Here is a 288,358-nt window from a genome sequence, read left to right on the forward strand (position 1 = left end):
TTGGACATATCAAGTGATGGTGTGATGCATTATTGGTTCCTATTCTGTATGACAGATGGCGCGTGTGCTTTTGAGAATTGCATGTATGGTGAGGGAATGCAAACATAACATAGCTATTGAAATGCAAAATTTAGTAATTAAAGCAGTAGATAGATTAAATTAAGTGCCGGAGAACTGCTCCGGGTCTTTTTTTATTAGCTTCGCTATTGTAATCATAATTTAGTCTTGGGATGGAACTGTTGTTAATCTTTTCTATGTTGTTGAAGAATTTCCGTGCTATTTTTGCTATGTGTATGCTAATACTTTCAATATTTAATTCATTCTGGATAGCCTCGTTTCTGAAGAACCAGGGACTGTTGGATATAATCCTCAGCACGACATTTTGACTTTGCTGAATTTTAAGCATGTGGGTTTTGCACACATAACCCCAGACTGGGCAGGCATAGGTGATAATGGGTCGCAACATGGATCTATATACATGAAGTTTATTTTGTATAGATAAAACGGAGTTTCGGGCAATTAGGGGGTTGAGTAAGGCTTTAGTACCCCGAAACTTGTTCAAAACAAATGTTATGTGTGGGGCCCAAGTGAGTTTTTGGTCTAAAATGACTCCGAGATATTTGGCTTGCTTGGCCCAGGGAATACTGATGTCATACATTTTGAGGGTGATACTTAAGTCGAAGATCCTTTTCTTCGTGAAATAGACAGCTTCCGACTTTTCAACATTGATCTTGATTTTCCACTTAATCATCCAGGACTCTAGTGCATGGATGTGTTCTTGTAGTGCCTGTACGACTGCGGCCATAGACGCAGCTTGATATAGGATCGCGGTGTCGTCTGCATAGAGTGCTAGTGTTGTGAGGGATGTCGTTCGTATAAATAGAAAATAGTGTGGGCGAAAGCAAACTTCCTTGCGGTAAGCCCGCAAGGGTTACTTTCCGTGTAGAGTGAGAGCGAAAAGAATTGACTCAGTCAGACGCTGATTCCCTGGAATGATTTCTTTAATCTGTCGTTTTGAAGTTCTCTAAAACTTCCTTTCTATACAGAACTGACAAAAATTTTTCAAAAAGTTGGGAAATGTTGAAAATTTAAACCGCTTTTTAAGATGGGAAAATAAGCATTCCTTTCTTCCCTTAAATGGATATCGAACTCTCCTGGCACGTGTCCATCATGAGCTCCGTCCTTTTTTTCACCGATAATCTTGCTGAGTAAAATGAATCAGTTTCTGAGAGAATAGCAGATATCTGTTCCTGCTATGCTTCCACCATGAGCTCTCCGTGAACTGTTAAAGAGCTACAACACCGTTTTCTGGAATCAGAGTAAATTCTCTCAGTAAAGTGAATCAGATCGTTCAAATCCCGACAATTGTGCTAGCTGTATGGGAGTTTTCGGTGTCCCCCCCCCCATCTGTAATGTGAATTCCAGGCAGTTTCCCTTAGAACGTCTTGCAAGTGTTTAAAGCAACTTTTAAAATGGCGAGACATAAATAAAGACACACGAAAAAAATTAAAATGATTTATTTTATGTATAATACAACAGTTATTAATAAATACATGAACTGTCTGCAGAACATTAGTTCTAAATGAAGTTGTATAAACTAAAAACACACATATCAACATTAAGATTTATTTGATGTTGATAATAACAATTGAGCAGATATTTTGTTTTTCTCAGTTAATACTATACAATGCTGATGAACAACACAAACATGCACTGAAAGTGATTCGTTATAATCAGAAAACGTTTCACATATCTAACTGACGCAGTTCGATACAGTATAAAAAAATGAAAATTTTGTAAAGGCACAGAGGTGGAAAAAAAATATCGAGAAATGTATAAACCTAGAATTTTCTTTTCTTTTCCAACTATACAAAAACTCAAGTCGCAAAGCGCCACCATGAAATCTGACGTCACTTCTGTTTAACAGACCTTTGGGTTAAAATAGAACGGGAACGTCTAGCTTTTACATACCCTATTTTTACAAATCAGCGGTCTTGCAATAAATTAATCGTTTGGCGCCATTTTGCCTCCATGTCACATTTTAATGATTGGCACAGCATTTCACTCTTGTTCCAATCAGGTCAAATAGCTTTCACAGAAAAGCTTCTAAATATTCTACGACTAATACAAGTTTGTCATTTTATATCCTCACAAAAGATTATATTTTAGTATTGCTTGCTTTTAAAGTTTAAAGGGATATTTCTCGTTATATGATACCACGTGCCAAACAATTTTCTACAGAAAGATAGTTGAGTTAACGTTACCTGTTGACCACAGTTAAATTAAATGCTTTGTTCCTAACTGCCATATTGTATTTTGTTTATTGAAACAATTAAATTACTTCGGCAAATGACACTGACCTTCGTCTCTCGCGTAGATAATTCGATAGCCCCCTGTGATGCACTCTGGGCCACGTTTTTAATGATGAGACGGGTGAATGACCGATTTGTTTGGCCGTCTTGTCATAATCAAATAAACCAAATTCAACTAATAAACTGTCCGGGCTTTGAGGGCGAAGGTGAATTTCTATTTATTCAAATTAGAACTTTCTATTAGTTTCATTGACCATTTTAAACGATTTTTAATAATAATAATAAAAACGATATTCATTTCATTGCAGGTGTACCGAAATTCGACCTGCATCCGGCGGCATGTAGATTTCAATTTAAAAAAAAAAAATTACCTCTCCTCTTTCCATATATATGTGTATTCAGCGGACAGGTCTGAATAAAAAAAATTAAAAAAAACAACAACTTTATTTTAAGGTTAGGCAGCTGACGTCACACACATGGCAACTCTAAGCGCAAAAGAGCAACCCTCGCAGTAGAGTATAGCAATCTCGGACATGAGTAATTTAATATTCATTGAAAATATGGCGATGTGTTCAAGTGTTTTCCATTGGGCTTTCATTTATTTATTCAGTTTCTTTCGTATATGTATTCTCATAAACTGAAATACTATTAAAATTGTTTTGTAAATACCTTTTCACGAATAAGGCCGAAGCCAGTTGGCACAATGAAATATACTAAGAATTAATATGTCCAAAGACTGATATTTTTTAACAAAAGTTCTATAGCACATTGCGTTTATAACAGTACTTTTGTAACAGATTTAATAAACTTAGGTTTTTGCAAAAGTGTGCATTATTATTATGCATATAATATTTAAAAAATCGAGATTTTTATCTTCTAATAAAAATTTAAAAATTCTTTGAAGTTAAAATCATTTAAAAATAAAATAATAAAATAGTTTTTTGATTATGCATAATAATGGAATGCAGATTCTCATCTTAAAAATTAATTCCCGTTAAATATTAAACACATCTTTAAACATTACATGATGGTATCTAATATATACTGATATCTTATTTTATGTATTTTGACGTTTAATTTCAGATACATATTTTATTCGTAGCATCTGTAAAGTCTTTACATCTAAAATGCTTAACTTCTTCTCAGATACGATATTCTATCATTAATTTGAAATTTTAGATCATAGTACGTTCTAAATTATAAGAATAAGCATGATAGTTTGGAAAAGATATAAAACGTTTTTGAAGTGTTGTGAGGTAGGTACATACAAAATTCTTCTCCCACAAGAACATATACGAATAATAAAAAAAAAAAAAAAAAAAAAAAAAAAAAAAAAAAGAATAATGCTGTACATAAAATAGAAGTAAAATATACGCTTTTATACTCAGCCGTAAATATACACTAACAAATAGGATAACTTCATAGTTTCTTAAAAATGTACATTAGAAAATTTCAAATATTTTATTTAGAAAAAATATGTGCTGGGTGAAAAACAAGTGAGATTCACCAGGAAAACATTGTATAGAACAGTTTCAACACATCATAAAGTAAACTTTGGACAAATTCATTTCGATGCAATTCCATTCATTCAGAAACAAAACAGTGTCTTCGAACAAAGACATAATCCATAGGAAATTGTACACAGCATATAAGATGTTAAAATTCATAAATATTTTCATGAATTCAACGTTTGAAAGTTCAGTAAATTATGAACATCATGGAAAAATACAAAATTTCTGACTACTTTCCTTCGGTCATATTTAAAATGAATCTAATGGAACAAAAATTTCAAAACATTTGGGAAATAAAGATAAGCATTTTAATAAAGGATATTTATGTATTAGTGCAACCACCTTGGCGCAATTTGGCGACTTTTTTAAAAGACGAAAAAAGACTAACGACTTAATTTTAATGAATTACCTATTACATACAAATATACCATTTCGAATATTATAATTCACCTAAAAATGAATGAGTAAACCTACTTACAAACGGGTTCTTGTTTCTTCTGTTCTTGGTAGAAATTTCGTAACAATCGTTAAAGATAAAACAATCGTTCTATTTGGCGATTATATAGCAAAATACTGCTTTCCTCCAGAAATTTTAACATTAATTCTTTCAGTACAGACAAATCTTACTAAAACATATTCTAATTTGATTTTCATAAAAAATACATCACAGTTTGTCTATAAAAATTGTCGAAACTTGGAACAAGAATGCCATAACTCATACGAAATACGTTACTTGCTAAAACCAAAGTCTGGTTGCCGTACGGTTGCCGTTACGCTCCAGGTTGCCAGATTTCGGCAATTTCTGCTAAGGTGGTTGTGCTAATACGAAAGCATCAATAAGAATAATAAACAGTTACATACTTATGGAAAATAATTAAAAGATTTTTGATAAATAAGAGAAAAGGCGTAAACAGAATTTTGACAATTTTACATAAAAGTTTCTTTTCCTGAGTTCATTTAAAAACTTTGCACATAATTTTAAGATTTGCTCCTAAGTCGATTTTGATATAGTAACAGTTAAATTGGATATTTCTATTTTAAATAATAAACTAAATGCAGAGTATCAAGTAAAATACTACATGAGCTTTAACAAACGTACCGAAACTGTGTATAAAAACAGTATGAAATAACCAAATATAGCACGAGCAAATAATATCTTACTCAATAATGACATTTGTACTAATGATTAAAAAGAAAAAAAAAAAAAAAAAAAATGAAGGGGGGACTTTGCAACCACTGAATGAGTACCCGATGATGAGAGAAAATATTTCCTTTTGTTCTACAAAAGATATGTGTATCCAAACACAGATGACTGTGAAACCCTGAGTTATCATGAAAATGGATGAAATATAAGATTACCAACATAAGCAGCTGATAGCATCTATCTCCAAATGGTTCGCCTTTTTGTATTTTTTAATGCTTTTTTACACCAATTAATTTGTTACGATTCCTCAATCCTCTCCTTAATAATTTTTTTTTAATGCTAAAACAGAAATCATATGACAGTTCTGTTCACAATAACAAATAATAAGCTGCTGTTTTTTTAAATTATAATCTAATTTATAATAAAAATTACTCGCACTTTTCTAAATCTCTCATATATTCTTTCATGACGATGCAACATTAATTGTGCTTCAATAATTACTAAAACATACCTGAGATGTTATTTTCAAAGCTAAAAGTAGCTTAAATGTTCTACTTCTCCGAAAATAAACAATACAAACAGAGATAGAAAGCGCCACCTAGCTTAAACGGCAGTAAAGAATTTTATTTTCACATATTCGATGCTTAATTAGGATGTGAATTTGTCTTTTAAATGAAGAAAAATCAGTTCAGGTTCTGTTGACGATGGTGTCTGTTATTTTAAAACAATTATTGAGTTCAAAAGCTAACTTATTTTCTTTATGAACAAAATAATAATTTTTATTCTTCTCTTCTGGTTCTTGCCGTATATAAATAATAAAGCGCCACCTCGTATGAGGTCAGTAAGCTCTTAAGAACTTTTATTACATTCAATCTATGTTCAGATATTACTTCGTTATGTGGTTCAAGTTCTGTTGATGAATGATGTTTGTCATTTTATAACAATTCAAGAGCTAAATTCCTTTATTGAGGTAAAATAATCCTTCTTTTGATACTTGAAAGTATAGCACGAATAACGAGAACAGTAAGAGCTTTTTTGTGCACTCTTTGATTGCGAAACTATATACCAAAAACTATATACCATTTTCTTATAAATAAAATATAAATTATTAAATACAAGTATTAATAGTGATACATGTTATTTTATAATATTACCCGTATAATTCACGAGGAAAACCATTCGATTTTATATGAAATACACTTTTTAACCTCTTAGCATTTCATCCTTGCTTTATCCACTTCCCTCCCTTTGTTCTTATCGAAATTAGCAGTAAATAAGGGCCACATGTTCCAACTATTAAAATACTGTGTGACGTTTCAATTGTCTTATTTCTTAATCACACTTGGGTACTTTACGGTTATGCACCTGCCCGATAACTAGCACAATATCATTTCTTTAAAGGGAAGCGCATTCCAAAAACAAGACAAAGTAATATTAACATTTCGATATCTTAATAAGATAGCTTCATTTCTACTTCTTCCTGTAATCTCGCCCTTTCTTGCTGTTGTCCCTGCCACACCTCAGACCTCAAATTATCTATAAACAATAGGAAGAGATGAATGGGCAGCCGACTCCGCGAAATGGTAGACTGGATGTCAATTCGCGTTTGCTTTGCTATGAAGAATTCTTGTATTACGCTGGCATAAAGAACAATATTTAGAAGGGAAAGATTCGGCGTAACTTTCGCAGGCAGCTTGCGAGGGTTTGTCTTTGCTAGTAAAACGTAAATTATCACTACGTGGGCGAATCTATTTTTAAATTTAAGGCAGATCGTTCTCTGAACGCACTGAGAAAGGGGAAAATGACAAGAATACTTTTTTAATATTTTCATAACCTGGTGCTAAAATGCTAGGGGTAAAATACGTGAGGGAATACGGTAGATTTTTACACGTGAAAAACGAAACTGACTATTATGTAGACTCATGAGATCAAAATATCTTACGGTGAGAGAAAAATCCGAAATACTTTGCTTTCTTTTCACTGACACGAAATATTTCATACATTTACTATTAAATAAAAGAAACATTTCCCTAGATCCGAAAATCAGATTTTAGCTCAATATTATTCGACTAAAGTATTAGAACTCCATAGATGCTTATAGCTGCTTAAGTGGGTCTGACCACTCTACTCATTGCCTGCTGCCAGTTGAGTATGTAGGCAAGATAGAATTTATTCCAGGCACACAAGATTGGAATGTCATATATTGACACCTTCTGAAGGTTTCAACTCTAAGAACTGGTACGGTACGTGGATGGTGTGGTTTTTGTGTTCCACCACCAGGTGGCCACGACGCGGTGATGCCCTCACAACGATCACCGTTTCTCCTTTGAGCAATGTCACTTCACCACTGTTGTCCTCTGCGGAGAAAAAGAACAATGAAACATAACATTATTCAGTTGAAAGACAATATATTTTAATATAATTGAATAAGAATATTTCTTCTAACATCTAAAGACTGGAAAATTTTTCTTCATGTTCTGCCGTCCGTTTTACGTGAAAAGTGCAGCTAAGTAGTTCTTAAAACAGCAATTTTAAATGAACCTGATTTCTTTCAAAACTAAAATTCGAATTATTTTAGATGAACAGCTTAGTTATTAACTTAATTAAGTAATCTTTGAACTTTAAATTAATTCTTCTTCTTCCAATAGATGGCAGCACAGAATATGTGTTTAATTGCAGAATTCTTTTATTTTTTATTTATTTTTTTATTAATTTTTTATTTTGTTGAGAGTCGGACTAGTTGCTCCGAAACTGATTCAAAGAACTGATTTACTTTTCTGAGCGAACGAGCAGTTAATTTCAAAAAACGAGTGGTAGCTCCGTTTCCTAGACCACGGAGGTCTCTTGTTGGAAGCGTACCAGGAACAAAGACGTGCTATTTACGGACTGATTCCTTTAGCAAAGCGAGCGAATACCTGATTGTCAAAAAAATAGCAGAGCTGTAGCGTTCTCCTTTCGAAAGTTCTTGTTGGAAGCGAGGCAGAAAAATTTAATTCCCATTTTAGGGAAGAACAGAATGTTTATTCTCGAATATTAAAAATGAGTTTCATTTCTATCATTTCTCAACTCTTTGAAAAATATTTTATTCTGTAACTCTTTATCAAAAGCAGGTTTTATGAACCTCAAAACTACAGTTGAAAGAAGTCAGTTCCAGGAGCAAGCGTTTGATCGAGTCGAATCTTCTGATCCCATTGATTTTTCCGCTTTTGGCTTCACCCTCGCAAACTACTCTTGATTCAATCCTCGTTCCCGATGTTCTTCATAAAAGTTATTGTTTGTGAGCGGTCAGTCATAAAAAGAAATGATTCATTTCAGTGAGCGAACGGTTTTGATCCGGTCAAATAATTATTTTTCCTATATCGTTCAAAACAACAATGTAATTTAGTATAAATACAATGAGAAGCATATAAATATGTACATTCACAGAACTTTTATTAGGAAAATATAAAAACTTGTTTATGAACTCATAATGGCTTTAGCAATATGAGTAAATCTGTCAAATAGCTCCGGAAACTACTTGACAGATGCTAGGGACAGAATTTTAACACTCGGAGGGCATTTTCATTTAGGAGAGAATATTCAAAACAAACTTTAAAATTAGGGGGAAAAAATGGCAACCTAAGTTTGTCGTAGATGTTTTAGTTCTTTTCTTCGTTTTCCTTCCCCCCCCTTTTTTACGAGCAGGAAGGAAATATCTTCAGAATTACTTTTTTTGCTTCTGAAGAAAAGAGACGCGTGTCTGATTATCCCCAAATTCGATAGAACTGTTCAAAACCTAAGTCAAACTAAGATCCCTTTGCCTAATTTTTAAAGGTTAATAAAATAAATAACAAGCGGCGTAATTCCTTACTTGGGAACACTTTTCTGATTCTTGGCAATTTTTATAGTGTAGGCTGACCTTATTAGGCGACTTTGCTGCTTATTTAATGCTGACCTTATTTGACGTCTATTTGCTGCTTATTTAATGCTGATCCTATTTGACGTATTATTGATTTAATGCTGACCTTATTTGACGTCAGTTTAAAAAATTATTCGATTATACCTTGGACATATTAACCGAATAATTGATCAAAATGAGAGATGTATTTTTCATGTTTCTTATACAAACAAGCAGAACTTCGACAATTCGATAACAATATCCGAATGATAACATTAACCGCGATCCCATTAGGCGGCGCGTCTACTGTAGGAAGCTGCAAAAGAACTGAGAATTAAAGGAATATGAGAACTCTTAATAAAAGGGGGGGAAGCAACCCACATTGTTTTCTCCGCTTAGATAGAAGATTAGAATGAAATTAAAGCACTGTAAAGTAAATATAAGAAAAAGGGATGAGCTATGTTTTCCCTTATGCAATATTGTCACATAAAGATCATCTTATGCAATATTGTTTCATACAGATCATCTTATTTCTAGCACCACTTGGGCACACAAGGTCCACGTTAGGAGCCTCAGATTTTAAGGGGAGCTCTAAGGCTAGACCTCGTGAGCCGTGTTTTCGAACAGCCGCTTTGTGAATGTGACTGTATACATAAAGGAGGTTAAACATACCTGGATAATTCATTTTCATGACTCTGGCTTGAGGATAGCCCATTTTCGTATTACCCGTGACAGTGTAAGACCTACTAGGGGGGACGGGTGGGGGTCTCTCCAGGTCCAGCCCGAAAAGAGAACACGTTTGCTGGATTGTCTTCTGGTCGCATCTCTCCAGGTCGGGGGGAGGAGTTCCAGCAATCGGTTGGGGGCGAGGCCTAAAAATTTTTAAAAAAGAAATTAAAAATTTTCAGTACTACGGAAATGATAAACTTATAAAAATTAATAAAACTAAAGTTTGTCAAAGTAAGCTTTAGGCTAAAAGTAAAGAAATTAATTATGACAAAAAGCCAAATTATTGAGAGTAAATTGATGTAAATTGATGTCAATCATTTTAAATCTGAGTTAAACGTTTAAAATCATTCCAGTCGCTCCAATCATGTCATGAACATCAGACCTTATGCTCTTCATCAGGTTAGACAAATTAATTACTAGTGTATTTTTACATGGTGCTTTCATTCTGACATTTTCTGCAGTGAGAAATTTATTTTCTCATACCATGGATTTAAGACTTGCTGACACAACTCGTGTGACTTCAGCCTTTCTGATTTGCCATTATAATGCTTCTGATTCACCAGCCGATGATCTCAGCATTGTTTTTTTCCCAAGATTATCTTTTCCTTTATCTCCCAAGATTATCTTTTCCTTTCGGACCACCAGATGGAGGCACATGAACCACTCGTTTGCCGACGTTTTCTGCTTTATGGAGGATGAAATAGCCTCGCTTTCTACCTTGTTTCTACGATCTTTCCTTCGAAATTCATTTAAGGAGCTCTCATATTCGATATGCCCTTCGCGGACTCTCTACAAAGCTGGTAAGAGCTATTTTATAATAGCTGCATGCCAGCATAACAACTAGTTCCAAATTGAAAGAATGCTTTTGACTTCTCTTTCACAAAGTTCCCCTGAAGTTTAATTGTAAATAAAAATGCCGTTAAAAACCAAAACCATTCTCCTTATGCATGTTAGGAATCATTATATTCAAAAGGAAGAAACAAAATAAAACATCACTAATCATATTCTAGAGGTCCAGGTTCGAGTTCCGAGTTCTGGGGAGAGCATTGCATATTTTTCACGTTTCCTGCTTAAAAAAAAAAAAAAAAAAAAAAAAAAAACACCACAATGCCTTTAGAAGCTATGTAAAATAAAAAATACATTAATGCAGCCCGGCACTGGGCTTTTTGCCGCCCGGTGCGGCTGCACTTGTTGCACATGCTCTGGCGCCGACCTTGTGTAAATCTCAATAAACATACATAAATCTCAAAATTATAATTTAAATTAGCAATAATTCTTAATCAGCCTCTCTATTCTAAAAATAATAACTTTCCTGGGCTGTGTTAATTTTAGATCAGTCTGCCACATGGCTTACGTAACGCCGAAGACACAGCTCATTCGGAACCTGATCTTAAAATTTCGAGAACTGAAACCCAAACCTTCTCTTGGTGAGCCTCCATACTGGATCTTTAACTCGCACTTTTGTTTCTATTTCTGTTGACGCTAGGACATTACTTCGCTAGCTTACCCTCTAACAGCTGTTGTCCATTGTTCTAAAAACATAATCTGTACAAAATTGTGGGGTTCCTAGCACCTCCATAATGATGATGTGAAACGAGAAAGAATATGTATCCTCAGACTTCATTATCCCAGGAATAAAATTATGTGTGGAATTTACGGCTACGTCTATCTTGGAGTGTCATCTTTCTTACCGCGCAGTAAAGCCTCTCCAAGTTACGACTCAGAGAACCATCGCCACTCCGTTGCAAGCAACTTTCTCCGAGTCATCCTGTTACACATGTGTGTAACGATTCACAAGCTGATGCAGGTAAAGTTTGTAATTAGAGAAAAAGTAGGTGCGAGTCATGAGGATTGATCACCCACCTGTTAATGCGCGCTCTCGCTTGCATGTGCAGATTGCGTTTCAGTGTGGGCCACCGCTTTCTCCTGAAGTTCCATCCCCTCCACACTGCCTGGATGAGGATGGCAGCGTTGTGTCGCCTCTCCACTCGCAGCAATTCCAACTGCTGACGCGACCCTTCGCTGCAAAACGAGATCAAGCATTAGAATATCACAGTGTGCATGAAAAATACTATTTTATTTATAACAAATAAATGAATAAAACACCACCGGTAGTCTGACACTTTAGATTTCAATTCAACGTTTGAGAGACGGCATAAATTTGCGAGACACATCAATTTATGATTTAATTCAACCCTCGTCATTTCATTGCCGAAGAATTCGTTCATTTTATTCCGAACACAGCCCGATAGAGTAACATCCCATTTCATTTATAAAAAAAATCTGAGTTTCTCACCCCTTTCTCTGATATTAAACAACAAAGATTCCCGTACGTATTGTTGCGTGCGTACGGGTAATGGAATGAATGCACACAGAACTCACTGTAGCCTGATAAAATTTATTTTACAAACAGAAACACTTTACAGTTCTGGGTCTTTCCACAAAAACACTCGTAAAGCTCTTCTCAGCATAGCAGAACACAATCGTTACACTTCATACTACTAGGCACGTTAAAACACAATGCAAAGCGTATCTTAAGCGAAACTCGTAAGGAGATCTCTCAATACTTCGAGCTCACGATGATTTAAACAACTGTCTATGTCTATGTCGTATCGCAATTAAGAGGCAATCGGCCTAGTGGAGCCTTTACCAATATAATTATAAATAGGGTATCATTAATGATGAGTTGCATCCAGTAAGAAAGGATGTACTTTTTGCACCTAGTGTAGAGTCTCTAGAAGAGAAGTAAACGTGGCGCCATCTTTTGGCAAAAATTGTAGTGAATTAAACAACTGAGAAACTGATGCTCTTTTATATAGTTTTACCTCGGCTTCCGGAGAAATCTCCAGTACCTTCCACTTCTCGAAATTACTGGAGGGCATATGAGGACCGGATACGATTACAGTTACACATAGGGATCAATTTCAGTTATTCAGTCACAATACCAGTTACAGTAATACAGAGACCGGACTAAACAGTCACCTAATGGTCGCCAAATGTGACGGCTTTTGGTGATTTCTTGCCAAATATGGCTACAAAAACTAGTCAGTCATCGAACCCGCCGCTGGCTTGGCGATATCTCGCCAATTTAACGAGGTAGCCATTTTAAATAGATTACACCTGTAACCTTATTTTTTCAGCAGAGCATCGTCTCTTTCAAACTTTTCATGTTAATTTATAGGAAAAATACAACTATTTCGCATATAATCTCATTAAAGTTATTTACGTATACATAAAATACGTCAGACGGCGGGCCGTTGAGCCACGAAAATTTTTACTGCGCATAATTCTCCATCGGAACGTGTGCACTTCGAAGCTCCCTAATTTTTAATTTCGAATTTTTTTTATTTATTTCATATTTTGTCCATATTTTCAACCAAATTTAATCAATCACATTTACAATAACAAATTTGAGCGCAGGAATTTTATCGTGATAATAAGTCTATCCTGTGAACTTTTATATAGTAATTAAAGCGAACAGGAATTCCTTATTTTAAGTTTAAATGGCAATGAATGACAGCATGATGGCAAGTCGACGGTCATTGAGGCGCTGTAAGTAACAAGACCCGATGGGCACCAGAAGACATCCAAACATCGGTAACTGAGGTACGATTTCTAAGTCATCAACATCAGGTAAACATAAATTGATGCGAAAACTGGAAAGATTATGGACGCGCATACATGCTAAAAATTACAATTCAGTGCTTTATTTCGGAAGTAACTTTAATGCTTACGAAGGAAATAAAATACTGACCTCAGGAAAATGTGCCTTTTGCCCATGGCCCAGGCGGTGGATGCATTTGAAACTCGACAATTCTCGGTGACAGCCATGAAACACTCCAAAATCAACTATAAAAGAAAAGAGACCAAACGTTGATTTAACATTTTTGTCAACCATTCACGGAATAAGAAATACGAATCACATCAGAACTAATTTTACTCGAATGTGTGATCTCTAAATAATATACCATCAGAACAATACCAGTTCCAAGTTCAGAATCTTATGTTAAATTTCATCTTACCTTTAGCTTCTTGATTCTTTTAGCACAGAAAACATACAATATGAAAATTAATCCCCCCCCCCAAAAAATACAGAAGGGCATTAAATAATGTATATATCTATTATTAAATGCCCAGAAGACTTATTATTTTAAGTGTAAATATGTAGAAACTGATCCAGATATAATTAAGAAGTGTGCAGTAAACTGCGAGGAATAATTCTTGGGAATTATTTGTAAAACATTATAGAACAAAAAACTTTATGTTCTTACTGCTAACACATCGCTCAATAAGTCCCGAACCTAACTAATAAAACAACAACTTTTAGGCTAATTCAACTTTATTCAGCTCTCCTTCAAGATTGATACATTCAGTCTAGCGCTCCTATAATTTTTTATACCTTTTTCGTAGAACGATTTGTTTTTGCTTTCAAAATAGGCTTCAACCTCGGCAGTCACGTCGTCATTTGAGCCAAACCTCTTTCTTGGAGCGTTCTTTTGAGGTCTGCAAATTGCCAGTAGTCACTGGGGGCCAGATCTGGACTATACGATGGTTGGAAAAGCCATTCGAAGCGCAATTCATTCAACTTGACCACTGTTATTATCGACTTGTGACTCAGTCGACTCAGTAACGTTATGTTATATTCAATATTAATGGTTTGCCTTTGTCAAGATATTCAATGAACGCAATTCTATGCACATCCTAAAATACGAAGGCCATGACCTTGCCAACTGACAGCTGACTGTTGAGTTTTTGGTTGCTCTGGACGGCTTTCACCGGCTGCTGTCCAATCAGTTGACAATCTTTTTGAATCATGCGTGTAGTAATGCACCCATGTTTCATCCATTGTCACAAATCGACGTAAAAAATCCTTTTTATTTTGTAGAGATATTAGGTTATTTTTTAAAGCAAGAGAGAAGAAAATGAGCAATGCCCTCGCCGGGACTCGAACCATGAACCGCTCGAATACGCGTCGAGCGTGCTGACCACTATACCACGAAGGCACGCTAAGAAAGTGGGAGAAATACCTTATCATTTCATTCAAGCAGCTCCAAACAGCGCTCTGAATCGTCGTTGTTTTTGATCTGATTGATTGTTATTGACTGTGACGATTGATTGTTATTGACTGTGACGTCGTTGATTGTTATTGACTGTGACGAAATGCGGCACCCACTTTGAACACAGCTTCCTCATCGACAAATGTTCATGCAAAATAGTGATTACACTGACTTCTGGTATCTTCAACTCCTCTGCTGTCTCACACAACTTCAATTTACGATCGGCAATAACGATTTTATAGACTTTTGTGATGGTTTCTGGAACAACTGCGGAATTCGGGAGACCTGAGCATTCAGCGTCATTTGTGTCTGTGCGACCGCGTTTGAAGTCAGCATACTACCTCTTAACATACTTTAAACATAACTTTAAAGTCAGCATACTCTCTTGTTATCAATGGAGCAGAGTCCAAATAACACTTATCAAGCCATTGCTTTGCTTGAACAGTATTTCTTCCCATTATAAAGCAATGTTTAATCAGCATACGAAATTCTTTTTCAACCAATGTTTTTAAACAAACAAAAGTTGCTTCAAGATTTTTCAAGATTAGGACTATTAAGTTAGACTTAGGAAGATTAGGAGGTGGCGCCATCTATATGTCAGCTCAGGGACTTATTGAGTAATGTGTTATAATTTAGAAGAAAATGTTAAGAAAAATACGCAATATTTAAACGATTCTCTGTGAAAATTATTTTGGGGACCGTTTGACCATTAAACATGATCTTTGACTATATTATTAGTCAAAGATTATTATTTTATTATAATTATTAGTGTAAATGATTTTTTATTATTTATTATTGATTTTCTATTATACGGATATTTTTAGTGTAAATGAAAATTTAACACAACATGCAGGAAATAAACTAAAAACTCACCTTGCAGTCTTCGATGGCTTTATCATCTGTCCTTTTTAATTTTTTGAATGGAGCGATCAGGCGATACCGTATGTTGAACGCTTTAAACCGCATTCGATGAGGAAAACCTAGAAAATAAGCAACATTTTTTTTTTAATTGGTAAACTTAAAAATATATATTATTTAAAGGAAATACAACTATCGAATTCAGTGGTCTGAAACTGGCGGCCCCCAAAGCAATTTTATACGGCCCACGAATACATTTCAATTAAGAATTTGTTGCAAATATTTCAGTTACTTGAATTCACAAGGAAGTAAAAAGAGATAATTATTTAAAACGAAATGAAGCTACGAACTGTTAAGATTAAGTAAAGCAATAATTTTTTCATTTGGAATATTACGGTCTAACGGCATCAGCCCTTGTATTTCTCGCTGTTTTATCAAAATATATTATCAAAATATATAGTTAATCATATATATCAAAATATATAGTTAATTTCTCGATATAATATATATATATATATTGATTTTGATAATATATATAAAACATATTATCAAAATATATAGTTAATTATATTATCAAAATATATAGTTAATCCCACTGATTCGATTCTTTCTGCTCTTCGCAGTGAAAAGCTTGCATTCTCGTTAACTACTCTTGATTCACTCCTCGTTCCTTATATTTTTCCTCAAGGTTATTGTTATTGAATGGTGAGTCATAAAAAGAACTGATTCAATTCAGTGAGTGAATGTTTCTGATTCAACGACATCAAATTGGTTCTCAAAGTGTAACTATTTTTCGGGGGCAATATTTTTACCTTTTCTCTGTTTCTAAATCTCTCGACTTGCGATCTTCTGGACATATATTTTACTTAAAATAGAGGTCATGAAAATAATTGCTTCAATGTGATTTTACGTTACCTACATTTTTCAGTGTTTGTAAAGTATGACATGGCACTGAAAATATTTATATTATAGCTTGCTACTGCTTACTTGTTGAGTCATTTTTAGGGTTCTAAGTAACTCCTGTTATCATGGCCAATCCAGCCGTTGGTTTCAAAAGGCCGAGTTCATGATCCTGTAAATGACTTGCTGCCAGTCTTTGTTAACGAGAGTTTAGCAAAGGAAAATACTAAAATGATACTTTCATAAGGTTAATTAGTGTTAACTATGTAGCTTAGTTTACCTCGGAACAACACTGAAAATCATGTGTTTCCAATTTGAGGGCTCGATAACTCGAGAAATTATTTTTTACACTCAGCTCATGGAGAATTTTCTAAGGGAAACTGGCTCGTGTAAATGTTACGCACGTGGAAAACCACGAAAACGCCCATGCAGCCAGCCCGTTCGCCTGGGCTTGAACCCTGGTCGCAACTACCAGCGTTCAGGGATTTTGCCTCTCGGCCGCTGGCAGGTTCTTTCTTAAGGAGCGAAAACAAATCTCTATGTTTGGGTGCGCTCGCCCGTTTTATGCTCGCAGCAGATGGAGGTGAAATAATCGAAATGGGACGCAATCTCCCAAAATCGATACGTCTGTGTCACATGGCTGTCAACTGGGGCGAAGTTTCTAAAGAGGAGACTTTAAGCGAAGATTTAATTCGCAGCACAATGGGATGCGCACGTGATGAGTTGGTGACATTAAACACTAGATACTTTGATTCTTCTCCGCGTTCGTCACAAGAACGGAAAGAACCAACTGATTTAATGAGCGAAAGGATCTGGTCCGATCAGATCAGGGATTTTGTTTGAATCCGATTTTGTTCATCGCTAATTAAAATTCGCTGTCTTTGCAGTATTATATTACAAAGTATGAAAAAAAAGGAATGTACTTACCGCCCGCCATCAAATTAACTGTTTCCAGAACTTGTAAAGCCCGTATCTGCTGAACGACAGCTCCCCGGTCGAAATGACTTGGTTGCTCGTTGCTATTTGCCTATAAATAAATGCGCAGACAATGTTAAAAATAAAAACCAACACAATTATTTTAACTGTTTTAGCAGGACGATAAATACCTGAAACAGAATCACGAAACAAAATGTTTAAAAAAAAAAAAAAAAAAGCTATTTCCTTTTTCTAAGTATGACTGAACAAGAAGGTTAAGAAAAATGAATTTTATAAAAATTGCGAAATATAACTTCCCTAGAGCTCTGTAGTTATGTTTAGTAAAAGCTTATAGTCATTCTAAAAATAAAACACAAAAGGTTCGACTTTCAAATGACAAAAATTGACGGAGATATTTAATTTTAAAGTTTCAGGTAATGTTTTTTTATAAATTCAAGAGTCGTACATGCTGAACCGAAGAATGAAATATATAAATTTGTATGTAACTAAAAATGAAATAACAGCTGACTAAAAACGGCTTCTGATCTTAATAGATAAGTTTAGTAAGAGTACTAAAAACTTCATATAAAGAGTCAAAAATCTATTACTGCTAAAGTGTATACAGTACTAAAGACTTTATATTTAGTCAACTATTATTTGATAGAACAATGGTAAAACTTTTAACTAACTAAAACTATAATAACCAGGGCCCAGATTTTGATGACCTAAAAAAAGCACTAAAAATACCCTTAAAATAGGCATAAAATGCACTCTAAATGGAAAAAATGCCCTTAAAAATTTAAAATAGATCAAAATGTACCCGATGAAATAAAAAGGAATAATATTTAAAAAAATGCCACAGTTGACAAACATTGAAGAATGATTAAAACCGAAATAATTACACTACAGATAAAAGCCGAAATTTAATTCATGGGTTCGCATCTACTAGATGCAGGGTGCTTTGGAAAGACAGGAGTCATTCCGAAAAAATAAATAAATAAATAATAAACTTTTTATTGAAGCACATGAAACCTACAAGGACAGACACAACATCTTAAACTTTCCTTTACGCTCCAAACTGAAGACTAACTCTGATTTCCATACATTCTAGAAACTGACAGCCCTCTACCACAGCTTCAGTTCACTTCAGTTTGCAACATACACATACCTGTCACACGAATTTTATTTTTTCTTCTCAGTTTTCAAATTTACACAAATATATTAGAATTGCAATGGTTTATTAAGTGCTTCTTGATGTTTTCGAAAGTGGAAGGGTTTTCTGTTGTTAGTATATTCGTTTTCATATCGTGAAAAGCTTTTCTCGACATCTGCTGCAGTTACTGGAACATACTTTAGGGGGGGGGTATTCCATCACTTGCCGTTAACTCTCCTTCAGTGTCAAAAGAGAGCTTCTCCTCTCGAGATGAGACTATTTTCCGCTTTATTAGGAAGCCACCGTTTTTAGCGAAAACAGTGTTGTAATGATTTAATAGTCTTGTAATGATCTAACAGTTGATTAGGTTCCTGAAACCAGATCTGAAGCAAGCAAGATTTCTTTCAATTTTTCATCAACAATTTATTCCATCGTAACGTATTGTATCTATTGCATCGACATTGTATTTATTGCATCGAGAAATTTCACATTTTGCTCTTGTAAGGATTTAATAGTTGTAATAATTTAATACTCTTCTGATGATTTAATAATCTTGTAATGATTTAATAGTCTTTTGGTGATTTATTAATCTCGTAATGATTCAACAGTCTTAAGTTGATTTAATAGTTGTAATGATGTAATAGATAATTAGAATACTGAAACCATGACATGAGGTACGCAAGTAGTTTTGCGTCGACAATTTATTGTATCCCTGGCATCGACATTGTATTTATTGCATTGTAACACATTGCATCGACAAATTTCATATTTTGCTCTTGTAATGATTTAATAGTTACTTATGATTCTGAAACCTGATCTGAGGTACGCACGATTTACTTCAAGTTTTACATTGGCAATTTATTGCGTCATAATTTATTGCATCTAATGAAAGGAAAAATTTCATATTTTGCTCTTGTAATGATTTGATAATTGTAATGATTTAATATTTTTGTAATGATTGAATAGTTAATTAGGATCCTAAAAGCGGATCTGAGGACCAAGATTTCCTTCATTTTTGCATCTTAATTTATTGTAGTTATTCCATCGACATGATGTATTTACTGTATTATTCTATTTATTCCATTGTAATTTACTGTATTTACTGCATCGACAAATTCCATGTTTTGCTCTTGTAATGACTTAGTAGTCTTGTAATGATTTAATAGTTAATTAGATACTGGATCTCGGGTAGGCAAGATTTCCTTCAGTTTTTGTCTGTGAAGAAAACATTTTGTGCGGTTTGAATCGAAACAGCATCATCCGCACCAAAGCTATTCGCAACAAACTTCGTAGTTTGAAAATTTTCACCATAGTACATCACACACTAAACCATGTTCCCCAACGTGTTATAACAATCTTCGGTGACAAAGCTGAGATGGAAGCTTGGGATTTAAAACACTATATACGATACGGATTTTAAGAGAAATTTTTTTTTTTTTTTTGCATTAGATACAAATTTGTCAATATCGGGGTAGTAATAAAAGATTCAAAAAGTATATGCAGCGAAAATTCTGAAATTTTAAAAATGTATTGCTCGTTTCGGCGGTACTTTTGAGGCAAAAGAAGAATCGTTTAGCGAAGTGTGCGATCTTCAAATGTTATTCGGTGCATTTCTAATTCGACAGTTCCTTTTTAAAAATGAAAAGGTCGAACGTCATTCGCCAACTTACCGCCGACGGACTATACCAGCGGAATGAGGGGGGAGGAATAAAAAAATTAAATAAATAAATAAATAAATAAATAAATAAATAATTTTATCGAGTTAGAAAAACGAATTGCACATAGCTGCTAGTCTGTGATTCCAAAGAATGTATCGGTAGAATATCTTTTTCCCTATCGGCGTGCAATCCTGTGGAACTGCACGTGCACAAAAAGTCAAACAGCTAAGAAATGCCAGCGTGGAAAAGTTCTTAGAAGTGATTCTCTTATCTTGTGGAAAAAGCCTGTCATGATAAACAGAACTAACAGATTACAAGACTTTTTTTCTTTCTTTCTTTTATTTATTTATTTTTTGATAGAATACCATACCTGGCTAGTAAAAATGAGTTCATAGGCGTTGAGATAGTGTTATTTTAGTAATTATTACAATATGCTCTAAAATGCCCAAAAGTCTTAAAAAAGGATTTAAAAGAGAAAAATACTTAAGAAACGAAAAAAAAAAAGACATGTCATCAAAATTCGGCTTTCGCTAATTACCCAAAAACTTACTTTTATACATCGGATGAAATGAGGCTTCGCATGAACCAAAGTTCTAAGAAGATTATCTAAACGACTATGAAAATCCTGAGTGAGAGTTGATACTGGTTCATCGCCATTTTGCCTGCACAGAAATTAAGAAAATTAGTTTAAACTTACTACAAAATATTAGTCAAAACGAATGCTCACAAATTCTTTACACATGGTTAATATTCACCAGTTCTATTTTTATACCATTTTTTAAAATGGCGTCTTTTTAGAAACCTCTATTTGAATTTAATACTAAAAAACATTATTATTAAAAAAATTAAATTTACACTTATACAACGTATTGTCAGGTTTTTGAAATAAGTTTGACTAAAATATACAGATATTCAAATTGTTCTTGAATTATTGATTATGTTCCATTGGAGGCCTTTTTTAACCACTTAATAGTTTTGCCCGAGCACCGTTCAGGTGTCCGCTAAAGCGGACTTCTCTGATTTACCGCTCGGGTAGTTTTTTTTTCTTGCACAAATCCGCAAATTTACCCTACTTTTTCACTTTGTAGTGTTTCTAATGAATATCTCTAGTAGTCCAGGAGAGACTGTGTTCTAAAACCAGTTCAAGGAAAGGTTTTACTGCTCTGGGCTTCATTTCGGCGTTTAGGCTCGAAAAGGAATAATAACGAAAAACTCATCAGAGAAAAAAAAAAAAAAAAAAACAGATATTTTTGTTTCAATTATGATACTGGACTCCGCTTATATCGATGTTTTGAAATATATCACACCAAAGCTGAAAGAAATTTTGACATGTAAGTATTTAAAAAATGTATGCTCCTTTTTTTTTTCTATCGCCTGTAAAGTGTTCTTTCTGGTTTTGCACCTTCGTCGGAAAAGAAGCCAACTTTAAGTAAAGATGTCCTATTTTCACCGTAATTAAAAATGATCTTAAATTAATAGATGCAGTACTTGAAACGGTTTTTGAGTGCAGATTTGAATTTATGTACTCGATTTAAATTCAACATTTTTTTATGAAAAAACACGCTTATTTTTGGTCATAATATGGCAGAAAAACGAAACCGGTAAAGTGGTTAAAATAGTACTAATTCAGTACTTCTCGAATAACGGTAAAACGATTCCCATTTCAACCTTTTCATTCAAGGTCAGCTTAAAATCCTAAAGCGGGTCAGGAAGTCACTTGATACTGAAATACGTATGAAGTGACGTCACAATGACGCTTAATCAGCCAAACTTAGTTTAGGCACTGCTTAGGAAAACCATTAATGACACTGACGATTACACATAATACAGAAAACAAGTTGCTTTTAAAATTTGATTACAACTCAGTGCTATTATTATTATCCTGAAAGAGGATCAATCCAATTTCTAAAGAGTTAATCGCTGAAATATTTTCAGTATTCTACATCTTGAAAATCGGAACAATGAAAGCGTAAAATGAAAACTTTTCAGGATCTGGCTAGCATTAAATTTGTATTAAAAATACGAGTACAATGCTCCAAAGAACCGTGAAAATCCTAAGTGATACCGATATCACAATTTTTAATAAAAGAGATTCATTATTTTAGATTTTGTAAAAATGCAACTTTCATCGTAGAGCAGTAAATTATGCCATATATACGTAGTAAAATTGTTTTTTTACAACGCGAACGGAGTTAGTATGCGACATTAAAACAAAGGATATATCTTCTTTTCCAATTAAAATAATTATTCATTTTGCCCCTTCAGAAACCCCCTTTTCAGGCTTTTCTCGTCACTATAATTCCTAACAGAAATAAATGAAAGAGGGAGGACACTATAATCCCTTATCCTTCCTCTCTTTCAGTGTCTTCCAACTATAAAGAAAGATTAAAAATAGAAAGGCTGAAATGGTACGATGTTTGATACTATCATCCGAAACACCAGCAGAAGAGAGAAAAATGCCTGAAAAGGCGCGAATTTTTTTTTTTTTTTTTTTTTTTTTTTTTTGGGGTTTGTTGTTGTTGCCATCTCTAGAAAACCCGAAATGGAACGTCATAGAATTGTTCACACAATAGTCTCATAACGAATAAATGATTTCCTATTAAGTTCATAAAATATAAATCGTTTTCAAATACAGGGTGGGCCATATAAGACCCCCCAATGTTAAACACACATAACGTTTTTATTTTTTGACACAATTATTTTTTTCTTTTTGTAGGTTATAATTGAATTCTTGGAAATTTATTATGGAACCCTACAGTACAAAGCAACGCGTTAAAATTATCGAGTTTTTTTATTCTTGTCAACGATCAATTGTTATGACACAGCGTAAATATCGGCAATATTTTAATTCAAGTGTACTGCTTGGTGCGGTGTTATGGCCCAATAGCCCATATTTCTTCGACATTGAGGATGGAACGCCGGAAACGATTTCCGGAGCTCCTTACAGAGCAATGATTGAAAACATTTTGCGGCCAATGGCGAAGCAGAATCCTTTTTTATGGGGATATTTAAAAGACAAAGTGTATGTTAATAAACCAGAGACTATTACACAGCTGAAGCAGAATATTCGAGACGAAATACTGAGCCTTCAACCAGAAACATTACGTGGTGTAATGGAAAACGCGTTAAAAAGAGCCAATCTCTGTATCGAGAAAAATGGTGGACATTGGTCTGATGTCATATTTTATACATAATTTCCATAGAATATATTTAATGTATAAAAAATTAATCAAAATAAATGATTATTACAAGAGTTATCCGTGTTTAACATTAGTAGGTTTTATTTGGCCAACTCTAAAAAATTAAATTAATATTTAATCAACGATTTTGACAAAATTTTTTTGAAAGTTTTTTTTTTTTTTTTTTTTTTTTCCAGAATGGAGGTTTACGCTTAGAACCAAACATGTATTTCTTTCAATGCGCTGTATATTTTTACATATTTTTTCGAAGTGTAAAAACAGAACTGGATTCATTTAACTTTCATGAATTTTAAACAACTGTATCTGAGTGTTCGTACTTAATTTACCAGAATACAAAGCATTGACGACAGACTGTAAAAATATTTGAAATAAAAACGTAAATATAGAACTTACAAATCAGTGTGAGCAGTTGGAGATATCCTAAAAGAGACACCCCGGGGTACAGTTTCTGAAATAGATAACCAATCATGAAATAGCTACCAAAACAGTGACAAATAAGTGAATTTAAAAATGACCAATTATTTGAGTAGAGTGAAACACAGAAGAAGGTCATCAAACTCATGTTACATTCGCAAGAACAAAATATTTAAATTATTTAAACTATGCATAAAGTTTAAACCACAAATTATTTTTAAGAATTTGATTACCATGCGTACCTATTTCCATTATAATCGCTGATTTTGTTTCTGAAAGTTTGTTTAAAATTTGTTTGTGTTTGTTATGATTGTAAAATTAAAAAAGTAATAATAATAAAACATACATGTAATAAATCTTTTTTCTTTTTAAAATTTTTCTTCATATCTTTAATCAAATTGCAACCTTTTAGTTACTTATGTGCCATTACTTGCATTAATGATGATATTATATACTGTATATTATAATAAAATGTAAGGGGGGTATCTGAAAAAACTGTTCCTTTAAAAGGGGTCTATGGAAAAAGAGTGTTGGGAATCCTTGTTCTACCTGATCTGTGTTTACGGTATCAGAATTAAAATTTTATTTCTAAAATGAGCCCAGAAGTTTTATTTATTTTCCTGTATGTCGTTTTGATATTTTATACATTATTCATTTTTGATGTGCATATAGAAGGACGGCAAAAGTTTTCCACACGCCACTGGTTTATATTCCAACAATGTGAAACAACTGAAGATCTTTTCACTCTCTTTCTTTGGTTTCACACACATCATGAGCAGGGCCGGTGAGCATATTTCACAAGTGCACATCAGCGTAGCTACTGAGGGAGGGGGTTTCGAAAATGGACCAATGAGCTGCTACTGCTCTTGTGACGTTAAATCTTCGTGCACGTCAGGGTATTTTGTTTAAGTTTTAATTTGCATTTGTTTCGCAGTTATAAATATATGGCGTATTAGTAGAAAATCTCGTAGTGCTTTCGTTTTCTGAGTTTGATTAATCGCTGACATTTCACTTTCGAGATTTTTATCACGCATTAATGTTAGGATTGATGTTCACGGCATATTATGTGGATTAAGAGAGTTCAAGCGTATATTTTTTTTTAACTGAGCTGAGAATGACTGAAAGTGTTACGATGAATCTAATGCTTTCTTATTTCAGTGCTTGCATTCTTTTGATTTTTAAAGTGTAAGATTCAGAACACATATAATCTGATTATATCCATTGTTAACATTAAAAATTTTATGTGAATAAATTGAATATACTCATTGTGAGTACGATAAATTCACTCTGATGTGTATTTCTTGTGTAGACAGTACATTTAAGAGTGAGCATTTATTAAATGTGAAATTTAACGCACTAAATGTATACAAATGCAAATTAGTAAAGTTCACTTTGAATAAAATTCTGCATTGGTTATTATTATAGAACATCTTTTTCATATAGACTGCAATAAAAAGTACTGACTTCTATTTACATATATAATTAGTGTAAATATTTTTCTCATACGCATAGTTTTATGTAAAGATTGCATTTGGGCTCAGATGTTTATCACATATTTCTTTCTTCATCTTATTTACCACTTATTAAGTAATATTTCACATCGATATTTTTGCGAAGTGTCTAACATGTGTTTGTATTTATTTCAACCAGGTAGTGAAATCTTCATAATTTTCTATATTTGATCTAATTTCTCAACGAAAAGTTTCAGAAGCAGTCGGCGATGCTTTAATTATTTTGTACAGAAAATTGCATGGCAGAATATTTTCAACCATCTTGCTTAAATCTTAAATCTTCGGAACTGGCCTTAAAGCACGCGAAAGATCATGTGACATGACAGAAATATTACTAGATGCTCATTGGTCCATCCTAGAAGCCCCTCCCTCGGTGGCTACACAGATGTGCACTTGTGAAATATGCGGCCGGCGATAGGCAGGTGTAGTCTCTGCGAATCCTAAATTCTGCTAATCTGCACCTCTCTAAATTTAGAAAAAAAAAAAAAAAAAAAAAAAAAAAAAAAAAAAAAATCTGTAAATTTTGCTGCATGTTTCTTTTCTAAATGCTAAAAATTTTTCAGCCCTTAAATTCTGCCGCCCGGTGCAATCGCATCGGACGTCACAACTTACCACACATAGTCCATAGACCGACTCTTTCTTGGTTTATTTACATTATAATCGGTGTTATTTAGATCCGTGGCCTGCGGCCGCATTTCGATTATGTAGTCGTTGTTAAGATTTCAAGATTTTATTTATTTTAAATTCGAGTTTTTTATTATTTCCATTTCCATTACAAACGAGGGTGAATAATAAGCCAGAAAATCTACAAATGGAGATAAATAATTTATAATATGATATAAATTCTATTAAAAAATTTGAAGATACAGATTTTAATATCTTTTACTCATATTTGTTAAAAAAATAAATAAGCTGAGTTACAGTTTTTTTCACTAAAAATAATCGCTTTGTTTTGCATGACATTTATATATGAATAGCTGTTTTTCACACTCGAAACTTAACAAGAATAGAACCCTATTGACCGATGAGCAGTTACAATCCACGTAAAGAAGATAATTTCTAATAATTTCTGTCCACGGCTACTTTATCAAAATCTAAACGCTATCGAGTGTCAAGTTGTAAAAAGAAATAATCAAGTTTATAATTATTAACACAGCAAACGTACGTATTTTTATTTGTGCATCGAAGAAATGCTTACTAATTAAGAGAATGAGACTAAATTATCAGTATTTATTATCAAGGTTTTGTCCCACATAGTAAATTTTCTCTAAAACCCTTTCATAACTTGCTTAAGTTTAAATTATTGTAAATTATAATAATTAATTAAATGTGTTAAAATTATTTGAAACCAATGTCAGTCTGAAAATTTAAACTCTCAATACATTGTGTAACCAACTAAAATGTTTTCCATGTACCAAATTTTAGATTTCAGACTGAAAATAAGTATAAATTTGGATTTTTTTCCTTTTGCGATATCATTATCAATATTATGTATATTTTAACAAATATTTAGTACGAGAAATTTAAAATTTACTATTTAAAATACTTTTACTTCACTAATAATTTTTTAAAATTTTGTTTGAAAAAAAATTGGCCCGTCAGCTGTTTTCAGATCGTGCTTTTGCCCGCATTAATTTGCGTTTGAAACCACTGGTTTCTAAATTAACACTGGTTTTAAGATAATAAATTATTATTATCAAAGCTATTATAACCAATTATAATAATTATTATACTAGAATTCACTGCAATGACTAATATAAAAATGAAAGTTATAAAAAAATATATAATAATTAAAGAATTATAATAACAATTACTACACAATTATACTTTATCATAAAATTAAGTTCTGAAAACACTCGCATTTTTACAAGTATATAAATAAATGCACGAATTAAACACAATGTAATCAAGTAATTACTTTTAAATGATGATCAGTATATCGTCTTAGATTTCTTAAAAGCAATTTTTTGCTTTTTTAAGATTGTGCTTTCAACGCAGTCGAAATAAACAGGAGAAAAAAACCCTTCTACATAATTCATGTCCATTCACTCTATTTTGTGAATAAATCAGTCCAAAAGGCGCACGCGTGTTTGTGTCCACGGTCGCGGCTGTCTCGGTTGAACTATAGAACGTGTAAAGTCTCTGAAGTCTTTTAAAATCTAGGCGCAACTTAGAAGCTATTTCGTAAATTGCTTCACACAAAATGAAAACATTTTAAGTCTTATTCTGAATTAATTACCTTGGGAATAGAGGGCTTTTAACTCGCTTCCAAACAGATGTGTCGCAAAACCAAAATTACAAGCAGATTTGTGGAACACGGACACGATATCATCCGGAACGACATCTCTGTTTGTCTCCAGGAAGTGGGTTGTGTCGTAAGGCACACGTCCAGCGAAGTGCCTGATTCCGAAAATTCGACTGTCGGAGGGTTTGGGCTCATAGAATCTGAAAAAAAAAAAAAAAAAAAAAGGAGTTTATTTTAATATGCAAAGCATAAGACGAAGTATAGTGAAGAAGAACTTGCTTGTAAAATGTCTCGAAAACCTAAAGATTTATTGTTAAAAGTTCGAGCCGAGAACTCCATATTTTGAAATCACATAAAAACATAGAAATGTTGCTTTCTATGTGCAAAAAATATCTATAACTGTTGTAATGTATTTCAGATCAGAAAAATTGGCATGTGGCATTTTTTGGATTCAGATCGCTTTGGTGAAATGGAACTACAGTATTAAATAAACTTTAATACCATACAATTAATAGTATAGAGTAAAGACGTCAAAAATTTCTCAAAGACTTACATAGAAAAATTAGTGGCAAACTGCAAATAATAAGAGGGCAGAACACGCCAAAGGCAAAAAGGGAAAATGAAACTTACATCTTTCATTTCATTGTCATCAGGGAGTTGGTGGAAAAAAAAAAAAAAAAAAAAATCAGCTTGTTTCTGAATTTTAAAAGAGACACATTAAAGTTGTAGAGACATTAGGTATTTTAGAAGAAGGAAAGATGAAAAATGTGCAATGCCTTCGACGGGAATCGAATCACGGACCTCTGGAATACGCGCCCAGCGTGCAGACCACCACACCACGAAGGCATGCCAAGAAGGCGAGAGAAATACCTTATATACTCTCCCTTTTTAAAGGGCAACTGGGGTTTTTAGGAGACCCAATCGTCAAATACTGGGTATTGAGAATGGTCATGTACCACCCTTTTAGTTCGGACGCCACTTCTAGAGTCTTAGGTAGTTTGGAAGCAGAAAAGATGAAAATTATGCAATGCCTTCGGGATTTCTGCAAATTCAGGAATCAGGAATTCAGGAATTTATAAAAATTATGCAAAATTATGCAAATTCGGGAATCGAACCACGAACCTCTGGAATACGCGCCCAATATGCAGACCACCACACCACGAAAGCATGCCAAGAAGGCGGGAGAAATATCTTATAGAGTTTTAAAATTTAAAAATAGTCTTAGAAAAAACAAAAATAATCTACAGTCCAACCCATACTGGCCGAAGTAAGCAGTGAAAAAAAATTACAGTTTTATAAAATTATTTCAAGTAGTTTCAGTTTAAAAACAAAACTTGCATAAAAAAATTAATCCAGTCCTTGAAAAGAAAACCAAATACAAATTTTTAATCCAATAGTGGCTCAAGTCCAAAAACATGTAAAACGGAAATCCAACATATGAGAAAATAAATGAAATAAATGATAATTTTGAAATCAATCATTAATTTTAATTCTGTTTAAATAATGAAAAAGACAAACAAATTTTAATTATTCGTTTTGAATTCAATGTACAACAAAATGAAAAATGTCATTTTATTTATTAATTTTGAATCCAGTCTACACAAAAAGACAAAAAGTAAAAATAATTTTTATCATTAATTTTGGTTTCAGTCTAAATACTAAAAAAGTCAAATTAATTTTAATTTTTGAATCCAGTGTGAAACAAAACGAAAAATATAATTTTATTTACTAATTTTGAATCCACTCTAAACAACATCAACAGAAAAATCAAATTAATTTTAATCATTAGTTTTGAATTCAGTCGAAATTGAAGGGGAAAAAATATAAATAATTTTCATCATTAATTTTGGTTCTCGTCTAAATAATAAAAAAAGACAAACTAATTTTAATTCTTAGTTTTGAATCCAATGTAAAACAAAATGAAAAATCTAATTTTATTTATTAATTTTGAAGGCAGTCTAAAGAAAAAAAAAAAAATAATCATCATTAATTTTGAATCTAGCCTATGAAAAGGACACTAAGAAAAAATAAAAATAATTTGAATCATTAATTTTGATTTCGGTCTAAATAGAAAAAATCAAATTAATTACTATTTATTTTAAATCCAAAGAAAAGAAAACATTAATCAAATCTAAGAAATTAAAAAAAAAAAATTATATACCCATAAATGAATTTTTTAAAAGAAAACCATTCAAATTCCTAAACTCCAACGATTCTTTTTATACTTACCTTGGGCTATTATGATGTTGAACTAAAACCTTTTTGAGATAACTATCCGGCGTGCCTCTGACTGAACATTCGACGTCCAGCATGCTCAGCAAACCCGTTCTCTGCAAAACAACACAACAAAATCATTTGAGTAAATGAAAGAAATGGTACGAAGGACTTCATTTTGAAATCTTTTCGTGCAATTTGCTTAAAAAAAGAACTGGAAATATTTTAATGACTTTAAAAACTTAAAAACAGCAAGATGATGAACAGTTTCTAAGCTACAAAAATAAATGCACGGCGGCTGGAAGACTGCCATTTACCTCTTTGTCCGGGCTATAATGAATATTAAACACGTGTGTATTTTCCCCCCCCTCTCTTCGACCAGTGAAAATAGATTCTCCGCATTCAAAATTATTCAAAGTTAAAGAAATTTCAATTTTGCGTATTATTACTGTTGCGCGTGATGAATAAAACTAACAAATAATTTTCTTTACAGTTGAAGCATAGTGGTAGGCAGGGCCCGATTCACAAAATTGGAGGCCCGAAGCAAAACCTGTTGCGAATTCCTCCCCTTCGCTTCGACGTAGTACATGTCTCCGCCGTAAATTACATTTCACGTAAAATACACGTTCATATTAAAAAAAGTATTTCGTGACATAACCTTGTGACTCAATATTTTTCAAGCAAAAATATGTAAAGAAAGAGGTGTGTTTAAACTTTACTTCCGTTTTATTTTCACGATTTTAGCTTAAAACGTTACAAAATTCTGTAAATATAAAAATTAATTAAAATTTAATTGCGTTTTTTCTTTTTTATGTATTGTTGTAATACTTTTTATGGTTTCATTTATTTATTTATTTATTTATTTAGTGTTACAGTTTTGGAGTTTGTATTGCTTGCAATTGGATTCGCGGCCACTTGTTTTGTCTATATAAATGTTATTTCTTATATAGAACTGTAGATGTTTTATTTCTAAGCCCAACAGCGTTTAAATTAGAAAAACGGCTCAACTGGTAGGTAAGATATGGGCAGAAAAACTTTTGACCGGTCATGGTAATGTTGGGTGACTTTCTGGAAGATTCGAGAAAACGCATTTTTGAAGCTGTACCACCGTTTTTCTCGAAGCTTCCGAAAGACTACGCAACGTGATATAAATACGGCTCCGAGAACGGTATTAGTTTCTCAATTGTTAATCAAACCGATTTAACTGGATTACATTTTTCGATTTTTTTGATTGATTTTGGCGAATTTATAAACAAGACAATAATGACAATAATATAACAATTGGAAATTTTGCAGTACAGAAAAAACGACTGTAAGAGCTGTCTGTACATAAATACGTTACATGCCGAGTTACACCTGACCTTGAAAAAGAATTGTGTTGCGGAGTATCATACGAAATGAAGAGCGAAATGACGAGCCCTTTGTCAATACCAACAACATTTCTATATGCACAATAGGCCAAATAAGCTTTTGGCTATCTCGCTAAACTGGTAAGCTTTTAAAAAGTTGGAAAGGCCCACCAGCGGCCAAGCGGTAAAGTCGCTGAACACTGGTAGTTCGGTCCGAGGTTCGAATCCCGCGAACGTGCTGGCTGCATGGGCGTTTTCGTGGTTTTCTTCATGTGTAACGTGTATACGAGCCAGTTTCCCTTAGAAAGTCCTCCACATCCCTCCCCTTAGGCAGGTAGCCCTAGTGTGCTTTGCCGTAATTAAATACAGCAACACACACAAAGTTGGAGATGGTTTTCACGACTTATTTTTAGTCCCCAAATTTGGCGAAAAATCGTCAAAAGTTTGGAGACCATTTGCCGACATTTTGGTCCGGTCCTCGTATAACTGTAATTGGTAGTGTATTTAAATCACTGTAGTTGATCCCTACATGTAACTCTAACCGTATCTGGCCCTTAGATGTAACTTTAACCGCATATACCTTCTAGTAATATCGAGAAATGGAAGGTACTAGAGACCGGCCGGGTCTCAGTTCAGAGTCGATTACGGAGTACTGAAATATCTCCGTGTGAGCTTCGCTCTTTAGAAGTGCTTTGCATTCCGTTGTGTTTAACGATTTTAGTAGCTTGAAGTGTAACAATTGACTGTGCTCTGTGATACCGAGAACAGCTATAAGAGTACTTTTTTTGGAAAGTTGCAGAACTGTAAAGTGTTACTTTTGGTAAAATAAATTCTATCAAGCTATCATCGGTTCTGTGTGCATTCAATGTATTACGAACTCGTACGTACACAACAATATGTTCATGCCATTTATATTGTAGTGTGTCACTTCCTCCCCAACTCCCTTCAGTGTTAAGCGAATTCGATAAGGCTGTTTAAATTATACACATGAGGTAAAAACTTGCATCTCACACTGAACCATGAGAAACTATTGTAATTTTTGAGCGTAAAATGTTTCGCTTAAAATATTTAAGTAAAATAGGTAATTAAAAAATTTCCAGATGAACATCACAGAAACTGGGTAAGGTACACATTTTTTTAATTGTACTCACCAGAGAGGAAATGAGGTCAATGCAAGGTACGTTGTCGACGTAATCCACTTGAAGATCACTCTGTACACCTTCTTCCCTGCAAGACTCGATACTGCTTTTAAATACGTGGGTGTTGTAGAAATGCTGGAGAGTTTCCGCACACAGATTGATGCAGAGATGCTCCAGATGACTGGGCTGAAATTTTAAGTCAAAATAACTTTAGTACAAAATACTTCGAAAATTTTAATCAATAGAGCTACAAATGACATTTGGATATAATCAGCTAAGTAAAAATCAAACACACACTTTATCAAATAACTTGAGCACTTAAAAAAGCTTCCGATATTCTACAAACGAAATTCCTGGTGAGCTCCCAAAATTGTAAAAGGTTGTGAGGATTTATTTATTTTTAAGTAACCAGTTATTTTATGTTCGGTAGCTTTTCTATCATTCTCCGCTTCCGCTTTCCTGCCAAAATGCAAATTTTACTTCGCGCGTATTGAAATGAAGTAGAAATAGACACCATTTAAAGGAAGGTTTTTTTAGACTGTGGAATAAGAGCGTGTTCCGCCTTCTGAAGGCCACGTTATTAGTTCGCAGTTTGTATGCGGCGTTGGCCATCAGGTCTGTTACGTCAGATTTAGGTTTCAGCCAACTTGCGTGTATTCTTTCCGTGCAGCCTTTGGCTAATTTACGATGCAGCTTAGTTAAATTCTGAATTAATTACTTTTGAGTTACGCCATAAAAGCTGGCTGGTCCTGTAAGCGCAGTTATAATTTCCAAGTTAGAGCAACACGTTACTGAACTCTTCAGAGTCTTAAGTTAATTTATGCATCCAAAGAACGTAAGACTCTGTAAGGTAAATGGCTCAACAACTGTGCCAATTCGGATTTCTTGCATTTTTGTTGGTTCGTTCGATGCCACAATAAGACCATTATTGTTTGTAAGACGTCTATAACTGTCATGGCAGCAGCGGCAGATTTAAAATGAATTTTCTTGAAAATACAATAGTGCGAAACTTCCGCTATCTGCTGTCCAGGAGAATCCGTATCTCCTGGACGTGTAGTGTGGCCCACCACCGGCCGAGAGGTAAAGTTGCCGAACACTGTTAGTTCGGTCCGGGGCTCGAATCCTGGCGAACGGGCTGGCTGCATGAGCGTTTTCGTTGTTTTTTCCATCTGTAACATTTATAAGAACCAGTTTCCCTTAAGAAGTCCTCCACGAAGGCATCTCTCCCCTTAGGGCAGATAGCTCTCGAGTGCTTTGCCGTAACTAAATAAACCGAACTAAATCTGGACGTGTAGCGTCACGAAGCATCATTGCGAAAACTAAGAGGCAGGCTGGATTCCGATGCAGATATCCGTTGCAACATCTACATTTAACAGAAGTTTACGGACATTTTTGTATAGCTATATTTACGAACGCCCGTCAAATTGACGGGTGCATAAAACCCCGTATTTTCTAAAAGTAGGAAAAAAAAATAATAAAACGTATTTTTGTAAAATCTTAACACTAGGACTACCGATAACCGTCAATTTGACGAATTTGTTGTTGTTTTTATTGGGGTAAAAAAAGGTTATGATAGAATTTCGGACAAGGGGCATATTATCTAGAATTCTTCTCGTGCTATCACTGTGACATCATTCCTTCTTTTAACCGAACAGAATCGCCTAATTTCTCATCCATTTTACATTAAGCTCATAAAAATTACTGCTGGGTTACAAATTCTTTAAAATCGCCTGAATGTTGAGGAACATCTTCCAATAGCTGAAAAATTAAGACGACGCTGTGATAGTTGTACACAAGACGGAGTTTGTTAAAACACATTGGGAAGAATTCCGTTTCCTTGCCATCAAGGAACGCTTCTTAAAGCAATTTTCACGAAATCCATCACAATGAAAGAAATAAAAGGCCTCTTATAAGTAAATTTATGGATGGTTTTTTAGGATAAATACCTATACAGAAGGTAAAATATGTCTGTAATAATATGTTTATACGTAATTAATAATTTTTTTACATTTATAAGATATTACTCTTTTCCTTGCATAAAATTCGCCAAACTACGTGAGGGTGGTTGCGCTAATACGTGAGTAGCAAATTATTATGCAATCAATAATTTTTAGCAGTTATGAGACTTTGTTCTTTTTCTTCTGAAATTCGTCAGATTGCGCAAAGGTGTTTGCTCTAGTTCGCAAACACCAGATTATTTATTATGTATAAACATATTATTACAGGCATATTTTACATGTTAACTAGGTATTTATCTTAAATACAATCCATAAATTTACGTACAGGAGGGTTTTTATATCTTTTATTCTGGCGGATTTTGTAGCAATCGCTTTAAAAGAGAGTCAGAATAATTGTTCTCTTTAGGACTTTGCAGAAAATACCCTACTCCGGTAGCAATTTTATGAAAATTTCTTTCAATCCCGCAAGTATATTTTTAAAACTCAATTAAGACAAAAAATATCACTGTTGGAGTTCAGAATACAACAACAAAAGAGCACATATAAAAAGTGACGAAGTTGTTTGTTAAAGCTGAAGAATTGTCACGTGATGATTGTCTAAAAAAAAAACTGTTCTTCGAATGTTTGCCAGAGTTTGGCGTATTTTGAAACGCTGGCGATTTTACTAAGGTGGTTGCAGTAACATGTATGCTTCAATAATTTTTTTTGCATTTATAACACATAATTGCTTTTTTCTTCCATGAAATTCGCCAAACTACGCAGAGGCTGTTGCGCTAATAACATAAGTACCCTTTTTTTTTTTATTCTTAATAACTGATGATACTAAATATCCCTTAGATTTATAGATTTGTGGTATGAAAACCAATACGACTACATTAAATAACATGAATCTCTTAAAAAGAGATATTTGATTTATTTTTGGAGATTCATAAAGGTGATTAATTTGAAATCGACATCAAACAGCAGGACCTAATTTCGCCTGTCATGCGGTATGATGTATAAAAATTAAACGATTTAGGTAAACATTACTTTGCTGGCTTCAAATCCGAACATGTCCAAAATGCCTATGAAGCCGTCGGTGGCATGCCTCACTGCAGAATTGAGCACTGTCATCGATTTGGACGCTTTCACGCCACCGGATCCCATCGTCGATGCGTGTTGACTACTGTTTTCTAAAACACAGAACAGCAAGTAAGTCACCACGAAACACTCCTTAAAAATATTCGGCAACAGAGGCAAACCAAAACTCCGCAATACATGCTACAACGAAAGAAATCTTACCCGTCTGATTGTGAACCGATTCGTTGCTATCTGAGCTAAGTGTCCCTGAGGTCGACCCGAGCCTCTTGAGGCTGTTGGCTCGGCGAACGATAGTTGCCACGGTTCGGCAATACAGAGCTTTGGAGAGAGCATCCCGTGTGGTTGTAGCCTGGAACAGAAACATGAATCAAAATCCGGCCAATAAAATTGACACTGATATATGAATAAAAGCAACATAAGCAAAAACGTTTCAACTAATGCAAACAGGCTTCAGTGAATACGCATACTGGGCCATCGCAAGACAGATATATAAATCAGTATAAAAATAAATTATTATTAATATATATTTTTGGCAGTTCAGTTAATCATACTGATATCACATAGTTTTCAACACTTTGATAACATACTTCTGAACAACGAGTACCTTGGGGTTTATTAAAGCGGTGTTCAGCCATCAATTTACACCAGAAGGTATCAATTGTATTAATTGTTTTAAACCAGAAAGGTATTAATTGTTCAGAGTGAACCACGAGGGTATTGGTAGATCAAAACTACAGCAAATATCTCTATTTCAGTAAAGTGACAGCCAGCCACAGTATTATCGGTAAAGTGATACCTCTTTCTGAGGTTTTTTTTACCTCAGAAATTAAATCTTTCAAGAAATATTCATTTAAGAATTCGAAAAAATGCGCATGACCTTGTCTCAGTTGCACGAAACACACATTTTCCATGTTTGTTTTTCGTATTTAAATACTTATAATAACAAGTTTCTTAAAAGCTTTAGATAATAATGGCAATGTTAACAAGCTTGTACACACACACACACGCACACACACACACACACACAAAAAAAAAGGTTCAATACTTCTAAAAAGAATGTGAAGTTTACCGAAAAAACAAAAATATACATTTATGAGGCTTATAGGGTTCAGATAATCCAATTCTGAAGTTGGCAACAGGGTAACAACAATGTTCTCCAAGAAGTTACTTCAGTGGTTAAGGAAGAATAACTGATGTTGCAAAAATATAGCCAAAGATTTTTAGCTCTTCTAAAGTTAAGATCACAAATTCTTGTTGAAGTTACAAAAAATACTCGGCAAGAACAATTTTGTTTCGAGACCATTCTGCTGCAGCTTCATGTCAGTATTCCTGAAGCTTTGCTATAGAGAGCAGTTTACGGTGCAGAGCAAGTTAAAAAAAAAAAAAATTCCTTTCTCAATTGTTCGGTGCAAAACCTTCAGTACAAGCTATGAATGCATACTTACAAGATTGGCATCACAAACAGACTTGACTAACTGTCCTCTGACGTTGTGGGTGCGAGTGGTCAGTCCTCGGAAAAGAGCTACACTGGACACGCCGAGCAAAGTTGCCACGGCCTTCATCTCGGCTGGAAATGAAACAACATAGTGTCATAAACATATATAAATACTTGTATACATTTGTTTGCTTGCTCGTTAATTTGTGTGCATTTGTTTTATATTTTGGAAATTTGCGTGCATGTGTTGTGCTCATGTGCACAAATGTTTGAAATGCTACAGTTTAAGAAATATTTTGACATAGTTGGCAGCTTTACGTATCTGCCAATGTTAAATATCTAAATTCACTTTGCAGGGTTATACAACAGTCGTGCGTATCAAATTTTCAAAAACTGTGGCAATTCCAGAATGGATAGCGATAGCGAATTGTTCCGATGGTTGGCATCACTATGCCGTTAAAAGTAACATTATCACTTGATATTTTAGTTGCTGTTTAGGCTGCAAACTTTAAAAAGGTCTATGGGAAACGAGATGCAGATAATTTCGCAGGCCGAACCAATGTTTTTCATTGTACTTTATTTTGCAAGGTACTCATATGCAAAAGTTATTAAAGTATTTAAAGTGACATTCCCAAATGCTTGTGAATCTAACAAGACAACGATTTTCCGCTCGCCAAGCTAATTTCGAGAAGATGGAATCGTTCGCCATAACAAATTAACTGGACGCCAGAGTTCGGATAAAATGGACGAAGTCGGAAATGAAATATTGCAATCACGATCGAAGAGTGTATGGAAGAGAGAAACGCAATCAAATTTATGAATTGCGAAATAACGCTCAATCATAAAATTTCATCTAATTTGGAATGACTGGCAACAATCTGCCATTTGGAATTTCCACAGTTTTTGAAAGTTTAATATGTGCGGCTCTTTGATCAGCCGGTATAACTTCTGTAGTGCAGAATAAACTTTATGCTGCGTTTATCAGGAAAGATCATCATTTAACTTCAGGGAATTAATCATCTTAATTTTGGTAGCGAGTTAGCACCCTTAATTATTATCTCTCAACGCAAACATAAATATATGTAACTATTCGAAGTTAAAATAAAATAAATATTTATTTATCCATTCTTTCCCGCTTACAAACTAAAATGATAACACAAATTAAAACGATCGACTGATCAGTTATGCGAAATTACAAGGTGGTGTTACTCGACCTAGTCGTCACCATTCAAATTATTTACAAGAAGATTTAAATACAAGATTAAACACTTGGGCAGCTTCCCTACCGCTGTTCCGTAAAACGCATGCAATACAGCGACTGACTGACTTCAGTTGCTCCTGAGTACTCGAAACTCTCGAGAATCCGGGAAATTTCTCAAGGGCTAATGGCTACAGGTTCACCTTTGTCACTAAAGACGCCGTCGCCTTTACGCAAATCGGAGATTGTTCACCAACACAGAAGCCATCATAGAGGTGCCAGCACTTCGAAAAATATACTTCCTCCAATTTATAAATTGAATTCATGATACTGCCGGTACCTTTATGAGGGGATTTCGCCAGGACTCCTGTTGGATATATTCTGAAATAAAGGCAAAACCTCAACAAAAGTTCCTTTCTTCAAGTCACGAAGCCAAGAATAATGGTGCCGGCTTCATAAGAATACCGGCAACTTTATTCTAAGTCATCTTTTGCAAAAGAATATCCTAGTGCCGGCACTTTCATAGTGGCTATTTTGCCAAAACAGAAACCATCATAAAGGTACGGCATTTTGACGCAAGTTTACCTTGTCTAAGTTTTAAATTGAACTTCAAAAAGGTGCAGGCATCTTTATCCTCATCGATGAGTATTCACTAAAATAAAGACCCTACCATGGGCATCACGGCATCTCGATGAAGCTTACATTCTTCATAGGGTATCAACTGAAATTGCTATGGATATTGGAACTTTTATTGAAGTCGACAGATACTCACTCAGGTCTTCACATGGGCGTTCCGGCATCTTGATAGAAGTTGAATTCTTCATGGGAAAAGCTCAGTTTCATAAGGGTTTCGGGCACATTTGTATTCTAATGCTGCGGCACCCTTGTACCCAGAGACGGCGCGAGAGGCGGTGCAACATGTGCGGCCGCACCGGGCGACGAAATTTAGGGATGGCAAAATTTTAGAATGTAGGTAAACAAGAGGAGGCATGATTTGACAAACTCAAAGATCTCACCAGCCAGCAAAAAGCCTCGCTTCGGTCTTGCTTGTACCTAGGCGAACGATTGTAAGCTTTCATAAAGGTGCCAGCACACTCGTGCAAATTGCCCGAGTCAGGTCACATCTATACCCGCCCCTGAGCACAACTAAAAATGATGCTCAAAAGAAGGGCTTTCCTATCGCTTGCGTCTATCATTCGCCTTAAATTTCAAGGAACATATCTCTCTTTACTTAATTAGATAATGAACAGATACAGACTATGAGTATAACATCATAAAAAATGGAATAAAATAACTCAAATAAATATGAACTCAAACTTGCGCTTTTCATGCCGGTGGAAGATCGGAAGGAACAGCGGTATCACGATACATAAAATTCAAGAGGCAGATCTCATTTATGTGTTGTGACGTTACGCATTATTGGCGCTAAATCCCACTGTTTGAAGGCAGTTTTTACTTGTCGAAAACGGTTAGTGGAAAAGTACGTAACTATCTAAAATTCTAATTATAACTGAATTTGTGAAGTAAACAGTTATAACTGTGATAGGACCGAAGATATGACCTCGCATGACTGTGATATTAAACTAATAATAATGTTCAAAATTATGAAAATGTAGTCAATTAAGATACGGTCTTGGTTCATCAACGAAAAAAATCTGATGCGAACACTATGACTGGTTAGGCTTATTAAATTGTACACACTTTTGCTGCACTTCATTTAAAATTATTTCCTCGAGTTATTTTAACTTAATTAACCTATCCGTGAAGGCAAGTTGAAAATGACATCAAAAACTGCAAATTTTGAAATCAAATATCCCTCTCAGTTTTTATGGTATTTGTCCAAAATTAATTTTTTAATTTCACCATTGCCAAAACACGAGTATTTTCTTCATTCAAAGCGCTTCTGTAATTGGAAGCATATGACGACGTGAAACGATTGCGAAATAAAGGCCGGGTAAAGACTTTCATCCCGGGTACACTTTCCTCTCCGTCGATTTCAATCAAAACGGGAGCTTCACAGCTAGATGTTATAGTAGTTCTAATGTACAAAATTTCGACGCTCTACAGCTAATCGCTTTTGTATTACACGAGATGCATACCCAGGTACAGATGTCACAAAAAAAATCCATTTTACAATCTCTTTTGGAATAAAGAGTCCCTTATTCCGTCCGCACGTACGGAAATCAGTCAACAAAAAAAAAAAAAAAAAAAAAAAAAAAACGTCAAAATGGATATTTCCTTTGAAATCGGATAAGCAAAATTTTTCGCAACTACAATTTTCCTTTACTTCGTACAAGAAAGTAATAAACGAAAAAGTGGTGTAAAACGTTGTATCACAACAGCAGCAGTATCCTAAATGTAATGCATCGTCTTTTGCTGATGGAATTTAAAAATTGAGTTTCTTACCATTTCCACCCTTTATGTCCACTTCCATTCCTGCTCCATCCACAAACTGAATGTTTCCCAGCAGCAAAATGGCTGCCAGCACCCTGACCACGTCCATGGAAGGAATACCTAATACTGAAAGGCAAGACTGGAAAGAAAAAACAAAAATTTAGAATTACATGACAATTGACGATACTTTATTGATTCATTATTAACATGAAACATTTGGATGCTATTTAAGAGATCATCACTAAATTTTTATAGTCTCTGTTACCATAAAATTTCAAACTTATTCTGTTATCGAGAAAAATTCTATATATTGTTATAAATTTTGTACACAGAGAGATGATTTTAGTACAATTATGTGTGAAATTGTTGTACCTTTTTGTGCAATGCAACGCGAAAAATCTTAAGACAGAAGCTATACTAGAAAAGTACGAATAGAAGGGCATGTTTATTTAACATTGAGTAAATCGGTATCCCGGTAATTTGGCGAGAAATCACCAAACTTCGCGACCATTTTAATCCAGTCCTTGTTCCCCCCCCCCCGGAATTGACTCAGGAGAATTCCTGGGATGTACTGGCTAGGATCTGTATTTAGGCAGTTTCAATCACGAGGGTATATAGAGTAGAACTCCAGTTAACCGAATTCTCACTATCCGAGTCGCTGATTATCCGAATCGCTATCAGAATTTAAGAATCAACCAAAGAACAGAAGGAAAAGGAAAAAAAGGAAAAAGAAGCTCAAGAAAAGGAAAGGGAAGAGACAGGAGAAGATGAAGATGACGTGTCACTTGAGGAATTAAGAGACATTCTTTCGCAAACTCCTCGATGTTCAGAAGTTAATACTGAAGAGACAGCAGAATGGATGGTGTGTGATTCGTCAGACCCTAATTCTAAATGATGAACTTATTGAAAGTGTGAGAGAAGAAAGTGTCGAGGAAGAAGAGGACCTTAATGTCGAAGTTGAAGCAGACACGGGACCTTCAGCTAGTGAAGCGTTTGCCGGCCTGGAAACTGCGCTAAAGTGGATGGAGCGTCAGCCCGAGCTCATGGTCAAGCGGACGCGCGAATTGGCTGCCGGAAAATGAATGTTGACAGTCAAACAGCTTCATTTGACCGAGATGTTCATCAAGCAATGACTTTCAGCACTTGTAAGTACTGCACGGTACGCTGTATAAGTGTTGCCTTTTCATTTTAATTAAAACCTCTTTTTCTTTAAAAAAAGTTTTTTTTCTCTTCCATTTTCAACATACAGTAAGTAGATACAATAATTAATTAAAGTGTACGTAGATTCTTTCTTCGAAAAAAATCCGATTATCCGAATGAGGTCCGGCCAAAACTGATTCGGATAATTGGAGTACCACTGTAATTAATTTTGGCAAGACTAGAGCCCCCTTATTCGGAGGTTGGTTCGAGCTTGGCAGGGACAGTATTGGTACTGTCGTGTCCATTCCTTCATCTCCCGTGGAGCTAGATCGGAGATCACTGACCAAGCGCTCGGGGGTTTCACTCCATTCAGTTATCGTGGCTGGGAATGACAGAATAGACAGAGCACCCAGCAGACGACTATCGAGCCGATGGAGTGGCCCCCGGAGGCGAAGGTGACTCGTTTGTTTTTTAATAGTATTATGTGTTTTTTGCAAGCGTTCGAATTAAGGCTTTGTCCCAATGCTTTGTATAAAGCCAAATGAGGACTGCGGGGGATATGCCCACTTGGACGAGTCTCTATATTAAAACCCCGTACGGCTATATCAAAGTCTGGGATCTATGTCTAGTGTTCTGGTCATCACTGTATTAGCTGTAACCGTAATTTAAGCCTCATACTTCCTTCCAGTAATTTCGTGAAGCAGAAAATACTAGAAATATCTCGGCGGCTGGGAGAAAACTATATAAAGTCGGTCAGAGCATCTGCTCTCGGTTGTTGTTGTTAGCCGTTAGCTCAGCGTGAGTTCCGAGCATAGCTTCGTTCTTTAGCTCCGCTTTGCATTGCATTGTGTTTAACGTTCTTATTAGTTTGAAGTCTCACTACTGATTGTGCTCTGTGATTTTGTGAAGAGTTGTACGACCATTTTTGTGGAAGTTTCAGATCTTTGAAGTGTTTATTTTGATAGATTATTTTATCAACCTATCCTCGGAGCTATGTGCATTCAGTCTATCTGTATTGCGAACTCGAACGTAAGCAACGATATTAATTTAGAAAATTATAAAAACCACGAACATTTTTTAATGAAATCGGAGCAAAAACGTATGAAACTTTGCGCAGTTTTCTAATTAAAAAAGCGAAATGAAATTATTCTCTTAACTATTAGAGCACGGATGGTATTTTGGCGACTGTCATAATGAATATATTTCCCTCGCATATGCTGTTTTCAATACTTCCGCCTCTCCTTAGACCTACCAGTCGTTGAACGGTAAAACCGCAGAAAACTAATAGTTTTCCCTTTAACGGCCAGATACCTTGCTAGTTAAGCATTGATCAGGAAAGGCCGAACCCAACCATCATTTAGCCGTATCATCACGCCGGCAAACCGATTCTACATTCGCAAGTCAAGGGTTTTTCTCTCCTCTTCCCCTGCCTTCGACCTCTCGAAAGGACTTTAAGATCGATATTTTTTAAGACCTCCACGCCGCACAGCTACCTACGGGATTCGATCTTGGGACCAAAGCTATGGCAGCCGGTTTCCGTACCACTATGCTAACGGAGGGGGGAGACATTGGTAGTTTGTCTCGTGTTAGAAGCTATCTGCCGCTTTCTGAAATAAATTCAAGCACATAATGCCATTAACTCTCTAAATAAGATGATGACAAATACGGCGAATTTCCTGCAAATATTGAGATGAGGGATGCCGTACGAATATTAAATAACTTCTGGCAAATTATTTCCAGAAACATTATGAACAGGCCTACGCAATCAACTGTTAATGACGTTTTTTCTTAATTAAAATGCTGTTAAAGTAAGGATTTATATTAAATTAGTTTCCTTCCATTGATATTTTGAAGGATATTTTCTCATCTCTTAAAGGATTTTCCAAATTCTGTAAGTTAAGTGACGCCATTAAAATAAAGCAGAGGGAAGAGCATAATCTTGTTTATTTACTGACCTTGACCTGTAAGTCAAGTGACGTCATTGAAATAAGGCACTGGGAAGAGCATAACCTTGTCTATTTACTGACCTTGATTAAATCTGCGTTCGAACCCCAGTGAGTGGGTTGACGGTATGGGATTTTTTGTAATTTTCCTCGCGTGTTACGTAGATACGAGTTCGTTTCCTTTAAAAAATTCTCCACGAAATGATCCGCCTTCGCTCGGCTGATAATCTCGTGTGCATCGCCCTAATCCCAATAAAAAAAAGAAACACATTCCTGTAAACAAAGAAACTTTGATTGACGTCTTACCTTCCACGCTTCGAACCTGGAAGCATCTTCGGTCTCGTTTTGGCTGACATCTCCTTGGTTTAGGTAGCAGAGGTTGTGTAAAGAGTAACCAGCGAGACTAAGTTGAGCTGAGGAGAAAAGGTAAGAGAAATTATTATTATTATTATTATTTTGTTTGTTTGGGTAACGAAATGAAACAATATTGCCTCTTCGATCTTACTAGGCGATTTTTTTTGCAAAAAGTTTTAAAATAAAGATTATGATAAATACATTTATTAACGTCATTTGTTTGCTATAATGAATTATTAAATTACATATTGTAGTATACAGATAGATTTTTTTCCATGCATTTTAAAAATAAATTAGTTAATACTGTCTGTCTATCATTAGAAAAGTTCTCGCCAGTTAGTCTGCAGCTTTCCGTTGCCATAGAAACCAGCCTTGACCTATTTTCCTTAGGGGTGTCTTTAAATCTCTTTTTCCCTCAGTCAGCAGTTGCCAAAAACAAAATAACAACAAAGCAACTCTTGGTTCACCCCTATTTGAAGAATACTAGCCCTGTTGCTATAGCGACCGCCAGCCGCCAGACACTGTGGCGGGAACTATTCTTCTCGCAGACAGACAGTATCTTTTATCTTAGCCATATATGTTAAATACGCCCCCCTGTACATCAGTTTGAAATATTGCTTTATTATGTTCAAAGTAATTATTTTTTTCGAATGAATGTAAATGTATTAATCATGCTAATTTTCGGATGAATACAAATGTATTAATTATGCTAATTTTCGGATGAATGTAAATGTATTAATCATGCTAATTTTCGGATGAATACAAATGTATTAATTATGCTATTTTTCGGATGAATGCAAATGTATTAATTATGCTATTTTTCGGATGAATGCAAATGTATTAATTATGCTAATTTTCGGATGAATACAAATGTATTAATTATTCCCGCTTCTCCAATTGCCTTTTAAGTGGAGTGTAAAGACTTTTCTTTTTTCTTACCGCGTTCCTCCGCGGTTTAATTGGAAGCACGTCCGACTGGCAATCGGACCCTGTTGATTATACATATTTCCTGACTTATTTAGATTCTTTAAACTACTTATTTATTTTCCTTAAATTTTTCTTTCAGAATAATAAAATAATTATTAGAAAATAACGGCTCTTTTTTCCTGTTGACCCACGAAACAAGTTATTTTGGGGACGATGCATGGATAATCGGGAAGTCTATTATCCGTCTATAGATAATTGGGAATTTAGAGCAAATTTATCTATAAAATTATCTAAACAAATCACCGACTCCCCTTTTTTTAATTATTTAGATACTTTTTGTTAAGGGCAGTGGTTATCAACTTGTTTTGCCCCATGCACCCCTTTCAGATCATTCCCCTTCTGCCCGAAACTTGAAAATTACATTATTTAGTGTTTATTATTTTTAACGTGTTTTTATAAATGAAATATAAAAAATTATAGGAATATTGATAAATAACAAAACAAATAAAAGTAGTTTTTTATATTCATAAACTAAAACTAAATACTTAACAGCTAAATAGAAAACTGATTGAATCTTCCTTGAAACTAACAAAGTTCCCCACAGCGGGGGCGAATTCTCACTCCCTTGGTCGACAACCTGAGTTAAAAAAAAAAAAAAAAAAAAACTCCAACAGTATGTATACTTACCACGCTCTTCCTGGGTAAGGCCGGCGAGCATTTGGTAAAAAATATGATAATTCTTTTCATTTGGAAGGAGCCGTATAACCCGGGTCTAGACAATGAAGAGAGAAAATTAAATGGTTAAAAGCAACGGATCAAAAACACAAACAAGAAAATTTTTTGTAATATACACCTACATAAAAAGATTAAAGTTTTAGAATGAAAATTTTCAAAAAGAATAATCTATATTTATTTTTATGAAAAGTAGGCTGGAGTTAGCGCATTCAAATTTTTGCAGTGGTCAAAAATGGCTGTTTCTTCTACAAAGATAAGAAATTCATATGCAGCGCTGTCCCCCACCACTTGCAGGCTCCGAGCTGTTGGGAGGTGTGAGACGACATGCTCTGACATTGCAGAAGCAATAACTTGTTCAGTAGTGTTGCCACTTCACACTACAAGAATCGTAACTTCACGACCGGTGTCAGGGGATTTTAGCGATCTGCACTGTGTCTGTCATCAAGGCCTCTCGAATGCAAGAGGCCAAACTGAAATTGTAAGATGCGGTTTGTGATTGAAAACGTTACAGCTCTGGGCGGTTATAGTTACAGAGAAAAAATTTAAAATTTTCGAATGGCAACACCCATATTTTCCTGTGCAAATAGATCGGCCCATTGAAAAACCATAAATGGCGTTGAAACGTCACAGGTATGGCGAAAATTACCGGCGTAAAAAAAAATTGTAAATGAAAAGCATTGTAAAGTACCCATGAGAACACAAGACACGAGAAGGGGTGAAAAACCTCTATTGGAATCAAAAGTTTTCAACGTGTGCAACGTTTCAAGATAGAATCATCAGCCGAAACTTTTCAATTTCGTGGCCACCGCAATCCCCCGACTTCCCTCCGACGGTTTTTTTTTCGGGAAGGGGGGGGGTTCTGGGGTTATCTGAAGGTGTACATATCAAATCCACGAGATATACTTGAAAGATGGCATAAAACGTGAAGTTATACAGATTCCTCCTGCAGTGTTACGTTCGTCATTGTGGTCGACAATCTCCAGCATGCAATGCTGTTATCGTCTGCGCGAAGGTGGGCGCGTTGAAAACTTTTAATTCCAATAAAAGTTCTTTCCTTCCTCTCTCTCGTTATTGGTCCTTTACAAGATTCCTTTTTGCAGATGTTTTAAGCCGGCAATTTTCGTCACACGTGTACATGCCAACGCCATTTATGTTTGGTTTTTCAATGCGGTGATAAATTTGCGCGGGAAAAAAGTGAATAAGCATTTATAATGTGCTCCTAAAAATACTGGTCTGCATTAGATTTGCACACTTACTTAGAAGACAAGATATATAAAAAGAGATTTTATAATAACAATACAAAAGAGGTAATATTCTTTAATAAAAATACCTGATCCAAAAAATAGCAGTGGATTTTCGTCCTGTAAAGCGCTCCGTCAGTCACTTGCACTTCGATGAAGTGACCCTAAAAGAAAACAACCAGATTGTAAAGATAGTTTTAGAACGAAAGAAACGCACAAAACGCTGTTTTTATTAAAAATTCATTAACAACGAATAAAATACTGTACCACGTAACTATCCACTAAAGCGACCCAAAAAGAATTTTGCAAGCTAAAGAAATGAACAAAGTTTAGAAGGTATTTTCTTCCTCGTTACCACGTGCAGTCATGGTGTAACTGGAAGCAGATCCGGCTGGCACTCGATAGGTTGGGGCAGGGCATGACTCATCTTTCATGTTTTCTGCTTTAACAAATACAATGGCTCAACAACTAGCCAATTCCTTGAATAACTGGTTGTGCATTCCATAGTTCCAATCCGTGGCATTCAAAATCATGATTAATTATTAATATATTACTAATCAATCAAATATTTGGCGGATCGTCTCTTCTTTCGGAAAGAATGACTTTGCGGCACTGTGTTTCGTTGGGCAGGAGCCATAGTTGCTCCTAAGCGCACCATTAAATCAACTCTATTTCTACTGAAGCAAATGTGATTTATTAAAGCCTTCGATGTTCACTTCCAAATGACTGCAGAAAGAGAAAACATCTGACCACGAATTTCGCGAATTCATTCGGGTCGGAAGTACATTCTTACTCCAAATTATGTTCCCTCTTTTCTCGAAACCCTAGAATAACATTCTTGAGCTTCCAGAATTAATTACTCCTTTCAGTATTTCCTACCCACACATATTATTCCTCTTATCGCTTGTTAGTTCAGTATACCATTATTCGAACGCGTGGGAAAAGTCTTCGAATGAATGACTTCAGAAGATAAGAGCATCGCATGTGCATCTTTTAGGTTTTTTCGTAAAGAAAAGGATGCGCGTTATACGGCGAATTTTCGCCATGTGTAATGTGTATACCAGCCAATTTCCCTTAGAAAGTCCTCCAAGAAGGTATACCTCCCCTTAGGCAGATAGCCCTAGTGAGCTTTACTATAATAAACTAAACCAAACTAAACCTTACTAACTTCCGTTGTATTTCTGGTGGGAAGGGTCATTGTGTTAATCTTGAGCAGCGAGCAACTGGGCTAAAGACGCCGCAGTGTAGACAGATTACAGGGAAAGAGTGATGTAACACGCGCCAGAGTGAGGCAAGAAAGCCTATTCTTTGAAGGGGGTTTAATTAATATTAATTAATTTGTCTTCGAATGAATTAATTGTCTTCGAATGAATAATTAAGTGTATATATATATACACTTTTGATACTGCTGATTGTACTAAAAAAAGGAGGTGTACAACTAAATGTTATAGCGGTTCAACACACAAAACTTACACGCTCTACGGCTAATCGTTTTTGAGTTGTGTGAGATACGTACGTATGTACACTGCGGGGGGGGGGTAAGGACAGTTCTATATCTCCCGTTTTACTGGGCCGTTTGAAGAAATTTAACTTTCGTTTTTCATGTCTCGAAAGCGCGACTTAAGATATGAAATAGATTTATATATAACATTGTTCTAATATAGGTATTTTAACACAAAATCGGATTTTTTCTGAAATGATATGCCAATTCTTTTCCATATTTCGATTCTAGGACTCAAATTACGCCAAACTGCCATGTTTTGTGAAAATTGCACGAGTAATTTAAAAAAAAAAAAATGAGCTCTCAAAATTTTAGCTCCTCGATGAATTTGATATATATTTATTAATATCTCTTTTTATTAAACTTATTTGATTCTTCCTTTGATATTTCGAAATTTAGGTTAATTCCAAATAAAATTCACCTATTTTTTATGATTTATTTTTAAAATTTGTATTTTTAAATAATTTTCATAAATTTTTTGAAAAAAATTTTGAAACATAATCTATAAAATTTTTACCATCATCTTAAAGTAGATGTATTTTTAATCATACCTGCAATAAATTACAGTTTTTTATTCAAAATTTCCGAAGATATACGTGAATTTATTTATTGGCGCGTTTTGAAATTTGGCACATTTGTTGAAAGCGATAATAACATCATATGTGGTTTAGGCACATTGTTAAAATTATTTGAAAGTACGAGTAGAAACAATATGACTTTTTTCCCGCTCATGCACAATGTAAAAAGCTAGGAACGGGGTGAATTTTTTTCAGCTCCTGCACAATGGAAGGGAAAGGAAAATAGGCTGCCATATATTAACAAGTTCGCCAAATGAATTATTCTTGGCGCAAACGGATAAAATGCGCCAAGTTAAATTTTTAAAAATTTCTCCGTTAATTTCGCACTAGATTTTACAAAAATTTAATATTTAGGAATAATTTGAGTCGTAGAATAGAAATATGGGGGAAAAAAAAAAGTATGTTACTTCAGAAAAAGTTCCATTTTGTGTCAAAATACCTATGTTAGAACAATGCTATACACAGATCTAATATATATCCTAAGTCGCGCTTTCGAGGAATGAAAAACGTAACTTGAAGTTCGTCAATCGGCCCAGTAGAACGGGAGATAGAACTGTGCTTTTTTTCTTTTCTTTTTTTTCTGCGCAGTGTACAGACATCACGAAAAACTCTTCTTCTGAATTCATTTTAAAAATCATTTTAGGAAAAAAGAGTCCTTTATTCTGTCCGTATGTGCTGACGTCATGTAAAAAAAAAAAAAAAAAAAAAAAAAAAAAAATGTCAAAATGGATACTTTCGTTGAAATACTATACCCCGTTCTAATACAGTAGAGTCCCTCTTAACCGGCTTCCATTTAACAGGATCTCCGCTTTAACCGGCCGTAATTAATTTAAATACGAAAATAAAAAAATAAACAGAAAAATTAAAAAAATTAAAAATTCCGAAATTATATATTTTAAATACGAAATAAAAAATAAATAAACTTTAAGAAAAGAATCACTTTGTGCATTAAACTGTATCGCACACTAATCTTAATTCAAAAATAAAAGGGTCACGGGATATGGGTGGGGAAGGTGTTGACTAGATTGCAATTCAATAATTTGGTCATCCTATTAAACAACCATAGGAGAGACCGTCAACACAGTTGAAGAGACAACAGACTTTTCTAGCGTCGTCGTTCAAGTGTTGCAGTGTATGATGTGCCAAGATGCTCATGTTAAATATCTGGAGCGGTGGTTGATCGCCGACAGGAATCTTCTCCAAGAAACTTTGTTAGATTACGACATTATCAGTTATCTCTGATGTGGTTTACGATGACGATGACTCGACATCGATGACAATGCCTCCGTCATATCAAACACAGAAAAAAAACAGATTTATGCTATGTCGACCAACAAGCATCGCCTTCCGCCATGTAATGCTTTTAGAAAATTGGCGAAATTATGCAAACAGTCGCCGAATTTTCAGCCTTCAGCATAAAAAAAAAGCGACAACTTTTTTAACATTCCGACTAATGGGGGAAAAAAAAAAAAAAAAAAAAAAAAAAAAAACTTTTGTAATAAAGTGACTCATTTAATAAATGCTTATTTTAACTATAAAAAGGTGCATGCCTATTAATTATATATATATACTTTTTTCATTCTCCGCTTTAGCCAGAATTTTGTTTAACCGGCTTAACCCCGGTCCCATTTAGTCCGGTTAAGAAGGAATCTAATACACTTCGCACAAGGAAGTAAAAACAGAAGCCTTGCGCCAGACTTAACAATAAAACAAAATTTTCAGAGAGTTATAGGTTTGAGTGCCGGAGTAGGTTAAGCGCTTGCTGTTAAAAAAGCGACCGTAACTCTTCAGCACGAGCAATATAAATATTTTAATGCACTTTAGAAAACACATTGTGTCTGGCCAAAAAGTCCGGTCCACATAAAGGAAGTAGCAACCATTCAGGAAATTAAGAACTGCGATGCTTTAGATGGCGTATGCCTTTCATGTTTAAAATTCCTTTTATGACGAACTGTATCGCCCTTAAATCATCCTTGGGAAACAATTCTTGTTTTGAAAAGATAAAACTCGTTGCAAATCACATTCTTCAGATTCCAATACATCATCTGGAATCTCAAGTGTCATAAATACAGTAGTTCCTCGTGCACTGTAGCTTTTTAGCGCTAGGCTCTGAAAATTTAAAAAATATCGGCATTAACTTTTCCCTTCCTCTACTGTACATACTTTCCCCCTCTGAGGACTAGTTTATTGGTAAATTGTACTTACTGCCTTCATTATTTGATTTTCATTCAATTTACTGTATTCGCATTTTGGCATTAGCATTTCATCCATTTTCTTTTCCTTAGCATTTATTATTTGAAACATACAATTTGATGTATATTTTTCAACTACCTTTACGTGGCAGGTGTTCCTAAGAAACTTTCCAAAAATGTGATTTCGCCTTACTTCTATTATTTACGTTCCAGTTCACTGCAGCCTTATCTGCTGTTCATGTGTTCGATCCTTAGAAATCCAGATCTTCTTTTTTGGGGGGGGGGCACCAGCGGCTGAGCGGTAACGTCGTTGAACACTGGTAGTTCGGTCCGAGGTTCGAATCCCGTGAACGGGCTGGCTGTATGGGTGTTTTCGTGGTTTTCCCCATGTGTAACGTGTATACGAGCCAGTTTCCCTTAAAAAGTCCTCCACGAAGGCATCCCTCCCTTAAGGCAGTTAGCCCTCGAGTGCTTTGCCGTAATCTAATAAACCAAACCAAACCAAACCAGATCTTTTGTTCGTCCCCTTCTCCTTCCTTCCTACAATTTTCCTCTTGGGAACTACGGTCAAGTCTCATTCATTGGACGTGCCGCTGGGGCTTTACAAGGTAATTCAGCCGGTTCAATATCCGTCAGATATTGAGATGTTAATATGACTATATAATCTTAATGAAATGTAGGTTCCTCTTTAAGAAATAATATTGTGATAGTTACCAGTCGCCTACCCATAACTACTTTTCCTTTGTTATGTTCTTACTGTAATCGCGATCTTCGAAAATTAAATGATTCACGCATCTTTTTTCCCTCTCGATCTTCGAGCCGTAAAATTAGTTGAAACCGAGGAAATACCGTACTCAGCTGAAGTGTCATAGACCATACTGCAGTTTAGCATCTGCAATATCTGTCAAAAACTGCTTATCTTTGCAGTGCGAGTCCATTAAAACGTTGCCAATCGAGTTTTGCTTCATGAGATGCAGCATATGTTCGGATACACGCATGACACGTAAAAATAAAAGGAAATTGAAATAAATTATATACAGCAGGAATTCGGATACATGCATGACACGTAAAATAAAAGGAAAGGAAACTGAAATAACTTATATACAGCAGAATTCGGATACAGGCATGACACGTAAAAATAAAAGGAAAGAAAATTGAAATAAATTATATCCAGCATAATTCGGATACGCGTATGGAACGTAAAAAGAAAAGGAAAGGAAATTGAAATAAATCATATACCGCAGAATTTGGATACATGCATGATACACGTAAAAAGAAAAGGAAAGGAAATTGAAATAAATTATATCCAGCATGATTCGGATACGCGTATGGCACGTAAAAAGAAAAGGAAAGGAAATTGAAATAAATCATATACAGCAGAATTTGGATACATGCATGATACACGTAAAAAGAAAAGGAAAGGAAATTGAAATAAATTATATACAGCAGAATTCGGATACACGCATGACACACGTAAAAAGAAAAGGAAAGGAAATTGAAATAAATTATATGCAGCAGAATTCGGATACACGTATTACGCGTAAAAATAAAAGAAAAAAATTTTTTTTTTTTTTTTTTTTTTTTTTTGAATACTAAGTAAACGATTTGCTATAAACTGCATTTGGAATGCACATAACCATATATCTTTTATCAATTATTCACCAAATATTAATAAAAATTTGAAAAATATCTTAGCAGTATCAAGATGTCTATACTATGTATATATTTCTAAATGCGTTCCTTTGTTACACTGCTATGCAATTAATTATTAGAAACTGAATGATAAAAGAAGGATATTTATGCTTCGTATATTGTTTACGCTAAATCTGATTTCTGTCTGAAGGGCAAGAATGCTCAGTTTTAGCACACCACTGGAAAGAGAAATTGCTTTCGGTGCACGTGACTTCCCACGTGACACTGTCACAGTGAGGTTTTAAACAGCAGTCCTCGGTACTAAAATTAGCTCATCATCATTATTACTATTACTACTTTGCGTACAGTAACTAAATATTAATTCATAGCCGTCATCGTCACCCACGCCAAAGTGGCATCTTGATTGGATTGGTTCCGAGTAAACGAGGGGCGTGGTCATTTACCGTAATGATTGACGTTCCCGGAGGCATCTTGGGAGCCAATGACCAGAAGCCGGAGTTCGGAGCTCTAGATTAGGTCTTAAGACGGAATGGGATTTCGGTAAAAAAATGTTGACCATTTTTTTGGAAGGGGGGGGGTATGTTTTTCTGCCTATTTATATTCGTCCGAAGTAATTACCATGTCAAGAATACATTTACGTAAATCTGTCAACGAATGTTTCTGAAAACTTTAAAAAAAAAAAAAAAAAAAACTGCCGCGAGTAAAGAAGTGGAACTGAGGCGTTATTTTGTGTCTTTCGGTCATAACTTGAAATAAATAACAGAAATCTTATCCCGTAGGAGTATTTGATTCAAAGTGAACAAAATGCAGAATGTAGCAAAAATTAGGGGGGAGAAAGAATACCAAAAGTTTTAACCAGAGATTTGCAAAGAGGTCAATGAAATTTTAAAGGCGTCAGTGATAATCAGGGGGTCGATAACCGAATATGCGCCTGCAATAGATCAAACTTCATTGAATACAATAAATAAATAAAACAAACTGACTAATAAAATTAATATTTAATTATTCATTGATATAAAACTGTTACAAGCTCCTCATCCTTCTAGCATGCCTTCGTGGTGTAACTGTAGCACACTCGGCGCGTATTCCAAAGGACCAAGTTCGAGTCCCGGAGAGGGTATTGCACATTTTTCACATCTCTTGCTTAAAAAAAAAAAAAAAAAAAAAAAAAAAAAAAAAAAAAAAACACCCTGACTGCACACGTGCACTGAGGAAGAAGTCACATAAAGTAAATATAAAGGTTCAAATGCAGCAAAATTATGTAATATATTTAAAAAATCAATAATATTTTTTAAAATATTGTATTTCACTGCATAAATTATGCAATAAATGCAGTATAAGAAAGTAAAACGCAATAAAAAATACGACGAAAGGAAAGTGAAATGGAAAATAAGAAACGGGTTGAATATTTCTGAATGTTATTTTTAAATTAAATTAAGCTATTTTATACCAAATATTATTGCGTTTTTATTCTTACGAACGTATGGTATGGGTTCGTGGATTTTGGGTGAATAGCGACTACAGTACTTGATGAAGAATGAAAACACAATTTATTAGCCAGTATTATTCAAGACGGTTCCAAAAACACGTTTACAGTCGTCGAAGAACTACTATAAACACGCTGAAACAATCAGCGACACAGCCTTCAGACTAACAGGCTATAACGGTGAAGACAGATTCACGGCAAAGCACCAGAGTATAGCTCCCGACTCTGCTCGATCATTCTCGGAACTCTACGTACTCTCGAGACTCTCCACGCTACAACTCGCGACGCACTCGACGCTACACTAGAGTACAGCTCCCGACTCGGTTCGGTCGTTCTCGGAGGTCAACACACTCTAAGATGAAACACGACGATGCACTAACTCGCGATACACTAAGAGACAATCCATCCGTTTATGGTGTACCGTCAGTTCTGTCGCCAAATATCGCTAAATGGACGATTCCTCGCCAAATGTAGCAACCCTGCCTTCCCTTGCCATTTTCTGGCAACCCTAAAACCTGCCTTGCGGGGAAGCTATCTTACCGCGCCTGGACATTTCGTAACAATATTAAAAATATCGCATCCTTGGCATCAAAGGCAGTCATCACATTCGTCAAAATTGAAATTTATGTAATTGCAATTTGTGATTTTATTTTCAAATACTTATTTCTGTTTGTGAAATAAAAATAATAATAATACAAAAAAAGTTAAAAATAAATTTTGCAAACCATTTTTTTCCCAAAACGTTTGTCCCTGAGGGACTATTGTTTTCGTTTCATTTTGCGTCGAATTACACTAAATGTCTGTTTCACTTTTCAAACTGTTGTCACCGAATGTTATCGCCCCGTGTTAAACTTGAAGAAATTGAATAATGAATGTATGTTTCTCACATTGTGATAAAACAACGAAACCTAGAGCCATCGAATCTTGAATGACGTAATTCTGCTGCGAATATGGGTATGTGGAAGTTCAAATTTGAAATTTGTTTTATTATCGATTTCATATTTTATAAAACTTTAACGAATTTTTGATTAACAAACTCAACGATCTGAAAGCTAGCATTGGGAACACTCTACGGGAAAAAAGAAACCTTTTTATCTCCAGCGCGCGGAGTTGCGTATCACAAATTCTAAAGATATGCTCATTTTATTGTTCACATTTTTATTTTAAGCTGCACGACGTTTCTGGCTGTGAGAGGGGAACTTACCTTATATTAGACTAATTTTCATTTTCATATCACAACCTGCATTTTGGACATCATTGCATTATGAACTTTACTGGTAATCATGCTTTCATAAAATGACTTTTGAATGATACATTTTTTCCTCTGTTATGAATGTCTATTCATATCATGTTTCATTAAAATCTGACTAATAATTTTTCAGAAACTCGACATAATGTGCAAATTCTCTTAACTGTGCTCACGAGCGTGTAGAGTCATAAGATTATTTTGACGCAGAAGACATAAAATAAGACTAATGCCCTCTCGGGACTCGAACCTGGACCTTTATAATATACGCCGAGTGTGCCAACCGTTTCACCACGAAGGCATGCAGAAAGGACGGAGAGAATACCTTATAAGTGTACGTCTGTAATTATAAGGGGGGAGTTAAATTTGTTATTAGCGTTATCACATTTCAATTAAGATTATGTTTGATAGATGGAACTCGAAAAATGAGTGAGAAAAATTAAAAAACTTATAATACTTTATATATATATATATATATAACAGTATATTTTCAGTTCTAGAAAATCGTTTTCTAGAATGCTCTCGATGTTGGTGGCGGTTCAATGACAGTGTTCTCGTCGAATTAAAAAAAATACCTCGGGCTATATCGTGATTGTTTCAAACGATTTGGTGAACTTTTTAATGTTCGTGTTTTTTAGTATTTCTTCACTTTCGAAGGAGAAAACTCTTTTAGCAGAAAGCAAATGCCAATTAACACAATCCATTCATGAAATTAATTTTTCGAAAACCATTCTCTAAACAACCATTTCACAGGCCATTATTTTTGGATAAACATTTGGATCAGGATTCATTTACCTTTTAAATAACACTTAAAAGAAAAACATGTCATTAATAAATGAAAATTTTGCATTCAGCGCAGTGTTATTTTCATTTAGCAGTCACTAGGCTCGTTTTCGATTAAACAGGACGTTTCTGCATTAGACCATGTTTACGAAGTGTTCATATTGATTGAATAAATAATCCTTTCACTTTTCTGTTAAGGAAACAAAACTAGATATAAGCCTTGTTTAAAATTTGACTGGAGGAGCTTTTTAGAATCCAGCTTTTCCAAGTTAAAAAACTAAATTACTTCTTCACAAGAGTCTTATGTGATTTGTCCTGACTTGTGCATCGAAAACTTAGATACTAACTTTACGTGATGAGAAAGCGTTGACGATGGGTTCGTGTGAATGGATCGTGGTGAGGATCTAAAACTATACAACTACATAATCTGATGTAGTAAAATTCTTTAAACGACTGAAAGATCTTCATGGATTCTAGCCAGATGACGGAGGTAGGTCATCTGGCTAGAATCCATGAAGATTGGTGTTGTAAGAAAATCTTTCTGGCAAAGCCCGTGGGAACAAGATGTTGGGGTATATCCGCAGTGAAATGGATCGATTGTGTTGAAAATGACCTAAACATTCTAAAGGCTAAATAATAATAATAATAATAGTATTAATAAATAAATAAATAAATAAATAAAAACAATTGGAAAATAGTTGGAAAAAGCAGAGATGCCTGGATAACGCTAGGCTCACATTGGACGAGAGAAACTTGAGCAGCATATGTCCCATACTACATGACACACGACAAATCCTTCATATTGTTGATATATTAAATTCAATATGTCATGTGCCCTATAGTATGGGACACATGATACTAATATGAAAAATTAGCTATGTCTTCGCCGGTCAAACCACAGATCAAGTGGATTCTTAGTCGGACGTATTACTATAAGATATTTCTCCCACCTTCTTAGCATGCCTTCATGGTGTAGCTGTCAGCACGCTCGACGAGTATTCGAGAGATCTGTGGTTCGATTCCCGGCAAGGGCATTGCTCATTTTTCAGGACTTCTTTAACTCGTAATATCTCTACATCACGAGTTAAACAAGGTAACGAGCCATTGTGATGAACAAATTTCGCCTAAGTAATCGGTTTTTAAACAAATATTTAGGCGTGGTCTTTTCAATTAATTTTTTTTTCCCTTTTACGTCGAAAACGTGATTAATTTCAAGAGACTACTGACTGGAAAAAATGAGCTGCCGAATAATTCAGGGTCTACGAAAACGAACGGTGGGATTTCAAGAGGTTTCTATGAAGTTCGTACTCTGCGAAATAGACTGAAATTGCGTTTGTTTAATTCGGGCAATCAAACAGGTTATGCACATGCGTTTAGCTACAACTGCTCAATCTGATGCTCTGAAAATCCTTGTGTGACACATGAACACAAGTGAGATTCTTGTAAGGTCAGTGTCTGGTGGTACCTGATGACAACAAGATATATATATATATATATATATATATTCTTAATGTCAGCTTCAGTGTGTACTTGCGCATGCTACAGATCTTTTGTGATCTGAAATCAAGCAAATAAAAACAGAAGACGCGAAATTATAGATCTTCTTTAAAGTGGACGATTGACTCTGATAGTTTGACCACCACAACCGCAATCAAGAGCACAAACGCTCATGCGTCATTCGGACCGATTTCCATGTTTATTTTCGCAGAGTTCAAAGGGCACAGAATTAAGGCAAAATTACTTTTAAAGTAATCTAAGCATTTTATCATTTTTGATTAACTTTTTCACTACACTGTGTTTGATTTTGTGCATTTATTTATTTATCTATATACTGGTAAAAATACGAGTGTTTTCGAAACTTAATTTTGCTATGCGTACATAATTTAATCGTAAACTGTGATAAATAATTGTTATCGCATAATTATTTGCATTACAATTACCCAATTGTTACATTTTACTGTATAATTTTCATTATATTATTCGCACATTGAGTTCTAATAATATTATTACAATTGATTATAACAATTTTACGATAGTAAATAAGTATTAAAATTGATAATTATTACATATATCTTTTATCTTCGAGCTTAGACGTACATATGTTACCGCGAAAGACCGAAATTCGAGAATGTCGACTTTCACCGGAGAATGTCAACATTCGCCAAATACGTCGGCGAAAGATCGAATATTGCATTACATTCTTGTATATTCGGATCCTCACCGGTGTATGTCGACAATCACAGATATGCTCTGGTATAGTTAGAAAAGTCAGGAGTATAAGTACACGCTGTCATTGCAAAAGGAAGTGTTCCACAAATAAATACAATTGTAAAAGCAAGGGCCTCTTGTGCAATTCAAAGTATCATAATAGTTTAAGTTGTTGCAATAAATAACATTTGAATCACATAATTTAATAAGTTTTAAACTTCTATTATTTTCCTTTCTCATTTTGAATGTACAGTGTGTTTTAAATTCTTATGTTCTGAAGTTCTTATTTTAAGTCTCAAGTGCGTTTTTTCGCGACTGAATTACGGAGAAGAAAATATAATATTGTTATATGTTCAACATTCACCATTAGTACATGGTGAATGTCGACATTGACCCGTGTAAGTCAGAAATAAGAGTATTTGGAAAATATTTCGGACATACACCAAGCGACTATGTGAATGTTGACACACTCAACGGTGAAAGTCGACATTCTCCAAATTTCGGTGTTTCACCGTAACATATTATTACGAAATGTACAGGCGCGGTGAGATGGTTTCCCCGCAAAGCAGTTTTAGGGTTGCCATAAAATAGCAAGGGAAGGTAGGGTTGCCATATTTGGCGAGAAATCGCCCGTTTGGCAACATACAATGTATGGTTGGAGAACTTTCTGGAACGAATTCTTACCAGTTTAGCCCAGAATGTTCTCGAACACAAGCCGAAAGCTATATAAACCCTGCTGGCCCGCAGTCAGTTAGTGTGCGCTTCATCGAGAGGGCGAGTCAGAGTGCCTCATTTAGAGTGCGATTTAGTTAGTATCGAGTTGGTGTCTCGTCTAGCGAGTCAATCCCTGCGGAGTCGATCGAGTTGACAGCCGGGCAGCGAGTGCCGAATGGTCGTCGAGTGCACCGAAAGAGTCTCGTAGTGTATGTGCTCTGGAAACTTCGAAAATGTGTTTTCGCGAATCTTCTAGAAAGTCGCCAAGTTGACGAGAAATCACCAACAGTCGCCTTAAGAACGAAATTGCCTGTATGGTGGCTTCTGATTGAGTTATTTCCAACTATTTTTGCCCTGCGTGTGTTAGTTACTGAGTTTATTTTCCAATTAAATTGCTCGTAATAATATGTCTTTTTTTCTAGTTGCCATTTCACATATCCGATTCAGTACGTTAGTTATTGACATAGCTAACCTTGTTCTCCATAGCTCCCGACAATAATTTATTTATTTAATTTTTTCTTTTTTTTTTTTTTTTTCCCCTTTAGAAATTGTTAGATGTAACAACGAATTATCTGAACTAAATGGAAGAGAAGGAAGGTTAGTAACGCTGGGCTTTTGTTGACGCGATCAGTTCTTTTTCCTTCCTTTTTTAAACTGATTTCTGCTGTTAATGATGAAAATGTTACTCACGATTCGACTAGATTCGGAATTGTTCGCCGTTTTGGCACTGCCCAATGACCTCAAGACAGTGAAAGCTGCGGCCAGATGCTTGAAGGCGTCCGTCTCGGGTCCACCCCCGGCCACGTCGAAGAGTTGCCTGAGAAGAAGCATCGAGGAATAAGTCTTGCCGCTACCACTCTCTCCGCTGAAACAAAGCAGAACAATAATAACCCTCTTTCAAAGATAAATAAATGCAAACTTCTTACAAAACTGTTAGAACTAAAGCAAGTAAAATAATTTATCACAACATAAATAACTATAATAAATATTCTTCTTATCTATAATTCTGTTATGTCTCTAAAAACTTATCTGAGCATTGCTGTGGAAAGTTTCAGTTATGTTGTGAAATAAAACAATAAAAACAATGGGTCTACCCTCATTTTATTCTTCACTTAAGGGACTTTGTAACATTTTAATGTTTTTTTATTATTATTATTTAAGAACTTCCATCTTATTTTTGTAAATAATATTAAGTGGTTTTTTATAAGACAAGTAATTTTAAGCTCAAAAAAAAATTTTTTTTTTTTTTGGCTAGTAATTTTTTAAAATTTTCTGAAGAAATTTTAACAATTAAAAATACTTTGTTCTCGCACAATTTTCAATGTTTTTGCTTCCATTTTTTTCATTGTATTTATTAGTGTTCTTAATAACTTTAAGGATCGATTTTACAATTAATGAATTATTTTCTGAGGAAAAAAAAAAAAAAAAAAAAAAAGTTACATTTTTGTGTAACCACTTAAAAAGACATATGATCTCAATCTCATTTTCTCTTCCAATAATTTTTTCACAATTTTGCAAAATCCATCCTTGTTTCTATTAAGTATATAATTTTAAGTAAGCGGTAAAAATATTAAATAATTTAGTCCATACCTGTACAAGTTTTAGGACTTTGCGTAAAAGTAAAGGTTTTATTATATATATATATATATATAATAAAACCTAGTGCTGTTCAATTGGTTAATATAAATATAAAGTATGAGTTTTTGTTTAAAACCTTATTTGGCTAGAAATATTGCAAAAAATTATAAAATGCAAGTAGAATTTTTCTGTAACTCTTTTTGTTTTTTAAAACACGCTCAAAACAATTTTAATGCATGAATTAATTATAATATATTTTCTAAAACACTTATAATCAATATTAATAATATTAATGTGTCGTTTTATTTATTTTTTCAAAAAGCAAAATTTGAAATTTTAACAGACATAAAATATGAGCTGCTGAGTGATTATTTAAAACCACTCAGCAGCCTATGTGATTTCTTCTCATCTTTTAGCCATTTGTTCTCGTATATAAATTGCATTTTAAATTAACCTAGGTGTATTTTAATTAATTAAAATGTTTAATGTTTGTTCCAGCACTATTTCGATAATGCTACAGTCAGGAACTCGCTCGTTTTCATTACATCACCACTTTTTGTTCGTGCCTTATCACAACTTATTTCAATTTTTGAAGAAGCATTGCAAAGCTGACTGATAATACACGTAGAAATATTTGCCGGGTAAAATATACATATATGTATAAACTTGCCAGTTTAAAGGTGAAAAAAAAATTTTTTTCCAGCTCCACTTTATATTACAATTAATCAGTTTACACAAATAAACAGAGTTTCCTAAACGCTTAGGGGGGGGCGGCATTTAAATGGCTGTCAAAAACTTTAAAAGCCTTTTTATACCATTAATAATCGTCGGATCATTTCAAAATTTCTCTTCAGTGTAGTAAGAGTATTAAGGTACTTTTCTAGTCAAAAATTGAAAAATGGGTAATTTCATCGATTTAGGGGTACTAAGTTCCCTTAATTTCATTTATTCATTATTTAATCTTATCGCCAAGTATCTAACTGTCAATACAACTTTAATGTTGGATTTATTCTATCCTTTTTAATCCTCCCTTTTCATTTCTACTTATTTCATACCGCAGGAAGTTTTACGCGTTCGCTTATTCGTTCAATTTTAGAAAATCGGGGCTTACTCAGTAAATCGTTTATTCACGGAGCACCCATCAGGCATAAAACCTTAGAGTACTGCAAAATATTCCCTTAAAATTATTTAGTTCAGTTACAGTTACTTTTTCAGTTACAGTTAGCACAAATGGTTCCCATTCTCGAAATTTCAAATCGAGAAATATATTTCGTAAACATTACACACGATGAAGAAATAGTGTTGTAGAAATCGTTGAATTTTCAACAAGTAATATGCTCATAAAACGTATGTATGTTAATTGAAAGAGCAGTTTAATGTTGAGATAACTTACCTGAGTATGATGGCTTGAGGATATCCGGTTTCGCTTTGTTGCCGGACCGCCTCGTGAACCACTCTGAGCAACTGCGGACAACGTGACGCTGCGTGAGCGCTGCTCAGCGTGAGAGGGTTGCCCACGTCCTGGTACGGGTTTACGGACAAGAGAATAGGACCTACGTTTGTCTGCAAAGGAGAAAAGTCAATTTTCAGAAACGAACAGTTTCAAAAATAACATGGAAAATAAGAATTGAAAACATTATACCGTATTTCCCTCTTCCTTTTATAACTAACTGTATCGTCCAAAAATCGAGAGGGAAAATTACGTGAATAATTTGATTCACGAAGAACGCGGCTACAGTAAGAACATAAAAATTAACAAGCAGTCATTCACAAGTACTCATATTGGGGTATATTACGATGTTGCTTCTTTACCAAAAAAACTACATTCCCATAAGAATACATAGTAATATTATCATGGCAATATCTGACGAAAATTGAGCCGGACACTGGCTCAGTTACCTTGTAAAGACCCAGAGGCACCTCACACGAAAGAGCAGTTCCCGACAGGGACATCGAAGGAAGGAAAGAAAAGGGGGCCGAACGGAAGATCGCATCTGCAGCAGATTAAACTACAATGAGCTGGAAAGTAATTAATAAAAGTAAAATGGTATCATATGTCTGGAAAGCATCAGACATTTTGTCCGGGCGGCTTAACGAAAACTCTGCTCAAAATATAACGTATTTCTTCCGCCTTCTTAGCGTGCCTTCGTGGCGTAGTGCTCTGCACTCTCGGCGCGTATTCCAGAGGTTCGTGGTTCAAGAGGTTCCCGGCGAAGGTATTGCTCATTTTTCACATCTTTTGCTTCGAAATAACCTAATGTCTCTACAGTGGCGCCCGAACTAAAAGGAAAAATAAAATGAGTGAACTGTCAGTAGAAATTGAATACAATGAAAGAAAATGAAAATAATCAAGGGAACACAATTTACCAATAAACTAAGGCCTCAGAGAGAAAACTATGTACGAAAGAGGAAGGAGAAAATTACGCGAATATTTTTTTAATTTTCAGAACCTGGAGCGAAAAAGCTAGAGGAAAACATACGCGAGGCAATGTGGTATTCCAAAATATTGTTAAAATATTTGAAGTGAGATAAATCCACTTCAACGTTGAAAAACAATGTTAAAGTAAGTTACCGATTATAAAAAAATAGTTACCAAAAATGAAGAATGGTTATGCATTGACTTGCTTAGAAGACAAAGGAGTGTTAGGGAGAAAATAGTTAATGGTAACTTGCATAAACAAAACAAAAGATGCAAATTTAACGCTTTCTGTTGTCTGGAAGCGTGTAAACAGCACAACGTTAAAACGTTTGGCAGAAATTGTGGCCAAATGCCATGAAATAAAAATTCTGTGGAAGAAAAGAAATGTTATGGATAATCGGATAACCAATCATTCTGACTTACCGAAGCTGAAAATTTCATGATTTTTCAATCTGCTAAGAGACTGACAGGTATGGAATTTAGCAAGATGCATGTTCCAGATTCGTGCGTAACAGCCAGGGTAAACGTTTGACAGTGTCTCGTGGGCATAACATCCATTATTCTCATCGTGATCAAGATGTGGCATCATTCCATCTTTTCACCGGACACGATTGCCTCAATATGGTTATCTCTTTCGTATCAGGTTCAGAAATTCTGCAGTGTGTTCTTTTTGCGACTCTGGACAGCCTGTGGACAAAGAACGTTTAAACACTGCAGCGTGTTCTCTTTGTGACTTTGCACGACCTATAAGCAAAGGACGTTTAAGCACCACAGTGGGTTCCCTTGGTGACTCTGGACAGCTTTCTATGGACAAAGAACGTTTAAACAATCCAACGTGTTCTCTTTCCGATTCTCGACAGCTTATGGCCAAAGAATGCTTTAACACTCCGGTGTGTTCTCTTTGTGACTCTGGACAGCCTACGGACGAAGAACATTTGGTAAATCCACGGAGTATAAAGATACTCCGTGTGTAAATCTTCACATCATGATAACTTGGCGATTTTTTGGCGACCAACCCTGCTACAGCAAACTGCTAGTTTTATTTTGGACGCCATTTTATTTTCACGAAGTAAAGGCATGTTAAAAAAACATCCCAGAATTGCACAAAAATGGCATTGCGCACACTTTTGACTTTATCCATGTACACATCCACCTATTTTCACTTAAAAAGTCAAAGAAAATTGACAAAAATCCAATTCTTCTTACTCTTGTAAAAAGCGCCAAACAAATAAGTGGGCGATTCTGCACTTCAGCAGCGAAATTGTTTCTAAGTGCTTATTAGCTAAAATCACGACGGAAATTTTCCGGAAAATGTCACATCACATGTCTCATGATCTCTCATTTCTCTGAGACAAAATAATCTGTGATTCGAACTGTGTACTTCTCAGATTATCGCTAAAGTCCTAGCTAGTAACCTTTATCGCCTTACCAAAATGTCGCCAAACTACCTGTTACCATATTCTAAAGATTAGCCGAACATTTAAAAATGTGTTGTGCGTTTAGTAGTTTTAATTCTGTCACCCTGTACTGGGAAACAAGACAAGTTATGATTGGAGTGTCAAAAGCCAGGCATATGTGGATAAACAAATAAATTTTCTGCAGCTGTAAAAAAATTTAAGATTAACATTGTCTGTTTGAGCGGAGTGTATAACAATAACAGCAGATGTAAAAGGCATCCCTCCACAGGAAGTATGACTGAATAATCACCGCAACCAAAGTGAAAAAAAGTATTGAACGAAGAGTTCATAAATTTACGATATTGTCTCCTTTGAAAGAAAATACCCGCAGACAAGTATAATGAGTATTTCTCAGAGATTTTCATTGAAAGGAATCGCGTATCGAAAGTTTCGCGTCGGGAGTGAAAGCAGCGTCGAACATTAATAGCCGCCTCAATTTCCATTTTCAAGGTGTGAGTTAAGGGTCACGCATTTGCTTCTGAAACGCTCACGAAGAGCCGTAAATCGTGACCCGGCTGCATCGTGACGACAGCAAAAGACCGATCGTGACTTCGGAAACACCCTCATAGGCGGTCAAGGCCGTTACACGTGAAGAACGGATTGCAAGCAACAAAATGTTCCTCTATACGGATTAATTTCATATAATCTGCGGTATCTATCCTCTTAGCCTGATAGATCCATCGAAAAATGTCCTTCTATAGACTGCCTTATCTGATCATGCGCGACCAAAAATCAATAATACTTTTTATATTTATTTATATATTTAAAGCGATGTCACTTTTACCCGTTATTATAAGTCATGGAACAACCTAAAACCTTACAAGATATCATATTTACACCGGAAATAATCATAGCCTTTGCAAGTTGCTGGGCAAACCTCATCCTTCGCCTCTGGTTTCCCGCTATTTACCAGAACTAGCTTTGCAAAACAGCGTAAAATATACAAGTAGATGCTGTGCAACTATTTGGGACACTTGCCAGAAAGAAGTGCTTTCCAGACACACCTGTAAGATACTACTCTACGAAAGCACGAAAGATAAAAGTGTGCTATGAAGGAACTCATGTGTAGTGTTGTATGAGAAAGCAAAACACATGAAATGTGAACTCATGAATAGTGTTGTATGAGAAAGCAAAACACATGAAATGTGAACTCATGAATAGTGTTGTATGAGAAAGCAAAACACAACGGTAGATGCAGCGCAACCATTGTGACTCCTGCCAGAAATACTTTTTCAGGAAAATTACAAAATACATGGGTAGATATTATGCTCACACTGCAACGGGTGGCAAAAATCGTGTACATCCTCAGGGATTCGGACATCGTAAATGTTAGAGTTTGAATTATATATGATCAAAAACCAACAAGCTTCCAAAATATATTTATTTATTTAAAGCCACGATAATTAGGCAAAATATTTGCGCACTATTCAGAACCGGATTATGATTTTTAGAAGCACTAAGCATATAAAATAATTCGGCGTCCTCACAGACATTTACGCCAGTCACAATGTCCAGTCAGTTCACGGGTATAGTATTTTGGATCTGATGATACGTAACTGTATGAATTAGTAAACAGTAATGGAACATTTCCTACAGTACTTATGCGTTTTTACGTGCGTGCAGGTTCGTAACGGAATGAATGCACACAGAGCCGAAGAAAGTTTGGTGTAATTTATTCTACCGAAAGAAACACTTTACAATTCTAGAGCTTTCCACAAAAATACACGTGCAGCTCTTCTCAGCATCTCAAAGTACAGTCACTGATTACCACTTCAAAACTACTAAGAAAGTTAAACACAACGCAATGCAAAGCGAATCTAAAGAGGGAAGCTCGCACGGAGATCTGACTCTGAACTAAAAACGGAGAAATGATCCTCTCTCCGGGCTTATAGAGGCAGCCGGATAATTTCCAGTACTCTCAATTTCTCGAAATTACTGGAAGGCATGTACATTTACATCTACATCTAAGGGCCGAATGCGGTTACAGTTATTCAATTACAGCATACCAGTTATAGTTATACAGGGACGGGACGAAAATGTTGCCAGATGGTCGCTAAGTTTGGTGATTTTTGAGAATTTTTTGCCATATTTGGCGACAAAAACTAGTCGCCAAACCATCGCCATCTTGGCGATATCTCGCCACTTTAGCAAGATAGCCATTTATCTCAATGTTAAATACACTTGCCCGTTTCCGATAGAGCTTCGCTTTTTCGAGACACTTCATATTATATTACACAAGTGATACTATAATTTTATTTATAATTTCACTAAAATTAATTACATATGTACAAAATTCGTAACAGGTTGAATAAATTACAAATATTTTATTTTGATTACTTGTTTATTTTCGTTTTGATAATCCGGATTTCTTAATCTTTTTAACCTAACTTCGCACAACGCGCAGTAACTGAAATGAGGAGAGAAATGATACTCATTCTTTAAATTAAGAACCAACTCTCACTCTTTTATATCCGTGCTTCTTTTTTCTATTATTAACTAAGAAATAAACACACAATATTGTCGACTTAAAACAACTAGTCATAATTTAATGTTTGCAAAAATAGTGGATGTGAAATCTGTAATTACATGACCCTCAAGTGTTTGCTGATTGCTGATGTTGACATCAATTAACATTTTCTTTTCCCTCTGAAAGCTCTTTTAAGGTGAATAACCTACCAAGAAATGAAAGTAACAGAAACTTCGGGAAAACATTACAAATTTTTTCCCTTTTTGTATTTCAGGCGAATATTTGTCTTCTAATGTGACGGCATTTTTCGGTGAATTAGCACTGTTGTTGACATCATTTTGGAACAGAACTGTACCAGTTTTTACCAGATCTTACTATTATTCATGTGTTGCCAAGAGGACGTTTAGATAATTTTGTGTTTTTATAGGCTGCTTTTCTTTTTTTTTTTTTTAAATACCCATGCATTAAAGAATAATTTATTTTCATTGTGCAATTTCCCACTTTAAACTGACATGATTAAGTAGTTTACTAACTGCAATGAAAATAATAATAATAATAATAATAATCAGCAATTAAAAGTAAAATAAAGGCTCAAAACGAAATTCTGAAACGTATTTTACGCAAAATATATTAAAAAAAAATGATATTATTGTCAAAACCTATGTGCACAAAAATAAAATAGTTCCAATTTTCATAATAAAAATCTGATGTGGATACCACACGACTTTCTTGTACGGTCTGTTAAGTTATAAACATTTTTTTCTGCACTTCATTTAAACTTATTTCTTAGAATTATTATAATTTAATTAACCGATTCCTTGAAGCAAATTGAAAATAACATTAGAAATTGCAAAATCTGAAATTAAATATTCCGGTCAACTTTTGTCTCAAACTTCATATAATCTTATTTTTCATAACGAGTATAAAATATACTCAAATATAAGTATAGGAAGCGAAAGACCGCATTAAAAGTTAGATTTCATTATTTGCCCCAAATGAATTCTTAATTAATTATTATTCCCCAAAGTAATTCGCGTATTCCAGAGGTCCGTGGTTCGATTCCCGGAGAAGGCGTTGCTCATTTTTCACTTCTCCTGCTTTCACAATACCTGATGTCTCTACACAGACGTCAAGAAAAAATCCAATCTAATTCCCCTTTAAATGCACTTTACAACCCGTTTTCTAAAACACAGTCCGTGTGCCCACATATCACGTCAAAAAAAATCCGTCCAAAATACCGTTATTACCATGTTTCCGTCTTCCGAAAACACTGAAGACTCTTAGAGGCTGTTCGCACATTTTTTAGACGAATTTGGTAAGCGGTAATAAAAAATCGTTTGCTGCAAAAGAAGTAATTGCAATTGTACTATTTTTTTAAAAGTCAAAACTATCGTCTGTGGCTTGAAAGTTTTGTTTTTATTCAAAATGGCGAATTTAACAAAGCAGTGGTTCGAAGGCTACATTGACGCTCTTTCCGAAGAGAAATATGCATACTCCGTTATCCAAAAACGATGTGAGAGTCATGGTTTTGTGATATCTAAAGCGTCGAAAGGTAATATCATCAACAAGAAAGGAAAAAAACGTCAAATTGGAAGCCTCAAGTCGGACAAAAATTCCAAACAAGTATCCAAGGAAAAAACGGACACCTTCGACTATTGCAAAGGTACGTTGTTTAACGCAGGACACGCTGCAGAATTCTATATGAGAAACACTTAACAATTGTCACAATAGATGAAGCATGGGTGTGTTTAAATGATTGTAACAAAAAAAAGAGCCATTTATTATCAAAAAAGGGGGAGAAAAAAAATTAAGTACATGGTTCAAAGAATCGAAAGAAAGTTTTTCTAAGGGATTCATGATTGTTGCTGATTTTTCTTATAATGGCAAGTTAAAAATAAAGAGAGTGCAAAACAAATGTCAAGATTAACTCCAAATACTATCAGAAACGTATTTTATCGCCAATTTTTCTGAATGAAATACCATCGCTTTACCCACAGTGCCATCCATCTGTGAGACTAACTCCATCAGGACAAAGCTAGCAGTCATACATCAAAATTCACTGTAAATTTCCTAAAAGAAATGGAACAAAAAACTGGTATCAAGGCTATACCCTTCACTGATATCCCTACTACATCTCCCGATGTGTCACTTATGGACTTTTGTGCGTTCGGACTTTTAAAAAATTAATTATCCAAACATTGTCCCAAAACCCTAACAGGACTTTGGAAAGCTTTTCGGGAGGAATGGGATAGAATACTTCTTCTGCCACTTCAAAAGGCATTATTATCCTGGAAATTGCGGTGTCGAAAGATAGTTCAGAATAAGGGATGTCAAATAGAACATTTAAAACACAAGAATTTTATGTAATTAAGTTTTGTGAATACAATATACATCGTCTAAAAAATGTGTGAACAGCCTCTGTATATGAAGGTTTTACAGTTTCATTTTAATATACGCGATGCTGACGAGCGGGAGTAGCAGGGACTTTCTTGTTACACGTTCCGCCATAGAAAGCCCATTTATACATACATTTAGAATTTTGGAAGCATCAGTTGTTCAACTTTTCAAGGACGGTCTCTTCTCAGCATGTTGTGTACACTAATAATACTAGAAATCAGTGATCTCAGAAAGTCCTCTCAAGTAGGAGTAGAGGAAGAGGAGAGTGAGATCCTTGGAATACTGCCCTGAGGCATATTTCACAAGTGCCCATCAGCGTAGCCACTGAGGGAGGGGTTTCAAAAATGGACCAATGAGTTTCTATTGCTCTTGTGACGTCGTGCATGTGAGCGTATGTTGTTTACGTTTTAACTGGCATTTGTTTCGCAGTTATAAATGTACGGCGTAATTGTAGAAAATCTCGTAGTGCTTTCGTTTTCTGAGTTGAATTAATCGCTGACATTTTACTTTCGCGATTTTTACCACTCTTTGATATTTGGAGTGATGTTCACGGCATATTATCTCCCTCTGCATCGAGAAAATGACTCAGGCTACAATTAGCATCGAATATTATGCATTTACTAACAAATGTGGATTAAGAGAATTCGTGTGTATAGTTTTATTTCTATTTTTATTTTTTATTGAGCTGAGAAGGATTGGAAGTGTTCCAATGAATCTAGTGTTTTCTTATTTCAGTGCTTACATTCTTTTTATTTTGAAAGCGTAAGATTCAGAATACATATTGTGTATGATCTTGTAGAGACATTAGGCATTTTTTGGAAGCCGGAGAGATGAAAAATTAACAACTCCTTCGCCGGAAATCGAACCAAGGACCTCTGGAATACCGGCCTAGCGTGCAGAACCACTACACCACGAAAGACGCTTGGAAAGTGGGAGAAATACCTTATAATCTGATTATATCCATCGTTAACATTAAAAGTTATATGTGAATAAATTGAATATATTTGTTATGAATAGATAAATTCATTCTGTATGATGAGTGTTTTTTTGTGTAATTAAGAGTAAGCAGTTATTAAATGTGAAATTTAACACACTAAATGCAAATTAGTGAATTAGGAATGAAAATTAGTGAAGTAAATGAATGAATAAAACTTTGAATAAAATTATGCATTGCCTATTATTGTAGAACATCTTTTTCATATAGACTGCAATAAAAAGTACTGACTTCTATTTACACATATAACTGGTGCAAATATTTTTCTCATATGCATAATGTTATGTAAAGATAGCATTTGGGTTCCAAATGTGTATCACATATTTCTTTCGTCTTATTTATCACTTATTAAGTAATATTTCGCATGAATATTTTTTCGGAGTATCCAACATGTGTTTGTATTTATTTCAAATTCTTTCAACCAGATAGTGAAATCTTCCCAATTGCTTATATTTGATCTAACTTCGCAATGAAAATTTTCAGAAGAAATAGACGATGTATAGAAATTTGTACAGAAAACTGCGTGGCAAAATATTTTTACCATCTCGCTTAAATCTTAAAGCGTGCGAAAGGTCATGTGACATGACAGAAATATTACTGAATGCTCATTGGTCCATCCTAGAAGCCACTCCCTCGGTGGCTACACAGATGTGCACTTGTGAAATATGTTTCCCGAAGTGTTCTCCCTCAAAATTGGGGAGGAAAGTTTAATAGTTAGGTAGGTTCAGCAATACCTCAATTGCGTGTCGTGCCACGGAGGTGCTGGCCTAGCTTCTACCTGTACCTGTTAATCAATGTAGCCTGTAAAAATAAATAGTGGCATAGCCGTACATCCCACTCTCGAAAAAAATTCACAAATTTTTTTATTTCAGTTTTTCATCAATAATTTTTTTTTAATCAAGGCATATTGCAATAATAAATACCGGTATAGCTGAATATTGTACATTGGAAAACATTCACGAAATTTGGTATTAAACAAGTTATTGTGTAAGAATAAACACCGGTATAGCCATATATTATATATTTGAAAATATTCTAGAAACTTTTTGTTAAAGAAGATAACTTTTAAGAATAAATATCGGTATAGCAGTATATCCTACATTCGAAAACATTTACGATTTTTTTCTTTTTGGTTAGTTAAAGTATTCTGTAAAAATAGATACCGTTATAGCTACAACCCACCTTCGAAAACATTCATGAATCGATTTTCAAGTAAAATATGTAAATAAGAAATGTGAAAAGTACTGTCGAAAACACAACAGTATCCAATACTGCAACTATCAAAATATTATTAAATTCCTACTATTAGCTCACACTCACCCTGTATCTTGTTCAAATTTTTAGTCGTTAATAAAATACTTTTCATTCCTCCACTCAAGTTCAAATACATTTTTTGAAACTTGTAGCGGATGACACTTGATGTTAACGTAGTTTTTTCCCCATATTAAAATTTTTTTAAATTTTTTCGTATTTTTAAAATTTTTCTTTGTTGACCTAAGTAGGAAGTGATTTTTAAAAAGTTTTTTTTATTTAATTAATTATTAATTAATTTATTTGCAATCGTTAATAAAACACTTTTTAATCATCCACTCAAGCTCAAATACACTTTTTAAACTTGTAGTGGATGACACTTGATGTTAATACAGTTTTTTCACGTATTAAAAAATTTTAAACTTTTAATTAAAAAAAATTTTTTTTGGTACTTAATTTTTTTTTTTTTTGGGGGGGGGGGACTTTTTAAAATATTTTGTTGACCTTAAGTAGAAATTGGCTTTAAATTTTTTTTTTTTTATATTATTTGCTTTTGCATTAAAGAGGCGTAATACTTACAAAATACTCTCTGTTGAAGAACCGGGCATGAAGTGTTCTGAGGACAGCGTCTTCGGTGAGAGGTCCAGGCAAGTGGATGAGGTCCTGCACTTCGGCACACACACTGTGTCTCATCATTCCAACGGTGCCTTTGCTCAGTTCTGTTGAAAGACCAGAAGACAAAAGATTAGCCAACAGACGATACAAAAGGTGTCACCATCTAATTTAATACTTTATGGTATGAAAAGAATAAGCATTAATGAGGGTACAAAAAGAAAATATTCTCTTATGACCACACCTGACGGTTGCAGTCGACCATTTTTCTCAGGAAATTGGAGGGGTGAGTTACAATTGCGTTGGCGCCAAATTCCATTGAAAATAACGTATCGAGGACTCCAGCGCATTTTTTTTAAAATCCTAACTTCAACAATAGAAAACGGGGTTTTGTGCATAGACCCCTCTGGTATGACTTCCGGTATGAAGAACATTTCTTTTCAATATCCTCTTCCCCCTTCTAAACATTCTTCGTTCCCCGGACCAGTTGAGTCATCTGCCTCTTAGAAAAAAATGATTTTAAAATCGAAATGCACCCTAAAGGGGGCTCGCGTAAGCAGACGTGTGGCAAAATATGACACTTCAACAATCATTCAACAAATTCGAAAAATATTTTATAAATAGTGTTATTACTAACAAGTTTAAATCGACAGTTATTTAAAAACTCACATTCCTCTCGTCATATTCCTTAATTCAATCAAGAAAATGTTTAATTAATTGTTACATTTTGTAGTATTTAAAAGACACTTCTTCTGTAACATAACATTCTAATACTTGCGACAATATTTAATTCTACGTTTTTGAGCTTTTGAATATTTTTACACAAATTAATTATATTAGAAATTACGATAGAGTCTACTTCGGTGGTCTCCAACGGGCGGCCTGCGAAGCATTTTTTTGCAACCCTGCAAAATATTTCAGTTACTGAAAATACAGTGTTGCAAAGATTTAAAAAATTGTCTTATTTGAAGTCTGAATTTACATTATTTTTATTTCCATTAAAAGCGAACATGAGTAACTCATCAGAAAAATCTGTAAATGGAGCTAATTAATTTACAATGTGATATAAAACTTATTAAAATTTTGAAGATACAGATTTGATTAAATTTTATCCGTACTTTTCGAGAAATAAATAGTTCAGTTACGAGATTTTGCATTGAGAATAATCCGTTGTTACAGAATACGTTTATATCACAGCAGCTGTTTTTCACAGTTAAAAATTACTAAGAAATGAATCCGATTACTAAAGGAGTATTTACAACGTGCGATGATTGGTTAGGTTTATTTGATTATAGCAAAGCAGTCGAGGGATATGTGCTTAAATAGAGGGATGCCTTCATGAAGAACTTTTCGAAGAGAAACTGGTTACAGATGGGGAAAACCGCGAAAACGTCCATGTAGTCAGCTCATTTGGTGAGATTCGAACCCCGGAAAGAACAGACACTCCTCGGAGACTTTACCGCTTGGCCACTGGTCGGTTCAATACGCAAGCAAGATAATTTCTAGTAATTTTCTCCAGTGCTACAAACTTTACCATAATCACATACGATTAAGTGACAAGCTGGAATAAGAGATAAATTAATCGTAATTATTAACATACGCGTATTTTACAAATAAATATGCATCACATATGTATTTAAATGTATACGCCAAAGAAAAATGTCATAAAAAAGAAAAAGAACGGTCGCCCAAAAAGGTTTGTCAAGATTTTTTTTACGCTCTCGCTTTTCAACTTGCAGTCTACCAGTCTGCTGCTGCACTCTTTCCTGCTAACCCATTTTTCTTCTTTTTAGCTTTATTATTAACCATCATTTTCTCCGCATTACGCCATATACAATTCAACGGCAAAATTACAAAAAGTGGTATATTTCTCCTATTGTGATAAAACAACAGTGCATAGAGTCATCGAATTTTGAATGACGTAATCCTACTGCGAGTATGGGCATGTGGAAGCCCAAATTTGAAATTTGGAATTTGCTTTATTATCTTTTTCATATGTTGTAAAACTTTAACTTATTTTTGATTAACAAACTCAACGATTTAAAAGCGAGCCATGGCAACACTACGGGGAAAAAAAATTATCTCTAGCGCTAGACTCTGTATCGGGAAATTTTAAAGATATGCTCATTTAAAAATTATTTTGCGATATTGCTGCTGAACTGAATTTATGGTTTGAGTACGTAGAACATGATATTTAATAAATAAAGGTAACTTACAAAACGTTAAAAAAAGCCTCTTTGGACGTAATTTAAATTCTGAAACCTTTCAGAATTTTTTTTTTTTTTTTTTTCAAGTCAGAGTTTACATTATTTTTATTTCCATTAAAAACGAACATGGATAACTCACCAGAAAAACTGTAAATGAAGCTAATTAATTTACAGTGTGATATAAACCTATTTAACGTTCATTTGTTGTTGAATTCGTCTGTCCCCTCATAGCCCTTCGCTTATTAGGTGGGCTGGGGGCCAGTGCTTAGAACTAACTAACTAACTAACCAACCTAGAGCCGTCAAATTTTGAGTAACATAATCCTCCACCCGAACATGGGCACTTGAAAGTCCGAATTTCGAATTTGTTTTATTATCTACATCCTATTTTGTAACACTTCAAATAATTTTTTATTAACAAACTCAGCAATTTGAAAACGAATAGTGGCAACACTGTACGGAATAAAACATTTTTATCTCCAGCGTGCGAAATTGTGTATCGGAAATTCTAAAGAAAAAATAAGCGTTATATTTTCAAATTTTCGCAGGACTAGTTTCGATGGTTTTAACCGAACCATCATCCTCAGCTGCAAAAGCGCAAATGAAAGAAAAAGCAGCTGAGGATGGTGGTTCGGTTAAAACCATCGAAACTAGTCCTGTGAAAATTTGAAAATATAACGCTGATTTTTGTTGTTTGACTTCTGAATTAGAAATATAACGCTGTTAAGTGAACCTAGCGCCAGAGTGTCGCTATGGTAAACAAATATAGTGAATTTTAAAGAGATCATTTATTCTATTGTGGTTTATGCGCTATCGACGAAGTAGATTTAATTCAATCCAATAAGTTTAAATGAAATGCAAGAAAAAATGAGTATAATTTAATATTCCATACAAGGAAGTCATGTGGGGTACACATCAGATTTTTATATAAAGAGTCATTCGTAAATTGTTCATATTTTTCGCTTGCAATTTACAAATGCATGGTACGTGGGCATACTTGCCACTATAATTAATTCTACTTTTTTTCAATAACTATTGTAATCGTGCAAAATCTCGGTTAATAGATTTCAACGGATATTTTCATTTTTCAACAGAAATATCCATTCTATACCCGAATTCATTAAGACTATTCTTGACGTCATGGCTGAATGTACGGATAGAATAAAGATTAAAAATAGATCCGTTTGTGACATCTGCACGTAATACGCATGTAAGTCACATAGTTCAGAAACGATTAGCCGTAAAACGTTGAAATTTCGTATGTGGGACTACTGCGACATCTAGTTGTGCACCTCCCTTCTTTAATGGAAACGGCATATGCTTTCAATAACAGAAGTTTTTCAAAGCACGAAATTATTCAAGTTTTGGCAATTAAAAAAAATCCGAAATTGCATTCGAAGGTAAAACACAGATATGTTATATGTTTTATAACCTTGAAACGATGTTACGGAAGTAAAACATAATGGTTCAAAATTAGGCAATAAAAAGCAACCTTAGTCTGAATTCAACTTTGCACATTGAGAGCGATGAAAATTAGGTCTATTTTCTCCAGGACAGAAAAGAGATTTTTCTCTTAAAGGAAGAACTATTATACGGCTACGTAAGCAGAAACATGGAAGAAGAGATAACCACTTTAAATGTTAGGAACGTCATATGTCGAGGATATTAATAACGAAAGGTGAAAAAACTGAAATATTAGAATTTTGAAAACGTTGGGAAGAAATGGATCTGAATTGACGTCATAAACGGAAAAGATAATTTTTAATTTTTTTTTGTGGAGTGAAAAATTTTAAGGAAAACTAATTCACCAATAGAAGAAGCTTTATGAATTATTTTTATAGAACCAAACTCGAAATTGTGATTAAGTGTCCAGCTATGATTAGGTAACAAAAACTCGTTGATTTCTCGTTTTTCGCTAGTCTTTATCCGTTAATCATATCAGTCATTGCTTCTTTCCCCCCCTTTTTTGTCTTTTTATTATTAACGTTTCGTGCGTTAATTTTATTTAATAAATATCACGTTCTTCGCACTTGAGCCGCATAAAATTCCTGCATCTGTTGCTTTCAGATAGCTTAGTTTGTTAATCCCCAACACACAGATTCAATATGGAAGACAAAAATCTTACATCTTAGCGAATGGCAATAGACTCGAATGAAAAGTGAAACGAAGCATTTTTAGTAGTTCGACGCAAAATCGTGTTTCGAGACGAATAGCCCTTTTGGGCTAATAACAATAGAAAGAAGGGAAGGAAGGAAAAAAAAAAAAAAAACTCGGAATAAATACACATTTTCTTTCCATTCGTGTGTTAAAATAAATAACAAATACGACACCTAACGGACCTAATTGCGCTATAAATCGCTTCACGGAGGCTGGTTCAGAGAAGGGATAAAAAAAAAAAAAGATACATCGCTTATCCAAAAGATCAGCCAAGCGATGCGTAAGCTTACCTGAGCATTTTGCGCCCCCCCCCTTTCTCCGGAAATGACGGTGAATTCCGGGATCATGGGAAATATGTGTAGCAAAGAAATTCCGATGTCGATTTCCGCTCACGCGCGGATGATACCGTTGCCAAAATGAGGACAGGTACTTGAAAGGCGTCGGAAGAGAGGAGCAAAAGATGCAAATGAGGAGATAATACGGCAGTTGCAGGAAGTTAAAACAGACGTGTCTGAACATGCTCGGCAATGAAAACAATTAAAAAGAGGAAGAAGAGTTATACAGTGTGCGGGGTGAGTCTGATGTCAGAGGCCCAGGCGGAAAATAATGACTAAGGCATTGGGCATTTCCATTAATAATTTCAGAAATAAGTTATCCTTTCTGTAATATTCTGTAATATTTGTTAAATATTACAGAAGTTTTATCTTTATAGAGTGGATGATAGAACCAGAATCATTTTTAAACTCTCTCTGGTTTCTTTTACACTGGCAAAGCTAATAATATTGAGAAAAATTTTCTTCCGTTATTAAACTTTACAGCATTTTTTGACGGGGCACTGGTTATAGTTACAGAAGAACCTGGAATCGAACGCCTCACTTCACAAACAAATTACCTGAAAAAAAAACGCTTCGGACATGATGATTGTGTCGAGTAACAAACACTCAAATCGATATGTCTGAGGCAACCTATGCAACATAAATAACACTCAGGGATATCTAAAAACATTAATATTTTACACTGATTACCTATAATAATTTCCTTTTTTTCTACCTTTGTTTAACAAAACAATTTTTTTTAAATATAAAAAAAAATATTTTTTTTAAAAAGTCTGCAAAGTTTTCAAGTCTTTATATTACATCAAAGGGAGCTCTTTTTTTTTTTTTTTTCCCATTTGCACACACATACACGTTTCGTAGCCTTTTGGGCTTAAAAAATTTAAAAACAGCATATCTTTAGACTTTCCGATAGCCAGTCTCGCGCGATGGAGATAAAAATGTTTCAATCCGTACAGTAGTGCCATTGCTCGCTTTGAAATCCTTGAGTGTGTTGATGAAAAATTCGTGAAAGTTTTACAAAATATTAAATATACGATGGAACAAACTCGAAATTGAAAATTCCGGTTTCCACGTGCCCATGTTCGGGTGGAAGACTAAGTTATTCAAAATCAGATGACTCTAGATACCGCTGTTTTTTCACAGTGCGAGGAACGGCATACACTAATGCATTATTTAATGTCTTTAATACGGGGCGATAATATTGGGTGGCAGCAATTTTAAAAGCGATTCAAAGGTTTTAGTGATTCGACGCAAAATGCCTCTTCGAGAATAATAATCCTTCTTGGCTAACTAACGCACCTTTGGACTCATTTTAAATTTGTCTTTCTAAACATTTATCAAAACATGTATACATAAACAATATTAACGGTATCCAAAAGAAATAAATTAAAAATTGTATTTATTTTCTATTTGAAATCTGAGGTTTGGTACCTGCAAGATATTTTTTATTCGTCATAATTTGTAATTCAGATATTTTGATAGCTCAATATTACTATTTCAGACTGATGTTGATTTTTTAAAAACCTGACTTGTTTAATGAATCATTAGATAGCTTGCATTAATTTCAATTAAAAATAAACCTTTCTGAAAATTTCCCAAGCGGGACAAAACTTGCGAATAATTAACGATCATTTGCTCCCTTTAATTTATGGATTAAATTTGCTTTGACACACAAACAAAAATATTGTACGTTCGTTACGGGATTCGTGCGGATTTGGAGGGAATTTAGGTCTAAAGAAGCTTAGGAGCTTAGGACTTTAGATCCTGGAAAGAACTGACACAATCAGCGACACAGCTTTCCCACTATCAGGCTATAACGGTCGAGAGAGACCGCACGGACTGACTAACTATCTCGCACTCTATTAGCAGTGTTTGTATAGTTTTTGTCTTGTATTCAAGAACACTCTGGGCTAGACCGGTAAGAATTCGTTCCAGAAGGTTCTCCATCCGTCCATGGTATTTCTCCAATTTTTGTAGAAAAATATAGCCAAATGGTCGATTTTTCGCCAAATGTGGCAGCCCTACCATCCCTTGACATTTTATGGCAGTCCTAAAACTGCTTTGAGGGAAAGCTATCCCACCGCGCCTGTACATTTCGTAACAATATAACTAATTTTAGTCAATATGATATCATCAATTTTTAGTTGTTTAGTTCAGGGCTCAGTTCGAAGTAAAGAGGGATCTCGGTGCGAATTTCTCCTTTTAGATGTGTTTTGCATTACGATTTCTCTTGGGAAAATAAATTTTATCAAGCTATAACCGGTTCTGTGTGCATTCAATCGATTACGGATCAGTACACACACTAAAATATATATGTTTGGGATTAAATAATTATCAACTTCCTCTTTTCTTACACTACAGCCAAACACTCGATGGCATTGGGATTACATTACTTTGTTTGTAGCCTTGGAGAGAAATTACTAGCAATTTTTTTTCTTCACGATTTGTAGATGCTCACCGGTCAGTTGAATTCTTTTCTGGTTAATTTCAAATGTGAAAAAGAGTTGTTCGAATCTGACTCTTGAAATCTTGGCAACGCCGTACCTACAACAAACACGGAACTGAAAAGTATTTGCGAGCTGCATACAATTGCTTCGCGACCAGACTTACAGACCACAGACTTACCGGACCATGAATTCCGCTGGAAGTTTGATGGCTAGATTAGATTACAGGTGGAGACTTTGGATGCTTAGGATTTTTTTAATCACCCATGAAATTGAGTTTCTAGGCTATTTTGCAGCAAAAATGAGAAGTTACTTCAGAATAATGAAAATGAGCTGAACATAAAATAAGTATGGCAACGCCAGAAACAGCCACAAAAGGCGACTATGAAAGAAATACCGAGTGACTCCAAAGTCCGTCAAGATTTGAAAATTCAATAATTCACTAAATAATGTAGATAGAGAAGTTGGTTGTAGAGACATTAGGTTATTTGGAACCAGGAGACATGAAAAATGAGCTATGCCCTCGCCGGGACTCGAACCACGGACCTTTCGAATACGCATCGAGTGTGCTGACCATTACAGCACGAAGGCATGATAAGAAGGCGGGAGAAATACCGCATATACTCCCCCTTGTAAATGGCGACTGGGGACCAGGGGACCGAATCGCCAAATCCCGGAGGTGGAGATTCACCATCCACCACCTTTTTTAGTTTCAGAACCACTGTAGAGACATTAGATTACTTCGAAGCAGGAGACATGAAAAATGAGCACGAGACTCGAACGACGGACCTCTCGAATGCGTGTCGAGCGTGCTGACCACTACACCACGAAGGCAAAAGCCTTATAAGTTAAAAGCTGACACACATGCTTGAAATGCAATAGGGTTTTATTGAAAGCAAAAATAAGGGCTTAAAACGGCCAATAGATGGCGCTTCATATGATAACAAAAGCAATAACTGGCATAACAATAAATTTTTAGCAAAGACTGCATTCTTTTCAAATTTTCAACACGTTGGCCGTCATACATCAACAATTCTTGTAGTCGAGCAGCAGTATTGTGAGCAGAACTGTACAGCATATCCGTAGGTATGGTGAGAAATTGTTGTCTGATGTTGTCTTTTAGCATCCCTCGTAAGGTTGTACAATCGCGGTAGACTTGCGATTTCAGGTAACCCCTCAACCAATAATCACACGGATTGAGATGTTGCGACTGAGAAGCCAAACATGATGGAAGTAAAACCTTCATCTTTGCCTTCTATAATACTTAAATCCTGTCATTCCATCTTAAGTGTCCGCAGGCTCCACGAGCATAGAAGCCTTATGTTAACCATTTGCATTTTATTTCTGAGTGTTTGTCATAGCGGCCCGGCACACTGGTTTGCGCACGAGCTCATAATGCTGTTAAGCCTTGTGTGGTCGCAAGATTCAGCAATTCTTTCTTTGCAAATACGCGCGATATCTCTTAGTCGTAAATTTGTAATGCGAGTTGTATTCGTTTTGCGCCTACTACGGTGCGTAGATGAAATGCGATCTAAGCTCGTTAATGACCATCTGAAGAATACGGACTGGTTACGAACAGAGGCTTTTCACCTAATATTATTGATCAAACGGTTAAAAAAGTCTCCTGTCAACATCTCTCATCTCAAAGCCCTCTCTCGTTTTAGGAAATTGCAAAATTCTGTAATCATTCCTTCTTTCCATCGATTAGCTATAAACTTGCACATTTTTTATAGACATTTAACTTTCATGTATTTTTAAAATGTATCAATAAAATTCGAAGTTCCTTGCTTAAAGACCCCATTCTGGATACGAACTCCAGGGATATATACATTACCTCCCATTATGGTTTAATATACATAGGTCAAACTAAAAGAGCCTTAAAACTTCGCACGAAGCCTAATACATGAGGTATATGTTACGAAATATAAAACACATAAATCCTCTGTTTCCTAATACTGTTGGTAAAAAAAAAAAAAAAAAAAAAAAAAATGACAGTGTCGTATTTCTGCACCCAAAGTCATTCAAAAAACGTCTTCCTCTACTGATTAAGATTTTTTACATGTGTTTCACAGTCATAAAAACTTTTAGGTTTAGTCAATGATCAAAATTCCGATCTGTCTTTACTCTCTGCTTTTAAGCTCACCTTGTAGCGTTTGTAAGATATTTGGCCAGCATGAGCTGAATGATTTGGCACAAGATTTCAGACTATCTAAAAAAGTTTCAGAGCTGTTAGCATTAAGATTGCCTAAGAAAAACTTGCTTGAAAAAGGAGTTAAAGTATCCGACTTTCGGTCAAAAGAAAGTGCGCTTCTGCAATACTTTCAAAGTGATAATGGATTTCTGTATTGTATAATGTACATAGTTTAATGTGAGAGTTGGGAATTTCAGTCTATAACGAACTCTGGCACTGTTCATTGATAACTTGGGAGCGGAGCTTGACTTTTGTACTCCACAACGAAAATCTGTTTCGTGCAGTCCCAGTAGCCCAATAGCCACTCAATCATTTTGTGTGAAGACATAAAGAGAATCACTAATTTATTGCAATATCACATACACCAACATATCATCTGTGTTGACCTTAAAATCGTTCGCTTTCTTTTTGGCGAGCAACGCGGATGCACCGAGTATCCCTGCTTTTTGTGTTTGTGGGAAAGAAGAACTCGTGAGGAGCATGGGGTACAGTCGAATTGGCCGCCAAGATCTCACACGAAACCTGGTGATGCAAGCATTCTACAACAGCCACTTGTCAACAGAAAGATCATTACATTTCCACTTCTGCACATAAATCTGGGTCTCATGAAGCAATTTGTTAAAACTTCGCCCGTTCAAGGAGATTGTTTGTTTCAAGTATCTTATTTTGTCATTTCCTACGTTCTCATTTGAAAAGACAAAGGCCTATGTGTTTGATGATCCCTAGATTCGGCAGCTCCTTAAAAAAAGAACATTTCATTGGAAGAATGACAGAAATTCAAAAAAATGCTCCGTCGGCATTCAAAAACATTTTCAAAGATTTTTCTCGGAAGTACTCGAGCATAGAATTACAGCGAAATTATCCAGCATCTTTTGGAGAGCTTCAAAATGCTTGGTTGCTACATGAGCATCAAACTGCGTTTTTTTCGTAGCCATCTTGATAACTTTCCGAAAAATCTTGGTGCTGTCTACGACGAGCAGGATGAGCGATTCCACCAAGATCTGAAAGCTATGGAGACACGGTACCAAGGTAGATGGGTACCGAGGTAGATATTTACGATGGCTGACTATTATCGGAGCATCAAGCGGGAATGTCCACGGTTTAAACACTCAAGAAAAAGCACAGGCGAAAATTTTTACTATTAATATGTATGTTTATCATTTGGTAAAACAACTTTACTATTTGTATGAACAAAAATTAACTTGCAAGTAACTATATATAGCCTTTGTATGTATGAAACTATCCTTTGTGAGGAGTATATTTTGTATGTTTTCCATTTACTTTCGTACATACGCATACTTGAATGACTTTTAAGACAAAAAGAAAAAATCCCACAGCTTAAGAAGTTGACGTAATAGCCAAAAATTGAGGTTATTTTTGGATTCGGGGACCAGAAACTGATCAAAATCAAGTGAAAGGTCTAAGACATCGAAATTGCTGTTCCTCCAGTGTTATTATTGCTCAAAAAGTTTAAATATTATTTTCGAAATGTTCTGCATTTATCCTGTCGTTTGAATTGCAAAATCTTAATTTATGTGTTCCCTTTTAACTAGTGACACGAATTCGAGTAAAAAAAAAAAAAAAAAAAAAAATGGTGCTTAAAAGCAAATGTATACATTCTAAACAACTTAACACCCTAGAAGGTAGCTAAATGAGCGTTGCAGAACTTTAATAACTTTATACAAAGCGAGAAATTACAGCCACTCTTTCAGTTCTTCCGGTGAAATCTCGAGACCCCTATTTTCACCTCCTTACTAAACGCTGCCACTACTAATTACTAAAGCAGTTTAGAAGGGGATCTTATTGTTTCTTGCCAACAACCAAACAAACAAGAACGAAATGCGTGTGTACGGCCTTGCCGAGTAAGTTGTGGTTACGGATGGTTGATCCGGATGATTAAGGGACAAGTTTTTTTTTACTGCCCCCTCCCGAAAATATTCTTTATTAACGTTTATCAGTGAGGTCGTCTGTGTTCTATTGCTCATTGTTCCCACTGTACAAGAGCCCTGATTAAAACGGTTTACCAGATGGCTATCTCTACAACACCGTTAGAGTAGCAAATGGAAGAACAGAAGAAGAGAAAAGGATGCGTGTAGAAGAGGGGAAGATTTCGCGCGCTTTTTTACTGCGGCGCGCGTGTTTGGCAGACGACTATCGTTATGTGGCAGCATATCGATATGTATGATCGTTTCGGAGATGAATAGAGATACTTTGTATCGTATTCTAGATAACTCTGGGAGATAATGTAACATAAAACGATCGGAAAATGAAATAGTACTCTAGCATCACGATTCAAAAAGAGAGATGTCCTTTGAGGATCACTCGAGTAATTCGTGTTTTATTTTATTTGGTGTTAATTTTATTCTCCATAATTATTTGTCAAATATTAAATTTAACACTTTACTTACGAGATCTATGTGCTGAATCACGAATGTTTTAAATAAGCAGTGGCGTGCATACGATATAAAGGGACATCTTCATAACGGTGACCCGAGACGAAAATGCCAGCCCCTTTATTTGAGTCGGCCGCTATTCTCCAAAACCAAACTGGCAAAAGTAAGGTGCCGTGCCATAATATAAAAGTGCCTACACAATTTATAAGAGCAGTTTTGAACATATGTTATAAGGCATTTCTGGTATTTCTCCCATGTTCCTAGCGTGCCTTCGTGGTGTAGTGGTTCTGCACACTGGGTCGGTATTCTAGAGGTCCGTGGTTCGATTCCCGGCGAAGGCGATTGTTAATTTTTCATCGTTCCTGCTTCCAAATTACCTAATGTCTCTACAATGTTATTGGCACCTTTATGGCTCTCACCCTCTCTTATGTAAGCAGGGTTTCCGCTTGCTTTCAGTGATCAGGAAGGAACATTAAAAACCTTACTTTACAGAAGTACTCCAGCAAAGGGAAGGGCGCCTTTTAAAACTCTCTCTCTTAAAGAACAGTTCCCGATTTTACAAACGTTCTGGCACCTTTATTAAAGCCGCCACCGTAGAGGTTTTTATCTGGGAAAACAACTTCCGATTGTCCCTTTTAAAACTTTTCGTCTCGAAGAACAGTTCCCGTCTTACATAAAGGTACGGGCACCTTTGCAAACCTGCATCGCCGTAAAGGTTTCTGCTTTGGAGAGCGGTTCGAGATTTCGCAAGCACACACACGCTAAAGTAGAGTATCGATTATTATTGATATAATTGACAACATTTTTTGATAGACTTCTGGCCTTGTCAAAATTTGATAAAAATCCATTCCACGTTAAAAGTTCTGTTTATGACAAAATCTTTCATTATAACTTTTAAAAGTGGGTAATTCTGCACAAAGTGTTTAGCATCTCCAGTTTCATTACACCTGCCACAGAGGTCGGAAATTTGAAGATTAAATCTTTTAAAGTACGCAGAAAACGTCCGTGACCAGTTAAACTATGATTTAAATCTATGGCACTATATATTTGCTCTTCTTTCATTGTTACCAGTTTCACACGCTTTTATTTTTGTCAGACATTTCTCATATTTCTTTCATAGTTAAGCGTAAGGTTAACTATGGAAAAGAAATGGGTTACGCTTAACCAGGGAAATTTGTTTCCGTAGCGTAATAAACGCATTGCCTTTCCATAGTTAAGCGTACGATACATGTGCGACAAGGGCGCACTCTAAATACGCGACGACCCGAGATCTTCTTAAAAGGTTGGTAGGAAAGCGAGATGGTAGACCTCCTCACTCACTTTTCAAACAAAAGCATGCCATTACAATATATTTTTCTAAATGAAATAATATAGCGAATACAAAAAAATACACTTACCACTCTATCGAGAATTCTAAAGATATACTGTTTTTAAATATTTCGTGATTTTGCTGTTGAACTTAATTGCGAAGAAAGTGATGTTTAATAATAACGATAAAATGAAAAAGAAACGTTGTTAAATTATGAGGTTTTCCTTGAACAGCCACAGTCAATTAGTACAGAAGCCCTAAAAGACGTGAAGCGAAACCACAAGAGCACGTACTTGTGCTAATAAATTCAGCCACAGCACGTCATGATTCATCTCAATACAAACGGCCAATTTCAGCTTCAAGCGTAGTATACTAACCAAGGACTACACAATTAAATATTAATATATGTTGGCTCAGTAATTCTGTCCAGCATATCAAATTCAAATATCGGCAGCGATAGAAAGCAAAGCAGAATAATTGCAACATATCATAGCTGGCAGGAACAAAACGCAGCGTGCACGCTCAGGCCAGAAATCTTACAATCCAAACAACTCAGTTTAAATGGTACCTAACTCGTTGACATTCTGATAAGGAAAGGGAAAGGAGAAGTCATAGTAAAGATCCAATCTTGTTAATAAAAACCTGGTTAATTTAAAGAATAACCTTATAAAGTCATCTTCTTAAGAAAAACGAACATTTGATATACTGAACTGGGAAAAAAAAAAAAAAAGACTGAAGAAATAGAAAAATGTATAGTATCACTAAATACTCTATCGGGAATTCTAAAAAAATGCTCGTTTTAAAAATTCGCAGTGATTTTAGAGGTGAATATTTTATGTGGCGTAACTGTGAAGAGAGCGATGTGTTGCGTTCTGCGGGTTCGTGGATATGGAGTAATTTATGGTAACACGTGACGAAGAATCAAAACACAATTTATTCGCCAGCAAGCAATATTACACATGACAGTTACAAAGATACGTTACAATTGTCAAAAAACATGCTGAAACAATCAGCAACATAGCCTTCACGCTATAAGATTATAACGTTCACTACTGCTACACTACTAAATTCAACATACAGCTACTCCGCGTACATGCAGGGTATATATAGCTTTAACCTACCTTTGAGAATATTCTCTGGAAAACCCTAAAGAATGCGTTCTAGAACTTTCTCGCTCCGTCTTTGGCATGTCGCCAAATGGACGATTTCGCGCCAAATCTGGCAACCTACCTTTTCCCTGCCACTTTCTGGCAACCCTAAACTCGCTTCGCGGGGAAGCTGTCTTACCGCAGCTGGGTTTTGTGTTACTTCGTGCTCAGTGAGAACAAAATAAATAAATAAATAAAAATTAAAATTAAAAAAATTTTTTGGTGTGATGTTAAAATCTGAAACTTTTCCGAATTTTTTTAATCTAAATTTTAAATGTAATTGTTACTTTCTCTTTTTTATATAAACAATACAAATATTATATATTTGGAATCGTCTGAGACAGCTATGATTCAGGATCGAAATTAAAAATTCGATATTTTGAACTTTTTTTTTCTCTTTTATGTGACCTTACTACAATAGTTTACTAATCCTGTAAGAAAACTAGAATAGAAAATGAAGTCTATTTTTTTTTATGGTCTCTTTTAGTTCCAGTGTCATTTTGCCCCTTTTCATTTATCTGAATCTATATTTTTAACAATTAAATCAGGTATACTTACCTTGTTGATAGGCTGCAAGGGAATGTCCATTGAGGGGGGCGCTCGGCGGAGCGCCGCCCCCCGTCACATGCAGACGATTCCTGAGCGTCACCAATTCCGAACTGAGACTGCGCAATCTCTGCTGCAGATGAACTGCTTCGTTCGATGACGATGCATCTGAAATAAAAAATAAATAAATAAATAAATAAATAGAAATAACATATATCTTTGAAATAATGACACCAATAAATACGATGAAAATATGAAAAATGCAGATTTTGGTAAAATTATGAAATAAATATAATTCTTCCTTTTACAGAAAAATTAATGTTTTCTTTTAAATAAAATACAGAATTTTCTAGGGTATTTTCCCTCTTTCTGTTAACAAATTTAACCGCCCGAAAATCGAGAGAGGAAAATTATGGGAGTCATATAATTTCAGAAGAAGGCGGTTCCTGTATGAACAGAGCAATTGAAAAGTAGTCATGGATAAACTAATGGTAACAGTTAAAATATTATTTCTTAAAAAAAAAAAAAAAAAAAAAAAAAAAAAAACCTACATTTTGAATAAGAATGCATAGTAATATAAAACCCATAATATCTCACAAACATTGAGGCGATATTTGACGATAACAGAGTTACCGCGACATGTCCTCTTCAGTTACTATGTAAAGCCCCAGGGGCACCTCACGTGAGTAAGCTTTAACCGTAGTTCTCAAGAAAGCCACCGGAGGAAGGAAGAAAATGGAGCGAACAAAAGACAGGAACTTTGAAAAATCAAACTCATCAGCAGTGGATAAGGCTACAATGAACGAGAATGTAAATAATAGAAGTAAAGTAACATTACATGCGGAAAAAGTTTCTTAAGAGTGAGAACTCCTGTCATATCCGGATAGGTTTATAAGAATCTGCACAAAATTCGTTTCAAATAATAAATACAAGGGAAAACAAAAATGCATCAAATGTTAATAAAAATTCCAACTACAAACTGAATAAAGGTTTAAGTGTTTATTTGATTGTAACAAAGTACTGGAGGGCTATCTGTGTAAGAGGAAGGATGCCTTCATGGAGGGCGTTCTAAGGAAACTGGCTCGTATACACGTTACATATGGGAAAAAACGCCTATGCAGCCAAACCGTTTGCGGTATTCGAACTTCAGACCGAATTACCAGTGTGTTTAAGGTTTTTAATTATTATTCTTGGTGAAATAATATATTTTTCTTTTTTTCAAGCTCATTTTTTACTAATATTTACTCATATATTTTAATATAATTAATTTTATATAATTACATAACTAGGCTCAGCTATTATTTCGGGGCTATTCTGTTGAGGTTATCTTATCGGGGTCATTTAGTATGGGGCTGTTTAGACGTGGGCTATTTTGACGGGGTACCCTTTTCCCTTTGCGATATTATTATTATTATGATGATTATTGTTGTTTGTGTATGTTTTGATAAACTTTAGCAAGCAAAAATTAAAATTTAATTTTAAATGTTTTTTATTTTGTTAGTAAAAATTTGTTGTTTTGTTTAAAAAATATTCTGTTTAGTCATCTGATTTCAGATTAATCCTGCGACAATCTGAGTTTGAAACCACTAAGTTACGCAACATGAATGCTTCTTCTAGTCTCACTGATTCGATTTTACCAAATTGATGTGACCCAGTATGTCGTCCCACTCAAAATAATTCATCACTCTATCCTTCTAGCTATTTCTTTCCAATCCACACATTTGATCTGGTTATTGCATCAACATGATCCACTTTTACTGATTTTTTAGTAAACAACTTCCTTTTTTTGGAAAAAATAAGTTTCGTTTCCCTTTCTTTTCCTCTCACCAACCCATATACACTGGTAAGGGAGGTCAAGTTTTCGGTCCAAAAATTCGATAGTGAGATTTCAGTGAATAAGCACTAATTTGGTTTCGTTACGTTTTGACTATTTTTAGAACGATGTCTCTACGAATTTTTTCATCCGCGATAACTTTTATATGAAACTTCCAAAATTCCTCTTTTCCGTATTTCAGCTTTTTGCATTCACGTAAAGAGTTCATTACCTTGTGGGTAAAATTGGACAACGGAAGTGGCATTTTACTTGAAGCTCATAAAGGCCTGTTTACACCAACGAGACTTTGGATCTAAGAAATGCGAATGAACTTGGCAGCTGCGCCAAAGGAAAAAAATCTGATGTGGACACCCCATGACTACTTTATACAGCCTATCAAAACACTTTCTGCTGAAACTCATTTGAATTTCTTCGGATTTGATTAGAGATATAGTTCTCCTACAACCATACAACCAATACAGTTCTCACTTCGCAGTAAGTCAAAATATCTTTATAAAAAACAGTAAAATAGAGAAAAACCTTTAAAATAATTTTTAAAAAAAATTAAAAAAAAAAAAAAAAAAAACTGAAATGGATCGTTCAAATGGATTCGAGAGCGGTCAAAATGGATATTTTCTTTGAAATATCATATCCGAAATTTTTCGCAATTACAATATTTCCTTTGCTTTTTACAAGGAAGTAAAACAGGCATTCGCTATAGCACAAGCTTCCTACATTGATACAAATAGTTGATTAGATTTTGGGTAAAATTTGGTAACCGGAAGTGGTAATCTACAGGAAATCAATAACAGTCTTAAATTCACAAGCGGAAGTGACATTTTACTTGAAGTCCAGAGCCGTTTTTAATGAAAAATTATATTAAAATATAATCCCCAATTTTTCAATTTTAGTATTTAAGACTTTTATAGCAATGGGTTTGGTTTGGTTTGGTTTATTTAATTACGGCAAAGCACACTAGGGCTATCTGCCTAAGGGGAGGGATGCTTTCGTGGAGGACTTTCTAAGGGAAACTGGCTCGTATACACGTTACACATGGGAAAAACCACGAAAACCCCCATGCAGCCAGCCCGTTCGCGGGATTTATAGCAATGGGAAACAACATATTAGATTAAAACTAAAATTGGTAAATCGGTAAATTATGAGAAAAATTATAAAATTGGTAAATTATGAGATTATCAAAATTTCTTAAATTTAATATTTAAAATAGGTATATTATTGAGAACAACATATTACATTGATAAGCATTAAATATATCCTTGGAAGTATACTATATGTAATGAGAATAAGAATTCTTTTCCTTCTATTTTCAACTATACAAATGCAGTGCTAAAATTTTGGTGGCATACTGCGTATTATAAAATTAAATGCACTTTAAATCATATTAAAGGAAATTATATACAATCATTATGCTTTATTTCAGAGCAAGAAAGATGATAAATCAGCAATGACATCGCCAGATTCGACCTCAGGAAGGAGAAAATGCCTTACATTCTTCCGCACTCAAAGAGCTACTGGAGAGGAAGTGACTCAATCGCTCATTCCCGTAGGTGATGATTTATTATGCACCACATGTTTTAGTTAAGAAGTCACTTATGGGGTCAATTAAGTACTTATCGGAGCACGAAATATAAAAAATCAGCGCAGCTCTCGCATCGAACTCCAGACCTCCTGACTGTTACCCGAAAGTGCTTCAATTACACCATAACAACATATTATGTAACCATAACACCATAACAACATATTATGTATGTGTCGAAGTAAAACATTTCTTATAATGTAACTCGACAGTAAAGACTTATTATTAACAAGTGCTTTTATCGCTTTTAAATCATTTCACTTCGTTCAGCTATTATAATTTGACAGAAAAATTCAAAATCTTAAACCCCGAGGAAATACTCTACATTCTAAATGAAAACACTCTGCCATATGAAAGTACTGAATGAAAACACTATTGTCATGCGAAGATTGTGAATGGAAATTCTCTGCCATGCGAAGATAGTGAATGGAAACTCTCTGGCATGCGAAGATTGTAAATGGAAATTCTCTGGCATGCGAAGATTGTGAATGGAAACAGTCTGGCGTGCGAAGGTTGTGAATGGAAACATTCTGGTATGCGAAGATTGTGAATGAAAACATTCTTTCATGCGAAGATTGTAAAATGGAAACTCTCTGACATGCGAAGATTGTAAATGGAAATTCTGTGGCATGCGAAGATTGTGAATGGAAACAGTCTGGCGTGCGAAGGTTGTGAATGGAAACATTCTGGTATGCGAAGATTGTGAATGAAAACACTTTTTCATGCGAAGATTGTAAAATGGAAACTCTCTGCCATGCGAAGATTGTAAATGGAAATTCTCTGGCATGCGAAGATTGTGAATGGAAACAGTCTGACGTGCGAAGGTTGTGAATGGAAACATTCTGGTATGCGAAGATTGTGAATGAAAACATTCTTTCATGCGAAGATTGTAAAATGGAAACTCTCTGACATGCGAAGATTGTAAATGGAAATTCTCTGGCATGCGAAGATTGTGAATGGAAACAGTCTGACGTGCGAAGGTTGTGAATGGAAATATTCTGGTATGCGAAGATTGTGAATGAAAACACTTTTTCATGCTAAGATTGTAAAATGGAAATTCTCTGCCATGCGAAGATTGTAAATGGAAACTCTCTGCCATGCGAAGATTGTAAATGGAAATTCTCTGGCATGCGAAGATTGTGAATGGAAACAGTCTGGCGTGCGAAGATTGTGAATGGAAACATTCTGGTATGCGAAGATTGTGAATGGAAACAGTCTGGCGTGCGAAGATTGTGAATGGAAACATTCTGGTATGCGAAGATTGTGAATGAAAACACTCTTTCATGCGAAGATTGTAAAATAGAAACTCTCTGCCATGCGAAGATTGTAAATGGAAATTCTCTGGCATGCGAAGATTGTGAATGGAAACAGTCTGGCGTGCGAAGGTTGTGAATGGAAACATTCTGGTATGCGAAGATTGTGAATGAAAACTCTCTTTCATGCGAAGATTGTAAAATGGAAACTCTCTGCCATGCGAAGATTGTAAAATGGAAACTCTGCCATGCGAAGATTGTAAATGGAAATTCTCTGGCATGCGAAGATTGTGAATGGAAACAATCTGGCATGCGAACGTTGTGAATGGAAACATTCTGGTATGCGAAGATTGGGAATGAAAACTCTCTTTCATGCGAAGATTGTAAAATGGAAACTCTCTGCCATGCGAAGATTGTAAGTGGAAACTCTCTGCCATGCGAAGATTGTAAATGGAAATTCTCTGGCATGCGAAGATTGTGAATGGAAACAGTCTGGCGTGCGAACGTTGTGAATGGAAACATTCTGGTATGCGAAGATTGTGAATGAAAACACTCTTTCATGCGAAGATTGTAAAATGGAAACTCTCTGCTATGCGAAGATTGTAAATGAAAATTCTCTGGCATGCGAAGATTGTAAAATGGAAACTCTCTGCCATGCGAAGATTGTAAGTGGAAACTCTCTGCCATGCGAAGATTGTGAATGGAAACTCTCTGACATGCGAAGATTGTAAATGGAAATTCTCTGGCATGCGAAGATTGTGAATGGAAACAGTCTGGCGTGCGAAGGTTGTGAATGGAAACATTCTGGTATGCGAAGATTGTGAATGAAAATACTCTTTCATGCGAAGATCGTAAAATGGAAACTCTCTGCCATGCGAAGATTGTAAATGGAAATTCTCTTACATGCGAAGATTGTGAATGGAAACATTCTGGTATGCGAAGATTGTGAATGAAAACACTCTTTCATGCGAAGATTGTAAAATGGAAACTCTCTGCCATGCGAAGATTGTAAATGGAAACTCTCTGCTATGCGAAGATTGTGAATGGAAATTCTCGGGCATGCGAAGATTGTGAATGGAAACAGTCTGGCGTGCGAAGGTTGTGAATGGAAACATTCTGGTATGTGAAGATTGTGAATGAAAACACTCTTTCATGCGAAGATTGTAAAATGGAAACTCTCTGCTATGCGAAGATTGTAAATGGAAATTCTCTGGCATGCGAAGATTGTGAATGGAAACAGTCTGGCGTGCAAAGGTTGTGAATGAAAACATTATGGTATGCGAAGATTGTGAATGAAAACACTTTTTCATGCGAAGATTGTAAAATGGAAATTCTCTGCGATGCGAAGATTGTAAATGGAAACTCTCTGCTATGCGAAGATTGTAAATGGAAATTCTCTGGCATGCGAAGATTGTGAATGGAAACAGTCTGGCGTGCGAAGGTTGTGAATGGAAACATTCTGGTATGCGAAGATTGTGAATGAAAACACTCTTTCATGCGAAGATTGTAAAATGGAAACTCTCTGCCATACGAAGATTGTAAATGGAAATTCTCTGGCATGCGAAGATTGTGGATGGAAACAGTCTGGCGTGCGAAGGTTGTGAATGGAAACATTCTGGTATGCGAAGATTGTGAATGAAAACACTCTTTCATGCGAAGATTGTAAATGGAAACTCTCAGCCATGCGGAGATTGTGAATGGAAACTCTCTTACATGCGGATATTGTAAATGGAAACTCTCTGGTATGGGAAGAATGTGAATGTAAATACTCTGGCGTGCGAAGGTTGTGAATGGAAACATTTGTGGTATGCGAAGATTGTGAATGGAAACACATGGTCTCGTGCGTCTAGAATTCGATACGTCTTTGGATTACATATCGTTCAAAGACAACACTTGCTAGCCCGGCTGCTCAAACGATATGATGTGGTAACGTAGCATAACAAGCCAAAAAATTAGAAAAAATTTTGATAAGGGTGTTATTAATGTCAAATATATCAAATCTTTTAGTTATGCCTTTTTTACTTTCTTGTATAAAGTAAAGAACGTATTGTATTCGCGAAAAATTTCGGGTATCATGTTTAAACGGAAATATCCATCTTAAACGTTCCCGAATCCATTCGAACGATTTTTTTTGCGTGACACCTGTATGTACATACACAATATTATTTATTTATTTATATATTACCTGCTTCGTCATTAGGCACTACACGGAAACGGAGGGATTCCCGCGGAGGACGTTTCAAAGAAAACTGGCTTGTAATCACGTTATGCATCCGAAAAAACCACGAAAACGCCCGTATATCCAGTTCGTGAGTCGAAACGCTGACCGAGCTTTACATTAGAAGCTCTTAGTGAGTTAAGTCCAGTTGGAGTACCAGCTTCAGTGCCGTTTTCTCCATTGGAAACAAAAGTTAACTTTCAATTCTGTGCACCGAAAATTTTGTCTGCCTGCCCACCGGCGGAATGGCTTATTTTTGCCTAGAAACTACGATTTTAATTGGGGGGGGGATGGAAATTCAACTGCATTTGATGTTTTATGTTTTTCTGTATTTTACAATTTTTTAACAAAGATTGAGTTTTCAGTATTTTTGCCCTGCCGCGGAGTGAGAACAGAATGAACTGAATGAGAAATACATCTCTACTGAAATTCTAGGAAATACGTTTAAATGAAGTCCAGCAAAAAAAAAAAAAAAAAAGTGTATAATTCTACAGGGCGTACAAGGAAGTCATGCCGTGTTCACATCGGATATTTTTCCTATGTACAAGGAAATATGAGTCACCATAAAAAGATTTCGATTTTTTTTTAGCTCATCCAAAAGCAAGTTTATAATGTATTTTCTCTCTCCTTTCCTCATGCCTCCGCGTTGTAATTGTAAGCATGTTCGACGCATATTCGAGAAGTCCATGGTTCGAGTCCCGGTGAGGGCACTGCACGTTTTTCACGTCTCCTGCCTAAATGGCTCCACAAGTTTTTGTTTAATTTTTCAGTCAAAACATTGAAGATTGCTCCTTCGATAAGACTTAGGAGAATAAGAATTCGATAAAACTTAGCCGACTTATAAGACTGTAGAAGCTTAACAAAAGCTTCTACAAATTATGCCCAACCTTTTTCAATCAATATAATAATTACTGGCTCTACCTTCTGATTATCCTAAGCAGCATGTACCTTTTGAACCCTTTCGCTTCCGGTGGTGGAACACTGAAACGGCCTATTCAAAATTCTATAGAATGTAACCCGGTGGTTTTCTTATGCAATCACGGTATATAAGGCCCACCAGCGGCCGAGCGGTAAAGTCTCTAAATACTGGTAGTTCTTTCCAAAGTTCGAATCCCGCGCAACGGCTGGCTGCATGGGCATTTTCCTTGTTTTCCCGTGTAACGTGTTAATCCCTTAGAAAGTTCTTTACGAAGGTATCTCTCCCTTCTGTGTAGTACCTTAGGGCGGAACACGTAAATAATACTAATAATCACCTACATAAATGGGTAGCATAGGACGCCATCTTTTGGCGCGTAGCAGAAACTCCGGGATAAAATGCAGAGTTTCATCAATATCGGCATTTTCTTGACGTGACACCATTTGTAGAAGGCCAAAACCTTGCCTTTTGTGTATCTTTGTGGAAAAAATTTCAATATCACTCGTGCAATGGCTGGTAATTTATTTTTTTCAACGTCAGTGGCTTCGCACATTTCGGCATTTTGTTGACGGGATAATTACAAATTCATATATCTTGTTCTCTATGAAGAGTGAAAGGTTGATCCTCACAATTTCGAATTTCTGTCAGGAGAGGATTTACAGCACTACGAAAGCGTGCGCACCGTCCAGACGGTATAGCGGTTAGGAGAGCCTGTCTGCGATACCGAAGGACCCGGGTTCGAATCTCGGTGAAAAAATGGATATAAGAATTGTCTGTCATAGGAGGCAAAGGTGGCCTACCTATTAGGTGCCTCCATAATAAAGAGACCACCACATGTGGCCGATGCCGGCCGGCAAAAAAGATCTGAAATCTTTCAGGTTTCACATTACGCCCAAAGCGACATTTTTTTAACCTTTTGTGTGTTACCTTTATTTATTAAATGTTCTTTGCACTTAAACCATAAAATTCAATTTAACAGCAATATCGCAAAACAATTTTAAAACGAGCATATCTTTAGAATTTCCAGATATTCAGTTCAGTGCGCTGGAGATATCCCCCCCCCGTAGAGTGTTGCCACGGCTCGCTTTCAAATCGTTGAGTTTGCTACTTAAAAATTCGTTAAGTTTTACAAAATATGAAATCGATCATAAAACAAATTCCAAATTTCAAATTTGTGCTTCCACATGCCCATACTCGCAGTAGGATTACGTCATTCAAAATTCAATGGCTCTATGCGCCGTTGTTTTATCACAATGCGAGAAATAGACATACATTTATGCAGATTTTTGATTATTTAATTTCTTCAAATATAATGCAGGACTCTAACATTGGGTAGCAACAGTTTGAAAAGTGAAACGGACATTTATAGTGATTCGACGCAAAATCGCAAAACGAAAACAATAGTTCTTCGGGAACAAAGCCCCTTTGGACAAAAAACGAAAACGTTCGCAAAAATGTGGAGACATCAAATATACGTGCCAGAAAATATAGACCTTTTGTTCCATTTATTCGCCAACAAGAAGCAGCCGATATGTCAATATCTGGGACATAACGGCGATGCGGTTTATGCAGTAGAAAAGCTGAATCTAATTGCACAAAATAGCAGTACACAGTATGCAGTGTTCGACATTGTATAAACGATTAGAACTGTTTTTTACAGTATCATTAAAAACAAATCATCACCATATTTTCCATAATAATTTTTAAAAACTGAATAAAAATGTGTTGTTTACATGAATCATTCATTACCAATATGTTAACCATGCGAAGACAAATAAACGCTTATTGGGAAAGCCAAGGAATTAAATGCTCCATTTACATTGACCGACGGAGATGCGAAGGTTCAAAACATTGACGCGAAAACAAAACATTTGACCTCTCTCAGACTCAGGGTGAGGCCTGCGGCTCAAACAAAACTCGCTGTTATCAGGTTCAATACCCAATTCGATGTAGATACAAGGTTGCAGTTTTATTGGCGACCGTTTGGCGACGAATTTAACATGTTATCAATCGATAATAGGCAAAGTTTAGGGGATGTTCGAATGTTCGATACGTGTTGTCGAGTGGCATTCGTACACCCAGAGGGCTCGTTGCTAAAAAAGTTCTTCGAAATCCCGTCCGTTTAGAATTGCTCGGGAGAGAAGTCTCTTCTTCAATGGTTCTTCAGCTAACGCGATTTTGAATAGCGTGCTTTTTTTCGATACGCGCCCGGCACTTCAAGTACATCGAACTTTATAACAAAAATTAAATACGGTTAAAAAAAGATCTTTATACAATAGATTTTTATTTGAAATGGATATAATAACGAATGCGCTAAAAGAAGAAAGATATTATTCATATAGTTGAACGTGAGCAAATAGATTAAATAATTCTATTTACAGAATTCATGTACAACTTCATATCGCGAAATATTAAAAACGTGGGGCTCCCATTGTAAATTTATAAAGATAACTGCTTATACATTGTTAAATTGAATTCGATGCAATTTGACAATGCAATTCAATTAATAGGAAATGCAAATATATAATAGATAATACATGCGTAATTGCAATTAATTTTATAGGAAACTGAAAAAGATAACGCATTACACATTTGACAATGCAAGTAAATTAATAAGAAATTGAAAAAGATATTGGCTGATACGTTTGATAATGCAATCAAATTCACAGATCTCGTTATTTAGACGCCTCATGTTTTTATTATTCGCAATATAAAATTGTAGATGAATTAGGTAAATATAATTATTTAATCTTTTGTTCCCATTAAACTACACAATAAATTATTTTTTCCTTCTGTGTGCATTAACTGTCACATCAATTTTATATAAAAGCACTTCGTATAAAAGCCCTTTTTACTTCCTCGTAAAAGAAGTATTGTAATCGCGAACATTTTCGGGTATCATATTTTAAAGAAAATATCCATTTTGACTGCTCTTGAATTCAATTTAACGATGTTTTTGCGTGACATCTGTACGTAAGGGTAGAATAAGAGATTCTTTTTCCCAAGCCGGGTTGCAAAAAGGATTTAAAATGAATTCAGAAGAGATTTTTTTCGGGACGTCTGTACAAACCTACGTATATTATGTATGTATCTCGCATAACTCAAAAACGAGTAGCCTCAGAACGTTGAAATTTTTTACAGGACTGTGGTATAACATGTAGTTGTGCACCTCCCTTTTTGGTTGCAATCGGCCGCACCAAAAGTATATATTTTTTTTTACCATAGCAGCCATATTTGTTTACATTTGAAACTTAGCAGAATAGTCAATTAAGTCAGTTTCTGCACCTTCAATGTCTTTTTGCCGAGTGGGACTCAAAGTAAACTTCCAGTTTCGTGCACTGAAAAAAAAATCTGCCTTCTTGCCAGCTGGCTGTATTGCTTGCTTTTACGTAGAAACTCTAATTTTAATTGTAATTTCTTTTTCTAATTGTTTTAACTGTATTTGTAACTGTTTTATATTTTTCTAGATTTTTCAATTTTTAATAAAGATATTTTGTGCTTTTATGTATTTTTGCTTTGTCTCGAAGTGAGAACTGAATTGACTGAATGAGAAATACATCTCTAATGAAATTCCAGGAAATAAGTTTAAATGAAATGTAGCAAAAAATGCGTATATTTTAATATGCCGTACGAAGAAATCATGTGGTGTACACATCAGGTTTTTTAATTGCAATTTACTTTCTGCTTTTATTCGCAATTACACATTTGGAATGATGAAATCTTTAGTCATTATAAAATATAAGCAAAAAAGTTTAAGAAAATTATGAAATAAAGAAAAGGAACTGAATGAGAGAAATCGTTTTGAATAGATAATTTCAGTAATTCAATGTAATAACAATGTTACGACGAGCATTTCAATTTAAACTAAATTGGAAAAAATTCAAAAATTCGCCAGAAATTTAGAAATGAAGTTACAGTTTTCACACAAGCTTCATTGAAAATTTTTTTTTTTTTTTTTTCGTTTTAGTCGATGATGCAAACCATAAAATTCTGATATATTTAGTTTACTCGCAAAACGAGGATATGTGCGATGGTTGATAAACTACTGATAAATATCAGAATATTATTTCTTTTAAAAAACGTACATTCCTATAAGAATACATAGTAAAATTAGCATTACAATATTTGAAGGATATCGAGCCGATATCTAACAGATATCTGACGGTAACTGCAAGTTTTCTAAAGCTCGAACACAACAGCAGTGGATAAAGCTACAATGAGCTAGAACACAAATAAAAGAAGTAAGGTGAAATCATGTTTGGAAAGTTTCTCAAGTATGAGAACACCTACCATACCATCGATATATAGCTCATATCATCAACCCTTTTTACACAAGGTGATTTTGAATGAATAAATGCAATAATCCCCCCCAATGATGGTGTTTAGCCGTTTATAGGTGTTAGCACAACTAAGGCCCTAAACGGTGGCCTTTTTAGTATAGAGGCACCTAATAAGTGGGCCAACGTTGCCTCCGATGAAGGAGCAAATTATCTCCATCCCTTCTCCCGGAATCGAACCCACGCCTTTCGGTACGGTAGTCAGAGTCACTAATTACTTTCCCGTCTGGGCGGCATAAATGTAATAAATAAAAAAAAAATTAAACATGAAAAAAAAAAATCTGAAAGCTTTCAAATTTTATATTACGCCCAAAGCGGCCTTTTTTTAACGTTTTCTGTGTTACCTTTATTTATTAAATATCATGTTCTTTACACTTAAACCATAAAAATCAGTTCAACAGCACTATCACAAAATAAGTTAAAAACAGCATATCTTTAGAATTTCCGATACACAGTCTCGCGCGCTGGAGATAAAAATGTTTTTTTTTTTCTTCCCCCGTACAGTGCTGGCATTGCTCGCTTTGAAATCTAACTTTGTTAATCAAAAATGCGTTAAAGTTTTACAAACTATGAAATAGATAATAAAACAAATTCCAGATTCCAAATTCGGGCTTCCCGATGCCCATATTCGAGTGGAGGACTATGAGATTCAAAATTTGATTTCTCTGAGCACCGGTGTTTTTCACAGTGCCAAAAACATACCTACGTTCATTGCAGTCCCTTCATTATTTAATTTCTTTAAATATAATGCATGGCTCTAATATTTGGTGGCAACAATCTGAAAAGTGAAACGCCGTTTATGGTGAAACAACGCAAAATGGCAAAACGACACTAAAAACCCTTCTGGGCAAATTGCCCCTTTGGACTGAAAATGAAATAAAATAAAACATTTGTATGTGTAAAATATTTGGCTTGTTTTATTTGTTGTATAACATCTTCGCACTTTCCTTAGTAATCGTAAGCGTTAAAAACCAGTGGCTCTTTATACTGAAAGAGAAAGCCTGCCATCAATTTTTTTAATTACCATAGTGTCGTCTTTTCTTCCATCCAAGCACAGACCATGTAGTGCTTCCTTAATGGATTGATTCTGCAAATCTTTTCTGCTAACACGAGTTTTTTCTCTTCTTACTTTCCTTTTATTTTTGGCGAAGACGTAAGAATTGTCTGATTCCGTTATTACATGCAAGTAACATAATATTTGACAATTATAGTCACCCTTTTTAGTCATTATATAATACAAGCCAAAAATTTTAAGAAAATTTTGAAATAAAGAAAAGGAACTGAATACCACAAAGAGAATGAAGAAATCGTTTTGAATAGATAATTTCACTAATTCGATATAATAAATGTTACGATGAGCATTTTAATTTAAATTAAATTGAAAAAAAAATCATAAAGCACAGACCACGTAATGCTTCCTTAATAGATTGATTCTGCAAATCTTTTCTGCTAATACGAGATTTTTCTTCTCTTTTTGTCAAAGACGTGAGAATGGTCTGATTTCGTTATCACGTGCAAGTTACATAATATTTGACAATTATAGTCACCATTTGAAAAGGTTGGTAGCAAAAATTAAGTAATAGTTGTTATTTTTGCATAAAATTATGCTTTTTGAGCTTTTTTTTTTTTTTTTTCGAAAAGAATAAAAAATTTTAAATTACAGGTTTTATACTTTTTTGTGTCCCTCATACCCCAAAATTCACATTAGAACTTAACAGCGTTTCGATCATAATGAATTGAGGAATTACAAAAAGTTCACGAAAAGCATCAAAATTTCACCGTCTTTCAAAACTTTGAGCAAGATGCGAGACAAAAGATACTATAATTTGATTTGAAATTTTTTCTTTTCACTTTGTTTAGCTAGGCAAAAAGTAACTTTTCGGAAGTATAGCGACAAAAAACTAAGGGAAAAAAAAAAGTGTTTTTCCAGCCCTTCCTAGATCATTTGGCGTTGCACATTTGGGTATCGACCACCCGATCTTCAATGATGCATTTTAAAATTCCAGCGGCCCACGAGGGGGGTCAGTAACAAACAACCCCTGATCTAAATCGTCCACCGCGAAATATTAGCTCGTGTAAATTTGCCGTGTTTCTCTTCTCAACCTTCAGCCGAATTTTGCCAACTCTCCTCGAGAAAATGACGGCCTTAAAAATGGTCGCAATTCCCCCCCCCCAGTTTCGTTAATTACCTTTTTAATTCTAAATAACAATTGCAGAGAAAAATTTTTATCTTCTGCACCATTAGCTTTTTTGTTGTTTAAAACGCAGAATAAAATTCTAAAGCCTTTCAGTAACGAGAGAAAGATATTACTTCTTGAAACACGAAAGGCAGTTTTAAAAGACCGTTAAAACTAGACTATGAGATGGATGCATTTTGAGGCTTTTAATGAGACAGTTTTCGAAATCATACGAAAAAGAAAGTAAAGGAAAGTAAAGAAGCAGTAAAGAAGGGGGGAAAAATCTCACTAGATTTCATTTATCTCTGAACTCATATTTTTTAATTTTCTTCTTTCTCCATGCCAAAAACGTTTTATTGGAGTTACTTTTATTTTTACTTATTGTTTGGCATTTATGGTATGCGAAACGTTAAACACACCCATCACACAATAAAACGTAGTATGGGGTTATCGGTAGAAGGTCTGTTTCAAATCAGTACTCCTTTCATCCCCCCTACCGAAACAAGGATGTAAAAAGATTCGATCGCCCCATTAAAAAGACATTTCAGGACTTTTATAGCCGATTCTTTTCTTAGCTTTGCTTTTATAGCAGAAGTAAAAGTTCCTTTCTTCCCCCCCGTGCAAATATTTTATTTCTTTTTCCCTTTTCTTTTTTAAATTCTGTTAGGAAGCATAACATTGCAAATATTAGGTAATAACTCTTTTATCTAACAATGTGTCAGTGCATATGTTGAAAAGAATTTTTCAAAAAATGAAAACAAAAATAAGTAACGTATGTAAAATGGCGAACGCGCATAAAATTCTTAAACGTGTAAAATGTGAAACGGTATTTATGTTGCAGGAATAAATATACCTTGGTTTCAGATACCTGGTTCCAGTTAAAGAAATAAATAACGTTGTGACTTTGATTTTAACTAAGAAGTTGGTTTCCGAATATGCATCTTTACCTTCACTTCCTACTTGCGCACGCAGCTCGTTCTCACCACACTATTGTTAATTATTATTTACGTGTTCTGCAGTTAGGCACTAGACGGAAGGAATGTATGCTTTCGTGGAGGACTTTCTAAGGGAAACTGGTTTATTAACACGTTACACATGGAGAAAACCACGGAAAAGCCCATCCAGCCAGCCTGTTCGCGGGATTCGAACTTCGGACCGAACGACCAGTGTTCAGGGACTTTACCACTCGGCCACTGGTTGGCCTTCCCGACATTGATCAGACGTAAATTTTTTAGACAAGCGTAAACGTACTGTTTGTCTATGAGAAGAACAGTCTTGCCACAGTGTCTGGCGGGTGGCAGTCGTTATAGCAACAGGGCTAGTATATTTCAAACAGGGGCGAGCCAAGGGTTGCTTTATTGTTATTTTGTTTTTGGCGACTGTTGGCTGAGAGGAAAAGAGCTATCATTCGTCTTCAAGACGGAATTGGTCGTGGCTCGTTTCCACAGCAACAGACAGTTGCAGATTAACTGGCGAGAGCTTTTCTTATCATAGACAAATTGTAGATTGACCAGAACCGTAAAATTTGTCTGAAGAACATCAGTCAGAATGTGTGCCTAAAGTGAGCTGGCCGGTGTAGTTGATTCTGGAGGAGTTGTTGTTACCAATCTCGCTTGTCCGACAATGCTCACGAGAAGCCCACGACATTCATCGCGGCAAGGCGTCAAATACGCCTGTCTTTGGTAAGCGCCTTGAGCACCATGTAGGAAACAGCCGGACTTGAGCTCAGTTCCGCTTCCAGTCATGAGAGACAACACCCCGGGATGACGGGTCCAAGGATCTCCCATCCCTTCTTACCTTACCACAAATCTCTCGAGAGGACTTTCGGCTCGCCGCATATTTAATTTACCCCAATGCCGCCGAACGTACACTAAACATATACAGGCATCATGACTTCTCCGAGATCCGAACCCGGGTTCTTCAGTACGGCAGGCAGCGTCAGTGTTTATTCTCCAGCATTGACTCAGTAAGTTTTAAGCTGAGATTTATTGTGCTGTTGTCTGCATGAACCTGAGGCCCACCAACGGCCGAGTGGTAAAGTCGCTGAACACTGGTAGTTCGGTCCGAGGTTCGAATCCCGCGAACGGGCTGGCTGCATGGGCGTTTTCGTGTTTTTCCCCATGTGTAACGTGTATACGAGCCAGTTTCCCTTAGAAAGTCCTCCACGAAGGCATCCCTCCTGTTAGACAGATAGCCCTCGAGGCTTTGCCATAATCACACACACACGCATGAACCTGAAAATTTTACTTCCTTCAAGATAATCCCCTGTTTGTTTACATTATTCTTTTCTCCCCCCCTCCGAGTCAGTTTTGTTTCTCTCACGAGTGAGTCATGCTTCGAGCGGAAGGTCAAATCTACACGCATCTCAAATCTTATGGAAATGCAAAGCCATCTTGTAGCAAAAGTTAGAGTTTTTAAAACGTTGCAAGACACTGGTACAAATATGTGACGGCCGGGGGGTGAACGAGAAAACGCTTTCGTGGCACGCCAGCGTGCCGATGGGGAAATGAGCGCGTTTCTTGCTGGAATGTATGCGTGACAATCGGCGCGAAAGCGTTAAAAGCTGAGGGTAAAGACGGATATTTAAGCAAAAACGCGAAATATTTGTGTGATACCTTTTTTATTTTTGAAGTTTTTAATAGCAAGCACATTTTGGAGGCTTTACAGCAGTTTTTAAGTTGCAAATTATTTATAATCTTTTTTTACGCTTTCTTCCAACCTTCCTGCTTTCGGCATGTGTACATAAACAACGCAGTATTACATTCCGCGTGCGGTGTGTATCCCTTTCGAAGCAATCTTGACCGGTAATAGTTCTTGATGGATGACGTAAGAAGTTGCAATTATTATAATCCATCGCAATTTCTGCTGCGAAACGATCCGTTCATTCGAATTTATCTTCCAGTCTGTGAGAGCCGTGATATTCGTTTATTTCTTCCCTTTCATAACTTGGAGCTGAAAACTCTGTCTTCTTGTAATTATTGGGTGTCGGAGGAACTCGCACTTTTATTCCGATGCTTATTAATGCTTGCATTTCACAATCGCTAGCACTGCAGGCAAGGGAAAGTGCTTCTCTTATTCTTACGTGAGATTCTGATAAAAAAATGCCTGAATTACCATTGATAATATAAGTTTCAGATCGAGTGGTTCCAAACTTTTTTAGCATCGCGATCCACTTGCATCTATTCACAGTTTATCGCGAGCACATGTTGTAAATTATGCAAGAGTCTGTATTTGCTTCTTTTATAATTCGATTTTTATCATATATTGTTAAATATTTGTTTTCATTTATTTAAAAAGCCGCCTAAAAAAATTATAATAATAATAAAAATAAAAAAAAAAAAAAAATCTGATATTTTTCAGATTTTAAATTACGTCCAAAGGGGCGTTTTTTTAACGTTTTGAGTGTTACCTTTATTTATTAAATATCATGTTCTTTGCACTTAAACCATAAAATTCAGTTCAAGAGCAATATCGCAAAATAATGTTAAATTAAGCATATCTTTAGAATTTCCGATATACATAGTCTCGCGAGCTGGAGATAAAAGTATTTTTTTTTTTCTATATAACGTTGCCATTTCTCGCTTTTAAAGCATTGAGTTTGTAAATCAAAAATTCGTTAAAGTTTTACAAAATATAAAATCTATAATAAAACAAATTCCAAATTTGGGATTTCAGATGCCCATATTCGCAGTAGGATTTCGTCATTCAAAATTCGATGGCTCTATGTACCATTGTTTTATCACAATGCGAGAAATAGACAATCATTTATGCAGATTTTTCATTATTTAATTTCTTCAAATATAATGCAGGACTCTAACATTTTGTGGCAACAGTTTGAAAAGTGAACCGACGTTTATGAGTCCGACGCAAAATGCCAAAGCGAAAGCAATAGTCCTTCGGGACTGAAATCCCTTTGGACTAATAAAAAGTAATATCTAAAGGGTTTCAGATTTTAAAAATCGCCTAGAAGGGTTTGTTAAGGTTTTTTACGGTCTCGCTGAGCTCGCAGTCTAATAGTTTGCTGTTACACTCACTCCGCTATCCTACTAACACTCCCCTTTTTTTTTTTTTTTTTTTTTGTCTTTTCAGCTTTATTATCAACATCATTTTCTGCGCACTTACACCCTATACAATTCAACAGGAAAATTACAAAAATTTTAAAAGCCGTATAACAGTGTGCCTTTAGAATCCCGATGGAGCGTTAAGTGTTGACATACAATTTTCCTTCTTTTTCAGTCTTTTCTCTGTTCGTCATATCTTTACAAAACTTCTCTTTTTATTATTAACGTTTTTGTTGAGTTTGCTTTATATATTAAATATCACATTCTTGGCGCTTACGCCACATAAAATTCTATTCAATGGTAAAATTACAAAATATTTAAAAACCACATATCTCTACAATTTTCAAAAGGCAGTCTCGTGCCCTGAAGGTTTTTTTTTTTTTTTTTTTTTTTTTTTTTACAGTGTTCCTTTCAAATCATTGAGATGGTTAATCAAAAATTCGTTTCAAAATATAAAAAACTATTTAATTCGAAATTCAACATTCGGGCTTCCAGTTGCCCGTGTTCGGGTGGAGGACTACGTTATTCTAAATATGATGGCTCTATTTTTCCACAGTGAGTAACATAAACACTTTTATGCAGATTCTCCATTGCTTAATTTCTTTAAATATAACACAAGGCGATCATATTTGTTGGCAACAATTTGAAAAGTGAAACGCCGTCTTATAGTGTACGACGCAAAATGCCAAAACGAAATTAATAGCTTTTCTGGGGAAATTGCTCGTTTGGGCAAAAAATAAAAAATTAAATTTGCACTTTATTCTGTAACATTCTTTTTTCGATTTGCATGGAATAGTTGTGGAATAGCCTTAGAACGTTAAAATTTTACATATGGGAGTGCTATAGCATCTAGTTATGCACCTCCCTTTTTTATTCCAATCACCAGTACCTAAACTATATATTCACCTTGAAGTCCTTACGGCCTTCGTAGTCGTTGGTTGTAGTCACACACTTCCAATCACAGAAGTGTTTTTAAATGACGAAAATATTCGCGTTTATGCTAAATTTTTTTTTAAAAAAAGGGGAAAGAAAATCTGAAATGTTTCAGATTTTAAATTACGTCGAAAGTGGCATTTTTTTAACGTTTTGTATGCTGCCATTATTTATTAAATATCATGTTCTTCGCACTTAAACCATAAAATTCAATTCAACAGCAATATCGCAAAATAATTATAAAATGAGCATATCTTTAGAATTTCTGATACACAGTCTCTGGAGATAAATCCCCCCCCGGAGAGCTGTCATTGCTCGCTTTGAAATCGTTTAGTTACAAAACACCAAAAACTCATAAATGCTTTACAAAATATGAAATCGGTAACAAAACAAATTCCATATTTCAAATTTGGACTTTCAGATGCCCATATTCGGTGAAAGATTGTGTTATTCGAAATTGGATGGCTCTAGGTACCGTTGTTTTATTACAATGCGAGAAACATACATACATTCATGCAGACTGTTCATTATTTAATTTCTTTAAATATAATGCAGGGCGATAATATTTGGTGGCAATAACTTGAAAAGTGATACAATGCAATTGTTTCGACGTAAAATGCGATTTTCAGACTAACATCCTGTTCGGGACTAACGTCCAATTTGGGCTAAAATTACATAATCATTTCAATGAACCCAGTTAGCATAATTTCATGGGTCCAGCTAAAATTTAATAATGACAGAGATAAAGAGGTGCGTTTATTGGTTTTAAATCGCTTAGTTTGTTATCAATAACAGACATATTAAATTTCAAACAAAAATTAAATATTGCCGAATGGTAGTACACTGGCGCATTGGAAATTACTGTTGCGAGCTACGGAATCGTTGATGTTTCTTTAAATAATGTGCGGCGATAAACAGTACGCAAGGAACAATTTATGAAGAAAATAAACTCAGTAACGCGGATATTCGGTCATTAGCACACCAAATAAATCGTAAAGTTCCTCAAATCACTCTCACCCTAACTCGCAGTTTAGCTAGCCGCTAAGTCTCGCAACAGATACGCAACTGAACTCTCTAGTTGTCCGACCCGTAAGTGTATCCTGCAATATGGGCTGTGGAGACTTCTAAAGGATTAGGAAAATGTGTTTTCGCGAATCTTCTAGAAAGTCGTCAAGTTGGCAAGAGATCGTCAAATATTGCCAAGTTAATTCTGTGCAACAAATAAACTCTCAAATACAAGGCATATGGCCCCAAATTATATTAAACACAAAATAAACCATAAAATCCCCATTCTAAAAAGAATCATTAAAAAATAAACATAACAATACAAAATACAACAACAATAACGAAAAACAAAAATACGATCAAGAGGCTTGAAATATTTACACAAATAGAAATATCCTACTTCGACAGTGGGAAAACAATTTGATTTTATCTCCGAGGTTAATCAAAATTTTTAGTGCGCATAAAACGCAAAATAAATGAATAAAATGCCGCGAAGTCGTAAGCTCGGCTTCGAAGTCCACATTACATAACTTCTTTCGTTCGCGAAATGATTCAGAGAACCGATTTACTTTATTGAACGAGGGAATGCTGATTCGCTAAAAAAGAGTGGTGCCTCCTTCATAGTTTACTCACCTCTTGCTAGAAGCTTGAAGGAAAATTTCGATTCCCATTTTAGGACGCAAAAGAATGTTTATCATCCCATGCTAAAACCGAGTTTAATTTTTATCATATCCAACTTTTAACAATTTTTTATTCTACGTAAAATTTTATTGTTAGATCTATATAGACAGGCGGTTTTAGAAAATCTCAAAACAACGGTTGAAAGAAGTCCAGGGAGCTAGAGATTCGATTCCACGGATCGTTCGATTATTTAAGCTCTTCACTGCGTCCACTTATTAGTAGATATTGAGAGAATTACCGTTTACCGTAGTCAGTTTCCTTTTCGTGCATATTTATAATGTTTGGCAATAAATCGCCCATTCTAAATTATGACCAATTGCGCTCTAGGTCGAGAATCTGTGGCCAGCACCAAGTTATTTTGCTGTATCTGATATTGTGTGGCAGGCAAAACCACGGGTTTGGAAATTAATAATGAAGACGTGGAGGAGGCACTACAAGACCATTAAAATGAGCTTAGAAAGAACTTTAGAAACAGAAAGAAAAGGCGATTACGGAAGAAGTATTTTCGGAGAAAGAGACGAAAATCTTACTTCTCTCATCTATAAAATTTTTGCAAAATGGGCTAGCAGAAAATTTCATGCAACCAGAAATGGATGGAGATATCGGGAACTCGAGAAATTTCCCGAGGCTCCGATAACTATTGTTCCGCCTAGTCACTAACGATGCTGGAACCATTATACAAGTATGCGAGTGTTCGCCAAGACAGAAGCCATCATAAAGATGCTCTGATAGAAGTACCGGCACCTGGCTTTCTCCAAGTTTTAAATTATCCATTAGCAAATTCTTAAGTTTATTATCAACATTGTGCTTATTTATTTATTTATATTGAACTTCATAATGGTGCCAGTACCTTTATGAGGGGACATAGCTAAGACATCCATTGAAGATGCACTGATATAAAGGTACTAACGCCTCGATGAAAGTGGCTTTCTTTAAGTCAAAACTGAATTAAAAAATGCTGCTGGCTTTAAAAGATGCGGACACCTTTATGCCCCAGCATCCTTCACAAACAATGGCCTAAAAGTGCCGGCACCTTTATTGTAGAGATTTCCCCAAGATAGAATCCGTCACAAATGTATGGCATCTTAATGAAGGTTGTATTCGTCTCGGTGTAAAATGAATTTCAAAAGGGTGCCGGGCACCTCTTATGTCTTGATGAACAATTGATATCTTGCAAAATTTACGAGACCTTTACTCAAGTCTCGCTTTAGTCCTTTAAAGAAACGTCTCGGAATCTGGACGAAGGCTGCATTCTTCATAGTATAAACTGTAACTCCTATGGGTTGAGGTACCATTATTGAAGTCAATGACTATTGACTTAAATCTTCATATGGGTGTCCCGGCACTAGGTCGGAACTAAGTTGAAAGTTTCATTTTACACATATAAGCCAAACTTCATAACGGTGCCATGCACTTCTTAGGTCTCAGTTAACAATGGCTATCTTAAATAAAGGTGCCATTACTTTTAATCAATTTGGCGACTGTTCACTTAGATCTTCAAACGCATATCCTCGCATCTTGATGGTAGAAGAATCGTCCGGCGATCTTCATGATTGAACTTCGTGAAGATTGCCGGGCTCCTCTGTGCCTTCATGCTGCGGCACCCTTGTTCCTTGGCGAACAAGTGTCAACTTGCCTAAAAGTGCCGGTACATTTACGCAAACTGATGTCGTGCCCGTAAGACCTCCATCTGTCTCTGAATGCAAGGTATCGCCCTGATGAAGAAATAGCAAGCTACAGCAAAGCATTTTTTATAACAATACATTGGCTACTTTAACAATACCTTACCTTTAGAAGCGTTTTAAAACGTAGACACAACAAATAGTCGAATAGTGCTTGCAGACAAAGAAAGGTAAAACAAGATCCCCCAAAAGACAATTACCTGATATTTTATGGTTCATCCAAACTATAACATCTCCTCCTTTCCCCATCATCGCTTTCTTTCATGACGTCGACTCTTTTTCCTACCGATTTACATTGCATTTTTATCTATTTTATCATTATTGTGTTTATTTATTTATTTATTATTAGTCTTAGATTTAATGATTTCTTTTTTTTAATCTATTTTTATTTATTTTAACAATATCGTGTTTATTTATTTTCTTATTTTTCGTTTCAGATTTAATAATTTCCTTTTTTAATCTATTTTTACCTATTTTATCAATATTGTATTTATTTATTTACTTCTTATCTTAGATTCAGTTAAATTACTTTTTAAAAATCTATCTTTTATTATCAATATTAGGCTTATTAATTTATTTTTAGTCTTAGATTTTGCTATTATTTTCCTTTCTCCCCCCCCCTTTTAACCCAAAGGGGAAAGTTGCCCAGAAGGATTATTAATTTCGTTTGGCATTTTGCATCGTCCGCTATCAAACGGTGTTTCACTATTCAGATTGTTGTTAAGAAATATTAGAGCCCTGCATTATATTTAAAGAAATTAAATAATGAAGAATCTGCATGAATGTATGTATATTTCTCACACTGTGAAAAAACAACGTACCTAAAGCCATCAAATTTTGAATAACTTAATCCTCCACTCGAGTATGGGCATCTAAAAGCCCAGATTTGGAATTTGGAATTTTTCTATTATTTATTTCATATTTTGTAAAGCATTTATGAGTTTTTGATTAACAAACTCGACGATTTCAAAGCGAGCAATGGTAACACTGTACGGGGGGGGGGAATTATCTCCAGCACGCGAGACTGTGTATCGGAAATTCTAAACATACGCTCGTTTTAAATTATTTTGCGATATTGCTGTTGAATCGAATTTTGTGGTTTAAGTACGAAGGACATGATATTTAATAAATAAAGGTAACTCACAAAACGCTAAAAAAGCGCCCCCTTGGACGTAATATAAAATCTGAAAAGGTTTGAGATTCCCCCTGCTTTTCTTCTTTTTTGTTGTTGTTGTTTTAAATGAATGTGAAAAGTATTATGGTAAACTTTAAACATTTGCGATTCAGAAACGGATTGATGCATCGTACATTTAACATGCTATTTATAATTCTGAGTTAACTGAAACTGGAAATATGATAGGCCGAAATCCGCCTGTCGGATGTTGGTGTCTGATGAGAGTTGGTTCAAGTGCCATTGCGCCATTTTCCTTTTTAAGATGCTATCGCTTTGAAATCATTGAGTTGGTTAATCAAAATTTCGTTAAAGTTTTACAAAATCTGAAATAGATAATAAAACAAATTCGAAATTCAAAATAGGGCTTCCAAGTGCCCATGTTCGGTTGGAGGACTACGTTATTCAAAACTAGATGGCTCTAGATGCCGTTGCTTCTTAACAATGCGAGAAACGTTCACGCACTCATGCAGATTCTTCCATTATTCCGTTTCGTTAAATATAATACATAACGATAATATATGGTGGCAGCAGTTTGAAAAGATAATTAACGCAGAAAGTGAAACGACGCAAAATACCGTTTCGGGACTAAGAGCCCTGTAGGTCTAACGCCCCTTTGGGTTAATAATATTTTACTAATTACTTCAGGTAACATTTTGTAAACTTCCCCTTTAGGAGCCCTAACTTTTTTAACTTTTCCTTAGGACAGCTGAGTGGATTCCAAGGGTTCCGCGAAACACAGTTTAAAAATCAATGTTCTAGACTTAATTTACTATTAAAATTGACGAATCTATGAATTCTTTTTTTCCTTTTTCTTTTCTTTCTTTTTCTTTTCTTTTTTTTTTTTTTTAAATTCCTACTCTCACTCACTCTCTCCCTATATCTTGTTCAAATTTTTAATTGTTAATAAAATACTTTTTATTCATCTACTCAAGTTCAAATACATTTTTTAAACTTGTAGTGGATAACACTTGATGTTAATATAGTTTTTTCACATATTAATTTTTTTAAATTTTAAATTAGTTAAATTTTTTTGTACTTTTACAATTTTTCTTTGTTGACCTAAGTAGGAATTGACTTAAAATTTTTTTTATATTACTTTTTTTTTTTTTTTTTTTAAAATTAAAACAAGCCTCATTTTGAAACGTAAAAAGTTGCGTTATCCAAAAATTACTCTGCCTCGACTAGTTTGTTAGTTTCTGTTATGCTGTATGCTGATCAACAACTTATTACTAATTTGAGAGATAAATTACAGATCTTGCGTGCTGACAATGGCAATCTGCGAGTTCACTTGGATGATTAATGCTGTGGAAGCGTAACATCGGGCATAATTTTGCGCGAACAGGGACAAGTAAAAAAAGTTTGAAATGCCAATAATCATAAAACCAATAACATTTTACATGGCTACAAGTAACATCATTTAGCAACTTAATAGTTTCAGAAACAGTACTATTAATAATAAAATTAAAGCATATTCATTGTTTTATAACCAAAATTACCGTAATAAGCACAATTAATTTAAAACTCTCGAACGATCCGCCCGATAGAAAATCCCAAGGTTAAAAAATATATTCCAGAAAATAATTTAAAAAAAAAAAAAAAAAAAGCTAATAAAAAGAAAAAAAATTAAAATATCCGAGACAGTTCTAAGATTCGATTAAACTATTTATTATAATTGAATTCTTTCCCCGGTATTTCCGGAAGAATTCGACACAAAAGGGAAAAAAAAATTCTCCTTCAGCGAATTTAGAGGTCATTTCTGGGTAATAACAATTTCCACTTTTAACTCTCCAATCATGTCAAAAGAAGTAATCAGCTATATTATAGCTGCAAACCCTCAGGTGCAAAACATTTGTTCCACTCAAGAAGGGGTGAAGAATACGCCTTTCTTTGCTCCCCTCCCTTTTGCAGACGATTCTCTCTCTCTGTCCCGAAATAAATGAGACTTTATGGGCATTTAAAGTTGTTCGAAATTAGGGGTTGCGATTCATGATTGAAGACGGTATTCAGAGGCAGTGTGGAATAATACTCTGTATTTCAGTCTTGGAGATATTTTTTTCGATTTCTTAATCTCTTACGTTTATTTTGGGAAATCAATCTTCAAACTAGTTTATAGGGATTGAGAAATGTATTTAGCATTCCCTCAAGGTAATACCGTATTTTCTTGCGTATTTTTTCCCTTTTTTTTTACTAATTTTATCGTCCAAAATCAAGAGGGGAAAAATGATGCGAATAATTTAATTTCCGAAGGACGCGGTCGCAGTAAGAGCTAACAAATCAATAACTTCTAAACCATCGCATCTCTCTATCTGTATGTAAATATATGACTTATTACATGTACGGGATATTATAGAATATTAGAATATATGTATGTATGAATACAAAAATGAACATTGCCAAAAAGTTTATTTGAAGTTACTTCTAATTCATATAACGATCATGTAATTGGCAGCAACTGTAGTCATCAGTTCTTTGCAAATTATTATGGATATGTAATAATCAGTTGAAAAATAATTTATGAGCATTTGAGTACTAAAGAAGGTAAACATTTTGTTTTTGGGTTAATTCATAATTATATCATATGTATGATCTACGTAATACACTGACTACCAATAAGTATTTGGACACCTGTGATAGAAAAGAAAAACTAACTTTATTCAAAATCAATAGTTGGTAGAGCCTCCACAAGAGGTAATTACAGCGTGGACCCTTCGCGGCATACTTTCCACAAGTCTTTGTATAACAGCTAGTGGTATTTTCTTCCACTCGGCTTGGAGAAGACGTAGAAGTTCCTTCACCGATTTTGCACGGGTAGTGCACCCCTGAATTCGGCGATGCAACTCGTCCCTCGATAGAGTTCAGGTCTGGAGTCTGGGCAGGCCAGTCCATTCGATGAACTCCATTGGCGCCATACCAAATCTTGGTTAACGTCGAAACATGACAACTGGCATTGTCGTCCTGAAAGTAACAGGGGTCCAATACGTAAAACTGCCACAACGTAGGAAGCACATTGTCATCCAAAATAGTACAGTAGGCATCGGAGTTGAGCTTACCATGAATGGGGACCAAGGGTCCCAGCCCACACCAGGAGAAACACCCCCAGACCATAATTCCACCTCCGCCGAACTTGACTGTTGGCACAATGCATTCTGGAAGGAGACGTTCTCCAGGTAGACGCCAGACCCTGCCATCCGAACGGTAAAGGGTGAACCTTGATTCCTCACTCCAAAGAACCCGTTTCCACTGATATACGGTCCAATTTCGATGTGCTTTGCACCACATTAACCGAGCAGGGCGGTTGGACTTTGTGATCAAAGGCTTATGGGCAGCAGCACGACCATGAAAACCAAGCAGACATGCTTCCTTACGGATGGTATTCATTGAAACAATACTCCCGGATGCCTGTTGAAACTCCTCGCGGATGAGGGCCATCCAATGCGGTTCTTCCGAATTTCTCTGGACAGCACTCGTCGGTCTCTATCTCCCAGGTTGGTCTGCCGACTCGGGGCACATTCTGACAATCACCGCTCACCTTTCACTTCTTAATCACATAGGCCACTGTCGATTTTGGGTACTTCAGATCGCTAGATATGTCCCTTAAGGATCAGTCACATTTGTGATACCCGATAATTATACCCGATTATAATTATTCTCGAAATCAGAGAGCTCCTAACTGCGACGTATCTTGCATGCGACTAAAGCCGATGCTGTTTCCTACACGATATATACCGGCGGAGTCCGTGACGTACCTTAGGACCGCTGATATCGTCATTTGCATAGGTGTCCAAATACTTATTGGTAGTCAGTGTATAAACATGACTAATAAATAATAAGAAATGTATTATAACATTTGATTACTTAAAACAGTGCAAAACTGATTATCACCTTCAAGTGTGTTTACATAATGAATTGTACTTTTCAATTATGTGCACAAGCCTACTAGTGGCCGAAGCGTCGTTGAACACTGGTAGTTCTGTCTGAGGTTAGAATGCCGCGATCGGGCTGGCCACATGGGCGTTTTCTTGGTTTTCCCCATTTGTAACTAATATACGAGCCAGTTTTAAAAAATTTTCTACAAAGGCATCCTTCCTGTTAGGCAGATATTCCTCGAGGCTTTGCCGTAATCACATAAAACAAAGTCATGATGTGCACCTCCTAATTTCTAGAGTTGGTATAATTAATGTGTTTTAGTTATATTACCGAGTGTTCTATGGGACAGTAAACAACTCGCATATGTTTGATTGCTCATGTATTCATATGCTTTATTTAATCTTCATTTTGCTGAATAGTATCTATTGGCTGTGAGGATGTAAACATCAGCCATATAAATTTTTGTCATAGAAGGTCTTAATTTGGGGGGGGGTCTGTTTGTTTGTTTATACTTATGGACAGAACAGTAATTATGAGCCATAAAGTTAGTCAAGAAAATGCTTTCACCAGGTCACAAATTTTCCAGTGAGCCATTAAATTTTCATTGGAATGCAGACATCAGAAAATACACATAAGTAATGTCTGATAAACAGACTTATCCAGCACACGTTTCGAACTAGTCTTAGTGTATACAGAATTTGGCTATTACTCATGTAATTGATTGCTATAACCAGAAGTGTGTTTATCTGTTACTTGAAGTGCCAGAGTGGAGATCAAAGTGATTAACTTGATAGCAATCACCTTTCTATTACCTTCCGTAACTAACAATAAAAGTTTAAAACGAAAAGAGTGTGAGCGATACAAAACAAAACGAAGAAGCAAACGTCACTTGAAAGGGAACGTCGCTTTCGCCAATTTGAGCGATAACTGATTCTTGTTTGGCTTTCAGCCTGTTTATCAAGTGAAGATAGTAACCCGATTTTGTGGAAAAGCGATTCTCAGAACTGTTCCTTCAAACGTTTTGTTCCGGCAACAAATATCGCATGTGATAACAGTCTTATGAGCGCGAATAAAGTTTTTGTTTCTGAAAGTACTAGAATAGATCACCCTAGTCGTACACGTCCAATGCTAGCGGCTTCTAACAAAAAGATAAACTTTTTGGAATGATATAACCAAATACGGGGTATGAAAACTGTGACTAATTACAGAGAGTTACGTTTGTTCTCAGCTAATTCTAGGATTTGAGGGAAAATGTTTTTCCCTGCCACATGATGCTTGATAACTAGAATGATATCGGCAGGAGATCCTGCTCAGAATGTCTTGGTCTTTGAGCTCAGAAAGTCTTCGCTCTATGTTTTCATACCCATTGATTCTCCATTAAAATTTCCTCCACATTTTGTTAGTGTTTATGGCATTCTGTGTTTTCTCATTAGTGACGCTTTAAGAGTTTGAACCTTGAAAAGTCATTAGGTTTTTTTTGGAGGGGATGCTGGCGAAGGGGAAAATGTACAATGCCCTCGCCAGGTCCACGTTACACCACGAAGGCATGGGAGGAGGAAGAAAAAAAGCGACTGGGACCAATCGCTAAATCCTGGTGGTGACGAATTATTGTCTACCACCTTTTAATTTGGGCGCCACTAGTAGAGTCATTAGGTTACTTTGAAGCAGTAGACGTGAAAAATGTGCAATGCCCTCGCCGGGACTCGAACCCTGGATCACTCTCGAATACGCGTCGAGTCTGCTTTGAATTACAACACGAAGGCATGCGAAAAAGGAGGCAGAAAATACCTTTTAACCTTTCTAATTGGTGTGCTCAAAAAACAATGGTCTTGTCGTCTGTCATCCTTGAAATGGTATTGGGTCAGTCCATAAATTCGTGCGCAATTTTTGGTAAATTTTTAAATAATATAAAAAAAAAAACACAATTTAGAATAATTGTGTTTTTTTGTATTATTTAAAAATTTTAATCAATTATATATTTTCATCCATTATCAACAATGTCTCGCCATCTTACAGGCTGCTTTTTTATGCCATTGCTGTAGAAAGACTGGTTTTGATGCAAAAAAAAACTTGAAAGTTCATTGTGTGCATCCTGTTTAGAATTTAATTTTTTTCCCAGTAAAAAATTTTTTAAGGCACGAAATAAGTGAAAATCACTTCGGGCAATATCTGGGGAGTAACCAGGATGTGACAAAAGCTCCCAATTCAATTCACTCATTTTTTGCAGCGTTGTTCGAGCCTTTATGCGGTCTAGCGTTATCACGATGAAACAACACTTTCTTGATATTCACTCATCGTGGGCGTTTTTTGATCCATTCTGAGTTTAGACGGCAAAGTTGTTCACTATAAACTTCTGAATGAATCGTTTGATTTGGTTCTAACAGTTCAAAACGTCCTGAACGGGGTTCATCATCAATGCTTCTTTTTCCAACTTTAAATTTTTAAATCATTTCTGGGCAGTCCTTACACTAATAGTGTGTTCACCATGTACACTATTAATTTTCATCGCTGCGAACCTTGCAGATTCACCACACGAAAATAAAAAATGTAGCACAGCACATTTGTATTGATTGTCTATATTCAATCTTCTACGGGTACTATAATGCGCTCGGTATTTACGGAAGTTGGTGATGAACTGAATAATATGTTAGTCAAACGATGACAAGTTTCAACAGGTTCAAAATTGCATTGTTTTAGTAAATGCGTCATAGTCAATTCTACGCATACTCATCTACGCATTCTACGCATGCGCGCGAACCATACTGTATATTTAGGGGCTTAAATTCAATTGGCTAATTTTAGTTTTTTGATCCAGCTAATTTTAGTTTTTTGAGTGAAACTGAAATTTCAGCCGGAGCCCCAAATAAAATTGGTTCCATTATATTATTATTTTATTATTTAACAATTTAATAAATTTTCATTTATCTAAAAATTGGGCAAAGCAGGAAACTTATTTTGGCTTCAGAATTCTTTTTGATCTTGAAGGAAGAAAAGGAATCTGTTTTACAGATTCGACGACGACGAAGAGTTTTGTTCAAAATCTACATCAAAATAAGTTTACTGTTAAGCCTAATTTTGAGTTTTACACAAGCGTGCTTCTTTTTAGTTTTGATTTATGCTTAGCGTGCTTCTTTTCAGTTCTTTTTAGTTTTGATTTATACCATTTGTTGAATTTTAATTAATTAATTATTTTACTATATTATTATCTGTTATTTTAGTTATTTATTTTTCTTCATCTTTCCTGGCGCTCTTCCAATAGGGGTCCGGCATTTTTAATTTTAGAATTTTAATTTTAAGCCCTGATTCTCGTTTTCCTGAAGCAAAGCTTATTTAAATAAAAGTTCAATCTCGTAGTTTGAATTCTGGAACAGGATTAGTTTACGGTACATGTTTTACGGAAAATCTAATGAAAAACAGCATAAAAAAAAAAAATCTTAAATATAAAAATAATCTATCAGCTGTAGTAAGAAAAATAATAATAATAATAATAATAATTTTAAAATTTCTATATTCGCGGGTTTATACGAAACTCGTGGGAAATAATACATTCGCGAAATGATAGAAAATCGCCAAAAATTCTCAGAAATTCGAACTCGCATTGCATGCGAAAGGCATACACGAACTAGAAAAAAATGAGGAGCCCGAATTCTTTTTGATGAAAAAAAATTATTAACAAAATAAAAAATATTTAAAAAAAATTTTAAATAACATTTCTAAATATTAATGAAAAAGTTACATAAATACTACTACTACCAATAATAATATCATAAAAAATTTCTAAAGAGATATTTATTGCTTACGCTTTGTAATTCTAACATACTGGAAGCTAAATATTAAATTCTTAGACTAACATTTCTTTCAAATAACTCTAACACGTTTAATTAATCATTGAATAATTTACTTAGAATTCAGCTAAAAATAAACAAATTATGAAGAGTTTAAGTTTTCAGAGAAACATTTTCGAGTGGGACAAAACTTGGGATAAAATAATAACATCCTACTTTCTTTCTCTCTTTAACTAAGTTCTGCTCCCATGCATATATAAAAATACATATGCTTACAAGTAAATAATTTTAAACTCTTTACTTCTTAATAAAGCTTCACACTAGATGGTATTAGTTCACAAACCCACCAGCAGGCGAGCGGTAAAATCTCGGAACACTGGTACTTCGGTGGAATCCAGCGAATCGGCTGGATGCGTGGCTTTCACCATGTGTAACGTGTATATAAGCCAATTTCCCCTAGAAGTCTTCCACGAAGGCATCGCTCTTCTTAGCCCTCGAGGCTTTGCCATAATGAAATAAACCAAACCACATACATAATGCATGCCTAAACAAAACGATTATTCTTACAGCAAAAGTTCGTAACTAAGCTTATTTATCTTTCGACAAGTACGAATAAAAGTCAATGAAATCTGTATCTTGAATTCTTTAAACAAGATTCATATCGCATTTTGTAAATCGTATTTGTAAATTCCGACTTCGAATAACCAAAATCTCGAAATCTTTGAATCACCATATTTGCAACAAATACATAATTGAAATAAACGCCTTCGTGGGCCGCATGAATTTTATGCGGCTTGCATTAACACCAGTTCGAAACCCCAGCCTTTACGCATCGCTTTTCCAAGGTCTAAAAAATCTTAATCCTGCTGACCTATTTACGATGAACTCCTGTAGCAGACCACACTCAAATTTGCAAACAATTGTAAGACATGATTTAAACCCAAAGACGCCGCTCCACTTCAAGGAGTCTCGTTTTATTACATTCTTTCGCAATTTGTTGGAGGGGTTTTACGAGGAGGAAGAGCAAAGTGAAAAAATTCTGCAGTGGCAACGGGCCTCAAGTATGACTGATGAGCTTCGGCGTGGTCGAAATGGCAACTAAACGAAAAGTTGTGTGTGTGTGTGTGTGTGTGTATGGGGGGGGGTTGAAAGTAAAGAAACAAAAACGTGACGAGTAAAAAGCCACGGTGGGGGTTATAAATGAGAAAGGGGGATCGCCAAGGTACAAGTTGTGCCACCTGCAGAAGCCGAAATTATTCGCCGCTATTGCTGTCAATTGGGTTGAAGGAAGAGAGAATTATTAGATCGCATCGTGTGTTCGGGGAAGGGTTGCCACGTGGAAAATACTTCCACCCGGTTGGCGTAAGGCTAGAATGGACAACTCCAAATATCCGAAATAAATGGATTTCCAGACTGGGTTTTCTTTTAACTTTCGATCATATTGTTATACAAAGTAATGAAATCTTAGTCATTGACAGCAGAAAAGACCTTAGGGCAATCCTTCCAAAAATTTGAAAAGCATCACATTATACTACGTTGTCATGCGCTCAGCTGACCGAGTGTCATTAGTATAAAAAACATTTACGCTCCCTCACATTGGTGATAACAACCCATAGGCCACTGATGACTTTGGATTAATTTTATTTTGGCAGTCAGTCTAATATTACTGCAACTACCAGTGCCTTATAGGTTAACAGCTAAAACCAGTGCCTTACAGGTTAACAGCTAATGACCATTACCCCATGCATCACTGACAAGCTACGGTCTTGATAGGCAACTTTTCCACGGTTTAATTTTACTTTAATTATATACGAAAATTTATTTCATTACCCCAAAGCATAGACCTGCAACTTGACCATCAGCTAACACGTGATAGTCAGTTGACATTCCTACGTGAGTGATCAATTCCATTAGTTACGGATCTCTCTGTTGAAGATCTCCTGTGAGTGAGCACATGAGATGATGATTACCTGTGAGCAACCAGACCTGTGAATCCTGGATCACTAGTGACCAACGGTCCCCATGTGTAGATTTCTCTTGGTTTAATTTTATTTTAATCTACCAAAATTTATTGCGTTACCGCAAAGCACAGCCCTACCTACTGACGGTCAATCCACAGGTGACCGTTGACCATATGCCTTGATGGGCATTAAGAAGTAATGTTCAATGAAAAGATTTATTCTGGTTAGGCAAAACTTTTGTCCTTTTTCTGTCTGCAGCTTGACCATCAGCTAATACGTGATGGTCAGTTGACATTCATACGTGAGTGATCAATCCCATAGGTCTGTCTTCTTTAAAGCTAAGAACATAAACTACAGGTGAAGTTTCAAGTAATACAGCACTTTTAACAGTATAAAGGCATTGCCCAAATCATACATTATCATAAGAATACACTGATGTGGTCCTGAAGAAGATGTATCAAATTCCTCGATGGTCGTTGCTGCGCTTTAAACACATTAAAAAAGCAGTTCAAGCGATCCTGTTTGGTATCTATCTGTCAACTGATGCAGTCCTATTTCACGTCTGCAACTACTCATAATTATTCTGCTATAATCAGATATAAGACAACATTGATAACCATTACTATTTTTTATCCACACTTGCACTGTTCTGATGTCTTTGAACATGGCCAGAAATTTGTTTCCATTGTTGACAGACGGGCCATCACAGTTTTCCAGAGAATTCGTGTACTCACATATATACTGATGCTGCAGGGAAGAAACGGATACAGGAGCTGATGTTGGTGTACACAGAAACTTTTTTATAAAGCAGGCGGTGTGATGATGAGATGGCCCATTATTTTGATGGCGAACTAGATGCCATTCCAATGGCCTAGCAACAACTTTGCTGTCATGGGACTTCCCTGTCCAAAGTTGTCATTCTCTCGGACTCGATGTCTGTCTTTCAGGGTCTTGCGAGCAATAGAACGTGTGTCTGAAAACGTATTTATGAGTGACTACATCTTTCGAATATTCTTACCGATTCATTAGCACTACAATGAGTGAAAGCACATTGTGGAGCCCTGAGAATTAAGAGTGCAGATTTCCTGACAAAAACAGAAACGAGTCTTCCAAATAAACAGAAATTTTATGAGCTTTCATTCTGCTATTAGATTGGTAAATATAGAATTTAGCAAGATTCATGTTTGAAATTTGTACATAAAAACTAGGGGAAAAAGCTTAGTATTGTCTGCTGAACAAGGCATACATTATCCCTGATTCTTCTTTTGCTACAGCCGTGGCTCCTTTACGTATTGCGATTGGATATGAGTGCCTCAATATGCTTATCTCTTTAATATTAGATTTAGGAATTCTTCAGTGCTTTGTTCTCATTTAGCGACTCTGGACAACCTATGAACAAAAAACATTTAAACACGCCCTTTGCATTTAGTAGTTTTAATACTGTCATTCAGAAGTAGTGGGAAGCAAGACGGTTAATGGCTAAAGTGGCAAAAGCCAGGCATTTGTAAATAAAATAAATATTCTAGTTGGGGTTATAAAGCTGTGGTGAAAACGCTTCCTAACGATGCAGTGGCTTTGCGCATGTCGACACTGAAAACCCTCTTATTAGAAATGTTCCTGATAGAGGAAGGAGATGGTAGACCCTCGGATCAGTCCTGTGGGAAGTTCTTCATCAAAATTAGAACGGGAACTTCCCTTTTCTCGCAGGTGTGAATTCAGTTGCACCCTGCCGACGCAACGTGGTGCCGTTCTCGATGATGAGATGACTAAATGACCAAAGGGTTCGGCCTTTCCTGGATGGTAAAGTGTCCCGCCCATTGCGGGGGCGCAAAAATTTTCGAACATTTTTAATAAGAGGAGGAGTTCTCCTCAGAGGAAAGTTATTAAGGGGTAAAATATTTAACAGTTTTTTAGGCTAAGACTTGAAATTTAAAAAAATGCCCGAAGTTCTCGAATCGTTTCCAGGATTCGAGAATTCGAAATGACCAGTCGGTAACATAGCTAATAAAGGAAATCCAATCTTTACCGGGAAGTTTTTTTATTCAAGCGATGTCATTTTGTGCGAGCCGCTCGCTTTGGATGTTCTGAACCTGCCCCCTGGGAGGGAAGTATGCCAGTGAAGAGATTTCTTGCCAAACCTGATTGGGCACGCCCGTTCGAAGTTGTCACCCATTAAGAGAGAATAATCCCAAACCCTAAAGGAAGTCATTGCCGACTGCTTGTTGCACGGCAGGTCATCGACGGCCAAATCGGACTCGAGATTACACACATCAAGAGACATTTTTTTTTAACCAGCATTTCTATGCACGCGCGCAGTGCTGCGTGCATGATGCGATCTGACAATAAACAAGGAAGCGAACGCACGTCAGGCTAAAGGTTACTAATTAGTGAAATGTTAGAACGATTTTAAATGTTTAAGTTATGCTCATCCTATGTTTGAGTTGCATTCGTGCATTCATTAGCTGTGGGAAGGCCGAGAAAAAGAAGATTGCGAAAGCGGAATCATTTTGAAAGCTTCAAAGTAGGATTAGCTCCTCAGGCGGGGATTTTTTTTTTACAATTAAGTAAATAAAAATAACACATGTTCTCACAAACTTACAAAATTGAATAAATCCGAAACTAAAATAAAGAATTTCAGTTTTGGAAATTCTAACGTTGGCTTTTGCATTTCTGTTTTGAATGCGAATACATCTGTTTTATTTCACCTTTTTCAAAATTAAAATGTTAAGTTTTGAGAACATTTTGTTGTTAGAAAAGTCTATATGAAATTCGCTATAAAAAAAAATAAAATGTTAAGTTTTGAGAAGATTTTGTTGTTAGAAAAGTTTATGTGAAATTCGCTATAAAAAAAAAAAACGCTAAAAAATTTACTACTACTTACTAATCACAAAAATTAGAAAGTTTCAAAAGAGACATAATTGGGTTTAAAATTTTGAAATACATAATTTAATTTAATAATTATTCACAGTGAGTTCCTTATACCTCTTTTATTTTTATTTTAAAAATCAAACCAAATCAAAATGAAAAAGCATATTACGAAAAGATTTGCGCAGAAGAAATTGGGCTAATTCCAACAAGACCTGTCAATCCATAGCTTAATTAGCACTTTTATACCTACGTTTCAATCTAAGAAAACAGCTTAACTAGGGATAACTAGCGCCTGGCCTAGGGCTTTTTTGGTCCTTCTGGCTTTCAATGTACGTCATCATTTTCCAAAACATTTTTTAAAAGAGCTCTTAACATAACTGCATAATGCTTCAGGCTAATACAAGAGAAAAGAAGGCGAGAAAAACTGTTACTAGAAATTGATCCTTAAGAATTATCATATGGGAAGACAGGCTAATAGGAATTATATACTAGTTTTAGTATAACGAACGGAGAAAGCGTCACCAATTCAACCCTTTTGCAGTTACACAAGTGTATAGAAAATGAAGGCTTAGATGGGAATGATGGTCAAGAGGTATTTACGGTTTGAGCTGAATCGGGAACAAAATAAAGACCTTTTTTGGAAAAGATTCATTGAGACACTACCGTAATTGACCATTAACGGGTTCTTAGAGAATACTGAGCTTAGCGATGATTAAAGTACATCAAGAATTCAGAAGCATTTTACATCCAAATATTGGTTGTTTGGCTGTTATGAATTTTAAGCTGTTGTTGAGACTTATCTCATTTGTCTGACAGTAGCATCAGAACAAGCCCACGAATTACATCGTGGTAAGGAGGGCAAGCCCCTGTCATCGGCAACAGCCTTGAGCACCATACAGATGACAGTACGACTTTGCTCAATTCCGCCCCCAATTTTCATTGACAGCACCCCTGGGGGACGGGTCCAAGCGTCTCCCCTCTCTTCTCCTATCTCCAACCTTTCGAGAGACTTTCGACTCGTCGCATATTTAGAGTGCCCCCATCACGCATAAACACTATACATTTATAAACATCCATTCCGAGTTCCATACTCAAGGACCCCATTCCGGATATGAATTCCTGGGGTATTTATAGGATTCTTGCCAGTGTGGTTTAATTTACATTGGCTAAACTAAGTGAGCTTTAAAATTTCACGTCAAGGAACATGAGGCATATGTTAGAAAAAAGGAAACAGAAGTCTTCTGTTGCCCAACATTGTTGGTCCGAAAATCACACTTTCAATTTTTCTGTTGCCAAAAGTATTCAAAAAACATCTTCCATTGGAAAACTGTATTTTCTAGAGGCATTTCACATTCAAAAAAATCTTTCTGTTCTAGTTAACGATCCTAATTCCAACCCATCTTTGCCTTCGGCCTTTAAAGAAATTATGTTTTAGTTCTGATTTCATCAACAGATGGCGCCACTAGCTTATCTTCTAACCAGGCTTTCTTATCTTATATCACTATATCCTATCTCGTTCATTTGCGCTTTTGCAGCTGAGGATGGTGGTTCAGTAAAACCATCGAAACTAGTCTTGTGAAAATTTGAAAATATAACGCTGCTTTTTGTTGTTTGACTTCTGAATTAGAATCCATTTCTTCTCTGTGATTCGAACCCGGCCCTTTGGTACGGCAGTCAGCGTCGCTAACTACTATCCAAGTTGGGCGGCACCATGTTAAGTTTTTTGGCTGTTTCACAATGATAGTTGGTTAGCTGTTTAGCTGTTGTAAATTGTTGGTTATTTGGCTGTTGCAAAATGTTAGCTGTTTGGCAGTCGTAAAATGTTACTTATTTAGCTATTGCAAAAATGTTAGTTATTTGGCTGGACCTTGTTTAATGTTGCCTTTTCTTATTGAAAGATCTGCAAACTCAAAAGACATCCGTTTCCATTTGCTCGATTTCAGGAAACAAACGTATTAGAAGCTCCTCCAAATGCACTGTAAAGTTGATACTAGTTTCAACAAACAAGGAAAGGGTCAAAACTTCCGTTATTCGTTAAGTTGTCAATAAACATTGACTTTAGGATAACCTCGAACTCACACGCGAATTTCCAAAGCCTCAAATTTGACAACTGTGGCGATTTGTGCGACTGTTTGCATGAATTGCATTAAAATTACGCAAATACTTTAATGTCCTAAGAACACGATTGCAGAACGCGACATAAGAAACGAAATGCAGTCACGAACAAACTACTGGCAATTATCACAATATTATTTCTTTAAAATAAACCTACATTTCAGTAAGAATGCATATTTATATTGACATTAAAATATCTGACAGATATTGAACCGATATCTGACGGTAAGCAAGACATGTCCAGCTCAGTCATCTTCTAAAGCCCTAGGGGCAACTCACTTGAATGAGTCATGACTGCTGGTACCGCAGTAGATACGGTTACAGTGAGCTGGAACATAAATAACAGAAGTAAGCTGAAATCACATGCTTGAAAAGTATCTTAAATATGAGAACAGCTGCCACATCCGTGTAGCTTAACGGATAATATGGATAAAGTAAGTTTATAATAATAAATGCAAGGGAAAATAAAATGGATGAAGTGCTAATACAAAAATGCAAATACGAATGGAATACACTGAATAAAAATGTAATAGGGGTCAAGAGAATACAACTGCCAATCAGATAATCAAGGAAATATAATTTACCAATAAACTAGCCCTCACAGAGAAAAACTATATGCCATAGACGAAGGGGAAATTATGCGAATATTTAAAAAATTTTCAAAATCTAGCCGAAAACGCTAGGGAGGAAAAACAAAAAGCGAGGAAAGACAGTATGACATGCTAACAAACGAAAAAAAATCTAATGTGGTGACCCCGTGACTTCCTTGTCCGGCCTATTAAATCACACGCAATTTTTTGTTGCATTTCATTGAAACTTATTTCCTCGAATTCCATTAGAGATATATTTCTCTTTCAATTAATTCAGCTCTCACTTCGTAGCAAGGAAAGGAAAAAAAAAAAAAAAAAAATCAAAACATCTTCATTACAAATTGTAAAACACCGGAAAACCTAAAACACCAGATACAGTTAAAAACAATTAAAAAAAAAAATACTATTAAATTTAGACTTTGAATGCAAAAACAAGCAATTCGACCAGCAGGCAGGAAAACAGATTTTTCGGTGCGCAAAACTGAAAGTTTACGTTTGCTATCGCTCGGCAAAAAGACACTGAAGTCGGTGCACAATGTGACTTAATTTACTGCTCTACTAAGAGTTTCAAATGTAATGGCGGATTCCTTAGGCTCTAGCAGCACCACTTAAACTTTTAAATTGTTGATAATTCTAGAAATATTGCACGCAGATTAACTAAAGGCACAAAACCTTTAACCGGAACATAAGAGCAATATAAGTCAATCACTTTTAAAGCAAAACATGCACAATTTACCAACGCATAAGAATAAAAATCCTGAGCTCACAGATCGGGGTAACAGAGTAGATTTGAATTTTTTGTCTTTGCGGCCGATTGCAACCAAAAAGGGACGTCGCGGGGAAAAAACTCTTCTAAATCTAATTTAAATCCTTTTTGCAGTCTGTTTTGAGAAAAGAAAGGTCCTTTTTCCTGCCCGTACGTACAGATGTTACGCAAAAACATCGTTTTAAGGGATTCCAGAGCGGTCAAAATCGATATTTTCGTTTAAATATGACACCCGAAATTTTTCGCGATTATAATCAGGGCTGTGGAGTCGGAGTCATGGAGTCGGGCAGATTTTGGGGTAAAAGGAATCGGAGCTGGAGTCGTTAAAATCAGGTCGACTTCGACACCAGTTTTCGTTGGACAGTTTGAATTTGAAATGAAATTAAAATGAATTGAAAAAAATAAATGACAAGCTGAGTTATTATTTTTATTTATGGATTGTATATATATTAATAAATAGTTATTTTCTATTTTATTGACCTATTAATAAATAAATATAAGGGAGGAGGATGGATGCGATATTTGCCATTAGTGATTAAAGTGATTCATTTAGTTACTTCATTTAGTTACAAATCTCACTGGTAAATTTAGGTAAGCATCAGTAGCAGCAAGAACTCCTAAAATTGATGCCATAGGAAGCGAGCAGGAAAAGGAGCAATTATTGATCAAGCAATGCGATAAGGAAGTACATATGTGATGATAAAGAGGTTGTTAGAATTAGGAACTTTTTTAGAAGATGTAGATAACCCTAATGTTTCACTAACAGAAAGACTGTGGAATGATCTTGCCAGAATTGGAAACTCTTCTTTCTATACCGTATATAGCCACACAAAATCTGCAATCTGAAGAATTGACAGAAGGCGAGAATGGGATGTTTGTTCTTTCTGAAATGGAGGGTTTATTGCAGAAGGAATCTTTTCTTTAATGAAGAAAAGAGAAACTAGTTTGCTAGACAATGAGATCTTGCTGGGTTCAATATATGAAGATCCGAAACACTGAATTTTCTTGGATGACGAACAAATTAAAAAGGCAAAGAAAGTCATCTATGAACTTTCATTAAGAATGAAATTATTCTCATTGGAGAATTCGAATCAGGACAGTCAAAGTGTAGACATTGCAATTGAGTCTCTATCCTCCTTTTCCATTGATGAATTAGATTTTGAGAAATATTTTTGGGTAATATTGAAAAGGCTAAGGCAAAGAGAATGAAAATAAAAAATAAGAGTCTTTAGATATAAAAATGAAAAAATACAAGCAAGATTTCTACGCTGCCCTTGAAGAAATAGAGAAATATGATTGCGCTTGCAAGACACCTCTTTTAGAACTTATAAAAATCTATTCTGAAAAGTTAAAAGAGGTAGGCCTAAAGTAACAGCTCTTCCTCCTACTCAAGTTAGTGTGGAAAGACTTTCTCAGCTCTGAAGTTTATCAAATCGGATCTATGGCCCTCCAACAGAGAAAATCTTGCGGAAGCTATACTGTTTCTTAGAAATAACTAATGCTAGTTTTTCCATTTCATAGTAAATGCTAACTAATATAAATAATTTGCTAAGCCATCATTTTTTTCTGTAGCATCTATTACTTCTTTTATATTAAAAAATAACCTGTAACCCATGTGTATATATATATATATATGAAGGAGTCGGAGACATTAAAATTTTAGGAGTCGAAGTCGGTCATTTTCCCTACCAACTCCACAGCCCTGATTACAATTCCTTTACTTATGTTTGTCAAGGGCCATTTTCGGTTCGGACCGAACTGGAAATAAAATTATCATGGCTGTTTTGGGAAAGGCTTATCGTTGGAAACATTACCAGTCTTCTTAAATGACTGTAATGAATAAAATAACTTTGTGTCTTTTTTGAATAGTACAGTTCTATATATGGATGCAGAGAATGCATTACAAATGTTTTCTTTATCTTTCTACTTAAACACTGCGATGAGGAAAAGACGGTATTAAGTAGTACCTAATTTTACTTTCATTTGCTATGACGACCTAGAAATACGAGTATGACAAATTTCAGCAGCACAATCCTTAATACGATTTAAAACTGTAATAAAACATAATGGGCAAGGCACTGAATTCTTAACTTCAATATAAATACATTTCTAGATAAAAGTAACCAAGAAAGTATATGAAAGAATTTCATATATGTTATAATATATCAAAACGAATTATGCACAGTGCGACAGATACTACGTAATATCTCCTTGTATAAATAAAGAAACTAATTTATGAACGAGCTCCCAAACGCTGTTTAAACGCAATTTAGCTGAAGATCACGTACTGCTGTTGGTCCTTCACTTCGAGATCTGCGATCTGCATAATAATTAGCTAACGCCGGTAATGTTTTCTCTTTTATGAGTGGCATCATTTTTTTTAAAGACGTTTTTTAAAAAAGTCTTTTATTTTTTCTTTGTTATCTAGCAGATTTCCTGAACAGAATTTTTAACATAATAAAAATTAATTATTTGAAAAGATCGCACAAGATGAGCATTTAATATAAATCTTTTTGTCTGAAGCAGAAATACATGATTTTATTTATTATTTTTTTTTAGCCCAAAAGCGACATTAGTTTCGAAACGGCATTTTGCGTTGAATCACTATAAACGCTGTATAACTTTTCAAACTGTTGCCATCAAATATTATCGCCCTGCACTATATTTAAGGAAATTAAATAAAGCAAAATGTGCATGAAATGTTTGCATTTTTCTAGCAGTGTCATAAAGCAGCGGTACACAGAGCCATCAAATTTTCAATAACGTAGCCCTCCACCCGAACATGGCCACACGGAAGCCCGAATTTTGAATTTCGAATTTGTTTTATTATCTGTTCCATATTTTGTAAAACTTTAACGAATTTTCATTAACAAAGTCGAAGATTTCAAAGCGAGCAGTAGCGACACTGTAAGGAGAAATGCATTTTTGTTTCCAGCGCACGAGACTTTTAATCGGAAAAATGAAAGGTATGCCGATTTTAAATATTTGGAGATTTTGCCGTTGCATCCAGTTATATGTGGTGTAAGCGCCAAGAACGTGATATTTAATAAATAAAGTAAGCACGTAATTTTGCTGTTGAATTGTATATGGAGTAAGTGCGAAGAAAATTATGCTTAATTAAAAAGCTAAAAAGACAAAAAGAAAATAGGTTGGCAGGAGTGAGTGCAACAGCACACTGGTAGACTTTTAGAGAATTTCTATGCGAACTCAGCGAAAGCATAGAAAATCCTTCACAAACCCTTTTGGGCAACTCCTAAATCTGTTTTCTCAGATTTAATAAAAACGGTGAAAAAGTGGGTTAACAGAAGTACCAAGTTTGTTTTGACATTAATTTCTACGCGCATTTTGGAAGAAAATTAACTTTTAATCTGTAAAATATTTAATCAGTCTGATTACTTAAATCTAAAGCTAATTCTTCAAGAACAGAGATTATTTTGTGCAAGCGCACCGATTCAAATAAAGCAATATACATAGCTCCATCTACTGAGGAAAAGAAAAAAGAAAAATAAGATTATGATAGAAGATATGTAAAAATAATTTTATAATGAACATTATTGGCTTCACTTTAAAAAAAAAAAAAAATTCGCTGCATTCTAGATTTGTTTCCTGTAGCCTGTTCCCCTCCATACGAAGACTTGGATGCATCTGTCTCTAAATAATATATTTATTTCACGTGAACTGCTGCAACCATTTTTTTCAATGGCAACTTGCATGAAACAACATAATTTATTATTAATGTCACAATCTATCCTATATTCCTGAAACTCTACGTGCATTTTTAAGTATACGCAGAATATGCACGAGTTCTCACACATCTGTGTCATTTCATGTATTCTAATAAATAAAACATGCGATCTACACTCATGTCCATAAATTAAGGATAATGTAAAATCAGGCAAAGGAAGAGTTAGAAGCAAAACAAATTTGACTTATTCGTAAAGCATATTTATTAAACAAAAGGTAAAGAGCAAAAAAAGATGCTGTATGTTTGATATTATTAAAAAAATTAGCAATTTTTTTTCCCTGGAGCAAATTAAAAAAAAAAAAAACCTATTTACAAAAAAACAATATTACATGGTTGGTATGATTGTTAATGCATTGTATGTCTCCCAGACGATGCAATACAGTCCGTACAACGCCTAGGCATGCTGAGTATCAAATTATCGATCTGATCTTGGGGGATATTACACCACTCAAAAAGCAATGCTCTCTGAAGTTCCGGTAGACATGTAGGAGGAGGTTGACGGGCTGCAACTCGTCGGCCAAGCATGTCCCACACGTGCTCTACTGGATTCAAGTCCGGTGAGAATGCTGGCCAATCCATACGGGTGATATCCTCCGATTGAAGGCATTCGCTTACGATGTTTTCACGGTGAGGACGGGCGTTGTCATCCATAAACACAAATTGTGCGCCCATGGAGCCCCGAAACAAACGTACATGTTGTTCCAGAATGACGTCCAGATAGATTTGGCTTGTCATGGTTTCAATTTGAACATGCAGGTCAGTTCTGGAACCCAGAATAATTCCACTCCAAACGAGCACTCCTGCACCACCGTAACGGTGTCGTTCAATGATGTTTTCTTGGTGGTAACGGGTACCTGGAGCTCTCCATATGAAAGTCCGGCGAGAATCAGACTGCAAGCTAAACCTGGACTCGTCGGAAAACACCACACAAGCCCACTGTTGTGGTGTCCACAATGCATCTCTCTACTCCAGGCTAACCGCAGGCGACAGTGAGTTGCAGTAAGTGGAACGCATCTGACAGGTCTACGAGCATATAGACCAATCTGCCCTAAGCGTCTGTACAGGGTCTGCCTTGAAATTGTCGTACCAGTGGCTAAAGAGAGCCGACGAGACAGGTCTGAGGCTGTGCTTCGCCTGTTTCTTTTGGCAGTAACTGCCAAATACCAGTCCTCATTCGGCGGTGTAACTCTGGGGCGACCTGTGCTGTAACGTCTACTCACATTACCATCATCTTGGAATCGTTGCCGAAGCCTGGAGATGACACTCTGGGCAATTCCAAACTCATCTGATACTTCCAGTTGGGTAAACCCACATTCCAGACGGCCGATAATTCTACCACGTAAAAATCATCCGAATGTCGTAACTATTCGGTTATTGCACTGAAATGCTTATAAAGCGACTGCGAACAATTTTACTTTTTTGCCTGTATTCCTTATATATCACTCTCTTACACTCTCGTCATTGTGACGCACCATCGGCGTCATCTGGTTACTTCCTGAAACTTGCATATGATTCTTGAAGATGTGTGTAGTGATTTTACAGGTGATATATTTATTTTAGAATTCGATTTCCGCGTGACTCCGAATTATCCTTAATTTATGGACATGAGTGTATATCGAATTTTATTGCGGATACAAATTTATTAAGTTTCTACATGTTCCAGAAAAGTTCAATGTACCCTCTTTGCGAAGCTGGCAAACATCCGTTATTAAAAAAATTTGCTTGGACCTCTTGCTAAGATGGCTGATTGCAAAGCGGAGTGAAAATAGTGAGAACATTCTTTACAGAGTATTTGAAAGTGATGGTACAGCTCACTACCACAGATTAAAAGTTGCTCAGTCAAAATTTTCCGCAAAGGACAGAGTATTTGAAAGTATTGATTCAATAAGACAGTTGTCCGGCTCACTATCACACATCAAAAGTAACTCAGTCAAAATTTTCCATACAGTTTTTGAAAGTGATCATTAAATAAGACAGTTGCCCAGTTCATTTACCACAAATTAAAAGTAACTCGGGCAAAATTTTCCGCAAAGACAGAGTATTTGAAAGCATTGATTCAATAAGACAGTTGGTCGGTTAATTACCACAAAAAGTCAAAATTTTCTATAAAGACTCTTTGAAAGTGATGATTCAATCATTTGCACAGTTCACAGAGACCCTAATTAAAATTAACTCCATTAAAATTTTCAACAAAGACATAAACTACTTCGATTTGATGTTGTATCAATCCTATGCCCATGTCGATCTGATATTATTTCGATCCTCTTACTTTGCCGTGTCGATATTATGTTGTGTCAATACTATGTCTCTGTGGATAAGACATTGTATTGAGCCTATGCAGGTGCCGATCTTATACTAGCGTCGTTTTTAAAAAGGATTTCCCTATGGTATCGACCTGTGCAGTGTCGACCATGCACACCTGATGATGTGTATTACCCATTATTACATCATTAGCAAATTTCCTTTTTTTTTTTTTTTTTTTTTTTTTTTGTTGTTGTTGTTGTTTTGTTTTGTGTGTGTGTGTGTGTTGTTATTCTCTCGTAGGACACAGCGATCTATTTTCGTTTAAAAAACGTCAGAGAATTGCGGACAGTGGGCTTCCTGAATTTTCTCGTTGTTCCCTTTAGAATATTTTCAGCAAAATTCTTTATTCCTGCAAATATTTTAACACAGTTTCTTCCATTGCATTAAAATTAAGCCAAAAACTATCACGATTTGTTAATAAAGACTGTTTGAAATTGAGATTCAACGAAAAAGAACGCAAACGAAAATAACGGGTTGCTTGACTAAAACGATTGTAATCAATATGGTTGCCGGAAGTATGGTTACACGCATGGTTGCCAGAGTTGGCATATTCTTAAAATTTGGCGACTTCTACTACGGTGGGTGCTTTAATATCCAAGTACCAGTAACTTGGATATTATATACCAGTAACTTGGATATCGTGTATTTTCAAGCAGTTTAATCGGGAGAATAAGTGTTTTCGGGTACGTATATTAAATCAGTATTCAAAATTCTTACTGTTTCTGTCTATGATTTTTCTTCATTTCACAATGCACATGCTATTAGTATTTATTTACATTGCCGTCCAACCGGTCTAGTAGTTATCGTCGCTGACTGCCGTGCCGATGGGCTCGGTTTCGAATCTCGGAGAAGGTATGGATGTTTGTAAATGTATAGTATCCGTGCGACATGAGAACACACTAAGTCGGAAGTCCTCTCGAGAGGTTACTGGTAGGAGAAGGAGGATGGCAGACCTTCGAACCCGTCCCCCCCCCCGGGTTCGTAGCATGGAGGTAGGAAGTAAGAAGGAGTCGCCCTAAACAAGTTTCTCCGTACCCTGCTCTGAAGCACCGGCGATCCCTACGTGGTGACCAAAACATTGGTTCATTTACCATTGAGTTCTATGGGATTTGACGCGTTCGGGTGTAAATATTTTGTAATTACGTCGCAAATGTACATATAAATGTATATATTTTCTTTTTCTACAACACTTCAGAGTCCTAAGTATGTGAAAACAACATATTTTTAAACAACATTTCATTCTGAACGGAATTAAATGCTATACTTTTCACAGGACAGTTTTCTCAGAATGGTTTAATTTGAATGAAATATTTTCACAAGTTTTCGTTAATGACATTAGAAAAAAAAATTAAGGTAATTCGGTTTTATTCGGTTAAGGTACAAAAATTAAGATCAAAGTTTATTGTATTATTAATATTAAAATTATGCATTATTTCTTTTCTATTTATAGAGCTTCGTCCTAAAATACTTTCTTAAATATGACATGATTTTTTGGCTTCTTTTAAATCGAAAAATGTAAGTCAATTTATAATTAATGCTCTATTCGGTTCATTTTAAATTAGAGAATTATTAGGTATTAAATAGTATTTGACTTTCTCTGAACATTTCTGAAAGGGAATAAAATAATTATTATTATTTTTTTTTTTTTAAGTATTATTTAAAACTTGTAACTGAGTTATTATAAAATGTAAAGGGAATAATTCTTTTAATTATACTTATCAGATTTTTTTTTTTTTTTTTTTTTTTTTACCCTTCATTTCAACAATACATATTCCAAAACTCTTTATTACTTTCTCAAGTTCGCATCTCATAGCATTTGCTTTACAATACGTTTTAACAGATTGCTTTCCAATACGAGCAATTCTTGCTTAAATAGTTTTATAACGTATTTGTCAACAGGATTTCAATTTATGTTCACAATTCAATATTAAGGTTATTCTATATTTAGATAACATTTATAATCATTATAAATTAGATACATTTAATCATTAGATTTCTTCACAGTACTTTCACAGTTGTTTATAAGTGAATAAATTCTTCATTTCAAATACATTTATAAATAATTCAATGAATATTTAAGTATTTTGCAAAGGCAGATACATGCTTTTTGCAAGCACATGCATAAATAAACATACATATTTCCTATTTATCATTTCCGGCATGTGCAAATCTTTAATTTCTGTGCATTCACTATATTTTTCGTGTAAAGTAATTTACACTAATTTAGCATACACCCGAAAGTTTTACATAAAAAATATATATGAATATAATTTGATTGAAAATTATAAGTATTATTTTTAATACCCACTCAAAGGTCAGATTTTCTTCAAAATTCCCCCACGATGGCATCTCTCTCTTTAGGCAGATAGCCCTTGCATGCGTTACTCTATTTAATAAAAACTTAATCTGACCTATGTGCCTAATTACAAATATTTTAACATACATAATTTTATATTTACATTTAGCCATCAAGTTTCAAACTTTTCAAATCTTCTAGAAAATAAATTTTGGCAGATCTCTTTTAGCAATTTTCTTAAAATCTATATTTTTGTAGTGCAACAGCTTAGAATTTTATAAAACAAATTCATAATCAAAATCGCTGTTGTTAGTTATCGAAAAATAACCAAGATGTGATTTTTGCGTAAATGTCAGTAAACTATACAAATTGCTATTATCCATTACACTATGAATGTTTCTTTCATGCGAGAGTGTCCTTTTTTCGATTTCTATGGAACTGTCGTGTGTCGAAATACTATCAGAATCTTGTCAAGCGAGCTTCTGAATGTAAACAAACAACACCCCGTCTGGTGACCCAAGCTTCAAAGCAGTGCTTCACTTCTAACGCGGAATGGCCTCTCCTCCCTTTCTTACCTCCATGGTTCGTAGGGCTCTCGATCGAGAGTGCTCTCTATCAAAATTGGGGCGGAACTGAGCTAAATCGCACTGCCACCTGTAAGGCTGCTGCCAACGACAGACGTAAACTTGCGCTCCTTGCCATGAGGAATTTTGTGGGCTTGAGCTGACTATAGGTCAATCAAGTGAGCATTGGTCAACAGCATTTATTTACATTACTCCTGTTTTTCGATTAGACACATTAAAGCAGAAAATTAATGGCTGTTCACGTGATTTGCTTTTAAGACAATATTTATATATTCCGAATAACTTATTTTTAAATTACGTACTATTACGGATAAAAACAACTTTCAAATGTTATGATATCGTCTATTATCACTGCTGTTATCGAACTCATTTTTCTTTTTCGTTTGTATTTCTCGTAGACAGTTTTGTTTTACGATTAATAATATAAATAATTAATATTAATCTCTCACCGGATCATCAGGAAGTGATTGAAGTGATTGTGAAAGCAGATATAAGGCATTTCTATATTTAATAAAAACAATGTCTGACCAAAAATTATTCGGGAAAATAAAAAAAAGAGTATTAAGAGTGTAAAAAGACTACATTTCTACAGGTCGGATAAGTGAGTTTCACTATTAATGAATCCCATTTTCCGAAGTCATAAGAGTGCATTAGGTATTAATAAGAAGACCCATTTATCTGAGCTAATAGGAATGCAGTCTTTACGGATAACAGTAGCTTAGCAAATTTGATATTAAAAGGGAAACTCATTTGTACGAAATAATCTGAATATATTACATTTTAACAGAGAAATCCATTTATCTTAATAGATTATTATTATTTGTTATTTATTTACCATGATTTATTATTTATTTATCATAAATTAACAGAAATATAGCATTTGTGGATAACATTAACACAGCAAATTAGATATTAATAGGGAAACCCCTTTATCCGAACTAACAGGAATGCAGTCTTTGCGGATAACAGTAGCTTAGCGAATTTAATATTAAAAGGGAAACTCATTTACGTGACATAATCGGAATATATTACAAATTATTAGAGCAATCTATTTATCCGAACTGATTTTTATTATTTATTGCTTACTTATGAAGTAATAGGAATGCAGTCTTTGCGAATAATATCAGCTGAGCAAGTTCGATAGGGATACCATTTATTCGAACTAACAGGAATATAGTCTTCGGATATATAACAGGAATATAGTCTACGGATAATGGTAGCTTAATAAATTAGGTATTAAGACCGAAATCCATTTATCCGAACTAGTAGGAATGTAATCTTTACAGATAATTTGTAGCTTAATCAATTAGATAATTATTGGGAAATCCATTTATCCGAACTAACAGGAAGGTAATCTCAACGGATAACAATAACCATCGCCGAGGTTTTTATGTTCATTCTTCAAAGAGTACACACATAAATAATAGCTTTGCTTGAAAAAATTTTAAATAAACTCTCAAACAATTTAATAAAAGAGCGGTCGAATAACCCGAGTGTAATTTTGAGCTGAGTAAATCTAATTATCTCTTCCACATTAATTTTATTTTTGCCCTAACATAACAGGGTGAGTCTTGCTGAGCTCCATTTGCATAAAAAGACAATAAAATAGAGACTTCACTGCCTCAGAGATACATAACAGACGAGTTTCCTCTGTTCCTCGTGCTTATTTATGCATTTCATCGCGCGCAGCCATTAGATTTATTGTCCACGACGGAAAGGAAGAATTTAATTTAATTACACTACATTCCCGGGCAGATTTTAACTGACACCGTAACTGATGACTGTACGGATCACTACTGTAATAAATATATCAGCTACAGTTCCTCTGAATAGCCGATATTTATGTATTTCCTATATTAAAATTCCATTTTTCTAAGCTAAGGATTTTGATGGTTTTGTTTTGTTTTGTTTATGTTGTTACGGCAAAGCCTCGAGCTATCTGCCTAAGGGGAGGGATGCCTTCGTGGAGGACTTTCTAAGGGAAACTGGGCTCGTATGCACGTTACACATGAGGAAAACCACGAAAACGCCCATGCAACCAGCCCGTTCTCGGAATTCGAGCCACGAACCGAACTACCAGTGTTCATGGACTTTACCGCTTGGCCGCTGGTGGGCCAGCTAAGGATTCTGAAGTTTGAATTTATGTAAAAAATCTATCTATTCAAAAATCAGGATTTAAATTCTAAATTATTAAATTGCAGAATCCTTTGATTATATAGATGGAGGAAAGTGAAAAAAAATGTGCATTGCGCTTGCGGGGATTCGAACTCTGGGCCTCCCGACTACGCGTCGAGCGTGCTTCCACTTACACTACGAAGGCATGCGGAAAGGAGGGAGAAAATGTATAGACTAGAGTTTTAAAATTTGAAAACTAAAGTTATAAATTATTAAAGTCGTACAGTATGCGGCGAAATAAATTAAATAATCAAGATATAATAATTAAATAAAAATTTTAGCAGTAGTCTAACAGGAAGGAAATACACAAGACTGCAATAACAATAAATTCAATAATAAATATAATATAATATATAATAATTCAATAAAACAAATAGGGAAAATCCTTTGGTCTTTTTCAAGGAGCAGAGAAAAAATTTTCAACAGAGCCATGTTTCTAAATTACATCAAGGTAATTATAAATGTAAAGCAATGCCAAATAAATTAAATTTATAAAAATTATTTAAGGCCATTACACATTTTTAAATAACTTTGTATTTTATTATTTAATTACTATACCTCGATTTTATATATACTTCGGTTCGAAGGGCGGCGAAAATATAACACTTGTGATTCAAAAATACCTCGGTAAAGTGGACCGAAATAAGCAAATTTTAGAGTAGAATATGTCTGAGGAAATGGCACATTGTGAAGATACACAGCAATGTTGAGCGAAAGATAAAAGCGTTCTGCTCTCATAAGTCGTCATTCCCCGAGCGGATTCCAGCATTTTTGTATCGCTACATGAACACGGAGCTCGCGAATATGCATTTGTTCTATACGAACGCTTCCAGTCTCTCGAAATCAAATTTCTGTGAGAATAATCGTTATCTTATTAGCTGCCGGAATATTTGGAAAGGCTCCTTTAAACATTTCAACAGATTATCCATAAGATAATGTCGCGAAGTCATAGTCAGTCGTAAAAAAATTCCTCTCCATCTTCTACCAAACACACAGTTTCTAAAGCCAGTAGTAAATAACCTGCCACTGAAATTTCAAGTGATATATTCAATACGTTACATGTAACAGAAGAGGGGTACTCTCAGGGTGCAGTCCGATTTGCCTAGCAAATTAAATTCCCTATAGTTAGAAACAATAGGCTGCGCCAGCTTCGAACACAATCGAGGACGGCCAGGGGCCCAGCCATGCTCCAAAACCAAATTAGCCTTGCATTTTAGAAAAGTTTCGGGAAACCGGGCCCTGAGTGCGTAACTATTAAAAAAAAAAAGGGGGGGGAGGAGGGAAAGAAGATAACGGAAAAAAGAAAGAAGGAGCTACCATCCTTTGAAACAATTTGCCGTTAAATATTATATATATATTCAAAAGAAAAAAATGAAAATTTTGAAAATATAACGCTGATTTTTGTTGTTTGACTTTTGCATTAATGTTTGTTCGGCGTGTTATTGTGTCTTAATAATTCATAATAATTTATAATATTTTATTTTATTTTAATTTTGGTTTTTTTGCGATGAAAGATTTTTCTCAGCAGATTTTTTTAAACTAGGAGATTGAAATTACTAATTCTGACTAAATATTTTTTTCTTAAATTCTAACTAAAAATTTTTTTCATTCAAGGTTTTAAATTGAATTTCTGTTCCTTGGAGATGGTACGTGGAAAGATTTCTTATTATATATATTTATATATTGGAATTTCTACAGTTTTAAAAATTTGAGTTTCTCGACTTTCAAATCCTCCGATTCATCTCGTGTTTTTGCACTATCATTTATTGGACATTCCTTTAATAAACTAAAAGTTTTTTTAAAAATGTATGTTTTACAAAATATGAACTAAACGTCTTAAAAAGCTTTCAGATTTTATATTACGCCCAAAGGAACTTTTTTTTTAACATTTTGTGAGTTACCTTTATTTATTAAATGTTCTTCTCACTTAAACCACAACATTCAATTCAACAGCCATATCGCAAAATAATTTTAAAAAGAATTATTTAGAATTTCCGAAACACAGTCTTCCGCGCTGGAAAAAAAATGTTGAATTCCCCCCCCCTACAGTGTTGCCATTGCTCGCTTTGAAATCGCCGAGTTTGTTAATCAAAAATTCGTTAAAGTTTTACAAAATATGAAATAAATAATAAAACAAATTCCAAATTTGGGCTTCCAGATGCCCATATTCTACGAAAGATTACGTTATTCAAAATTGGATGGCTCTAGGTACCATTGATTTTATCACAATGCGAGAAATATACATACATTTATGTAGATTCTTCATTATTTAATTTCTTCAAATATAATGCAGGACTCTAACATTTTGTGGCAACAGTTTGAAAAGTGAACCGACGTTTATGAATCCGACGCAAAATCGCAAAACGAAAGCAATAGTCCTTCAGGGACAAAGCCCCTTTGGAATTTCTTTAAATATAACACAGGGGGATAATATCTGATGGCAATAATTTGAAAAGTGAACCAACATTTAAAGTTTTTGACGCAAAATGCCAAAACGAAATTAATAACACTTCAGTTCATTGCGATAAAATGAAACTTTGACTTCCCCCCCCAATTTACAAATGAAGCATATTGTTAAGTTCACGTTGTTTAAATGAAAAGTTAAAAGCGTGCAATTTTCAATTAATTTGGTTTAAGATATCCTCAAAATATAACGTTGCTGTCAAGAGCGGCACGTATAATAAGAACCAGTTTTAACTCTTTTTAAAAAAACAACAGAAATTTTAAAAAGTGTAAAAAAATAAAGACTTTGATTTGGTTTATTGGTTTACCTCGGGGGGGGGGAAGGGTATCCGAAAAGGATCCATGTCAACGATTGATTACTTTAAATATTTATCAATTTAGTATATCAGTTTTCTCAATTAATAAAAATAAATTAGAAGTAAATGCCCCATTAAAAATATATTTCAAATAAAACAGATTTATTAACATGCAGTGGTTGCTCACTCAGTAGAACTGCAATAATAATTAATATTATTGTATAGTAGATATTGATTTTAAGACAGTCATTTTTTGAACTCCAGCTCAACTAGCAGTATCCATTCAATAACAATTCAATCCATTCGATAGCAATTTTAAGAGGAGTGTAATTTTTTATATTACAGACATGATCAATTCGCCTACGTCATACGTTGAAAGCTATTATTATGTTTGTCTGTGGTTAAAACGGCGCATGCGCCTTTCGTCGCCTAAAAGCCGATTCTTGCTGGATTGATGATGTTTGAGTTCCAAGAAATCATAATATGATCACGATCCGTTAGTTATTCGAATACCTATCATAAACCAGCAAAGATTAATGATATAAAAGGATGCAATGTAACTAGAACTTCTTCCAGTTCTAACGTAAACTTGCTCTACATGACTCTCGTAAATTGATACTCTTACGACTTTTAGCCTCTTAAGAATTCCTAACTGACATTCGTATCATAATTTAGAATTTAAGGATGGTAATTTAAATAGATCATAATCAGTCAAAAGTGCGCAAAATTCTGTTTTACGTTCGAGTTAGTTTCATAGCCTTTTCTGTCACTAATTTAATAGCTCGTAAGCTTTTCATATCTTTAAACAGAAGCTTAACCATTAATATTAATGAGCGAAACGATTCGTGAACGATTAAAGCACGTGCAAGAAATCGCTTGCAGAAATTTTTCAAGCGCTGTTACAACTTTCGTCAATATCTGCGACAATCTATACTTCATTTCCTTTTACCATTGCAAATAAATCAATAAAGAATCTTTACTTTGGTGATTTCCGAAAATGGCAAAGCGAATACCGTTGAGAGAAGTATATACAAAAAATTTTATTTTGGCAATAAATTTCTGCTACAAAACCATTTGAAAGGTTTGCAAAAACTTTCAAGACAACTCTTTAATTTAAACGTAGAGGTTCTGAATAGTGTAAGACATGTAAGAAATAGAGATGACGCGTCGAAGCAGCTAAACATTCCACTTCATCTATTCAGGAAGATGTAGATGAAGTGAGAGACCTTCTTCATTGAACAATTAGGGATACTATACAGTAAGTTTCTGCAGTACTTGGATTTTTAACAAGCACTTTTGAAAAATCATTGAGCCTATGGCGCATCGCTTCTCGAGTGGTTCCAAAAACGTCAAATTTTAGATTCAGCAACATATCAAGCTGGTTCATCAGTTGCTTTCTCAAAAGACCTTATTACCTTATAACAGAATATACAATCTGATTTTCGATCAACAATCAAATGAAAGGTCCGTCGGAAGTTTAACTAACTGGTCAAACTATTTTAATAAAGAATATTACTTAAATGTTTTGTTGTGTTTGCAAAGATCAGTTCGCAAAAGCGACCCTGTGGCGAGATAATACGTGGAATTTAAACCAAGATAATGCCCTAGCTCAAATATTTCTGCGATTTCTGAATTTTTGGGGGCAACAAATTCAACAAATATGGCAAGCTCCATAAGCTATATCGTATATGTACGTAAAACACATCTCTGAATGTACCTTTCCCCCCAAAAGCTACGGTGGATGGGGAAAACGATTGTTTTATAAGATTCAATTGGAACCATTCGCTCACTGAAATAAATTGGCTCTCTTTTATGACTCGCCGTTCACTAATACTAACCTTGATTTAAAAAAAAAAAAAAAAAAAAAAAAAAATCCGCAACGACAGGCGAATCAAGAGATGGAGCAAAGCGGCTCAAGAATCGAACGGGCGGTGGGATTGGTAAAATCAACTCAATCAAACACTAACTCCATGAACTGATTTCTTTCAACTGAAGTATTGAGATTCTCTAAAACCTCCTTTCTACATAGAACTGGCACTAAAATTCTAGAATAACAAAAATAGTCAAAAAGCTTTAAAGTGATAAAAATTAAATTCACTTTTAAAATGGGAGGATAATCATGCTTTTCTCCATAAAATGAGATTCCAACTTTCCTGGCACGCTTCGCACAAGATCTCCGCTCTTTTTTTCGTGAATCTGTCTGCAGATCTGTATTTCTGGCACTCTTCCAACAAGAGCTGTATGGGAGCTGTAAAACACATGCGACTTTGTTTCCTGGAATCGGAGTGAATTCGCTCAGTAAAGTGAATCGGTTCTTTGAATCAATTCCAGAGCGGATGGCACTTCCAACTCTAGTGTTTACTGATAAGGCAGCGTATGATGTGTACTTATTTCCAATATGTATTTATCAATGGGTATCAAAGGATCCATGTCAACGATTGATTACTTTAAATATTTATCAATTTAGTAAATCAGTTTTCTCAATTAATAAAAATAAATTAGAAGTAAATGCCCCATTAAAAATATATTTCAAATAAAACAGATTTATTAACATGCAGTGGTTGCTCACTCAGTAGAACTGCAATAATAATTAATATTATTGTATAGTAGATATTGATTTTAAGACAGTCATTTTTTGAACTCCAGCTCAACTAGCAGTATCCATTCAATAACAATTCAATCCATTCGATAGCAATTTTAAGAGGAGTGTAATTTTTTATATTACAGACATGATCAATTCGCCTACGTCATACGTTGAAAGCTATTATTATGTTTGTCTGTGGTTAAAACGGCGCATGCGCCTTTCGTCGCCTAAAAGCCGATTCTTGCTGGATTGATGATGTTTGAGTTCCAAGAAATCATAATATGATCACGATCCGTTAGTTATTCGAATACCTATCATAAACCAGCAAAGATTAATGATATAAAAGGATGCAATGTAACTAGAACTTCTTCCAGTTCTAACGTAAACTTGCTCTACATGACTCTCGTAAATTGATACTCTTACGACTTTTAGCCTCTTAAGAATTCCTAACTGACATTCGTATCATAATTTAGAATTTAAGGATGGTAATTTAAATAGATCATAATCAGTCAAAAGTGCGCAAAATTCTGTTTTACGTTCGAGTTAGTTTCATAGCCTTTTCTGTCACTAATTTAATAGCTCGTAAGCTTTTCATATCTTTAAACAGAAGCTTAACCATTAATATTAATGAGCGAAACGATTCGTGAACGATTAAAGCACGTGCAAGAAATCGCTTGCAGAAATTTTTCAAGCGCTGTTACAACTTTCGTCAATATCTGCGACAATCTATACTTCATTTCCTTTTACCATTGCAAATAAATCAATAAAGAATCTTTACTTTGGTGATTTCCGAAAATGGCAAAGCGAATACCGTTGAGAGAAGTATATACAAAAAATTTTATTTTGGCAATAAATTTCTGCTACAAAACCATTTGAAAGGTTTGCAAAAACTTTCAAGACAACTCTTTAATTTAAACGTAGAGGTTCTGAATAGTGTAAGACATGTAAGAAATAGAGATGACGCGTCGAAGCAGCTAAACATTCCACTTCATCTATTCAGGAAGATGTAGATGAAGTGAGAGACCTTCTTCATTGAACAATTAGGGATACTATACAGTAAGTTTCTGCAGTACTTGGATTTTTAACAAGCACTTTTGAAAAATCATTGAGCCTATGGCGCATCGCTTCTCGAGTGGTTCCAAAAACGTCAAATTTTAGATTCAGCAACATATCAAGCTGGTTCATCAGTTGCTTTCTCAAAAGACCTTATTACCTTATAACAGAATATACAATCTGATTTTCGATCAACAATCAAATGAAAGGTCCGTCGGAAGTTTAACTAACTGGTCAAACTATTTTAATAAAGAATATTACTTAAATGTTTTGTTGTGTTTGCAAAGATCAGTTCGCAAAAGCGACCCTGTGGCGAGATAATACGTGGAATTTAAACCAAGATAATGCCCTAGCTCAAATATTTCTGCGATTTCTGAATTTTTGGGGGCAACAAATTCAACAAATATGGCAAGCTCCATAAGCTATATCGTATATGTACGTAAAACACCTTTGTACCTTTCCCCCCAAAAGCTACGGGGGATGGGGAAAACGATTGTTTTATAAGATTCAATTGGAACCATTCGCTCACTGAAATAAATTGGCTCTCTTTTATGACTCGCCGTTCACTAATACTAACCTTGATTTAAAAAAAAAAAAAAAAAAAAAAAAAAAAAATCCGCAACGACAGGCGAATCAAGAGATGGAGCAAAGCGGCTCAAGAATCGAACGGGCGGTGGGATTGGTAAAATCAACTCAATCAAACACTAACTCCATGAACTGATTTCTTTCAACTGAAGTATTGAGATTCTCTAAAACCTCCTTTCTACATAGAACTGGCACTAAAATTCTAGAATAACAAAAATAGTCAAAAAGCTTTAAAGTGATAAAAATTAAATTCACTTTTAAAATGGGAGGATAATCATGCTTTTCTCCATAAAATGAGATTCCAACTTTCCTGGCACGCTTCGCACAAGATCTCCGCTCTTTTTTTCGTGAATCTGTCTGCAGATCTGTATTTCTGGCACTCTTCCAACAAGAGCTGTATGGGAGCTGTAAAACACATGCGACTTTGTTTCCTGGAATCGGAGTGAATTCGCTCAGTAAAGTGAATCGGTTCTTTGAATCAATTCCAGAGCGGATGGCACTTCCAACTCTAGTGTTTACTGATAAGGCAGCGTATGATGTGTACTTATTTCCAATATGTATTTATCAATGGGTATCAAAGGATCCATGTCAACGATTGATTACTTTAAATATTTATCAATTTAGTAAATCAGTTTTCTCAATTAATAAAAATAAATTAGAAGTAAATGCCCCATTAAAAATATATTTCAAATAAAACAGATTTATTAACATGCAGTGGTTGCTCACTCAGTAGAACTGCAATAATAATTAATATTATTGTATAGTAGATATTGATTTTAAGACAGTCATTTTTTGAACTCCAGCTCAACTAGCAGTATCCATTCAATAACAATTCAATCCATTCGATAGCAATTTTAAGAGGAGTGTAATTTTTTATATTACAGACATGATCAATTCGCCTACGTCATACGTTGAAAGCTATTATTATGTTTGTCTGTGGTTAAAACGGCGCATGCGCCTTTCGTCGCCTAAAAGCCGATTCTTGCTGGATTGATGATGTTTGAGTTCCAAGAAATCATAATATGATCACGATCCGTTAGTTATTCGAATACCTATCATAAACCAGCAAAGATTAATGATATAAAAGGATGCAATGTAACTAGAACTTCTTCCAGTTCTAACGTAAACTTGCTCTACATGACTCTCGTAAATTGATACTCTTACGACTTTTAGCCTCTTAAGAATTCCTAACTGACATTCGTATCATAATTTAGAATTTAAGGATGGTAATTTAAATAGATCATAATCAGTCAAAAGTGCGCAAAATTCTGTTTTACGTTCGAGTTAGTTTCATAGCCTTTTCTGTCACTAATTTAATAGCTCGTAAGCTTTTCATATCTTTAAACAGAAGCTTAACCATTAATATTAATGAGCGAAACGATTCGTGAACGATTAAAGCACGTGCAAGAAATCGCTTGCAGAAATTTTTCAAGCGCTGTTACAACTTTCGTCAATATCTGCGACAATCTATACTTCATTTCCTTTTACCATTGCAAATAAATCAATAAAGAATCTTTACTTTGGTGATTTCCGAAAATGGCAAAGCGAATACCGTTGAGAGAAGTATATACAAAAAATTTTATTTTGGCAATAAATTTCTGCTACAAAACCATTTGAAAGGTTTGCAAAAACTTTCAAGACAACTCTTTAATTTAAACGTAGAGGTTCTGAATAGTGTAAGACATGTAAGAAATAGAGATGACGCGTCGAAGCAGCTAAACATTCCACTTCATCTATTCAGGAAGATGTAGATGAAGTGAGAGACCTTCTTCATTGAACAATTAGGGATACTATACAGTAAGTTTCTGCAGTACTTGGATTTTTAACAAGCACTTTTGAAAAATCATTGAGCCTATGGCGCATCGCTTCTCGAGTGGTTCCAAAAACGTCAAATTTTAGATTCAGCAACATATCAAGCTGGTTCATCAGTTGCTTTCTCAAAAGACCTTATTACCTTATAACAGAATATACAATCTGATTTTCGATCAACAATCAAATGAAAGGTCCGTCGGAAGTTTAACTAACTGGTCAAACTATTTTAATAAAGAATATTACTTAAATGTTTTGTTGTGTTTGCAAAGATCAGTTCGCAAAAGCGACCCTGTGGCGAGATAATACGTGGAATTTAAACCAAGATAATGCCCTAGCTCAAATATTTCTGCGATTTCTGAATTTTTGGGGGCAACAAATTCAACAAATATGGCAAGCTCCATAAGCTATATCGTATATGTACGTAAAACACATCTCTGAATGTACCTTTCCCCCCAAAAGCTACGGTGGATGGGGAAAACGATTGTTTTATAAGATTCAATTGGAACCATTCGCTCACTGAAATAAATTGGCTCTCTTTTATGACTCGCCGTTCACTAATACTAACCTTGATTTAAAAAAAAAAAAAAAAAAAAAAATCCGCAACGACAGGCGAATCAAGAGATGGAGCAAAGCGGCTCAAGAATCGAACGGGCGGTGGGATTGGTAAAATCAACTCAATCAAACACTAACTCCATGAACTGATTTCTTTCAACTGAAGTATTGAGATTCTCTAAAACCTCCTTTCTACATAGAACTGGCACTAAAATTCTAGAATAACAAAAATAGTCAAAAAGCTTTAAAGTGATAAAAATTAAATTCACTTTTAAAATGGGAGGATAATCATGCTTTTCTCCATAAAATGAGATTCCAACTTTCCTGGCACGCTTCGCACAAGATCTCCGCTCTTTTTTTCGTGAATCTGTCTGCAGATCTGTATTTCTGGCACTCTTCCAACAAGAGCTGTATGGGAGCTGTAAAACACATGCGACTTTGTTTCCTGGAATCGGAGTGAATTCGCTCAGTAAAGTGAATCGGTTCTTTGAATCAATTCCAGAGCGGATGGCACTTCCAACTCTAGTGTTTACTGATAAGGCAGCGTATGATGTGTACTTATTTCCAATATGTATTTATCAATGGGTATCAAAGGATCCATGTCAACGATTGATTACTTTAAATATTTATCAATTTAGTAAATCAGTTTTCTCAATTAATAAAAATAAATTAGAAGTAAATGCCCCATTAAAAATATATTTCAAATAAAACAGATTTATTAACATGCAGTGGTTGCTCACTCAGTAGAACTGCAATAATAATTAATATTATTGTATAGTAGATATTGATTTTAAGACAGTCATTTTTTGAACTCCAGCTCAACTAGCAGTATCCATTCAATAACAATTCAATCCATTCGATAGCAATTTTAAGAGGAGTGTAATTTTTTATATTACAGACATGATCAATTCGCCTACGTCATACGTTGAAAGCTATTATTATGTTTGTCTGTGGTTAAAACGGCGCATGCGCCTTTCGTCGCCTAAAAGCCGATTCTTGCTGGATTGATGATGTTTGAGTTCCAAGAAATCATAATATGATCACGATCCGTTAGTTATTCGAATACCTATCATAAACCAGCAAAGATTAATGATATAAAAGGATGCAATGTAACTAGAACTTCTTCCAGTTCTAACGTAAACTTGCTCTACATGACTCTCGTAAATTGATACTCTTACGACTTTTAGCCTCTTAAGAATTCCTAACTGACATTCGTATCATAATTTAGAATTTAAGGATGGTAATTTAAATAGATCATAATCAGTCAAAAGTGCGCAAAATTCTGTTTTACGTTCGAGTTAGTTTCATAGCCTTTTCTGTCACTAATTTAATAGCTCGTAAGCTTTTCATATCTTTAAACAGAAGCTTAACCATTAATATTAATGAGCGAAACGATTCGTGAACGATTAAAGCACGTGCAAGAAATCGCTTGCAGAAATTTTTCAAGCGCTGTTACAACTTTCGTCAATATCTGCGACAATCTATACTTCATTTCCTTTTACCATTGCAAATAAATCAATAAAGAATCTTTACTTTGGTGATTTCCGAAAATGGCAAAGCGAATACCGTTGAGAGAAGTATATACAAAAAATTTTATTTTGGCAATAAATTTCTGCTACAAAACCATTTGAAAGGTTTGCAAAAACTTTCAAGACAACTCTTTAATTTAAACGTAGAGGTTCTGAATAGTGTAAGACATGTAAGAAATAGAGATGACGCGTCGAAGCAGCTAAACATTCCACTTCATTTATTCAGGAAGATGTAGATGAAGTGAGAGACCTTCTTCATTGAACAATTAGGGATACTATACAGTAAGTTTCTGCAGTACTTGGATTTTTAACAAGCACTTTTGAAAAATCATTGAGCCTATGGCGCATCGCTTCTCGAGTGGTTCCAAAAACGTCAAATTTTAGATTCAGCAACATATCAAGCTGGTTCATCAGTTGCTTTCTCAAAAGACCTTATTACCTTATAACAGAATATACAATCTGATTTTCGATCAACAATCAAATGAAAGGTCCGTCGGAAGTTTAACTAACTGGTCAAACTATTTTAATAAAGAATATTACTTAAATGTTTTGTTGTGTTTGCAAAGATCAGTTCGCAAAAGCGACCCTGTGGCGAGATAATACGTGGAATTTAAACCAAGATAATGCCCTAGCTCAAATATTTCTGCGATTTCTGAATTTTTGGGGGCAACAAATTCAACAAATATGGCAAGCTCCATAAGCTATATCGTATATGTACGTAAAACACCTTTGTACCTTTCCCCCCAAAAGCTACGGGGGATGGGGAAAACGATTGTTTTATAAGATTCAATTGGAACCATTCGCTCACTGAAATAAATTGGCTCTCTTTTATGACTCGCCGTTCACTAATACTAACCTTGATTTAAAAAAAAAAAAAAAAAAAAAAAAAAAAAAAAATCCGCAACGACAGGCGAATCAAGAGATGGAGCAAAGCGGCTCAAGAATCGAACGGGCGGTGGGATTGGTAAAATCAACTCAATCAAACACTAACTCCATGAACTGATTTCTTTCAACTGAAGTATTGAGATTCTCTAAAACCTCCTTTCTACATAGAACTGGCACTAAAATTCTAGAATAACAAAAATAGTCAAAAAGCTTTAAAGTGATAAAAATTAAATTCACTTTTAAAATGGGAGGATAATCATGCTTTTCTCCATAAAATGAGATTCCAACTTTCCTGGCACGCTTCGCACAAGATCTCCGCTCTTTTTTTCGTGAATCTGTCTGCAGATCTGTATTTCTGGCACTCTTCCAACAAGAGCTGTATGGGAGCTGTAAAACACATGCGACTTTGTTTCCTGGAATCGGAGTGAATTCGCTCAGTAAAGTGAATCGGTTCTTTGAATCAATTCCAGAGCGGATGGCACTTCCAACTCTAGTGTTTACTGATAAGGCAGCGTATGATGTGTACTTATTTCCAATATGTATTTATCAATGGGTATCAAAGGATCCATGTCAACGATTGATTACTTTAAATATTTATCAATTTAGTAAATCAGTTTTCTCAATTAATAAAAATAAATTAGAAGTAAATGCCCCATTAAAAATATATTTCAAATAAAACAGATTTATTAACATGCAGTGGTTGCTCACTCAGTAGAACTGCAATAATAATTAATATTATTGTATAGTAGATATTGATTTTAAGACAGTCATTTTTTGAACTCCAGCTCAACTAGCAGTATCCATTCAATAACAATTCAATCCATTCGATAGCAATTTTAAGAGGAGTGTAATTTTTTATATTACAGACATGATCAATTCGCCTACGTCATACGTTGAAAGCTATTATTATGTTTGTCTGTGGTTAAAACGGCGCATGCGCCTTTCGTCGCCTAAAAGCCGATTCTTGCTGGATTGATGATGTTTGAGTTCCAAGAAATCATAATATGATCACGATCCGTTAGTTATTCGAATACCTATCATAAACCAGCAAAGATTAATGATATAAAAGGATGCAATGTAACTAGAACTTCTTCCAGTTCTAACGTAAACTTGCTCTACATGACTCTCGTAAATTGATACTCTTACGACTTTTAGCCTCTTAAGAATTCCTAACTGACATTCGTATCATAATTTAGAATTTAAGGATGGTAATTTAAATAGATCATAATCAGTCAAAAGTGCGCAAAATTCTGTTTTACGTTCGAGTTAGTTTCATAGCCTTTTCTGTCACTAATTTAATAGCTCGTAAGCTTTTCATATCTTTAAACAGAAGCTTAACCATTAATATTAATGAGCGAAACGATTCGTGAACGATTAAAGCACGTGCAAGAAATCGCTTGCAGAAATTTTTCAAGCGCTGTTACAACTTTCGTCAATATCTGCGACAATCTATACTTCATTTCCTTTTACCATTGCAAATAAATCAATAAAGAATCTTTACTTTGGTGATTTCCGAAAATGGCAAAGCGAATACCGTTGAGAGAAGTATATACAAAAAATTTTATTTTGGCAATAAATTTCTGCTACAAAACCATTTGAAAGGTTTGCAAAAACTTTCAAGACAACTCTTTAATTTAAACGTAGAGGTTCTGAATAGTGTAAGACATGTAAGAAATAGAGATGACGCGTCGAAGCAGCTAAACATTCCACTTCATCTATTCAGGAAGATGTAGATGAAGTGAGAGACCTTCTTCATTGAACAATTAGGGATACTATACAGTAAGTTTCTGCAGTACTTGGATTTTTAACAAGCACTTTTGAAAAATCATTGAGCCTATGGCGCATCGCTTCTCGAGTGGTTCCAAAAACGTCAAATTTTAGATTCAGCAACATATCAAGCTGGTTCATCAGTTGCTTTCTCAAAAGACCTTATTACCTTATAACAGAATATACAATCTGATTTTCGATCAACAATCAAATGAAAGGTCCGTCGGAAGTTTAACTAACTGGTCAAACTATTTTAATAAAGAATATTACTTAAATGTTTTGTTGTGTTTGCAAAGATCAGTTCGCAAAAGCGACCCTGTGGCGAGATAATACGTGGAATTTAAACCAAGATAATGCCCTAGCTCAAATATTTCTGCGATTTCTGAATTTTTGGGGGCAACAAATTCAACAAATATGGCAAGCTCCATAAGCTATATCGTATATGTACGTAAAACACATCTCTGAATGTACCTTTCCCCCCAAAAGCTACGGTGGATGGGGAAAACGATTGTTTTATAAGATTCAATTGGAACCATTCGCTCACTGAAATAAATTGGCTCTCTTTTATGACTCGCCGTTCACTAATACTAACCTTGATTTAAAAAAAAAAAAAAAAAAAAAAAAATCCGCAACGACAGGCGAATCAAGAGATGGAGCAAAGCGGCTCAAGAATCGAACGGGCGGTGGGATTGGTAAAATCAACTCAATCAAACACTAACTCCATGAACTGATTTCTTTCAACTGAAGTATTGAGATTCTCTAAAACCTCCTTTCTACATAGAACTGGCACTAAAATTCTAGAATAACAAAAATAGTCAAAAAGCTTTAAAGTGATAAAAATTAAATTCACTTTTAAAATGGGAGGATAATCATGCTTTTCTCCATAAAATGAGATTCCAACTTTCCTGGCACGCTTCGCACAAGATCTCCGCTCTTTTTTTCGTGAATCTGTCTGCAGATCTGTATTTCTGGCACTCTTCCAACAAGAGCTGTATGGGAGCTGTAAAACACATGCGACTTTGTTTCCTGGAATCGGAGTGAATTCGCTCAGTAAAGTGAATCGGTTCTTTGAATCAATTCCAGAGCGGATGGCACTTCCAACTCTAGTGTTTACTGATAAGGCAGCGTATGATGTGTACTTATTTCCAATATGTATTTATCAATGGGTATCAAAGGATCCATGTCAACGATTGATTACTTTAAATATTTATCAATTTAGTAAATCAGTTTTCTCAATTAATAAAAATAAATTAGAAGTAAATGCCCCATTAAAAATATATTTCAAATAAAACAGATTTATTAACATGCAGTGGTTGCTCACTCAGTAGAACTGCAATAATAATTAATATTATTGTATAGTAGATATTGATTTTAAGACAGTCATTTTTTGAACTCCAGCTCAACTAGCAGTATCCATTCAATAACAATTCAATCCATTCGATAGCAATTTTAAGAGGAGTGTAATTTTTTATATTACAGACATGATCAATTCGCCTACGTCATACGTTGAAAGCTATTATTATGTTTGTCTGTGGTTAAAACGGCGCATGCGCCTTTCGTCGCCTAAAAGCCGATTCTTGCTGGATTGATGATGTTTGAGTTCCAAGAAATCATAATATGATCACGATCCGTTAGTTATTCGAATACCTATCATAAACCAGCAAAGATTAATGATATAAAAGGATGCAATGTAACTAGAACTTCTTCCAGTTCTAACGTAAACTTGCTCTACATGACTCTCGTAAATTGATACTCTTACGACTTTTAGCCTCTTAAGAATTCCTAACTGACATTCGTATCATAATTTAGAATTTAAGGATGGTAATTTAAATAGATCATAATCAGTCAAAAGTGCGCAAAATTCTGTTTTACGTTCGAGTTAGTTTCATAGCCTTTTCTGTCACTAATTTAATAGCTCGTAAGCTTTTCATATCTTTAAACAGAAGCTTAACCATTAATATTAATGAGCGAAACGATTCGTGAACGATTAAAGCACGTGCAAGAAATCGCTTGCAGAAATTTTTCAAGCGCTGTTACAACTTTCGTCAATATCTGCGACAATCTATACTTCATTTCCTTTTACCATTGCAAATAAATCAATAAAGAATCTTTACTTTGGTGATTTCCGAAAATGGCAAAGCGAATACCGTTGAGAGAAGTATATACAAAAAATTTTATTTTGGCAATAAATTTCTGCTACAAAACCATTTGAAAGGTTTGCAAAAACTTTCAAGACAACTCTTTAATTTAAACGTAGAGGTTCTGAATAGTGTAAGACATGTAAGAAATAGAGATGACGCGTCGAAGCAGCTAAACATTCCACTTCATCTATTCAGGAAGATGTAGATGAAGTGAGAGACCTTCTTCATTGAACAATTAGGGATACTATACAGTAAGTTTCTGCAGTACTTGGATTTTTAACAAGCACTTTTGAAAAATCATTGAGCCTATGGCGCATCGCTTCTCGAGTGGTTCCAAAAACGTCAAATTTTAGATTCAGCAACATATCAAGCTGGTTCATCAGTTGCTTTCTCAAAAGACCTTATTACCTTATAACAGAATATACAATCTGATTTTCGATCAACAATCAAATGAAAGGTCCGTCGGAAGTTTAACTAACTGGTCAAACTATTTTAATAAAGAATATTACTTAAATGTTTTGTTGTGTTTGCAAAGATCAGTTCGCAAAAGCGACCCTGTGGCGAGATAATACGTGGAATTTAAACCAAGATAATGCCCTAGCTCAAATATTTCTGCGATTTCTGAATTTTTGGGGGCAACAAATTCAACAAATATGGCAAGCTCCATAAGCTATATCGTATATGTACGTAAAACACATCTCTGAATGTACCTTTCCCCCCAAAAGCTACGGTGGATGGGGAAAACGATTGTTTTATAAGATTCAATTGGAACCATTCGCTCACTGAAATAAATTGGCTCTCTTTTATGACTCGCCGTTCACTAATACTAACCTTGATTTAAAAAAAAAAAAAAAAAAAAAAATCCGCAACGACAGGCGAATCAAGAGATGGAGCAAAGCGGCTCAAGAATCGAACGGGCGGTGGGATTGGTAAAATCAACTCAATCAAACACTAACTCCATGAACTGATTTCTTTCAACTGAAGTATTGAGATTCTCTAAAACCTCCTTTCTACATAGAACTGGCACTAAAATTCTAGAATAACAAAAATAGTCAAAAAGCTTTAAAGTGATAAAAATTAAATTCACTTTTAAAATGGGAGGATAATCATGCTTTTCTCCATAAAATGAGATTCCAACTTTCCTGGCACGCTTCGCACAAGATCTCCGCTCTTTTTTTCGTGAATCTGTCTGCAGATCTGTATTTCTGGCACTCTTCCAACAAGAGCTGTATGGGAGCTGTAAAACACATGCGACTTTGTTTCCTGGAATCGGAGTGAATTCGCTCAGTAAAGTGAATCGGTTCTTTGAATCAATTCCAGAGCGGATGGCACTTCCAACTCTAGTGTTTACTGATAAGGCAGCGTATGATGTGTACTTATTTCCAATATGTATTTATCAATGGGTATCAAAGGATCCATGTCAACGATTGATTACTTTAAATATTTATCAATTTAGTAAATCAGTTTTCTCAATTAATAAAAATAAATTAGAAGTAAATGCCCCATTAAAAATATATTTCAAATAAAACAGATTTATTAACATGCAGTGGTTGCTCACTCAGTAGAACTGCAATAATAATTAATATTATTGTATAGTAGATATTGATTTTAAGACAGTCATTTTTTGAACTCCAGCTCAACTAGCAGTATCCATTCAATAACAATTCAATCCATTCGATAGCAATTTTAAGAGGAGTGTAATTTTTTATATTACAGACATGATCAATTCGCCTACGTCATACGTTGAAAGCTATTATTATGTTTGTCTGTGGTTAAAACGGCGCATGCGCCTTTCGTCGCCTAAAAGCCGATTCTTGCTGGATTGATGATGTTTGAGTTCCAAGAAATCATAATATGATCACGATCCGTTAGTTATTCGAATACCTATCATAAACCAGCAAAGATTAATGATATAAAAGGATGCAATGTAACTAGAACTTCTTCCAGTTCTAACGTAAACTTGCTCTACATGACTCTCGTAAATTGATACTCTTACGACTTTTAGCCTCTTAAGAATTCCTAACTGACATTCGTATCATAATTTAGAATTTAAGGATGGTAATTTAAATAGATCATAATCAGTCAAAAGTGCGCAAAATTCTGTTTTACGTTCGAGTTAGTTTCATAGCCTTTTCTGTCACTAATTTAATAGCTCGTAAGCTTTTCATATCTTTAAACAGAAGCTTAACCATTAATATTAATGAGCGAAACGATTCGTGAACGATTAAAGCACGTGCAAGAAATCGCTTGCAGAAATTTTTCAAGCGCTGTTACAACTTTCGTCAATATCTGCGACAATCTATACTTCATTTCCTTTTACCATTGCAAATAAATCAATAAAGAATCTTTACTTTGGTGATTTCCGAAAATGGCAAAGCGAATACCGTTGAGAGAAGTATATACAAAAAATTTTATTTTGGCAATAAATTTCTGCTACAAAACCATTTGAAAGGTTTGCAAAAACTTTCAAGACAACTCTTTAATTTAAACGTAGAGGTTCTGAATAGTGTAAGACATGTAAGAAATAGAGATGACGCGTCGAAGCAGCTAAACATTCCACTTCATCTATTCAGGAAGATGTAGATGAAGTGAGAGACCTTCTTCATTGAACAATTAGGGATACTATACAGTAAGTTTCTGCAGTACTTGGATTTTTAACAAGCACTTTTGAAAAATCATTGAGCCTATGGCGCATCGCTTCTCGAGTGGTTCCAAAAACGTCAAATTTTAGATTCAGCAACATATCAAGCTGGTTCATCAGTTGCTTTCTCAAAAGACCTTATTACCTTATAACAGAATATACAATCTGATTTTCGATCAACAATCAAATGAAAGGTCCGTCGGAAGTTTAACTAACTGGTCAAACTATTTTAATAAAGAATATTACTTAAATGTTTTGTTGTGTTTGCAAAGATCAGTTCGCAAAAGCGACCCTGTGGCGAGATAATACGTGGAATTTAAACCAAGATAATGCCCTAGCTCAAATATTTCTGCGATTTCTGAATTTTTGGGGGCAACAAATTCAACAAATATGGCAAGCTCCATAAGCTATATCGTATATGTACGTAAAACACATCTCTGAATGTACCTTTCCCCCCAAAAGCTACGGGGGATGGGGAAAACGATTGTTTTATAAGATTCAATTGGAACCATTCGCTCACTGAAATAAATTGGCTCTCTTTTATGACTCGCCGTTCACTAATACTAACCTTGATTTAAAAAAAAAAAAAAAAAAAAAAATCCGCAACGACAGGCGAATCAAGAGATGGAGCAAAGCGGCTCAAGAATCGAACGGGCGGTGGGATTGGTAAAATCAACTCAATCAAACACTAACTCCATGAACTGATTTCTTTCAACTGAAGTATTGAGATTCTCTAAAACCTCCTTTCTACATAGAACTGGCACTAAAATTCTAGAATAACAAAAATAGTCAAAAAGCTTTAAAGTGATAAAAATTAAATTCACTTTTAAAATGGGAGGATAATCATGCTTTTCTCCATAAAATGAGATTCCAACTTTCCTGGCACGCTTCGCACAAGATCTCCGCTCTTTTTTTCGTGAATCTGTCTGCAGATCTGTATTTCTGGCACTCTTCCAACAAGAGCTGTATGGGAGCTGTAAAACACATGCGACTTTGTTTCCTGGAATCGGAGTGAATTCGCTCAGTAAAGTGAATCGGTTCTTTGAATCAATTCCAGAGCGGATGGCACTTCCAACTCTAGTGTTTACTGATAAGGCAGCGTATGATGTGTACTTATTTCCAATATGTATTTATCAATGGGTATCAAAGGATCCATGTCAACGATTGATTACTTTAAATATTTATCAATTTAGTAAATCAGTTTTCTCAATTAATAAAAATAAATTAGAAGTAAATGCCCCATTAAAAATATATTTCAAATAAAACAGATTTATTAACATGCAGTGGTTGCTCACTCAGTAGAACTGCAATAATAATTAATATTATTGTATAGTAGATATTGATTTTAAGACAGTCATTTTTTGAACTCCAGCTCAACTAGCAGTATCCATTCAATAACAATTCAATCCATTCGATAGCAATTTTAAGAGGAGTGTAATTTTTTATATTACAGACATGATCAATTCGCCTACGTCATACGTTGAAAGCTATTATTATGTTTGTCTGTGGTTAAAACGGCGCATGCGCCTTTCGTCGCCTAAAAGCCGATTCTTGCTGGATTGATGATGTTTGAGTTCCAAGAAATCATAATATGATCACGATCCGTTAGTTATTCGAATACCTATCATAAACCAGCAAAGATTAATGATATAAAAGGATGCAATGTAACTAGAACTTCTTCCAGTTCTAACGTAAACTTGCTCTACATGACTCTCGTAAATTGATACTCTTACGACTTTTAGCCTCTTAAGAATTCCTAACTGACATTCGTATCATAATTTAGAATTTAAGGATGGTAATTTAAATAGATCATAATCAGTCAAAAGTGCGCAAAATTCTGTTTTACGTTCGAGTTAGTTTCATAGCCTTTTCTGTCACTAATTTAATAGCTCGTAAGCTTTTCATATCTTTAAACAGAAGCTTAACCATTAATATTAATGAGCGAAACGATTCGTGAACGATTAAAGCACGTGCAAGAAATCGCTTGCAGAAATTTTTCAAGCGCTGTTACAACTTTCGTCAATATCTGCGACAATCTATACTTCATTTCCTTTTACCATTGCAAATAAATCAATAAAGAATCTTTACTTTGGTGATTTCCGAAAATGGCAAAGCGAATACCGTTGAGAGAAGTATATACAAAAAATTTTATTTTGGCAATAAATTTCTGCTACAAAACCATTTGAAAGGTTTGCAAAAACTTTCAAGACAACTCTTTAATTTAAACGTAGAGGTTCTGAATAGTGTAAGACATGTAAGAAATAGAGATGACGCGTCGAAGCAGCTAAACATTCCACTTCATTTATTCAGGAAGATGTAGATGAAGTGAGAGACCTTCTTCATTGAACAATTAGGGATACTATACAGTAAGTTTCTGCAGTACTTGGATTTTTAACAAGCACTTTTGAAAAATCATTGAGCCTATGGCGCATCGCTTCTCGAGTGGTTCCAAAAACGTCAAATTTTAGATTCAGCAACATATCAAGCTGGTTCATCAGTTGCTTTCTCAAAAGACCTTATTACCTTATAACAGAATATACAATCTGATTTTCGATCAACAATCAAATGAAAGGTCCGTCGGAAGTTTAACTAACTGGTCAAACTATTTTAATAAAGAATATTACTTAAATGTTTTGTTGTGTTTGCAAAGATCAGTTCGCAAAAGCGACCCTGTGGCGAGATAATACGTGGAATTTAAACCAAGATAATGCCCTAGCTCAAATATTTCTGCGATTTCTGAATTTTTGGGGGCAACAAATTCAACAAATATGGCAAGCTCCATAAGCTATATCGTATATGTACGTAAAACACATCTCTGAATGTACCTTTCCCCCCAAAAGCTACGGGGGATGGGGAAAACGATTGTTTTATAAGATTCAATTGGAACCATTCGCTCACTGAAATAAATTGGCTCTCTTTTATGACTCGCCGTTCACTAATACTAACCTTGATTTAAAAAAAAAAAAAAAAAAAAAAAAAAAAAAAAATCCGCAACGACAGGCGAATCAAGAGATGGAGCAAAGCGGCTCAAGAATCGAACGGGCGGTGGGATTGGTAAAATCAACTCAATCAAACACTAACTCCATGAACTGATTTCTTTCAACTGAAGTATTGAGATTCTCTAAAACCTCCTTTCTACATAGAACTGGCACTAAAATTCTAGAATAACAAAAATAGTCAAAAAGCTTTAAAGTGATAAAAATTAAATTCACTTTTAAAATGGGAGGATAATCATGCTTTTCTCCATAAAATGAGATTCCAACTTTCCTGGCACGCTTCGCACAAGATCTCCGCTCTTTTTTTCGTGAATCTGTCTGCAGATCTGTATTTCTGGCACTCTTCCAACAAGAGCTGTATGGGAGCTGTAAAACACATGCGACTTTGTTTCCTGGAATCGGAGTGAATTCGCTCAGTAAAGTGAATCGGTTCTTTGAATCAATTCCAGAGCGGATGGCACTTCCAACTCTAGTGTTTACTGATAAGGCAGCGTATGATGTGTACTTATTTCCAATATGTATTTATCAATGGGTATCAAAGGATCCATGTCAACGATTGATTACTTTAAATATTTATCAATTTAGTAAATCAGTTTTCTCAATTAATAAAAATAAATTAGAAGTAAATGCCCCATTAAAAATATATTTCAAATAAAACAGATTTATTAACATGCAGTGGTTGCTCACTCAGTAGAACTGCAATAATAATTAATATTATTGTATAGTAGATATTGATTTTAAGACAGTCATTTTTTGAACTCCAGCTCAACTAGCAGTATCCATTCAATAACAATTCAATCCATTCGATAGCAATTTTAAGAGGAGTGTAATTTTTTATATTACAGACATGATCAATTCGCCTACGTCATACGTTGAAAGCTATTATTATGTTTGTCTGTGGTTAAAACGGCGCATGCGCCTTTCGTCGCCTAAAAGCCGATTCTTGCTGGATTGATGATGTTTGAGTTCCAAGAAATCATAATATGATCACGATCCGTTAGTTATTCGAATACCTATCATAAACCAGCAAAGATTAATGATATAAAAGGATGCAATGTAACTAGAACTTCTTCCAGTTCTAACGTAAACTTGCTCTACATGACTCTCGTAAATTGATACTCTTACGACTTTTAGCCTCTTAAGAATTCCTAACTGACATTCGTATCATAATTTAGAATTTAAGGATGGTAATTTAAATAGATCATAATCAGTCAAAAGTGCGCAAAATTCTGTTTTACGTTCGAGTTAGTTTCATAGCCTTTTCTGTCACTAATTTAATAGCTCGTAAGCTTTTCATATCTTTAAACAGAAGCTTAACCATTAATATTAATGAGCGAAACGATTCGTGAACGATTAAAGCACGTGTAAGAAATCGCTTGCAGAAATTTTTCAAGCGCTGTTACAACTTTCGTCAATATCTGCGACAATCTATACTTCATTTCCTTTTACCATTGCAAATAAATCAATAAAGAATCTTTACTTTGGTGATTTCCGAAAATGGCAAAGCGAATACCGTTGAGAGAAGTATATACAAAAAATTTTATTTTGGCAATAAATTTCTGCTACAAAACCATTTGAAAGGTTTGCAAAAACTTTCAAGACAACTCTTTAATTTAAACGTAGAGGTTCTGAATAGTGTAAGACATGTAAGAAATAGAGATGACGCGTCGAAGCAGCTAAACATTCCACTTCATTTATTCAGGAAGATGTAGATGAAGTGAGAGACCTTCTTCATTGAACAATTAGGGATACTATACAGTAAGTTTCTGCAGTACTTGGATTTTTAACAAGCACTTTTGAAAAATCATTGAGCCTATGGCGCATCGCTTCTCGAGTGGTTCCAAAAACGTCAAATTTTAGATTCAGCAACATATCAAGCTGGTTCATCAGTTGCTTTCTCAAAAGACCTTATTACCTTATAACAGAATATACAATCTGATTTTCGATCAACAATCAAATGAAAGGTCCGTCGGAAGTTTAACTAACTGGTCAAACTATTTTAATAAAGAATATTACTTAAATGTTTTGTTGTGTTTGCAAAGATCAGTTCGCAAAAGCGACCCTGTGGCGAGATAATACGTGGAATTTAAACCAAGATAATGCCCTAGCTCAAATATTTCTGCGATTTCTGAATTTTTGGGGGCAACAAATTCAACAAATATGGCAAGCTCCATAAGCTATATCGTATATGTACGTAAAACACATCTCTGAATGTACCTTTCCCCCCAAAAGCTACGGGGGATGGGGAAAACGATTGTTTTATAAGATTCAATTGGAACCATTCGCTCATTGAAATAAATTGGCTCTCTTTTATGACTCGCCGTTCACTAATACTAACCTTGATTTAAAAAAAAAAAAAATCCGCAACGACAGGCGAATCAAGAGATGGAGCAAAGCGGCTCAAGAATCGAACGGGCGGTGGGATTGGTAAAATCAACTCAATCAAACACTAACTCCCTGAACTGATTTCTTTCAACTGAAGTATTTAGATTCTCTAAAACCTCCTTTCTACATAGAACTGGCACTAAAATTCTAGAATAACAAAAATAGTCAAAAAGCTTTAAAGTGATAAAAATTAAATTCACTTTTAAAATGGGAGGATAATCATGCTTTTCTCCATAAAATGAGATTCCAACTTTCCTGGCACGCTTCGCACAAGATCTCCGCTCTTTTTTTCGTGAATCTGTCTGCAGATCTGTATTTCTGGCACTCTTCCAACAAGAGCTGTATGGGAGCTGTAAAACACATGCGACTTTGTTTCCTGGAATCGGAGTGAATTCGCTCAGTAAAGTGAATCGGTTCTTTGAATCAATTCCAGAGCGGATGGCACTTCCAACTCTAGCGTTTACTGATAAGGCAGCGTATGATGTGTACTTATTTCCAATATGTGTTTATCAATGGGTTGTTACCATCTTGCGTCTGTTGATGGAGGAAAAGAAAATTCATTAACAATCCTGCAATCCCCCCCTTTTTAGCTAATCGCACCGTCTAAAAACAGAGAAGGTAAAATCATGCAAGTCATTTAATTTCCGAAGAAGAGGGTTACAATAAGAATATAACAAATGGAAATGAGTCATAAGAAACGAGGATAAACTACTCGTAACTACGATAGTAGAATTTCTTTGAAAGGAACCTACATTCCAATATGAATACATAGTAACATTAACATAATATCTGACGGGGGACTGAGCCGGTCAGCTTAGTTACCTTGCAAAGCTTCGGGGGCACTTCATATGAATGAGTCTTGAGACATATCGAAGGCACGGAGACGAGCGAAGGAATAGAGAAGTACAGCAAAGAAATGGAGAAGAAGGCGGCGAACAAAAGACCCGACTTTCCAAAGATCAAACACATTAGCAGTAGGCAAGGCCACAATGAGCTGGAACGTAAATAATATAAGTAAGGTGAAATCACATGGTGGGAAAGTTTTCTTAAGTATAAGAAGACCTAACAAGTCCGGTTCGCTTAACGAAGAATCTGCAGAAAATATGCTTGAAATGATAAACGCAAGGGAAAGTAAAATGCATCAAATAAAGAGCAAGTAAAAAATTGAATACTCTGAATAAAAATAAAAGTAAACAACGGAATACAATTTACTAATAAATAGCCCACAGAGGGGAAAACTATGTACAACAGAGGAAGGGGGAAGTTATGCGAATATTTAAAAAATTTTCGGAACCTAGCGTTAAAAAGCTAGTGAAGAAAATACGCAAGGAAATATGATAGTTTAAATTTTTATATCATTTAAATAAAAAAATTACAAATGCTATAACAAATTAACAACTTGTTTTATTTTACTTGATCTGGAAAGAAGAAAAAGCAAGCAATATAACTGGAGTTGTAAATAATTTGGTTCTATTCTATATATAAAAACTCCTTGCTAACATAAATAGCTATTAAATTTTTCTTGAGGAAATTATTATTGTTATTATTAAAATATTTTTAAGCCACTTTGTGGTTATATAATATGTTAGCGCATAACCATGCCATTTTTACAATTACCTATGCAGACAGAGTTCCCAGCGCATTTTTATCCTTAGCTTTTAAAAATATATCGTATATGTACACAAAACACATCTCTAAATGTAACATCCCCCCCCAAAGCTATGGGTAGAAATTTACCAAACTGTATTCATAAACCAGCGCTTCAAGTCATAACGACCCTCTCTTCATTTACGATCGTAATGCGTGTCGTTATCCCCGCACACAATGAATTATAGGATTTTAGGAAACTAGCGTAGTTGACCATCTTTCGCAGCAGTCGTTACCATGGTTATGAGGCAAGCGAGTAGGAAAATGGACTTGAGGTGCCTAAAGAAACATATTATAGTTCTGGGAGAAAGACTTTCTCGGAAAAAGTTCTTACTGCTTGTCCGTAGTCTGATAAGGCCATAAGTAATATCTGTTTCTAAAACGATAATTTTGGGGCGGATGAAAAATCTTATCATTTCTACCAAGGGCTGTAAGCAGAGGCACGGGAAAACAGAAAATGGTAACATCACAAATTCAAAACAAAGGAATGAATGATAATGCTTATTGTTGGGAGCATGAGCAGTACTAGAGGGCAGAAAAATAAGTTAAGTTCTGCGTCACCGCTGACGAAACAAACATCATGTTAAGCGGCACAAAACTCTGCGACAGGAAACTACTACTGGGAACATCGGTTCGATTTCTGTAGTCAGTGCTGGTTACTGACATCTGACCAAAAGTGTGAAACAGGACAGAATTTTAAAATGGAAATGTTGCATTTTCTTGGAATTTCTAAATACTGGATATTCAGATTCTGGCTTTTTAATTAAATTTTTAGTAACCAGGTCAGTTATTTAAAATCGATAATGGTCTAACCCGTTCAGGACTGTGATCAATATACGCGCTCACGCGATTCTCCCTTCACGGCCCACGGCATCATACACGTGACCAGCCTGTCCGAATCCTGAGGCCTGAGATCTCAACGGCGAGATTGTGAAAAGCAGAACGTTTTACCTGCCACCCAAACGGGATAGTTGTTAGCGACTCTGACTACCGCACCGGACGACACGGGCTCGATTTCCAGAGAAGGCATGGTTATTTGTAAACATATAGTGCCTGTCCGGCATGGGGGCACTGAAAATTATGCGGCGTGCCAGAAGTCCTCTCGAAAGATTAGCGGTGGAAGAAAAGTGGCAGACCATTGGACGTGTCTCCCCCGGGGTTCTCTCCTTCAAAATTGGGGGCGAAAGTGAGCAAAGTCGTACTGTCACCTCTATGGTTCCCAAGGCTGTTGCCAACGACAGATGCAATCTTGCCTCCTACTTACGATAGATTTTGTGGACTTTATCTGATATCAGAACTATTAGTCACAACAAAGTTTTTAACGACGGTAGATGGCGTTTGAAATCAATTATATATTTTCGAATAAGGTGCTACAGAGTTTTGACCTTCAATATGCTTTTTCGGTTCCAGTTTTTTTTTTTTTTTTTTTCGGGCGGGGGGGAGCGGATCAGGGATATTTGAACTTGTGCAACTGCACAAATGTGCAGTTGCACAAGGTCAAGATGACAGTGTGTACTATGATTAAAAAAAAGTTCCTTAACCCTTTAAAGGGCACCGGTATCTAAAATATATCGGATTTTTGTCAGCTTTTTAAACTGCTAAAAAAATGCTAATTTTCCTACCTCAAAAGCTGTAACCGTTAAGTCCCTATTACATAGGCTTCGCGGGGCTGGACGTCGAAAGGGACATTTCTCTGAACCCGCACATTTCCAGGAAACCTACATAGCTAGGTTAGCAGAGGAGCTGTTTCTTCTAGGAATCCTCCCGTTTAAACGAATGCTACCAGAATCTCGTTTCTCAGAAAAGTCCCGTCTAGCGTGGACCGTCGCTAGATATGATAAACCCTTTAATTTTCTAGTGTTTCTTTTTAATTCTAAATGGCAGTAATACCCTATGAATCAAAATCTGCAAATATATGACGTGCACATACTGAATCTTGTACATTTACTGCATTTCAGTCGAGACTGATAATTCAAAGAAGATTAGTTATACAATTTTAAGACCCATACTTAAAATATACCGGCGTCCTTACTCTGTGAGACAGCAGAATTTCTTAATATTATAATTGTTTATGATGTAATAATTTGTTTACTTTTAATTTACAAGTTGTTTCAAATTCAGTATTATGTTTATGGAAGATGGGGAGTTTACTGACCCTGTGCTAAAAGAATGAATAAAAGTATTTTAGTTTCTTTTCATTCTTTGCCTACTCCCATCGAGTTTCTCATTCGTCTCTGTTTTTCACCACTTCACTCTTTCCCCACAAAAAGACTCGTCGATTTCAAAATCTCCAGCGTCAAAACGTCATACAATTGTAGTGGTTAAAAGTGGCATGTTTTCTGACATTCGAGAATGCAGCGAAAATAATAAGAGGCGATCGAAGTTGTCTTGCGTAGGTCACACGATCTTCACAAAGAGGCTGTGAATAAGAACACACAAAATGATGTCCGTCTCTTAGTGGAATGGGAAAACTGCTGATTTAAAAGCATGCTTTTGTGCTTTAGGGTGTCGTCTTTGTTAATTTCAGGTGAAAAACTAGGGAAGACGAGAGAAAAATTTTCCCTGGCTTTACGATACCAGTACGTGGTTTTCGAAATAAGTGTTCACAGTTGGTGAAAGGTAGGAAAATATTTCTGAGGCCAGTTTTAGGTTATTTGAAAGGGGAAAATATATATATATATATATATATATATATATATTTGAGGGTTTATTTCTTACTTTCTTAGTTTTGATAAAGCATGCTCTTTTTATATATTACCTAAAGCATAAAATATAATAACTTCAAAAACGCAGCATCATTTTCTTTTTCAGTTGAGTCGTATTGTTTCATTTTTCAATTTTTTATTTTTCGCCTGACTTACATCTCCTTATAACAATATTAATAATTCAATTACAGCATGATACGGTTTACGCATGCAGTGTTATATTTGTTAATTTTTTTCATAAAATAACAATATTGAATTTAAATCAAGTGCAAAAGCTTTTTACCCATATTTTACGCCAGTATGTTCAGCGGGTAGAATCATCAAAGTGCACAAAAACATAAATTTTATTTTCAAAATTTTAAATTTCTAACGAACATTTAAAAATTTTTGACTTCAGACTTGCATAACTATATTCGAGCACCCATCTCTATAGATGCACATCAAAAGTACGCAAAACTAGATTAAAAAACAAAAATTAATAATTGGCAGCTATCTGAAAAAAAAATGTCTTACAGGAGCACCGGTATAAAATATATATATACCGGTTCTCAAAATTCAGGATTTCATTCTAGATACTTTTTTAGTCTCAATTTTGTGTTCTTAGGGTTCATATGTTACAATCCCTGTAAAATTTTACTACCATTTTAAATATTTCATATACTGCCCCTGAAAGTATTAAAAAAAGGGAAAATATTGTTGCGCTTTTTCTTTTCTGACACCAGTTGTTGCGTTATTTTCTTCCTTCACGTTCGTACGGGGTTTGTATGGATTTGGAGTGAATAATGATGACACTACTTGATGAAGTATCGAAACATACTTTATTTACCAATATTATTCAGATAGCTCTGTAAAATCACTTTTACAGTCGTCGAACTGTTATAAACACGCTGACACGATCAGCGACACAGCCTCCAGGTTATCAGGTTATATATTGGCTAAAAAACTGCTAAACTAACACAAGGTAGACAACTGGACGTTACTTGGACTTTACAAATGTTTTTAAGTTTTTCAACTTTGTTTTATGAATTCACTCACATCTTAATTCATTGGATTATCTGTTTAAAGATAAAAATTTTAATTTAAAATTATTCACTAAAGTATTTTGTTTTTTCACTTTCGTTTTAAATTCTTTAAAAAAGTAGAATTCTCTTTATTTAAGATTATTCTAATTATTCTAATTAGAATTTACTTTGTTTTTTCCTTGCTTTGGGAAAAGGCCAGAATTTTCGGGTGAATTATTATAATTATAATTAAAATACATTGAAATGGTACATCGGATAATTCTGGATACAGAAAAGCAAGGATTTTTGCAGAAGAGAGATTTCAATTAATTTCAAAGTTCCTCCCCCCGATGAAGTGACATTGAAGTTGATTCAATTCCTCTTCTTTTTTTTTTTCTTTAAATTTCATTAATTTTTTTAAATGAGGTTTTGCTTCTTTGAAATGTTTTGATTTTAAGATTTTTAAATTCTTTGTTGCATTTATATGATTATTTGAAATTTATTAATTATGAATTTCTATTTCTGGTCCTTGTGAAATATTAGTTCTAAATTTCTTACTATATACAATATAATTTATCATTAGAAACCTTTTTAATACCGTCTCCAAGGAACAGAAATTCAATTAAAACCATAAATAATTATAATAACCAGATTTTTTATACAGTATTTTAATTGATATTTTAAATTAGTATTTTTAGATTTCTATCGCAGTAAAATCCGTAAAAAAGTAAAAAGAAAAATTCTGAATCACAAAAATACCAAAATCAAAAGTAAACATTTTAAGAACTGAAAAAGTAGTTATTATCATTGACTGCAATATAAGTGTTTTACAAATACTATGAATAACTACTGTAATAAACTGTAACTATCATCATAGTTAATTGCAGTAATGATTTTAAATAAATTTTTGGATGAAATTAGGTTTAATGGGGAAACTCGTTCTTCCCGTGCGTCTTTCGGAGTGCGGGGCCGCTTTTTTTTTCATTTTGCCGGTTCTGAACAGGTTAAGAAGAATTTCTGGTGATCTTCTTCCGTAGATTATTAATTTAATATTGAAAAAAAATTTAAAAATAGTATTGATAATTTCTTCTTTCATTATGTTTCATGTTATTTATGAATGTAACTAAATTGACATATATTTTTGGGGAAAAGGGTGGTATTTCATGCTGTATATAATTCTTTATATGTTGTTGTTGATAATCCATTTATTACTCAAACAATATATAAGGATTACAGTGCACTGTTATGCGACCGAGCGGTAAAACCGCCGAACTCTGATAATTCGACTTCTGTTCGAAACTAGGCGTTAGCCTGTTCGCTGGAGCCAGCCATGAATGAATACGCTGGCTGCTAGCATTTTTCGCAGTTTTCTCCCACGCATAACCTACATACGAGCCATTTTCCCGTGGAAAGTCTTGCACAAAGGCATCCCTCCCTCCTATAGTCGTAGCGTGCTCTGTCATAATCAAATAAACCAAACCAAACTTATAATGCATTGTTATACACTGGCGAGTAGAATGGCAACAGTTTTCTAATTCGACTTGTAATAGAAACCAAATCGATAGATATTTTTAAAAGAAAATAAAAATGGTATGTTAGCGAATAAAATATTTCTTTTTCTGGATGAAACAAGTCAATGTGAAAATTTCTAAGATCATTTTAAAGCTTTCCGAACTCTACCCTACTTTAGATTCATTAGAAATCAGAAAGATTAGCAATCAGAAAAACTACTTATATATATATATATGTAAGATAACAATGTATGAATCAAAATTATAGATTAAACTATAAAACATTAATTCTTCCTCTCTATTCTAAAATCGTAATAACTTCTCTGCATTGCGTCATTTCTAGATCACTCTATGATCGGCGCAACTCTGATGACGTAATAATTAAGAACTGAAACTGTCCTTGTAAACCAAAACTTTTCTCTTCGCGTGCTTCCATCTTTCATAACTACGCACTTCAGCTTTTGCTCGCTACTGTGCTAAGATGTGATTTCGCTGGCTTGCTTTCTATCCCAACAATATCAAAAATGTAAATCTTCTGTGGACTAGAGTGCCAAGTGATTGTGGCCACAAATATCAATTGGAAATAAAAATGGAATTAAAATCGCTTCTACTGCCAAGTTTAATTTACGAAGTCAACACATTAGCTTACGACGCAATCAGATTACTTCCTCTTCAATATAGGATAACTACGCATCTACAGTGTTCCGTTATTTCCTTTTCCTTTGCTCATATAACTTATATATGTAAATATTCTGGTAGTAGGCACGATTGTCTGTCACTTAGCTTAATAAATACGGAAGCTTAAATACGGAAGAAACATTCAAACTTATTGAAGTACTAATTTTCATCCATTTTAATATGCGAATTCAAACTGTTTGTTTATTTATTTATTTATTTTTTTAATTTAATTATAGCAACCACGCGAGAAAAATCCCGAAAGCGCCCGTACAGGACAGCCTGTTCATCCGGATTCGAACCGCAGACTGAACGACCAGTATTCAGGGCTTGTACCGCTCGGCAGCTGATGTGCCTCAAACTGTATCGTTTTTGCTTTAAAAACCCACTCCAAGATTAAGAGATTAAGTTGGTTATAAATTTGTATTTAAAATTTGTTTACGTAGCTAGGGAAAAAAAAAAAAAAAAAAAAAAACTTTTACTTAAGAAACCTAAGAAAGGTTAAGGAAATACAGTACATATTTTTAAGAATTAATTTATTTTGAGGAATGGTTGCGACATGCACACAGGCTTACATTGTTCGCCAATATAAAACGTATAAACATTAATTAAAAAATAATTATACACTGTCACGGGTGGATTAACCATTAAGCTATATAAGCACGTGCTTAGGGCATCAAAGACAGGGGGAGACCGCAACAAAGTTCTTTAGGTATTCAGGAAAGGGGGACATAAAAAAATTGGCGGTTTTACCATGGAATGCATATTGCAGCTGAACCAATCCGACAGAGAAGAGAACTGAAGGGAAAACTGGAGTAAACATAAGTGGGGACACCAAAAACTTTTAAGTGCTTACGGCAGCGATGACCAACCTTGGGCTCGAGAGCGCTCGCTGATAGTTTTGTATGTGCTCGCTGATAGTTTTGTATGTGCTCGCCAGCCCGATTAGGAACTTTGAACAAAAATATTTTTAAAATAACCATTCTTTTATATTTCTTAATTGTTAAAATATAGTAAGCATTTATAGTCATTAGACAGATATATTGTAAGACGTTATAAAATAATTGATTGCTGACTGCTGAGCTTGATAGCGAACATGGAATCTTATTGCTTCATTCCGATGTTTAGATGGCTCAGCAGGGGAAAAGGACTTCAACGATTTGTAGAACTTCTTTCGCCTGTAAAGCAGTTTTTGGAATCCGGAAACGAAAGTTATGAAGAATTGAAGGATAATAATTGGTTACCCGATCTGTATTTTATCACGGATGTAACAGCTAAACTGAACAAACTGAATGAAGATCTCCAGGGAAAAGAAAAAAAACCTTTTTCAATTGACTGGGACTGTAACTACTTTTCAGATAAAGTAAAATTTGTGGATAAATCAGATGAAAGAAAAAAATTTCACCAATTTTCAGAATTTATCAAACCATATTAATCGCAAGGCAATTGAAAGAGAGAAATACTGGGAAAACCTAAATGCATTGAAAGATAATTTTGAACTCCGCTCCTCTGATTTCCATAAAGTTCAAGCAGTAATATTATTCATCTCAAAAACATTTGCCGAAATTAATATTTAAGATGTATCGCATAAGATTGGAAATATGTTTAACAAAAATGTTGATGTCTTGGAAATGTGCTCGCGAGAGGCCAAAAGTTGGGCACCACTGGCTTACGGCATCTAAAGGTCTTAATCCTGCTCTACACACTGTGTATAGGCTTATTGTTCTTTTTAATCCGCGAATCATTGCTTAGGACATAACAAGAAAGAGCTTCTCTTTTAACAACAGACTGCAATAAAAAAGCACATTAAACAAGAAGAGTGATATAAACCATAAGTTGTATTACAGGCATAAGAAGTTTATTATGCAACATGTTACACTATTCAAAATAATGATTTTTAAAACAGACAAAATAAACGTGATAGTATTGCTTTCTACGCAAAAAATTTTTATCTCAGAAAACTAATAATCGTAAGTGCTGTTAGTTATTTTTTCTTGATGTTTGGATGTTAGCAAATAAAAAAATAAACAAAATTTTATTTTTATTTCTAAAATTTGTATCTATGTATTTGTATTTGTGTGTTTTACAGTTTGCATTAAATAAAAATGCTTTATTACTTTTAAAAATATGTTCTTTATAGAAATAACGTGCGAACAGAAATGAAGTCTGTGAATTTTTACTTTAACGTCTTAAAGAAGAGTTTAGCGAATTGTCGCATTCATCTGTGTTTGGTGTCATGGTACGCATGCAGCTGGTGGTCGAAGGTGCAGATTTCAATTATCGGCGACAGCCCTGTTTCTCGCACGGAGAATGGAATAGATGGTTTCTCTGTCTGAATATCCTAGTCGTCGCTTGACGTTTACTACAAAAAATTTCTTAAAGAGATTAAAAATTTAAACAGTTTTTATTTATATAATTATGATAGGCCTCTATTCTTCAAACTGTATTTTCTGCTGGAACCCAGACGTTCTTGAAATTTCATTAGAAATTCCGCGAGTCAAAACCAAAATTCGAAAGAATTTCTGAATGCTCACGGAGTATGAAAACATATAAAATAATCAATAAATAAATTTTATTTTTATCTAAATGAGCTAGGCCTACATGTATTCGTATGATCTGTCGCTATCAACCCCAATCAAACACAAATGCCGCAGCGCGGGCCGCAGAGAAGAATCTATTGACTGTTTGCGTGGGAATCTACGCATTTCTAATCAAAAAATTATTTTCAGTCTTTTGTAGCCACGATATCAAAAATAACTGACTATCCAACAAGAAATAAACTTAAAGATAACGTCAATAAAAACAAACTTAATTTGTTTTCTCCGTTGTCGAAATTTAAAGAGATCGTTGTAATAGGCCCAGTAGTCGAAAATGAATCCAGAAAAGCTCTAGATATAAAATATATAAGCGAATATATTGAAATTGAAATGTTCAATAGCAATGCCAGATGAAGGAGAGGGAGAATCTCGTTCTATATCATTTGTAACGAATATTCTTCTTTATGCGGTGCGTTCGTGGTGTAATTGGTTAGCAGTCGGAAGGTCCGGAATTCCAATCCTGGCAAGGGCACTACTGATTTTTCATGCTTCCCGGCTCCGAAAAATTCTCTAAAATTTTCTAAAAATGTGATGGACCTTCATGGTGCACCTGGAAAGCACAGTTGATTAGCAATCAGAAAAACTGCAGTTCGAATCCCGTCGACGACACTGCCGATTTTTTCTTTTTTCTGCTTCGAATCAGAACGGGGGATTCTACACATTTTGTCGTATTCTGAAGTTAAGTCCAGACATTTATCCAATAAACAATCCAATCCACATTATCCAATAAAGAAAGGATTCAATAATTTACATTATTATCATTCAAAACGCAATTATTTTTCTTTTAATTTTTTTTTTAATTGATCTTCATAAGAATCAGGTTTGCAACAAATACTTCAGGCAGGTGAAGTAGAAACAATTTCTATGCTGTCAAGACACGAAACGCGCGTAGTTAAAAAAATATTACACCTCTCGTCTAGGTGCTTAAAGAACAACTTTCACTTACTTTACAGTAAATGGAAAGCTGACCAGAAAATAAATAAATTAAATTAAAAAAAAAAAATCTGAAACCTTTCAGATTTTATGTTACGCCTAAAGGGGCGTATTTTAACGTTTTGTGCGTTACCTTTCTTTATTAACTATCATGTTCTTCATACTTAAACCATAAAATTCAATTCAACAGCAATATCGCAAAATAATTTTAAAATGAGCATATTCTTAGAATTTCCGATACACAGTCTCGCGTGCTAGAGATATATATTTTTTTTTTCGTCCGGTTTTGCCTTTGCTCGCTTTGAAATCGTTGAGTTTGTTAATAAAAAATTCGTTGAAGTGTTACAAAATATGAAATAAATAATAAAACAAATTCCTAATTTGGGCTTCCAGAGTGGAGGACTATGTTATTCAGAATTTGATGGCTCTAGGTACCGTTGTTATTTTCACAGTGCGAGAAACATACATGCAATCATGCAGATTCTTCATTATTTTATTTCTTTAAATATAATGCAGAGCACTAATATTTGGCGACAGCAATTTGAAAAGTAATTCAGACTTTTATAGTTACCCAACGCAAAATGGCAAAACGAAATTAATAGCCCTTCTGGGCAAAATCCTCCTTTGGGCTAATAAAATAAAATTTTCTGTAATTTTCGAATATCCGGAAGAACTGTGGTCCCATTTACATCAGATAGTTACAGATCTACCGCATATATTTGATTCGAAGAGCGTATGAACCTGTGCAAATTCCAGACACAACTGTACTTCCTTTTAGCATCGTCCCAAGCACTTAAATAGAAGGAAGGGGAGAGAAGAACGACTTCAGATGTCCATTCGTGTTCTTTTCGGCAGTGCCAGACACTCCTGCAAGCAACGGTTGCAGCTAAGTTGAGAGTCCAGTTGAGAGGGCGTGGGAAACGCATCTGATACCCGGATGTGGTTGGCCCACAGGTAACTCTGAGCGAGTTAGAAAAGTCCCTTGACTTCTCTTGGTCAATCCCCCCTCTTCTCCCTCCTTTTGGAAGTCATCATTTTGCGTTCAAAAACAAACAAACGTAGCATTAAACTAAATCCGTTTCCTTTCTTGACTTTCTTTTTTTTTTATCCCTTTAAAGCAAAATCTTTTTTTTCTTCCCTTAGTTTTCAACTTTCCTCTCTTAACAGTACCTTAGTGTGAAAGAACATATTTCGAAGGTCTGTATTGCTTAGACGTCTTTTTTTTTTTTTTTTTTTCCTTCCCCCTCTTATTCTCCGTTTTTATTTCTCCTTTAACAAAACCCGCCTATTCTCGGAAAAAGTCGACGAACAAGTTTCCCCCCTTTACGTGGTAGACAGTTTGGCAGGAACTTAATTTATATTTTCATTTCTTCGGTATCTTCCTTCCCTCCTCGCCAGTGTTACGAACGACGTTCTTAAAAGCGAGATTACAGCTAATACTGTTTGACAAACGATTTTGATTCTCCTCCCTCTTCCACACACACTTTCGGGTTCGGGGTTGTCGATAAACATGTCGACATGCTCGTCCTTTTGACGATTCCACAGGGCTGCTCTGCGAGAACCAGCTCTAGAGAAGTTGATGTTTTCTAATAACATTTGTGCATTTTTCGGAATATTAGCAGCTCTCATTTTAGGATTCATTCAGCAACGTTCAACTGTCGGACTTCCCCGGAACCCTGCGGGTCGCGAAGCCAAATGGGGCTAGACCTGAATTTCCCACAGTTTCTGAAAAGACATTTAATATTCTTTTGCCGTTCAGCATCACGTGCTCACCTGAAACGATATTTTCAGCTTTAATGTCTATTAAATCCAAATATTATTTAACGCTGAAAATGCTTTACTTCCAGCAGTGTCGAATATTGCACCAAGATTTAATTTGTTATGCATCAAAAAAAAAAAAAAAAAAAAAAAAAAAAAAAAAAAAACAAGCACCTTCTCGTCATTAAAACGCGATTTTCTTCCATCAGTTTTTGTATGCTTGAAGCAGTGGCTATAAAACAACTTTTCGTATACAGGGTGAATCTGAAGAAGCAATATGCGAGCAATATTCGTCATAGAATGTATGGTCTGAGCCGCTAGGTGGCATTGTCAATAAATTGTATAAAACGGTCGGTTCTAGCACACAATGGCATTTTCTACCGTCTATTGCCGACAATATTGCTGGTTATATGAACCACGAAATTTCCAGGGGGGTGGATTGGTCGAAGTGGTTCCGTAGCTTGGCCACCAAGATCACCGGTTCTCTCTTATTTGGGCATTTCCTGTGGGGCCATATTGTTTCTTTCTTTTGTAAACAATACAAAAGAAAGATTTTATAAATCTCCAGTGAATACCGTGTCAAATTCAATTTTTCATGTTCCGCAGAAATTACGTTTTATATCAGTGGTTTGTGATTATAAATTTTCCTTTCCCAACAGACAAATTTAACCTTCTTGTACATAAGGTCCGCATAATGCGCAATCCGTTTAATCCGTCCTTGGTTAATTGGGGACAGATTAAACAGATTGTGAGAAGTTGATTGCATATAAAACTTATAAAACTTCGTTTCATTATTTTCATTAAAAAATTGTAAAGACATTAGGTTTTCGGATGCGGGAGACGTGAATAATGAGCAATGCCCTCACCGGGACTCGAATCTGAACATTTTCAATACGCGCCGAGTGTGCTACCTTTACACCACGAAAGCATGCAGAAAGGAAGAAGAAAATACTTTATACACTCCTCCCTTTAAAGGGCGACTAGGGATCAGGCCTGGACTTAAAAGAGAAGGGCTAGCTCATAGAGCTTTTTTCCCTGAAACAGGCAGCGGGGAGTGATGACGTAGCCATAATGACACTGAACGCGGAGATGCAATTGACAACATAGAAATTAGTGTTTTAAATTTGAAGAATCAGCGTTTAAAATGAGCTGTGTGTGAAAGACAGTTATCATTTAGAAGAGACAATGTTACTGTAGTATGCGTTTTACACTGAACATTAAAAAATTTAATTTAACAAATTTTAAAATAACAAATAAAATACGCTACTCTTAACATAAAGTTCCTTTTTTTTTTTAATTTGCAGGGATTGTTTTTTTTTTAATGCCTGTTTATTTTTAATCATTTCTTTATCTGAGATTTAATTAAAAGAACTCTACTACTGCTTCTAAGATAACTATAATAACAGCTATTTAAAATTAATCAAAAAGCAACCTTAAATTGGCATAGTTTTCAAAATTTCTGCTAATCTGAGTTTCAGCCTAATTGTAAATTTTACATTGGTATATTTCCCGATTCAATATAATAAAATATATATTTTTTAATAATTTTGTAACTTAGGCTTACATCAATATTACATTTAAATAAATACATGTAAGATTGTTATTTTAATTTAGACAAAACAACTTTACTCACAGTACCCAATAAAAATTATTTAATTTTTCAAAAGTGGGGGTTAAGGAGGCAGGTCTTCTTATGTCAATTACTTTAATTTTATATTATTATATTTTATCTAGAATGCTAAGCTAGCACAACATCGAATCAATAATAACACAGGATACAATAAAAATAACTTTAACAATAACTTAACAAAATTAGTTCTCATTTGAAATATGCTTTACGCTATTAACTTCTAAAATGTCATCTACAAATACTTCAAATCAAAACATATTATATATGCTTTCTTGTACAGTCACAATGCAACTACCTCTGCAAAATAAACGAATTGCTTCTCTGTTAACTTCAGGATAATGTTTCTCCAGTTTATTAATTAAAGAGCCAATTACATGCTTCCCTTTATAGTAACCTGTACCATGAACTGCACAAAATATATTTTCGAACTCGTAAACTGTATTCATCTATGAATGGGAAGGTGTAGTCAAACCTCTAATCTATTAATAAGTCCAATATTTTAATTAAGAATGAATAATTTAATCCATTCTGAATTAAAATATTTTTAGATATTGTTCCCAATGATGGGTCTTTGTTTCGCACACGCTAGGCAATATAACCTGCAACATATGTTAATCCTTCTTTTTCGGCGGTCGAAAATTGTCTGGCGGAATTCAATTCTAATTCCCAAGATATATAGGAGAAGGTTCCATAGGAAAAAGTGGAAGCCATAAGAAAAAGCGGTTTCTCAATAATTTGAAGCAGTGCGCTAAATCTGCAAAAACCCATATTTTTTTTCGTTTGCAATACTGTATTTGGAAACTGAAAACTATTAATCGAAATCTGTAACTCTTTCCACAAAGTACTAGATCATCCTAAATCAGACACTATTGCTTTCCCTTCTACTCCAGATGATTGTGTTTGCGTGTGTGATTATGGCAAAGCCTCGAGGGCTATCTGCCTAAGGGGAGGGATGCCCTCGTGGAGGACTTTCTAAGGGAAACTGGCTCGTATACACGTTACACATGGGGAAAACCACGAAAACGCCCATGCAGCCAGCCCGTTCGCGGGATTTGAACCTCGGACCGAACTACCAGTGTTCAGCGACTTTTCCGCCCGGCCGCTGGTGGGCCCAGATGATTGAATATGTCTTTTTCATTCGAGTGTTAAAATCAAAAAATATTGGTTGTTTCCACTGCGAAATGAGACCTCTGATTAAACCAAACTGCACTTTTTGAAAAGGAACGAGAATTTGGTCCAGTTTAGAGTCATAGCTAAGTTTAGAATCTATATGCATTTCGTCGAAACCGAGAACGCATATTTTTTCTACAGAGTTTAAATATTCGCATCGTTCCTTCATTACAGGAAGAACATCACTCTGAATTCTTGAACTACATGAAAATTTAGCGCACCATCTCCTTAATATGTTAGTGCTAGGTAAAGGAACTCCTATTTTTTCTTACCAAAAACGTTCCTTATAGATGACAGAGCTCTTATGACAATGCAACGTGAAATATCTTCACTAGTCCACCTGATTTTTTCCTTCTTTTCTAGCAATGCGTTAATCTGCGTCTTTGTAAAAATATGCTTTAGACCGTTTTTCCTAATTCTCCGATCCGTGCTATTTTTTCCTAAATTTCGCTGTTTGGGATTTTAATTTCTAAATTTCCGATACAAATTTCTTTCTAGATGTCGTCCACCTTCTTTGTCGCTGAGCAAACATTCTAAAATTTTTCTTTTCTCTATTTTTCAATATTTTATTACAATTTTCTAAGGATATTATTTTGTTCTTCAAATTATCAATACATTCTTGTTTATCTTTACACTTAGGGCATTCAGGGATATTGTCACTTAGGGCGTTGTCACTTGTGAATTTTATTTTAAAATCATTGACATTTGATTTATTATTGTCAGCTTCAATTTCGTTCTCAGCTTCAAAATAAATTTTCTTTGGTATTAATTCATGTAGTTTTTCAAAACCACTCTGCATTACTTTTCTTTTCAAATTTCTCCGATTTCTTGGTGTTGTTTCGTTTATTGCATACGATAAATTTACTTTCGGCACAGTATTGCATTTCAACAGTTTCTTTTGCTGCAATCCAAGCAAGCGATTTCTTATGTCATCTACATAATCACTGCACAGAAAATGTTCGCCATAAATTCTTGCGTTTTTCACATTAATAGAATCCTGTCTTCGACATTCATGTATCCATTCTTTCGTCAAAAGCAATTTGTCCTTTGGGAAAGCATGAAATACAATATCTCTTTCTTTCGTATTTCTATAAGCGTTACGGCACGTTGCTACAGCACAAGAAGCCATATTACATAAAGGATACTTTAAATATAGAATTTAAAAGGAAAGCTGACTAAAACTATATCTATATATATACAAATTATTAAATATTTGCATTATTAGAAAACAAATATGTATGATTAAAATTAATTTGGGATATGCGACCTCCAGAAAATAGTTTCGCAAGTGAATGAAAGTACAGTTTTAAACGCGCGAAATCAGAGCAGGTGCAACACAGACACGTCAGATTACTTCCAATTCATCCCCTCCATGAGGCTCGCGTCGGCGAGGAGTCGAACAAAGAAATGACCTAGCCCTTCTATTTATCCCTGGGATCAGGCGACCTAATCACCAAGTCCTGGTGGTGAAGAATCATCATCCACCACCCTTTAGTTCGGGCGCCAATGTAGAGTCATTACGAAAAATGAGCAATGCCCTCGCCGGAACTCGAACCTGGTCCTCTCGAATATGCGCTAAGTGTGCTACCGTTACACCACGAAAGCGTACACAAAGGAAGAAGAAAAAGGTCTGGCAATGATAAAAAAAAAGTCCGTTCTATAAAAAAATATCCACGGCAAAAATACGTGACACGTACAGATAATGTATGGAAAGATGTTTCGCTGAAAACTGCCGAACTATGTTATAACTGTTTATATTAAAAAGTTATCAAGATAAATGTTGAATGTTTAAGAAGAAAATATTCGACATGATAATGGCGGAAGGAATGCTGAACTATTTCTTTGCAAACTTAAGAAAATATTGTTTTCAGTCAAGAATATCTTATTAAAATTAGCATGAAAATAAATAAAAGAAGAAACAATATCTTATCACTTCATGACATTCTGAAAGTCCAAATTATCAAGAAAGAACATACTTTTTAAACTCCTTAAAAATCAAATAAATAAAATAAAGGGAAAGGAGGTTTACATAAAAGAGATAGATTAAAAAATAATGCTAAATCGAATACTTGGAAGGCAAGTTAAAAATAATTCCGATTCTGACTATAAGGAAGGCAGCATTCAACAAGTTCCATTTCTGTAAATTTTATTGAAAGAACTCAGATAAAAGACTACGATTTAGAAAATTTCCTTGATCCTTACGCACTGATATATTTATGAATTAATTAAATTGAACAATACTTCTTTTACTCTATGTATTTATGAATTAATAAAATTAAACATTGCTTCTCTTATTCTATATACTGCTGAATTAATTAAATTAAACATTGCTTCCCCTTCTCCCTATATTTATAAATTAATTAAATTAAACATTGCCCCCTGTACTCTATATATTTATGAATTAATTAATTTAAATATTGCTTCCCTTACTCTGGGAAGCAGTATGCTTAATATGAATTAATTAAATTTAACATTGCTTCCCTTATCCTGCTTCATTCATTATTCATTGCTTCTCTTACTTTACATATTTATGAAATGCTTAAATTAAGCATTGCTTCCCTTACTCTACATATTTATGAATTAATTAAATTAGACATTGCTTCATTTACTCTATATATTTATGAATAAATTATATTTAACATTGTTTTCTTATTCTATATATTTATGCATCAAATAAATTCAGCATTGCTTCTCTTACTCTACATATTTATGAATTAATTAAATTAAACATTGCTTCTCTTTCTCTAAATATTTTGTAAGTCCGTTTCGGGTAAATTGGAATTCCTTACTGCGCATCAGATATACCTATCATCCACTATAACACCACCTGCTAAAGATGATTATATTGGAGGGGGGAGCGAAGGCTACAGTTAAATAAATCTGAACACCCTTACTGAAGAAAGTGTTCAGCAACTCAGTTCATATGGTAGTTAATGGAGGATTTTTCCATGCAAAAAACAGGGCTTTGAATGCTAAGTAAGGCCGGGACATTTGTTAATATATTATCTTGTGTAGCAGATGAATTTAAATCCATCATTACGGGAATTCTCTCGTCAGGTTTTGGCAAGAACAGAGATAGAAATTAAAGAATTAGGTAAGAGCTCAAGTCAATTCTAACTATGGACAAAGTTATACTAGTTTTTACCCGTAGCAGGCTAGAGTGGGATACGCGCTTTAGCCCCCCTAGCTCGTTAGACTAGGTCTTCAAACGGCAAAGCTAGGCTGTCGTTCACAAATCTTTAGGAAGGTATCGAAAGATCTGCGATATAGATAGGTACTAGTAGTAGGATAGTGCACCAGCGAAGTTCTCAGACAGAATCCAGTCTCCATCGAAACCGATTGATATTATGGTAATTATGAAACAAGTGTTTAGTTCAATTTTTCTGTTCGTCACGTGATACAAAACAGCCAGTCACCACAGGTCACTTTGGGGTTACCACAGAAAGGAAAACCTGGTTTAAAGAAAATGTACATAAAGAAGGAAAGCTCCCACAGACGCAATATAAACCAGTTACTACTGCGCCGCTGTCTCGCGCATATTCACAAAGCCTGCAGACCATTTCTCTACAATGTGCTCTCATTGGATGAAACATCTGCTTGTCGGTCATATTTGGAATGGCGAGTTATCGTCTTGTAGGCGTGGTAATTAATGTCAAACAAACCTTGTAGCCTTTCAGTACAGCGAGGAGAAACAGCTGTTATTTCATTCGATAATTTTTTATTTTATGAATGAAAGCTAAGGAGAATTGTGCAGAATATATTTCAAAAAAATCTACTGATCTTATTAATAGTTTATTTGCATTTAAACTTAACCTGTTGAAAGTACGATAATCGTTTTGCAAGAAAAAGTGTTTACAATCAATTCAATAAACATTTAAGCGCGTCGGATACTTATTCTTTTAACCTAAATTATGAGTAAGTAAAATTAAAATTATATTTTATTCTATTATGCGCTGTTGCTAGTGAAACGCTTTTCGGGATCTTGGATCATAACCTTGCTACTGGTACCTACTACAAAGAGTACAAACCAGTAGATAAAAATAAGAAAAATTAGCGTTAAAACAAAAATAGAGAAAATGAAGGTGTTGAATTTTTAACACCACACCCGAAGGCAAAAAGACTAATAATGACAAAGTCATTCAATAAAGTGAGGATAAACACAAATCCGTCCAGAGCAGAGTTCGTAAAAGTTCACGACCGGGGATAGAACCGACGATATAGAAGTCAGAGAAATTTTTCTATTCTCGTTGCCGTTGAGCTGCGGTTTCGCCGTTGGACTTCGCACACTTTTCGATACAGGAGGCTGATATACAAATAGTATAGATGATGAAGCAAAAGTCGCCAAGTACAAGATTCTGTAACCCTACGTTTCCTGTTTTAACCAATCGGAGCAAACAGTAGAAGAAACTGTTTGTAGGCTTTGTGAATATGCCTGTCTCGCTGAAGCAGACATTCTCGTCGCCAAAGCTCCAGGTATGCAGAAAATTGAGGAATGCGGTACAAATTCAGGGAACTTAAAACATTCGTTCTTTGACAAACCTTTTTGCGATAATTTAAAGTCGGATTTTCGTAGATTTTGTTAGTGAAAATAAATAATCCATTAACCCTTTCCGGCAGCTACCTTTTAAAGTCGGAGTTTTGATTTAAAAAAAAAAAAAAAAAAAAAAAAAAAAAAAAAAAAAAAAAAGGTAGGCAGTCTAATTAGGCCTAGAGGAGTACGCAAGTAAAATTTTGTGAAGATAGCACTTATCGTTTTAATTCTGTGGGTGTGCCCAAAGTGGCACACTGATCGAATAGAACTTCGAAAAGAGTGCTGAAGCGAGCATTATTGTCAATTAACTGACCGATGAGATGCGGAGAAACAAAGACTACAAATTCTCAGTTGCCCTAGATTATCGGTGAGCCCGGTCTGGGCACACCTAGGGTTCGCCGTTTGATTTTAGGCTAGATTTCAAGGTAAAAATTTTATATTAATATAAAATAAGGAGATTAACATACAGCCAAAAAAATAACAGAAATTTCTTTTCAAACAATTCCTTTTATACCCTAAAAAAATCTGGAAGATTTCTTTGAAAAATGAGGGTCTTAAAAAACTAAACATGGCTAAAATATATGGACTGGTTTGTGTTGAGCTGCTATCTACTATAAATAAAGAAGGTTCAGTGTAACCTATAGTAACCTATAAATCCTTTTTCATTCAATTTTTCTGTGTGTACAAAAGGAAATTTTTAGGTGTGTCCAGACTGGACACACTGTGCCGCAAAGGGTGAATTAATCAACTTGCGCGGGTCACTGTTTCAGTTTACATCGATACGGCGGGGAAAAAAATGGTGGGACTTATCTCTTGACGAACACGACCTTCGACCTGCGACATCGGCTCAACAACTATTTCGTGCATGCGCAAAAAGGTATTAAGGCTGGATTTGCTTCGACACCTGATCGACAGCTATTTCTCGCATGTGCACAATGATATTAAACTATAACTGGATGGCTAGCCCTGTTTCCTTCTGCGGTATGATGGAGCCATCCCTGCTTTGGCGAAGCTTTCTTTCTTAACATACATATTCTTTGACTGATTCTGCATAAGATTGCCAACAAAGAACTCTCCGTCAGGTTCTTTAGTTCGACGCTGATTAGGTGAAATTATACAACTTTTTGTGGAAAGGAGGAAAAAGTTGCATGTCCTTCTTTCAATGATAAAGCTTGTAGAAAAATTGTTTGAAACAGTTGTTCGTCTGAAAAAGAAGGATGTCTGATAGCGTCCCAAGAAACACTATGCAGATATAACCTTGTTTCACTCATGGATGTTTATGAACTTGTTCTTTCAAGGACACTAAATGCCTACAGCAAGAACAGGACGAAACTACCACGGCTCAAAGAGAAAACATTTCGAAACCGCTCATTGCCCAAATGTAGCTTGAACCCTCTCATTTGTTTTCAGATTATTCCAACAAAGAGAAGAATGGGAAGGGGGAAAGAATTTTTAAATAGCCTTATGTCTTAAGAAAAGAACTGATGAAGCGTAAGCTAGGTCATCCTCCTCCTTTATCATTCCCGTATATTTATGGCCATTCGAGGAGGTGTTGCTAATGAGGCGTTGAAAGAACAAGCTCGAGTGGAAGGAAGCAAAAAACACATACAAGCCCGCAGTTTTGCGCACAAATCAACGATTCAGACAATTTACGATATGCGTTTAACCTTTAAATTCATTCCTCTTGTACCTACCGAAAATGCTAAACAGGTGTAAAAAGTATGCAGAACAATAACATTGCGCAAGATTGCCAGAGCGTGCTTAGTATCATGAAACTGTTTTTTTTTTTTTTTTTTTTTCCCCGTTATTCTTTTTGTTCCTGTCCGAATTTGTAGAAGATTTATTTCGAAAGCAGCGAAGACCGGGCGCGAAACAAAACAATGTTTGGTTGAAGTGAAAGGAAGAGAAAACGAATGGTTTTATTTTTAGCCGCAGTACTTAAAAGTGCAATTTATAACTCTCGTCAATAGATAGTACATAATACTCAATCACTGCACGAAAACGTGTAAATTAAACAGAGTGTAATGAAAAGCAATAAAAGTGTCAGCTGTCATTCATATTGGCATTTCTTGTTCACTCGTTTGCCGATACTTCTGGTTTACGCTTATCGACATCAGAGCTAAGTTTTTTCGCCTGAGGCAAAGAAGCGCCCTATATGCAATCAAATGAACTATTAATTATATACAACACGTCTATATTCAATAATGATACCGTATATTCCGATTCCGGCATATAACGCGCACCTATAATTTCAAATTACATTTATTAATTTTTAGGTACATTCGTCGTGTAACACGCATCCTTTCCTTTACGAAGTAACCCTAAAGATACGTGTGTCGGCAAAGAGGGTGGATTGTATTCAACGCAGATGTCCAAAAGAATGCTGTTGTAGAGCACTCCCAACCTGAATGAATTCTTGGAATTAGGAGTCAGGTGTTTTCTCTTTCTGTAAACCACTTAAACCCATGATTTTGAAGTGAATATCGAAGGCTTCAATAAATTGCAATTGATTTAGTGTTCCTTTCAGTCCTAAATATGAGTCCTGGGATAAATATGGGTTTATAAGAAACAACACAGATCTGGTTTCAAATGCAAAGTCATTCAGTTTGCGGGGGGGGATGGAAATTGTGCCGCTGCAAGGATGTTTGGTGATGGTGACCAGATGATGATTATTTATTTATGGATCGGAGTAACAATGATGGTGAAATGAAACAGAATTCGATGATGTGCCTGAAAATATAACGGAAGACGAATAGGATGAATTTTTCATGTTATCCGGAAATGAATATTCTTAAGTTCGTAAGGTATGCCATTTCTTATAAACAGCTTTTAGGTGCACGTAAAAAATCTAACTTTAGAATGCTGATTTTTTCCTTATTTTTTAAGCTATCATTTTTATATCCAGCGTATTAAGCGCAACCGTAAATTTTGATCTTATTTTGTGTGTGTGTGTGTGTGTGTTAGATGTACGAATTATAGACCGGAACTGTAAAAATCATACCATAAGTCTTAAAGTATTTTTAATAATAACTTTATGTATTTAAAAAATCAGTATCTATAATAATTTAGAATTTTGAAATTAAAACATTAAAAATTACTTTTATCATAAATAGCAAATAACAGTATATTTCTGATGTCATATCCGAAGGATTATATGGATATTTAAATTCTCATTTTCATTCATTTCTGCTCATTTTTAAAATACTCAGATTTCAATGACATTAGTTTTTCTTTGGTCAGAAACTGCCCATCGAAAGTTGTCTCATTTATTTTTTGATATCTCTATGTTAGATGTAAAATTAAAATATCTCTCATTTCCTTCATTTTTAATGCAAAAAAAAAATATATTTGTGATAAAATTAGTTCTTTTATCGATTGATTAATGACAATCTGTCTTATAAACATTTTGTTTTCACTTCTTTTCATATTCTGTCGACATATATACCTTTAATGTTGAATTTTCCTATTTCACACGAATATATTCTTTCATTTTTTTTCGTAAAGAAAGAGATATTCCTTCTATACTGTTTCTTTGTTAAACTAAATATGCAAAACATACAAGGACTATTTGTCTAAGGAGAGGGATTCCTTCGTGGACGACTTGACAGCGGAAACTGGCTCGTATTTACATTACACGTGGGAGAAACCACGAATTGTTTCATGCAGCCAACCCATTTGTTGGGATTCGATATTAGGTCAACCCCTCTATTATGCGTGGAATTTTTGTGCGCAAGTACTGAAGAATATAATTACATTTTTATTGCTTTAAGTCTGTTACTTCAAAATGGTGTTTCCCGGTACGCTTCAAAACTGAAAGTAACTAATCATAATTTATTTTTAAACGCATTTCTAAAACTTATCTGTCCGCCAGGGGCCGAATGGTAAAATCGTTGAACACTGGCATTTCGGTCCGAGGTTTGAATACCGCGAACGGGTTGACTGCATGGGCATTTTTTTGTGGTTTTTTTCCATGAATAACGTGTATACGAGACAGTTTCCCTTAGGAAGTCCTCCACGAAGGCATCTCTCCCCTTAGGCTGTTAGCTCTCGAGGCTTTGCCTAATCATGTAAAACCAAACCAAACCTAAAACTTAGCAGATAATCTGGCGCCCCTCTTAGCCTTAATGTAACTTTTTATTAACTTCTTTCTTTATTTTTTTCATTAACTTCCCTTTTTTAAACATATGTTATGATTTAGGCTTGCACATATTCGTGTTACCACCCTCTTTGCTAGAGCCACTTTCTGGCATTTTAGTTGATGTTCTGTGAAGGCCCCTTACAAAGTGGCCAAACTTCCTATCAGTAAGTGCAGCAAAGTGGAATTCAGGAAAGTTCGAGAATTTTCCAAAACACACAAATCCATATGCATATCATTTTGAAATTTGTGAAGCAGGCTTCAGATGAAAAGAAACATCTGATTCTAAACAATCATTTCATTCAATGACAGTAGCCTTCAGCATGCGATGGTGCGTCGAAGACAACGCGAAGTCTTGCGGCATCTTTGTTTCTGGATTGACAGCTTCATGCTGATGCTGTAAAAAGTATTCTTTTTCAGTTTTTAAATAACGCGATTCTTCCGCAGTACCGTCTTTTAAATGGTGATCTGTCACGGCTTGGTAATGCTCCAGCAACTCTCTCATCTTTTCTTTCTGCTATCCCAAAACCACACCGTAATTTTGCATGCTCGTTCTACAGCAAGTAAGCCGTTTAGCTGAAGTTTTACGATCCTCGGAATTTTCTAAAGGTAACGTCGTCTTCTAAGCTGCGACAGATGTCATCAGATTTACTAAAAATTCTCAAATTTGCAGCTGCCATAAATTTCTTATCAATTCAACTTAAATAAATTTCTTATTAGTCGAATCAACAATTATTTTAAACTTCTAGCAATTTTTTTTTTTATTATTTTGAAATTGCATCAAATTTATCCAAAAAAAAAAAAAAATTACTGCGTGTTTCTGACGCATTACGGGGAGTCGGAAAACCCCTATACCGACAATGTTAAATTGCCCATTTTCGATGTACCTGTTCTCAAAATCTACTGTAAATACAAGCTTGAAATTTTTCGCCTAATTAAAGTACACCTATATCATTATACTAAAATGAGATTTTGGAACATTTTGAATTTTAGAGTAATTTATAGAATATTGTGTTAGGCATAGTAAAATTTAGCAATTTTCTCACAAAGAAAAATGTATGATTTTTTTTTTCCCTTGGTTTATCACAAAAAGCTAATTTTAGTAAATATTAGGAAACATAATAAATAAGCCATAAAAATTTTACATACCTGTGAGCAGTAGTTCCTGAGAAAAGGTACATCGAGTATAAAAAAAATCACGCTTGGAGGAAAACACGTCTTTATGTAAAAACCGTCATTTATCAAAGCATTCGATGATAAATTAAAACTAGATTTTTTACAGTTCTAATTTCCATACAGATTATAGTATGGTATTTTTAGAAAGCTAAAAGTGTAGAGAATTTGATAGTGCAAAAATTCCAAATCACCATTTTTTGAAGATTTTTGGCTTCCAGTACTCCTTTACGTGCGTTTTCTGTTCCGACTACAGATTACTCCAATTTAGTTTCTACCGCTACTAACGACTCAGAAATCCAGCAGACTTTTCTCGTAAAGCATCCACAAATGTGCATCCATCCATTCACTCGAAGATTTTCTTTACGAAATTGTTTGATAAAATCAGTACAATATTTTTTATTATGTTTTTGAATAACTTTGTTAAGTTTCTTCACTGACATGAAATGAAATAAAATAATTACGTTTGGGCATTGATCAATTTAAGTTTACTAATAACTCTATAAAAGGAAATGAAATATATTAATTCCTTTATCTAGGGCATAGAGCAGTTTTACTTTACTATATTACATACATGGACACCCCTCACCTATAATATACAGAGTGAATCTGAAAAAGTGGACAACACTTTACGGGGTGATAGAACACAACTATACTAGCAATATTCGTCATAGAATGTTTGGGCGCAACGCAAACGGCGAGCCGCCGCTAGCTGGCATTGTAAATGGTACAAAAAGGGTCGCTCCTGATAAAAAGGTACAAAAGGGACCCAACGGCATTTTCTACCGTGGATTGCCGAGAGGATGGCTGGCATTAAGAGCCTCGAAATTTTCAGGGCGACAGATTGCTAGATATTGGCCACCGAGATCACCGGATCTCTCGTGTTCGGACTTTTCCATGTGGGGCCATTTGAAAAGCCTAATATACGAATGCCCCGTTGAAACCACTATGGATCTAGACGCCAGGATCGCCGTTGTTGCCGGCGATACTCAGGAAATGCCTGATGTCTTCGCAAATGTGCGTCAGTCACTAACTTGCAGATGTGAAGCCTGCATTACAGCTGGCCGAAGATCTTTCGAGCAATTTCTTCCAGAATGTACATCAAATACATTCCTGTTAATAAATGTTTTCTGAAGTATCTCTCTCTCAGGGACAGGAAAAGTGGACGGAGCACCAGAATTTCGCCTATAGATTGCGTTCTGTCGCAATACTGTTCTGGAAACAACATCCATCATAGCACATACTGCGGTTCTCCTCGGGATCCAGCTTGGCAAAAAATCCACTGCATAACGTGCAGCGTAATCGTTATTTTCGCAATCTTTGATCGTAGTCATACACTTCCGGTTAAATAAGTGTTTTAAATGACGAAATTATTTATGTTTTGGCAATGCCAAATTTAAAAGTAACGATAATAATTTTTGATAAATACTGAAATCTAACTTTTAATACTGTCTCCCATTTGGGAAAGTTTTATACTTATTATGAAGAAATAAAATGACAAGAAATTTGACTCCCGTACGACAGAAATTGACCTGGATATTTAATTTCAAAATTTGCAATTTTTGAGGTCATTTTTGACTTGCCTCGAGGGATCGATTATTCATATTAGAAAAATTCGAGGAAATAAGTTTAAATGCAGGGCAGCAAAAATGTGTATAATTTAATAGCCGTACAAGAAAGTAGTAGGAGTAGTAACGGAGGATGTGGAGTACAAGAAAGTCAAGGTGTCCACATCAGATTTTTTCCAGTCGTGTTCGTGAAACGCTGGCAAAAAATACTCGTAATCACAGTTCTTAAAAATTTCGGCCCAACAGCGGTCCAGCGTTAAAATCGCCAAAAACCGGTCGTTCGACATGGATTCAAATCTTGGCGAAATGTTATTTGCCTTTCTGAAATTCGAAGCATTCTTGCGGGAAAATTGTCGAAGCGTTTAAAGAGATCTTTTTAAATGTTCGTGAACCAAACAAATCACCGATTTTCCGCTCGGAAACGTGATTCTGAGAAACTGGAAACGTTCACCATAAGAAACGAAGCGGCCGAAAACAGCTCTCTTTCCAGTTCGGACGAAATAAACGGAAGTTAATTTTAAAATACTGCAATCCTCAATAAACAGTGTGAGAAAGATAACATCGCAACTAAAGTAAATGCATTGCGAAGTCCTGCTCAATCATAAAAATCCGTCGTGCTCGGCTAAAACTCATTTCCATCTTGTACCCAACAAAACGCTTATAAAGCACCATAAAGCATTGAAGCATAAGGTTTAGAAAGCATTATAAACTTTTTGTTGGGGTATTGTTAACCTCCGTTAATAATTATTATTACCTTTGTTAGATATTATAAAGCATTTGTTGTCATTTATAAAGCAACAAAAAGTTTTAACAGCATCAAGAGCAATGGAAATTTCAAGCGACATAATTATTCGTAACAGAATAGGTTGGTTGATTTATTTTAGTTGATTATGGCAAAGTACACTGGGGTTATCTACCTAAGGGGAGGAATGCCTTCGTGGAGCATTTTCTAAGGGAAACTTGCTCGTATACACGTTACACATGGGGGAAAACCACGAAAACGCCTCTCTGCTCGACCTCTAGTAGTATAGCAATAGAATAGAAGTATTATCCATTGAAACAATTTGCCATTAATATCCATTTTGGAATTTCCACCCTTTTCAAAGTTTAATGTACGCGACATCTGGATCCCCCTGTATACTAAATGTGTTTATAAATTTAAATTTTATGTTACTTACTAAATATTTATCATTTACATATTTACAAATGCATAAATTATAAATTATTATTATATTTTACAGTTAATGCCTTTTATAAACGTATCTGGCAACAGAGCTATTTCTTATGAGGAATGAAGGCTATATGATTCAGCGGGAAATGTTTTTTGGTGCTGGAATTACTTCCGCAAGTACCTTCTTCTAATGAATGGCTGGAAAATCGTCTGATACTGATCGCCCCAGTTTCGCAGAAGTGATCTACCCCTCCCATTCATCTTGCAATTTGTGACCCGAAGTGACCACCTTCGGATGTTCCGTTTCCGGCGTGGGCGGTGGGAGTGACCAAGGGTAAGTCAGGGCCGACAGGAAGGAAGTTTCGGATTTCAGGAGGCCCGATAACGAAAATAAAGCTTCCGAGATGAGTTAGAATTTCCCAAATTTGAACGTCTGCTTTTCCGTAATTCCCGTACACTACTCTTATGTCTGGGAAAGAATCCGAGGAACATTCCTAGTAAAACACCCATTCACAGACACTTTTATCCACAGCATTTCCTTAGCCCGGAAAAAACAGAAGCGTTTCAACAAATTGTTTTTTTGTTGAAACGTTTTTTCAGGAGGGGAAAGCAAAATTCGCCAGAGGCTACAGGATACGTCATGAAAATTCGCAAATTTTCCCGGCACCGAAAATTTAGATTTACACCGAAAATTGCGTGGCCGAGAATAAACGTTATTATTTCTGGAGGGGTGTATACGAGAATCAAAGCGATAACACAAACAACTAGCATGTAACTAAGCAACCATTATATTATGCAATTTTTAATCGAAATTAACAACAAAGCAGTCAAATTGTGGAAAATGTTATTCAATACGTTGATTTAGATGAAGATTACTATTTCAATACACGGCGGTTTAGGTACTTTAGAACGGTATATACACAGAATTTCTTAATAAAGTTTAAATTTAAAAAAATCTTATGTGGGTACCATACGACTTGTTCGACCTGTTAAATTATGCACATTTTTCACATTTCATTTAAACTTATTTTCTCGAATTATTCTAATGTGAATAATGGATCCTTCGAGGCAAGTTGAAAATGACATCAAAAATTGCAAATTTTTTAAATTCAATATCCCAGTCAGTTTTTGTCGTACGAGGACCGAATTTCTTATAATTTTATTTTAAATTAGACTTTGTCAAATATGAGTATAGGAGCAGGGAGACAGCCTTAAAAGTTAGATTTAGTTATTTATAGAAAATTATTATTATTATTTTTTTAAATTTCGCATTACCAAAACATGAAAAAATTATTATTATTATTTTTTTAAATTTCGCATTACCAAAACATGAAAAAATTATTATTATTATTTTTTTAAATTTCGCATTACCAAAACATGAAAAAATTATTATTATTATTTTTTTAAATTTCGCATTACCAAAACATGAAAAAATTATTATTATTTTTTTTTAAATTTCGCATTACCAAAACATGAAAAAATTATTATTATTATTATTTTAAATTTCGCATTACCAAAACATGAAAAAATTATTATTATTATTTTTTTAAATTTCGCATTACCAAAACATGAAAAAATTATTATTATTATTTTTTTAAATTTCGCATTACCAAAACATGAAAAAATTATTATTATTATTTTTTTAAATTTCGCATTACCAAAACATGAAAAAATTATTATTATTATTTTTTTAAATTTCGCATTACCAAAACATGAAAAAATTATTATTATTATTATTTTAAATTTCGCATTACCAAAACATGAAAAAATTATTATTATTATTATTTTAAATTTCGCATTACCAAAACATGAAAAAATTATTGTTATTATTTTTTTAAATTTCGCATTACCAAAACATGAAAAAATTATTGTTATTATTTTTTTAAATTTCGCATTACCAAAACATGAAAAAATTATTGTTATTATTTTTTTAAATTTCGCATTACCAAAACATGAAAAAAATATTATTATTATTTTTTTAAATTTCGCATTACCAAAACATGAAAAAATTATTGTTATTATTTTTTTAAATTTCGCATTACCAAAACATGAAAAAATTATTGTTATTATTTTTTTAAATTTCGCATTACCAAAACATGAAAAAATTATTATTATTATTTTTTTAAATTTCGCATTACCAAAACATGAAAATTCGTCATTTAAAACACTTTTTTAAGTGTATGACTGCGACCAACGACTACGAAAATAAACGTTAGGTAAGAACATGAACCGGGTAAGAAAATGGGTACATTTTATATATTTATATCAGCAAAGACATAATAAGAAATTTAGAACCAATTTTGCACAAAGGCCCAAAATTGAAATTCATAAGTAATAGAAGTTATTTTTACTATGCATTATTTTTCGATTTAAACAAAAATGGGGGAAATAACAGTTAAAAATGCTAATTTTTCTTCCTCGTACGGAGAAAAATTTTATGAATCCTATTTTAACGAAAATGTCCATTTTATCCGTACCAGAATCTTGACTATATTTTTTACGTGATGTCTGTACGTATGGACGGAATAAAGGATTGTTTTTTTCCCCAAAATAGATTGTAAAACATTTAAAATAGATTCAAAATGGAATTTTGTGTGACGACTGTACGTACCTACGCATTCATCTCGCATAACTCAAAAATGATTAGCCGCGGAATATTGAAATTCTATATATTTGCTATAACATCTAGTTGTGCACCTCCCTTTTTCATTCGATCCGTACAAAGAAGTCGCGTGATATCCACATCAGATTTGTTTTTATGCCATACTGCGCGCAGAACTTATTACAATATTATGCAAATGAAAAAAGGGGTATTTATTTCATTTAACATGTTTCAATGTTTAGAATATTATAAAAGTATCAAATACATTAAGGATGTCAAAAGAAGCATACAAATTTCACTCTCCTAAACCTGTTATAAAAATACGAAGCTTCAAAATGTGTTGAGGAGGATTTAGTTTGGCTTGTTTGACTATGGGAATGCAGAGGGTTATCTGCCTAGGGAGAGGGATGTCTTCGTGGAGGACTTTCTAACGGAAATTGGCTTGTACACACCGCGTAAAGGAGAGAGAAAATACCTTACAACTCCAAGACTCCGTTCCAAGTTACGGGAAGGTAATGTAGAAGCTTTGGTTTTGTGTGCAACGACCAGTAAAGTATACAAGCTACTATTACACATCCGGCAATGAATGTTTCTTGCGCGCAAGCGTCCCCGCTTTTCAACTTGTGCGCATGGGCCGCTGAACCATTTCTTGGTAATATTCCCGTTTATACAGATTTCGCGCATCGATTAGAAATACGAAAGTTTATACTACTCAGATTTCGTCTAAAACGGAACGATAAAAACACGAGTTTAGCAACAAATGGAAGAAAGCTCTCTCTCTTAATATCGTCATTTAATTATATTTTATTCAATGCAAAAAACTGTTTCAGAGCGGAAATCCAAAAGAATATACTATAATAAGTAGCATTACTACAAAGAGCGGGAAAGTATTGCTGTGAGCATACATCAACAAATTCTAGAATTTCATTCACTTTCAAAAAATAATTTCGATTTTACATTGTTTACAGAACGAGTTCTGTTATATTACTTTATATTTAAACAGAACGTTCAGAGCACGCTTAAGTATATTTCAAACAAATAAAATAAATGTGTAATCGTAAACAAATTTGTAATCTTTAGATTTAATTTGAAACATCTTAATGCATTTTGATTTAAATTATTTACCTTTCCTGTTTCCGAGGTAACCTCGTTAAAAGCTCCGAATCAATGAATGGCGTTCGCATTTCTGAATGAAAATGAGTGACGTCAGTTCTTTCCTCAAAAAAAAAAAAAAAAAAAAAAAAAAAAAAAAACACTGATACGAACATGCAAAAGCTGCCTTTGGAGATTTTCTTCAAATCTCTCGCTAACCCAAGGGAGCGTTGGCCCGGAAGAGCTGGTATCATTTTTCAGGTTACTAACACCAAACATTATCGCCCTGTATTATACTTAAAGAAATTAAATAATGAAGTATCTGCATGAATGTATGCATGCTTCTGGGCAGTGTGAGAAAACCACGGTACCTAGAGTCATCACATTTTGAACAACGTATTCCTCCACCGCAACATGAGCACCTGGAAGCCCGAATTTGGAATTTTTTTTATCGTCTGTTTCATATGTTGGAAAACTTTAACGAATTTTTCATTTAAAATACTTAGCAATTTCAAATCAGCAGTGGCAACACTGAAGGGAATAAAACACTTTTATCTAGAGTGCGCGAGACTGTCTATCGAAAATTCTAAAGGTGTGCTGTTTTTAAAGATTTTTAGTCCAAAGTGGCGTTAGTCCAAATGCTCTCCAAACGTGCATGGGTATCTAAAGGACAAAAAAAAAAAAAAAAAAAAAAAAAAAAAACTCCCGTTTGGGCACTATATATAATGTGAAAGCTTATTTATTTATTAGTCCAAAGGGGCTTTGTCCCTGAACGACTATTGTTTTCGTTTTGCGACTTTGCGTCGAACCACTATAAATGTCCGTTTCACTTTTCAAATTCTTGTCTCCGAATGTAAAGAGTCCTGCATTATATTAGAAGAAATTAAATAATGAAGATTCTGCATAAATATATGTGTATGTTTCTCATGATAAAACAACGGTACCTAAAGCCATCCAATTTTCAATAACGTGATCCTACTGCGAATATGGTCATCTGAAAGCCCAAATTTGAAATTTTGAATTTGTTTTATGATCGATTTCATATTTTGTAAAACATGAACGATTTTTTTTTTTATTAACAAACTCAACGATTTAAAAGTGAGCGGGGGGAAAGACCTTTTTATCTCCAGTGTACGAGACTGACTGTGTATCGGAAATTCTAAAGCTATGGTCAATTTAAAATTATTTTGCGATATTGCTGTTGAACTGAATTTTATGGTTTAAGTGAGAAGAACATGATATATAATAAATAAAGGTAACACACAAAATGTTAAAAAAAAAAACGCCCCTTTGGACGTAATTTAAAATCTGAAACCTTTCAGATTTTTTAAAAAAATATTTTTAATTATTAATTCGTGAAAAATGTGAGTTTTCGCCTGATTGCATAAAGCGATTTGTTGGCAAGAATTCAAGTTTTTAGAGGCTGAAGACGCACTTCAGAGAGTAACCGATCGTACAGCCTAGTAAATTAATATATAAAAATAAATTTATCTCTACGGCACTTGTTATAGTTTATGAAATCTATTAAAACCGAAGTGGTCTCCGAGCGCTCACCAAACGGCAAGTAACTTTACAGGATTGGCAAAAGGTGGGGCTCATTTTTATGCATGAGTTTGTTTGTCATTTAAGAAATTGGCTCTGCCTCCCCCCCCGGTCTGATGCATCACCGAAGGCTCCTAGGCCGAACTCTTTTAAGACTTCTTGGAATGCCGCAGCTCTCTCTTTCCGTCCTTATTCATCATCCTGAGCTCTCTCATTCTGAAGTAAAAATTTCCGACTTTGTGGGACAACATCCGTGACCGCGCAACTCAACGAGCTTTTAATGACGCCGAGAAGGGAGTCCTGGCTATGATGGAGTGTTCTATTAACCCTCCAATTAAAATGGGGCCCCTTGCCCTTCGGGGTCCCACCGATCGGCTACCTAGGCATCTTCTTCGGATTCCATCCCTGGAGGCATGGGCCATCAGCTACTAAATGGAAAGACCCCATCCCCCTCCCTTATCTTCAGTTCCAGAGGGCTGTTCATGGGTCGTTCGCTTTGCAGAAGACGTAATCGATGAGATTAGAAAGCGAACGAGGCAATATCTGAGTATCGCTGTTGTTGTCGTCTGCGCAAAGGCGATGGAAGTGCAACATTCATTCTCTGGTTAGCAAACTTTAATGACCGCGTACAAATGGAATTCTAGCATTAAGGAAAATATTCTCGTACAATTACTTTTAAGTTATGCTACTGTATCCAACATTTATCAATTACGCGACATAGTAAGTTTTGCGATGGCGTTAAAGATAAAATATTTCTCATTATTTATTACCATACGCGGGGTTATATCCACTTAATAATTGTTACGAATATTTGCAGCATTATTGTAATTAATATAATTAACTGCATGTAATTAATGTTACTAATTACATGTCTCTGGTTAATTACTTAGAGTATAAAATCCCTACATTAAGTAACTAAAATAAACATTACTAATCATTAATTTTAGTTACACAATATAAGGCGTTAGAAACAGTTCATCGTAATTTACTATGAATATTCAATTATCATGAACTGTATCTAAAACAGTTGTAGAGGCTTTTTCGAAGCAGGACAGATGAAAAATGAGCAATGCCCTCGCCGGAACTCGAACACGGACCTCTCGATTATGCGTCGAGCGTGCTGACCACTACACCACGAAGGCATGCCAAGACGGCGGGAGAAATACCTTATGTACTCCTCCTTTTAAAGACCGACTGGGGTTTTAGGGGACCCAATCGCCAAATTCTGGTGGTGGAGAATCAACATCCACCACCTTTTTTTAGGTCGGACGGCACTGTAGAGACATTAGGCTATTTTGGAAGAAGGAGAGATGAAAAATGAGCAAGGCCTTCGCCGGGATTCGAATCCCGGACCTCTCGAATACGTGCCGAGCGTGCTGACCACTACACTACGAAGGCATGCTAAGAAGGCGGGGGAAATACCTTATACAGTCTATTACTTACCTACAAAAGTACACAATCTATATAAAATATTTCTCGGTATTTACCCTCCAAAGAAATTTTTTCTCTCTATTTTGGTTTCAGTTATAATTTTGTTTAAAGTTAATTTTTTGAAATGCTTTTAAAATATGCATATATATGTATAAAGAATAGTTAATAATTTATGATTAAGTCATGTGAAACTTAATCATAAATTAAGTTTCACATGAGCAGTATTCATGTGAAACTTGACATGTTATAAATTATTTTAACGCTCTTCGAACAACTCTTGAAATACGTAGCTCCGCTAGTGGTCGAGTGGTTAAAACTGCTGAATGCGGGTAGTTTGATTCGGGCTCCAGCCTAAGCAAACGGGTTGCCTGCCTGGTTGGTTTTCGTAGTTTCTCCCATTTGTAACATAAATACGACACATTCTCTGGATGAGGTGACACATTTTTCGCATTCCTAATGCTGGGGCAATCTTGTACCTTGGCGGACAATAATCAACTTGCAAACTTGCAGGAACATGCTGGCACATTTATGCAAATTGGCCGCGCCTGACAGATCACACCTATCTGCTCCTGCTCAGATAGAAAGTTCTCTGCGAATACGACAGATAGTTCTCATGTGCTTGTCTGTATTCAAATAAACTAACCTAGCGCTTCTTAAACATTTTTCATTCATGAGCTCTATTTATCACCGATATTTTTTTCGCTGTTTCATCTATTAAATATAGAATAGAGATTTAAACATGAATATTTTCCCATAAATAATTTATTTCTTTGGTAAAAATATACATATGAAAAGTACACTGACTACCAATAAGTATTTGGACACCTGTGATAGAAAAGAAAAACTAACTTTATTCAAAATCAATAGTTGGTAGAGCCTCCACGAGAGGTAATTACAGCGTGGACCCTTCGCGGCATACTTTCCACAAGTCTTTGTATGACAGCTAGTGGTATTTTCTTCCACTTGGCTTGGAGAAGACATAGAATTTCCTTCACCGATTTTGCACGGGTAGTGCACCCCTGAATTCGGGGATGACACTCGTCCCAGAGGTTCTCGACAGGGTTCAGGTCTGGACTCTGGGCAGGCCAGTCCATTCGATGAACTAACTCCATTGGCACCATACCAAGCCTTGGTTAACGTCGAAACATGACAACTGGCATTGTCATCCTGAAAGTAACAGGGGTCCAACCCGTAAAACTGCCACAACGTAGGAAGCACATTGTCATCCAAAATACTGCAGTAGGCATCGGAGTTGAGCTTACCATGAATGGCGACCATGGGTCCCAGCCCATACCAGGAGAAACACCCCCAGACCATAATTCCACCTCCGCCGAACTTGACTGTTGGCACAATGCATTCTGGCAGGAGACGTTCTCCAGGTAGACGCCAGACCCTGCCATCCGAACGGTAAAGGGTGAACCTTGATTCCTCACTCCAAAGAACCCGTTTCCACTGATATACGGTCCAATTTCGATGTGCTTTGCACCACATTAACCGAGCAGCACGGTTGGACTTTGTGATCAAAGGCTTATGGGCGGCAGCACGACCATGAAAACCAAGCAGACATGCTTCCTTACGGATGGTATTCATTGAAACAATACTCCCGGATGCCTGTCGAAACTCCTCGCGGATGAGGGCTTTTGGTTGGGTGCGGTTCTTCCGAATTTCCCTGGACAGCACTCGTCGGTCTCTATCTCCCAGTTTCGTTGATCTGCCAACTCGGGGCATATTCCGACAATCACCACTCACCTTCCACTTCTTAATCACATAGGCCACTGTCGATTTTGGGTACTTCAGATCGCTAGATATGTCCCTTAAGGATCGGCCATATTTGTGATACCCGATAATTATACCTTTCTCGCAATCAGAGAGCTCCGAACTGCGAGCCATCTTGCATGCGACTAAAGCCGATGCTGTTTCCTACACGATATATACCGGCGGAGTCCGTGACGTACCTTAGGACCGCAGATATCGTCATTTGCATAGGTGTCCAAATACTTATTGGTAGTCAGTGTAGTTTTAATACTTGTTTCAAGTGTACAAAAATGATGAAAGGAAATCTCGTTTTAAAGATAAGAATGTGCTAATTTTCTGCTGCGTAACAAGTTAAATCTTGGGGCAATATTTGACGCTGCTGGACTTAAAACATTTCACCGTTAAATGATATTTGGATTTAATAAATGTTGGAGCTGAAAACGTCGTTTTACGTGTTTTGGGGTGTATGTGGTGTTGAATAGCGGAAGAACATTAAATGCCATTTCAGGAATTGTGGAAAATTCAGCTTTAGCTCCTATTCAAAATTCAGTGAAGGATTTTCGTGCAAACTCAAATTTCAAGTTCTGAATCACTCGATATCTCAAGTAATTCCTTTTGTTTTTATATGGCAAGTGATTTATCTCATTAATGTCAGTTAATGTAATTTCTTTAAATTCATGTACCAGAATTAAATTCTTCGATCCCTGCATCGACTCCATTTGTCACGGCCCGAAATTTAAGAAACGCTGATCTAACCTAACCATTTTCGGTGACCTAACCTAACCACACAGCATTTTTCTGCTTTTACAACTCTAATAACTGCAAACTTTAATAAAAATATTTCTCGCCATTTTAGCTGAAATAGAGATGGATTTAGGTAAATAAAGGATAATTTTATTGCTTAATTTACGAAAAAAATCTGATGCGGCTGTTCTTTATGTCTGTTGAAGGTTTTGTTTCTAGCTTGCTCTGGCGCAGCCCGCAAAAAGGCCACAGGGCGACGTAAAGTCTGCCAGGAGGGTCGGGCTGCGTCCCTCATATCATATCATATCTGATGCGGCTACCACATGACCCCCTTGTACGGCCTGTTAAATTATACACATCTTTTGCTTCACTTCATTTAAACTTATTTCCTAGAATTTCATTACAGATATGTTTCTCATTCAATCCATTCAGTCCTCACTTCGCGGCAGGGTTAAAAATACATAAAAATAGAATACAGAGAAACCTAAAATACCAGATACAGTTAAAATCAGTTAAAAAAATAATATTTACAATTAAAATTAAAGTTTTTACGCAAAAACGAAGAATTCGGCCAGCGGGCGAGAAAATAAAATCATTTTCGATGCACAAAATTGAAAGTTAACTTGTGGTCCCACCGGGCAAAAAGACGCTGAAGTTGATCCACCAACTGACATACGAATGTAAACAAATGGCGGCTTCGTTAGGCTTAGCTCCACTTTTAAATTATTGAAAATTCTACACCTATCGCTTGCAGATTAACTAAACACGTAAAAATCTTAACCGGGTAACAGATTGGCTATATGTAATACGCTTTTGGTGGAACCGAAAATTACAAAATTTCTAAGTTCTGAGGCTACTCGTTTTTGAGTTATGCGAGATACATACATAAGTAGGCATGTACAGACGTCATGAAAAAAATCTCTTTTAAATACATTTTACAATCCATTTGAGAAAAGTGGGTCCTTTATTCTGTCCGCATGCAAAGATGTCGCACAAAAACATTGTTTAAATATATTCGAAAGCGGTCAAAATGGATATTTTCGTTGAAATATGACACCCGAAATTTTTCGTGATTGCAATACTTCCCTTACTTCGCACAAGGAAGCAAAAATAAAGTACTGTGTGTTTTTTTAATGAAGAAAAGATACTTAATTGCATTATCTTTGTTGAAATAAAATACGGTAAGTGAAAAAAATTCCTTTCCTGTATTATATATATATATATATATATATATATATATGTTGAATTATCTAAAATGCACTTAGCTCGAAAACAAGTTTTTCTAATACTTGCGCAATAGCTGCAAAGTAAGATAATAATAATTTATTTACTAAAGAAATATTGATTATATTATCTCCTAATATAAATTTAGTAGAAGTATCAAAAAAGAGGGAACCCATATGTATGATTTAAATTCAAGTCCCCGTAAAACGTTTTTTCATAATTTACATCCAAGTTACTTTAAAACACAATTTTCGGAATTAAACTTCCTACACATGGGTTCCCTCTTTTTAGATACTTCTACTAAATTTATATTAGGAGATAACACAATCAATATTCCTTTAGTAAATAAATTATTATATATGTATAAAGCGTAGATCTTGATCCATAATGAAAATAAATTTGGGGAGCCGAAACATACTTTGTTAGACGGAGAAGCAGAAGGGAAACGTGATATACTCAGGATAAAATCTGAATTCAAGAGTGGGTTAGTTTCGATTTCTATATCATTTTGACTGGATAGTTAATAAAGCTCTAAAATTATTATTAACTCCCCCCTAGTAGGGGGAAGTCTTTTAAGTAAGTAATAGTAGTAAAATTCTCTTATGTTTAGTTTATTTATTAAACGAAGATATAACAGAAAAATCGTTTTAACGTTAATTTAAAAAACAATTAAATCGAATTTTTTAAAATCATTTCACCACATTGAATTGTCATCCACAAACAGCATCTGTGCAAAATTTGAATTCGGGAGCTTATCAGGAAATAGTTTAAAAGTCTACGACAAACTTTTGACCATAACTACGAGTGAACTAAATTAATGTGGGATTTCTAATGGCGCGTCGGTTACTAATTCATCAAAAGACACACCAGAAGAAAATTAAAGACTTTTTTTCTTTTTTTTTTTTTTAATTCCTTTAAAATATACTTGGGAAAAAAATTTACTTACTCAAGATGATAAATTAAGGAATGCCCCCTTTTTTTTTACGTAAGTACGTCCAGAAATATACATTCTTTAGAAGTTAAAAATATTAAACTTGTATTACTATCATTTTTAAAATATTAATTATAAAAAATGTTCAATTGTTTAGAATATTATATTAATTAAATATTTAATTAAAATATTAATTTTAAATTTGTTTGAAAATAGTTAATATTTTAAACGTACTTAATTTCATTTAAATTATTAAACAATTTTACTTAAATTGAAAATACGATAATAAAATTTTGTAATATCGGTAGCAGGTTAGTAGTAATTAATGTAATACTATACGAGTGTGCAAAGCAACCCTCCTGGCCGATAGCAATCGGCCTCATGGTTACAGCAGCAAATCCAGCAGTAGGTTAGTAGTATCAAAATTGTGCACCTGGCGTGTTTAGTATATATGTTTCACGTCGTAAATTAAAACTTCGTTCATACTTCTTTCTCATTTATACGTCGTTTGTCAATGGTCTCTCCACCGAGGTATAAACGGAGCTCCACTGCATTTAGAATACTATTACCAAGTAAGGTCTTTCTTCATATGTAGCCAATTTTTTTTCACTTGTTAGTTTGCTTCTTTTACCCTTCCTTACGGCTTTTCGCCCTCCCCCCTCATCAGCTCATGGAGGTAGGAAGTAAGAAGGAGTCGCCCTAAACAAGTTTCTCCGTACCCTGCTCTGAAGCACCGGCGATCCCTACGTGGTGACCAAAACATTGGGTCATTTACCATTGAGTTCTATGGGATTTGACGCGTTCGGGTGTAAATATTTTGTAATTACGTCGCAAATATACATATAAATGTATATATTTTCTTTTTCTACAACACTTCAGAGTCCTAAGTATGTGAAAACAACATATGTTTAAACAACATTTCATTCTGAACGGAATTCAATGCTATACTTTTCTCAGAATGGTTTAATTTGAATGAAATATTTTCACAAGTTTTCGTTAATTACATTAGAAAAAAAAAATTAAGGTAGTTCGATTTTATTCGGTTAAGGTACAAAAATTAAGATCAAAGTTTATTGTATTATTAATATTAAAATTATGCATTATTTCTTTTCTATTTATAGAGCTTCTTCCTAAAATACTTTCTTAAATATGACATGATTTTTTGGCTTCTTTTAAATCGAAAAATGTAAGTCAATTTATAATTAATGCTCTATTCGGTTCATTTTAAATTAGAGAATTATTAGGAAAATAGTATTTGACTTTCTCTGAACATTTCTGAAAGGGAATAAAATAAGTTTTTTTTTTTTTTTTTTTTTTTTAAAGTATTATTTAAAACTTGTAACTGAGTTATTATAAAATGTAAAGGGAATAATTCTTTTAATTATACTTATCAGGTTTTTTTCTTTTTACCCTTCATTTCAACAATACATATTCCAAAACTCTTTATTACGTTCTTAAGTGCGCATCTCATAGCATTTGCTTTACAATACCTTTTAACAGATTGCTTTCCAATAGGAACAATTTTTGCTTAAATAGTTTTATAACTTATTTGTCAACAGGATTTCAATTTATGTTTACAATTCAATATTAAGGTTATTCTATATTTAGATAAAATTTATAATCATTATAAATTAGATACATTTAATCATTAGATTTCTTCACAGTACTATCACAGTTGTTTATAAGTGAATAAATTCTTCATTTCAAATACATTTATAAATAATTTAATGAATATTTAAGTATTTTGTCAAAGGCAGATACATGCTTTTTGCAAGCACATGCATAAATACCGATACATATTTCCTATTTATCATTTCCGGCATGTGCAAATCTTTAATTTCTGTGCATTCACTATATTTTTCGTGTAAAGTAATTTACACTAATTTAGCATACACCCGAAAGATTTTTTTCGATTTCTATGGAACTGTCGTGTGTCGAAATACTATCAGAATCATGGAGGTAGGAAAGGGAGGAGGGGCCATTCCGCGCTAGAAGTGAAGCACTGCTTTGAAGTTTGGGTCAACAGACGGGGTGTTTTATGTTTACATTCAGAAGCTCGCTTGACAAAATTCTGATAGTATTTCGACACACGACAGTTCCATAGAAATCGAAAAAAGGACACTCTCGCATGAAAGAAACATTCATAGTGTAAAGGATAATAGCAATTTGTATAGTTTACTGACATTTACGCAAAAATCACATCTTGGTTATTTTTCGATAACTAACAACAGCGATTTTGATTATGAATTTGTTTTATAAAATTCTAAGCTGTTGCACTACAAAAATATGGATTTTAAGAAAATTGCTAAAAGAGATCTGCCAAAATTTATTTTCTAGAAGATTTGAAAAGTTTGAAACTTGATGGCTAAATGTAAATATAAAATTATGTATGTTAAAATATTTGTAATTAGGCACATAGGTCAGATTAAGTTTTTATTAAATAGAGTAACGCATGCAAGGGCTATCTGCCTAAAGAGAGAGATGCCATCGTGGGGGAATTTTGAAGAAAAACTGACCTTTGAGTGGGTATTAAAAATAGTACTTATAATTTTCATTCAAATTATATTCATATATATTTTTTATGTAAAACTTTCGGGTGTATGCTAAATTAGTGTAAATTACTTTACACGAAAAATATAGTGAATGCACAGAAATTAAAGATTTGCACATGCCGGAAATGATAAATAGGAAATATGTATCGGTATTTATGCATGTGCTTGCAAAAAGCATGTATCTGCCTTTGACAAAATACTTAAATATTCATTAAATTATTTATAAATGTATTTGAAATGAAGAATTTATTCACTTATAAACAACTGTGATAGTACTGTGAAGAAATCTAATGATTAAATGTATCTAATTTATAATGATTATAAATTTTATCTAAATATAGAATAACCTTAATATTGAATTGTAAACATAAATTGAAATCCTGTTGACAAATAAGTTATAAAACTATTTAAGCAAAAATTGTTCCTATTGGAAAGCAATCTGTTAAAAGGTATTGTAAAGCAAATGCTATGAGATGCGCACTTAAGAACGTAATAAAGAGTTTTGGAATATGTATTGTTGAAATGAAGGGTAAAAAGAAAAAAACCTGATAAGTATAATTAAAAGAATTATTCCCTTTACATTTTATAATAACTCAGTTACAAGTTTTAAACAATACTTTAAAAAAAAAAAAAAAAAAAAAAAAAAAAAAAAAACTTATTTTATTCCCTTTCAGAAATGTTCAGAGAAAGTCAAATACTATTTTCCTAATAATTCTCTAATTTAAAATGAACCGAATAGAGCATTAATTATAAATTGACTTACATTTTTCGATTTAAAAGAAGCCAAAAAATCATGTCATATTTAAGAAAGTATTTTAGGAAGAAGCTCTATAAATAGAAAAGAAATAATGCATAATTTTAATATTAATAATACAATAAACTTTGATCTTAATTTTTGTACCTTAACCGAATAAAATCGAACTACCTTAATTTTTTTTTTCTAATGTAATTAACGAAAACTTGTGAAAATATTTCATTCAAATTAAACCATTCTGAGAAAAGTATAGCATTGAATTCCGTTCAGAATGAAATGTTGTTTAAAAATATGTTGTTTTCACATACTTAGGACTCTGAAGTGTTGTAGAAAAAGAAAATATATACATTTATATGTATATTTGCGACGTAATTACAAAATATTTACACCCGAACGCGTCAAATCCCATAGAACTCAATGGTAAATGACCCAATGTTTTGGTCACCACGTAGGGATAGCCGGTGCTTCAGAGCAGGGTACGGAGAAACTTGTTTAGGGCGACTCCTTCTTACTTCCTACCTCCATGCATCAGCTGAAGAAGAAAAGAATCTTTCTCTTTACTGGTGTTGCCAAAAAAACAAGCACCTTTGCTCGTGTCTAAATGTATTACAGTGGGAGGCAGATATATCATTCCAGGCAGCACACCGTAACAATGATCGTTAGGCAAATCATCGCGAGAAATCTACCCAGGATACCGTAAAATCGCTCGCGTGACCTTGACGGAAGGCAAGGGGGTGTGGCCAGTGTCATCTCCCCCCTCCCTGTACCTGTGTTCCCCCTACCTGAAATTCTGCAACAAACGCTTCTGTTTCGCTCGAGAACGCCACTGAATTTTATGGCGCGAAAATTCTCCCCCCCCCCTTTTTCCAGATCAGGAGGAGGGGTTAAGTTATGAAGGAGAGATCGTTACACACTTGGAAGTTACTTGGAATGCCTTATGGATCCCCCTTTCTTAAATCGAAGCTATTCGCAACCGTTAGGCAAAAAGCTGTTTTATCGCGATATGTATGTTGATTTTTGAGCAAGTGCATATAAATATATATATATATATATATATGTATATTCGTCACGCACCAAAAGCGGAGTAAAGAAAATTTCTTTAACGATTAGTAAATGGCAGCTGAGAAGGCTGAATCATTACTCCCCCCCCTTAATACTTATTTTTAGTCTTAATTTATTTGTTTTATCTCTCTCTCCCTTTTTTATTTATTTTATTTATTTATTTTTTTTTAATTTTTTTTTATTTCAGCTTTAACTGAGTGAACTATTTCCTTATTCACGGTCTCCCATTTGCGTTCGACTCGAATTTTGTCCCAGATGGGTTCGGCCAGTTACGTTACGGATTAATCTCAGGATCATCTTGACCGAAAAAACACCTTTCCTTCGGATCTCTTCCAGCTTCTTAAAGAAACTCGTCGTCATATCACTCTGACCACCTTTGCAACGATATTTCGCTAGAACGCATCTGGCACGATCGTATGTACTACGCTATTTTCCCATAAATGGTTGTTTAACCTTTGAGGGGATATTTTTAAAATGTACTTATTACAATATTTGCTAATCAATTCTAACAAAGCAATCGAGAACTATCAGCCTAAGGGAAGGGATGTCTTCATGGAAGACATTTAAGAGAAAAAGCCTTGTATAGCCCCCGGCCATTATATAATGTAACATAGTGCTTTACTATTTATTTTAATAAGCAAAACATCATAAGAATGATTTTAGAATTATTAAATTAAGCACCAAAACATTATTTTATATTGTGTCTGTTTATTTTAATAATCGAAAGATCATAATGGTTTTTAAATTGCTAATCTGAATATCAATTCATTACTTTGTATCTCTTATAATAACCCAAAAATCATAAAAATGATTTTAAAATTCCTAAATTGAGTATCAATTCATTACTTTAAATTGCATCTATTTATTTTAATAACCCAAAGATCATAAGAATGGTTTTTAGATTGCTCAAATCAGTATCAATTCATTACTTTAAATTTCATCTATTTATTTTAATAACCCAAAGATCATAAGAATGATTTTTAGATTGCTCAAATCAGTATCAATTCATTACTTTAAATTTCATCTATTTATTTTAATAACCCAAAGATCATAAGAATGATTTTTAGATTGCTCAAATCAGTATCAATTCATTACTTTACATTGCATCTATTTATTTTAATAATTCAAAGATAGTAAGAATGATTTTTAGATTACTAACTTAAGTGAAAATCATTAGATTGCTTTGTGTTATATTTTGTATTGCTATTTATTTTAATAATTGATACATCTTAAGGATAATTTCTAAATTAATAAATTTAGTACCAATTCATTACTTTACATTGTATCTTTTTATTGTAGTAATCCAAAGATCATCAGAATGATTTTTGAATTACTAACTTAAGTGAAAATAATTATCTTGCTTTGGTTTACATTTTGTACTGCTATTTATTTTAATAATCGAAAGATCATAATAATTTTTAAATTATTAATTTAAGTAAAAACCGTTGCTTAACTTTATGTAAGATCATTAGAATGATTTTTAAATTACTAACTTCAGTAGATATCACCTTTGAATAGTATGTTATTTTGTTACTTGTGCAATTGTTTTAAAATTCGAATGATCATACGACTGATTTTTAAATTACTAACATGAGTCAAAATCATTACCTTCCTTTGCTTTATCTTTTGTATTGCTACTTATTTTAATAATCGAAAGATCATAAGAATAATTTTTAAGTTACTAAACTGAGTGCCTAATCATTACTTTACTTAGCATAATATTTTTTGATAATTAGGCTATTTATTTTACATAATATTATTTATTTAATTACAGTATTTTTTATTTTAATTCTTATGCTATTATTTATTTTAATAATCGAAAGGTCATGAGAATGATTTTAAAATTACTAATTTAAGTAAAAATCATTTTTTACTTTATGTCTATTTATTTTAAGAATCCACAGATCATTAGAATGATTTTTAAATTACTAACTTTAGTACATATCATCTTTGAGTAATATGTTATTTTGCTACTTGCGCCATTTTTTTAATAATCGAATGAGCATAAGATTGATTTTTAAACTGCTAAATTCAGTCCCAAATCATTATGTTACTTTGCACAAAATTTTGTTTTGCTAATTATGCTATTATTTTAATAACTGAGATATTATAAGAATTCTTTCTAAATTACTCATTTGAATCAAAAGCATTACTATCATGTTATTAATTTTAATAATCGAAAGATCATGAGAAGGATTTCAACACTACTACTCGGGTACAAATTATTATTTTGTGGAGTTTTATTTGGTTTGAAAATTAGTTCAAAAATCCTAATTAGACATAAAGCGAATTATCGCTGTGCCTGGAGTAACTAAAAAGGCGTCAGAAGGTTTTAAATAGAATTTTTATTTTAACAGATTTGAGAACATAAACGCACGCACTTACTTGAGCTGACAATATCAATCACAGCTCGTGATGATGCATCTATAAAAACAGTCAAATTCAAGTCATAAGAACAGTCAAAAATTTTTGCACTAAGAAGAATATCTTTGTTCAGGAATACATTTATACGTGAACAGCATTTTTTTTTTTTTTTTTTTTTTCAGAGTTGAAAATTAATAGGAAAAAAAAAAACCCTCTTGACCGACGAGCATCTATAATCGCTAGTAAAGATAATTTCTAATAATTTCTCTCCGAGGCTAAAAATTTTATCAAGCGTCAAACTGTACTAAGGAATAAAAGAAATTTATAATTATTTACATAAAAATGTAAATATTTTTATTTAAGCATCGAAGAAAAATTTAATAAATGAAAAGAAAGAGACTAAGTTGCCATTATTTATTGTCAAGTTTTGTGCTACTTGGAAACGTTTCTTTTAAAAGGTAAGAAAGTTTTCGTAATTTCTTTCAGTTTAAATTAAGGTTAAAGAGTTATTTAGTGATTAATTAATTAAACACAGATTTGTTTGAAAGAAACGGCATCAGTCTCAAAACTTAATATTCAGCTGTCAATATATTTGAATTGCAAAGTGTAATCTAAAGAATTGTCTTGCAAGACTTCTCTTTCCGATAGAAAATAAATGTAAATTTGATTTTTTTTTTTTTTTCCTTTGCGATGTTATTATTGTTTACGCATGTTTTGAAAAATATTTAGCAAGGCAAATTTAGAATTCATTTAAAACATTTTTTATTTTGTTAATAATTTTCTTTTATTTCGTTAAAAAATTGTGGCCGGTTAGCTGTGTACAGATCGCGCATGCGACCCGGGGGGGGGGCGCAATTCGAGTTTGAAACCGCTGTTAGTTAACGCACTTAAGCAAGCACGTTCTAAAAGTAAGCACGAGCCAACACTACCACGTCCTTGAAACGGCTGCAGTTACTTTTCTGTTTAAATAAACCAGAGATGCCCTTGACCGACGGATGACTTTTTACCCTAGGAACGCCGATATGTTCATTCCAGTCCAGTTCTGCAATGGCGAACTTGAAACGAATTTTTTTGGTTCCATCCAACTTAGTATGTATACTTAATATTATTTTAGTCATCTATAGCAAACCCCCTACTGTACGAAAATCGAACATAACAAACTATATGTAAGGGTGTTTCCTAATGAATTGGGACAAAAAGAAAGCATACCTGTAAACACTGTAATTAGCTTATTTTGGTAACTCAAATTTACAGTGAAACTATAGTTATCCACGTTTCTATAGGTGTTCTATGTGTACCGCTCCGATGACACGGCAACAGTTCCTGCCACACTCGTGATAGCATATCGTTTGTTCACGATTCGAGCACTTCAGTTGCTGTAAAACCTGGGGAAATGAAGGTACAAATATTTTCTCTTTAAGAAAACACAATAGAAAAAAATCACAAAGGGTGATGATATCTGGGGATCTAGGTAGCCAACAAAGCAATAACACATCGTTTGAAGCAGTGCGATCAATCCAGTGATCGTTCAGGTACTGGAGTACGTTTTTATGCCAGTGCGGTAGAGCACCTCTTGCCGCAGAATGGAGCCAGGAACCGCTTTCTCCAACTGAGGAATAACCACTCTGATAGCATATCTTGGCAAATGCACCCTTTAATCGATTTTTAGGGTAGCGAAAAAACATGTTTACGTTGCTATTCCTTTATCTTCACTCGCACCTTTTTACCCTTTCTAAGCAAATTGTGTGAGGTACTGTCTGTCTACGAGAGGAACAACCCCGCCACAGTGTCTGTCGGTGCAACAGTCGCTATAGCAACAGGCCTAGTATATTTCAAATAGGGCCGAACCAAAGGTTATTTTACTGTTATTTTGTTTTGACGACTATTGGCCGAGGGGTGGTGTTGGTGGTGTGGTGCATTTAATTATGGCAAAGCACACTAGGGCTATTTGCCTAAGGGAAGGGATGCCTTTGGTGGAGGACTTTCTAAGGGAAACTGGCTCGTATACACGTTACACATGGGGAAAACCACGAAAACACCCATGCAGCCAGCCCGTTCGCGGGATTCGAACCTCGGACCGAACTACCAGTGTTCAGCGACTTTACCGCTCGGCCACTGGTGGGCTGTTGGCCGAGGGGAAAAGAGTTTATCATTCGCCTTCAAAACACCCCTAGTGAAAATGGGTTAAGGCTCGTTTCAAGTTTTTTGATAGAGGAAAGTAATATTTACATTTCAAAACTGTAAACGTATTCTGAAACTGGAAAAAAATCATAATGTGCCCCGCAGCAACCATGAAGGCAAAGAACTTGAACGGACCCTCCGATTCCGTTCAGGTTCTTTGAATGAGGTGGGAATTTATCATACGAAATTGTAAACGTTTGTTGAAACTGAAAACGAAAAGAAAACAAATTTAATAATTGAACATAATAGAAATTTCAATTAATTTTAATATTTTTAAATTAGAGTCATTGTTTACTTTTTTCATATAAATGTGACAAGGCGAATCGAAATTAGTTTTTTTTTCTTGTTTTTTGTTAGGGGGGTTATCAAGATTTTATTGGAATAGCGATTTCACTACATCTCATACGACAACAAAACGCAAAGCAATAGTATTAAAAGCTGGGCTAACAGTAGGGTAGCCTAATTAATTTAACTGCATTTTTCTATCATCACATTAAAAGCTCCCGTAGCCCAAATGGGTTTGTTAAGGTTCTTGCTGAGCTCGTGGTCTACCAGTCTGCTGTTACACACACTCCTACTAACTCTTTTTTTTTTTTTTTTTTTTTTGTCTTTTTAGCTTTATTATTAAGCATTATTTTCTTCGCAATTACGCCATAATTCAACAGAAAAATTACAAAAATGTTAACAGCAGCATAGTCGTATACGTTTAAAATTCCTGATGCAGCTTTAACTTTTTTTTTTTTTTTTTTTTCAGTTCATTATATCAACGTTCAATTTTCTTACTAAGATAGCTTTTCAAGACTTTTTTTGTCTTTTAAGGGTTAACGTTTAGTGGGTTTACCTTATTTACTCAATATCACGTTCTTGACGTATACGCCACATATAATTTAATTCAACGGCAAAATCACAAAATATTTAAAAAGCAGTGTATCTAGAATTTCCGAGAGACAGTCTCATGAGCTGGAGACAAAAATTATATATATTTCTCCTTACATATATTTCTCCTTACAGTGTTGCTACTGCTGGCTTTCAAATAGTTGACTTTGTTAATGAAAATTCGTTAAAGTTTACAAAATCTGGAATAGATAATCAAACAAATTCGAAATTCAAAATGCGGACTTCCATGTGCCCATGTTCGGGTGGAGGACTACCTTATTCAAAATTTGATGGCTCTAGGTACATACGTACATTCATACAGCTTCTTCATTATTCCTTTAAATAATACAGGGCGATAACATTTGGTGGAAAAAATTTGAAAAGTCACTCGTCGTTTATAGAAATTCAACGTAAAATGCTATTTCAAGTCTAAATATCCCATTCGGAGCTAACGTCCCTTTTGGGCTAATGATAATAAATAAATAATACAGTAAATAAATAAAAACTCAAATGTTAGTACCAACACAATATCACATACGGCAGTAGTTCATAAATTACACATCTGGGGCTCGGGGAAGAAATACTGTGAATTAAAGAGAAAGATACGATTAAAAGAATAGATACGATTAGGAAATCCCGATATTCCGTACTTTCACTAGATCTCGTTACAACAGACGGACGTGGTTTTTGAAGCATCATTCTTTACGTGTTTTTTTTATCACTATCATCAATCAACTTCCCATTCAACAATATAATAATAATTTTGATGACAGAAGAGCTATTTGTCTCGAAATACAATTTTGCATTGATTTACTTTAAATTCATTGTTTCACTTTTCGTTCGAATCTGTTGCAATCCGATAAAATATAAGATACTTGTCTTTCAGACTGAATCTGCCTGTTATTGATTAACAAATTAAGTTACTATTTAACAGCTACTAATGCAGCTCTTAACAATAATATTTCCTTACTTTTTAATTGGATTTATTTCAATGAATTCTATTTGAAAATTAGGGCAAAATTCAGTGGCAAATAACGAAGTATACCCTTTTACGAAGCGTCTTATGTAGCAGGAAAGTAAAGAGTAGCTTACAAGCATTCCCAAATGTCATTCGCCTGGCTAAAATCATTATAAAATCTATTCTGTTCCAGACGCCTTCATGCCCAGCATTAAAGGTACCAGCATCCTTTCGCACATCGATAAGTGTTCGTTAACTGTTGTGGAAGTTGAAACTTCGACGAGGTGTTACTGCATAAGGTGCTGTCACCAACACGAAAATCAAATTTTAAAGGTGCCTGCGCCATTATGTGTAGCATTGCTGCGCAAAATGGGGTTTTGTAAGCTAACTCTGATTGATGAAAGAGACGAAAAACCTGCTTACATGGCGCGGCAAGAGTGGATATGTTTAGTTTTTAAAAAAAAAAAAAAAAAAAAAAAAAAAAGTTCTATAATAAAATGCCTGATGTAAACACAACATAACTTCCTTTTATAGCGTATTAAATTATACACACATTTTTGCTTCACTTCATTTAAACTTATTTCCTCGAATTTCATTAGAAATATTCATTCAATCAATTCAGTTATCACTTTGGGACAAGGCAAAAATACATAAGAAAGCACACCTTCATTAAAAATTGTAAAAGACAGAAAAATCTAAACCACCAAATGCCTTTTTTTTTTTTTTTTTTTTTTTACAATTAAAATTTTTATGCCAAAAGAAGGCAAAAAAAAGTTTCTACGCCAAAAGAAGCAATTCGGCCAGCCGACAGGAAGACAAAATTTTCGATGCTCAGAACTGAAAGCTAACTTTTGACCCCACTGGGCAAAAAGACACTCAAGTTGGTGCATCAGCTGACTTAATTCACTATTTTACTAAACTTCTAATGCAAACAAATTTTGTATACTTAAAAGTCGAGAGCTAGAACTGCTAAGTAAAGAAAATACGAAGTTATTTATTAGAACAAATTTTTGGATTATCTCCTATCTAGATTTTAGGAAACGAAAGGAAATTATGAAACTTAATAGAAAGTGAACATGAATGCTAGTGAGTGAAAAGAAATTTTTATCATTGTCTTTAGCAAGTAAAAAATTTTTAATTAAAAGTCAACTTATGAAAAAACGGTGAAAAGCGAAAGTGTTAAGAAAAATTAATCAATTATTGCAATTAAAATTAATCAGTCATTGCTATTATTTTATGCAAGGACATTTAAATGTTTACTTAAAATAATTAAATAAGCTTTCTTCTGGATTTGTGCTTTCAAATTGGCCAACTTCTAAATCCTCTCAAAATTTGTTTTTGACAAGTACTTTGAATCAGGTTTAATTCAATATCCTCCTTGCTTGGTATTTTGCAATCGTTTTTTTTATTATTATTAATTATTGATAGTTGATCGGAAATTGGCTTATTCACCTTGAAAAATCAATTAATTTCCGTTTAATAGCAATAATTGATTCAACATTTTCTGTTTTTACCGTTTTTTCATAAATTTAATTAATCTTTTGTTCTTTACTTGCTAGACACATTACTAAAAAAATCTTTTTACTGCACTTGCATTAAAGTTAACTTTTTATTAAATTTCATAATTTATTTTCTTTCGCTAGGAAATAATCCGAAAACTGTTCTAAATTATGGATAAAAATTAAGAAATTTAGAACAAAATTCCCAATAAGACGAAAGAAGTGAAATTCTATACCAGCAGAATACAAAATTCCCACAATATGCACGTTCGGTGAGGCCGATTGCAACGAAAAAGGGAGATGCACAACTATATGTTATAACAGTCCCATAAGTTTGTATAAACTTTTAAGTAGTCGGAGATCGTTAAAAGTTTATTCTCCGACTACTTATTTTTCAGTTATATACGAGATACATACATATGTATGCACATGTATGTACTTATGTATGTATCCCGCATAACGTACGTACGTACGAGTATGTGCATACAGACTTCACGAAAAAAAAATCTCTTCTGAATCCGTTTTGGGAAAAAAAGAGTCCTCTATTCGGTCCGTACCTACAGATGTCACTAAAAGATATCGTTTTAATTTTTTTGAATTCGAAAGCGGCCAAAACGGATATTTTCGCTGAAATATGATACCCGAAATTTTTTGCGATTACAATATTTCCTTTATTTCGTACAAGGAAGTAAAAATTATAAAAACATAGTACTGCAGAGGACACTGAAAAATTTTAGTTTATTAAATCAATTATTAACTTAATAGCTACGTAGGGAAATAGGTGAGATGTAGAAATAAATGAGCTATCATTTGATACATCTGATCATAATGAACATCTTTATTAGAAAACGCTAAAGGTATGTTTTTCCCCAAATTTAAGATTTAATTTACCCCCCTACAAATTTATTAAGATTTATTATTTTACAAATTTACTATTTCTTATTATTGTTATTTAATTAATTTAATTTATTGTTAACTTACTTGTTATTTTAATTAAATTAATTGCTATTTAATTTATTCCTTGTTTTTTTGCAAATTTAAGGGTATTTTTTAAATTTATTATTTATTGAAGCATTTTTACAATTATATTTTCACAATTTCTTGAGTAAAAACACTTTTTTTTTTTTAGGTCTAAATTCACACGGAGATTTTTAAAAGGCTGCCAAATGAAACGTCTTAAGTCGAAATAAATAATATAAAAGTAAAATAGATTATATTTCATACAAACGTTTTTTCAACTACATTAAATTCAATTCTTGTAAATAATAACAACAATAATAATAATAATTGCTGGAGAAAAAATACCGTTAGATATATGGAGGAAAGCACACTAATTTTAAATTTAAATTTAGGCAAAACTCAAATTTAACAAAGCTTTTGTGAAAAAAACTATTTTTGTGCTCTACTTGAGAGTGCATATGTTTTCGAAGAGAACTTTCTAAAAAAAAAAAGAGTTCTAAAAAAGAATTTGTAAGGAAAACTGGCTCCTGTTTGCATTACAGATGGGGAAAACTAAATGTGCAGCCCACCCTTTTCCCAGGGCTCGAACCCCAGACGAACTCCCAGTATTCAGCGGTCTTATCCACTCGATCACTAGTAGGGCAAAGTAATTCGAGAATGAATGGCGCGGTCTCTCTTGCTTGAAAGAAGAATCTAGCTGAATATTTGTTACAATTAATTTTTGTTCCTTGAAGATGAGAGATCATATAATTTTCCTTTGAAACCTTTATCAATTCAAAGCCGAATTTTCCCCAGCTTCTTTCAAAATAACTATCTGAACATTTTACATTTATTTTCCTCTCATTCTTCTGGAAGACTGAAAATTTTAAATAAACATTAAAATATGCAAAGATGCAAATTTTTAAAAACATGAATTCGAGGCTTCATTGGGTAGTTAGCAGCCCTTAGAGAGCTGATTTGTCTCTTTTTAAAAGATATTCACGATATGGATCTAAAATAAACAAGAAAACAGTCAAAACGAATACTGAAATTTACCTTGCAGTTTCCTTTCTGTCTCCCAGAACTTTTGTAGCTCTGTAAAGTACTTGTCCAGTATGAAGACCTTGGACAGTCCCATGGTCGCCATGGCACAGTGCCTCCCAATTTTATTCGTAGGACACTACCTTGGTCACATGACCGAGGTAGGCATCCTATAGAGGCTGATGAAAAAATTTCTCCGTCCCTCAATCTTTTACCTTCGCAGGTTTGGCAACAAGAATGTGTATTCCAAAAACTAAACTCCTCAGGGAAGTTTGGAGGCAAACTTTCAAAGTCTTGAGTTCATACACGAAAATATTTGGCAGCGAGTTTGCTTGTTTTGGAATTATTCACACAGCGTTTGAGATTCAGCAAAGTATATCTCAACAAGTAAAAAAAATATATCCAACGTGTCGCATGAGGACCGCTAAAACTTAATATAATAATAATATATGGCACAAGTAGTTGTTTGTGTTCATTTGGCGTTTGTTGGAAATAAAAAAAAAAAATCTTGTAGTTCCTTCTGCTCTTTTTAATTTGGCCTTTTAATATCCCAAGAACAAGAACTTTTTGGGGGGGGGTGAGTTCTTCAACCAGTTGCTTTTCTTCCTGATCTTAACATTTAAAATTAGAAAATAGTAAATATTATTAAAAATTTGGTAGAAGAAAGCTTGTTATGCAATCAGCCGTAAATGCATGTTGTATAGAAATGAAAGCTTTCGAAATTTATAAATGGAGGACATAAAGAGGATTTTTAAAATTTGAAGTGAATTTGAATAGAATTCTCCTTATTTCTAGAGTCGAGTGATCTGTGACATTACCACTTGCCCTTTCTAGTGAAAGAAGGTTGCAAAAGAGTACAAACATCGTAACAACCAAGAAACCGGTATCTTCGTTTGTCTATCAACAGAAGTCATAAATTCCCAATGCTTGACAGCAAGCAGCACTCCAGAATTTATTACCAGCGATTACTATACCTATAAACAAATCCATCCTTATATTGTCCGATGCTTGTGCCGGGAAAGATAAAATACAAGAAATGGCAAGACATCGGGAAAGAATATAGAATGATAATGATTATTTTTTTACTGGAAGGTTTAGAATGCAGCGTCTTGTCCCTCGGTGAAACTGGTGATTGCACAATAATTTTAGGCACTTCCTCTTCGAAGACTTTTGCAACGTTTCATTGAAAATATGTCAGCCTGGGGGTGTTTCACTGATTTGGAACTTGAGAGTTATTCCCTTTTAGAAAAAATAACAACAGTGTCTGTGCTCGTATCTCCAATGGAATGCACATATATGCAGGTGGTTATTCACCGCTTCGGCGACGCGGCGAGTATATTAAGTAGGCAATTCAACAAACTTGGCACACAGAATAAACGATAACACGTAACACCTTTTCTTGCTTTCGGTGTAAATGCCGATGTTCTTCACTTTTTTACAGCATGTTGCTGACACGTTAGCTACAATCGATGCAGCTTAAAAACTCGCATCTTTTGAAATGCCGATTTCTTCTAACAGACTTGAGTTCGCTCTTCTGACGGTTAAAGCAACTGCTCATTGGCCGCTCCCCTTTGGCAGGGTGGGTAGAAGGTCCTCGGGGGCAAAGGGAAGGGGGGCCAAGAACGGGATTTGCTGCAAGAGAGAGAGAGCAAAGCTTCTGTGGTAAGGAGCAAGACAGGTATGGGATGTTCCATTCTGACCTTCTGTGAGGGTTGGTGGGTAGGATGGGACACTTGTTGCTTTCCCGGGATGCGGCAAAGCAAAGTAAACAAACAAATCCTGAAGAAGTAAGAGTTTCTTTTTTAATTTTGTTTTGTTTCTTATCGCCCCAGGAGCAGCAGAATTTTTTGCCTCGAGTCCCCTTCGATTTCTGAAGGAAAAAAAATTCAGCTTAAAGAAGACTAATTCAGAGCTAAAAGAAGTCAACGAAAATAGAGGGGGGAGGGAAGTTAAATATGAAGATCTATAATGTGTCACCCTCAGCACTGATTAAAAAGTAATCAATTAGACAATGTGACGCATAAAGTGGTGTTATGGAATTAAAACGAAATTTAAATTTATACTTCAGAATTTCTCTTTAAATTTTTAAATTTCATTTGGAGGCAGAAAGAAATATTTCATTAACATTAGAAATTATTAGTTTTATTGATGTTAAAACAGGAATTCCAAACCTTTTCCTTCTATGGAACAATTTTAACAGATCGGCTTTCTTCATCGAATTCCAATACGCATGTCTCTAGAATACACAGTATGCAGCATAATTATAATACAAAAAATTGCACATAATTGCTTTTTCTTGTACTTCTTGCAGAAAAAAAATCACGTTAAAAATATTACTGATTTTTAAAATATGTTAAATAGTGTATTTTTTCCTTCACATTTATTTTACATAATTTCGTCCTTTTTACATGACACAGCTTCTATCAGTTTTACGAGATTAATATTTGGGGGGAGAGGGTAATCAATGCGACCTTTATTTTGCCGATCCATTGCCCCTGCATGTTCGGTTGACCCGCCATAAAATTTCATCGACCCCTAGGAGATCAGTATCGACTCCGTTGGGAGCCACTGCTTTACTTGAAAATTTTTGTACCGTTACGTTACGTTACGCTTCCATGCATTTATTTTTGACGTAACTTCACAATTGTTGTCATAACATGATTAACTATTGTTTAACTCAATCTAGTATTACCAGATCTCTGAGTTCTGCCATTCAACCAAGCATGAAATCCGTAATTTAACTTCGAAATTTCACCAATTTATATCTGCTTAGCAAATTAAGCAATTTAAAAGTAATAATCGCGCTTCTAAATAATTTAAAACTGTATTTTGCTTTTTTGGTAACCTATCTAATGATATTATTTAAAATATATTTAATTTATAGCAAGTCAAAATGACAATTTTGGGGAACATTTGCAGCTACACCGTACTTAATAGAAAGGATTTTTAACGCCGTGGATTGGAACTTTAGGAAAACCAAAACATTTTACTCAATAATATTCTGTATATTCACAACTTCAATTGCTCCGAAGCCCACCGCAGCCCGGGTCTATAGTACTTCTTAGTTTTTAGGATAAATCATTATTCTAGCCATAGCGTTCTGGAGCCCTAAATGAGAAGGCCCCACCACTTCTTTTATGTAACTGAACAACAAATTCAGCAGAATTTGATCTCGAAAATTTTATTTTTAATAATAAAATTACACTAAAAATGGATTCCAACTTTTGCATGCATGCCTCTCTTTCCTTGGGAAATAAACCCTCGGATGTCGGTCGAGACTTCTAAGGAAAGAAAAGCTTGCATGTCAAAGGCTGATTCTCCAGAAAGTACAATGAATTTCTGAACAGCGGTCAGTTGTTTGTTTTTTCTCGCAGCTAACCCTCAGATTCGGGGAAAATGTGTTCCCCTATCTCATTCTGCTGGACAGCTAATTATACTGAGAAGAGTTCGCGGTCAGAAAATGCTGGACGCTTTTCTTTTTGCTTTCATACCTTTTCACCATCCGTTAAAATTTTCTCTATACTCCGTTATTGTTTATAGCATTCTCTCTAATCTCTTTAGGGACACTTTAAACATTTTATACTTTTCCATTGGTGTGCTGGAAAAAGAGTGGTCTTTATTGCTATCATCCCTCGAAGTAGTAGTTGAATTCAGATATTCATTTTAACCGGAGACCGGTTGAGCTATTTCTTAGTTTTTATATGAAATTAATTTCCAAACGGAACCGCAAATAAGTCAAGGCCCAGTACCTTATTTTATTATTTAACTATTTACCATTTATTTAATAACTTATTAAATTTTTATTTATCTCTTCGCATTTTATGATTACATTTAAAATTTAATTATTTAATTATCCTAATCATTAATTACGCAGTTACTTTAATAATTAATTATTTAATATTTAATATTATTAATTATTTTATTAGTCATTATTTTGATTTTTTCTTGTTCCTCTTTCCTGGCGGTCTGGTGTCGCTTTCCGGCACTTCCGATTTTAGAAATTTATGCGCTGGGTTCAATATATAGCATCATGATCCTAATTTATCATAGTGCAGGGCGTTTCATTTTGAATGCGACGAAAAGAACAACATTGCGCACATTCCGTAATTGATTTATTAAGGCGAAACAAATTAATTCTGAAATACAATCATACAAGTTTTATCTGGCAACGGCGAAAGATCTCCAAGTTACGAAATCGCCGCTAGAGGCACTGTTAATCAAAATGGCGCTATCCATGCAGGAGAAAGCGTACTGTGTTTTGGAATATGCCAAAAAACATCGTCGTTTGTTGTCGTTCAAAGACATTTTTGCACGAAATTTGGTAAAGAACCACCTCGTGGTCGCAACATTGAACAGTGGGTGAAGCAGTTTCAGGACAGGGGTCGCTTGTGTCAGAAGATCATCACGGAAGTTGTTGGAAAATTCGTGAAACGTTTTTACGAAATCCAACAAAATCAACTAGTCGTGCGGGTTCTGAACGCAATGTGCCTCATGTAACGGTGAGGCATACGTTACGATGGCTGAGGGAAAAAGAATTTATCATTCGTCTTCAAGACACCCCTACGAGAAATGGGTCGAGCTCGTTTCTACGGCAAAAGACAGCTGCAGACTAACTGGCGAGAGCTTTTCTTATGATAGACAGATTGTACAGGAGATAAGAACCTTCTGACAAACCTTTTGCGTTGTTTTCTGGGAGAACTTTCAAGATAAGCTGGAAGTAGATGGTTAAACGAACAGACTTGTGTTCAGGAATGAAGGCACTTTTCACTTTTCTGGTAAACTGATTGCCCTAATGTAAGATCTGGGGCACGGAAAATTCAAGTAGTGTAATCGAACATCAGCTTGATTCTTCAAAGGTGAACGTTTTCTGAGCCATTTCTAACAATTGTGCTTCTGGTCCTCTTTCCTTCCTGGAAAAATCTATTAACGACTGCATTTACTAAGATATGCTATCAGCTATCAGAGTTGCTGTTCCCTCAGTTGGAGGAAGTGGCTTCCGGCTTCATTCTCAAGCAAGACGGCGCTTCATCCCATTGACATAAAAACGTACTCCAGTACATGAACTATTGTCTACCCCATCGCTGGATCAGCTGCGCTAGGTCAAACGGTATACCATTGCTTTGTCGGCCATCCAGATCCCCAGATTTAACCTCTTGTGATTTTTCCTTTTTGTTAAAGACGAAATATACGTACTTCTTTTTTCCCAGGAATTATAGCAACTAAAGCATGGGATAACTAACCTGCTCGAATCGTTAATAAAGGCTATTCCATCACGAATGTAGCAGGAACTGGAATCCCGCATAGATATTTGCCGTGTCACCGGAGGGACACACATACAATAGCTATAAAAACTTGGATAACTATAGTTTCACTATAAATTTGATTTATTAAAATATCAGCGATATATAAAATATCAGCGAATATTAAAATGTCAGGGAGATCAGACAGCTAACGTCTTAACTACTATAAAGTATTTTCTCCCTTTCTGCATGCCTTTGTGGTGCAACGGTAGAACACTCGGCGAGTAATCGAGAGATCCAGGTTCGAGTCCCGGTACATTTTCCACCTTTCCTGCTTTAAAATAATTTAATGACTCCACAGGGGCGCCAGAATTAAAAGGTGGTGGAGTCTCCAAATCCGCAGTCACCCTTTAAAAGGGAGAGTATATAAGGTATTATCTTCCTCCTTTCTGCATGTCTTCGTGGTGTAACGGTAGCATTGGCGCGTAATCGAGAGATCCAGGCTCGAGTCCCGGCGAAGGCATTGCACATTTTTCATAGTTTAAGTTCCTGCTTTAAAATAACCTAATGACTCTACAGTAGCAATCATAAATTTCTTTTCAGTTTGGAAAAGACTCATCTCCATCGTGCGCAAAGGATGCGGTTTTTAAGGCAAACAACACAAACTGCAATTGAAATTTCAAGCGATATAGTATTTGTAACAATATAAGGCAGTAATTTCAAGTTTAGATTGCAAGTTAGCCGAATTCACGATCTAAAAGACAGCTGATGGGCCAAAGATTTTTTTTTTTTGGGGGGGGAGGAACAAAATGAAATTTTCTAACAAAATAAAATTTTTAAGTAAGTTTTAAACTTCAGTTATTTATACAATTTATCGAAATATACGTACAAAATAACAACACAACAAAAATAAAGACAATGTAATGGAAAAATTCAAGTACATATTTATTTTCTATCTGAAAACTTAAAGTGGGTACCTCCAGGAAATTGCTATTGATTTACACTTCTTAATTCAAACAGATCAACAGATAAATATAGAATTTCAGACTGACATTTATTTCAAATAATCTTAATATATTGAATTAATCGCTAAATAACTTACTTTCAACCAAAAATAAACAAATTAAAAAAAAAGCTTTTTCTGAGAAAACTTTCCGAGTGAGGCAAAACTTGAGGGTAAAATATGGCAACTTTCCTTACATCATCAAGAATTTTTGGAGCAGAAAAGGCGAGCTGATGTCCAATGTTCTCGCCCGGATTCAAAATTCGGAATTTCCAACGCTAGCTGGATATGTTTTGGAGGCACGTTACGAAGGCAGGTGGGAAGAAGAAAGTAAAATCTGTTCTTTTTTTTTTCCACTTATTGTATTTTTAATTTATCTTTAATTTTTACGTTCATAAACTTATTGTTATTAGTCTAAAGGGGCTTTGTCCCTGAAGAACTTTGTTTTCGTTTTGCGATTTTGCGTTAAATCACTATAAATGTCCGTTTCAGTTTTCAAACTGTTGCCACCCAATGTTAGAGTCCTGCATTATATTTGAAGAAATTAAATAATGAAAAATCTGCATCAATGTATGCATATTTCTCGCATTGTGATAAAACAACGGTACATAGAGTCATCGAATTTTGAATGACGTAATCCTCCTACGAATATGGGCATATGGAAGACCAAATTTGAAATTTGGAAATTGTTTTATTATCAATTTCCTATTTTGTAAAACTTTAATGAATTTTTGATTAACAAACTCAAGGATTTCAAAGCAAGTAATGGTAACACTCTACCGGGGTGGGAATAAACCTTTTCATCTCCAGCGCACGGAACTGTGTATCGGAAATTCTAAAGATATATTCATCTTAAAATTATTTTGTGACATTGCTATTGAACTGAATTTTATATTTTAAGTGCAAACATGATATTTAATAAATAAAGGTAACACACAAAACGATAAAAAAACGCCCCTTTGGACGTAATTTAAAATCTGAAACCTTTTAGATTTTTTAAATTTATATTATTAATTAATTTATTTATTACAAACTAGCGAGAATGCAACAGTGGCGACATAAACCCAAGCTGCGTGGTGTGATTTCAAAATTAAAATTTATATAAATATATATACATATATATATATATAAATTCTTAGCATCTATGTTTTGTCCATTAATAGCGGGAACATAACAACGGAGGTATGTACTTAAGATGGGTCTCGTGAGAGTAACGTTCTTATATAAACGCCTCAGTGGGGTCCCCGTAAGGTGGTTTTACGAATTACTACGTAGACAGTGACCTTTCTTTTATTTTGCAAGATCAAATGTGCAAAATTTCATTGTATTGCTTTTAAATCGCTTAGTTCGTTCATTATCAACAGAATAAATTTGAACGAAAAATTGACCATCTTACACTTTACTCAACCACAACGTAAAGACGCTTGAAAGATAAAAATATTTTAATTCGGGCAGTGGCAACGCATTTATTTTAAATCACTCAGAAAAAAAAATTCAAATTTTAAATCACTGAGAAAAGAAATTCAAACGTAATAAATAAATTTAATTTATTAAATTTAGTTTAAAAATTTAAAATTTAAAAAATTAATTTCTTATATTTGAAAGATAAATATATTGCTGAGTGCAGAGCGGCAACACACTTCTTTTACTAATTCAGAAGTCAAACAACAAAAATCAGTGTTAATTTTCAACTTTAACACTTCTTTTAGTCGTGTTTTCCGATTAAATTCGAACCTTAAATATCTTACGCTTTGCAAAGTGGCAACACAAAGCTTTTGAGTCTAGTGGTGTAGCTAGGGTGGGGCAAGGTGGACATCTGTACCCGGGCGCAGCATCCAAGGGGCGCCAAATTGATGCTACGAAATTTTTTAATGAAATGTTTTCCATTCTTGGCACGCAGAAAGGGGCGCAAATTCTTTAGTTGTCCCGGGCGCTGGAAATTCTAGCTACCTTCTGAAATTAAATCCCTGAGTTTTTGTTCAAAAGTTTATTAAATTTGCACAAAATTTATGTATATAAACAGTGTGGACCCCGTGGGATGGGTTTTGAGAAAACTTACACAGACAGTGACCTTCCTTTTGCATTGAAGGTCATGTGTGCCAAATTGCAACAAGATTACAATAAAACTGTAGATTTGTTTGAATTACAAACACACGGACACTCTTATTTATTTATGAAGGACATTTAAAAATAATAAATAAATAAATAAATAAATAAGGAAAGGAAAAAGAGAGAGAGAGAACTATGCGGGCTTTGCTTTCGTCTTGTAAAAATGGTAAGTCTTTTTCTATCAGCTGCTGATATCAAGTCTTCTCCTATGGCGAATTTAAACAACCGATCGCCTTAACTTGCTGCTGATAAAATCTGATTTTGATTAGCTCAGATGACCATTTCTAGAATTTGATTATACTCCCGGCATCACTTGCGTGGCGGCCATTACGAATTCGATTTCAATACAAGCGGACGAACCACCATTCCGGTACCGTTCGTTCGTGCGCAGAGCGATGAAACGTGACTGATTACATTCGAATAATTTAGCCGAAATAATTTATCATCTCCAGCACTTCGGTGGCAGAGAGGATTCAGTTTTCATCCCCGACAGGTGAAACTTTTTATGGACATATGTCTACTTAAAATAAGTGGTTTCTTTCGTAGGAAGATGCCGATGAATAGTTCCACTATGAGGATCGAGATTTCTATTATGAATATTTGCTATTGTTCCCTGAATTCCATTATAAGTATGTTTCCAGTATCAGGTGTTTCCACAATGAGTGTTCACTGAGTTTCCATCACGAATTTTCTATGAATTCCATTATGAGTATTATGCTAGTCGCTTCCATTAAGAGGATCCCGTTTTCTGTTACGAATGTTTGCTGCTGCTCCACTGAGTATGTTTCCACAACGAATATTTGGTGAATTCCAGTATGAGTATTATGCTAGTGATTTCCGCTATGAGTGTTCTGTGTGTTCCATTATGAGTACTATGGTAGTAGTTTCCATTATGAGGATCGCTATTTCCACTATGAGGATTACGTTGGAGATTTCTATTATGAATATTTGCTTTGTTCCACTGTGAGTAATCTTCTACAATGAGTGTTCTGTGAGTTCCGCTATGAGTATTATGCTAGGGCTATTTTTCCCTATAAGTATTTTCTGACTTCCAATGTGAATGTTTTATGAGTTCTATTATGAGTATTATGCTCTTGATTTCCATTGAGGATCACAGTTTCTAGGATGAGCATTATGCTAGTTGTCTCTGTTATGAGGATCGCAATTTTTACAATGAGTATTAGCTATTGTTCCATTATGAGTATGTTTCTACTATGAATATTATTATTATAATAAATGTGTACGAGCTTCGACTTAATAGTCAGTACATCCCTCTAAAGTGATGCCCTCTTATTAGGCAGGAGGCAGGATTCAGTTTCTATCTGAAAACTTAAAGTGGGTACCTCCAGGAAATTGCTATTGATTTACACTTCTTAATTCAAACAGATCAACAGATAAATATAGAATTTCAGACTGACATTTATTTCAAATAATCTTAATATATTGAATTAATCGCTAAATAACTTACTTTCAACCAAAAATAAACAAATTAAAAAAAAAGCTTTTTCTGAGAAAACTTTCCGAGTGAGGCAAAACTTGAGGGTAAAATATGGCAACTTTCCTTACATCATCAAGAATTTTTGGAGCAGAAAAGGCGAGCTGATGTCCAATGTTCTCGCCCGGATTCAAAATTCGGAATTTCCAACGCTAGCTGGATATGTTTTGGAGGCACGTTACGAAGGCAGGTGGGAAGAAGAAAGTAAAATCTGTTCTTTTTTTTTTCCACTTATTGTATTTTTAATTTATCTTTAATTTTTACGTTCATAAACTTATTGTTATTAGTCTAAAGGGGCTTTGTCCCTGAAGAACTTTGTTTTCGTTTTGCGATTTTGCGTTAAATCACTATAAATGTCCGTTTCAGTTTTCAAACTGTTGCCACCCAATGTTAGAGTCCTGCATTATATTTGAAGAAATTAAATAATGAAAAATCTGCATCAATGTATGCATATTTCTCGCATTGTGATAAAACAACGGTACATAGAGTCATCGAATTTTGAATGACGTAATCCTCCTACGAATATGGGCATATGGAAGACCAAATTTGAAATTTGGAAATTGTTTTATTATCAATTTCCTATTTTGTAAAACTTTAATGAATTTTTGATTAACAAACTCAAGGATTTCAAAGCAAGTAATGGTAACACTCTACCGGGGTGGGAATAAACCTTTTCATCTCCAGCGCACGGAACTGTGTATCGGAAATTCTAAAGATATATTCATCTTAAAATTATTTTGTGACATTGCTATTGAACTGAATTTTATATTTTAAGTGCAAACATGATATTTAATAAATAAAGGTAACACACAAAACGATAAAAAAACGCCCCTTTGGACGTAATTTAAAATCTGAAACCTTTTAGATTTTTTAAATTTATATTATTAATTAATTTATTTATTACAAACTAGCGAGAATGCAACAGTGGCGACATAAACCCAAGCTGCGTGGTGTGATTTCAAAATTAAAATTTATATAAATATATATACATATATATATATATAAATTCTTAGCATCTATGTTTTGTCCATTAATAGCGGGAACATAACAACGGAGGTATGTACTTAAGATGGGTCTCGTGAGAGTAACGTTCTTATATAAACGCCTCAGTGGGGTCCCCGTAAGGTGGTTTTACGAATTACTACGTAGACAGTGACCTGAGGCAGGATTCAGACAAGCCAACTTGGTGATGTTTCGTAAGTCTCATTTGCTGCCGCCCAATCCCACACTTACCGGGCAACAGACCATTACACAGTCTGCGAACTTATCACCAAACCCCTCGTGGTCACACCGTGTGTGACGATCTTACGTTGGGTTCTAGAACCGCCAGGCTTGAATTTTTATCATCCAGTGCCGAGACTTTCAAGGTACAGATCCTAGCCTGTACAATAAACGACTGCTGGGCAGGGCACTATGAATATGAGTGTTTTGTAAGTTCCACTATGAACAACACTGCAAGTGGTTTTCCCTACGAGGATCGCTGCCTCTTGAAGCATCGCGACACAGATTCAATATATTGATATCAGTTTCGCATGAAACCATAATAAATAGCTTAATTCTTTATTATTAGTTCAGGCACCGAGCACCATTTAAAGCCGAAGAATTTATATTACCTCAAGTTAATCTTTTTGGAAATCTCACCTCATTAAATATAGCTCTGCAAATTAATACCACTCGCATTTTTAGCTATGAAATGTTCAGCTGTATAAAGGGACTACCCTTGTTATTAAAATTGCCTTTCTTCCCTGACAACATCGTCCATAGCAATGCTGGGTTAAGAATTTTAGAGACCTAAGTACTTGAAGAATCCTAGTGTCCCAACATCATTCGTCTGTTTTTTTTTTCCATTTATTTTTTCGGTCTTAGTTTCGCTGCAAGATGCATTCCACTTGACCATTCCAACACACATTCCGCTTGATCATTCCAACACACATTGCACTTCGTTTAGCTGCAACATACATTTCAGTTGACCATTCCAACACACATTCCACTTGATCATTCCAACACACATTCTCCTTGATTCCAACATACATTCCGCTTGACCATTCCAAAACACATTCCAACACACATTCTCCTTGAGCATTCCAACATACATTCCGCTTGACCATTCCAAAACACATTCCAACACACATTCTCCTTCAGCATTCCAACATACATTCCACCACACATTCCACTTGACCATTCCAACACACATTCCATTCGACCATTCCAACATACATTCCACTTGACCATTCCAATACACATTCCACTTAACCATTCCAACACACATTCCACTTGGTTTAGCTGCAACATATATTCCACCTGGCCATTTCAACATACATTCCACTTGGTTTAACAACAGAAATTCCGGAAGTGGGGAAATAGTTGTGGAGTCCTTTTTCTCTTGATGCCCTTATAGGAAGCATGCGCTTACGTTGCTTAATGGTTGATTCAGTTCCGATCGACGGACTTCCATTTCTTGTAATTCGTCATAAAGAAGAACTTTGAATCTCGAATGCCTCATTTCATTTACAGACAAATTAGCTGAACAAAAAACGCCTCGGATGACGAACGGTACCTCGAGATGCGAGCACCGAATTTGACAGCATATAATGTTCAAATGTGTTTCGAGTAAAGTGGAAGGATCCGCGCCAGAACTGGTTCAAATCAACAGTGACTCCACGCAAAATACTGGTAGCTTTTTTACAATTCACGGAGAGCTCTTGTTGGGAGCGTGCTATTCGTTCGCGAACTGAATCACTTTATCGAAAGATTTACCGAAATTTTGTTTCGCGAAAAAAGAGCGGAGTTTGTTTAATGTTCACCCACGGACAGTTCTTTTAGGAAAAATGCCAGGAAAGTTCAATTCCCATTTTCAGGGGAAAAAAGAATGTTTGCCTTCGCACGCTAAAAGTGAGTTTAATTGTTATGATTCCTAAGCTTTTTGAATTTTATTATTAGTTTTATGTAGATATGAGGTTTCAGGGAGTCTCAAAAATCTACGGTTGGAAAAAAATAGTTCCGGAAGTCAGCGTTTGACTGCGTCAACTCTTTCGATCCCATTGCTCGTTCGATTCTCTTCGCAATTCGATCCATCTTCGCTAACCGCTCTTGATTCACTCCTCGTTCCCGATATTTTCCATCAAGGTTGTTGTTAATGAGCAGTGAGTCATAAAAAAGAACCGATTCAGTTCAGTGAGTGAGCGGTTCTGACTCGCTACCCGAAACAGCGATTTTGCTCGTCCTTTATTTGGAGGTAATTTACACCACATAATTAAATTGCTATTTTTCGAGCAGTTTAATATGCAGAAGCAGTTTATTTGATAATGGAGATTATATCATAATTCAAAATGGTACACGCCGTCAATAAAGAAATAATAAATATCATTAGAAATGAAAATACTAAGAAGAATATTTACAAGAGAACCTTCTTAATGTCAGTGAGTTCAAACTTGAAACCAAACTTGGCAGTGAGATCAAACAGTGAGGAGATAAATGATAAGCGGATGACGAAGCCATATAGAGTAGTGGTCTATATCCCGAAGACCTGAAGCAACCTACCTGCTAGACCTGCTAGCTACCTGCTAGCTACCTGCTAGACCCGAAGCAATCATGTGCGACCCGCGAATGCATTTCAGTTATATACGTGTTGCAAACATGGCGCTGCAAAAATTTTATGATTTTAATTAATTGGAATTTCAAAATTCACGTAATTTCAAGATTTTAATTATTTATAAAATTAAAACCTTTCGTGTAGGTGAGCTTTATGATGATTATCTTGATTTCGTGTAGACCATTATTATGATGGCTTTTATCTTATCGAACAGTCTTCAACTTGCATAAAGGTGACGACAACTTTAGTAACAAGGGGAACCTATAGCTATCGGCGCCTCGGGAAGTTTCTCGAATTCCCGATAAACTCATCCGACCCTCCTAAATCTTCTAAACCCATTTTATATTTAAATGTGCTTAAAATCAGTGTCGTAATTCTTAGAAAACTCCAACGCATACGTTCCTTCAAATGTATTGTGTAGGTAGGATCACACATTCAAAACATTTCCGAAGAACAACTCATTAGAACAATTTTTCTGTTTCGTAACATGATATAAAACAGCCAATCACCACAGATCGTTTGAGAGTTATTATTATATATATGGAAAACTAGTTTACCATTAAGTCCCAATCACATATGTTTTCGCTACGAGAGACCGGACGTCGAAAGTGACAATTCTCAGAACCCGCACATTTCTACGAAACCTACGTAACTAGGTTATTTTTACTTACTAAATAGACTTGAACGCCAAACAGTAATGGATTATGACTCAGATTGGGACCACGTGATCCTACAGAAGCAGAACTTTCGTCTGATTGGTTGATCTCTACCCGGGACAGAGCTGCTGACGAAACATTTTCGGCGAAGTTCCAAAATATCCCGCATAGCCGGAACATCGTTTCCGTAGCTAGGCGGGCCTTCGCTTCCAGCGGTGCTCTTTTTTGTAGGAATCTTCTCATTTAAACCAGTGATACCAGAATCTCGTTTCCCAGAAAAGTCCCGTCTAGCAGGGACCATCGCTAGATGCGATAATCTCTTTACGAGGCTGATGACGAGAGTTTCGATGCTGATAGCTGATTGGTTGTGGAAAACGAAAAAGTGACAATATTTTGAGAAAGAAGAGAGAAAATCGCGCGTCTTTCTTTTGTTTATAAAACAGGTCGAAAAGTTAATTTAGAAGACAAACAACAAAAATCGGCGTTATATTTTCAAATTTTCACAGGACTAGTTTCGATGGTTTTACCGAACCATCATCATCGTTCAATCGCTCATTTGCGCTTTTGCAGCTGAGGATGATGGTTCGGCAAAACCATCGAAACTAGTCCTGTGAAAATTTGAAAATATAACGCTGATTTTTGTTGTTTGACTTCTAAATTGATATTTGTTCGGCGTGTTACTGTATCTTAAAGGTAGGAAAGTTGTTTGAAATAGCTGTTCATCTGAAATGTATGGATGTATGATACTAACCTTATAGTATATTATTATAACTCACTTTAAGGAATTGCAGCGAGAAATACTTTGTGCGAGAAACCCAATGAAAAATAAAGCAAATTTGGCTACTGAAACATGGAACTGATATCCCATATTACATGCCATGAAGCTACTATTCATAATCCACAGTTCTTTCTTTTCATCTTTTAATAATGACAGCGTTAACTTAGCATCATAAATAATTTCAAGACACGGTTATGATTCACTTTTATTCAAAACTGGAAAAAAAATAAGCAAACTCAGTTGCGAATTTTTGCACATAGAAATAATCGCTTTGTTTGGGAATACATTTACACGCGAACATTTTTTTTTTTTTTTTTTTCCATAGTTAAAAAATAACAACAAAAGACCACGATTGACCTATCAGGATCTAAATTCCGCGATGAAGATGATTTGTAGTCATTTTTCCCCAGTGCGCGAACATTTTACAAACAAATTTTGCATTTACGTACAAACTTTATAATTACTGACATGCAAACATATGTATTTTAATTCATATGCCGAAGAAGATGTAATAAATAAAACAAAGAGACCGAATAGTTATTATTTATTATCAAATTGTGTCCCGCTTGCAAAGATTTCTCTGAAAACTTAGACATTTTTCACAAGTCAGTTTTTTACTTTAAATCAAAGCAAGTTATTTAATAATAAATTAAAAGAATTAGAATTATCTGAAATAAATGTGAATCGGAAATATTAATATATTTAGCAGTCAATGTGTGGCAACAATTAAATATTTTGCAGGTACTAAATTTTAGATTTCAGATTTGAATTTTTCCTTTGCATTATGGCTATTATTTATGTACCTTTTGATAAATATTTAGTGAGTAAAATTTAAAACGGACTTGAGCATTTTTAGCCCAAAAGAGAGGAGTTAGTCCCGAATGAGATATTACTCTCGAAACGAAATTTTGCAGCGAAATACTTAAATGCGTCGTATCACTTTTCAAATTGTTGCCAGCAAATATCATCATCCTGTAATATATTTAAAGAAATCATATAATGAAGAATCTGCATGAATGTACATATGTTTCTCGCATTGTAACAAAACAACAGCACCTAGAACTAACAAATTTTGAATAACGTAGTACTCCACCCGAATATGGGCACCCGGAAGGCCGAATTTGGAATCTGTTTTATTACCTATTTCATATTTTGTAAAACTTTAATGAATTTTTGATTCACAAACTCAACGATTTCAAAGGGAGCAGTGGCAACACTGTACGAGAATTTGTCTCCAGCATGCGAGACTGTCTACCGGAAATTGTAAAGATATGCTGCTTTTAAATATTTTATGATTTAGCCGTTGAATCGAATTTTATATGGGATGAGCGACAAGAAAGTGATATTTAATAAAGAAGGTAAACACAAAACATCAATAATGAAAAGACGAAAAAAGTTTTTTTTTAAGCCATTTTGTAAAAAATCTGAACACTGATATGATGAACTGAAAAAAGACTGAAAAAAAAAAAAAAAAAAAAAAGAGTAAAATGTATGCCTGCTATGCTGTTATGCATTTTACTGCTATGCTGTTATGCATGCTTAAAATGTTTGCCCGCTATGCTGTTATGCCTGCTATGTTAAAACACTGCTATGCTGTTTTCAAAATTTTTGTAATTTCCCTTTTGAGTTAGTTATATATGGCTTAACTAAGAAGAGAATAATGCTTAATAATAAAGCTAAAAAGACAAAAAAAAGTGGTTTAGTAGGAGTGAGTGTAACAGCAGACTGGTAGACTGCGAGTCCAGCGAGAACGTAAAAAACCGTAACAAACCCTTCCGGGTGACCGTTAAAATCTGAAACGCCTCAGACATTTTATTTATTCATTTGGTTTTTTTTTTTTTTTTTTTTTCCTTTCTATCCTAAAGAACAATGTTCTGGCTCGTTAGCACTTTTCAGATCTTGCATTCGACCCGAAAGCATTCTGAATCTGAGACCTCGGATATAGATAGAATACAATGTGTATTTTATTGCGGCTTCCACCTTATTGTATTGTGGGCTAACCAACCTGCAAGATTCTTGAGGTATGCGTGTAGGTGAACAGGAAGCATTCAAACACTACTTATTTATAACTAACGAAATAAACAAATCAAAAATTAATTTTAAAAATGAAGTCACATATTTTACGAGCAAGAATACTTCTTACATCCGGTTTAAGCATCCGTACATTAAAAACTTTGAAAAGCTTCTTTTCCTTTTTTTCCTACGTATACTTCCAGTTCCATGTTTTAAACCACAATTTCCAATTCAGCACGGCGCACGTGCAGAAGTTGGAAGATAACAAAGAGAAAGAAATTTATTCTAATCTTTATAAAACTGTTCGTTAAAAGGAATAATAACTACTTCCCGAACATTTTTCAACTTTAATTTTATTTTTTCGAGAAGCAATCTATAACTCTCGCTTTTCTTTCCACTTTCTGCTTTCTTTCTCTTTATTTCTCTCCCTCCCTTCTCCCTTACATGATTCTCTACATGTTCTAGAGAGCGGGCGACTAGCAAGGTAAGTAAGGGGGCAGATGGAAAGATATATGGTCCTTGCAGATAGGTATTGGCTCAGGTTTTGCTGCTACAATGTTTCCGAGAGAACGGATACGGCGTCTTTCCTTTCTTTCCTTTTTTTTTTTTTTTTTTTTACCGCATCGCAGCATCAAAAGTGTTGATATTTCATAACATTTATTTCCAAGCGATTATATTCGTTTCACCTTTAAATTTTTTAAGAAACCGGCTACTAGGGCGAAGGTCTACAATAGTTGTAATAATAATAATGTTAATAACGTATTTCCTCGCATATCCTCCCCCTTTTTTAACTAATTTTATAATCAAAAAATAAATAAAATCTGAAAGGTTTCAGATTTTATATTACGCCCAAAGGGGCGTTTTCTTAACATTTTGTGTGTTACCTTTATTTATTAAATATCATATTCCTTGCACTCAAACTATAAAATTCAATTCAACGGCAATATTGTAGAGACATTAGGATTATTTTTCGAAGCCAGAGAGATGAAAAATTAGCAACTGCCTTCGCCGAGAATCGAACCCGGACCTGTGGAATACCGGCCCAGCGTGCAGAACCAATACACCACGAAGGCATGCTAGGAAAGTGGGAGAAATACCTTATAATATAACAAAATATTTAAAAAGAGTATAACTTTAAAATTTCCAATACACGGTCTCGCGTGCTGGACATAAAAATGTTTTTCGCCCCCTTCCGGAATTTCATGAGATTCTCATAGTGTAAAATTTTGTTAACACGTTCGTTAACATCTAGGAGAATACTCGTAGTTAGCAAATTTGCTTTACTTGCCAGCTACGAGATAACTCGTTATTAAATAAATGACCGAGTACGAGTATTGTAATAAATGCATACAATGTTTAGGTGCATAAAGCCTGCAGGAAGAGGATAATTAATACACTTGGTGTACTGAAGTGGATCATTTATTTTTTAAAAGTAGGTATCAGATGATTTATTTCTCAAAACTATAACTGTTTAAAGTGCAATTTTTTTTTAAAAAATTTCTTTATTTACTTGGGGAATGTTATAAGCGGACTACTAAAATTTTTTTCGGTGGTTACGTAAAACTAATGGAAAATAGCCTATCTCATTTATAAAATAATCAGCCACGTAAAGGAGAGATGCCCCGCGAAGGGCATTTTAAGGGAACCTGGCTCGTATCTACGTTACACATGGGGAAAACTACGAGTGTACTCTTGTGAATTTGGTTACTACTAAAAGTAGTCTATTACATCTATTAAGACACAAAAACACGCCGAACAAATTTCGCAATTTAAAAGCAATAGCCATTGACAGGGGCTTTTCACCCAACATTATTAATCAAGCAGTTAAAAAATTCTCATCTCAAGGACACTCTTGTTTTATGAGATTATAAAAATTCTGTTGTCATTCCCTTCTTTCCATCAATTAGCTATAAAAGTTGCACATATTTTGCAGAAATTTAACTTTCGGGTCGTTTATTCTCCCATCAACAAAATTCCGAGTTCCATACTCAAGGACCCCATTACGGATATTACGGATATGAATTCCTGGGGTATTTATAGGATTCCTTGCCAGTGTGGTTTAATTTGCATTGGCCAAACTTAGAGAGCCTTAAAATTTCGCGTCAAGGAACATGAGGCATATGAAACACAGAAGTCTTCTGTTGCCCAACATTGTTGGTCCGAAAATCACACTTTCAATTTTTCTGTTGCCAAAATTATTCAAAAAACATCTTCCATTGGAGAACTGGATTTTCTAGAGGCATTTCACATTCAAAAAATTGTTTCTGTTTTAGTTAACGATCCTAATTCCAATCCATTTTTGCCTTCGGCCTTTAAAGAAATTATGTTTTAGTTCTGGTTTCATCAACAGATGGCGCCTCTAGCTTATTTTCTTTCCAGGCTTTCTTATCTTACCTGATCATTATATCCTATCTCGTTCATTTGCGCCCTTGCAGCTGAGGATGATGGTTCGGTAAAACCATCGAAAAAAGTCCTGTGAAAATTCGAAAATATAACGCTGATTTTTGTTGTTTGACTTCTGAATTATTATATCTATGTTCAAATAATAAAATAACGGAAAATAATTTAAAAACATAAAAACAACAATAGGAGCTTGGCGCGTATGAACAGAAGCACTTAAGCAGTTTTAGCAGCGAACGTGTTAAGTATAAGATATGAACTGGGAGACCTTGTGAAGTATTTTTTACTTCCTTGTACGAAATAAAGGAAGTACTGTAATTGCGAAAATTTTCAGGTGTCATATTTCAACAAAAACATCCATTTTGTCCGCTCTGGAATCCATCCGAACGATGTTTTTGCGTGAGATTAATAGGTACGAACAGAATAAACGAAAACAATAAAAACAATGCATAAATAAAATATAATAAGGTATATATACTGTATAAACGGAAATAAAAAACTAAATAATTTCCCTAAACCGAATGTAGAAATGAATTTAAAATGGATTCACAAGAGATTTTTTTCGTGACACAAGTATGTATGTACGTATATATTTGGAATAACTCAAAAACGAGTAGCCTTAGAACTTTGAAATATTGTATATGGAATTGCTATAATACGTAGTTGTGCACCTCCTTTTTTTTTTTTTTTTTTTTTTTGTTTCGTTTCAGTCGGCTGTACCAAACTTTAAAAAAAGGTGTAATAATGTTAACGGCGTAGAGCGTAGATCCTTATGAAGAGGAAGAATTCAGATTGCGTAGAATGCTAAAATGCTGAAGCCATAATGACTAGGAAATGTGGCAGTCGAAGTGGATTAAATTTCATTTTTATTTCAATTGACATTTGTGGTTACAGTTCACTTGGCACTCTAATGGTGCCTATTCAAGCACATTTATATATTTGATAGGAAGAGAGCAGAGCGAAATAGCGTCTTAACAGGAAGAGAGGTAGAAGCTAAAAGTACGCCATTATCCAATACAGAGGTTCACCAACCAACCAATACGGAGATTGTTAATTAAGAGAAAAGTTTCACTTTTCGAAATTTTAAGTTCAGTTTCCGAATTAGCTATGTCATCAGCGTTACGCTAGCCATGTGACGGGGACTGCTCTAGAAATGACGCAGTTCAAAAAAAGTAATGACTATTTTTAGAATACGGAGAGGAAATATTCAAATTAAAAATGAGGAATTAAGAGTCTCAAACCCAATGAGGCCGCCATTTGTTTGCATTTGAAACTCTTAATAGAATCGTGAATTAAGTCAGTCGATGTACTTACTTCGCAGAGTGGGACGAAAAGTAAACTTTTAGTTTGGGGCACCGAAAAATCTGTCTTCTCGCCCTCTGCACGAATTACTTGTTTTTGCGTGGAAACTCTAATTTTAATAGTATTTTTTTTTAAACTGGTTTTAAATGTATTTAGTGTTTTAGGTTTGTCTGTATCTTACAAGTTTTAATGAAGATGTTTTGAGATTTTATGTTTTTTTGCCTTGCCGCGAAGCGAAAACTGAATTAATTGAATGAGAAATCTGTCTGTATTAATTCGAGGAAATAAGTTTAAATGAAATGCAGCACAAAAGGTGTATAATTTAATAGCCGTAGAAAGGAGTCATGTGGTGGCTACACCTGATATTATTTATTCCTAATGGCACGTTACAAGACTCCTGAAAATCAAATTGTAGAGTATTAAATTTCGTAATTTTGACAAAATTGTTTTTCCCGTTTTAAAAAGGAGAAGCACGAATACTTGTGTCATCTAAAGCCCTTCTGAAGTTTTATTTAATCTGGTAAAATTTTCTGTATGTCAGAAAGTAACTGAAAAGTAAAGAAAGGTTTAAATAAAGCTTTTTATTCAAGCAGAACATAAATATACGTTCTTGTGCTAACAGTATCAAACACAGCTGTTGATGACGCAACTAAAGTAATAGTTAACTGAAGTTAAAAAAAAAATAAACTAGTAGTCAAAGATTACACAATTCAAATCTGACTCTAAGCTGGCTCAGGAATTCTAACTTTCGTGTCAAATTCAAATGTCGGCAGCGATATAATACAAAGCCAAATAATTACAACTTTCAAAGCTGTCAGGGACTAAACATAGCTTGCACGCATTGGCAAGAAACAAGATCTGTTTTATAGCCGACAAACCTTAGATTAAATACTAGCTAATTCATTTACGTTCTGGTGAGAAAACGGAAATGCGAAGTTGCGCACATGCTGTTCGTACGTGTTTTTTTTTTTTTGGGGGGGGGGGCGGGACAATTTTGTTGTGCTACAGACACACAATAACAATAATCTGAAAACCTTCATATTTTAAATTACGTCCAAAGGGACGTTTTTCTAACATATTGTGTGTTACCTTTATTTATTAAATATCATATTCTTCGCAATTAAACCATAAAATTCACTTCCACAACAATATCGCGAAATAGTTTTAGAACGAGCATATCTTCAGAATGTCCGACACGCAGTCTCGCTCGCTGGAGATAAAACTGTTTTTTCCTGTACAAAGTTGCCATTGCTCGCTTTGAAATCCTAGAATTTGTTAATCAAAGATAAGTTTTACAAAATATGACATCCATAATAAAAGAAATTCCAAATTTCAAATTTGGGTTTCCACATGCCCATATTCGCAGGAGGATTACGTCATTCAAAATTGGATGACTCTAGGTTACCGTTGTTTTATCACAGTGCGAGAAACATGCATACATTTATGCAGATTTTTCATTATTTAATTTCTTTAAGTATAATATAGGGCGATAATACTCGGTGGCAACAATGCAAAAAGTGAAACAACGCTTGTAGTGAATTAACGCAAAACGCCGAAACGAAATAAATAGTCCTTCTGGGCAAATTGACCCTTTGGATAAATAATAATAATAATTTGCTTGGAAGTTTTTTTAACTGTAACTATATTTTTGAAAGCATAAATTATCATTTGCTTCTTGACAGTTTTGTTTTCATAAAAAAATGGCGCTGTTAAAGAAACAATGGATGTAAGGCCATGTTTGTGCTCTTTAGAAAGAAAATTAATTGTATCTAGTTATTACAAAAACGTTGTGAAAGCCGCGATTTTTCGATACCTAAAGTTACGATAGGTAAAATTGTGAACAAGAAGAAAAAAGTCAAAGTTTGGCTTCAATTCGAAGAATTGTTTCAAATACATATAAAAAAAAAAAAAAAAAAAAAAAAATATTTTGAATGTTGCCAAGGGTAAGATTTTTAATGTTAAAAGAAAATCCTGCAAGTCAAAGGACAGCTGCAGATTCATTAAAATGCTCAGTGTCCACTGTAAACAAAGTGATTAATGCTGGGTTGACGGCTAAAAAGGTGAAAAAAACCTAATGTGCATCTTCTTTCTCCACGACATATCCCCGAACTCACAACGAGCTGCAGAATTCTTAATGAGAAATGGGCCCACCAGCGGCCGAGCGGTAAAGTCGCTGAACACTGGTAGTTCGGTCTGAGGTTCGAATCCCGCGAATGGGCTGGCTGCATGGGCGTTTTCGTGATTTTCCCCATGCGTAACGTGTATACGAGAAAATTTTCCTTAGTCCACCACGAAGGCACCCCTTCCCTTAGGCAGGTAGCCCTCGAGGCTTTGCCATAATCATACACACACACACACGTTATGAGAAGTATTTATGGGGATTAAAACGGAAAAATATTGTCGCAATAGATGAATCTCGGGTGTATTTAAATGACTGCAGTAAACAGAGATCTGTTTATTATCATCAAAGAGGAGGAAAAAATCTTAAAACATGGTTCAATGAATCTAAAGAAAGTTTTTCTAAGGGATTTATGATTTCTGCTGGTTTTTCGTATAATGACAAATTAAAAATAAAGAGAGTGAAGCGAAACGTTAAGACAAAACTCCACAAATTTTCATATTTTACATCCAGTTTTCAAATATGAAATACCTTCTCTTTAGCCACAGTGCCACCAATCGGTAGAACTGCATCGAGACAGAGCCAGTAACTGCACACCAAAATCCACTTTTAATTTCCTGGACAAGAATAGAACAAGATACGGGTATCAAGGACATACACTTCACTCGGATCCCTACTAAATCTCGTGATGTATCCCTCATGGATTTTTGAACTTCTGGACTTTTAAAAAGCGAATCGTCCAAATGTCGACCTTCAACTCTCCTTGGACTTTGGAAAGCCGTTCTAGAGGAATGGGATAAAATACCTCTTCCAATACTACAGAAAGCTGTACTGTGTAGGAAGTTACGGAGTAGAAAGATAGTGAAGAATAAAAGTTGTCAATCAGAACATTACAAATACAAATTTTAAGGTAAAATATTTCTTTAAATACAATGAAATTCGTCTAAAAAGTGTGGGCACAGAAAAGGGTGCTATGATAAATAAGTGGCTAATTTAAATAATAACGTTACACACTTTTGTAACTAGAAACGTATATTTGCCATCGACGGCTGAGGAAAAAAAATCCCTGGTGCGTGTATTATTTAATATCAAAACACATGTATTTAGTAAAATATAGTGTTTTCCGGAAGCATGTAAATTTGTATCACATGAATATTCCACGAATGTCAACAATTCCGCGTTGTTGCCACTTGCATTACCCCCCTTTATGCAAGCATTTTTTCGAGTGCTCCGTAATACAGCAAGAATAACTGAAGAAGAGATTGCAGAAGACTCTCCTAGAAGGCCATTCCTTCTTGCCCAATGGGGATTAGTCCAACAACCCGGCAAAGAAAAGAACCGAAGATTCCAGCGAGTGACGACATGGAACTAAAGGGGGGGGGGAAAATGGCAAACCGAACTCCGAATGGTAACTGAAATGCAAGAAAAGATTCTGAGCAGCCCAAGGGTAAAAATTCCAGTTGTCAGTCAAAAGCTGTCCATCTCTTTTCAGTCCTGTTCTGGGCCGAACCCCTCAAGGAAGCCAGCTAACGTCGGATGGCTCGGCCCGAAGTGGTTACATAATAATAATAAAAATAAATAATAACGAAATAATAAAAAGAGGCTGATAGAATTCGTACGCAAAAAGATAAAACTCAAAGAGTGAATATGCGAAAAGCCGCATGAACTTGGATGTTGGCAAGGAATGTGATCTGGGGAAAAAAAAACCTCTTCTTCGTTAACGGATTTATTCGCAATTTTTTTAAAGCTGACGTAGTTTATTTCAGCTTTAAGGAGTGCCGATTACAATGGGTCTAATTTTATATGCATTTAAGCTCCGCTTAGTGTTAGGTTAGGTTATCAGAGTATGGCAAAGCACACGAAGGCTATCTGCCTAATGGCAGAGGTGCCTTCGTGGAGGACATTTAAGGGAAATTGGTTCCTATTCACCTTACGCAGGGAGAGAAAAGCGCGGAAAACAAGCCTGCAGCCAATCTATTCGCCTGGGATCAAACCCAGGTCGGTCGAACTCTCGGCCAAAGAGATTAGAACAGGTGGAGTGAGCATGACGTCATAAAAATGAAGCCAAGGAAATGTCAACAACGTGACGTCATGATTTATCATAGCCGTCATACAGCGTACGGATGAGGCTACGAAACATATTCCTAAATAAAATAACGCTGACTTTTAAAGCAAAAATCAACGTTCGCAGATTCATATAAGTGTCTTTAGGTTCAATTTGCATAAAATACCATTGACACTTTCACTGGTCTTCTAGGTTTTGCCATGTATACATTTGTCTTACAAATTACTATTGACACATTTTCGTGTACGTAGATTTTATTGAATTTGAAACGGTTATTCGCAGTCTTTGCTATTTTTCTATATACTATAGAAACATTAGGTTATTTTAAGCACGACATGTGAAAAACGCGCAATGCCCTCGCCAGGACTCGAACCTGGACCTCTCGAATACGTGCCGAGTGTGCTACCGTTACACCACGGAGGCATGCTGGAAGAAAGATATAAACATTCAGTGATGAATAGCTAACATTTAGACAACGCCGATTAGGATGTAAAGAAAAGCAATCAGAAGTCCACATATGGTAGCGGCCATGATAAGTCGTGACGTCAAACCGTGACGTTTGATGGCTTCATTTGCATTACGCGAGCCATACGGGAGAAGCCTACTGCGTTTACTCTAACCTCCTTGCTCTCAGCATTCAGCGAGCGCTCTTACCACTCGATCACCGATGGGGTGCTCCGCTTTGGAAGTGCATAGCAAATGCTCCCTCGTAACTCAAGCCATAACTCACTCATAAGTCATACATTCAAAGCCATCACGATAGCCTTCGGGAGTGCTGAACAAGTATTCCCTCATAAGACATAACTGAAATCATAACCCCTTCATAAGTCACATACTCAGAGTCATAATAAATGGATTTAGGAGCACATAACAAAGTACGCAACCAAGAAATAACGTTAAAACAATTTCTAAGGACTTTCTAAGGAAAATTTCGAAGGCCTTCGTGGAGAACTTTCTACGTAAAATTACCCTGTATTCACGACGATACCAAGCGCAATTTTAAAACATAACAGAACAATAAAAGAATGTTTTCGTTAAAGCACTGCATAAGCAACGGAACATAGATGCGAATCGCACATGTATGTTTATGCCATGATCGGGTTTGCCGGAGGAAAACTACTTACTATTATTATTATTATTTCACAGATTTTCTCTGTAAAACTCGTATAATTGAAACCGTGGATATGAAGCCAAGACTTCACTTTCCCTCTAACTTGCAGAATTACTTTGCAGAAGACGGATTCTTATCAATATCCCTTGAAATGCGTATTCGAGGAAAACTAAACTAAGACAGATTTTTCCCTTTACTTTTAATTTTCAATTATCGTCTTTTCCTCTCCAAGCATTACTTTCTAAGTGTAACTTGAAGCCCTGAGTTCAAGAACACTTACCGAAAGTTGAAAAAAAAAAAAAAAAAAAAAAAAAAAAAAGACAAAAATCTAACTTTACGATGCTGTTTTAGGACTTAAATCATCTCCGAATGAATAACATAAAATGAAAACAAATTTCGCACCAGACATCTGCATAAAAAAAACTTCAAGATCAAAGAAGCACTTCCAAGAAGCTGTAATACTTTTATTGCATTTCATTGCACGGAGCAGAGCATCTGAAATTTATCTCTCTCCGTTTTCTTTCTCCGAGACAGGTTTAACGTGTCCAGGAAGGCGATAATCGGAAGATAAGTTTTGTAAAGAATTCTCGGCTTTCTTTCGACGCAACGGATCCTTGTTACTGTTGTAAACAAGTTTTCCAAAACGTTACAAATACTAGACTCGTGTTTCTCGAATTAGGCACTTAAAAGTATCTTCATTCTTTTAAACGTTTTTCTTTCTTCATTATGACAAGCCACGCGTAGATGATTTACCGTCAGAGACGGATTGGTGTGACCTCACCGGCGCGACAATTCACATAAAGGAGTTGGCACCTTTATGAAAGCTGACTATCTTTCGCCAAGGTACAAGAGTGCCCCAGCATTAGGACACGAAGGTGCTCTGCACAATTATGAAATTCAGTTTTTACCTTGAAGAGTACAACTTTCATCGAAGTGCCGGTACTTCCATGCGAAGATGTAAGTGAATAGTCGTAGATTTCAATAATGATGCCAGAACCCTAGCAGTTTCCGTTTATATCATGAAGAATGTAAACTTTATCAATATGCCGGGGCGCCCACAGCGGAGTCTTTACTTTAGTCACGGACGTACATAAAGGTTCCTGAAGCTTTATGAATTTTACTTCGAACTTGGAGAATGAAACTTCCATCGAAATGCCGTATATTTAATATGGCTTCTGTCTTCGCAAAATCTTTAACATAAGGGTATAAGGTTCTTATGTTAATTAAACAGTTATTCTGATTTTAATCTTTACTGTTTCGGTTTGAATAGGAACTTTTCTTTGCCTCGAAATGGCAACAACCTGGACTTAAGAACTTGATTTTCGATTTGTTTTGACCCAGCTCGAATGCTGCTGATGAGATGTTAAATAGATTCTAGATTAAATTTATTTGTTTGGTATTTTAATATAAATTCCCTTTTAAACTGCACTGAATGTTGATTCAGACAGATATAAATCTGAACCACACGTATAGAAGTGGCATTTAGGTTCATCGTAAAATTCGGTTAGATGCGCAGCGCCATTCGTATATTTGTCAAGTGTACCCCCTCCCATGAGCGCGTACATTTACTATAGATTCTTACTTCCGTATTCCTAACCGGAATAGAAATTAACTTTAATTTATCGAGAGTGCCAGGTACTCCTTATGTCTGTTTAAACAATGGCTACATTAAGCAAAGGTACCGGAACCTTTAGCCTCAGGTCGGCAACTGTTCATTTAGATTTTGAAAGGAACTTACCGGTAGCTTGATGAAGGTTGCATTCTTCATGATATTGACTGAATTTCATAAGTGCACTGGGTACATTTATGTCGCAATGCTGAGGTTCTCTTATACCTTGCTGAACAAAAGTCAACTTCAAGAAACTTGGCCGCACATTTATGAAAACTGGCTGCGCCGCTCAGATCACACCTATTCGTCCCTCTTCGTAACTGCCTAGACAAAAGTCCCCTGGAGAGTTTTTTTTTTTTTTTTTTTTTTTTTTTTTTTTTTTTTTATAAGGAAGAGAGTTAGGGGACCTTCGAATCCGTTCCCTGGAATGTTCTGCATCAAAACTGGGATGAACTTTTCCGTTCTTGAAAGTGTAAAGGTTCTTGAAAGGCAACTTATGCAGCGTTCCCGGCGATAAGAAACCTGAAGGATCAATCGTTATTTTGCCATTCTCGACGAATGCATTAAGTTGCTGGCCATTTGGAACAACGACTTATCGTTTGGAGCAACTCTTAATGCAATCAATTCTTTCATATTGTTTTTGTAATTTAAGAATTAAGTTTTGGTAGAACTACTTTTTAAAAATAAGATCAGAACTCTTTCTCTTGTAAACAATTTTCTGCATATTGCCAAAGACGGTCAAATTTTCTTTTCCAAAATTTCTCCTGGAATTCGCACAGTGGTAATCCCGACGGATTCATCTGACTGCTCAGTTGAGCTCAAGTCGTCATGCTGCAGGCTTAGGCACGTTAAATTTGTGATTCTAGTAATCCCTCTTAAATTCCCATTCTTCTGAGTAGCTGAATCGTATTTTTAAAAGAACCCCTGCTTGTAAAAACCAAAGTGCTCAAACGGAACTACCAATTTAGCCAGGAATAAGCTTGAGCTGCTATGGATACTGCCGCAACCGCCAGTAATTTATCTACCACCATACGCACTTGGAACTAATTTTAGAAAGAATTGTTTTTCCTTCCTCGTCGTGGTGTAAGTGGTAGCGTTCCGGTGATACCTCATAAATGAGATGAGAGTTGTTACTCCATCTCTTGTTGTAAGTGGTAGCGTATTCGCCTTGCAATCTGAAGGTCAGAAGTTCGAATCCTGGTGAAGGCAGAGCTGATTTTTCGTGTTCCTTGCTTCCAAAAACTTAACAGATTTCGCAATTTCTTGTCGTCAAAGGAATTCTGCCCCACCTAGCGCAACACTGAACGGAAATGAAAAACACAAGTCAAACAATAAAGATAAATAAATAAAAGAAAGGTGCTGAATACTACCGTCTTAGGTGCTTACAGCAGTTCTGTTATGTCTCCAAATCGCAAATGGATTAAAAAAGCAGGTAACGTCTAAATATTCCACTTACCTGAAATGAAAAAATAACGAAATTAGCACTAAATAATGATTTTGGAAAATGGAGCAGTGTATATATGTATTGTATTTTATTGGAATGAATATAGAATTATTTAAAATAAACGCCAGTCAAAAAATTTAATATTCAGCTGTCAATACATTGGAATAAGAAAGTGTAATCAACAAAAATGTCTTAGAGGCATGAAACTTGAGATTTTAGGTAAAAAAAGAAATAAGTTTAATTTTTTTTTTCTTTTACGATATTATTATTATTTATGCATGTTTTGAAAAACATTTCGTAAGCGGAATTTAAAATGTATTTTAAATATTTTTTATTCTGTTAACAAAAATTTCAAAAAATTTTGTTAATAAAATTTGTCATTTCGTTAAAAAAAAAGAGAAAAATATTCTGTTTTCAGATCGTGTATGCGGCTCGTAGGCACTCTGAATCTGGGACCGCTGAACTAAGGAATACAGAAATGCTAACGATTAAAGAGCTGATAAAATCCTACATAGATTTCAGTCGTTTCCGCTATAGTATGTACTAAAAGGACATGTTATAGTGTCGTAAGATTCTAGCTTATTTGAAGTTACTTTTACTCAGGGGCGTAGCTAGAAAGGGGCAAGGGGGGTCATCTGTCCCCGGGCGCAGAATCCAAGGGGCGCCAAACTGATGTTACGACATTTTAGAATTATTATGTTTTCCATCCTTGGCAAGCAGTAGGGGGCGCGAAATCGTCAGTTGTCCCTGGGCGCTGAAAACCCTAGCTACGACTCTGCTTTTACTGGCTAAATCTCTACATGACTATTCGTTAAGTTCAACTGTATAAGTTGAATATCACACGTATCAACTGATACAGTTGTATCAACACGTAGGAAAGCTTGCTTCTTTTATTCAACTGAAGAGTAATATTGACAGATGGCACTTCTGGTGCTTACAAACCCACGCTAATACTTTTGGAGGCAACTCAGAATAGAAATGTAAAATTAAAACTAAAAACCCAAGTTGAATAATCAGCCGAAGCTACACAAAAATATTTTAACACGTAGTTGATTCTTGGCAGAGAAACAACGTGGCCGAAAGGTAGAATACGCTCTGTCTGAAGTAACTCAAACCAATGGCTTAAATAGTATCTTTCTACCCTACTTTGCATTAGACGCGCATGTGAAATCTCATTCTGGCAAGAAAGCGTGGGTTGAAAACAAAAATATTAGGAAAGGTTGCTTCCAAATAAAATTAACTGTTAAAAAAATTAAAGCCCCACATACTGACTGGACCAGTTCTACATATATAAAAGACTGTCTGATATGTTTTTGGTAAGATACATGGCTATAATACTGGTATAAGCAATTCAATATTAAAACATTTGCTGCAATGAATGCTTAAGAGCCAATTTTCAAAGCATGGTCTTATTAGCCACCTGCTTTTCAATGCCCTTTTCGAACATATAACGTTCTCTAGGTCTTTTCCGTGGTTGGGAGACTATCTGCCCCCGTTGAGAAATTATGCGATGTCCCAATTGAGCCTTAACTCCAAAAGCCGCAATGATTTTATTCCCAATTCAACCGAAACCCGGAAATATTCTTGACTATTTCAACCTTCGTTTTCCATTTTCTCGTATTAAAATGTAAAGAGAGGTAAGTTTATGTCTCTTCACTCCCCGTTATACTAAAACACTCACATGATATTCGTATTAGTCTTTCTTCGCATTTGATGTTTCTTAAGAACCTATGTTTAGCCGTATTTTTCCTTCTTTTTTACTTCCTCGTATGAAGAGGGCCCACCAGCGGCCGAGTGGTAAAGTCGCTGAACACTGGTAGTTCAGGCCGAGGTTCGAATGTCGCGAACGGGCTGGCTGCATGGGTGTTTTCGTGGTTTTCCCATATGTAACGTGTATACGAGCCAGTTTCCCTTTGAAAGTACTCCACGAAGGCATTCCTCCCCTTAGGCAGATAGCCCTCGTGTGCTTTGCCATAATTAAATACACCAACTAACTACACCTTATATGAAGTAAGGAAGTGCTCGTATTGTAATCACGAAAAATTTCTTGTATCATATTTCAACGAAAATACCCGCCCACCAGCGGCCGAGCGGTAAAGTCGCTGAACACTGGTAGTTCGGTCCGAGGTTCGAATCTCGCGAACGGGCTGGCTGCATGGGCGTTTTCGTGGTTTTCCCCATGTGTAACGTGTATACGAGCCAGTTTCCCTTAGAAAGTCCTCCACGAAGGCATCCCTCCTCTTAGGCAGATAGCCCTCGAGCTTTGCCATAATCACACACACACAACGAAAATACCCATTTTGACCACTCTCGAATCCATTTCAACGATGTTTTTGCGTGACACCTGTATGTACGTACAGAATAATTGACTCTTTTTTTTTTTTTTTTTTTTTTTTCAAAGCGGATTGTAAAGTGGATTTGACGTATGCACGTAATTACATACGTTTAATCCATTTTACAATCTATCACCCGGTTCGGTGAGCTCATTTTTTTTATTCTTATACGGTGGTAAATTGTGCAATCATTGTTTTAGAAGTAACTGAATTATATTGTTCTTATGTTCCTGTTAAGATTTTTATGCAACGAATTACTTACTCTGTATCCAATGGCTGCAGAATTGTCAACAATTTAAAAGTGGTGCTAGGCCTAACGAGGCCGCTGTTTGTTTACATTTGAAATTCTATGTAGACTAATGAATTAAGGCAAGGAGGTTAGAATAGAAGGAGGGAAGGTTCAACTCAAACGGTGAAGCTTGGCGGCCATCTTCCTGTTATCACCGTGACTTGTGCAAGGAAGTCTGTCATTGCAACATTTTTTTTCTTTTCTTTTTGAAGCATGTCAGCTTGTATTGCATATGGATGCACAAATAGATTCTCGAAAAAAATTCCGGGCATTATTTTTCACACGTAATTATTAATTTTCTTTTTTTATGTAGTATGACAACTATGTCAAAAAATATCACAATGTCATGTGGTTTTCTTTCCAGATGTGAAAAAAAAGGACTTAAAATAGGTTATTTAATATAACTATTATCAAAATATATTAAATACATTTTAATGTTTCTGTTTATAGCTGGTATCTTCGTTCCTTAAGATACAATGCTATATGGTAGGATTTAAATTGTATAATTTGAACGTTTTAGTTAATTCGTTTTATAACTTTCATGAAAAGTAAGAAATCAATTGTTACTATTTTTATTAATTGTAAAGGTGTTAAATAAAGCAATTCTTTTCTTTATATATTAATTATTATTCATTTTTTTAAGATAAACTGTTCTGTTGTTAAAAATTTTTTGCATAAACTTACAAATTTCTGGGCAGTATAGTGATAAAATTAAGTAAAATATTTACATAATTGAACATGTGAAAAGATGTATCCAAAAACTTATATACGTGTATTTCTGTAATTCAACTTAATTAAAGGCAGTTTCTTTGAGATTAATAAATATGAAATGCGCATAAACTGAAATCAATGAATTCACATAAACCTGTTTTATTTTATTAAAATTTATTTTCTAACCTAAGCAAGTCCGTGAAATATGCAGAAACATCATTTTTTAAAGGCTTTAATGTTATGCGCATGCATTTAGATTTCGAACTATTTCTTAATAATTTGCTGTACATAGTAAATTATGGATATCATCTTTATTACTTTAAACAAAAATTCAACAATAGCGAGGGATTTCATTATAAATTTACATATTTTTACTGGAAAATAAATGCACGGAACAGATTAGAAACACGTACATGTCACTGCCGTAATGCAATGTTTTGAAGTCACAAACATGGACGCCGCTTGTTCGGCGGAGTTTCATTCCCCGATAGTGGAGGAAACCGCGAACCCTCCCTCCTTCTATTCTAACCTCCTTGAATTAAGGCAGCTGGTGCACAAACTTCAGTGTCTTTTTGCCCAGTGCGGCCAAAAGTTAACTTTCAGTTTTGGGCACTGAAAATTTTGTCTTCCTGCCCGCTGGCCGAATTACTTGTTTTTGCGTAGAAAACTTTAATTTTAATTGCAAAAAAAGTTTTTTAACTGTATTTGATGCTTTAGATTTTTCTGTATTTTGCAATTTTTAATGAAGATGTTTTCAGTTTTTACGCATTTTTGCCTTACCGCGAAGTGAGAAACGAATTGATTGAATGAGAAATATATCTCCAATAAAATTCGAGGAAATAAGTTTAAATGAAATGCAGCAAAAAAATGTGTATAATTTATAGACCGTACAAAGAAGTCATGAAGTGTTCCACATCAGATATTTTTCTTTCATTAGCTAATAACAATGTATTGCATTGGTTACGTTAGAAGCACTTTTAAAAAGGTCTTCGAAAAATGATTATTGAAACACAGAAGGGTCGAAAAGCCGTGGTTTATAACAGCAGGTCTCTTAGACTGAAGAATGTGAATAAAAGGGAAGCTGGGTTTACAGGCCTAACAGTTGAAATGAAAGTATTTGCATATATGCACACAACAAGGAAATTGTCCAGAAAGTTCTGTATGCATAAGCGATTTAGTAAAAACTGTTGCTACAGAAGGGTATATTTACTTTTTTTTTTTTTTTTTTTCTTGATTCATTGGGGTGTAAAACACAGAGACTGCATTATCAGTGAAATGAGGCTATATTTCGCGATGGGTCTGAAATGGGAATAAATTTACTGAATCTTTCCCTTTGAGGCTGAAAGGGACATAAAATTATCGAGACTAATGGGAAACGGGTTGAACTGGAACCAAGGCGGGAAACTGTACACTGCTTTATTTCTATTCAAAATCCTGAAAATACCATGCAATTTTGCTGTTATGTTTATATTTCCTTCGTTAAGTTTAACTATGCAGCACGTTGCCCTCTATCGGCAGCGCGGTAAAGTCGCTGAACACTGGTAGTTCGACATGGGTTCGATTCCAGGCGAAAGGTGTGGCTGCATGGGCGCCTTCGTGGTTTTCTTCATGTGTAATTTGGATACGAACCAGTTTCCCTTAGAATGTCCTACATGAAGTTATCGCGCCCTTCGACAGATAACCCTCGTGTGCTTTGCCATAATCATATAAACCAAACCAAACTATTCTGCAACACTTAAATACACTGACTACCAATAAGTATTTGGACACCTATGCAAATGACGATATCTGCGGTCCTAAGGTACGTCACGGACTCCGCCGGTATATATCGTGTAGGAAACAGCATCGGCTTTAGTCGCATGCAAGATGGCTCGCAGTTCGGAGCTCTCTGATTTCGAGAAAGGTATAATTATCGGGTATTACAAATGTGGCCGATCCTTAAGGGACATATCTAGCGATCTGAACTACCCAAAATCGACAGTGGCCTATGTGATTAAGAAGTGGAAGGTGAGCGGTGATTGTCGGAATGTGCCCCGAGTCGGCAGATCAACGAAACTGGGAGATAGAGACCGACGAGTGCTGTCCAGGGAAATTCGGAAGAACCGCATCCAGCCAAAAGCCCTCATCCGAGAGGAGTTTCAACAAGCCTCCGGGAGCATTGTTTCAATGAATACCATCCGTAAGGAAGTACATCTGCTTGATTTTCATGGTCGTGCTGCTGCCCATAAGCCTTTGATCACAAAGTCCAACCGCGCTGCTCGGTTAATGTGGTGCAAAGCGCATCGAATTGGATCGTAGATCAGTGGAAACGGGTTCTTTGGAGTGACGAATCAAGGTTCACCCTTTACCGTTCGGATGGCAGGGTCTGGGTCTGGCGTCTGCCTGGAGAACGTCTCCTGCCAGAATGCATTGTGTCAACAGTCAAGTTCGGCGGAGGTGGAATTATGGTCTGGGGGTGTTTCTGGTATGGGCTGCGACCCATGGTCCTCATTCATGGTAAGCTCAACTCCGATGCCTACTGCAGTATTTTGGATGACAATGTGCTTTCTACGTTGTGGCAGTTTTACGGGTTGGACCCCTGTTACTTTCAGGACGACAATGCCAGTTGTCATGTTTCGACGTTAACCAAGGCTTGGTATGGTGCCAATGGAGTTCATCGAATGGACTGGCCTGCCCAGAGTCCAGACCTGAGCCCTATCGAGAACCTCTGGGACGAGTTGCATCGCCGAATTCAGGGGTGCACTACCTGTGCAAAATCGGTGAAGGAACTTCTATGTCTTCTCCAAGCCGAGTGGAAGAAAATACCGCTAGCTGTCATACAAAGACTTGTGGAAAGTATGCCCCGGAGGGTACACGCTGTAATTACCTCTCGTGGAGGCTCTATTAACTATTGATTTTGAATAAAGTTAGTTTTTCTTTTCTATTCCCCACATCCTATATAAATTAATCAAGCAACATGGATAACTTTTGAGTTACTTGTACGAAGAGAAAACATGTTCTCTATCACAGACAAGGAGAATACCAAAAAAGAATTCTCATTCAATTTTTTTTCATCGATGCTGATTATTTGAAAAACAAATAGTCTGCAAGTTTTTGAGAAAAGGAAGGATGGAAAGACATTGTCTTTCTTTCTTTGAATGATAAAGGCCGTAAATTGCTTGAAAAATTGCTCGAAACAGTTCTTCGTCCGAAGCAGCTTAGAGAGGGATTGGTGGCACTTACGTACAAATCAAAAAGCAGGGACACTTGCGCACAAGAAACATTAATTACTGAATGGATACTAGTAGTTTGCATTCTAGTGGCAGTTCCGCACAAAATTGCATCTTCTTGCTTTCGACAACTTGGAACAGCGACTTGGAATATTTATTTGCTTTATAACATTTTTATGGCTGGGCTACAAAAATATAGATTTTAACAACATTTTAATGTTGTGTGAACGTTAACGTGTAAGGAATAACTAACTTAAGGAGTAGGGCAAATTTAAAATGTCAAAATATTCTCCAAATACACCACATTTTAAAGGTCAACATTTTTTATGACTGCTTTATAAGCGTTAAATGTTTTATACCTATTTCGATATCCTTCACAAAGTATTTGCTATTTCTATTCTATATTCTAAATATTTAACTATCTTAAATAAAAATTTCAGTTTTGTTTTCAATACATCTCCACGTTTTCACTTTAGAATTCGCTTTAACACGGAACTGCCGGTACCGACACACCGGTAGTTATAGATTGCTTATATTTTGCCTTTAGATGTTTCAATAAGGGTGAAAAATCATTTTACGTAAATGTTTTGAAAAGAACTCAGAAGGAAACTAATAATACACAACACTCACAACTATAGTGACAGTAAGAATGGACACTACTTAAGAAAACCAATATTAATAAATCACAAAGCTGGTGCAACCGGTACAGCGGTTAGCTTCGCTGACTGCCGTGCCGCAGGTCCCGGATGCATATTTCACAAGTGCACATCTGTGTAGCCACCGAGGGAGTGGTTTCTAGGATGGGCCAATCGGCATCCAGTAATATTTCTAGTCATGTCACATGACCTTTCGCGTGCTTTAAGATTTAAGCAAGATGGTTGAAAATATTCTGCCACATAATTTTATCTGTACAAAATAATTAAAACATCGTTGAATTCTGAAACTTTTCATTGAGAAATTAGATCAAATATAAGCAATTGGGAAGATTTCACTACCTGGTTGAAAGAATTTGAAATAAATACAAACACATGTTGGATACTCCGCAAACATATCCATGTGAAATGCTACTTAATAAGTGGTAAATAAGACGAAGAAAGAAATATGGGATAAACATCTGAGCCCAAAATGCTATCTTTACATAAAACTATGCATTTGAAAAAAATATTTATACCAATTAACATATGTAAATAGAAGTCAGGACTTTTTATTGCAGTCTATATGAAAAAGATGTTCTAATAACCAACGCAGAATTTTACTCAAAGTGAACTTTACTAATTTGGATTCGTATACATTTTGGTGTGTTAAATTTCACATTTAATAACTGCTCACTCTTACATGTTCTGTCTACACAAGAAATGCTCATCAAACTGGATGAATTTATTTTATTCACAACGAATATATTCAGTTTATTCACGTATTAACTTTTACTGTTAATAATGTGTATAATCAGATCATACACAATATGTAACTTTAAAATTCAAAAGAATGCAAGCACTGAAATAAGAAAACACTAGATTCATTGGAACACATCCAGTCCAAAAAATTATGCACTTGAATTCCCTTAATCCACAGGTGTTAGTAAATGCATAATATTCGAGGCTAATTGTAGCTTGAATCATTTTCTCGACGTAAAGAGCGATAACACTCTGTGAGCATCAATCCAAATATTAATGCGTGATAAGAATGCGCCAGTTTTCGAAACTCCTCCCTCAGTGGCTACGCTGATGTGCACTTGTAAAATATGCGGGCCGGGGTCGAATCCCGGAGAAGGCATGAATACTTGTAAATGTATAGTGCCCGTGCGGCATGGGGGCACTCTAAATATGCGGCGAGCCTAAAGTCCTTTCGAGAGGTTGTTGATAGGGCAAGAGGGGTGGGAGATCCTCCGACTCGTCCCCCTGTTGCTCTCCATCAAAACTGGGGGCGGAACTGAGCTAAATCGTACTGTCACTTGTTTGATGCTCAAGGCTGTTGCCAACGTCAGGCGTAAACTTGCGCTCCTTGCCACGAGGAATTTCGTGGGTTTGTTCTGACTATAGGTCAGACAAGTGAGCATTAGCAACAGCAACAACAAAGCTGGTTAAATATTTTCGGTAGGCTGTGCGGAAGTGCCCTTTGTTGTCCATAACCGGTTATACATTATAACGTATTTCTCTCTCCTTCTTAGCACGCCTTCGTGGGCTAGTGGTCAGTACGCTCGGAGCGTATTCGAGAGGTCCGTGGTTCGAGTCCCGGAGAGGGCATTCGTCCGAAACTTAATGAACGAGTGATAGCATTCTTTTACATTCAAAATTTGAAAACAATGCTCATTCTTGCATCACAATTCATTATTCTTTAATTTTGCACACCAGTTCAGCAACATCCCAGATAAATTCGTCTTGGGCGGAAATCAGTACCACGAGTTTCTGTTAGGACACACGTACTTATATCCAGGCATTATTCAACGCCACCGTCCCTGCAGGCAGGCACTAAGAGGTATACTAGTGACGTCATTTGAGAACGACCCCCCACCGATGCTCGTATAATAACCAGGAGAAGTTAAGAAATGGGAGAGGGGGGGTTGCTGCTGCGTTGTTGAAAGTTGTGCAAAAGGTACTGATAAAACCTGCTTCTTATGTGATCACCTGTGCATGTGTGGGGGCCCTTGGGGGTCGAAATTTTGCAGAGGACATAGAAAAACAGGTTCAAGGGAATCGGCCATGAATATGGAAAAGAAGAAGCGCTCCGAGAAAACCGTCTTTAACTCACCGACAGGGTTGCTATGTCAAGCATTATTATTACGTTTTTTTGCCCTTCTGTTAGCAGTTTGCCAGGAGTGCACTGGCGCCAATGTCGCCAAGGCCTGGTGTTTATTTTCGAGCAGATCGTTTTCGACAGTTGAGAATTTGGATTTACTTTATGAAGTTATAGGACTTAACCCAAAATTTTGGTGTGTGTGTATGTGTGTGTGTGTGTAGAAAACATTTAGATATTCATGCTCGTAAAATAATTCTAATTTTCATATGTTGTACAGAATCTAGCTCTTTGTATTACATAATTCTCATCAATAAGCACAATAAATAAATAAATAAATAAAAATAAAAATAAAAAAAATAAAAATAAAATCGGTATTAACCTCAGATTCAATGAAAATTCTAAAAGCTGAGTATTTCTGGACTGGAATGCCTAAGATATTTAACTTGCCAATTTAATCTGAAAGGTTACTGAGTTTAAAAATCTCTTTAAAGTTAAAGACTCTACTTTTTAACATAATTAACTTGAATGAAAATGCATTAAAATTATGAGCTGTTTCATTAGAAATATTAAATATTTTTATGAAATGTGCCAAGCTGGACTCACTGAAATCACTACAGGCATTTGTTCTTTCTTAGGATAACTATTTTAGACATTTGCCCGCGCAAGCCGGTAACTTTTAAAGAAATAAATGGCGAATATAAAATTTAAAAAAATGTATGACAACACTTAACACACTTTCGGTAATTCTAACGATACGCTGGTTTCATATTTTTTGATTAAAGAACGAGATGTTTAATAAATAAAGTTGCAAATGCAAACATTAGATATAAAAAGACAAAAAAAAAAAAAAAAAAAAAAAAAAAAAAAAAAAAGTTGCGTAAAGGTTGCTTTAAATTCAGGTACTATTCCGTTCGAAAGTAGATCAAAACAAGTAAAATATTGTAGTTCATATGTTGTCAAATTATTTTTCATACTTACGTATTATCCCGTCGATCGGCCAAGTTGCGTGATTTAGCGCCAATTATGGATGACAGCCTCCTTTTGAATTCCTCAGTAACGACTGGCGATCGTTGCCGAAATTTCCGCCAATAGTCGACGGGATAATAAGTAAGTACCGAATTTTATTATTACCATTAGTTTTCATTTGTCTAACCATTTGCGTTGATAACCGCCTAAAGTAGTTATTTTGAAAAAGGAAAAATATATAATGATTCTAATGAGTACAGCTAGTGCTGTTTCACGGGTACAGCTAAAAATTAATAGGTTTGGTTTGTTTGATTCCAGAAGAATATATGAGGGTTATCTGCCTGGGGGAAAAGATACCTTCGTAGAAAGCTTTTTAAGGGAAATGGGCTCGTATCCATGTAACACATGGGAAAATCTATGAAAACTCCCGTGCAGCTAGACCGTTCGCCCGCAATCGAAGGTAGGTCGAACAGCAAATGTTCAGTGACCGCTCAGGCGCTAGTGGGCGGTAATAATTAATAATAATAGATGAAAAGTGATGGTTTTTAATAAAATCAACGATACGAACGCATGAAGATTTGACGACTACCTGAAGCATAAAAAAGACAAATTTTAGAAACAAATTGCAAAAATCGATGTCATTGGCTTACGATGGAACTTTTTAAAAGTTAATCGTATTTTTGCTTAACAATTTTTAATACTATTAATAAGTATAAATTAATTACTAGCATAATACACTAATCACGCAGAAGCCCTCACCGTATAACAATAACTAAATTCAAAGAAGAACATCTGATCATAAATTAGTCATTTTCACCAGAAAGTTAACAAATTAGTTATTTTTAGTTAATTAGTTTTTTTATAGTATTCTTTAGTTATTTTTTAAAGCAAAAGGCAGGAAAAAAGTTTTATTAGGTTAGTTTTTTCCCTTTGGGCACTTGTCAAGAAAACCAGGAAAGTATATATTTATTAATTTAGATTTAATTGTATTAGATGATGATGATAGAGACGTAATAAAGAATTAGGTAAAGGGAAAAATGTTTAGAATAACAAATTTCTTCACATGATTAAAGTTGGATTGGAAAGAAACAAAAGCTATTTTGTTATATAAGTGTACATTCTGTCCACACACACACACAAAATATGGAACAGTTCCATATCTTAATTTAATTTCGTCGATCGATGAAACTGAATACGTAAAATTTATTAACATATTAACCGAAATACTTAATATCTATTAACCGAAATACTTAATTTTTATTAAGCTATTTTTCCTTTGCCTTTCAAAAGCCCACCAGCGTCCGAGCGGTAAAGTCGCTGAACACTGGTAGTTCGGTCCGAGGTTCGAATCCCGCGAACGGGCTGGCTGCATGGGCGTTTTCGTGGTTTTCCCCATGTGTAACGTGTATACGAGCCAGTTTCCCTTAGAAAGTCCTCCACGAAAGGCAACCCTCCCCTTAGGCAGATAGCCCTAGTGTGCTTTGCCATAATTAAATACACCACCACATCACACCACACCTTTGCCTTTCAATACGCACGACTGAAGAAAAGGTACAGTGTTCATTCTTTCGAATAATTTTTAACAAAGGATGTAACATTTGACGTTATTATCCCTTATAACAAATATGCCATATTTCAAAACGCACCAATATATTAATTCACATGTATCATGGGAAATTTTGAATAAAGAACATTAATTCTTTTTGAAGTTGAGCCTAGAAATACAAGATGATGGTAAAAATTGTATAGGTTAAAATTCAAAACTTTTTTCAAAGAATTCATAAAAATTACAAATCTTAAAAAATATTGGCGAATTTTATTTGGATTGAACCTAAATTTCGAACTGTGAAAGGACGAATCAAGTAAGTTTAGTAAAAAAAAGATATTTTAATACATATATACCAAATTCAATTAACATAGGAGCTAAAATTTTGAAAGTTTATTTTTTATTAACTACTGGTGCGATTTTTAGAAAACTTGGCATTTTGTCCTAATTTGAGCCGTCGAATCGATATATGGAAAAAAAAAAAAAAAAAAAAAAAAAAAGGTATGTTGTATCAGAAAATGTCCGATTTTGCGTCAGTATACGTATGTGAGAACAATGCTATATATAAATCTAATATATATCCAAAATGACGCTTTCGATGCATGAAAAACGTAAGTTAAATTTCGTCAATCGGCCCAGTAGAAAGGGAGATGAACTGTTCTTTTTTTTTTTTTTTTTTTTTTTTTTTTTTTTTTTTTTTTTAGTGTGTGTGTATGCAAGGTGTGCGTGTGCTCACTTTACGAGCTTCCACTTTACACGAGTTAACTTTTACAAAAGTTCTTTATTAGTACCTTTTATGGCTATCAAAAGAAATCGCATGAGAACTTTAGCTTTAAAAAGCGAAATTTCATTAACTTCACTGAGCGTTTGTTTCTTGCTATGACTAAACAAAAGTATGAATGTTCACTCATTGCCATTGGCAAAGATCACATCTCTTAGGATAGTTTTGCACCATTGTTTGATTGGAAACGAGGAACTGTGCAATAAAAAGTGTACGTTAATTTAGTAATCAAACATGCTGTACTTACGCATTAACGCAACTATCTTGGCGCAGTTTGCCGACTTTTTACATATGAAAAAGTAAAAGTTACTTACCGGGTGCAAGTTGGCAGTTTTTGCGCTCTTTTTTTTAAAAAAAAGGTTCTCAGACTATCGATATTTGTCGTAAATCGGTAAACATTATCATCATATAGAAAGAAAACATGCTTTAGTAATTTAGAATACAAAATTTTCATTACTAAACAAGGATTACGTAATACATTAAAAAATAAAGCAAATTCTTAAAATCTTTCTGTAATTTTTTTTTTTTTTTTTTTCATTGTTCTTCTCCCAAGGTACACAGTGATCGGTTTTCACTTAAAAAATATCACAGAATTGTGGAAACTCGTTTCGTGCAATCTTCGGCAACCTGGTTATTCCTTTTAGAAAATTTTCAGCAAAATTCTGTTTTCTTGCAGAAGTTTTACCATAGTTTCTTCCATTTCTGGCAAATCCCACAAGCTCATATTTTAAAACTAAGCTTAAGGCAAAAATATCACGATTTGTTTGTAAAAACCGTTGTAATTTGGGAAACAGCAAAAATGAACGGATAGAAAATGGCGGCGTTGCTTAACTGTGAGACTGACCATGGTTGCCGGAAGAATGGTTATGCGCATGGTTGCCGGAGTTTGGCCCATTCTAAAATTTGGTGACTTCTACTAAGATGGTTGCATTAATAGGTAAGTACCAAATGTATTGGAGCATTTGAAGCCTTTCACACCAGCCGCAGCAACAGGCAAACTTTGATATTCGATATTATGACTGAAATGAGACTTAAACATACCGACGTGATAGATACGAACTGCAGTATTAATAAATCAAATAATGCGATATCAAATAATATCAATGAGGCATAAAATCAAATAATAAGATAATAATTCTTACGAAAACAAACATAAATTTCTATGAAAATGGTTATAAAATATCCTTTTGTTTTGCATTTAAGTTTACGAAAAAAATTAAAAACTCATAAATCATGGAAGCTAATTTTTACTTCGCTAAAACAATCGACATTTCTGGATAACATGAGTCTGGATAACTGGAGCTCTATTTGCAAACTATGAGTGAAGGAAAAGAAGAATTTTTTTTTCTTTGTCTCTATAAATTTATGAAATTTCCAAGAAATGCACATCAGTTGTATAAGCTATATATAGGCAACAGACACATTTTAAAGGAAATGCAAAATTAGAGGGAAAAAACTTATAATGACTTAAATTTTATATAAAATTTGCTTTATTTCCAAGTCGATTAACACACATCCCTCTTCTTTAGGGTAAAAATTTTGCCTCTCCGAAAGGAAATACACTTAGTCAGCCAGTCTCGAAATCAATAAATTTTAAATCGAAATCAATGAAATTTTATACAAAATGTACGCCAATCTAAGGGTGCTTTTTGTCTAAGCAAACTGTCTTGCGTGGTTCTAAAGATGCTCCAGCACCAGACCAAAACAGCGAATCAGTTTTATCCCCCCTTTATGTCTCTTATGCATATTTTCTATGTGTTTCACGACATCATGTGCATGCCGCAAGATGATTATATGAACTAAAATAAAATTTAAAAAAAAAAAAAAATAAACTCAATTATTTCCATCGTTTGTGTTTTCCAAACGATTTTGCAGATTAGTGTTTTGGCGTTGCGACAATTATAAGCTCTGTTATGATGAATCTACACGATTTTATCTGAGAAATTAAAACAATTACCATTACTTTATAACTAATATTATTTAATTCACTATCTAGAATAATTTTCGACTCGAGATATTTGTCGCCAAAATTGGCAATAAAGTCGCCAAATCTCTTAACTAAATCGGAGATCCGCGAACTCTGACCTTAGTGGATTTCTTCTCTAAGGGGGGGGGGGATGAAAAGAAGGACCCTGAAAATAAAAGTTACCACCTCCCTCTTACGCTCCTACATCTTTTCTCTATTAGGGATGAAGTAATATTTTTATTATTTATTGCTCGTAACAATTTTTCTTTTATTTTCCTTTTGCGTTATTGCTACTTCGTACGGTCATGAGCCAAGGCTTTAAAAATTTGAATTATGAGGATGTTGGTTAATGCTTTTGATTAGTACACGTGTTTTACAGCCCCATCTTTATGTTGTCTGTTAAAGGTATTTTAGAATGAAACACAAGCAATGAATTTTGAAATATATGGAAATAAATTACGGGAATGAAGTGGATGGGAATTACACTGTTTTCTTCCCCCTTCATACATTATGAGCTTCTTTAGTTGATGAATTAGATTCTCTTGAAGCCTTTCACGTTCACAAAAATGCAATTTAGTTCATTTAATGACATTAATATTAATTTAGTTCTTCATAAAGTTTCAAAGCTCTAACATCTTATTCCCCCTCCCTTCCGCTGTTTTGCTCCATTAATAGCTCTATAAGCGTCTTCTATTTGTTGCACCCATTGATTTCTCTATAAATATGGTTTTTACTCTTCTCACTTCCACCACAAAACTTTTTTGTTCCTGAAGAAGAAAGACCTGTGTCTGATCATCCTTATAATCGACAGAATTTAATTTAAAATCTGCTACCCTCTCATCAGTGCCCGAGCTGTTAATACCGATGAATACCGTTAGTTCGACTTGGGTTCCGTTTGACTTGTTTTATCATGGCAAAACACGCAAGGGTTATCTGCCTAAAAGGAGAAATGCTTTCGTGGAGAACTTTCTAAAGATTAGATTAGTTAGCTTATTTGGATATCGCAAAGCACACAAGGGCTATCTGCCTAAGGGAAAGGATGTCTTCGTGGAGGACTTTCTGAGCGAAATTGGCTCTTATCTACTTACACATGGAGAAAAACCACGAAAACGCCCATGCAGTTAGCCTCTTCGGTGGGATTTGAACCCGGGTCGAACGATCGTAAGTCTCGATGCCGGTTCTAACCCAGATGAACCGCAGACTGCATGATTAGTTTTCATTATTTTCTCTAATGTAAAAACCCATTTTCTTTAGAAAGTCGTGTACAAAGATATCCCTCACTTTAGGCAGATGGCCCTTGTGTGCTTTGCCATTTAATTAAACTAACTACTCAAAATCTGTGCCAATTTAAAGCAACTAAAGTTCATGGCTTTTTTATCATGAGTTTTTCATCATGGTTTTCTAGAGTCCCTCTTTTTTAGAAGAAAGAAGTACTAATGTATGAAAATAAAAATAAAAAGTACTAATGCATGTAAATAAAACTTTAGAAGAAAAAAGTACTAATGCATGTAAATAAAACTTTAGAAGAAAAAAGTACTAATGCATGTAAATAAAACTTTAGAAGGAAAAAGTACTAATGCATGTAAATAAAACTTTAGAAGGAAAAAGTACTAATGCATGTAAATAAAACTTTAGAAGGAAAAAGTACTAATGCATGTAAATAAAACTTAAGAAGAAAAAAGTACTAATGCATGTAAATAAAACTTAAGAAGAAAAAAGTACTAATGCATGTAAATAAAACTTTAGAAGAAAAAAATACTAATGCATGTAAATAAAACTTTAGAAGGAGAAAGTACTAATGCGTGTAAATGTGTAAATAAAAAGTATAATGTATAATGTGTAAATAAAAAGAAAGAAATACTAATGCATGTAAATAAAAAGAAAGAAGTACTAATGCATGTAAGTAAAATGAAAGAAGTACTACTGCATGTAAATAAAATTTTAAAAGAAAGACTAATGCATGTAAATAAAATTTTAAAAGAAAGACTAATGCATGTAAATAAAACTTTCAAAGGAAGATATACTAATACATGTAAATAAAAGATCTTCCAGTGCATTGTCACCACTTCGTCAATGATCTGAAACTGTTTAAAAGTTTTAATTTACAAGTATTTGATAGTTGTTGTAGCACTGGAGTTTAAAAATAGTTGCCGTTGTAACTGGTCATCTTATGCATACAAAGTAAAGATTTGGCTTATGATTAATTTGTGCCGTACTTTATCACAATGTGAGCGTTTTAATTAGAAATAAGATAAATCTCTGTAAAAATTCGAAATTCCAAATCTCGAATCTTCCTACTTTTTCCATTATTTGAATCTTACAAATCCTAACTTAGATGAAAATATTAAAAAATGGTTTTTGTAAAATAAGCTTTACAAGTTATGTTGCAACATATTTTTAAAAAATGCAGAAAATTTCATAATTAATATCTTTTTATCATTCCCGTTTGAAAAGAGGAGAACAGTTTGTTTATAATCGGTGAAAATGTTAAAATTAACACCAGAGAAACTTTTACATGTTGAAATTTTTATATCAAACAAACGAAAAGAATCAAATGAAATTCGGAAATTCAGAAATTCGAAAAAAATCAGAAAATTTTGTTACCAACTGCATATAAATTTCATTAGAAAAAAATTTTTTCCCGTCGTACCGATAGGGCAAACAGTAAAATTCTGAGGATTTTTTTTTTTTTTTCGGGGGGGGGGGGTCGTTCACTCGAACATGGCACCTGGAAGCCCGAATTTTGAATTTCGAATTTGTTTTATTATGCATTTCATACTTTGTAAATCTTTGATGAATTTTTGATTAACAAACTCAAAGATTTGAAAGCGAGCCGTGGCAACACTGTACGAAAAAAAAAAAAAATAATAATAATAATTCCCAGCGCGCGAGACTCTCTATCGAAAATTCTAAAGATATTCTGTGATATTTAATAGGTAAAGTAAACACGCAAAACTTTAATGATAAAAAGACAAAAACTTTTGTAAAGCAATCTTAGTAAGAAAACTGAACACTGATATGATGAACTGAGAAAAGATTAAAAAAACAGAAAAATGTATGCCAACAGTGCGAAGAAAAAGCTAAAGAGAGAGTGGGAGAGGGAAAAAAAGAGGGGGTTAGTAGGAGTATGTGTAACAGCAGACCGTTAGACTACGAGCTCAATGAGAGCGTAAAAAACCTTAACAACCTTGGGCGACCTTTAAAATCTGATATCTTTCGGGTTTTGTGTTTGGTGTGTGTGTGTGTGCACGTTTGCGCTTTAAGAACATATGCAGCTTGTTCTATGAAATGGTTGCAACATGGAGTAAAATAGTTATCTGCAGTTACAGTAAACCCTTGCTTGATTTTCAATCGATGGAAATCGTTTAAAGTTGTTGATAAGACTTGCGCAGAGCTGATACCAGCTAGTGTTTGAATGAGATTCTAGCGTTGGATAAATTAAATGGGTTCTGCAAATTCGAGTTCGGCAAGAGTGAACTGGAATTAATATTGCATTTCAAGTGTATTTCTTCAATACAAGTTCTTCCACGCAGTTTTCCACCAGACAGTCGTTCATACAAAGTATGCAAACTTCCCCGGCGTGAAAAACTGCAGAGTTTAAAAGTCTGCTTTCCTTGAAGAGGTTTTCCTCACGCCATTGACACTGCTCAACTCGAATGGTTTAGTCACTGTGCAGGGTCACTGAAAGATCATATCCATTATTATTCTAATGCAGCTATCTTCTTTTATTTCTTTTACGTAATATTTACCTCTTTTTTTTTTTTTTTTCGTTTACTCCTCACCACCCTTTCAGTCGCGTCTTCCGAAAACAGAATATTTAAACCACAAAAGAGTTCTTTCCGTCAGCTTGCGTTCTGGCAAGTTTCCCGCTCCCTCATTATGCAAATCAGTTTCGTGGCCAACCGGTAGTTAGGTACGGTTGTGATTATTATATTACGAAGGCATTTGGTTGGAAGATTTTCTTTCTTATTTAGTTCTGACCGCCGACATGGACGTGGGAGCTCGTTATTATAATGATAGAGGGCACTACTTCGCGACTAAACATTGCCTCCACGTGCACTTTGGTTTTTAGAAATTTAGCTTTAGTATTTTTGTTAGCATCACGGCCAACGTAATCGAAAGTAGCGCATTTCACTTTTTTATTTTCGGTTCCTTCCACGGATATGAAAGCGCTAATCGTGCCAAATGGTACAAGGAAGGCCGTTCGTACTAGAAATCAATTATGTATAACATCTTCATTGCCTTATACGCTACTGTTACCAGACGGGTCCTAATTCTCAACTATATGAGAGATTCGACTTATGTCCTTCTTAATGACTCGAATAACACGTCCTTGTTGCTTGGATTATACACGGTGTCCACATTACCCGGCCCTTAATTTCGAAACCGCTCGTAGATAGCGTTGGATAGGTGTGATCTGATCGGCGCTGCCAGTTCGGATAAATACACTGGCATCTTTAAAAAATTTGACTATTTTTCGTCAAGGTATAAGTAAGGGTGCCCCAGTAGTAAGACACAAACGAGCCGGCACCTATAGCAGTTGCAATTTATATCATGAAGAATGTAACCTTCATCAATATGCCAGAAAATTCATGGCCGGGGCTTTATTTTAGTGAATACTCACCGACGTGTACAGAGGTGCCAGCATCCAAGTGAAATTCAGCTTAGAACTTGGAGAAAGCAACTTTCATCAAAGCGTCGTACCTTTAGAATGGTTTATGTCTTGCAAGGATGCTTTAGCAAAAAAAGTACCCGCACGCTAAAGCCGTCACCACTTTTAAGTTCAGTTTATAACTTCAAGAAAGTTACTTTCATCAAGGTGCTGGCACCTTCATATCACAGCATCTTCGTTAAGAGTCTTGGCTAAATACCCTCATAAAGGTACAGGCACCATTCTAAAGTTCAATTTGTAATTTGGAGAAAGCACATTTCATCGAAATGCCTCAATTTTTATTATCAAAGAAATTTTATGATGGCTTCTGCTATGGACGCCTTGGGAAATTTCTTGAATTCGCTATAAACCCATCGCTCTTAATTGTAGACCTATATGCTAACGTGCAAAACTTAAGCAACAAATTCATTTTTCAATATACAACGATGAAATTGTTAAAAAGGGCTCTTTGCAATCAGTATAATGAAAAGCCAACTCACTAGAAAGTGATGGCGTGCAAATATCAGTACCATGAGGGTATGTCCGGGCACGCAAAATGCGAGAAATCAACTCGCGCGGTGCAAGGCAGCATAAAAAAAAAAAAAAAAAAAAAAAAAGGAAGGCGCATTTTCAAGCATCTTTCTACAAGTGAAAGTGAGATTGTACATGCAGTATGGTTACAAGAAAACATCAGGACGCCTGTACATAGGGTAGAATGATTTGCAAGGTTGAGGAAGAGCGTAGTTTGATGTCTGTCGCCCGAAAATTTGGAATTGAGAAAAGTGTTGTTTCACGAGCTTGAAAAACTTCCAAACGACAGGTATAGCTGTAAGAAAGGTTACACAAAAGGTTTTTTGGTGGTCGCCCAAAGGACATACGGTGTCTAATGACCGATATATCGTCCTGCAGGCGAAAAGAGATCGAAACTAGGCAACATTGCTCAACAGTTGCACTTGGCAGCCGGACGATAGGTGTCCCGGTTTACTATGGCCAGGCGATTTCATAAAGGTGGCCTATTCGCCCGTCGTTTTGAAAGCTGCATACTATTAACAGCAGCCTATCAGCGGTAAACACGCTGATAGGTGCAAGCCTATCAGCACCGTTTACACTGGTGTGGAGAACACAATCTGAACACTTCATCAATGGGATCACATTCTCTACAGTCGTTTCAGTCTGACAGTCGAAGTCAATTTATATGGAGAGAGGTAAGCTCGCGCTTTCATCCCAATAATATCAGGGAAAAAGACCGCTGGAGTGGTCCTGGAGTACTTGTGTAGGGAGGTATTATAATGACGGACGGAGCTTCACATTTCCTAGGGAGATTCACTTAACACAGATCGTTACTGTAATGAAGTTATCCTTCCTTACCTGCGTCTTTTGCGAAGTGTCATTGTTCTCGACTTTGTTTTCATGGATGACAATGCACGGCCACACAGTACTCATGCTGTCGAGGAGCTCCTGGAAAGTGATGCTATCCACAGAATGGATTCTTCAGCGTGCTTCCTTGATTTAAATCCCATTGGAGATGTGCGGGATATTTTAGGGAGACGCCTGGCGGTACGATCTTAACCTTCGGAGAACACCAGATAACTGAAACAGATGCTCTTCGAAGAATGTAATTCTTACGGAAAGAACTGTTAAATAATCTGGTGTCGAGTATCGTCGAACGGTGCAAACGAAGCCATTGCAGGGAGCTCATATTCTTTACTAAAGCTCTTTGGTTTGTTGTTCTTCCTCTCGGCTTCACAGTTTTTTATACCAACGCCTTTCTATCAATAAAACCTTTTTAGATTCTAGCCGTACAGTATGCATACCATTCATCTTTTTGCTACTATACTTTACTAATCCTTCAATCAAAAATTACGAAATGTAACGTTTTGTACAAGATTCTGGTACCTATAAATACATTTAGAAATATTTTGTACTCATTGTAAAACCGAGATATTTAATTTCAAAATTTGGAATATTTTGAAGCTATTATTTTGAATCTGCATTAAAGGGTAGGTTAATAATCACACTAGAGTAATTCGAGGTTCAATTTTTCTAGTTAAAATGCCACTCAAAGAAATATTTTTTTTGTTAATTTATAATTTTGTAAGAAAAAAGAATTTTCATACAAGCGTATAAGTTTTTATCGTTACGAAATAATGATACAATTTATTCAATTTGAAATATTTTAGATGCTTAATTCTTGCAAATAATGCTAGGTGTTATTTATGTTCCGATACTGAAGAGCGTCAGTATTTTCTAGATCATAAATTTTATCCGATCTAAGAACTCAGTTTTGAAAAAAACGTTGCGTTGATCAGTGCTGCTCAAGATAAATTGCATGCTCGTAACTTAATCAGTTGATATGAGAGAGCCTTTTTTAAACAGATATTTCTTTGATACTTTTCACAAATGGAAACATTTCGTTTTGCAGTTTGTGTACGGGCTCTGAATATAATGTCCATCTTCAAGATAAAATATTTCGGTCAATTTTAGTCTTACGGGAGTTAAACTTTTCATACTTTAATTTTTACCAAGATGAAACAATTTCCCTAAATATAAACAAAGGGATTGTAAGGGAACCAAAATATTTGTAAAAGTAATAAAAAATCAGATTTCTTAAATTGTAAATAATAGAAAAATATGCCATTAATATTGTAAATAATAATAAACTGTTTTTATAAAATAAGCCTATATTTAAAATTTCATAAAATAATTAATTAGCTAAACGAATAATCATAACTGATCATGTAGTTTCACGGGAACAAAAGATTAAATAATTTTAAAAAAATTATGTATAATTTTATACTTCGAATGATAGAAGAAGCGAGTGATTAAACAACCAAATCTTTTAACCGAATTGCACTATCAAACGTCTAACAAATTATGTTTACAAATTTAATTTAAATTTATAATTTAAATTTATTTGTTTCCGTTACAAATATACTTACATATATTTGTAATAGTGTTCCGTCGTAAAGGTGCCGAAACCTTTATGGAAGTCGGCCTTTGTTAAAACGAATAAAAAGAACATAAACTTTTATAAAGGTGCCCGGGCATATAAAGGCAATGAGAGTACCTTTATAAAGGTGCTCTTATGCGGATCAGGTTCTAACTTGTGTAAAGTAATAGTTAAAGGTGCTGGCATCTTTACTTCAAAGTGCCGCTATGAAAGTAGGGGGTCTTAGTTTGCTACCATGACTAAGAAAGCTATTTATAAGACATGCATATTAGTGCCCTAATTTAGAGGCTTGGTTTATTTGATTACGGCAAAACGATGGAGGGCTATCTGGCTAAGGTGAGAACGTTCTAAAGGAAATTGCCTCGTGCATATGTTACACATGGGGAAAACCACGATAACGCCCGTGCAGTCAGCCTGATTCCGGGATTCGAACCTCAGACAGAACTACCAGTGTTAAACGACTTTAATGCTAAGCTTACTGGTGGGCCTAAAGAACATATAAAAAGAGAGATTTTTTGTAATTTTTTACAAAATTAATATTCGTATTGAAAAAATGAGAAAAACCTAATTATGACGCCATTTGAAACATTTTTGAAACATTTTTGCAATCGAAAGCATATATTGGTTGCTAAAAGAAAGGCCAGGAGGGCAGCACTTTTGTGGTAACGTTTTTAAAGTAACGTTGTGGAGGATTTTCAAAGGAAAAGGGCTCATATTCATATTACATACGAAGAAAATCATCCATCCAGAATTATTCAGCGATTTTTGACTACTCGGTCATTAGTGGGTCTCCGTATCAAGGTATCTCATTAGGCAGCAGCCATACTGGATCGAAAGTGTTGTCATTACACCTACATCAGTCATCTGCAAAAGTAGGAGTTAAATGAAAGCTCACTTCTCTGTGCTTTTCTATCGGTTACTTGCATAACTTACAAAAATTCTTGCATGGCTTCAGCAATAGAGATGGTTTCTTAACCGCAGATTAACCGTAGAAATTGTTTCCTAGCGCTTTCGGTTAATTGTGTGGATATGGCAATGTTAATTTAGAAGTGAAACAACAAAAATCAGCATTCTATTTGCGAATTTTCACAGGTTTTCAGTAGTTTCGACGGTTTTACCGAACCATCATCCTCAGCAAATGCATTTTTAACGTTGATAATTTGCAATCCATCTGCTACCTGAATCAATCAGATGAACATAAGTAGAATTAATAACAGCAAAACATTTGAGATATGCACTCGCAATACAGGAAGGCGGACCTTTTTTTATTTTCAAGTAATTCATCATTTATTTTAAAGTAATTAATTTTCAGTTTCTTGGTCATCCGTTTTATCATTTGTTCGGGTGCATTTTCGAGGTCTTTGCTGATTTCCTCTTATATATATTTGAATATTTTTTCCATGAACTGAATTTAACTTGGATTACTGCAAAAATATGCAGAGACAGTCGCTTCAGTCTGCAGGTTGTTACCTGTTGTTCTAACGCAGAGGTGGGGAACGTGCGGCCTCTGTGAGTTTCTTCTTGCATTAATTAAAATCTAATTATATAGATTATGACAATTTGAAAATTAATACAATTATATAACGTGCTGCCATCTATTGAGCACAACAAGAATTAGAATGTTGCAGTGTTCCATTTCTAGCAGTCTTTGAAAGTCTGAAATTATTGTCATTCTGACGCGCTTTTCAATTTGGCAACGTCCAACAACAGAAATTCTTCTTTTTTGTTCTCATTTTTGTCCATGTCTCACCCCTACTCGAAATACACTAACCCTGTTGCTGTAGCAGTCGTCACCCGCTGACAGTAGTACCTACTTTTCTTCTGCAAGATCTCTCATTTTGGGATCTAATTCAGGTAACCATTAACACAAGGCCCACAGTGGTCATTAAATCAGGTTATTGGGAAGTACTGCTTAAATGTAGTAGAAACACAGTATAACCACTAGTATTCAAGTATCTCTGCATCAGTAAAATCTTTGCTAAAAAATAACCATTTTGCAAGACATTCTGGATAGAACTATTTTGATTGTCAACAATATTCGCGTAAATGCAATGCGTTATCGTGAATTTCAGCAGATGTTAAATTTAGACGAGGAAACGTACGTACTACTGCGATCTACGTACTACTGCAAGGTTCGCTGGCTATCAACAGGACAAGTTTTTAGTAAAAGTTTTAAATTTACGAGGATAAATTTTAAACTTTTATCAAGAACAGGGAAAATTATGTGAGCTATCAGAAGAAGCACTTTGCAAAAACATTGCATTTTTGTTTGATATTATGACAAAACAAAACAATTTAAATATTTGCCTGCAAGGTAAAACGAAGCATATATATGAAATATGGCAAAAGACCAAAGAGTTTCGGAAAAAATTAACATTTTTCAAAACATGGCTAGCTTTCTCTTTTGCTCCGATACTTTTTCGTTTTGCTGGCGCAGGCGATAAAGTCGCCAACAATGGTACAACTGATGCCAAACCTGGTAACCTTTTACGCCTCATTTTCAAAACAAGTCGCAGCCATTTCTTATCACATTGATTGTTTCTTTCAATACTGGCATACAATTACATAGAATGTTTACCAGATAGTTCCATTTTTATGCCTTAAGACCATTCGCGGTCATTAAGTGAATTAGGATGCAATCACACCGCTCACCCGAAGGCGAAAATATAGAAAAGGCAAAGTCAGGGATTGAATTCACCAATTCTAATGAGATTGCACTAGCGAAGTAAAACACTACGGTTTTACAAATTTTCTGAGTAAGCTATTCGTACGAAATGAAATAATTCTTTCATTTAAACTTTTATTCCAAATTAATATTTAACTTGCAATTAATGTATATAATTAATGAGAGAATTAGATTTTTGTAGCGTAATTTACGTGAGATGAGATCACTTGGGATCACGTGATATGAACCGGCGAATCAGGACGTTAAACCAAGAACGCATAGTAAATTCTTAATTTAATGTCTTTTTATAAATTTATTGTCTTTATTTATTAGCTTTTTACAAAATTTTAAACGATATTATAATGTTTATGCCTTCAAAAGAAAAAAATTTTGCTCCTGCAGAATACTTCCCGGAATAGATGTCTTGGATTTTTTAATAGAAGAATATGCTGAAAAATTTTCAGGTTTTGACGAGCACGCTTCTACTATGAAACTGGCATTTGAACCACATTTAGTAGATATATTCAAAGCTCCTACTACGAAACTAAAAATGGAATTATTTGAGTATGCGAGAAGAGAGTATCCTCAGATCTCTTTTTGACGCTAAAAGGATCTCATAGAAATTTGGAAAAATTATGTTGAATATCCATGCCTACGAGAACATGACACCATTTACTTTCCTGCTTTGGAAGCATTTACAGCTGCGAGTCAACATTTTCTCTCATGACAAAAATTAAAACTAGTTTATGAACGCAAGTTACAGATGCTCATTCAGAAGATCTACTAAGATAAGAAGTCTGATCCAAATATTCAATTACTTTCAGGTAAGAAAAAAATGCAAATATCTCACTAAGTTAAATTTTCCTTCGGATTTAAACATTACTTTACATAATGTTGCTATGTTGGTTTTTTATAACTTAATATTATTATTTTTCTTTATAAAATAATAAATTTATTGAAAAATTACTTCCATTTTATTATATTAATTTGCAACAGTATTTAAATAGTAAATCTAGTTGTTTATTAAAATATTATTAAATAAGTTATTAGCCTTATATGAATACAGAAATATTTTATATTGTAAATTTTATTTTAATAAATGACTATTTTTTTTTTTTGCATTACTTTTATATAATACAATAAAGTGATAAAAAATATTCAAAAACTGTAATAATTTCACCAAAATCGCATTTATGGATATAACAACTTATGCCGCCTCCTTTTATCACTGCTTAATTTAAATGCGGCCTCTCATGGTTAGGAATTCCTCACCTCTAACATTTTAAAATGAAAGCTCTTTAGTGCTGCCATCTATCGATAAGTTTTGAAGTTATTGGAAACAGGCGTCAATTCCTGTGCAAATTCTGAGTAAAATTAAGCTATAAAATTTTAAATAAAATTTCAAATATTGAGAAATTTAGATAAATCTAAATTAGGAAACTTTCAAAATGTTTATTTCTTGATGAAATTAGTATATTTTAAGAACATTGACTTTCCATAAGTTATTCGCATTCTAAAAAAAATATTGGTATTTGATCATAACAAAAGGTTCTCTTTTTATTAACTTCAACCGCCAGCAACCGTCTGCTTTTTAAAATCAAAAATAATGTTTTAAAATAATGATTTAAATAAATAAAAATAATAATTAGTCAGAAGTCTGACATTGTCTTCTTTCCTATTTCTAGGAGAGATTACATTATATTGCAAGAGCATTCATCACTAGCTCTTTCTGAGCGATTTTACATAATAAATCTTACATGTCAGTGGTTCTGAATCTTTTTCGCCCATGCACCTTATTAGGGCCGACCAGCGGCCGAGCGGTAAAATCACTGAACACTTGTAGTTCGATCTGAGGTTTGAATTCCACGAACGGGCTGGCTGCATGGGCATTTTCTTGGTTTTTCCCATTTGTAACGTGTTAGTACCAGCCAATTTCTCCTAGGAACTTCTCCACAAAGACATCCATCCCTTCCGTGTACTGCTTTAGGGCGGAGCACGTAAACAATAATAATAATCCACCTTGTTAAGTTGATAATTTTTCATACAAAAAAAATCTTTAATCGATACTGTATTGCCAATTTTATTCAATTTCCATCTGCCATTTTCCAGGCAATTTAATGGGTCCACCTTTAAGAAACTTCTGATCGTTTTCTTTCAAATCATTTTTATGGTGGGATTTAACAATGTTGTTTGAATTTAAGGCTTTACCTGAGAAGAAGCCAACCAGCGGTAATGTGGTAAGATCGCTGAATACTGGTGATTCGAACCGGGCGAACGAATTTATTGCATAGAAATCTTCGTAGTTTGCCCGTTTATAGTTCTCTTAACCAGTTTCCACTGAAAAGACCTCAAGGAAAGCATTCTCCTCCTTATGCGCAAATCTGTAGAGTGCTTTGCTTTCATCAATTAATTTAACCTAACGTGAGCAGAGCACGAAATAAATGATAGTCTGATGATGAAATATCAGGGACGATTTCTGCAAAGCAAGCAAGCTAAGCTTTTTATATAGTCAGGACCCGAGTCAAGTAATCTGGCGCAGAGGTGGATAAAAATGGCCTTTAATGGGATCAGATCAGAACCGCTCGCTCCCTGAAATGATTCGGTTCATTTTCATGATTCACTTTTCTATAATAATAACATTCATAAATAAGATCGATAACGGAGGATGAATCAAGAGCGGTAAGAATGGAGCAAAGAAGGGAAAAACTGGAATGAGTAATGGGATCGGAAGAAACGACTCACTAGAATAACTAAGTTCCTAAACCGAATTTTTTTACTGCAGTTTTGAGATTTACTAATACTTTCTTTCTACATAGAACTAATAATCAAATTATGGAACTAAAAATTGTTCAAAAAGTTGGGATGTGATTAAAAATTAAACCCATTTATAGCATGAGCTTTTAAAAAGCTACCGTTCTTTTTTGACGAATCAGCGCGCGCTAGCGCGCTGAAGTGAATCAGTTCTTTAAATATTTCGCGAACGAACTAATCTGGTACCATAAGCGTAGTCCTCTTTCAGAGTGTTCACTTTCTATATTTTTCTAAAATTTGAAACAGGGTAATGAAGTATTAAGCAATGGTTAAGACGCCGTCTGAAATCTGAGCTCTAGGACAGGACCTTTCAAGTTTAGACCATAATTTCCAACCATTTTTTTAACTCACTGTCCCTTTTTCGAGGTTTATTTAAGTTTCATTGATTTAATTTCATTTATTACTGGGATATATTTTACGAAGCAAAGATAAAAACTTTAAAAACCAACAGTTTTGGTGACGTGCCTGGAGACTAGAAGGCAGGACGGATGGTGCTACTGGGAATTCGGGAAATTTTCGGAGGCTCTTATCGCTCTACGTCCGCCTCATTACTAAAGATTCCGGCACCTTTATGCAAATCGGCTATTGTTTGCCAAGACGAAAGCTTTCAAAAATGTGCCGGCACCTCAACGAAAATGTGCTTTTTGAAATTTATACATTAAATTTCATAATAGTGCCGGTGCTTTTACGAGGGGATTTTTCCAAGACTTCTGATAAAGATGCTTTGATGTAAAAGTGCCAGCATCTCCAGACTGGAGACCAGAAGAAAGCTCCTTTCTTCAAATTATAAACTGAAGTTATTAACGGTATCAGTTTCAAATCGATGCCGGCACCTTTATGCCTGACCATCCTTTGCTAACAGCGGCTCGCTTGTATAAAAGTCTTGCCATCATTATGAGTGAGATTTCGCTAAGGCAGAAACCATCATAAAGGTAAGAGACTTTGATGAAAGTTGCTTTCTTCATGCTCTAGGTCGAGCTTAATAAGGGTTCCGGCTTTTTTACGCACGGCGAATATTCACTAGAATAAAAACCATGGACGTTGGACAATTTTTTGATGGAGTTTACATTCTTTTCATGGTATGTATGTAGGTAAGTAGGTACTCCACCCTTCTGGCAAGCCCAAGCTCGCCTTATGGCTTTTCTAGACCGGCCACGAACATCGTGGTGTAAAATAAAATCTTCATGGTGTAAAATGAACTTGATAAAAGGGTGCCTCTTATGTCTTGATGAACAACGGCTTAGTTGCAAAGATGCCAGGATCTTTATTTAAGTCAGCGAATGTTGACTTAGATCGCCAATGAAACACCCCGGAATATGGACGAAGGCTGCATTCATTAGCATATAAACAGAAATTTCTATGGATTCCGAAACTTTAATTGAAGTCGACGACTGTTCACTTGGGCGTGCCAGCGTTTTGCTGAAAGTTACGTTTTTCAGGTTAAAAACGGAACTTCATAAAGTTGCCAGGTGCTCCTTATGTTTCGATGAACAACCGCTAGCTTGAATAAAAGTGACGGTACCATTATTCAAGTCGGCGACTGTTCACTTAGATCTTGAAAAGAACGTCCCGGAATCATGATGAATGTTGCATTCTGCATAATATTTACTGAATTTCATAAGAGGACCAGGAACTTTTGTGTTTTCTTGTTTCGGCCCCTTTTTCCCATTGCGAAAACAGCCAGCTTTCATAAAGCTGCCGGCACGTTTCTACAAACTGGTCTCGTTAGTCAGATCACCTTCATCCACCCCTGCCGGAAGGTTCAATAAAAACCCAGTAGTCTTTCTTTGAAACCGGAAAAGTTAGCAGCTAAGTGTTGACAATGACAATGACAGTGTTTTAAAAAGATCACTAATCTCAATGAAGGTATAAAAATAAACTGCTTTAGAACAGCCGCCGAAACCAGATAAATACAATAACTTTTGTTTAATGTTCTTTTACGAAGCTTTATTTAAATTTTTAAATGGAATGTTGAGTGAAAAATAAAGTGAAAAATAAATTTGTAAAATGATGTTGTATTTAATTTTCTCATTTTAAAATTAATTAAACGTATGTAACTAAAAAATTTTCTCCATCTCCGAATAAAATTTCTCTTTAAATTTCTTTGTCAATAAAATTCCTTGTCTACAAAAATATAACGTACAACAGATGGCAGCACCAACTAAATAAGGTTAAAATGCAAAAATATTTTGTAGTGCTGCTATCTATCGGCAAAGAAAGCAACTAAATTAAGAAATGAATATTTTGATATTAATATTATTATTACAACTCAAGATGCGCAAGTTTAAATAAAAACTTAATGATAATTCTAATCGAAAAATATCATAGCAAATCTTTTTAATTATCAGTCTAAATTTTTTTTACTATTTTGTAATTAATTTTTTCATTTAATTTATTCATACTTGGTAAACTTTTACAAATGGCTTAAAAATTACATATTAAAAATATCAGACATTTGCTCAAAATGTTCTGATAATTTATTTTAACTAATTCAAAATGTTCTGATAACTCGCCCTGATGAAGCAAATAAAAGACTAAATGCTTGTGGATATTCTTAATAAATTCTTAATAAAATGTATTAATATTCTTAATAAAAAGTTCCTTATTTATTAAGAATATATTAATACAATATGTGCCCGCCTAATGTGATCACATTTGTCTATGGGTGTTATGCGAAAAAACATCCTTCAAAATAGCGATGGTATTTAAAACTAGTTTAATATAAACACAGGAAACATATAAATAGGCATTTTCATAGTATTTTAACTAGCAAAATGCAAATGTTTGCTTACAAATAATAACGTAATGCTTTAATGCAAAAATTCATTTAAGAACTGTTCATAAAGTTTCTAAAAATTATTTGACTCGTGCTGTACCCTAATCTTATTATTTGAACAGTATGGCTAATTGGAAGGGAATATGCCGAAGCAAAGAGGCAACCTTAGTTTTTTTAAAACAAATTTTCTTAAAAAAAAAAAAAAAAAATTAATCAAATTAATATACATAATTTAATTCATAAATATATTTTAATTAAAAAATATATATATTTGCTAATTTTAATTAATATATTATATTTAATTTTAATTCTGCATTTTTTTTTTTTTTTTAAAGAGAAAGACTTGTGCTCTGAAAATCGCTATATTTATTCCAAAATCTACGTCAAGCTAAGGTTGTTCCTTTGCCTAACGTTAAATGGTTGACTGAAATCATAACCAAGCTATTTCGCAACTTAACCCTTGACATGGCGATATTTCTCTGTTACTCGGCATATTCTATAATCCATTAATAAATCCTATCCAAGTATATCTCTATACTTGGCAAGTTCTATAATTCTCTTTTGATCTTATTTGGAGACTTTGTCGAAGAATTTTTTTATTTGGCGACTTTTGTTTAAAAAATATATTCCATATTAGTTTGATTATATTAACCGAATTGTTTATCACAATAAGTGATGTATTTTCCATGTTTTCTTGTACAAACGTAATACAAGTCCAAAATTATCAACTAAATTATTAATTAATTGTAAAGAGTGAAAGAGATCCTAAAAAAGTAAATTTCCTTTTATCTTCTAATTATGCTTATAATTTTTTATGTTGAACCATTATAAAAGTCTGAATCACTTCTCAAATTGTTTCCACCAAATATTATCTCCCTGCATTATATTTAAAGAAATTTAATAATGAAGAATTTGCATGAATGTATGCATGTGTTTCGCATTGTGAAAAAAAAAAAAAAAAGGTTCTTAGAGCCATTAAATTTTAAATAACATAAACCTCCACCCGAATATGGACACCTGGAAGCTAGAATTTCGAATTTTTTTATTGTGTTTTTCATATTTTGTAAAACTTTAACGAATTTTTGATTAACAAACTCAACAATTTCAAAGCGAGCAATGGCGGCACTGTTGCGAGAAAAACATTTTTATCTCCGGCGCGCGAGACTGTCTATCGGAAATTCTAAAGAGAGGCTGTTTTTAAATATTTTTAGCCCAAAAGAACATTAGCCCCAATACTCTCGAAACGTGTTATGTCTGTGTAAATGAAAAAAAACGCCCTTTTAGGCGTAACATAAAATTTGAAACCTTTCAAATTTTTCCGCTTGATTATTCAGTTTTAATTGTAAATCGGTAAACGATGGATGACGCAAGAAAATTAATCTATTATGCTATAAATCAGTTATCTGAAGGAGGGGATTTGCCAAGAAGCAATTTTTCAAGTTCCAGAGCGAATTTCTTAATTGCACATTGTTATCTCAATTAGGGGAAGAATAGGTTTGGACTGATAGGACCACATTGAACCGATAGGTTTTGCCAACTTCTGTTGTTTGTAATCGACGAGAAAATTTTATTTGTTTAATGTTGTTTACCAATATTTTAACTGCACCGTAATTAAAATTACAGTGACATACAAGAAAATTTCAGTGTCTGCAGATTATCAGAAAATGAAATCTTGTTTCCTCTTTTCACGAAAGCAAATTATTCACAGTTGTGAAAAGATAATACCTTCAGTTACGAATTTTCGCAATGAAAATAATCACTTAGTTTGGTAATACATTCATACGTGAATGGTTTTATTCCCGCAATTGAAAATTAATTAGGCTAAAAAATGAACCAGACTGGCCGATGAGAATGTACAAATATTGATTGAGATAGTTTCTAGTAATTTTTATCCAATGTTACAAAATTTATCAAAATCGAAAAGCCACGAATTGTTGCAGTTGAATATTGTAGCAAAAAATAAACAAGTTTATAATTATTTACGTACAAATATGTATTTAAAATCAATGCCAGTCTGAAAATTTAATATTTAGCTATAGATACGTTTGAATTACAAAATGCAACTAACAGAAATTTCTTGCAGATACCAACTTCCAGATTTCAAACAGAAAATAAATATAGACTACATTTTTTCCCTCTACGCCATTATGCTTTGATAAATATTTAGAAAATAAAAATAAAAATGGAAATAAATTTGCCAGGACTGCGCAAGGGTGATCGAACCCTTATGAAATTTAGCTTAGAATTTGGAGAAAGCGACTTTCATCAAAGTTCTGTACCTTTAAGAGGTTTCTAGCTTGGCAAAATCTCCCTCACAAAGGTGCCGTCTCCATTATTCCAACAGGCAACTGCTTGACAAGAACGCGCTGGCACAGAGAACCCTGCACTCTTATAAACTATATACTTATATACTTATAAAGCCGAAACCATTAAAGTTCAGCCCACCAACGGCCGAGCGGTAAAGACGTTGAACACTGGTAGTTCGGGCCAAGGTTCGAATCCCGCGAACGGGACGTTTTCGTGGTTTCCCCCATGTGTAAGGTGTATACGAGCCAGTTTCCCTTAGAAAGTTCTCCACGAAGGCATCCCTCCCTTTAGGCATACAGTCCTCGTGTGCTTTGCCATAACTGAATAATCCATCCCCTAAAGTTCTGTTTATGAGTTGAAGAAAGTTACTTTTGTCGAGGGGCTGGTACGTTTATTTCAAAGCATAGGAGTTTTGGCGAAATCCCTACATAAAGTTACTGATACGCAGTCGCATGGACCTCCGACCTAAGGTTCTACACCAATCAGAGTTATATGTCCATGCGACAGAAAAGAATCTATCATCCACCGCCGGTGGCATTCACTGAATCAATGATAGTAATATTACAATGCTAAATTGACAATGTCATCTATACAATAATTGTTACATAATAATCCGTATGAAAAATAAATATACGATCAATTAATAATTACATTGTCATGGATAGGATCTATGTTGTGGAGAGTGGAACTTATATATTAACCAGTTTTTAAACCTATGTCTTCTTCAATACGTCATAACTTCATGTTCTTATCAGTTACACACCTAATGATGTGTGTCCGTATTACTTTTGCAGTTATTCACAGAGTAAGCCAGTCACATCAGTTCAGGCAGTTGATAGTTCCATAGCCCAAAAAATATGATATTGTGTAGGTTATTCTATGTTCACTTTTGTTAAGTTCGTCGTTCAAGTAAATACTACCTGTCGATACATCATAACTTCGTGTCCTTAACAGTTTGCACACCTCATTATGTGTGTCCATAGCAATATGCACACCGCTGTGTCGCAATTATCCACAAGTCAATCACGAAATTGCAGTTGAGAAGTTCATTGTAATATGTACACTATTTTACTATTATCCACAGAAGCAAATGTTTTGTAAATAATGACTTGGCTCCCAGATGATAAAAAAAAAAAAAAAAGAAGTAAACTAATTCTTGTGATGTAGCCGTTCCTCAATAGACACTAATGCCGGCTAGCTTTAAAAGGATTTATTAACAGAGCACACAGGAACGGTTACAAACAAAAGAAATATACATAAAAAATGAAACATATACCAAATGGAACATCAAACATTGAGAATAACATAACATAGTAAGCTATCATCATGGCGGCTGGAGGTCGACTGACGTTTTTTCATATCGCCACGAGATGGCGTTTAAATAAAATAGTTCGGTTACAGTTCATGAGTTCAAGGCGTGAATAAAATAGTTCAATTACACTTAAATAGGTCTGTTACATCCTCCCCCTCTGACTTCGTAGACGTCCCGGCAAGAAGTCAGGAACTGACATTTGTCTACTTTGTGCAGCGGGCGGAGAATCAGATGGACGGGCTCCAGTCAGACGAGGAGTAGATTTTGCATCACCAGCATCTTGTGCAACAGGTGCAGATTCGAATGGTATTACACGTTTCGGGCGTCCTCTTTTCTTTAAGGGAACCACTGGAATTACACGAGCTGAGTTTTGCTTATTTCGATCTTGATATGGTTTCAAGGCTGAAACATGATACTTGCCGAGAATTTTGTCCGGTTCATGAGGATCGGCAATATCATAAGTGGTTGGAGATCTTGTAGTCACTATCACATAAGTATCATCTCTGTTGGGCATCAATTTAGCAGTTTTCTTCAGTGGACCTTTGCTGATTGGTTGGAGGGTGACCCAAACTTTATCTCCAGGAACGAATTTCGGTGTTTCTCTTCGTTTTTTGTCAGCATATCGTTTCTGCTTATCTTGATGCATTTCGACTCTTTCTCGTACCTGTTGTACATTTCTTGCAAAACGTTTCAAATATGGAGTAATTTCGGGAACAAAATTGTCGTTCTCAATTACGGCTTTTATATCATGCTTTACATCATCTAAGGTTCGTAACTCTCGTGCAAATTGAAGAAAAGAAGCAGAATGTCCAGTTTAATCACATTTGGCTGTATTCAAAGCAAACCTTATTAATGGCAGTTTATCCTTCCATGACTGACGGTCGTTACCAACAAATATTGCTAAACGTGGTTTCAGATCTCTATTCTTCCTTTCAACTGGGTTAGATTGTGGGTGATAGAAAGGAGTAAGACTTTGATCAATGTTCAAGATATAGCATAGTTGTTGCATAACAGCACTAGTAAACTGGGTACCATTATCACTTATTATTTTCCTGGGTAACCCAAATCGAAGGGCGACTTCCTCCAAAAGAATAGTGGCACATTCTCTGGCCGTGGCTTCCTTTAAAGCAAATAGTTCTGTCCACTTCGTAGCACAGTCCTGCACAATAAAAATCCATTTTTCACCAGACGGTGTTTCAGAAAGGGGACCGAAAAGATCAATTGACAAGGTCTCAAAACGTTGAGCATAGACTGGAGTTTGAAGTAAACCAGATGGCTTTTGATTAGTGGCTTCTCCCCTACTTTGAAGACAGTGTGATATTTGTTAAGCAATGCATCAGTTGCAAGCCGTTGGGCTGTAGTTAATTGCTGTTCTTCATTTTCTCGTAGTCGGCAGTTGTTTACAACAACTGGGGTTTCTTCCAGTACTTGGGATTGATGAGGTTTCACGAAGCTATATTTTCTTCGAGGTTCATCAGAAAAGTTCCACTTATTTTCAGCAAGATTTAAAACAATTTTAGCTTTTTGAAGAAAGTCAATTCCTAACAGAGTCGAGTTATTTTTGGCATCAGGCAACACAAGGAGCGGAGTTTTGAACTCTCTGCCTTCGAGAAGAATGATTTGTTCGGTGCGAAGTACCTCTTTTTCAGATACCAAACCATCAGCGAAAGACATCTCTAGTGTTGTCTTTTCAAATACTGCATCTTGTTTTTGCAGAATATGATAGAGGGATTCACTTGCAATTGAGTGACTAGCACCAGTGTCGGCGAAAGCTGTACCGGAAACACCACCAATACTAATTGGAAATACAGCAGTCCGAGTGGAAGATAAACAGGATCGGATTTGGATAGTGCCAAAATTTGATGAATTTGAAGTCTTCGGGGGGTTACAGTCTGGACATTTAGACTTCATAAAACCAGTTTTTCCGCACCCATAGCATGTTCAAGGAGGTCGCTTTTCCTCTGTTTGTTGCTGAACACGATTTGAAAAGGTTTTATGAGTTCCCTGTATGTCACTTGTTCGATTTTCCACTTTGTGTTTGGATGGATTAGTCGATTTGTAAGAATAGTTCCGCCTGCCAGGAAGTTCAGTTTTATAGTTCGTATTTTTAACACGTACAGCTTCATAATCATCCAATTTCTGTACTAATTCAGATGAACTCTTTATTTTCCCCCAAGTATCAATAAAATGCTCCTTAACGTCACTACTGACTCTTCTTTTAAGCTGATCCGTCAGGACCAAGTCTTTGAGTGATTCAAAGTCTGTAACATCGAGACTATGGAGCCACTCTTCCAGATAATTGTTTAATTCGTAAATCGTTAAAATCAGTTAATAATTGTTTAATTCGTAATCGTTATCGTTAAAATTAAGTAAAATCTTTCCATAAAGACCCAGGGTGTTTTTGGTGTGTAGTAAGTTTAATTCGAAATGATTCAGCATTTAATTTGAATCTTTGTAGCAGAATCTTCTTGATGTAAGAATAATCGTCTAATTTGTCTTTTGGTTCTCTTAAAATAATTTGCGAAATGTCTATAGGCAGAAGAGGTAGGAGATGAGTGATGTAATCTATTTGTTTTATATTAACTTTCTCACATTGTCTTTCAAAAATTTGCAGGTAGGTTGCAATGTCAGAAGTTCCTGTAAATTTAGGGATTAGGTGTTGAATATTTGTTCCAATAGCTGCATTTGAAGCAAAGGCGGCATAGTTAGGATTTGAGCTAGCAGCTGCCAGGTTTAATTTTAAACGTTCCAATTTTAATAAAAGTTCTTGTTCTTTTCTCTGACGTGTCTCCAGATCGTTGCTTTCACGTTGTTTTTGTTGTCTAGTTTCGATTAAAGTTTCCAGAAAATTCCTGGTAAAAGCCTCATCATAAGTGTCAGAATTGACAATAAGATCTTTAAGATCTATTACTCGCATAGTGTCGTTTACAGTGAAACCCAGTTCTGCAGCGAGAGTTTTTAAATCCTCTTTTCGTGCTTTGGCAAGGTAAGCCATAATTATATGAGAGGTCAGGGGGGAGGGAAAAGATGAAGTTGAATTTGTTGTTATTTCGATTTTATTCACAATACAGTATTTTAGAATTAATAATTATACCTTTAAGTAAAATGTATATACCTCTATTAAACAGCATGTATGAATGTAAACAATGTTACTCGTACATTTAATATACCACTATTAAATAATATTTATAAATGTAAACAATACTACTCACAAAGCTTATTATTTCGGAGTCGTAAAAATATCATAAAATGCACTCATAAATTCAACTTGTATCAAGAAAATAACATATAATAAATTGCTCAAAAATTGTTTACTACTTAGCAAAACATACATAAATGTCTTACCATAAGGTTTTATATTTAAGCTGAATTCTTCGAAATCTTAATCTTAACAAAATATTAAGCTGATTAAGCAACACACACTTAGTAACTCTTTTACTTTATTTAAATAGTCATTCGATTTTATTCATAATTATTTTCTTTCGCTTCAAGAAATACTTTCAAGACATGCATTCATTAAAGGAAAACAATCGTATTTTCTTAAAATATTATACTATAATCATTTTCTCAAAATGTTCGTCGAAAGATAAATCAACAAGTACAATATTTTATTTTATGTAGAATAAAACATTTAATAAGGAACAACAGCACTCAAAGGAAATAAAAATAATAAAAGATTTGACGTAAACACATCATAAATCATCGCTAGTCTAAACATTTCCGCGGAGGGAAATCATCTGCTGCTGTATGCAGAAGCGAAACTAATAAATTCTAATGAACAACGTCCATGAATATATTCAAACTTTAACATCAAAACATGTATTCAGTGAAACAATATTATTCACAAATTAATTTACTATGCGAATTAACATTTTAAAATAACAAATTACAATTCAAGAAATAACGTTTGGTTAACAGAAAGCTGTTTGCTTTCGTTTAATATTCTTATGTAGTATCAATAAATGAGATTTCAGTAAAGAATTTACATTTGCTTTAAGAAGCAGCTGATAATAAATAATCAGTTTAAAAGAACTTTAAACTCAGATTAAACGATAATGTAAACGAAACTTATCTTTTTCGTTGAAATTGTCCAGTTGATGATTCGATGTGCTAGCAGCACGGTATGACAATTTTAATTCCAGAATTGGTTTCCAGAATATTTGACCAGTAGTCCACACCTGAAAAGAAACTGAGCCGATCTCCAGCAACTAAAAGTTAAATTCGGGAGTAAGAGCTTGCTAAAGCCAAACAGAAATTCTAAACATTTTGTTGCGCCATTTTGGATTCAAATTTAGTTGGGCGCCAATGTGATGTAGCCGTTCCTCAATAGACACTAATGCCGGCTAGCTTTAAAAGGATTTATTAACAGAGCACACAGGAACGGTTACAAACAAAAGAAATATACATAAAAAATGAAACATATACCAAATGGAACATCAAACATTGAGAATAACATAACATAGTAAGCTATCATCATGGCGGCTGGAGGTCGACTGACGTTTTTTCATATCGCCACGAGATGGCGTTTAAATAAAATTGTTCGGTTACAGTTCATGAGTTCAAGGCGTGAATAAAATAGTTCAATTACACTTAAATAGGTCTGTTACATTCTTAATTTTTTCAATACAATTCTAAATTGTGCAAAACTGGCACCATTATGAAATTCAATATATAACTTTTCGAACAATAACCTTTCGTCGAAGCGCCGGCACCTTTATGATGGCTTCTGTCATGGCGAAGATTCGCCGACTTGTACAAATGTGCCGGCATCTTGAGCGAAAAAGTGGACTTTAATTTTTCTATTGACGCATAGGAAAATTTTCCGAATTCTATACAGCCGTCGGTTTTAGAATCCGAGGCACACTGGTAAGCGCTTCGAACTTTAATTTTTTATAATGCTAATGTCAAGTTCTTAGGTCACGTAACTCAAGCTGTGGTTAAAAAAAGCCTACTGCATTAAAAAAAAAAAAAAAAAAAAAACTTTTCTTTAATTGTATTTTATTTTCTGTTCTTAAGTCTTACGTTTTCAATAATGAATCAATAATAAAGTTTTTAATTATTATTAATAATTTATAAGAAAATTATGAAGTAAAGAAAAATAATTGAGAGTCATTCAGAGAATGAAGAAATCGGTTTGAATGTTCAGTTTCGGTAATGGGGTGTAATATACTAGTTCGACCGCCTCATCCGCGACCATGAGCGCAAACACGCATGCGCCATTCGGAACGAATTATTCTCAAAATAAGGTGGAAGGATGGGGACTTTCTTTCAGTCCAGCATATCAATTCTGTCTTTCCGGAGATCTTCACATAATCTTTCACGTCGCAGCATGTGAAAAACGCCCCTTTTGGATGAGTCTATGAATTTTGGCAGAATGTCAGCTAAGATCGCGTTTGAGACGGTCGAACTATAACAATGTTACAACGACAATTTTACTTGAAGCTAAAATGAAAAAAAGAATATCGCCATTCGTAATTAAATGCGCCAATATAGCAGACTCAAAAGATTTTTGTTTCCTGCCAGAATCGCTTTTTTTCTCCCATCTGCTTTAGACTGCAACACATTTTTTTTTTTTTTTTTTTAATGCAGAAAATTGTTCAATTAACACTTTTTTTATCTTTTCTTTTTCAGTTCTTCTTTATATCCGACACATTTTTATTAGATGTTGAAATTTAAAAATCATAAAAAATTAAAAGATCGAGCGATTTTACAAAATTTGTCAAAAAATCTGATATTAAGACAGAATTTTCATACAACTTTCACTGAATAGATTTGTTTTCTCTCTCTTCAATGGTACAGTCAGTAAACTTGTGTTATGCTTAGTTTACGTTAGATGGAGATATTTGTGAAAAATCATTGAAATAAAATAAAACCTGAATCGAATTTTGAAAAGATCGCTTCCCTACATTGCATTATCGTTGACCAACTATGTGTGTACGAAATTTGAATTCGACATCTTATCAGAACATAGGTTAAAAATCGATGACCAAATTCCGCCCACATTGAAACACCAAGAGCGAACTAAACAAAAGCTCATACAAGGTAGGAAATGATTAAATGCTCACTTCAGGTCCTAGTTTGAAATATGAGAAATTTATCGCCTCGTATATTAAAGCTAAATATTTCATCAAAATCCGGGACAGTTTTGTATTTTCCGAGATGTCTAGTCAAACTAATCATAAACCTCTTCAAATTTTTTCCTCAGCCTTCCGAATTTATTGCATCTGCTGCGAAATTGAGTCATGTCTTTATTTATTTATTTATTTATATTTATTTATTTTTAACTTTTCTCGCTTCCTTCCCCTGAATTTAACATATTTTATAGAACCAAAAATAAAAATTCAAAAAAACCGAATTTCCACTCAAAATCCCTTACTGCCCTATTATGCAAAAAAGACTGTTTTTGGTAAAGGGAAAAAAAAAAAAAAAAAAATACTTGATGAATAGAGGGGACGCAGGTCGACGGACTTGCTGAGGCAGGCGCGCTAGCAGACTGAATCAATTTCTTTTCATTTTCTGCTGCTGCATTCAGCAACACGCATTATTATTACGTCATTTGAAAAGCTGATCCGTCTTGCAGCTGTCATCTTAACCAGCAAGATGATTCTTTTCTTTGCTTTCTGGGTAATGCGTTCGCACGAATATGAGTTGAATGCGCACAAATTTGAGCAATATGGATTGAAGAAATTTATAGCTTTAGTAGCCGGCATGCCTGCTAGAGAGCGGGCTGCAGCCAAAGCAAAGTTTATAAGTCTACGTACCCCCCTAAAAGCAAATGTATAAAAACATTTCATTATGAATGAAATCAGTTCATTCTTTCCACGCAACAACCAATTTCATAAATTGTTTCATCATTGTTTTATTGCCAAACCAGGAAACAAAACCTTTTGACACTTCAGGTTAATACGTACGACGTCATGATTTAAATTTAATGTAATATAACAACATTTTCTCAATATCAATAAAAGAATTAACATGGCATTAATATATCGCTACAATTATATTAAACTGAAACAAAAAAGTTGTCAACAGCAGCTATTTATTTAACGAAAAACTTTCGACATAGAGTGATGTCACATACAATCGCCTACTTTCTTCAACGTCAGAATATGACCTTATATAATATGTTTAAAGTTTGGCAATGCTATTTTTATTTCATATTTTGTAAAATTTACAAATTTTTATTAATAAACTTATAAGGTATTTCTCCCGCCTTCTTAGCATGCCTTCGTGGTGTAGTGGTCAGCATGCTCGACGCGAATTCGAGAGGTCTGCGGGTCGATTCCCGGCGAAGGCATTGCTCATTTTTCCTGACTTCTGCTTCAAAATAACCTAATAACTCTACGATTCGAAAGCGAGCCGTGACAACACTTTCCAAAATAAAGCAGATTTTTATCTCCAGCTCGCAAGACTGTTGTCACGGGGAAAAATGAGTGTGAAAATTAGCGTTTCCAGAGTTTTTAATTAATATCTCGGCTAATTAAAGTCGTTTGGAGATGAAAATGGTCGAGATGGCTTCCCTTCGAATTTTTGGTATCAGGAGTAGTATATTTAATGGTTGGTAATGCTATTTTTATTTCACATTTCGTAAGATATTTTTGTATTACGAAACTCTACGATTTGAAAGCGAGCAGTGGCAACACTTTTCGAGATAAAGCAGATTTTTATCTGTGGCGTGCGAGACTGTTGCCACTAGGAAAAATGAGGGCGAAAATGAGCGTTTTCAGAGTTTTTAATTAATATCTCGTCTAATTAAAGTCGCACGGAGATAAGAATGGTCGAAATGGCTTCCCTACGAATTTTTGAAATTCTCGGCGGTACGTTCTCAAAGCTCAACTCCCCGCTGTTCTGGAGGAGGTAATGCCACAAAGAAACAGACAGACAGACGCTCACGAATTTCAATAGTACAGATGTTGCTGAAGACACTGAACTCGTTTCCAACCTGAAAATTATTTCGCAGATCGTGACCTGATGGATATTTCATTATTCAATACATTAGATTTCCTATACCTTTAAAAATGCTTCATAAAATCATCAAATTTTTTATACTCACATTACAATTCGATTTCTTGCTCTACGATTTCTTTCTTTTTAATCAAACCCCATGTAAAAAAATTAGCCGTACAACCAAAGTTATAGTGAACGAAAATAAATAAAAATTTCGTTTTATAAAACAAACTTTTATTTAAAATTCATAAAATCCTTAATGAATTTAAAGAAAATTTAAAAAAATTATCATATAGTTTAATAGGAACAAGATTAAATAACTCTCCTTAAAAAATTCATCCAAAATTTCATATCACAAAGTACTCTAATGTAAAATTTAAAATTAGACAAAAAAAAAAAGTTATTCAACCTTAGGCTGGCATAAATTTTGAAAAAAACTCAAACACACACACACACACACACACAAAAAAAAAAAAAAAAAAAAAAAGGGGGGGGGGAAAGCGCAGCACACACTTTTTTGCTTGTTTGTTTTTTAAAAAAATGATAATTTATATCTAATGTCATTTGAAATTTTAGATATTAAAGTTCACCAGTTTAAGGCTGTTTCTTTGACTAATTTGTAATCTTTGTAATTTTTTGTCCTTTTACGAAGTAAAGAAAGTATTGTAACGTTTCCCATCCGTCGTAATAAACGTAAATGAGGGTGAATTTATGCCACTTCACCTTCCGTTGTTTGTGCCAAAACAGTCATGTTATTCGTGTTTTTCTAAATGAATAATTTCTAACATTATTTTTTTATACTTTCCCCTTTTTTACTTCATTGTACAAAGTAAAGAAAATATTGTAAGCGCAAAAAATTTCGGGTATCATATTTCATCGAAAATAACGATTTTGACCGCTCTATAGTCTATTTGAATGCTTTTTTTTTTTTTTTTTTTTTTTTTTTTGCGTGACATCTGCATGTACGGGCAGAATAAAGGACTCTTTTTTTTTTTTTTTTTTTTTTTTTTTTTTTTTTTCCATAATTGGATTGTAAAATGGATTTAGAAGAGATTTTTTTCGTGACTTTTGTTAGTACCTACGTACGTATGTATATATCTTATTAAGCTTAAAAACGAATAGGAATTGAACGTTGAAATTTTACATATAGATCTGCTATAACATGTAGTCACGCACCTTTCTTTTTCATTGCAATCGGCCGCAACCGACATTATACAGTGGCTCCCAAAAGTGTTCGTACACTTATGATTTTCATTGAAATTGGGCTCTATCCATTAATTAAAAGTAAACTTTCTGAATGAGATTTTAATAATAAGATCTATATTCTATTCGTAACAAAATTGCATGAAATATTTTTAAAATATAGCGAAACTTTATTTTTAAGAAATTAATAATAAAAAAATGACAAACATTTTATATCACAAAAGTCTTCGTACACTGAAATATTTTTAGATAAAATCAAAATCAGAATTATCATTTGCCGCTTTTTTTAATTTTTGCTTTGTGGTGGCCTTTAAAAAATCGTTTGCTTTAATTTTTTATTGTTTACTTCATAATATTCTATTATTATTGAAAAATGGGTCGCAGTCGTAAAGAAATTACAAACAGCATTCGAAAATTGATAATTTTTTACCATAGTAGTGGTAAATCAATTCGAAATATAGCTAAATTAGTTAATTCATCCCATTCTATAGTGCAATATGGGATAAAAGCTTTTAAAGAAGAAAATCGGATTGAAATCAAGAAAAGGTCGCTCGAGAAAGTTAACTAAACTAATGACAGATGACAGATTTATTATTAGAAAATTTGTGAAAAACCCATGTTTGAGTGCTGTAAAAGTTTCTGCAGAATTTAATGCAAAGTTTTCTACTTCAATTTCACCTGAAACTGTTCGACGAGTTCTCAGAGAAACTGGATTACATGGGCGTTCTGCCCGTAAGAAAATTTTTTTTTAGTGAGAAAAACGGAAAGCTTAGGCTTTCATTCGCAAAATCAATGATAAATACAGTGTCACAAAAGTGTTGGGACACTTGTGCTTTACAAAAGGAAACTGTAATAAAATAAATTAAAAAGCATGTAAACATTTTTTGTGGGTGTGTTTCATACTTAAATTTAGTAACAATTATTACATTACAGACATTTTCTCAAAATATTAAAATAATAATTTAATAAAAATCCAATTGTTTAGAACGGAGCAAAAAATGGCTCACATAATTGATGGGACACCATTAGATACTACTACGTACTACAATAAAAATATTTTTGG

The 288,358-nt window shown here is 34.8% G+C and overlaps 1 protein-coding gene and 1 non-coding gene across 2 annotated transcripts; both read right to left on the reverse strand.

The window, feature by feature from the left end:
- Window positions 1-1,501: 1,501 nt before the first annotated feature.
- dachs (unconventional myosin-IXb-like dachs) lies at window positions 1,502-216,717 on the reverse strand. The gene is made up of 23 exons (XM_085821527.1): window positions 215,216-216,717; window positions 86,869-87,024; window positions 72,095-72,234; window positions 61,924-62,093; window positions 59,643-59,817; window positions 46,681-46,755; window positions 45,303-45,387; window positions 43,641-43,747; window positions 40,264-40,390; window positions 36,670-36,791; window positions 35,426-35,573; window positions 35,174-35,316; window positions 32,199-32,372; window positions 29,714-29,814; window positions 27,479-27,684; window positions 23,708-23,762; window positions 20,665-20,776; window positions 17,316-17,415; window positions 15,504-15,610; window positions 13,328-13,422; window positions 11,437-11,595; window positions 9,517-9,716; window positions 1,502-7,324 (listed from the first exon to the last, which is right to left on the reverse strand). Exons 1-23 carry the CDS (start codon window positions 215,304-215,306, stop codon window positions 7,164-7,166), a joined length of 3,009 nt encoding a protein of 1,002 aa, XP_085677653.1. The 5' UTR covers window positions 215,307-216,717; the 3' UTR covers window positions 1,502-7,163.
- TRNAM-CAU (transfer RNA methionine (anticodon CAU)) lies at window positions 195,960-196,031 on the reverse strand. Its single transcript has one exon. It is a non-coding gene; the product is annotated as a tRNA-Met (tRNA).
- Window positions 216,718-288,358: the final 71,641 nt, after the last annotated feature.

This window comes from Stegodyphus dumicola, chromosome 8, assembly GCF_044657685.1.
Source record: "Stegodyphus dumicola isolate Sdum_Otavi_A_Nest chromosome 8, ASM4465768v1".
Lineage (NCBI taxonomy): Eukaryota > Metazoa > Arthropoda > Arachnida > Araneae > Eresidae > Stegodyphus > Stegodyphus dumicola.

Bases quoted from the DNA above. Each gene is read 5' to 3' on its own strand.
- dachs (XM_085821527.1), bottom strand. From the start codon at position 215,306: ATGGCGACCATGGGACTGTCCAAGGTCTTCATACTGGACAAGTACTTT. The intron at 45,388-46,680 runs GTATTTTTATTA...TTCATTGTCTAG, and splicing joins ACTGCTATTTTTTGGATCAG to ACCCGGGTTATACGGCTCCT. The intron at 23,763-27,478 runs GTAATTAATTCA...TATCTATTTCAG, and splicing joins AAAAGCCCTCTATTCCCAAG to AAACTGTACCCCGGGGTGTC.